The following is a 288,358-nucleotide window of genomic DNA, read 5'->3' on the forward strand; positions in this document are numbered from 1 at the left end:
AACAGTTAACAATAAGGGAAGGGCACTTGGGGATTCATCAATGAATGAAGCACAACTCTGCCTCATTCCAGTGAGGGGTAGGGAGGTGGACAGACAGTAAAATATATGTCAGATGGAGTCATATATTATGAAGAAAGCAGGTGGGACAGTCTGATGGAGGTGACATTTAAAGTGGATGAGAGGACAGATCACATGTCTCTGGGAGTATCTGCATTTTAGGCAGAACAACAGGCTGGAATGTGGCTGGCATGTTTGAGGACAGGAAGGCAGCCAGTGTGGTGCAGTTGGAATGAGTGAAGGGGGCGTGTGAGAGGAGGTCAGGGAGACAGTGGGAGTTAGATAGACATGGAGGGAAGTTAATTCCTGCCTGCCCTTCTGTTTCAAATATCCAAGAATAGATGTTTCCTCAGCTCTTCTGGGCTCAGGGTCTAGAAAGACCATCCAGGAACATTCTCCTTAATTCCGGTGAGAGACCAGAAAGGAACACTGTTCAAGACTACTTGGATGATAAAGGAGAAAGAACATGAATTGTGCTCAGTTGGAGTTAGGGTTCGACTGGTATTTATTTTATTGTTCACAGCTGTGGGATAAGAAGGCCTGGTCTTCAACGTAGCTATCAAACCTGGTGGCATTCTAGAATCACCTGGGGACCTTTTAAAAATCCTGATGCCCAGGCTGTACCCCTGCCCATGTTAATCAGAATCCCTTAAGTGTCACGCAGGCCTCAATATCTTTTTAAACTCCCAGGTAATTCTAGTGTGTAGCCAAGTGTGAGAGCCACTAGCTTACATGATTGTTAAGGGGTCCTGTCTGAGGCTGGTTCTCGTCACAGTCTGTGGGGAAACACACACCACAGCTTAAGCTATCTGCAGTGGTTTATTCTGAATGCTGAACATTTCCAAATGGAAGCAGCACGTGTTGAAGGGGTGTAAGGTACAGCAGGAACTGAGTCAGGGGAGGAAAGATCAGTCACTTCCTTCCCAGAAGGTAAGCCTGCTGTGCAGGCTTCATGCTTGCCCATAGGTCTTCATTCCCAGTTCAGGAGGTTGTTACTCAGTGCTTGCTTCATTTACTGGAAAAATGCACTTGACGTGAGTTTCAGCTCCTTCCCCCACAGCTTCCAGCTCAGCAGCAAACTGTCGGGAAGAGGTTCAGTTACCAGGTATACTGCAGAAAACACTTTCAGAACATACTTTTTGGACAAAATGTCATAGGCCCAGTTTTAAATTCTCCCAAGTCAGAGAAACTACAGGGTTTAGGAAATGCTGAGTGATCAAACTTTTCCCTTCTGGACACAAACTTCAGTGGACACAGAAGTACAAAGAAGAAATTTGTCTCACAGATATGATTAATTAATATTGTGATAGCTTAAAACTCAATTTTAGTGGTTTTGTGGAATGGTTAGAAAACATGAATTATAAACAGCTTTTCAGAACTTAAAGTTCTCTTAATTTGAACACTGGAAGGCCTAAATGTTGAGACTGCCAACAATTTAGGTTTACTAGAAAACATGGAAGAATTCCCAAAGGGTCACTTTGGCCCTTGAACTAGTTACACTTATAAAGGTTGGAGATCACAAGGAAGGAACAAAGATACAAATGGACCTTGAAGAAAGGTGTCTTGATAGAAGTAGCCCTAAATGTCAGCAACATTTAAGATGGGAAGGACAAGAGTTATTTAGTTCAAGACTAAGCTTCCACATGGTAAGTTCTCTCACTTAATATTTTTAAAAAGCCCTGAAACTATGGTTTTATAATTTAGTAAGTAGCTACAACAGCAGACAGGAGGAAAGACAAAAAAATGAACATAAGATTAGTTTTTAATCCATATTCCCACAAGGCAGGCTACCTCTGAGCCCCTCGCAGCCATAAGTACCTTAACCTACTCCTGGGTTTTCTCGTACAGACTGTTGATTTGAGTCCGAAAGTATTTGGCAAGCTCTCCCCTCTTTGCTTTCAAGGTTGGTGTCAGGAGCCCGTTTTCAATGGAAAATGGCTCTGGATGAAGATAGATGTGTTTGACCTGGGAGGGAAGATGCACGCATACTTGTTTAATAGTGATGTGGACGGTTCCGCAGAGCCCTGTAAATGCTATGGGAAGAACCTTAAAGAATATTTCCCCTCATAAAAGTGACGCTGATGAAGTGGGAGGGTAACGAGAAAGGTAACACATGCCCATTCTCACACACTAATAACTTGGGAAAGACATGAGTGGAGAAGGAGGAGGAATAATGAACAGCATGAAGGGGCTGGACAGGTAAATGCAAAGGTTACTGTCATTAATGGACTAATAGTACCCCTAAAATCAGTTCCTTGGAAAGTACTTTAAAATTTTAAACTCCATTATAAATGCGAACTTTAAAACTTTATGACATGAGAGACCGGGTATAACATGAGTAGTACATACCTGTTCAAAGGATTTAAGGCCACCTTCTGTCCCAGTTTTCTGCAAGTCTTGTAAAATGCTTTCCTTTATAACCTAGGAATATAAAACAGCTCAGAGCATGGCTGTTGAAAAAGAGCCTAAAGGAAAGGCTGAGCATGAACCAATTCAAAATGCCTGCTAAGCTCATCAGGATAAAAGCAGGATATGGGGGTATGTGCCAGCACATGTGATACCTAAATGTTGCTCAAAGAAAAAAAGTCATGGGAAGAAAAAACAAATCTAACTGGTAGCAGGGGTTTTCTCTGGATGGCATTATTTAATTCCTCATTTTCCAGTTATTTTTTCCACAATGCACATGCTACTATAAAAAGAATAGGGATTTTGGTTGTTTTTAAACTCCCCATCCTCTCTTCCAGTCTAGTAAAAGCAGTCAGTCCACGCCCAGCAAGGGGCTGTTCTTCCAGAGAGGAGGCTCTAGGCAGCTGTGGGTGCCCAAGCTGGGGAGGCCTCCCCTTCCCACGACGGGCCGATGGGTGGGCATAGGCTTTTCTGAGTGAGACTTACTTGGTTTCGGCACAGTTCTGCAAACGAGCCCTTCACCCCAAGTTTGGCTGCAAATGAGGGAAGCACATCTGGGTCAGGAACCACCACTCCCACCAGGAATGACTGGAAAGGAAACAGGCATGTGAACTAGCGCAGCACTGCTCCCCAGTGGGGAAAGAAAGCGTTACCTCAGAATGCATGATCGTACCCAAGCCCTGAAATTCAGTGCTGGCGTCCTACAGTTTTCTCACCATATATTTCAAACCCTCATGGAACTCTGATCCCATTTTCCCACACAACATTTCTACAAAAATGTTCTATTCAAACATGAATAGAAGTGGAGCTCAACGTTAAGCTTAAAGCATCTCTGGCCTGTCCATGTCAGTCCTCCCCCACTCCCAAGAAGCTAAGTTTAAGTGCAGTATATATAAGACAGTTTGTGCCAGAAGAACTCCTATTGTAGTGGAAACGAAGTGCACCATGGGGCTCTTCTAATGAATGGCTACCCTTTAGTATAACTGTTTTAACAGTTCTACTGACTTGTTTACAGAGTCTATCATAGTTTCAAAGAATTTGTTTTTTCATTTATAGTGCCTTATTTGAGGTTTGGAGTGTGGCTTCATTTCTTTAGTTTTATAAGCTCAGATCTTCTCATCCTAAATCTACCTATACAGATTTCCTTTAGCTATGGAAGTTGGCATGGTCTGTGCCTGAAACTGGCTGTTGTTAAGACAATATATATTACCCATAAGCTTTCCCCATGTACAAAAATTTGCAACACCAGTCTACTCCTGATGTAGATATCTTCTATCTTCTCTGGAGCAATGTATTCTCCTTGGGCCAGCTTGAAAATGTTCTTTTTTCGGTCGATGACCTTCAGAGTTCCATTCTACAGGAGACAGAGATAACACACACCATCAGTGTTTCTGAGCCCTACTGAGTGATGTCAGTGAAGAGAGAGGTGAAGTCAGAGGTAATCTGCCTTCTTTAAACTTGACCTCTCCATTGACCTTTGGGCAATCTTTCCTTTCTCTTTCTTGGCTTTGGGGAAAGGGGAGGAAGGCAGCTTTCTTCAAAACCTGTCTATACTGCGTGTGTCTTTGAAGAGTCAGTGGGCAGTCTTGGAAAAAGTCCCTTGGACCCACTGGCATTGTGTAAATGGTTGCCTCATCCAATGAAGAAATTTTGCAGCTCTGAATTTCCAACAACTTAATTTCCAATTACTCCTTTTCCAGAACTCTCAGGAATAGGGAAGATGTTATCTTTTATTAAGACTTTTGAATTAGTTCTCCCCCTCCTTGACTCCCTTTTCTGTATCCCTCCTGTTAGATCCGGGAGCAGGCTATACAGCTCTACTGTGCCACTGCTAATCAAGCAAGTCAGTAATTGCGCTTGTTAGGACAGAAGCAGGGCTGGGGAGGGCTCTCTGACCAGCCACCAGAGGTCATTTGCAGCTTCATTTCTCTGGGCTAATTGGTCTGAGGCGCTTAGGTTTTTAGGGATTTGAATTATAGAATTGGGACAAGTGGCAAATACAGTCCACGTGATCACACCCTGAACAGCGCAGCAGACTGAACCAACCTTGGAACCATTAACAAGGCCGACTCAAGAAATTAGCCATCAATTCAGCCTAACAGACATTATCTGAAAGTGATTAATAAGGCTCAGCCCTTTACAACTCCAGTGGGAGGACACATCTGTTGCCTACATTGTAGGCTTATTAGAACTGAGAACTCTTCGTTATGCAGAAACAGATCTGTTAGCAAAATACCACTAGACCCAAATCTATGAAATACATCATTAGGACCAGTGTTCTTAGAGATCTGTTGTCAAATATTCCTTGAATATCACTTAAATCTTGAGAATATTGAGCAAGAAGGGAGTTTTAAATCTGGTTACATTCCTGCTCCCCCAGCACATAGTAGACAAAAACCTTCCAGAGAGGAAAGCTCTTGGAATATCCTCCACAGGGGTTTAAGGCTCCATGATTACCGTGCCTTAATTTCCTCTCTTAGGAAAACAGGGGGTTGACAGAGACTACTTACTGCTGATTGTTAGCAAGCTATGCTTTTAAAAAGTCTCAGTGTCTTCCACCAAGAGAGGCTGTGAAGGTCACCGAGGGGCAAAAACTAGCCTCTGCATACACCTTGTTTAGAAATCCTGCGTCCTTGTTTTGATATGTCTCCATATATAAGTGGAAAGAAGCTTATCCCTTTGAAACTCATAAAAGGCAAACACTATAGGCCCATGGAGTTACCACAGTTTCTTCCTCAATAAAAGTAAAAATCACAACAACAACAACAAAATAGACTACTACACTTCTTCTTTGGAAAAGTCACCTAATTTTCCTCTGTAGGAACTCCCAGAAATTTTGAGGCAACACCCACCGGGAGCCAGCGGCCAATGTCTCCTGTGTGAAGCCAACCATCCTTGTCCAAGGCTTCCTCTGTCTTCTCAGGGTCCTTCAGGTATCCCTTGAACACATTGGTGCCCTTGATGCAGATCTGCACATAAGATGGTACAAGGTGGTGACAATAGCAAAGGCTGCTGCAAAACACCTACTTTCCTACCACCTTGAATCATTTGATGCTTTCCACTAATGTATGAAGAGCACCAGATTTTAATCCCCATTGTGGGGACTGGAAAGTTAGGCTCAGAGACACTGAATTCCTTGCTAAAATTCTGAATAGAATCAAACACAAACCTGTTCACAATTGTGTGCTTTTTCTGATGCAAACGTCCCCACTATGATTGTCTGAAAATGACTGCCCAGCACAGCCTACCCACCTGTCCTTCGTTGTTCACTGCAAAGTAGTTCATATCAGCCACATCTTCCAGCTTCACATGATTGCAAGCGATGGGGACTCCAACGTGGCCTAAAACACACCGTACTGAATCAGCCAGGGTACCGAGAAACGGTGATAATCCCAGCCATATTTCAGAGAGATTTATGGATTGACTCTAAAGGAACAAAACTGAAAAGTCATCTGGCACCAGTGCTGGAGAGCCAAGATGGGAAGACCCGGACCAAAGCTTAGGTTTGGCATCTGCCACATTCATCCACAGCACTGAGGTTATCTAAACGCCTGCGTCCTAGTTCATCCAGAACTCCTCCCAACCACTGAACCTCCTGCCTGCACAGTTGACAAAGAACCTACCTGATTTCCAGTCCCCAGGTGAGGTAATTGTACAGCCAGCAGTGCATTCTGTTTGACCGTAAGCTTCATATACCTGCGCAAACCAAAGAAGGGCTTTGAGACTTACTCAAGATAAAGCAGGAGCCGGCCGTGCCCTATGGCAAGACATGAGGAAAGCAAGGTCTCTGAGAGTTGGAGGACACTTAGTGTCCTAATACCTTGAATTTATGCCTGAGCTGCTAAATCTTTACAACTGTGGATTCACTCAAAAACCAAAAGGGTCCAGAAATAGACCAAAGTATGGAAACATACTATACTTTGGGAAATGTGGCATTTCAGGCTGATGGAAAAAAGCAAGTTATTCATTGAGTGATGGGCAACCCAATGGCAATCAGACTTGAACCAAGGCAATGGAGTGCTACTGAAGGAGCTGAAGAAAGTGAGTAGCATTTTTTAAGGGAAATAGCTATGGTTTGGAACAGGGGTTGGCAAACTTTTTGTATATAGAACCAGATAGTGAATATTTTTGACTTTGTGAGCCACTTGGTCTGTATTTCAACGACTTAACTCTGCCAGTGTAGCACCAAAGCAGCAGCAGACGATATGTAAATAAATGGGTATGGATGTGTTCCACTGAAATTTTACTTATAAATACAGGCAACGGGCCAGATTTGGCCTGTGCTGCAGTTTGCCCACTCCTGGTATAAAGGATAATCTTGACTGGAGAGGGGATGTGGGGACGTAAGTGCATGGGCTGCAGTGGGGCTATGGCCTGTCATAGGCAGAGCTGGTGGAGAAGGAGAGGAAGGGGTGTGGCAATAGGACCTTCTGACCTATTGGTTTTAGGGAAAGGAAGGTATTAAGACCGGCCAGGAGGATGCTAGTTTGAAAGACCAGAGGAACTCTGACCTTGGCATCAATTCAGAACCTTTTTTCTTTTAACATCTTTATTGGAGTATAATTGCTTTCCAATGGTGTGTTAGTTTCTCTGTATAACAAAATGAATAAGCTATATGTATACATATATCCCCATATCCTCTCCCTCTTGCATCTCCCTCCCACCCTTCCTATCCCACCCCTCTAGGTGGTCACAGAGCACCGAGCTGATCTCCCTGTGCTATGCGGCTGCTTCCCACTAGCTATCTATTTTACATTTGGTAGTGTATATATGTCCATGCCACTCTCTCACTTCATCCCAGCTTACCCTTCCCCCTCCCCGTGTCCTCAAGTCCTTTCTCTACGTCTGCGTCTTTATTCCTGTCCTTCCCCCCTAGGTTCATCAGAACCCTTTTTTCTTTTAGATTCCATATACATGTGTTAGCATACAGTATTTGTTTTTCTCTTTTAGGCCGTTGTTTCATTCATGTTGTGCATGTTGGCCGAATGAATGAACTACTTAGCCGTTTGTGGAAAAACAAATATGAGAGTGTATCTGTACTCAAGAGTGTATCTGTACTCAAAACAAATACGAGAGTGTATCTGTACTCAATTTACTAAATTCCAGGTGGAGCAGAGACTTACTTGGAAAAAAGTAAGACCGTAAGGCTACCAGAAAATCTGGACGAAAACAGATTTATGCAATATTGAGGGTTAGGAGGCCTGTCTAAACAATTACAGAGCCACATAGAAAAGGTGACTGACTACATACACATTTGAAACTTTTATATAGCAATACATAGTACAAAAAGGTGAGACTAGGAAAAATATTTCTAACACAACAAAGATTGATTTTATGACCATGTGAAGAACTCCTAGGAAGCAAGGTGAAAGAGAACCAAATTGTCCTTTGCTCATTTTTCTATAAGTAAGTAATCGAGTAATTCATGAAAGAAATACAAGTGCCCGTAAGCAGTAGAAAAGATGTTTAGTGTTAATAAAAGAAACAAAGTTGCAATAAGATTTTTCACGTATCTCGTCGGCTAAGATTTAAGTGACTGAAAAAGCACTAGCAAGAATATGGGGATATCAGGACTTGTGCATTATTTGCATTAATGCATAAAAAAGACAAGACCTTTCTGGAGGGAAGTGTGATAATCTGCATTAACATGTAAAAAACCCATATACTTTGACCCAATAATCCCCACTCGTAAGGATTTCTCCTAAATTGATAACTGCATAAATATACACAAGTATCCTTATCACTTGATTATAATAACAAAAAAAAAGTGGTAAACAACTCTAGTGTCCATCAATAGGAGACTACTGATTTGGGTACGTTCAATAAACTATTACAGAACCATTAAAATGATGTTTATTTGACAAGGAGCAATGTTAATGGGCACTGTTTAATAAGTATTTTAGAAAACTGATGCTGTTTTTTAAAGGTTATACTCCATTTATAGTTATAAAATATTGGATATATTCCCCGTGTTGTACAATATATCCTTGTAGCTTACCTTATACCTAATAGTTTGTACCTCTTACTCCCCTACCCCTATCTTGCCCCTCCCCCTCTCCCCACTGGTAACCACTAGTTTGTTCTCTATATCTGTGAGTCTGCTTCTTTTTTTGTTATATTGACTAGTCTGTTGTATTTTTTCAGATTCCACGTGTAAGTGATATCACACAGTATTTGTGTTTCTCTGTCTGATTTATTTCACTTAGCATAATGCCCTCCAAGTCCATTCATGTTGCTGCAAATGGCAAAATTTTGTTAGTACTGATGCCATTTGTGTAAAGGTTTCTGTACACAGGTGCATTAAGAAGTGACTGGAAGGGTATTTTCTCTTGATTTTGAGATTTTGGCTGACTTTCTCTGTGGTACTTTTCGTCTATGTTTTCATTTTTATTTAAATAGTGAGCTTTATTTGTGCAAAAGTGAAATAAGCTATCATCAAAAAAAAGGTGCTTGGCTTACCGGACATCCCATTGCTGCCCGGAGGAACGTCAAGACAGGAGAGGAGATGGGGGCAGCTCCGGTGACCATGAAACGAACCTTCCCGCCCAGGCTTTCCTGTTTAATAGACACAAAAGACCTGCTGAAGACTATTCCCTTGGCTTCAGTTTCCTGTGTTGCAAAATGGGTAGAACAGCCTACCTACTTGGTGTTGTCATGAGCATTAAACTCGTTAATTTACACAGCACTTAGAATAGAGTCCAGCATTGTAGAAAAGAACTTAAAATGTTAGCTATTACTGTCACCACCATCCATAGCTGGGACCAGACCTGCAATTTATTTTTTTTTTGATTTCCTCAGATAATTTGTATTCTTGGGCCCTTCAAATTACCTGCAACCTCAACAGACCACCTAAGAGAATGGAAGTGCTAGAACAAGAAAAATCCACTTTCTGCTTTTTGACCAAATCCCTTTAGTGACAAAGTTGTCCAAGAGAGATCTCAAAAGGTGAGTGAACACAGAAAGTGCAAAAGGCTCTCCAGTTAAAGAGATGCTTGACCATCAAAGGAAAAGCAAAGTGTGCTGAGTCAGTGGGCAGCCCAGATACTTACCTGGCTCCATCCATAATCTACCCAACGTACCTGGATCTTTGCAAAGACGAGCTTGTCCCAGACACTGTTGCGTCTGATGATACCCTTTTTCACTTCACTGAATTTACAGGCGACAGCCAAGTTCAACAAGAACTTCTTCAAGGGTGTCTTGGCTTCATTTTGTACCTGCAGAGTGACAGCTCCTCTTAGTTGGAAACCTATTGGAGATACTCACCAAGGCCATTCATCAGTGAGCAAGAGATAGTGCCTCCTAGCTTCATAAGGAAGAGGCTCTTATTCATGCACTGGTGTGCTGAATAATGATGAGCCCACACTAAGAAAGAAGTGAACTTAGTACATACACACAGAGCTCCAGCTCCTCCAAATTCCTTGTCCTTAGCAAACAACCTTGACAACTCAGATAGCATGTCCTCAAAAGGTAGTCAGCATCTATCTACACTAAAGTTACCTGGGAGTGCTGATTAAACAGCTGATTGGGTACCACTGTTAGGACTTTTGATTCAGTATCATATGTATGTATGTAATGTCATAACATTACAAAGAAAACATCCCACTGGCCATTTTTGAAGATCGCTGGGGTACCAGTTCATTATTTTGAAGACTGATAAAGGAAAAAATCAAATAATTTTCATGCCTTTATGAAAGAATCTCAGCTAATGAAGGCAAGAGAAATGCTTGGATTAGAAAAATCACCATTTTGCCAAGCTTAATGAAAAACAGAGCAGTGATCAATGACAGCTAAAACTGTTATGTGGCAGTGGGATTCTGGCCCGACTCCTTAGTAGATCTGACCCTGGACAAGTTATTTAACCTCCAAGGTTCAGTCTCCTCATCTGTAAGTTAGGGATTATAAGTGTTGGCATGATTTCCTGGGCTTTGTAGAAATTAAATGATGGAACGCGTATGAAATATTTACTGTGGGGCCCGGCACCTCAGCAAGAAGCACACTAAACCAGTAAGTGTTATGAAACCAGAGTAACAATTTACCAGTAAGTCAGCTGAATTTTGAGGGGCTCCCCAACTCTCTGAATTAATCTCTTTCTCCAGATCACATCCAAGTAATCTCATCCAGAGGAAAGGGAGTTTCATCTGTTATGGTCTTTCATGGCTGCACTTGTATGTGTGGCTATAAGTGGATGCTGGTAGGGGTTGGGGGTAGAAGTGGAGCACGTTTCTTAGTAACATAGAGTTCCTAAGAGCTTTAGTCAGGCCTAAGCCCCAGGCAGCTCCGGCAGCTCAGGGCCAGCCCAACAGAAACAAGGTTAGCACCTTATCATAGACCCTGTTAAGGAGTCGGGGAACCGCGGGAAAGACTGTGGGCTTCAGGGTCTTCATGTCATCAGGCAGCAGCCGAATATCTCCTTGGAAGAATCCAACTCTGGCTCCACAAGAGTACACAACAGCCTAAAAACAAAACCAAAGAGCAGAGCTCAGAGCCAAAGGACCACTTTGGGTGGGGTCTGTATGGGACAGAATTGAGGAGGTCCATGGGCACTTTTCTCTGGACAGGACACCCGACCCCTGAAGTTTCATGTACCCAGAACTCTGAGACCCTACCCCCTAGGCAAGATGGAAACTCACTTCTGCTGAGGTGGCGGGACAGGTAAGACAGATTCTGAGACTGAAGGCCCAGCCCTACTCTGCCCACAGCTCTGGGTGAGGGTCTAAGGCATCATCCTTTGTAAGAGACCATTCGTTATGTAGCACTAAGAAAAAACACTGCCACTCAAACTAGAACACGCCTACAATTGTAAGACCATCTCAGTTTCAGAAATGGTAAAATGTGAAAAAATATGCTTATTAGAATTGATATTTTATTAATCAGATATCAACACTTTAGCCCAAGGAACTGAATCTTCCATTTTGGCATTTCATGCATCAACAGATAAGCTGGTTGAAGAGGTATTTAAGCAGGGATCAGAGAGAGGATTTTCCACCCCTAATAACACCTGTGTTTTTGCTTTCGGTTCTCAAATCAGCCTCAGAGTAGCCTAAAAGCTTGGCGTCCACTCACAGAAGGCCAGCTCTCCCCCCAGTTGCTGCACAGTCCTCAACAGCTCCACTCTGGACACCCTACCTGGATCAAAGGCTCCTTCTCCACCCCTCTGTGGGGAACTCCTTTTCTCTAACCCTAGGTCTTTTCAAAAATTCTAACCCAAATAAAAGAAAAAAGAAAAAGCAATGCCTCGTATCCCTGCTCAGAATTGAGGGTAGATAGTAAGTAAGCTCCCGGCTATGAGCTCCCTGGACTTGCAGGCACCCTGTGTAAAGGCAGGAGGAAGCATTTCCTCCGTGGGACACACAGACTCAACAGAGGAAGGCTCTGCTGCAGGTTAGGGGTGATGCCAAGATTAGGACTCAGCCATGCCAACTCCCTGCCCATGTCCTTCACATTAGAGAAAAGATTGTAAATGTTGCAGAGCTGCCTTTGGAATAAACGTGGGACTAGCAAGTCAGGACCCTCTTTTCACATACCTGCTAGGAATATAGGATCCTTACCTGTACAACCCTCTCAAACATATGAGCCAAGGGGAGGTAGGATATGGTCACGTCCTCAGAACTGGGCTCAAAAGTATGCTATAGATCAGGAAATGGAAAGGAGACAACAGTGGATTAATGCCAACTTTCTCTTCCAAAGAAGATTTAAACACTTCTTCTTTCTAGGACTGCTGCATACAGTTGTACAGGTGTGCACTGTGCCCTAAGGGGTGCCCTAACTGCACTGAGTGCAGAGATCTGCAGTGACCCTAAAAGAGCAAAACTCTAGACAAAGATGCACCAGTATTTGTCCACACTCAGGCCTTCAACCTGTTTCTTCCCCCTCTGCCTCCTCTAACTTTAAAATCTTATGACAGATTCCCATTTTAACGAGGGCCTCCTTTTCAATTGACCACTGACCTCCACACATTTGAGAAAAGCAGCAGCATTTGAAACGATATTTTCATGGGTTAACATGGCTCCTTTGGGGTCACCTGTAGGAAACAAGAGGTGGAAAGATCTGTTAAATGGCTAATAGGTAGCCTTTGGCATTGAAATGAGGAGCTACATTCGATTGGTTCTGTTCCAGGGAGCCGAGAGCTTCTCCTGTCACTGTGTTTTTTTTATGAACAGTGTATGACTCTGCTTACGAATGATTGATGCCTCCACAGATTCTACTTCTGACAGCAGCCTTAGCCTTGTGCTACCACACAGGGCATAGCCACAGTCACAGACAGCAACACAGTCAAAAAGAAAATCCCAAGTAACCCGCCCCCCTCCCCGTGCTGTTTTCATGTTGAAGACTTCAGATCTAACAATATTACCTAGCCATCACTTTATAACCTGGGCACAGTGGAATGGATATAACTTCTAGATCATCATGGATCACGTTAAAATTTATTGAGCTCTAATAGCTAGGTAACTACATACAGGGGAGAAAGAGGACGTGGAGTGATCTGTGTAGAACTACCACTGGGCTATCTTGATTGAGTGAAACCACTCCAGTGATGTCAACTTGAGAGAGTCCGGGCTGGGGGAGAAAGTTGACTTTCTGATCCCACCTTTAAGAGCCCTGAATTCCATAGCATGTAAACACCTCCCACTGTGTTCAGTGAAATTTATTTGCTTATGCATAGGTTTTTCTATGCAGGCATCTGTACTCAGAAATCTTAGATTATAAGCCCCGATGGATAGGGCTTATTGTAGGGTATTTTTACCAGCCCACTAGTGGTCAGTGGCTCAAGCCATGTGTTTGGCTGACCAGGGGCCTCTGGGGCAACTTCCTGGGCACTGACCTGTGGTCCCACTGGTGAAGCAAATGATGCTCAGATCTTCTGGTGCAGGAGGCTGGAGGGGAAAGCACCAGGGCTTAGTCTACCGTGAGCTTTGAAAGTTGAATGTGGAAAGACTCAAATTTGGGCAGAAGAAAACTTACCACGGGTTTTTTGAGGTTCTCTTTGCCTAGATTCTGCATGAACAGGAAACCAAGAAAGAAAGACATTAGTTGAGTTGGGAAGACTTAGGACAAATACAGCCCTCCTTTTCCCTTTTGCTTGAGAACACCTCTGTGGGAATACAACCAAAATTCCAACCTGGATCAGGCCCAGAGGCAACATTCAGGTACAATGGAAGCCTTGGGGTAGAGTATAAGTTTCCTCTAGAGTATCAACTCAAGAGGGCCGATCCCAAATGTCCAAACATCCCATCAGACTCCTATGATTCAGTCTTCTAGGACCACTGCTAAATCGTTTTGAATAAAATGAACAGTTAACATTTCAAGGCTTACTACACTTTATATTACTGTCCTGAGCACTTTATTTTCTCTCATATAACTCTTTACAACTCCTCTGCGAGGTAAGAACTATTTCATCCTCATTTTACAGAGGGGGAAAGGAAGATGTGGAGCAACTGGCCCAAGGTCACCTAACTAATGGGTGTGGAGCTGGAACGTGAACCTAGGAAGCCTGGCTCCAGGACCATATCTTTAACTGCCACCTAGCCTCTGCATTTATAAATCCTCTACTTGGAAGTCTGTGCACACTGACCACAGACCTTCCTCACCCACTGAGTTGTCTTGGGGAAATGATTCCCAACGCTTCACAGCATGAGTGTAATTTACTCTTCTCCTTCCACCCCGGAGAACAACAGCTTGCTCCCTTGTGTAGAAGTCCTGCAAGCTGCCCACAGCATCAGCGCAGCCTTCCAGCTGTGAGTTGACTTTCAGACCCATACCTCAGCATCAAGCAGTGATAAGATCTCAACTCCGCATTTCTCCCCTCTCTTCTTCAGGTCGTCCTCAAAGGGATCCATGAGGATGATCAATTTCAGGCCCGGGGTGAGGCCTTTTTCCACATTCTTAATCAGGGCCAATGCCTTTTGGGGCGTGTCACAGATCACCGTGGCGATCTCAGCTGAAAGCAGAAATAGGGCCGGGGGTTACCCTCCTGCTTTGCTGTGTACCGGATTGTCTTGCAAAGAGGAAGAGATTCTTGAAAATTTCAAAGCCACTGGGTCCCCAAAGGAGATTATGTCTGTAAATCAGATTTGTAATGTATAAAATCTGAAACATTCCACTGATAATAAATAAGCTTAATTGAAACAGAAGCACTTAATTTCCTTGCATGCACTTAACAGTTTATAGTTTCTAGAGGAGCCCCAAAATTCCTTCTGCTTAAGAACACAGACAACGTGTGTGAATCATGTAGATGTGGTCCTGCCGATGTGTTTTACCTGGGGGAGAGGGGAGGAGGGATTAGAAGGTAAAGGAGGAGGCAAGGGGGATTTTAGCAGACAAGCATTTATGATTTTTAATGTTAGCATTTGCTTTGATACTTGTTTACACAAATAGAAACCTTCTGATTATGTCTGTAGTTCAAATGGATCTACTCACTTAATCTACTAGTTCTGGGACAGAAAGTAACATCTAGTATATGTCTTATTTGCCCATTGAACTTGAACTTGTTTCTCTAACAGTGGTAATTTGGTCCACAGACTCAGCATGGACATTGGTACATGCCGGTGAGCTATACTGACTTTGATTTATAAGAATAGGAAATTAAACTAGTAGTTTCACAGTGATACAGTCAATTAAAAAGTTATTCACTAACTGTGGCCTTTCATCCAGGGTTGCCAGCAAAAATAGTCTTTGCTAAACTATATTGTCATACTAAACTACCTTTGCTAAACATACTAAACATGTCATACTGAACATACTTTGCTAAACTATATTGTCATACTACACTACCTTGAAGCATTTCATTGAAACTTCTATCTGATTATATACCTGCCTCATGGGCTTTTTGTAACTTCCCTCTAAATTATATCATAGGTACTACAGGACAAGAGAGACTTGAGCATTTTTCTGGCCACAGCATTCTAAGTCTGCTAACAAAAACAGATAATGAGGAATTACTCAGCATCAAGAAAGAATCAAGTTAAAATGTAATAGCGACAGGAATAAAGACGCAGATGTAGAGAATGGACTTGAGGACATGGGGAGGGGGAAGGATAAGCTGGGACGAAGTGAGAGAGTAGCACTGACATATATACACTACCAAATGTAAAATAGATAGCTAGTGGGAAGCAGCTGCACCGCACAGGGAGGTCAGCTCGGTGCTTTGTGACCACCTAGAGGGGTGGGATAGGGAGGGTGGGAGGCAGACACAAGAGGGAGGATATATGGGGATATATGTATACATATAGCTGATTCACTTTGTTATATAGCAGAAACTAACACACCATTGTAAAGCAATTACACTCCAATAAAGATGTTAAAAAAAATGTAATAGCAAAGTTTTACCCTTGTTGATAATGTATATGACGGCGTCTTCTCCCAAGGTGTCATACAGGGGGACAGCTACCATGGAGTATGTGTAACAAGCAAACTCAGAGATGACCCACTGTATGGAGAGAAGTTCAAATAAGGAATAGCTTATGCTTTGAAAAGGAAATGTGCTAATTCAGTCATTTAGTCAACAAATGCTTATTTGGTGGCTCTGTGTTAAAAAAAAAAAATCACCTTTTTTGTGATGCCCTAGGGACTGCCACTGCTGATGCTATAAAATATAATTAAATAAAGAAGATAAGATAGGTACAGAGACAACTATAAAACAAAGGGAGAGTGTAATAAGTTCTATCCATAAGGGTTATGGAAAGCATTAGGGAGTCTTGAGGTAGAGTCACACTCAGGGGTGGGGTAGGCTATCTGGGACTGCTTTGGGAAAAGTGACGGAAATTGGGCAGGGCTTTGAAGGACAGGTAGGATTTGGTCATGGAGATGGAAGCAGAGAAGGGATTCAAGGAAGAAGGAAGTGAATGAACAAAGATAGGACCGCATGACATCACTAAGTACACATCAGAAAGCATAAAAAGTGACAGGAAATGAATTGGAAAGGTGGGCTGGAATCTGCTAATGGCGAACCTTGAATGTCAGTGTAGGCATTATGAACTGAATTGTGTTCCCCCTAAAATTTATGTTGAAGCCCTAACCCCATTGCAATTGTTTTTGTAGATAGCTCCTTTAAGGAGGTAACTAAGGTTAAATGAGGTCATAAGGATGGGGCCCTGATCCAATATAACTGTTGTCCTTATAAGAAGAGAAAGAAACACAGGGGATGGCAGAGAAATGGTCATGGGAGGACACAGCAAGAAGGCAGCCATCTATAAGCCAAGAAGAGAGGCCTCAGGAGAAAACAAACCTGCTGACACCTTGATCTTGAACTTCCAAGCTCCAGGACTGTGAGAAAATTAATTTCTGTTGTTTAAGTCACCAGTCTGTGGTATATTGTTATGGAAGCCCTAGTAGATTAAGATACTAGGTTTGGTGTTAAGTTCCTGAACTAGAGTCAAGGATATCTCTTCTTACTGAGGCTGGGTGTAATGAAGATGAAGTACGTAGATGCACCTAAAAGTGCAGCCAGGGCCCTCTTGGATTTTTAGTTAAGCAACTGGCTTAGGTGAGCACATGTCATCCAACTCTTCTGAAACATACAAAGGCTTTCTCTGAGGATATTGGGTCTAATGACTTAACTTGAACTTGAAGATAAGCTTAATTCCAATCATCTTAATGTCTAAAGTCCATTTTCAACTCACTGTGGAAAGATGGCTACAGCTGGTCTCAGTAGCAATGGATGCCTTGGTTGCTAGTTCACGTACAATGTGCAAATTCCAATTCTAGTACAAACTCATCCCTTTCCACATCATCCTCAAGCTCTTACTTGCCAGTCCTTCATAGCTTCCTTATTTTCTTCATACAACAGACTGACTTAAAATGACACATAATGGGAGACATGTAAGAGAGGTCCAGTCACCTAGCAAATAGCACTAGACATTCAACCAGGATTAAAGAAGTCCTGCACTGTAACTTTTAAGTGGAACAATATTTAAAGAATCTGAGGTCTTTAAACAGCTTTGATAAGTCATCAGCAAGTGACAGAGTGCTGGATTTGGGGTAGGGTTTAAAGTCTTTAGACTTAGCCCTGACTCATTTCCTTGAGTTAATTTCAGCATGGTTACCTCTGGCCTATTCTGAGCAAAGATGCCAACAAAGTGTTCTTGTGATTGCTTATATCCTTTCTGCAAGAGACAGGAGCCCAGGTACTCTGCTCGATCAGACACCTACAAGTGAGAGAGGTAAAGAGAGAGAAAAAAAAGCAGTCAAGACCCAAAAGAGATCATATTAGCCCAAGATAACCACATAAGCAAAAGAATTTATCCAAAATCATGGGCCTGACTTACCTGTTTGTAGGACAGCCATCTGTAGGGCTGGTTTCGTTTTCTATATCCCAAGCAAGGCCCATTGTCTAAAAACATAACATTAAATGAAAATCAGCTCCAGTTGCAAATTCTTTGGACCAGAGAAGGTTAAAGGAGGTTAGGAAGAGACAAGACACAAAGGATAAATCCAGTAAAGATGCGAGCTTCTCTTATGTGCCAAGGAAATTCAAACGCAGTAAGTACTCAGTTCTCAAAGGCAGAGGGAGCCTTGTAAACTACATTTGAAACACTTGGGAAATGCTACAAAACAAGGGTGGTTCCATGTTGGAATGTGTGACCTCCATGGTAACAGGCATTTGGGGAAAGCCATGAGTATGGACTAGCCCACATGAGGTGAACAAACAAAAGCTCACAAGTAAACACTAATAGACTATATCGGATAATCTCGGATTGAGCTTCCCTACAATGAAAGAAATATATGTTCATAAAAATTTAGAAAAAAATCAAAATACAAGTCATCAATAATCTCATCACATAAACACCATTGTTAAGGATGATATTTTCTTTCATACCTCCTTTGATAGTTCTACAGGGTTATACTCATTTCACATGTATATTTTGGTATCCTGCTTCCTTCCCCTGTTTGATATAAATATTCCCCTGTTATTATTTCTTCTCTGTAGAGATTTCAATGGCCTTATTATGGCCAAGTTATGAAGGGTTCTACTGTATAGCTGAATTTATCTCATTATGGGCATTGAGATTGTTTCCAAGATTGACACCTCAATCTTGGTAATGGTAATGGTATGATGCATATTTTCCAACTGATCATTTCAAAGTTAGAAAATTTTCTTAGAATAGAGTATTTTAAATGAAATAACTGTGTTGGGAAGGGTGGCAGCGGCTGGGAGTGAGGATGGTTGGTCACACGGCTCAGGTTTTTAATACCTGGCCCCTCATTGCTTGGTGAAGCAGCTGTGACAATTTGCTTTTCTCCAACCAGCAATACATCAAGTCATAGACACTAAATAGTCTCTTTTTAATATGTCTTCTGGTTAAATAGGTTTTAAAATTTATTGCTTTAGGGACTTCCCTGGAGGTGCAGTGGTAAAGAATCTGTCCTGCAATGCAGGGGATGTGGGTTCGATCCCTGGTCAGAGAACTAAGATCCCACATGCTGTGGGGCAACTAAGCCCATGTGCCACAACTAGAGAGCCCACGTGCCCTGGAGCCCGTGCACCACAACCAGAGAAGAGAAAACCCTCACAACTAGAGAGACGCCCACGCGCCACAACGAAAAGAGCCCGTGGGCCACAACTAAGACCCGAAGCAGCCAAAAATAAATAAATAAATGAATAAAATAAAAAATTTTTTAGAAAGTTATTACTTTAGTCTAGGTTTCTTTAACAGCTATTAAAGTGGGGCCTTTTCCTTCATTTGTTAAGTTTTATCTGGTAATGTACTTCGCCCGTTTGTATGAGCGTGTCTTCTGAGATACTGAGACTCATGAAGAACTGCAAGAACACATACATATACGAGTACATACAGGAGCACACATGTACACACACACATGTACACACACACTGGCCATCAAGATTTTTACAACTTACATTTATTGTCTTACATTTGACAATAGAAGAATTACACTTCTGAACATTGAAACTACTCAGCCTTATTTAAAATTACAATAAGTCTGGGAACATCCACTTACTAGAGTAAATAGTAATTGCAGCCACAGAAGCCACGAAAGTCCATGATATTTGTTAGGCTAAGGAACAACTCTAACTGGCCGAGAAGACCCAACATCTAAGCCAGAATGAGACTGAGTTATTTTTTTTATTATTATTATTTTTTTGCGGTACGCAGGCCTCTCACTGTTGTGGCCTCTTCTGTTGCGGAGCACAGGCTCCGGACACGCAGGCTCAGCGGCCATGGCTCACGGGCCCAGCCGCCCCGCGGCATGTGGGATCTTCCTGGACCGGGGCACGAACCCGTGTCCCCTGCATCGGCAGGCGGACTCTTAACCACTGCGCCACCAGGGAAGCGTGAGACTGAGTTATAAATAGAAAAGCAGAAGAGAAGGAAATTTTACATAGAGGATTTAGCCAAATTGCCAAGAGGAATTCAGGTCTAGCCCAAAGGAAGCATTCAAAGAGAAGGTTACTAGGAATTCAGAGGTAAATAAGTGAACTTCCAGACTAAGTGACAGAGGAAAAAGGAAAGAAAGCAGGAAAGAGATAGCCACTCTGATTAAAGAGATATTAAAAAAAAAATGAATGTGGAGACTGTCCACAGGAAACGTTAGTTCTTTTTCTTTCTGCTGAAACAGCTGCATGAACGCTCAAGAAGTCAAGTCTCAGACTAAGACTTTCCCTGAAGCCACAGGCAAGTCCTGCTTTAGAGTTCACAGCCACTGCTCCAGCCTAGAGTGTGTGCCATTGGTGCTCTACCAACAGGATTGTCTGTACTGACATTAATCACCAGTGATAAGCACCATTTATGGTACCTAGCTTACTCTGTGCTAGGCATTTTAACTCATTGGGTCTTCCCAATAACTACTGTTATCCCCACGGTACCAAGAATCATGAAGGGCTAGACAGCTTCAAGCTCACTCAGTAAGTGGCAGAGCTGATGAAGGTGGGAAAAACTATACTGCATCTCCTTATCACTTCCCTGTTGATGAAAATACTAGCAGAGGCCCATGACCAAGGAACAAGTCAAATAACTGGCCCAAAGGGGAACCAATTGGGGTTTCATTCAACTCTGTGCCCTAATCAGCTTCAGTCTGATTAGCCAGAGTCCTGACCAGGCAACAGCCTAGCCTTTGATTAACTTAAGCAACTTAGATCTTCTGTTCTAAGACGTGGCCATCTAAAAAGAATCCACCCATTAACAACTTCTCAGCAAAACTGGGTCCCAAAGCTGGATAGAGTTGAAACTCCGGCATGCAGAATCCCTGGAAAGCTTTGTTAAAAACTCATATTCTTAGGTCAAACTATCTGGAATTCTAATTCAGTAAAACACAGTGGAGGGCTTCTCTGGTGGCACAGTGGTTGTGAATCCGCCTGCCAATGCAGGGGACACGGGTCCGATCCCTGGTCCAGGAATATCTCACATGCCGCGGAGCAACTAAGCCCGTGAGCCACAACTACTGAGCCTGCGTGCCACAAGTACTGAAGCCCGCATGCCTAGAGCCCATGCTCCACAACAAGAGAAGCCACCGTAATGAGAGAAGCCTGTGTACTGCAATGAAGAGTAGCCCCTACTCGCCCCAACTAGAGAAAGCCCATGCTCAGCAACGAAGACCCAACACAGCCAAAAATAAATAAATAAAATTAAATTTAAAAAAACAACAAGGTGGAGCCAGAGGATCTATATTTTAAACCTTATCTGCAGGTGATTCTCAACATGGATCATCTACTGGGTAGGGGTTAAAGATAGAGGTCAGGGCTGATGTATTCAATCCCAGTTGTAGACAGACATGTCATTTTTCTATGGAAATAGCCAGGATGGATTTTTCAAGCCTACTTACATGAGAAGCCATTTTAACTTTATCTGTTTAGTTTAAATTGAGTCTTGAAATAAAATTTCTAAATGAAGCAGTGTTATGTGCCACGTATTACACGCTCAATGACTTGTTTCTAGTTACAATAACAACACGTGCTCAGTGAAGAAAACTTCAAAAAATGGAAAATCCCAAAGGAAAGTCTATTGTATTAGCTATATACTATCTTAAGTTGTCAAATAAATAAAACTAATGGTTGCATTGGTTTGTGTTTGTTATTTGCCTGGAAGTCTAAATCAGTACTAATTTGGAGCCAGAAATAGTAAGTACAGTCCCCTTTAGAGACTTCAGATATAAGTTTTCTTTACAAAAACCTTTCCTTGTCTGGAGGTGCAACAACTTTTATAAAACACTTAAGAGCTGACGTAAAATAGAATAATCTAGCCAGATAGACAGATTTAAATTTCAGTATCAGTGTCAACATTTTCTAGCTCTGTCTCCTTTGAAATGTTCCTGAATCTCAGAGTCTCTGTTTCCTTGCTTTAAAAAATGGGGGTGAGGGGCTTCCCTGGTGGCGCAGTGGTTAAGAATCCACCTGCCAATGCAGGGGACACGGATTCCATCCCTGGTCCAGGAAGATCCCACATGCCACGGAGCAACTACGCCCGTGCGCCACAACTACTTAGTCCGTGCACCAAAACTACGGAGCCCATGTGCCACAACTACTGAAGCCTGCACGCCTACAGCACAGGCTCCTACAGCCTGTGCTCCGCAACAAGAGAAGCCACTACAATGAGAAGCCCGTGCACCACAACAAAGAGTAGCCCCCGCTCGCCGCAACTAGTGAAAGCCCGCGCGCAGCAGCAAAGACCCAACGCAGCCAAAAGAAACCAAACAAACAACGATGTCGCAACTAAGATGAGACGCAGCCAAAACAAACAAACAAATAAATATTTAAAAAATAAAAATAAATAAAAATGGGGTGATAGCAACTAACCCCTGTAGGGGAAGATAAAGTAGATGCTATCCGTGCAATACGATAGGCTGGTTAGCACTCGACTATTAAATATTGTCATAGTCGTAATTAAAAGGCGGAAGGGAAGGGATGAGAAGAAGTCACAGAGGTAAACCTCCGCCTGGACTGAACATCACCCAAAAGAAAAAAGTTATAGGGAGAGTTATAAGCCAGTTGATTTTGAAAGGAAACCAGTGTACCTAGCATCATGTTCAATGATACAAGACAGAATTACTGAGCCTTGATATTTTCCAAATGACCCTACCAAAGGTCACGTGGTGATGTTTCTAAGAAAGTCCAAAAGATAATTACCTTCTGTGATACTATGGGCAGCAGCATGGGCCAGCAGTATGGCACTGGGGGCAAGGGCGACGTAAGAAGTCAGGAGGTCTGCATACTAATTCTGGCTCAGATTCTATAATGCAGGGAATTGCATTTATGAAAAGCATGTTCCTAAACAAATATAATGTACTAGTGAATTAATCAAAATACTTTCCTACTGTTAACTCTTTAACAACAACTTGGCCAGGAAGTTCTCCTTGTGTTAAGTGAGAAATAGGTTCAGAGAGGCAAAGTCGTTTATGTAAAGTCGCACAGCTGGAAATAGAAGAACTGGGTTTCAAACCCAAGTCTGTCCTACTACACAGTTTACAGCACCCATCCTGATTCTGTGCTCACGTCCCCTCCACGCTGTATTTGTGATTCTTCTTGGACCACCACATTTAAACAGCTAGAGTTTTAGAAGTGAGACTGGGAAGGAGAGGTACGGAACAGGACCCCACCTTGGTCTTACAGGCAAGGTGAGACATCCAGGCTTACCAGACACAGCAAGTCCTCTTTGGAAAACTTCATACATCGTCTTGGCATCTGAGAAGTAGTAACGTATTAGGTCATTGTCCTGGCAAGGACCTCTCCGTGCTCCTCCCTAAGACACAAGACCAAGTTTAGGTTAAGACTGAGTCTTTCCCCACCCTTTCCAAACCCTTATGGATTGAACTGAAAAGAACATAAACACTGACTATTGAGGTCACAGCGATGACCCTTTTAGTACTCAGTCAATCAATTTTTTAAATCTCCAAATTGTGGTGTCTTCATATCAGAGAAATCCAGAGGTTGTCACAGTTATGTTTTTGGCAATCTCCCCCCACCTCCCTAGGCATACACACATGTGCATGCACACACACACACACACACACACACACACACACAAAAGAGATAATATTATAGTTATATCGTTTTAAAAAAATCATGTTAAGTTTAAACATCTATCAAATGCATACTGTGTTCCAGTCACTGGGCAACTACTGTAAATGCAAAGTGAGTTAAGACAAAATTACTGCCCATGAGCGCCCCATAAATGAGAGTTTTTGGAGCTGGGATAGGGTGAGAAGGGAAAAACATGCAAATATAATACTGTGATGTACATGCTGTAATAATGGTTTTGGGAGATGAATGAAGTGAACAATTCTGTATCAAGTAGAAATGCTACAGAGAAGAAATAACATTTCAATAGAGACTTTGAAGATAAGTAAGCATTTACCAAAATGATGAGGTTTCGTAGAGCAGAGGGAAAGGAGGATAATTCAAAGTGAAGGAATAACCTGAACAAAGGCACAGAGGAAGCAACAAGGATTTACTGTATAGCACAGGGAGTTATACAGTGTCTTATAATAACCTATAATGGAACATCATCTGCAAAAAAACCCAAGAAACAAAAAACACTATGCGTGGCTTCCCTGGTGGCGCAGTGGTTGAGAGTCCGCCTGCCGATGCAGGGGACACGGGTTCGTGCCCCGGTCCGGGAAGATCCCACGTGCTGCAGAGCGGCTGGGCCCGTGAGCCATGGCCACTGAGCCTGTGCGTCCGGAGCCTGTGCTCCGCAACGGGAGAGGCCACAACAGTGAGAGGCCCGCGTACCGCAAAACAAACAAACAAACAAACAAACAAAAAACACTATGCTGTACACCTGAAACTAACACAGTATTATAAATCAACTATACTTCAACTAAAATTAAAAAAAGAAGGTACAGAGGCAAGAAAGCACACTGAAGATTCTGGTGGGCAGCTCGAGAACAGGGTATTTGAGAAAGAGGGAGTAGCTAGGGACTTGTCCAGAAATGTCAGCGGAACTACAGGATCAGGCCCTGATTTAGATCCTGGAGCTGCAGTAAGAGCTATAGGCATGGTTCAACCTTCATGAAAGTTAGTTTAGAGAAGCATAGGCATCAATTAAATAAGCATTCAAAACTGTAAATTATTACCAAGGTAAGGGCTATAAAAGTACAAGGTAATCCATGAGGCTATAACAAGAGATCTGACTTAATCTGGAGCACCAGGAGATTTCCATCAGATGTGACATTAAGTCAAGACATCAGAAATAAAGTTCTTTTGGGACTTCCCTGGTGACGCAGTGGTTAAGAATCTGCCTGCCAATGCAGGGCCCACGAGTTCGAGCCCTGATCCAAGAAGATCCCACATGCCACGTAGCAACTAAGCCCATGCGCCACAACTGCTGACCCTGTGCCCTAGAGCCCGCATGCCACAGCTACTGAGCCCACGCACCTAGAGCCTGTGTTCCGCAACGAGATGCCACTGCAATGAGAAGCCCGCGCACCACAACGAAGAGTAGCCCCCGCTCACTGCAACTAGAGAAAGCCTGCGCACACCAACGAAGACCCAACACAGCCAAAAGAAACCATTAAAAAAAATAAATTAAAAAGAAAAAAAGAAATGAAGTTCTTTTTCTAGAAAAGAAAGATGGGGTCTTGCTGTCTACTTACATAGATGGACTGAGGAAGAAGGAAGAACGAAAGATGATTCAACTCAACTTTAGGCAATTGGGTAAGAAGAGATGCATTTAACTGAGATAGAGCAGGAAGGGAAGCGGGAAAGGGTGCATGCGTGTGTGTGTGTGTGTGCGTGTGCCTGTGCGTGTGTGTGTAAGGGAGAAGACATGCAGTACAAAGATGTGTGGAGCCTGAGGTACCTGAGTGTCACTGAGATGGACTGGAACTCAGGTGAGGTCAGAAGTAGAAAGTCAGATTTGGGTGTCATAGACTTTTAGGTACATATTCATGTCATAGAAGAGGAGGGGTTTTCTCAAAAGAAGTGAGGATTGAAAGCAGGGACTGGCAGACTATAATCTGGGGCCAAACATAGCTTGTCACTGTTAAAATAAAATTTTATTGGAGCACAGTCATGCGCATTCATTTACATATTTTCTGTGCTTTCACGCTATAACGGCAGAGTGGAGTAGTTGCGACACAACCCACGTGGTCTGCAGAGCCTAAACTCTTCACTATCTGGCCTTCACAGAACATGTTTGCCAACCCCTGCTTTAGAGGAATCAAGAGATGGTGAGACCGACACGGTAAGATGAGGAGAGGAAGGAACTTAAGTGACAAAGAAAGAAATCTTTCTTTCTTAGGAAGAAATCTCATTGAAGGATACGATGAAAGGCAAAAGTAGAAGTTTCAGGAAAGAAGAAGTGTCAAGTCAATTGAAAGGAAGAGGCTGAAGAATCACTGAATTAAGAAGTTAGATTATGAGCGATGCAGAGAAGTCTGGGGAGATGGTAGTGATAAAGGTCAGATCTCAGTGAGCTGAAGTTCAGAAGAGGGAATCAACAAATGGACTGCTCTTAAAGACTCTGGGGGAAAGGGAGGATTGAAAAGAGATGGTGGCCTGAAGCAGCAGGACCAGCAGGACAGGAAGATGCTGCTAAAAATCTTCCAAATAAAAGGGAGGCAGGCGGAGAGTGGAGGCAACTTGGAGTAAGATTCCCGAGTAGAAGAACAGAGTTTGTAAAAACATCAGAAGGGGTTAGCTTTACAAAGGAACAGGAATGCTTTTTTTCTCTGAAAAGGGTTGAAGATGAAAAATCATGAGAGAACATTCTTGGAGCTTTCCCTTAGCTCAGAGATATAGGAGGCGGTGTGATTTGCTGAAAAGTCAGGGAATGGAGGGGAAAAGCCCAGCTCCATGTCTGTCGTTTTAAGAGGGAACATTACCTCAAAGCTGGTATTTAACTCAATAACTTCTTTACTATTCTCAGACACTGGGTGTCTTGATGAAAATGTTCTCCTGTCCCCAAAGTACTGACTCCCTCATCTAGATCATGGGTCAGCAAACTTTTTCTGTAAAGGACTTTGTAAATGCTTTAGGCCCCGTGGAACACATATGATCTATCACTCTTTTTAATTTTTTTTACATATCCCTTGAAAAATATAAAAAACATTCTTAGCTTGCTACTCACACAGAAAAGGGTGGATTTTGCCTGCAGGCTGTAGTTTGCCAACCCCAGATCTAGATTACTGGCATCATAAAACCAGTAAAAGCTGTGATTTCATTTTTATTACGAAGGAAAATATGCCATGACTAGAAAGTTTAACTTACAGATTTTGGGTAGTTTTGCTAACCAAAAAGGCTTATTTTCCCATACTACCCCCCGCCCCACCCAAGTCTCCTTCACCAGTGATCCTCAAGTCTTGAATTCGTTTGTGCTTGATCAAGTTTGACAAGCTGAAAAGGTGCTGGGTAAGTTACCTCGAGTCCCACCGATTGCTTGTTCAGATCAACAACAGGCAACACGGGCCGGGGTCTGTTAATCAGCCACAGGAATATGGCGGCTCCAAAGGTCAGGACGCAGATCAGTGCCGGAGTCGGAAGTGGGGAAAACAAGAAGTTAAAGATAAAAAGCATCTTTGTGAATAGCAGCAGGAAATTCAGGCCTAAAAAAAAAAGAAGGAACGAAAAAGTTAGAGGAAATGGTCGTACATTTTTACTCAATAGCTCTGTGTTTACAGAAAGAACACACACACACACACACACACACACACACACACAGCTTCTAGCCCTCCAAATAGCCAGGGTTGGACCACTTTAGCAGCTGAATTTCTCCCACTGTTTACCTTAACACTGTCAAGAATAGTAGAATGCATTCTCTACCCTTGCTGCTTGACTGTCCTCCCACAAGGCAGAAAGGATCAAAGGAAACAGGTTAATCATTTTCCAGACAATTTTGAGAAAGGACTACCCTTTAATTTTTTGACTGACAAAGCCTAGAAGCCCTCTGGACCCAAAATAAGCTGGTAGTCAGAGGAGGGGGCTCCAGAGAGCTCCCCCTGCCCAAGCAGAACGAGGGTCACAAAGGACTCTTGCAACTGCCTCTCCCTAGTATAAACCAGACAGAAGAGGGAACCTCAGGAGAGGTGACATCACCCATCTTAGAAATTAAGCATTCTCGGGCTTCCCTGGTGGCGCAGTGGTTGAGAGTCCGCCTGCCGATACAGGGGACACGGGTTCATGCCCTGGTCCGGGAAGATCCCACATGCCACGGAGCGGCTGGGCCCGTGAGCCATGGCCGCTGAGCCTGTGCGTCCAGAGCCTGTGCTCTGCAACGGGAGAGGCCACAACAGTGAGAGGCCCGCATACCGCAAAAAAAAAAAAAAAAAAAAAAAAAAATTGAGCATTCTCCTGTGAAAGACATTTCCTGCTGGCCAGATATGCCTTGCTCATTGCTTTCTTTTCTGAGTCATCAGGAGGGTCTCAGAAATCAACAGAACCACAACTTGCCAGGTCCAAAGTCCTCTCCTCCAGGGAGCCTGGAGGAACCATTTTTATTGGAGGCAACTTTAGCCAGGTCTGCAGGAAGGATGCAGGAGAATGGGCCTGACACATGGTAGCAGGTGAGCATTGAAGATTCAGGCCAGGAAGTGATCTCAGCGAACCAAAAGCAACAGTCTTCCCCCACAACTCAGCTTTTCTTGTAGTTTCCAGCTTCAAACTACTCTAACAGGAGGCATTAACATTTGAGTGGGTCCTAGGAACTCATTCTCGCTGAAGCCATCTCTCTCAGCTCTTGCCTCACAACTTTCAGACTTGACTAGGACAATAACAGCATCAAACAAATGAGCATCAACTCTATGCCAGGCACTGAGCTGGGTTGTTTGCATGGATTATCTAATGGAAATCGCATTTTACAGAGAAAGCAAATAGAAACTCCCAGAAGTAGTGACTTGTCCAAGGTCACTCATCATTTGCCACTGCTGCTTCCCTGTTAAAATCTGCAAAATCACAACCCATTTTTTCCTTATAGAGTCTAGCCACAAGGTTCAAGGAGACTGAGTTCATCTGGCCCCTTACAGGTCACAGCAAAGGCATTTCAGATTTTGTATTCTTTAAAGTTTACTGCAACGCCCTATATCTCAGAGATGAAACTAAACGTTCCTACTCAAAATCAAGAGAGCAGAGCAAGTCCAATAAAAAGTCATAGCCACCCTCAGAGCTTTGGGACAGCTGCCATTAGCTGGCACCTGGAACTTTTGCCACTAAGGGAAACAGTTCCTTCCACTTTAACAAAGGCTTTAAAGCCTAGAAATTTTGTGTGGGAACCATAACAGTCACAAGAAACCCTGAGTCACTTTTCATCATTTTTCTACCCCTTGATTGGTTATTCCTGAGTTTGGAGTAGTCCCTTTCCATTTTATGGAGCAAAATTGAACTTCCAGAGACTGGGATGACTGTCTCAATTCTTTGGTTTCTTCCACATTGTGTTTAGGTAAAGAAAAAGAAGATTAAAAAAAAGCCAGATCCCAAAGGTGCTAGTTTACCTAACAACAGGTGCTATTATGACCACCTGCCAGGATTCTGAGAGCTGGGATTTTTGGAATCCAGCCTTAGCCAAAATTGTGTGGTAAGGCAGTCCAGGAGGCAAAGCATATTAGAGAGCCAGCCATGCGGGACACCATTCCAAGGCCGGCCACCCACTTCAGGCTGAGAAGGGCGGCTGCCCCAGGGGAAGCTGCAAAATTCACAGGACAGGTAGCAATGCCAAAGGAAGAGGGAACTGCTTTGTGCTCAGCCATCTCTGCCTCCTGCCAACCCCTGTCCTCAGCCTGGGGTACTGCCACCAGTCTGGTGCTACCTTAGAATCTGGGGTTCTGCCCTTTGCCTTCGTCCCTCCTCAAGTGAAATATTCTTACCTGCACCTCCCTGCTTGGATACAAGAACAGATTGTTGCACTGAGGACTTTTACCCTCTTCTTACACATGGCAGCTTTATATTTCAGTTGGAGACATAATGGGAGACTTTGCAAACAACGTCTTCAAAAGAGGGTCTAAAGGTGAAATCTGGCAGTGTGGGAAGGGGGAAGAGGGAGGGTGAATTGCCTGGCAGGTAACACAAAGGGAGGAGAGAGAGAAAGAACCCATGACCAGTCTAAAGGTGGCACCTGCTGTCCACCCCGGCTGATTCTTACCATGTAGTAATGTGAGCCCAGGGTCACCAGATGGTCAGATTCTTTACTCCCTAGAAAACCTGGAACACTGGATTTTTATGAAACCTCAATTTTAACTTCTGGCTCTATTAGTAAGGGTCTGGTATGGGATAAACGAAAACACATCTGGTGTAATCCGGACCACGGTCTGCCAATTCTTGAGCACTCCTTTTAGGTGAACTCCTGTCCTATTGCCCACAGATGGGATGAGCCTGGCCGCTTCACTACCTTGCCTGCACTGGCAAGGGACTTTATTTGCAGAAAACACTGAAAGACGTATTTGTCAACTGAAATAGCTTACTCACTTTGTTTGTTACTGCTGACCAGGTATCCAAATAGGATATACACAGAATTTCAGATGCTTCCTCCCTGCCTCCCCACATTTTAAAAAATGGAGGTAAAATTCATATAACGTAGAATAAACCAGTTTTAAAATGTACAACTTAGCAGCATTTAACACAGTCACAGTATTACATTCACAGTGTTGTGCAACCGCCATCTCTAGTTATTTCCCAAACATTTCGGGGCCCCAAAAGCGGAAACCACGCACCCATTAAACTGTAACTCCCACTCTCTCCTCCCCCTCACCCCGGGCAACTACTAATTTACTTTGTTTCCATGTATTTACCCATTCTGAATATTTCGTATAAATGGAATTATGTAATATGCGACCCTTTGTGTCTAACTTCTTTCACTCAGCATAATTTTTTTTTTTTTTTTTTTTGCGGTACGCGGGCCTCTCACTGTTGCGGCCTCTCCCGTTGCGGAGCACAGGCTCCGGACGCGCAGGCTCAGCGGCCATGGCTCACGGGCCCAGCCGCTCTGCGGCATGTGGGATCCTCCTGGACAGGGGTATGAACCCATGTCCCCTGCATCGGCAGGCGGACTCTCAACCGCTGCGCCACCAGGGAAGCCCTCAGCATAATATTTTTAAGGTTTATCCATGTCTAAGGTTTAGCATGTATCAGTACTTCATTCCTTCTAATGGTTGAAGAATGTTCCATTGTATGGATAGACCACATTTTGCTGATCTAGTCATCAGTTGGTAGATATTTGGGTTATTTCCACATTTTGGCTGTGGTGAATAGTGCTGTGAACGTTTGTATACAAGTTTTGTTTGAATACCTATTTTCAGTTCTTTGGGGTAAATAGTAGTGGAAATGCTGGGTCACATGGTAATTTTATGTTTAATTTTTTGAAGAACCACCAAACTGTTCTCCACAGTAGCTCTATCATTTTACATTCCAACCAGCAATGTAGAGGATTCCAATTTCTTTACATCCTTACCAACATTTGCTGTTTTTTTCTTTAAAAAAAAATAATACCCATTCTAATGGGTGTGAAATGACATCTCATTTTGATTTTGATTTGCATTTCCCTAATGACCAATGATGTTTAGCAACTTTTCATGTGCTTTTTGGCCATTTGTATTTCTTCTGTGAAGAAATGTCTATTGCAGTCCTTTGTCTATTTTTAAATTGGGCTGTTTGTCTTTTTGTTGTTGACTTGTAAGCCTTCTTTATATATTCTGATACTAGAACCTTCTCAGAAATATGATTTGCAAATATTTTCTGCCAACGTGTAGGTTGTCTTTTCACTATCTTGATAGTCTCCTTTTTTTCTTTTTTTTTTTCCGTACGCGGGCCTTTCACTGTTGTGGCCTCTCCCGTTGCGGAGCACAGGCTCCGGACGCGCAGGCTCAGCGGCCACGGCTCACGGGCCCAGCTGCTCTGCGGCATGTGGGATCTTCCCGGACCGGGGCACGAACCCGTGTCCCTTGCATCGGCAGGCGGACTCTCAACCACTGCGCCACTAGGGAAGCCCGATAGTCTCCTTTTTAATGCACAGCACACACACACATTTTGAACCTAGGATGCTAGCACTAGAGAGGATTTGCATCATATAACATAATTTGTATCATATAACTCTCTCACTGTTTAAATGGGAGAAACCGAGGGTCTGAGAGAAGGCAAAACCTTCGGGTTACACCAGTACTGGACTGGTTGCCATTCTAAACTTTAGAAACTATGAACACTTCCGGATATGTTCAAGTAAACAAGGGGAGAAGCCACCATCTCTCTCGTCATGTGTCCTGTGTCACTCAAATTACAATTCTGATCGGTCACTCCACGGAACCCCTGCAAGCTTTTCCTCTTCCCTTAACGTCACTCCCAGTTGGGAAAGAATGGAGTAAGGACAAGTGCAATAGCAGTAAAGAAAAGAGGAAGGAGAGCTGTGTTACACTGTATCTGGGAGTTCTTGTTTGAGGTTATCTACAGATGTTTGAACAAGCCACAGGGTTGCCCCAATTGGAAAGCTTCCTCCGCTTTCTGATGTGGTAATAGTGACACGCCTTAGTCCCATACCCCAGGATGCCCATCTGTCCTCAGCCCTTCCCCTTGACTCACTCTCCAGGCCCCTCACTTCCTCTGTGGTTTGAATGGCCACAGCCAACATTACTCATCTGGCTCCTGACGTGTTGAATTCCCAAGCTTGCTGAAGGACACCTCCTGCCTTCATACCTGCTTGCAAGCTCCCAGGACCAGCCTTGGTACCTAGGTTATGACCACCCCATAATCAGCTTTGGGTTTTGCTCCTTTGAAGATTTGGGGCAGCATGTCTTCATTGTCCCGTTTTCCTTGGATAAAGTCCTTAAATGACCCCCTTCTACTCTAATATTCATGTTTTTGGTCAACTATGTTGATTGCTACGAATCTTTCAGAATCTCCCTATAATCTATAAATAATTTGTCTTCTGATAGTCCCTTTCACTTAAAAGATTTTATTTTTCTGCTGTGTATTCTGCTCTTCAAGCATAAGTCCACTCCCATCTTAGGGTCTCTGTATCTGCTCTTCTTTTTGCCTGAAACACTCTTCCCCAGATCTGAAATGGTTGTGTATTGCTTGTAGCTCAGATCTCAACTCCAATGTCATTTCCTCAGAGGCTCTCTCTGATCACCCTATTTAATATTGCCCTTTCCACCTCAGTCACTGTCATGGACCCTGATTTCTCTTCTCCATGTCACTGTTTGCTATCTGAAATAGTCCTAGTCCCTTATGGTCCACTGCCCCTACTGAATTGATGCTTTAATCGGAACAAGGATTTTTGTTATGTTCACTGCTGTGCTTCCAATGCCTGCACCATGCCTGGCACAGAGTAAACTTTCAATGAGTGGTTGCTGAATAAATGACCAGTTTTCTAGTTCAGAATTACCTGTTCTAAATACTCTCAGTTGACCCACTTCTCCCTTAATAAACTCTCCCACCCCCAAACTCTCCAATCTTAAATTATCGAAAGTCACTCTGGACAATCTTGAGATAGGTACTCCTGATCAATATTTTGGCAGGGTATTAGGTTCGGGATGATGGATGGTGAAAGGATGTATTTCTAACATATATAAAAAACCAGTCAGGATCAGTCTGCTCCTCCAGGCTTGGAAGAATCTGCAGGATGGATCTTATCAAATGAAGTCATCTACAGTGTTAAGTGGGTAAATGGTCCAGCCTAGAAATACATGATTCTGTTGCCCTGGGTTTTTGGAATTCAAAGGACAATAAGACTAATTATCTTTGCTTTTACTCTTGAAGAACGAATTATTTTCTATTCAATAATGAGATATAGATTGCAATTATAAGCTTTAAAAAAATCTGCCTTCTAGAAAGTGGCACACTCATTGGGACTTAATTGGTTTTCTGTTCTCTTGCATGTATGGGCTCATTCTGTGGTGATAGAAAGTTCATTAAAAGGGAGACCACAGTCCCCAAGTTCTTACACGCAGTTAATTAACACATTCTTCCATACTGAATTACTTAACTCTCTCCTAGAGACTATGTCACAAATCTTCTCAACTCATAATGACTCCAAAGGGGCCTGTGTGTTATTAAGGAGGCTGTATATGAAAGTTCTGCTTTCCCGGTTGGGCTTTAAGTTCTAATCCAGCCTCCATTGTTATTTCCCTAAATTTCTGCCACCCCCAATTTAGGAGCCCTCCATATCATTCCTTAACTGCGTAGTTAATATATATAGACAAAGCCCAAAGTAATGGCAACAGGTCAATAGGACATTACAAACCAATAGCCTCATGAGCATACCTGGGAGGATCTGATAACCTTTTCCTTTATATGCAATGAATGTGAACCAGATAAGAGTTCTATTGCAAGATCCTTCACTCAGCTTTCTCAGAGCTCTGGAGCTGAGGAGTTTTCACCTTTCCTTACTCCAGTTTACTCTTCTGTAGCACATGGAGTTTTCTTCTAATAAGAAATAAAACACAACATGATTTGAGACAACAATCCTCTTTCGCAAAACATGGTCAGAGAAAAGGCTGATATGAGGACCTACTGTATAGCACAAGGAACTATACTCAGTATCTTGTAATAACCTATAATGGAAGAGAATGTAAAAAAGGAATATATATATTTATATATATGTGTAACTGAATCACTTTGCTGTACACCTGAAACTAACACAACATTGTAAATCAACTATATTTCAATACAAAATTTAAAAAATGGAAAAGCATTGGTTCCTAAGGAGGGTAAACCTCAGCTACCCATGTTATCTTAAATGAGTCAGAAAGGGCCAACATTCAGTTATATCTAAGATAAAATTTATTGTCATATTTCCCAATTAAAAAAATTTGCTGAGAAGGGAATCCTAAAATCTCTCTAAAGAAATAAGAGGCAATTAGAAACCATGAGATATTTCAGTTAGGTGGCCAGTTACCAAATCAGTAGCCAGAAAGTCGATAGCTTTCCTATATTTTGTGCAAATAACTAATTCGAAAATAATGGAAAAGGTGCCATTCCCATAGTGTATGAGAATAAATGTGTAGGGGGCTTCCCTGGTGGCGCAGTGGTTGGGAGTCCACCTGCCAATGCAGAGGACACGGGTTTGAGCCCTGGTCTGGGAAGCTCCCACGTGCTGCTGAGCCCACGCACCCAGAGCCCGTGCTCTGCAACGAGAGAAGCCACCGCAATGAGAAGCACACGCACCGCAAAGAAGAGTGGCCCCCGCTCGCCACAACTAGAGGGAGCCCGCGTGCAGCAACGAAGACCCAACAGAGCCAGAAATAAATAAATTAATTAAATAAATTTATAAAAAAAAAAGAATAAATGTGTAAAACCTACATTTAAAAAGTTCACATCCGCGGGACATAAAAAGGCTTGAATAATGGAAAGACATACTTGAAATGGTTAAGGGGTCCAATCTCCCTAAATAAATTTATACATTTAATGCAACCCTAGTAAAGACCAACAGGATTTTCTTGGGAAATTAAAAAGTTAAAGTTCACCCAGGAAAATAAAACTTACAAAAATAGAAAGTTTTTGAAAAGTAACAGGAATTGGGTGGGTAGCAGAGAGGTTACCCAAATGTTACCAAATTTGCTTACTGTGGAGCTATAGAAGTTTTCTATTGGTCATAAATAGACAAATCTATGTGATGAGATAATCCGGAAATACTCCCAGTGGATGCTATTATCATATACTAAACCGCAGTCTAAATCAAGATAGATTTTTTTCACTTACAATCAATGTGTTGAGGCAAGTGACTAGCCATTCAGAGAGAATACCGAAAGTTCATTACTGTCTTACCGCTAAAACAAAAATACATTGGAGATGGATCAAAGACTAAATATAAAACATTGAAAACCATGAGAGTATTTGAGGATAAAAAGTATGAGAGAATTGTTTTTTATAATCTTGGCATGGGGAAGACTCAAGACAGACACAAAACCTAGAACCTATAAAAGGAAAATGTTGGCAACTTTGACTACACAAAACTTTATATTTGCCCTGCAGAACAGATACCAGAGACAAAGTCAAAGATAAACTGGGAAAAATATCAAATATTCCAGATAGGCAAAGAGCTCATTTCCTCAGTAGAAATGAGTAGAAGTCAATGAAAAACAAAATACAACCCAGTAAAACCAAGGGCAGAGGGCATGACCAGAGAGTTCATGGCAAAACAAACAGGTTACTTAAAACCAGGGAGAGGCATTCAACTTCACTTATAGTTTCTTAAAATGCAAATTTAAATGAAATGCCTTTTCCCCATCATTTAGATTAGCGATGATGAAACAGTACAAAATGCACTATCAATCACGAAGACGTAAACTTGGGGCAGCCTCCGTAGGGATGTGCCCATTGCCCGCTACCACAATTTAAAATGTGTTCCCTTTGACCTAATGACTCTACTAGTAATTTATTCCATAGAAAGACATCAGTTCAATAAAAAGTGCATCACTTTAAATGGCTGTTTGAGGCACCCGCTAGGAATATGGACTCTGAGTCATACTGCGCTCAATCCTTGTCTGTGGTCAGCTTTGTGACCTAGGGTAGATAACTTCTGTGTGTTTCCTCATCTGTAAAATGGCAATACTAGTATCTCCCTCATAAGGCTGTCACCGTGATTAAAGGAGTTCATGTACCTGTACGGTGCTTAGAACAATGCCTGACACATGGGCTCAGGTATGAGCTATTCTGTTCATCATCATTAATCTATAGGATTGCTGATAATGTCAGAAACCAGGAAAGCCTTCCTTGATAGGAGAGTAACCAGATACATTATAGCACTTACACACAATGGAATTCTTGGCAGGTAGTAAGGAGAATAAAGCAGGTCTGATAAGGAAAGAACTATGTGAAATACTACCAAGTAGAAAGGAAAAAACCGCTTGGACAGTGTAGTGTATGCTTTTGTGTTTCTGAAAGAATAATCCTCATAGGAAAAGACAGACTGAAGAGGAGAAATTATGAATGGATTGTCCAGAAGTTTTGAGTATTCAGTCATTCAGCCAAAGATATTTAAGGGCTTGACTGTATACCATCGGTATCATTCCAGGTGCTGGGATATAGCAGTGAAACCCTGCTCTTGTGTGGTTGGATTTCATTGGGAGTTTGGCGACAAGCCTGAACAAGAACTAGATTATAGAATACTGTGGAATAAAAACTATATTAGGGAAAGAGGATTGAGTGTACAGCAGGGGGTGAATTTTAATTAGGGAGGTTACAGTAGGTATCATTGGGACAGTAACACTTGAGAGGATGTATCATTTAATCTGTAATATGTATGCTTTTTTAAAAAAAAGGTAAAATGAACAACTCTGAATTATCCCACTTCTGACTAAGGCAGCTGACTTAGAAAGTTCTACCTTGGTTGGTGGCATTTCATGTGACTACACCTGAGAATACAGCCTCATCCTCATTTCTAGAAGTGCAGCTCTCCCACCACTAAAGCTACATTCCATCAGTAACCTTTTCCCTGCACCCACATTACCGGCCAGTCTGGATGGCAGCTCTGAGGGTGGAAACGTTTTTCATTCATTCCCCTTAGTGGATAAGAAACCAAAGGTGAAGGTTGAGTCATGGGGCCAAAGGGGACCCGAAAGTGCATCTTTCAACATTCTCAGCAGTTGCTGAGAACAGAGGCTGGTGTAACATCCCAACCTACGAGATAACTTCTCAGCCACTCACCAGCACCTGGGTGCTCAGGCCACCGCCTGGCACTAGCCTTCTCCACCAAGCAGGGCCGGGTTCCCAGGCCTGAGTGGCTCTCCTCCCCTGGGGGCCTGGCACCCAGCATGCTCTGAAGCACACACCCCATGGGATGTCCCCAGGCAGATGGGAAAGGGCCTCCTTGTCACCTCCACGGGGTCATTCACGTGTGGCCAAGCAGGAAGACAGCATTATCAAAGGGAATCCCTGTTAAAACCCCAAGGGTGGCGAAGCAGTCATTTCCACACCCCGGAAAGATTGTGTGAGTGCTTAAATAACTAAAGCAGGAAACAGAGGGACTTCCCTGGCGGAAGACTTCACCTTCCAATGCAGGGGGTGCAGGTTCAATTCCTGGTCAGGGAGCTAAGATCTCACAGGCCTCAGGGCCAAAAAGCAAAACATAAAACAGAAGCAATGTGGTAACAAATTCAAAAAAGTCTTTAGAAATGGTCCACATCAAAAAATCTTTAAAAATAAAAGCCAAAAAAACAGGGAAGAGATACTAATCTCCCACATTTTGTTTTTCCTAGCCCAATTCCTAGGCCACACCCAGCAGTTCCAGTTTGTCAGGCGGCTGGCAGAGAGAAGGTGAGGGCGAGGCTTGGGAAAGTTCCCTGACCCACCAACAAACATAACCGTAAATAAACCCTCAGGGTTTCGATGCTTATCCACTGGTGATATCTTTGCTACCGAATAGCACAGGAAAAGCTGTTGGAGTCGGATCAGCTCTTTCCTTGGGTTTGGGTCTCGGGGGTTCCTGGGGCTCAGCTGACAGCCTGAGTTGTGAGCACTCCCAGGCAGAGGCTATCTTAATGCAGCACTGTGCCCGAGATACGGTGGGGACCCACCGAGTGCCAACAAGTCACCCTCCCCTTTCGCTCACCATTAGCACAAGATCAGAGAAAGGCACCTAGGGAGGGGAGTCTACTGAGGAAACAGGTTGCAAAACTCAATCCCGCGATGACACGATGTGCGCCTACACACAGTGGGGGGTCGGGGGGGTGGGGAGAGCCGCTGAGCCCTCCTCAGAAATGCCACAGCTGGACTTCCTGCTATAGCAAGGGCAGCACTAAGCAACCCGACCCGAGTGAGGTCAAGGTTCACTCATCCTACAAGCATTCGAATATATGAGCACCTACTATGTGCCGGGCAGTGTGTCCAGCATGGGGAAACTACACTCAGAGTTCATAGTCCAGTAGGGGATAAAGCCAATTCCCCAGGCAGGAAACAAATGCTCTGTGGAATGTACCCCAGCTTTGGGAGCATCTGCTCCATACATACTGGAGAAAGGATGTATGTGGCAAGGGATACGTTTACCCTCTGCACTTTAAATTTACGTATAGTTTCCCTTGAATGAGGCAAACCAAGATCTTAGACTCAGCGTATGCCCAGCACCGTGCTGTGTGCAAAGGACCAAACACTTAGAAGGCACAGCTCCTGCCCTCTGGGGACTTATGGGTCCATCGAACACTAAAATCACCTATACAAGGATTCAGCGTGCAAGATGAGCTAATGAATGTGAAGAAGGGAGAGGCCAGTGTAGACTGGAGTAGGTGGAGGTGGTCTAAGGGGCACTAGACCCTCAAGGACGTGTGGTCCTTGATCCCCTACCTGTATCGACAATAGTCTTATGTCCAGGGTCAATCAAGGATGACCACCCCACCAAGCCAATGGCTGGTAAGACCCCAACTATGATTCCAGCCAGGGTCACTGTCACCAAACTACCTTTCTCCATTGTTGTCTGTGTCTCTCCATCTACTTTTCCATGGAGAGAGCAGTCACCATATTAGGTTGGATAAACCTAAGTAGAAGAGAGGAAGAGGAATACCCGACTGTGGGGTGAGAGGTGCAGCATGGTTAGAGGCACCAAAGTGGGACAAGCGTGAAGGGAAATGGTGAAGGGACATGTCTGATGGAGATAGAGGACCAATTTTAGTTGAAAGGGAAAAAAGACAAAGCTTCCAAAGGGCTGAGTAAGACAGTGTCTGGGGCCTGGTATAGACACTACACAGCTGGTGTTTGGTTCACAAACACCAGAGAGCCTTGGGGTGCCAGGCCTTGGTGGGGTGGGATTTATCAGGAAAGCCTTCATTAAGTCAAATGCCAAAATCCTCTTAACTCAGTCCATGAAGATCACACAGGATAGTTGCTGAGCCACTCATAGGCTGGTGACAGGCAGTGACAAGTCCCACTGGATCTTAGATCGACTTAGTCAACCTTGATGTACTACGGTGCTTCCAGCAAGTCAGAGTCCAGCAGCTCTACCCTGAGGAAGTCCTTGTCTCAGTAAACATTCCCAAAGGCCTTCCAAGTCTATTGCTGACCAAGTGAATCATGAGAGTGCTGAGGTCAGGAGAACCAGTACAATCCGCTGGAGTTGATAAGAGCCTGTAAAAGATAGGCTGGACAAAGTGCTAGTGCCCCATCACCCAGGCCAGGATAAAGACAGGCTGACGCAGGAGGCTGTGAAAGAGGTCTCTGCAGAATCAGCCCACTCACTACCTGGTCGGGCAAGTCAGGGGTCACCAGATTCAGTGTGTAAACAAGAAACTTTATTCCCAATAGTCTCATTTCCAGTGGCAAACGTTTAAGGCCATTGCCTTTCCAGGTACCAGAGCAACAGAACTACCACTTACCAGATATGTGGCCCTGGGACAGTTACTTAATGTCACTGAGCATCAGCTTCCCTCCACTGCACACCAGAAGGGGTAGGTAATTATCTCTACTTAAAAGGGATACTATGGGTAGACTTTCCAGTATGCTGTCCAGCACATAGGAAGCCCTCAGTGAGGATGAGCTCTCTTTTTCCCTCTTCCACTTAAGTCAGTTTCTAACTCCTTGTCAATATCAGGTGTTCTGTTTCGAGATGTCCCCAAAGAGAAGAGATGGTCATGATCTTTGTAGTATAACTGCCCTTCGACTTACATACAAAGGTCTTAACAACTCCTCATTTCTATTTAAACAGAGGATTTCTAGCTGGGGATCACATGGTCCACCTCTAAGCTCTGACCCTGCCATCTCCCTCAGCCCTACCTCACCCCTGCATCCTCCCACAAGCCACTCACAACCTCACAACTCTTAGAGTAGAGGGACCCATGGAGACCCAGAGATCTACAACAAGCTTCCCCACAGAGGGTTGGTACCATGGCCTCACCACAGCAGTACAAGGGCTGCCTGACCTTCCAAACTCCAAAACTCATATTTATTCTAATGACATGAATTAAGAGCCTGAAAATACCAGGCTCTGTGCTAGGGGAAGAACGAGAGAGTACATTTCTGATCTCATGGTGCACGGTCACATGGGGGAGAAAGAGACCGGGATGTGTTTAGAGCAGAGTGCGGCGAGAGCAGCGACGGCTGACCTCAGGGCTGCTGGGGACATGTCACCCCCGTAGGGTACCTCCGGACACGAGTCACCTGAGGTCACACTCCAAATGAGGGTCAGTTCATCTGCTGGCCAGGCATATGAGACAGACAGAAACAGAAACCTCCTTCCTGATTTCTAAAAATATCTCCAAGTCCTGGTTTAGGAATTCACCTGCCTAGAGGTGGGAGGGTTTTCTGAGGTGCAATTCACGTAACATAAAATGAACCACTTTAAAGTGAACAATTCAGCGGCATTTGGTACATTCACAATGTTGTGCAACCACCACCTCTATCTAGTTTCAAAACACTTTCATCATCCCCAAAGGAAATCCTGTACCCATTAAGCAGTTACTCCCCATTCCTCTTTCCTCCCAATCCCTGGCAACCAAGGATGCATCTGCTTTCCATTTCTATGGATTTGAAAGTGGGAGGATTTGCAAGAAAAAAGTTTCTCCCAGTTTCTAATTCTCTGGTCCATGCACTAAACTAGACTCATCAGAAATGGAGGCAGAGTTTGCCGTCAGAACTAAATGAGCCAGAGTTCAAATGCCAGCTGCAATCTCTTCATACTGTGTCCAGTTTATTTCTAAGTCTTGGTTCCCCTGTCTACAAAAAAACATACCTACCTCATAGGACTGCTTTGAAGATCAAAAGATAAAAGCCCCATAAATGAGTAAGCACAGGGGCTTCACTGGAGGTGCAGTGGTTAAGAATCCACCTGCCAATGCAGGGGACATAGGTTGGGGCCCTGGCCCGGGAAAGTCCCACATGCCACGGAGCAACTAAGCCCGTGCGCCACAACTACTGAGCCTGGGCTCTAGAGCCCACGAGCCACAACTACTGAGCCCACGTGCCACAACTACTGAAGCCCACGCGCCGCAAGAGAAGCCATTGCAATGAGAAGCCCGTGCACCACGACAAAGAGTAGCCCCTGCTCGCTGCAACTAGAGAAAGCCCACACACAACGAGGGTCCAATGCAGCCAAAAATAAATTAATTAAATAAATAAATTAAAACAAAATGAACAGTAAGCACAGCGCTGCCCCACACTAAATATTCAAAGAATGGTAGCTGTAATATTTACATTCTAGAAAAATGTCAACCTGAAAAGTCTCTAATAAATATGTGAAGTCAATATCTGCCCGGGTCACCATACATAAGGATCTTTTTAAAAATGAAAATTTCTAGGAAATCCAGAGAGAGGTTAATTCTACACAGGAGTGGATGGAACACGGTTTTTAACATCACACCAACTGCAGCTTCTCTTCCAGTTGACAGCTGGCTGCTTTGCGATCTTGGGAAGGTGGCTTCACCTCTCTTAACCACCCATCTCCTAATACTGCCTTAATGAAACGGCAGAGTACCCACTTTGAGCTGGTGCGTAACTGGCTTCCTCTTCCCCCTCCCCCATAGTTTCCTTCCTTTCTCCTTTCTGGACCCACAGCCTCCCCGTAGCATCTGTGGGTTTAGGGCCTAGGCACTCAATGATACACTGATATTATTTTAGGTGTCATTGCCCCCAGAGAGTTAGACTAAAAGTTGGGAGAAAAGACTATTTCAGGTCAGGACCTCAACAAATGCTCGGCTGAAGCATCCTGTCTGGTCTGGATAATGTTTGAAAAAAGCCCCTCAAGCTGGAGTATGTTTATCTGGGAGCTCCTGCCCTGCATTTTGCCTCTCACCTGCATCTTGTTACATATCACCTACTTTACTTAGCTCTATTGCCTGCCTCTTCTATAAGTATTTGTGACTCCTGTTTTATTTCAGTTTTTGTTCCTTTTATTGTGCCAAGCGTACAAGTGATGCCTACAAGATTTTATACCAAGTCTCTTCCAAGATTATTCTATGTTCACCTCAAATACTTGTCCATTGGAGGGGACAACCATAAAGTAACTCTCACGCTGGAATACAGAGGGAGGGATCACCAAAACCAATTATTCCTTTTTTTTTTAACTGAACCAATCTTTTATTTTTAAATTAAATTAAATTTAATTTAATTTAATTCTATTATTTTTTAAGACTGCCTCTGTTAGAGAATACAAATTACCTACAAACTGGAGCTACAGATCCAATCCTACTTTTCAAATCACCAACAAGATGGATACCCACAGAAGGTAGTAAGCCCCAACTATGGAGTCCCTTTCCAACACTCACTCCTTGAAGGTCAAGTTCATCTTAGATTCAACTTGTGGCCCTACTCCTTAAAACAGATCCAACTTCATCCAGAAACCATTCCATTAGTCATGCATCGGGCAGCTCTTCCCCTCAGAAGGACTGAAAATCCATCAGGAAAATTGAGGACAACACCCAGTGCAGCACAGGCGAGCTATAGGCAGAGGCTCAGGCCCACAAAATGGGGTCCGGGTTGTGGTTCCCCTTCCCCAAGAGAGGCAAGAGAAAGGACTCCTCCACAATCTGCCTTCTCCTCCACCCTCCTGATGGGGAGGGTTTTTTTTTTTTTTTTGTGGTACGCGGGCCTTTCACTGTTGTGGCCTCTCCCGTTGCGGAACACAGGCTCTGGACACGCAGGCTCAGCGGCCATGGCTCACGGGCCCAGCAGCTCCGCGGCATGTGGGATCTTCCCGGACTGGGGCACGAACCCGCGTCCCCTGCATCGGCAGGTGGACTCTCAACCACTGTGCCACCAGGGAAGCCCGAGGAGGGTTTAAAGAAGTCCCTTACAGACCAGGGAGAAAGTGAGCACTGACACGTGCCTGTGACACAGCAAGCGGCAGATTCGCCAGAGCTGGGGGTCAGGATGCCACCGGGGCTTCTGCCGCATGCCCACGAGACCCCTCACTAAATGCCCCCTCCAGCTGCCCCCTTACCCTGCGAGGGGGCCGCATCTCTTGGTGCTTCCAGTGAATGGGGCCTCCTGGCTCTGAGTTCCTCGTGGCACGAGTCCCTGGCCTCTCCCCTCACCCTCGGTTCCTCCAGGGTCACAGGGGCTTCAGAGCATCTCTGCAGGCTGAGGGTCCCCGGGTCTGAGCCGTCTGAGCCGTCAGGCCCCTGTCCGAGCTGCCCCGTGTCAGGAGTCAGGCCATGGCCGGCTTCTAACGTGCTCGGGGACTTCACTTCCTGGTTTTTCTTTCACAACTGAAAGTGGAAGCGTTCTGACCAGGAGGAGAAAAGCCGCTAAAGCTCTCCTGGCTCGGTTTCAAAGCCTTTACCATCAGTCCCTAAGGGCTGACACAGAAGACAGCCTGCATCCACGCAGCTCACGCTCTCCCTGTTGGTCTGACTACCGCTAAACCAAGACCAAAAACCAGACGGAGATGACTGAGGTGCCCCTTGCAGACCACCAGTGTCAGAGAGGTGAGACCCCCTCCCAGGGTTCCCAGGACAGGGAGGTCCAGCCACAGGGCACCGTGGCCCTCGCAGCCTTCCCAAGACTGTGGGGACACCTGGAGGCCAGCCTGGCCTGGCCAGCATTGCCGGCCAGCCGTGCACTGTGTCACCCACTCTCCAGTCCCCAGTGAGCCTGCCTCAGTCCCCGAAGCAGTGCTGATAAAGCCAAGAAAACGAGCACGTCAGGAACGACAGGGACAGCCACGGAGATCTGTTCCTTTCCTCTGACACATCCTTTTTGTACCTCAAATTTGCTGCCTCCCTCACCTCCCAGATTACAACTGGGAAATTTTAAAATCAGGAATCCACAAGCACACACGCCGTTAGCTGTCAGATTGATCCTGCACCTTGGAGCCTCTGGAAAACTCCACTGTATATTCGTGAGACAATGACAGTGGCAAAGACAAATTACTTCTTGGTATTATTACAAAAATTGCTTTGAATGTGCAGACGCCCTGAAAGAGTCTTGGGGATTGGTCTACAGGGCCTCAGGACCTGCAGTAGTCTCATTGGATTCACCTACGGCTGTGGACACAGAAGGGCATGGGGGCTTCCATTCTCAGATTTGAAGGCAGAAAGAACAAGTTCTCCTGCCCCTTCCTGCCCCCACCCCTCCCCACCACCTCTCAGACACCCCAGAATTAAGCAGCACTCTCCCCAGCCTTGGTTCCTTTAAGAAGGATCAAGGTAATTCCAGCACGAGCTCAGTTCTTTACTAGAGTTAGATTGGGATTCCTTCTCTACACAGAGGGCCTAAAAGCCTCCAACCATAAAAACCAAAGTGAGCTGTGTCCCAATCTCAGGGAACATAAGCGCTGGTCCCTTGGCCTCACGGGAGCCCACTTTAGACATGGGAGAACGATGAAGTATGGGAAGATGAGGGTGCCCCCTCTGCCTTTCCATCTTCAGGTTCATCTCATGGCTGGAGGAACACTGGGCTTTGCTTAGTTTCCAAGCTCACCTCCCACAGGGGCAGCTCCCTTCAGCGACGAGCAGAGGATGGCAGGGTGGGTGTCAAGTCTCAGCCATTATAATGCTACTGGGCTCTTCCCTGGGTGCTGTCTTCTTTTACCAACCCGACAAAGAGCTTAGGGCCAGGAGAAGATGGTTTCCTCCAGGATCAAATGCTCAAGTACAGAAGAGTCTCGGTCATTCTAAAGCTCTAGCATCTAGGGGTGCATTCCTGTTCAATCCTACATGCATGAGGGACACCCCCAAGATCTGAGGGAATGATGGAAGGTTTTCACAGCCCCCAAGAATTCTGCGTCATGCAGCAGGCTGTAGTGACATTCTGACCAGGACTCAAATTCCTGCCCCACCTCCTCTTAGCTATGCAGCCCAGGCTGCTCTGTTTAACATCCCAGAGGCACATTATTCATCTGTTATATGAGAACTACACCACCTATCTTTCAGGAGGTAACGAGCCAATGAGGTCATGCACATCACATATCTTGTACAGACACCAGCATGGGATAGAAAGTCTGTTAAGAATTCCCTTCCCTGCTCCCTTCCAAATGGGAAGGGCTGTCAGCAGCAGCTGATGGATGGCCTTTCTAATCATATTGATACAGACATTTCTAAATGGAAGATGAAGGAGACCCACATCCTGGCTTTGGCTATAACCTTTAAAGCTTTTAAGTCTGTTTTATTTGCATTTAGTGAAATTAACAACTCTCTCTTCCAAGTCCATCTCCTGCCAACATTCAGAGCCCCTTCCATGTCTCCACCCCCTTTTCAATTGATTTTTTCTTTGCTTCCCACTCAAGTCAGCTGAGATTACTATTCAACCAAATGTTATTTCATGTTGTGAAAGAGCCTTGGGCTGAGAATAGACACACGGCCCACTGTCTTCTCCCCAACCAACCCTACCTCTGCTCTCCCATAAACATATAAGCTATGGAGCAGGTAGCATTATTGCAGCTTACCTTGTAAGAATACTCTCACTTCCGGGGTCCAGGAGACGCGGCCCTCACAGCTGGCTGTACTCGTTCAGCACCACATTCAGCCTCCTGAGTCCGGACGTTTCCTTTAGTGATGATGCCTTTCCTCAGCGCCCGAGTCGGGACCACACCTGAAGCCAATGAGAGTGGCTAACCAGCTCTCCTGGAACCTTTGAACCTGTTGCAATAGAAGTTCAAAGGTAGAAGTTACCTGTTCAAACACTTGTGGTAACCTCCGACAGTGAGAAGTGTAGGATTTGGCAAAAGTTTAAAACAGGAGACTGTTATGCAATGGGCTTTAGAGGAAGAAAAAAGAGAGAGTGAGAGAGAGAGTCGTCAGCTCAGAAAGCTAACGTTTAACAAGCAAAACATTGTATAAAGCCCATACCTCAGGGAAACCGGAGGGGTTAGACAGGGCTTTGCACCTGCTTTTTGGGCAGAATCCTTGAGATTGTGACAGGAAGAGGAAAAAAGTGCTCCTTGGGTTTAGCGGGGAGAGAAAAATGAGACACCACTCTAACTGCCTCTAGCTTTAAGATTCAGATAAGCAGAGGCCTGCATTTTAGAGATGAGCCTTCTTCTAGAAGGGGCCAGTGACTCCTACAGAATCACAATGTCTCCAAGACAATCAAATAAGGCAAATCACTCTAGAATCTAGACAGAAGGACAGCCATAGCCGGGTGGGATTTAGAATGCAGAATCATGGATACAGCCTACACCACCCACGGCTCAGCGAGCTCTGGAAGAAGCAGCGTTGCTGTTGCCTCACGGTCCAGCCTATCCTCCTCTGTCTTTCCATTTTAAAGTCACTCGTCACCATTCTCGAGTCCAAAATCTTTAAGACTGCAAGGCGTCATCACCAAACAAAAACGCTGGCTGGAGATGCAAGCGGCTCTGGAGAGCCTTTGTGATCTCTATTTTATAGGCGAGGCCAATGAGGCCTTTTCAGGTGAAAGAAATCACTCAGAATCATGCAGTCAGTTCGTAGTCAAGGTAAGGCCTGACTCAGGCCCACAGACAACCACCGCAGTGCCTTTGCCCCCATATGGGGCTGCTTTGCTGCTCAGTGTTCATTTCACCGCTAGCAGACCTCAAATACTTGAACGTGTTCCGAGTATCAGGCCTGCAGAAATTCATGGAAATGCTGCATTAGGTTTCTCTCACTGTATTTGGTCGGGCGGCTAATATCAAAATCAGAAACCGATACCACTTCCTGCCGACTCTGTATGGAGGAGTGGCTGCCTCACCGACAGAGAGGTCTTCTTTGGCCAGATTCTTATCCAGGTCGTAGGCGCATTGACTCTGTAAGCTCACTTCTTGCCATGGAGCCCTAGTCCTACCGTAGGACCAGAAAGAAAAGGCTTCTAAGAGGTGGCTAAAGAAGACACAGTTCAATGGGAACTGGGGGCTGAGGTCCCACTCGATCGGATTAATGCCAGCTTGTGTTAAGTAGCAACCCACTGAACACCTGCTGACGCCACACTAGCCAGAGAGCAAGATACTCCAAGCCAGTCGTTCCCAAACTCCAGTGAGCATGACAGTCTCCTGGAGAGCTTGTTATACTGATTGCTGGGCCCATGCTGTAGTTTCTGATTCAGTGGGCCTGGGTCAGGGCCTGAGAGTCTGCATTTCTCGCAATTCCAGTTGATGTGGAGGCTGCTGGTTTGGGGACCCTCTTGGACCCCCACTGCTCCAAGCAGCCACCCCGCCTTCCACGGGCTCAACTACTGAACTGTTCAAAGGAACTCTGCATGGGGTCGTTTTGGCTCTGGTGATCCTGCCGTTGGGAGGACAACTTAACACAGATTGGAACTCATGGTATGTTCTAGAAGAGAGGTGTTGCTCAAGTCCAGCGAGAGGGCCAAGACCCAGGGAGGGTGCTTCGACAACAGCAGGAGTTATCGCCACTCACTCTTCTGCTTTAGGTAAGTGTAAGTCAGTGCTGACAGCATCCCAGCTGGATGACCCATGTGGGTATGAGTGCGGGTGTGGAGGGGGCATCACCTGATCTAATAACCTTCACTTTATTCTCAAGGGCACCTGAGACCCCAAAAGGTGCAGCAGCCGGCGAGGGTGAGGCATCAACTTAGTAGGAGGGGGAAGCCCAGAACCCAGGCCTCCATTGTCCTAGCAGGCCACACTGTCTCCTGATCAGCCATGGTTTCCTATAACATCTCCCTTCAAAAAAAACACGTTTGAGCTTCCCTGGTGGCGCAGTGGTTGGGAGTCCGCCTGCCGATGCAGGGGACGCGGGTTCGTGCCCCGGTCCGGGAGGATCCCATGTGCCGCGGAGCGGCTGGGCCCGTGAGCCATGGCCGCTGAGCCTGCGCGTCCGGAGCCTGTGCTCCCCAACGGGAGAGGCCACAACAGTGAGAGGCCCGCATACCGCAAAAAAAAAAAAAAAAAAAAAACACGTTTGATAAGGCTTTGCAACACCCTCTGCTTCTCCCTCCCTTCCCACAGCCATATGCATTGAGAAATCAATAAAAAGCAAATTCCTTTCTGGTCCAGGCATCCCATGTCCTCTAAAAAGTGCAAACCTTCATTATTTTATGTCATTCACAGGTGAGGTGCCTGAGGTGAGGAGTCTGACCCAATAGCTGCAGTTCTGACGCACATACTCTCTGCCCCGGTCGGGAGGTGGGGGGAGGTATTGGGGGGGAGCAGTATACACTCCTTCACTCCTTCCCCTTTCGTAGGGACAAGGGAACCACACATCTCATTTACAACAGTTCGAGAAGACCAGAAGCCAACATTCCAGAGTTTTGTAACACAGCCCGGAAACAGCCAAGATACCTCTCACCATAGGGTGGCAGCTCTTTGGAAGCAGAAACCAGGTTTCCCCTATTTCTGAAAGCAGGGAAAGCCAGACCTTCTCAGTAGGCCAACTTTACATAGCACCACTGTGTATTTGTACAGCTCCTCCCAACTTATAAAACACCTCCACACTAACTCTTAACAAACCTGCGAGGTGTAAGTGGGGACAACACCTTCAGCACCTTCAGTGGCTGCCGGAGCCAGGCTCTGTGACAAGGACTTCGTTTGGCCCTCACAGTAAATCTTCCAGGTAGTTATGATTTGTATGGGTGCAAAGATGGAGGCTCAGAGCAGGTACGTTACCTTCCTAAGAAGACGATGATGACGGTGAGGCCAAGCATTAAAAAAAAATAATTTCAGGCTATTTTGCAAAGCCAGGTGATTTGCAGCTTGTTCCTGAAAAGGAGACCTTTATTCGGGAGCAGAATTGGTGGCAAGGCAGATTTTAGAGAAGGTTGGGAGGTGTGAATCAGTCAGGGAACCAAATATTATTTAAAGGTCTTTGGGGTGTTTCCAGATTCCAGACATCACTGAACCTTCATGAAGTCCCTCTAGAGGAAAGTGGAATTTCTCCTTTCAGTAAAACCTCTGCCCTCAGAATCCAGGTGATTCATCTTGTACCTCCGGCTCGTCTGCTGTAGCAGACTTCACTGGATTCAGACTGTGGACTAGCTACTCAACAACGCTCACTGTCGGCATTCCGAGGGAGGGCAGAGAAGGAAGCTGGAGACGAGAAGGGGCGGCACAAGGTGTGTGGAGTAGCTGGGACGGGTGGTGTCCGCTGGACACTTATTTAGGAAGGATCTGAGGCTGTTCTGACAGCTAATCCAAGTCTTTAGAAGTCAGGCGACATGACCCAAGAAGAAAGAGAAGCAGAGTCCTAGAGCTGTAGGTTGAATCTATTCATGTTGACTCAGTAGTGATGAATCAGAATGCCATGTCCTTCCCCAGAGTCAGCTGTACAGCAGGGCAGAGGGTGTGATGGCGCAAAGTGGGCAAAATGGGAGCTGTGATGGACTGACCTTTAGCTTCCCACATGGCAGAGCTGACTTTGAAGTTTAGCCTTTCACTGAGATGTGAAAAGAAAGGGGCAAAGTTCCCTAAACTCTTAACAAGATGCCCTAACCGACCATTCCATACCCACCCTTTCCTTGGTTATCTGATGTTTCAAAAGGCTAATGGTGCTCAAAGTACACCTTACCGAGGAGCAATCTTAGGTTCCCAGGTCAGCTCCACTCTGAAGGCCTTCGAGATGATCGTGAATATTGTCGAGCACTTCCCATGTGGCCCCACTGCGCTGAGCTCTCCGCAATACCCCATTTAACCTCAGAGCAGCCCTATGAAGAAGTTATTGTCATTTTGCAGAAGAGGAAAGGCTGAGAGAGGTCAAGTTTACTTGCCCAAGCCACGTGGCTAACAGTTGGCAGCGTCTTTTTTGAGCTCAGGTCATCCTGAGTCCAGAGCCCAAGTACATGTCTATGATTAAGGATGACTCATCCCATGAACCGCATGCGATATATAAACCCCGTGTGTTTATATATTTCCCTTGGGAACTCTGATTGGTATCTCAAAGAGAATTAAGAGCCATTGCCCTGGAGGAAGGAGAGCCCAGTGCCAGCCACGGGAACCTGATGCCCAGGGTGGGACAACAGCTCCCTTTCCCCTCCTCAGAAGGGCTTCCCACCTGCCTGGACATCCTTCCTGATGCTGAGAGCCTTGCTTCCCGCAGTCGAAGGCGGGCTGGGCGGGGGGGGGGGCAGTGTGCCGCATCTTTCAGCTGTGCGATCCCCAGCTCTTTCTGCTTTGTTGTCTGCTGTGCTGGGAGCAGCCACCGTGCTATTCTAGGCCCCCGTGTTAGCCACACGGCAGAAGCTGGCCCCCCAGCTCAGTGTCTGCAGCAGCTTGTTTTGCTCAACTCGGGCCGCTGACAGTAACAGCCTGGGCACCTGAGCTCTTGAGGCCACTTGCTCATTCTTTGTGGGAAGGAAGTGTTACTTAAGCATGAGCACTTGATTGACAAGAATGGTGTTTGCACAGATTGCAATAAACAGCTTCCCTCAACCCCAGATACTCCCCCTGTGCCTCCCCTCCCCCAGATAACACTCATAGAGCAGACTGCCTTACAGGCTTGGATCTGACCTTCCCAACTGGCGAGCCATGGGACACTGGCGGGCCAAGACATACTGATGCCTCAGCCCTCACAGTGCTGGGTGTGCTCACGGCCAGCCCCACCTAGGGCATTCAGTGTGTCATATAAATACTATTATTCTCAGGGTCACGATGTCAACGAGGTTGCAACGCAGCGACACAGGCAACTTGCACCTTTATCAGCAAGAGCGTCCCAAGAACATTTAAGAATCAGATGGAAAGGGTGAAGGTCCTCAGAGAGGCGGCAGCTCTAAATTCCCAGAACTTTCAACCCCATAGGAAACATCACTATTTCCCAGCTGGTTAGAAGCGTAGCTCAGAGCAAAGATTTAGACGTATGCTGTCCACTACTGTGACCAGCAGCTACATGTAGCAACTGAGCACTTGAAATGAAGAAAGTCTGCAGTAAGACGTGTTTAAGTACAAAACACATGGCAGGGCTTCCCTGGTGGCGCAGTGGTTGAGAGTCCGCCTGCCCATGCAGGGGACACGGGTTCGTGCCCCGGTCAGGGAAGATCCCACATGCCGCGGAGCGGCTGGGCCCGTGAGCCATGGCCGCTGAGCCTGCGCGTCTGGAGCCTGTACTCCACAACGGGAGAGGCCACAGCAGTGAGAGGCCCGCGTACTGCAAAACAAAACAAAACAAAACAAAAAACAGAAAAAAAGCACATGCCAAATTTTGGAGACTTAGTATGAAGAAAATAACATAAACTCTCAATTTTTAAAATATGGATTACATGTTGAAATGATAATATTTCAGATAAACTAAGTATTTCTACTTGTTTCTTTTAATCTTCAAATCTGTCTGCTGGGAATTTTAACATTACCTAAGTGGCTCACATTCTATTTTTCATGGACAACACTGATTTAGACCAAAGATCCTCTGTCTTAATGCCTATAGGCCACACGTGAAAGGTGGTGTTACCCAGTGTCAGCATGTTATAACTGCTCTGGGTGAACTTGAAAACTATGAGGTCTTTGACCTGTTCCTCCGGGTTCTGCATCAGTAACAGTTTGTTCCTTTGGGTTTACATACCTCCATTCAACAGAGGTCATGATCTTCTTGACGGAAGCAATAGTTCCTTATTATGGAACTGCTACTGTTCACTGACTTGTTCCGGGCCAGGCACTATGCTGTGTGAAAACTTGTCCCAGCCACAGCTTCAGTCTCATTCCAAATCCGTGCGCCCCACCCTTCTGCTACGCTGCCTCTCACAGGGGAGTGTGGGAGAAATTTCAGACAGGAGCATCAGTACTTTGGGGGTACCATGCTCACACCTCCCCCCTTGCCAAACCTTTAAGAACATCGTCCTCTGCTTTGCAGCCTTGGTTCCCTGGGCTCGCAACGTGGGGGAACATCACTGAGTGCCTGGCTAGGGAGCAATTTGGGAGCTTTTAACACGAGCAGAGCGGAAACACCAGGAAGTGGGAGGGGTACTCGTCTCTGTAGACCAGAAGCTGAAAAGGGTGGAGGAGCCAGAGGGACATCCTGCCTGGCTTTATATAGCTATGCACCAGAGAGACGCCACCCAGATGACAAGCCTGGTGCTACCCAGGTCCCCTATTGGCTTGGATGGAGAAGCATGTCATTTTAATGGGTCGAAAGTGTATAAGCCCCAGAGGAAGATGCGTTAAGGCAAGGACACATTCTTTATTTGCTCAGTGTTTGGACACTGTGACAACAAAAGTGTTCTTGAAACACTTAAAATTTTATGGAAAGTCATTCCATCACTGCTAAATATTTAGTATCTTGATTACTGAGCAGACAGCTGCCCTTCCTCCCTACTAATTTCTAGAAGGTTTTGCTCTTCATGCTAAGGCTAATTAGGGGTTGGGGACAGTAATCTGGGAGGCAGAATCAAAAAACATAGAATAAATCTTCAGATCGGAAATCTGACATTTAGGCTGGATCGATCTGCTAAACTTCCGATTAGATCTGTAGCCAGAAGAAAACTTGAAAGTATTGATTAGAAGCTCCAGGTTGTCAAAAGCAACTACTCAGGCAACAAAAACCCATTCCTGGTAAAAATGGGCACGAGAAAGAGCAACACATTACAGGCCAGAGGAAGAGTCTATTTCAGTAGCACAGGGCGAATAGCGAGAGTTTGAAGTACAGATGAGACAGGCAGCGTCCCCAGGAGGGAGGATTCTCCTCCCTCACATCAGCCTTTTCAGAAACAATCAACATGTCCTCATCAGAAAGCCAAGGCTGGCGCCCCATCCTCGGCTTTCTGGGAGTAGTCTGCGCACAGGTACCTAAAGGAGTGGCTGTTGGATTCAAGGAATTGCCTTTTGTTGCAGATCTAAGAAACACAATCTCCGCTTTACGCAAGTTCAACCTTTACTCCACTCTCCTACGGCTCTTTAGACATTTACTTACCAGGAGATTCTTTTTACTTGACTGCATCACAACTATTGGCAAGTGCTGAGAACACGACAGGGAAGTTTGAAGTTCGTACCCCGGTAGGTAATAGCCACTTTTGACTTGCGCTTACTTGTAGGATGGTTGGTACAAGGTACGTTAGACCTTCAGGAATGCTCCCTTTAGGAACCTGTAAGCAAGACCTGGAAAGAAACTGCGGCCATCATCGAGCATGGAGTACTTGGTTAGTTATGACTCCGCCAGGGTCCTAGGGTTTTAGGGCAAGAAGCTGGTAAGGTCCGAAGTCTCAGCCCTCTGCCATTCCCTCAGCCCACTTCACAGATCAGAAAACGGAGGCTCAGATGCAGTCTTATAGACTCTGGAAGCCTGAGGGTGTTGCCTCTTCCCAGAACACGCCGTGAGGTGGGAGAAAGTGTGAGGGCAGAAGTGATGGCTGCCTCTCCCTCGGTCTTTCCCTCCAGGTGGGAAACTCCAGCCTGACTTTATTGTATTCCGAGTGAGCCAAACACCTGTTTCTGTTTCACCTTCCGGAGAAGTTCCAACCCACATCATTTCAAACCTTTCCGTTTTCTCTAAACGTGATGAGGCCAAGATTTACAAATTGAAGGGAGGGAGGGGCAAATGGGAGGGGAGGAAGGACACGTAGAAAAAAGCTAGTCCCATCACCCTGGATACAGCTAATCTCATCTGATTTTGTATGCTGAACAGCTGGCCCTATATCTGATTTATGGCCCAGCTGGTCAGCAGTGAGGAAACTATAAATTAGGAAAAGAGAATCCTCCCTCTGTAATAATCTTTTCAGGAAACAGAGATGGGATAACATATCTGGGAATCAAAATGCCAACATAGGGAACCAAGCTCCGCATCTCTGGGGGCCAAGCACAGATTACTTTTGTTCCAAAGCATGGTGGGATAAAACAACATGGCCTCCCCCATCTACCACCACTGGTAACTTGCAGGCATAAGAATCTCCTAGAAGAGAGCAGGGCTGGAGAAGCAAAGTGGAGAACAGTGTGCCCCCTCCAGCAGCCACAGTCCCTACCAATCTCCCTGGTTTTAACCTCAGGCCTTGCCACTCCAGCCAATCAAGCACTTCGTACGAAGTAGGTGGGCCTGTTACCATGGCAATGGTTTCCAGACGATGATCGCCATTACCTAGACCACCTGCATCTCTGTCTCCCTCTCCCTCTGAGGGCAGTGGAGACATGGAAGGGGCTTAGTTCAGCAGAGAATAAGCCAAGTGCATAGAAGTGTGAGGGACCAGACCAACGTGACGTGCTCCTGACCCAGGAATTCAGACAGCGTGAGTTTACCTCCCTGTGATTTCACTCTGCAAATACAAGTCTGTAGGGTTTATCTTCAATTGAAACGTTCACTTTTCTTCCTTATTGCAAAGACATGAAGATAAAAATATGAGAATTAAGCAGAGAAGAAAAAGCACCCAGAACTCCTATCGCCCAGAGTTTTTATTCGTTTGGTGTGTATAATATTTGTTACGCAACTTTATGTGCTTTTTAAAAACACAACAAAAAATGGAATACTATTCATGTCGTTTGAAAGTGTGCCTCCTCTCAATAATTGTGACTATTTTTCTAAGTCAGTAAGTGCACATTTAATATATCATTTTTATTGACTGCCCTCCTCAGTCACATGGATTCACTCCATGTTACTCATCTAGGCCCCTACTATTGAACATGGGTGTTGTGCCTAATTTTTGAAAAAAATTAGAGAGGGAAAAATAGAGAGGGAAAGTAACATGTCTTAGGTTACACCACTAATACGTGATGGAGTCAGAATTCCAGCCTAGGCCATCTGTCTACACTTGAGTGGTTCCCATGATTCTTATTTTACTAGTGGAGAGGGATCTGGGGGGTGGAGTGGGGGTTATGTGGCTTGCCGAGGACCATGGAGTTTGACAGTGGTGTCACTGGATCAATTACCAGGGTCTTGCTGGCTCCCTGTCCCAGCCTCCTTGCACAGATTCTGCTTCTAGATGTGTTAGGACAGACTCTGGAAAGGGAAGTTTTTGGTTAATTAACAGCACTGAAGAGAAAGCAAGCTGTGGTCCTCAGGGAACTGCGCACTATCATTCAAGCTCTGGGCACAAGTGGTCAGGAGGCTAAGCCTCTCAGGGTTCTGCAGTGATCCAGGTGTTAGACTCCATCCATGGCTCCCAGGATAGGTGCTGAGGCCCCACTCGGATCTGGGCCCTGTTTGGGGGTTGAATGCCGAGCTGGCCACCCAACCTTAGTTCTGATGCTCCTTGTCAGTGTCCTGGTGTCGTGGCTTGAGGCTGCTAAACTCACTGTGGGGTTCCAGGCCCCCTGGAACATCTCCCATCCATTCAATGTGCAGAGGCTGGGTGCCGGACTCCAGGTTGCCATGGACAAGATCAACTCTGAGCTGGCAGACTTTGGAAATTTCAGCTGGGAGTTTACTTACACCAACTCAACCTGCAGCACCAAGGAGTCTCTTGCTCTTTTCATCAACCAGGTCCAGAAAGAAGAAATTTCTGCCCTGTTTGGACCAGCATGCCCAGAAGCAGCAGAGGTAGAGTATACAGCCTTCTAAGAAACTCTGAGTTTCCATTGGAAAGGGTGGTCTTAAAGATGACGGCATAGACTTGAATAATCTCTGGACTTGGATGACATTATTATAAATAATAACTGTGTAAGTCTTGTGTACCATTTCTTTGAGATGTAATTAGACCATGCAATTAGAACAATGAATACTCTCTTTAAAGAAAGCCTCTCAAATCAATTGCTGTTAGTTCACTCACTAACTTGATGTTGACTAACAAACTTGTTGATTGTTTGGCCTTGGTGCTGTCAGATATGGACTCATCATTCACTCCAACATTGCCAGCCACGTGGCTCAGAAAAATGAAGAAGAAATTGAATGCTTGGCTTTAAATAGAAAAATAACATCTGTTTGTGTAGGTTTCCCTTTGGCATGTATAATAAATTATTCAGTGATGGGAAAGAAAGAGGGAAAGGATGAAGTATGACAGATTGCCATAAGCTAAGGCAAGAAAATGAGAGATGTGAATGATTTGTGTTTGTTTAGCTAATGAGATTAGCTTTGTTGATGTCCTTGGGTATCTTGTGCTCTGAGAGGTATAGATGCAAAGGCTGAATAGATGAGGCAGCACAGTTCTCACGTTCAAAAATACCGCAGAACTATCATTAGTGGGTGCTACAGAGTTAAGATTACATTTGAATTTGAATCTTAGTGTCTCCTAGAATTCCTCATTTGACACATTCCCCATTTGATTAACAAAGCCTACCCATTCTTCAAAGTCAAGCTCAAATGCCACGGAGCCTTTATCTCTCTACCCTCATCGTTCACATCTCTAATTCCCAAATCAGAAGTAATTTCTTACTTCTCTAAGCTCCTCTAAATCTATTGTCTATAAATATTGAAGGGCATATTTAACTCTATAGCTTTTTTTACACGTCTTTACTCCTGTAATAGTTGATCACGAGATCTTTTTAAGAGGAAGGTCTCTGAAGTTCCCTGTAGATAGCAGGCTCCTAGTGGAAAATGAATAAGGAACAAATTAAGAAAAAGCGAGTAGTACCTATGAGTGTGTGCTCTGTAACCACATTACCTGAATTCCAAGCCTGCTCCACTATTTGCTAATTTTGGAACTTATTAATACATTTCTGTGCCCCCAGGTTTTCATCTCTAAGATGAGATGATAATACCTACCTGATAGAAAATGTAAGAATTAAGATAATATATGTAAGCTCTTAGTCGAGTGCTTGGCACATAGTAATCACTAAATAAATGCTGGCTATTGTTACTCTTGTGCTCTGAGGTTTTACATCCTTAAGTTGCATCCAAGACGTTATCATCAATATTCCAAAAGCGAGGGGAAGTATGACCCATAGACTCACTGAATACAAAGTTTATGCAGATATTTTACAATGGGGCTGGAGTGTAGCAAAACTCAATTATGGAAAGACATCCCTTTGGTTACTTTCAAGGTTATTGGTTTGCTGGCTCCCCCATGTTTGACTCTGTTGGACAAACAGCAAAACTGGAGAACAACTTCTTGTATGACACCTATGTGAAACTTGTGCCACGCATGCACAGAGTTGGTGATGTGCTCCAGAAAAGCCTCCAGTACCTGGGCTGGAAACACACTGGGATGTTTGGAGGTCACTCTGGGACTTCCTCCTGCGAGGGAGTGGATGAGTTGTGGAGGGTTGTAGGGAATGAACTCAAATCCCATTTCCCCATCACCGCCAGCATGAAATACACCAACAACAATCCAGCCTTCCTTCAAGAGCATCTTAGAAGCCTGTCATTGATTTCCAGGGCTAAGTAGGAAAGAATCTTCTGTTGCTTATGTTTAGAGGGGCAAATAGAAAAAAATGATTGAAAAAAACCTAAGAATTTTTCATTTTTCTATGAGGGTAAAAAGCAGATGAAAACAGAGTATAAAATTAAGGATACATAAAAGCATTACCAACCAACAAAAACTTTTTTTTTGTCTAGAGTGAAATCTTCGATGCTATAGTGTCATGATGTACAGAGTAATTTCTGGAAGCACCTGCTAGGTGGGCTGGGTCTTGGACTTGGATGTTCGTTCAGAGAATGGGCTCTGGAGACAGACATCCCTAGGTTTGAAACCCGCCTCTGACACTTTCTAGCTGTGTGTTCTTGAGCAAGTAGCTTAACCTCTCTGTGCCTCAGGTACCTTATCTCTAAAACAAAGACAATCATCTTACCTACCTCATAGAATGGTGAGGATTAAATAAGATCATGCCTGTAAAGTGCTGGACATAGTAACTGATCAACACGCCATAGTGAATATTGTTGTTGTGGTGCCTCTAAGCCTCTACTTTCTAGCAGGAATTAGTAGCGGACTCCTTTCTCTTCTTCCAATAAACCAAGCTCCTTCTGGCTTTGGGACTTTGGGACTTGGTATCCCTTGGCTTGGAGTTCCACTGCAATCCCACCTCATCCCACACAGTGTTCTTTCCATAGGTAGCTTGCTCTCATCCTTCCAGACTCAGCCCAGAGCCCATCCCATCTCCTGTGAGGGGCCTTTCCCAACTACTTGACATGGAGCGATTCCCCCTCCCCACATTAGTATCACAGCATTCTTTTCCCCTTTCATTCATCAGAATCTTGAACGATCTCTCTAATCTCTTCACTTGTATATTGTCTGTCTTAATGTCAGCTCCCTGAGAACAAGGACCTTCTCTTTTGCTCACTGTTGTATCCTATGCTTAGCACATTGCCTGGCACCTAGCTCGAGCTCAGGTAAATAGATTAAAATGTATCTCATTCAAAAAATAAGTCACTAAGGACTTTCCTGGTGGCGCAGCAGTTAAGAACCCACCTGCCAATGCAGGGGACACAGGTTCAAGCCCTGGTCTGGGAAGATGCCACATGCCATGGAGCAACTAAGCCCATGCACCACAACTACTGAGCCTGCGCTCTAGAGTCTGTGAGCCAAAACTACTGAGCCCAAGTGCGCCACAACTACTGAAGCCCGCGTGCCTAGAGCCCCTGCTCCACAACAAGAGAAGCCACCGCAATGAGAAGCCCGCGCACCACAACGAAGAGTAGCCCCCGCTCACCGCAACTAGAGAAAAGCCCCAGAGCAGCAACGAAGACCCAGCGCAGCCAAAATTAAATAAATAAATTTATTAAAAATAAATAAATAAATCGCTAAAATAGATAACCAACAAGGACCTATTGTATAGCACAGGGAACTATACTCAGTATTTTTAACAACCTATAAGGGAAAAGAATCTGAAAAAGAATATATATGTGTGTGTGTGTATATATATATATATGTATATCTATATCTGAATCACTTTGCTGTACACCTGAAACTAACACAACACTGTAAATCTATCATACCTCAATTAAAAAGAAAAATTCTGAAGCAAAAAAAAAAGCATGCTCCAATTAAAAAATAAATACATAACAATAAATCAGTATTTCATTTTTGTTCCCTCAAAAAGCATGCTGATGTGTTTGGATGGAAGAAAAATACCATGGCCTACTCCTTTTCCCCCCATCCCATCTCAGACAGTCTCAGTGCTCCTGGTTCTAGGTCCTCCGTCAACGCAACCTACCTGATGATGAGTCACAAGCCAGATCTATTGCTCTGAGTCAGTTAAACGAAGAAACTAGAGCACAGAAGTGGTCTCAAACTTTTTCGATTTGTGCTTTGGGAGAGAGCTGCAGCGAAGACTTTAGTTCCGCAAGACGAAAGCTGCCAGTTTGTATGCTACCGGCATGGTTAAAGGAGGACACGCTCTGGGAACAGTTTAGACCTTCCTATTTCCTAAAGCATGCTCAAGAAAAGACAAAGTTCATGTCTCATTTCTAGTGGTTTTAGGCTAGACTTTAAAACGTGTGTATCTGTGTGTGTGTGTGTGTGTGTGTGTGTACACATGTGCAACTGGCTGACTGTCTTCTCTTACAGTTCTTATCTTAATCTGCAGCTCAGAAGATGCAAAACTTATCCTGCTGGCTGCAGAGAACCTGGGACTCCACACAGGAGAATTCGTCTTTATCATTTTGCAGCAGCTGGAGGTGGGTGCTGATAAGAGGCAACGGCTCCCGCAGGAAGAGGTAACAAGCATGCAGCACTTGCTATGCACCAGATGCATTAGCTCACTGAACACTCAACCCTAGGAGGCAGCTACTCTTGTGTCCTCAACTTAAGATCAAGAGACTGAGACTGAATTGAAAGAACCTACCCAGAGTCCGTTTGCACAGTTCCTGGGACGGGGGCCCGGGCCTTGAACCAGGCTGCTGGTTCTGGAGCCTGGTCCTCTGTAGTCTACATCAGCAAACACCAGCTGAGGAAAAACCATCATTCCTCCCGGGAGGCTGAGACCTCCCCAGAGGCTCTCAAACTCGGTGGCTCTCACTTTCTTTTCTTCCATGGCCACCTGTGTTTGAGCCCCAACAATGGCCTGGAGAAACCAACACTCTGGTCTAATGAGGCAATCTGTAGGTGGTTTGGTTCCTTTGGTAACGATAGGGATGGCTGACATGTACCACGTACCTCCCGTGAGTACCGAGTTATACATTATACCTGCATCGGTGGCTAGATTTTCCCAACAGCCCCGTGAGGCAGATAGAGAGTCCATGCGTGGTTTACATGCATCATTGCATTCAATATTTCCAACAGCCTTATAAGGTACAGATTATTAGCATTCCAACTCGCAGATGAAAAAATTGAGGCTTAGAGAAATAGGGTAACTTATCCAAGATCTTGGACCTCTTAAGCTGGTCTTTTGGACTCTGGGACTGAGTCCTTGACCCCAACAGCTCTGCCTTGTGGAGTGTGTACTGAGTGCCAGGCCCCACTGTGAGCGCTTGATAAACTAACACTCATTTCAGCTCACACCACCCTAAGGGGAGATACTTTCATTTTCCTCATTTTACAGATGAGAAAACCGAGGTCCTGAGAGGTGAAATAACTTAACCAAGGCCACACGACTAGTATGAGGGAGACCTAGTAGTCAAACCAGGTAGGCTGGCCTCAGTGTTTGTACGTTTAACCACCACACAACACCAACAGGCTTCTAAAATAAAGCCCCTTGTATTGATATTTAGCTATGGACACACTGTGTAATTTTTCCAGCAGTTTTCTCTTTCTAAAATGAGCTTGTTTTATATGATCATAAGAAGTTGAAATGGGGTGAAACGGAGTACAGGAAGATGCATAATAATGCTCCAGGTTTCTTTTATCTTTTTATCATTAAGTATTTCAGATTGCCAAAAGTGTCTCAGGTTTCGTTGGGCAGCCAGTTGGAATTCTAATCGTAAGCCAAGCTTTCCAGAACCTCCTCCTACCTTCCCTTTGCATTGCCATACACCCCCTTTCTCTTTACTTGTCCTCTCACCTCTGCCTGCAGACAGACGAGAAGGGGAGAGGATGCACCAGGTCTCAGGATCAGCGGGGAAGCCCTGCCAACCCCCTCGTCACGTTCTCCCCAAACCTTGATAATCAAATTCCAATTGGCTGGAAATGCAGACAGAATATAGGACTAAAAATAGACCACATGACATCCATGAAAGTGAATTCATGCTGCTTTAAAAAAAGAATAGCATAAATCCATTCCCTAAAAGTGTTCCCAATATAGGCTGAAGTTGGCAAAAATCAAGTTGCAGAATACCATTATAGCATGATACTATTTATGTAAAATGCACATATGCTCACACACACCTCTGTACACGTCTAGAACATTCGGATGCCTCTCAGAGGAGACGAGAGGGAGCCGTAGGGAAACTGGGGAAGATCTTACCGTCTTTCACATATATACACACAATGAGTGGATGTTACTTTCATAATAATAATAATAATAATGTAGGTAATAATGATAATAACAAACGACTTAAGCCACAAGCAGAAATTTGAGAATCGACAGTTGTAAGTTTTTCAAGTTTTTGCTGCCCATTGTTAAAAGGTAAGCTTTCTGCATATTAGTTGCTCGATGCCCCAAGTAATCTTTTCTTATTTATTGATTGATTTTTTTGGCTTCCTTCCCACTGCTTTGAAGCTAACTAGAAAACATAAACTTTACATGGCAAGTCTTCCAGGGCCATTGTGTTTCCAAGGATTAGAATAAAAATTCACATTTGATGTTGAGGACTTCCCTGGTGGCACAGTGGTTAAGAATCTGCCTGCCATTGCTGGGGTCATGGGTTCGATCACTGGTCCAGGAAGATCCCACATGCCGCGGAACAACTAAGCCCAGGCGCCACAACTACTGAAGCCCGCGGGCCTAGAGCCCGTGCTCCGCAACGAGGGAAGCCAACGCAATGAGAAGCCCGTGCACAGCAACGAAGAGTAGCCCCCACTCATGGCAACTAGAGAAAGCCGGCACGTGGCAATGAAGACCCAACGCAGCCAAAAATAAATAAATAAATAAAGTTGATGTTGACTATTGCTTAGGGTATTTCCTACAGAATGGCTACATTTATTTCATTATTTTTCAGGACAGTTTTTGGAAGGAGGTATTGACAAATCAGAAGGTGATGCACTTTCCCTTAGTCTACAAGTCAGTGATTCTCATAGCCCTCAGCTCCTCGCGAGAAGGGCCGGGAGATGAAGGCTTCCGAGAGCTGGTCCTCCGAAGGCTGCGGGGGCCGCCCTTCCACGGCCCCCTCCACATGCTGGAGCAGGTCTGATGGGCGTCTTCCTACACAGGTCCCTCCTCCCTTCCTTGAGAATATCTGTGTTTGGCCACTCCCCAGGCTCCTAACACAGACACAGACACACACATGCGCGCACACACACACACACACACACACACACGCACTTCTTCATCTTCCACAGCCCCAAATAAACAGTGGCCCGATGAGATCTTGTGGAATCTGCACCCCAGGTCCACACGGAGGACAGAGGTTACTAGATGAGTGATCGGTTGGCCTTTGGAGTCAGAGTCCTGGGCTTCCATCCTAATTCTGCTATTTACTACCTACGGGGCTTTGAGATGAATTGTTTAACCTCCCTACACCTCAGTCTCTTCACCCAGAAATGGGACTGATTATGACATCTGCCTTCCAGACTGTGGTTTTGAGTATCTAATGACATAGTACATGGAAGTAGCAGAACAGATACCAGTGGGTGCTCAGACCATGACAGTCTCCTTTCCCAGCAGGATGCCACGACCAGGAACCAGAATGGAGTAGTCAGAGATGTGGAGCTAGGGCAGGTCAAGGCAAGCAGATGTTCTGAGAAGGCAGCCGGGAGAGAGCCTATCAGCCAGTGGTAGTTCCAGTATGTGTGGGATGATGGGGCAAAATGTCTGATTAACTAGACCATTGGCCAGATCTGGAGCTCCTGCCAGAGCGGGGCCAAGCTGAGCCTGAAGGCGATGAGAAGCTACTGATGACAAGGGTTCCATTAGGAATGAGGCAGCTGATTGTGGATCCCAACACACAAGGAAAGATGGTGGATCAATGAATATTTGGGGAGTCATCTAAGTGTCAGCTCTGTACCTGGTTCTATGGGGAGAACAGTGCCTAGCGCCTAGTAGGCACATGCATTTTTGTTGACTAAATGAAGTATTGAAGACCTACTATGTGCCAGTTAGTACAATAGATACTATACCTATTCTGCCTCATTTAACTATCCTTATACTCATCACAATAGTGGCTTTATCCACATTTTATAAATGAATGAACCGAGATTCAGAGAGATTCAGAGAGGTTCTGGAACTTACCCCAAGTCTCACAGTAAGTACCAGGGCCAGCCTGACTCCAAGATCCACCCTTTCAATTAAACCATATTCCCTCCTGCCTATGGCCTAAAAAGCTGTTCACAGCCCAAAAGATCACGCAATCTAATTGAGAAAACAAGGCCTAAAGAGGAAAAGTGAAGCTGTGATACCTAGGTATACCAGCACAGGCCAGGATACGTGGAGGGTCCTCCTTTCTCTGTGGAATAACGGAGAACGTGTGCTATGTTACACTGTTAAGAGGATGGAGAAAGCTTGCTTCTAACTGAGCCCGGACTGTGATGTAGCAGGCCATGGGCTTTTTTTTTTTTAAAATCTTTTTAGAAATTAATTAATTTTTATTGACAGAGAAATCAAGAGCTTCACAGACAAGTAAAAGCTAAGAGAGTTCAGTACCACCATGGGCCTTTTTCTACCCGGCCTTTGCTTCCCTCATCCAAGGTGAGCCGTTACCCTGCTTACTTTCACGATGCAGTCCTGCTGTATGCTGAGGCCGTGAAGGAGATGATAACGGCCAGAAGGGATTTCTGGGATGGGCGGCAGCTCGTCATCACTCTGAAAGGCTCCAGTCAGACTGCTTTGCCGGGTAAGTGTCTTGACTGGTAGGTTTGCCGAACTCAGGCCAGCTGAGTCCGTGGGGCTTGGCGTTGTTGGGCGTGTGATTACAGAATTCTGCTTTCTCACGGAGATTCCGGCCTCTGGGAAGTGTTGTTGAGGTTAACGCTCCCAGCGGCCACCGTCTGCTCTTTCTGCTCTGTCCAGAAGGCTGCCCAGACCAGGTGGGGGGCCTCTGGGGTCTCTTCCCGCCCCTGAAAAGTCTCTCCCACAGCTCCTTTCAAACCGAACCCATCAAGAATAAAACTCAAGAGGGTGGGACCCTCCTCCTGGTATCACTCCCATGATCCTCCACAACCTGCATCCTCTCTGATGCGGTGCCTGTCTGAATCATGACCATCAGCCTCTGAGGATGGGGCCAATCCTATTTTACTTTCCTTGCAGGTGTGAGGATAGGCTTGGAAGTGAACTGTTTTGAAATCACCCTGGGAGCTGGCCAACGGCTGTCATCTTGGTCTACTCCAGCTTTTTATTTTGTGAGACAGAGATAATACATATTGCCATATCTAATAATAATAACCAGCATCTATTGAGGGCTTACCTTATATCAAGCTGGGTGCCAAGAGCTTCTGTGCACTATTTCATTTAATCCTCACACCACCGATGAGGCAGTGCTATTACTATCCATAATATACTACACAGGTGAGTAACCCCAGGGTAGAAAATTTACTTACTTGCCCGTGGTCATAAAGTTACGAGATGGTGGAGCCCGAATTCAAAATAAGTCCTGTTTTTATCTCCAGAGCTCATGTTCTTTACTGTTGTGTAACACCAAGGAGTAATTAAAATATTGGGTTGGCCAAAATGTGCCTTTGGTTTTTAAGTAAAAATAAATGACACATTTTTCATTTTCACCAAGAACTTTACTGAACAACGTATTCACTCTTTTGTTCCACTACCTTCTACCATTTTTCAGGCAACTTCATAGTTCCATCTTCCCAAAACTTTTAATCTTTTTCAGCAAAGAACTGTTCCAGGTGCTCTCACAGTCTTCCAGGGAATTGAAATTTTTACCATTAAGAGAATTTTGTAAAGACCGAAATAAATGGAAATCTGAAGGGGCAACGTCTGGTGAATACGGCGGATGAATCAGAACCTCCCAGCCAAGCTGTCACAGTTTTTGCCTGGTCATCAAATAAAGAAGTGGTCTTGTGTTATCTTGATGGAAGATTATGTGTTTTCTGTTGACTAATTCTGGACACTTTTCGTCGAGTGCCGCTTTCAGCTGGTCTAATTGGGAGTGGTACTTGTTGGAATTAATCGTTTGGTTTTCCAGAAGGAGCTCATAATAATGGACTCCCTTCCAATCCCACCATACACACAACATCACCTTCTTTGGATGAAGACCGGCCTTTGGTGTGATTGGTGGTGGTTTATTTCACTTGCCCCACGATCTCTTCCGTTCCACATTACTGTACAGTATCCACTTTTCATCGCCCATCACAATTTGTTTTAAAACCCGAACATTTTCTTTACGTTTAAGTAGAGAATTGCATGCAGAAATAAGGTCAAGAAGTTTTTTTCACTTAACTTATGTGGAACCCAAACATCAAAGTGATGAACATAACCAAGCTGGTGCAAATGATTTTCAATGCTTGATTGGGATATTCTGAGTATGTTGGCTGTTTCCCGCGTGGTATAACATTGACTTAACGTCTCGATTTGATCTCTATCAACTTCAGCTGGTCTACCCGACCGTGGACCATCGTCCAGAGAGAAAGCTCCAGCACGAAACTTATTTTTTTTAAATATATGTATTTATTTATTTATTTTGGACTGTGTTGGGTCTTCGTTGCTGCACGCAGGCTTTCTCTAGTTGCGGAAAGCAGGGGCTACTCTTTGTTTCGGTGCGCGGGCTTCTCACTGCGGTGGCTTCTCTTGTTGCGGAGCATGGGCTCTAGGCGTGCGGGCTTCAGTAGTTGTGGCTCATGGGCTCAGTAGTTTTGGCTCACAGGCTCTAGAGCTCAGGCTCAGTAGTTGTGGTGCGTGGGCTTAGTTGCTCCACAGCATGTGGGATCTTCCCGGACCAGGGATGGAATCCATGTCCCCTGCATTGGCGGGTGGATTCTTAACCACTGCACCACCAGGGAAGTCCCTCCAGCACAAAACTTTACAAACCACTCTTGACACGTTCGATCAGTCACAGCTCCTTCTCCATACACTGCACAAATCTTTTTTTTTAAGTTTCAGTTGCGTTTTTATCTTTCTTGAAATAATAAAACATAATATGCCAAAAATGTTGCTTTTTTTTCCATCTTCAATATGCAAATGGCTACACAAAAATTCACCAATTTTGATGTCTTTTTCTAAATGAACACTGATATGACAGCTGTCACATACAATCTAACAAAATTGTTTCGAATGAAGTTAAAGACAACTAAGTGCTACTAGAGTCATCTTACGGAAAAAAGCAAATGAATGTTTGGCTAATCCAATATATGAAGTGCTTGGCACGTAGTATGTGCTCATTAAATGGCAACTAGTTATCTTTCCTTTGGCTTATCATTCCCTTAATAAATTAAGACTTAAACTTCATCCTAAATTTTCAAAAGGACAGCCAAGTCCTGCTCTTTGGGGCATTCCTAGATTCAGTTTACAATGACCCCATCCACACCTTTTCCAAGTGGAAATATTAACTTGCTTCCCTTTCTTCTTTTCTTCCTGACCCTGAAGCATTTGCTTTAAAAAAGGGGATGAAGTGGGAGGAGTCTGTCTTCCTGCTCTCAGTTTAATCCCCTCTGTCAGATCAATTTATTTCCTGGTTCAACCCTGGTTGTTGCATTTGCTGCAGCCCTTTCCCTGTGCAGACCTTGGGAGGGAGCTGTGCTCAAGCCCCACATTCAGGATGCCAGCAAGTGGGCACAGCAAGGCAGCGAGGGCTGTGGGAAGACCACGCACTTGGGGCCCAACAGACCTGTGTCTTCCTGGCTCTGGAAACTCCAAGGGGTCTGTGCCTCCAAGCCCTGCTTGCTTATTAGGAGTGGATGATGGTGCCTCCTCTGTGGGGTCAACCGGGACTAGATGTGTGAAATCACTACCGCCCTCAGTGCTGGGCACATAGCAGAAGCTTATGAATGTTAATGTTTTGTCCTGTCCCCAGTGGGAACAAATCATAAGTCCTAGATCAGACCTTGGGTCCTAGTTTGGGGTGTGGGACTGCTGTACTTTACTCCTCTGGGATCTCTGATGTGTCCTTTGTGTGGGGGGCAGGGCACATCCTAAGCAAGAACAAGGAATGCACCTGGGCCAGGTCTGAGCGCAATGCCTGAGCACGAACCAAAACTGGGAAGGAAGGGCCATGCTGAGAACAAAGCTCGCAAACTCGTGTCCCAGGGTCTGGCAGCGTGGAGAACGTGGGGGGCGTAGGATGGTAGCGGCTGGGAGGAGGCAGTGTCCCCAGCCCCAGCCAACCGCTGCCATGTCATTCGGCCTCCATTGGTCATATCTGATTGTTTGGGAAGCATAGATCTTGGGTTTTATGTGAAATTAGTTGGAAACTGCTTAACTTTTTTTTTTTTAATGCTGGATGGTCCTCCCCAGCGTAGGCCTAACAGAACCAAGTGGCCCTTGAGCCCCACCAGGGTACCACCTCTGAACTATCTTCTTTTTTTCCCACTCTCCTTCTTGACTGCCTCTTAGATTCCCCGAAAGGGCAAAAGACTCCTGGGTGGCTTTCAGCAACTGCTGGGGAGGGCATTCCTCTGATATGACTCGGCAGGCTGGCATTTTGAGCTCCAAGCTCCTCTATGTTCCCTTTACTGTGTGCAAGTGCCTCTCTTTCCAGGAATTACTAGCCCCGTGTTTGTGGACTCCCGAGGAGAAAGACGCATGGATTACTGGGTCTATGCCCTACAGAAATCCTCAGATGGGTCCCTCTTTCTTCCTTTTCTTCATTATGACAGCTATCAGGAAGTCATCAGGTATGGCAGGGCCTTTCCCTAGCTTAGCTCATGCTACAGGAAGAGGCCTGGGAGGAGAGGAAGGGCCGGTCGTTCTGCTAGAAGGCCAGCTGGGGATCCAGCTCCTATAATCAAGTTGTCTGCTGCTCTCTGAACTCATAAAGATCGACTTTGGGCCTTCGACGTGGTCTTGCCCTTGACTGTGGGTGTGGCTCAGCCACTTCAGGTTCCACTTATAACACGGCATCCCTACCTGCACCTCCATGTGGGCCTGGGCCTCCTCATATGCTGCAGCTGGGCAGGTCCCACAGCCCCAGTGTCTCAGGGAGAGGCCCTGGCCCTGGGCGATGATGGAGCACAGCGCCTCCTACAGGGTCAGGTTCACAGTCAGTGAAACCAACTCATGCAGACAGCCAGGGGGACACCAGGACCTGGATGCTGTCCTGGGCTCACAGTATCCAGAAATCCCTTGGGAAAAAAAAAATCTCTGTTTCTGTTCTCTCAGCTATAAACCAATGAGCAACTACATGAGAACATAAAACTTAATTCAATTTCTACTTGCCCCCCCCGACATCACCCACAATTCAGATTTGACTTGACACTTTTCTCTCCCCTACTCTTATGGAATTTTAATGTCCCCGAATGGGTTGGCCCAAGAAATAAAACAACCATGGCCAGCTAGTTCTCTGTATTGTAGGAACAGGCATTCTCCAGGCAGGGGTGACATTTTGGTCCGTAAAGTGTCAAGATGCTGTATAACAAGATTTGTCTGTATCAAACACGGGAGAAAACTACAGTAACGTTGGAGAAGCGACACTTCATCTTTTAAATCAGAAGTGACATGGTTTAAAACAAAAGATCGAGTCAGTTGTTCTACCGAGCAAAAAGATATTGCTCTCTCATGAATTATATTACCTGTAGGCTAGGTTTGAAGAATCTTGGTGAGGTGGGAAAACCGGATGGGTCAGCAGCTGTTTGAATGAAACAACCAAGGCCTGCTTTTTGCAAATGGCATGTGTGTTTCAGTTGCCCCTGCTATGCCTGAGGTAGAGACGAGTTGAATAAATCAAGTTGGCACTGACCTTTCATTGTCTTCTTTTTTTTTAAGACCCATGGGGAATTTCTCCACGGTTCCCTTCCCGAAGACAGACGTGGCTGTGGATTTGCCAATGAGCTCTGTGAAACTGAGCCTGCTTTTGCAGATCAGTGTGGCCACCTGGAGAAGGCAGCAGGAAAGGACTCTACAACAGGGCTTCTCAGCAGTGGCAACAGCATCGATGTTTAGGACGAGATCATCTTTCTGTGTAAGGGGCTGTCCTGTGCCTTGTAGCAGGCCTAGCATCGTCCCTAGCCTCCACCCCACCCACTAGATGCCAGCAGCACCCTTTAGCTCTAACAGCCCCAAACGTCTCCAGACATTGCCAGATATCCCCTGGAGAGGCAACGTCATGGCCTCCCCTGTTGAGAACCTCTGCCCTGGGGAAACCTGGCTCCTGAGATCTGAGTCTCAGGAATTCCATTTCTATGGAGGTAGAGTCTGGACAAGGGAGTGTTCCCTGGTGGTTAGGAGCTCAGGCCTGGAATGAGGTGGATCACAACTGAGAACAAGTGTAAGGAGAGCACACAGTAAATGTTGAATGAAAGGTGGTGATGGTCTTAGAAGTCATCCTTTTTTTCTCTACAAGGGACGTTTCTATATAAGGAGGAGGTGAGTGCAGTTGCCGTGGGAACCAGAGGGGTGTGGGAAGACCACGCACTTGGGGCCCAATAGGATTCCTGGAAAAGACAGGCCTGAGTGGACGCCTTGTGCCCTAACCTGGACCCGTGCCGGGGCGGCTTTTGAGCCATCTGTTTGGCAGGGCCGGGATGTGCTCACTTGTGCTCTTAGGTGGGCCTGAGTAACGATATGCCCTCCAGGTGTGACTGCTGTGATTTTCACCGTAACCCTCCTGATTACCAACCTGGGAGCTGTCATCATAGGTCTGATTTTAAGGACACAGAGGGAAAAACTGCAGAGGCAAAATAAAGGTCTTTGGTGGCAAATCAATTATGATGACATCACCATTCTGTCCCAGAACAAGGTGAGGCCACGCCTGGCCCAGACATCCACCTTCCTGCTCACTGCTGGTGATGCGTGGAAGGGACCTGATCTAGGAGCTTGTGGGGGCGGAGGCTGACTCATTTATAAAGTGAGCTCTTAATGGAGAGTCTTAGGCCCTGAGTTCCGGTTCTGGAACTACCACTTTTTGGCTGGGAACATAATTTCCCAGCCTCAGTTTCTGAATACTTAAAAACGATCAGATGGCTTCTGAAGTTCCCCTCAGCCCTGGTCCCTGGTGGGTAGAAGAACCCATACATCCTGTTCAAATATTAACGCTGTCTCCTGGGGAGCACTTAGTTATTTTCAAAACCGCATTAACTCCTTTAAACTACTGATAACTAAGACAATATAATTCATTTGCTCAACACACACGTGTTGCCTGTCTACTGCAGGCCAAGCAGAGTGCAAGGCACGCCACGGATGGATGCCTTCCGACGGAAGTAAGTGCTCTGGGAGGTGTCTACAAGCTGAGGCAGAAACCCCGCAGGTAGAGGGATTGAATGTCACAGCATCATGAAGGCTTCAGAGAAGAGGTGCCATCTGGGGAGAGTGGGTTCGCTAGTGGTGACCAGGAGAGAAGTAACGCAGGGTGTGCTGAGGGCTTCTCAGGGCTGTGAAGCTGGGCACACATTTAATAAAAATGACATTATTTGATAAGTATATAACAGTTACATAATCCCAGAAAATATAGCCATGACTATTTTTATGCATATCTTAAGCTTGAAGTCTCTTTTCTTTCTTTCCTTTTTTGTTTTGCTTTTGTTGTTGGTATAATCTTTGCAAGCATATATTGATTATTCTGGAATACTCACTGCCTTCCCAGAAAGGTTAGTGAGAATTGTTCTTTAGAGTAGAAAGATAGACTCAAGTTTCTATACTTTAATAAGAGCTCTTTGTTCCTGGGAGGGGGTGTGGAGGGAGGGGGTGAATTTTGCTTTCATCTCAAGTGATTAAAAACCCACAACTGGGGCTTCCCTGGTGGCGCAGTGGTTGAGAGTCCGCCTGCTGATGCAGGGGACACGGGTTCATGCCCCGGTCCAGGAAGATCCCACATGCCGCGGAGCGGCTGGGCCTGTGAGCCATGGCCGCTGAGCCTGCGCGTCCAGAGCCTGTGCTCCGCAGCGGGAGAGGCCACAACAGTGAGAGGCCCCCGTAACGCAAAAAAAAAAAAAAAACAACCCACAACTGAAATAAATTTTACGTCAAAGATCAAGAATTTTAGAATTTCATATAGTGCTTGTTCAGGAATCCACGTTACTCATGATATCCAGAGAATAACAAGATATGCAGATCAACCACTGAATCAGAATTTATGTTTTTGAACAAATGTGTGAATCTTAAATATCTCAAAGCGAAAGAAAAGTGTTCTAGAATGTTGTTGCTTGTTAGAAAGCACTCAAGTTAGACCAAGGTATACAGGTTTGTTCTAAAGACATTTAGGTTCATTATAAAAGTAAGGAAAGCATGATGGGTCAACAATCAAACATTCTTCTCACGTTACATGTATTTTGTTCCCGTTATATTGGCTTTATTTTCAAAATTGTAGTTTATAGTATGTTTCCTTTTATTGGTATCTTTGCATATACTATTCACTGAATAAGTGAATTACGACTTTCAAGAAAAAAAGGTGACTTGGCAGGTACCAAGTCAAGGAGGCTTCAACATGCTATGACCAGGAGACTGGGGTTCGTTTGTAAATTATTTTTCAAGTGTTCCAGGGGATTCTGGGGCTCACTGGTCTGGCCTTGGGTGAATGATGGAATGCGGTAGAGGTGGTGGGGAGGAATTCTGAGCCTCTTCTCTTCAACTACAGCAGCTCTGCTTTGAGCTACTGTTTTCTACATTAGGCTTCCGAGTAAGACTCTTCTAGAAAAACAGGGCTCCTCTGTTTAAAATATATTCTCTAGGTGCTGGGGAGGCACTGGGAGTGTTACACAGAGCGTTCACCTCCTTAGATGCTCATTGAGGAAAATGACTGTGTCATCAGGTCACACATCTAGTTAAGGGCCAAAGCCAGCACTTGAATTTGGGCAGCCTGACCCCAGAGTCTTAACCACGACATTGTGATGTTGGCACAGACACGAGAGTGGTGCGGGTAGCAGTTCAGCACTCACACTTCGGGTGAGAGAAATCAGGGTTTGAGTCCTGACTCTCATTTACTAACTGCTATTAACCTTGGCGCTAATTTTCCTCATCTATAAAAGGCATAGTCTCATCAGTACTTGGTCATCCTACTGAGAGCACCTGAATCGTGTCCTGTTTCGCAGCCATCCCAGAGAGGCACACCTGTGTCGAGAGGGAACAGCAGTAACTCATCTAGTGTGATGATTTCTGGGGACTTAAGCTCCTTTGTTGAGAACCAGCAGGGCAGAGAGCTATTTTATGCCCCAGTAGGGCTTTACCGGGTAATTCTGAGGGCAGAGTGGCTGTATGCAGATGTTCAAATTCTGGCTGTACTACCTACAGATGTGTGACCTTGAACTAGTTCCCTAACCTCAGGGATTCCATCTGGAAATGGGCTAATCACCCCCCTGCCCCCCCACCCCTCCTTGCAGGGCTGTGCTGCCTGTTAAATAAGGTCTGCTGTGTTGAGCAGCTAGCTCGGCTCCTGGACACAGCACGGGGCTACCCGAGGGCTGATCTGAGCAGGGAGGAGCTCGATGATCCCTTCTGTAGGTGGGTTTCTTGCCAGTCTTCCTGCCCCCCTTCCTAGCTCTTTCTGAGTGTAGCTTTTTCTGAATCAGCCTGGGTTAAGAACATTCCGCTTTGGGAGATCAGCTCGGTGCTTTGTGACCACCTGGAGGGGTGGGATAGTGAGGGTGGGAGGGAGGGAGACGCAAGAGGGAAGAGATATGGGAACATATGTATATGTATAACCGATTCACTTTGTTGTAAAGCAGAAACTAACACACCATTGTAAAGCAATTATACTCCAATAAAGATGAAAAAAAAAAAAAGAACATTCCGCTTTGTCTCCGGATCCAGGGAAACCATGTGGCCATCTGTGATGCTGGTAACCCAAGCGCGAGCCCGGGTCAGGAAGCCGTCTGTGCTGCAGGAAATCCGGCTGGTGAGGCCCCCAGCCCTGGGAGGAGGCAAAGCCTTGCTGCCCTCTGCCTTGCCTCTGCCAGCTCCCTGTTCCCACCTGGGGTGCGGGTGGCCTTCACCCCAAAGGACAATGGTGGGAAGCTGCTTCCCTTAACTTGGCCCATGACCCCCACCCGCCAAGAGCCCAGACTTTAGACCTCAGACGCTTATGGCTGACCCAGGCACCTGCATCCTGGGAGCTCTCCTAGCCTGTTTTTGCCTTTAATTCTTCCTGGCCTTAATTCTGCCTCTTCATTCTTTGTGTCTGTATCTGTCTCTCTCGAAGCTGGTCCTTGCAGGGGAGTCAGGCTCATGGGGTCCACTTCCTCAGTTAATCCCCGTGACTTTGGGGGACTTTGATCATGCCTCTCGTTTATGTGCTGGAGACAGACTGCCTGGATTTACCTCCCAGCTCTGCCACTACTAAGTTGTATGATCTGTAACACATTAATTTATCTTTTGAGCATCAGTTTCCTCATCTGTAAAATGGGAGCAGTCATAGTTCTTATCTCACAGGGTCTTTGTGAAAAATTGCTGAAAGTGTGTAAAGCACACAACATTGTCCCTAGGGCAGAAGACACATTATAATCATAAGCTATTATTACTATTATCATTTTCAGATGTATGAATTAAGGCATGAAAACTTTGTTCCCTTCTTTGGTATTTGCGCAGAATCACCCAACATCTGCATTGTCACCCAATATTGCAAAAGAGGAAGTCTTAAGGTAAGTAAAATAGTAAATCTTTTTTTTTTTTTTTTTTGCGGTACGCGGGCCTCTCACTGTTGTGGCCTCTCCCGTTGCGGATCACAGGCTCCAGACGCGCAGGCTCAGCAGCCATGGCTCACCGGCCCAGCCGCTTTGCGGCATGTGGGATCTTCCCAGACCAGGGCACGAACCCGTGTCCCCTGCATCGGCAGGCGGACTCTCAACCACTGCGCCACCAGGGAAGCCCGGTAAATCTTACCTCAGGTTTGATTAGCAGCAGCTAATAAAGAAGCTTATAAGTGCTTTTGCCTCTTCATCCAAGAACAGCTCCTCTCTGGTTTAATTTCAAGACCTGAATTATCTTGCTGGGCTGCCTGCAGGGGAAGAAATTAGCAGCGCAGTTGCCAAGTGTCTGGTTTCTTTGTTCTGGGAAATTGTCTGAGCTTGGTTTCATCTCCTACGATGTCATATCTACATCTGAAGTTTGTTCCTGGGCCCATCTTTCCCGTGGTATGTGACCACCAGCTTTATGTCAGGAACAAGGAAGTGTCTGTAAAACTCAAGACTGCGTAACTTTCTCAATATTGAGTCAGGTTATGGTTTCTTCCAAGGAGAGTTCCGGTTACTAGATTTAGAGCCCTCTGCCTCAGGTTGTATCATTTCTACTCAACAGCATCCAAAGCATTAGCATCAAATCCACTGAACCCGCGAAGATCACTGTGCTTCTGGTTGAGTCACTGGTGATGTTCCAAGTAATTGTGTTTTCTAGGATGTTTTGAGAAACTCAGGCAATGAAATTGATTAGATATTCAAGCTCTCATTTGCATATGACAGAGTCAACGCGAGTATCACATAAACCCGTGTAAAGAGCAAATGCTATTAGTGTTTTTGAGGGGACCAAGATAATGACCTGGGAATGGGTCCTGGTGGGGAAGTCACTCACTCTGACACATGGCAGCAGGACAAGGCTGGTTGTCATCTGTCAATCAACAGTCCGTCCATCAATCAACATTCCCATCCATCAACTGACAGACTCCTATGGGCAAGACCCTGCCTGGGTGCTGCGAGGGATACATGGGTGAAATGTAAACTCTGCCCTCCTAGGTTTTAGGGCCAGTGACTCCTTGAATGACTGTGGTAAGTTACTTCCCCTCTAATGGTAACCGCAGATGCGGTGAGCTTAGAAGAGCAGCTGGATTTTAGCCCAGGCTGAGGAGAGCATCCTCAGAATGCTAGTCCGTACTGATATGGCCCACCCGACTCATTTCCCACGTGTGAAACAGGGATAATAATAGAGCTACCTTATATTTTGTTGTGAGAATAAAGTAAATTAATATACACAAAGTGCTAGAAAGTATCTGAGCCGAAATAAGTACCAAATATATTTTAGCTATTATTGTTGTTGTTATTATTACTCAGCCTCCACTTAGGTTTAATGGACGTCGAAGGAGTTTTCTTCCTCAAGAATTTGATTGCTCTTTGTGTGTAAGGAGCTGAGTCTTAATGGCCCTGTTAAGCTTTGACTTCCCAGGCCTTAGTGGGAAGCCAGTGTATTGTTACCAGGAGACGTAAACAAACAGAAACTTCTCTGTGACTGGTTTCTGACGACAGCCCTGGGCCACCACTCATTATTTCAGTAAAACTTTATTGAGTGTCTGTTAAGGGTTTGTCATACTCTGGGTACTTTCATATGAAGAGAAGGACTTGTTTCCATCTTTGAATGGCTTAAAGTTAAGCTAGAGAAAAAAAAAAAAAAAGTCATGAAGTGTACATAAGAAATTATTTAAGTGGCGGTGGAATGGTTATAAAATAGGAGGATGTGATTGGCATCCTCTCCTCCTCTGGGCTCCTCTCTCTTTCCCCTCACCCACTTTCCCTCCCTTCCCACCAAGCCCAGGGAAGTGCTCTAGTCTCTGGTGATCTGTCTCCCACCCAGTCAAAACAGTTGGCATCATTTATATTGGATGTAAAGAGAAAGCTAGTAAGTTCTCACCATGGTGTGAATGACTAGTAGATTTAGGCTTTTCAGTGGAGGCATTTTGCTTTCAAGAAGAATTGACTCCATATATATGTGTTAGCAAATACCGTATGCTAAAACATATATATATATAATCTAAAAAAAAAAAAAAAGAATCGGTTCTGAAGAACCTAGGGGCAGAAATAAAGATGCAGATGTAGAGAATGGACTTGAGGACATGGGGAGGGGGAAGGGTAAGCTGGGACGAAGTGAGAGTGGCATGGACATAAATACACTACCAAATATAAAATAGCTAGTGGGAAGCAGCTGCATAGCACAGGGAGATCAGCTCGGTGCTTTGTGACCACCTAGAGGGGTGGGATAGGGAGAGTGGGAGGGAGATGCAAGAGGGAGGAGATATGGGGATATATGTATATGTATAGCTGACTCACTTTGTTATACAGCAGAAACTAACACACCATTGTAAAGCAATTATACTCGAATAAAGAAAAAAAAAAGAATTGACTCGAAGGATTCTCTGGAGAAATGCTGGGGAGGGTGCGAATGACACTTTGAAGGGGAAAATCTCCCTGGTGGTCATCAGCTATTCTAGGTCACTGAATCTATCCTCCACTCCATGCCAGGACAGAGGACAGCTTGACACCTTGCTTTGGTAGGCTCGCTATCTCCTGAAATGGAGTGTACACGTTATGGGATCCTGTAAGGAAGCTGCAATGCCAACCTTCGCTGAAAGGGGACCAAGAGTAACAGAAGAGGGCTTCCCTGGTGGCGCAGTGGTTGAGAATCTGCCTGCTAACGCAGGGGACATGGGTTCGAGCCCTGGTCTGGGAAGATCCCACATGCCGCGGAGCGGCTGGGCCCGTGAGCCATGGCCGCTGAGCCTGCGAGTCCGGAGCCTGTGCTCTGCAACGAGAGAGACCACAACAGTGAGAGGCCCGTGTACCGCAAAAAAAACCCCAAAACAAACAAACAAACAAAGAGATGTGTGTCATCTCTTGCAGAGGACTACATTCCTAGGATTCCAAGCATCCTGAAACATGTTATTTTTGTCCCAAGGGAAGGAGCTCCGCTAATATACCTGGATGTCAGGGGTGGTCAGCAGCAACCGGAATGTAGAACGTCTCATGCCAAGGGTGAGCCTGGCACTAGCAAGGGCAGGGACAGTCGTGTGTGTCAGGGAGACTCCTGTGGAATGGAAAGGTCTCCGTGAGGTCAGAGAGAACTCTGGCTTGGACACAGGTCTCCCCAGATTTCAAGACCAGACCTCTCAGCCTGTTGGAACCTCGCTGGAAACATTCCAGAGGGAGCCCCACCCAGGCCCTTCCTGTCTGATTAAGTGAGTTGTGTTTCCAAAATGTGATTCAACTTTATTACCTCAAAAAACAAATACGCAGATTGATAAAGGAACACGGCCTCCTGATTCTTTAGGGGGTGAGGTGGGCATGGTGTACCCACTGTCCTGAATGTTTCCTTATTGCTTTCTGTATTAGCCTGTATTTCTAATGCAATATTAGCTCAGGGTTCTTGCTAAAGCTGACAATGATTCAGCCTGTCGTCACTGCTGGAGGAAGAGGTGAGTCCCAGAGCTGGTGCCCAGGAGGCCTCTGGGTGCAATAGTCCGTTCAGGGGCCCTCCTCACATTCCTTCTTGTTGGGTACCGAGGGCCGATGACTTCTCGTAACCACACCGTGTGACTCAGCTGGACTTGTGGTTCATTTAACCTGGCAGTGGTGCCAGAAGAATAGGTATGCTTCTACCTACCCTCTTCCTCCCCCACCTTCCTCTTACAGTCACCCAGGGCACCAGAAACAGTAAAACTAGTGGTTTAGAAGTGGCTGGGCTTCAAAGGCGACTGGACCTGGGTTTGTCTCCCAGCTCTGTCCCCACTCCCTGGGAGCAGTTTAAAACCCTGAGTTCCTTCATTGTGAGAGATCCCCATCCCCCGCCCTCATCTCCTTGCTAAGTAAGAATCATCACTGCCTTGAGGACGGAGCTCCCTCAGCCGGCCTTCAGATTAAGCCCTCTTCCTCCATTCTGATCACTCACCTCCGCACGCAGGCTTGGTTTGTGTGGGAGGTAATCTGCAGCTAGTATAGGTTCTTATATCTGGGCCCTAGCATTGATATATTCTTTTTAAGCTCCCCAGGTGATTTTAACGTGCAGCCAGGGCTGGGAACAATTGACAAGGACAGGTGTTCTCAGACTAATAAGCACACGCATCTCCTGGGGATCGGGTTAAAATGCACAGACTGATCCAGTAGGTCTGGGCAGCGCCTGAGATTCTGTATTTCTGCCAAGCTCCCAGGTGCTGCTGCTGCTGCTGTTCCTTGGGACATGACTTTCAAGTAGCAGGCGTCTAAGGCAGACCCATTTCACGGATGGTGAAATCGAGGCCCCCAGGTGATTTGTTTGAAGAGACTGACTGGTGAAGTCTAGACTTGAACACGTCTTCTGACTCTAGAGTTTGTTCTGTCCTCTTTATAAATAACAGTGCTTCACTACTGTACACAAATAATTGACGTAACCTCTTAAGAACACAGTGAATGACATGAGAATTTTTCAGCGTTCCTCATTTCATTGCCTCTCCCTGTGAAGTGCTCAAACACTTAAGTGCATGTAATAAATATAATATTCTATTATTATAGAACCATTCTATGTAGATAGTAATGGAATATAATCCTCAATATGTAAGTAATAAAATAATATTTTAATTGCATAGTGTTGTTTCTAGATTGTTGATATCCTTTATTATATTCATACAAATTTTTCATTATGATTTGTAGCCGTCTTTACTCTGTGTCAGGCACCATGTCTGGTGGTTCGCAGGTATCATTACATTTAATCTCCACAGCCACCCCGAGGGGGATTATCGTCATCTCCATTTTGACAAGAAGGGTGAGGCTTACAGGGAAAAGTAACTTGCCCTCTACTGTGTGGTAGAGCTGGGATTTGAACCCAGGAGTCTGACCACGAGGCTACATTTATTTTAAGCTGGCCTTGCATTTGTGGCTCCACATGGAGGGGCCAGAAATAGTTTTCTCCTTTTTGGGTGTTCCTGCCCAGGGTGACCCCCTGGGCGAGGGGCTGTGTTAATGGCTCTTGAACAAATGAACGTGAAGATGGGCATGTCTCCCGCCATGGGTCTGTCTGTTTCTGTCCATCTGCCGCAGTGTCTCTGTTTCTTCCAGCAGCGTCCGCTGGCACCTGCTCTGATTCATTTGCTCATTTCCACCCTTCAGGGCTTGCTGTTCCTCCACAGGAGCCCACTGGGATCCCTTGGCAACCTGAAGCCTTCCAGCTGCCTGGTGGACAGACGGATGCAGGTGAAGCTGTCAGGATTTGGGCTGAGGGAACTCAAATATGGCCGGACATACAGAAGATACAACGAGAGAACGACGGACCGCTCGGGTAACCGTTGGCAGGTCTTGCATCTTGCACCCACTAGCTGTCAGGAGAGGGGTAAAGGGCTCCTTATCCCACCTCTGCTTTCTGAGGCTCACGTGCACGGGTACCTGCAGGTGGGCCTCCCTCTGGGGCTGACGGTATGTGGTTATTCCAGCCACCCAAGGAGATGAGGAAAAAATAACGCCCACGAGTGGCACGAGTCCATGGTGGGGTGTCTGAGTTAGGAGACTAGTTCCCACCCTGGCTTAGCTGGGTGACCTGAAGTGAGTCACTGCCCTTCTCTTCAGTCCTCTGTGTCTCCTCGCGTCTTCATCCTGTGCTCTCAGCGGAGAAGGCGCGACCTGCCAGGCACCTTACAGATGATGAGCTCAGTAGTTCTCCAACCTCTCCGCGCTCCGGTATCACTTGAGAAGCTTTAAAAAATAGGCAAGGGGCTGGGTCCCACCCCATGCCAACTGAATCAGAATTTATGAAGAAGGGGTCTGGGCATCTGTATTTTATTTATTTGTTTGTTTGTTTGTTTACTTATTTATTTGGCTACACTGGGTGTTAGTTGCAGCATGCGGACTCTCAGTTGAGGCATGCATGTGGGATCTAGTTGCGGTGTGCATGCGGGATCTAGTTCCCTGACCAGGGATCGAACCCGGGCCCCCTGCATTGGGAGCATGGAGTCTTAGCCACTGGACCACGAGGGAAGTCCTCGTATTGTTTTCTAAAAGCCTCTCAAGTGATTCTGATGGGCATCTCAAGATCAGACCCACCGCCCGGAGTCCAACCCTCCTTTACACGTGTGCGAATTGAGACTCTACGACTCTTCCTACTTGTCCAAGTTACTGAACACTCCTGAGTCTCACCTTGCACTGTCCTGGGCCCTGATGAGCCCAGTGCCCTCCACCTTGACTGCCTGTCTCTGAAGCAGCAGACTCCCAGCAGCTTCGCTGTGTGTACATGGGGAGGTTTCTATAATATGGGGGCAGGATGGTATCTTGCAGAGAAAGGCAAAAGGGGGAAATTTTGAAAACCTGCTAGCAGCCACTTCTATCTTCCCATCCCCCAATATATTTTCTTTTCATGATTATAACCTATAATGATATAAACCTATAAACCTCACTGCCAAAGAAATGTAGATTTATAAAATATACAGAATACATACATCTGTAGAGACAGAATGCAGATTGGTGGTCGGCAGGACATGGGAGGTGGGGGAAATGGGGATAAACTGCTTAACGGGCTCAAGGTTTTACTTTGGGGTGTTAGAAATGTTTTGGAACTAGGTAGAGGTGGTGGTTGTACAACATTGCCGGTGTACTAAAGGCCACTGGATTGTTCGCTTTCAAGTGGTTAGTTTTATGTTCTATGAATTGTTAAATCATTTTTTTACTGTAGGCAATATAGAAAGGGAAAAGGAAAAGGAAAGCCACCTGCGGTTGCACCGTTGTGAGTTAACTGCTGTTAACATGTTAGGGCAGGATCATCCTGATTATTTCCTCCCTATTCACACACACGGACCCCCAAGTGTGTGAATATGGAGAAAGTCTAGAACCATCAGGGCTGACTTCTCAGGGGCTGGATGCTTTCACTGCTCCTGTGCTTCCCTGAGAAAAAAGGAGCGGCTTTTCCAGTTCCACCCGGCAGCTGACATCCTCGGCTTCGCAGAGCTCTGCTGGACGGCTCCCAGAGGTGCCCCTTTCAGGCACCCTGAAGGGAGACGTTTACAGCTTTGCCATCCTGATGAGGGAGCTGATCCACCACCAGGACCACGAACATTTTGATGATCTAAACCTGGCACCAGAGGGTAAAGCTGGGAGAGACTCCTTGGCCGGCTTTGGTCATTCGGGCTAGCTTTTAAGTGCTTGTTTTTATTGTTTTGTTAAATGTTTATTAATTTAGAATCTATTCCATTCTTTTATTTTTAACATTCATATTTTTTAAATAATTAGAAGACAAATTGCAGTTTAGTTACCAAAAAAAAAAAAAAAAATCAAGAAACTCAGAACTATATAATTTATTCAAGAATAGCAGCCCGAACAGTTCTGTTAGAAAATGAGTCAGATTGTGTCACTTCTCTACTCAAAATCCTCGCTTGACTTCCCATTTTGGGAGTGAAAACTAAGTCCTTACAATAGCCTGGAAGATCACTGGAGGCCTCTGATGGGGCCTCTATGACTTATATTAGTGTCCTAGGGCTGCCGTAACAAACAACCCCAAGCCTGCTGGCTTGAAACAACAGAAATTTATTCTCTCACAGTTCTAGAGGCTAGAAGTTCAAAATCAAGGTTCAGCAGGTCTGAGCTCCCTCTAGAAGCTCTAGGGAAGATCCATTCTTTGCCTCTTCCAAGGTGGCTGCCCCAGCGTCCCTGGGTTTGTGGCCATGTAGGTCTATGTAGAACCATCTTCACATTGCTGCCTTCTCTGTATAGATCTCTTCTGTATGTCTCCCATGAGGACACTTGTCCTTCGATTAGGACCCACCCAGATAACCCAAGAAGATCTCATGCTGTGGCCTCTCTCTGGGTATCTCTTACCTCATATTCGTATATGCAAATTTGCCTCATTCTTTCTTAAGGACTACAAAATTTGTCATTGTAAGGCTATGTCATATATTATCTATTGATAGACATTTTGACCGTTTTCCATTTTTTGCTGTTCCAAATTGCTGCGCTGAGCAGTCTTGTATCTTTGTGGGCATGTGTGAATGTTTCTTCAGGATAGATTTCTGTTCATGAAATTGAAGAGGTAAATGTATTTGATTCACTTTTTTTTTTTTTTTTTTTTTGCGATACTCGGGCCTCTCACTGTTGTGGCCCCTCCTGTTGCGGAGCACAGGCTCCGGACACGCAGGCCCAGCGGCCATGGCTCACCGGCCCAGTGGCTCCGCGGCATGTGGGATCTTCCCGGACCGGGGCACGAACCCGTGTCCCCTGCATTGGCAGGCGGACTCTCAACCACTGCGCCACCAGGGAAGCCCAAGGTAAATGTATTTTAAACATATTTAAAATTTTTGATAAATGGTGTCCAATTTTCTACTTACAAAGGATATATTCAGGTTTGTTTTTTTTTTTGTTTTTTTGGCCAGGTTGTCTCTTAACACATTCCATGAGGGAATTAAGGGCAAAAGCAATGGGAGGTGAAGCAAAATTTGATCAAAATTGATAAGAAAATGTATAGCAGGTGGAACCCCCTGGCACTTTTAATTTCCGCTTTGGCTGCACATTGGAATTTCCTGGGAAACTTTAAAAACTGCTGAGGCCTGGATCTTAGACTCAGAGAATCTGATGTCACTCGTTTGGGGTATGGCCCGGGCGTCCGGGTTTTTAAAGTTCCCCAGGTGATTCTAACATGCAGTTCAGGTGGGGAACCACTATCTTGGAGAGAGGATAGGGAAGTGTGTGTGTGTGTGTGTGTGTGTGTGTGTGTGTGTTTCTATGTAAACCCAGCCCGCTCTTCTCTCTTGATTTTTTTCCCGTCATTTCTTTTTTATTGCCTTGCCTACCATTTCTAGCCCATCCCCAGGGACCTATCCCAACTCTCATCTTTAGAGCATCATGCATTCCCTGGAGACTTTTTCAAGTCAGGAGGCTTTCTGAGTGTGCTAGTTGCTTTGAAAGCAGATTCTGATTCTAATCTGTGGGTAAATGAAGCAGACGTGAGACTCATCCTAAAAGGTTAATCTCAGATCCAGGGGCATCTGAATTTGGAACCCAGCAGCTAGACACATCTTCCCTCCACTGAACCCAGGCAGGAGCCCACCTACACTTGCTAAGCTCAGCTGCCATGTGATGGTGCCAACGGGGGGTGGGGGTGGGTGGGGAAGGTATGGGAACGCTGTGAACAATCTGTATATTTCCCCCTCATTGTAGTCCTCTGCTCATCAGGGTAAATGAGAGCTGGTCACAGGGGACGATAGATACACAGGACCACAACCAGGAAAAGTACGACGTGCACCTAATTTATGGAGAAACACACCCTTCCATTAACTTCCCATACACCCCTGCCAACAATCCTGGTACTGGAAACAGTACGGATTCTCTGCGCACACTAGACCAATGGTTCTCAAATGTTTTAATGGGCATCAGAATCACCTGGAGGCCTTGTTCAAACAGAATTGCTGGGTCCCATCCTCAGGGTTCCTGACTCAGTAGGTCTGGGGTCAGACCTGAGAATCTGCTTTTCTATCAAGATCCCAGGTGATGTTGAAGATCCAGTCTGCGGAGCACTGGCCTAGTGTGGCCCCTCGACCAGTAGGAGCAGATCATCTGGGAACCTGTTAGAAAATCACGTTTCAGGCCTTACTGCAGACCTTCTGAACTGGAAACTGGGGGTAGAAGTGGGGTGAGGCGTGGGCCCAGGGTCTGTGTCTAATTAGCTCCCCAGGTGATTCTGATGCCCACTAATGTTTGAGACTTGATTTCCCCTCTTCCTATACTGTCCCGGTAAGAAAGAGGTCACGATGTGAAATCTTCACCTAAGGACGGGGGTGTTTGCTCCACCACCTTGAATGGAGAAATATCTACATAAATTGTTTGGAATTTATTTCTACAGGTTTGTCTATTCTCTCCCATTTATTTATCCATTCAATTTCCTATTATATTTCATTTATGATATTTATATATAATTTATTATATAGTAACTTTATATTTTGAGTTATAATCTAATACTTCTTTATTTATTTTGTGGCTCAAAGTGTTTCATCTTTGACCATTTAATTCCGGTTGGCTTCTGTGTACTTTGACATACACCCATGGCAGTGTTTTGTTTTGTGCCTCCTTAGTTTCTGGTGGTATAAGATGCTTTAGCTTCATCTTGTATTTTCCCTGCTCCAATACTAGAATCAGCTGCTTCTCTCTCTCTCTTTTTTTTTTCCCCGGTACGCGGGCCTCTCACTGTTGTGGCCTCTCCCGTTGCGGAACACAGGCTCCGGACGCGCAGGCTCAGCGGCCATGGCTCACGGGCCCAGCCGCTCCGCGGCATGTGGGATCTTCCCGGACCGGGGCACGAACCCGTGTCCCCTGCATCGGCAGGCGGACTCTCAACCACTGCGCCACCAGGGAAGCCCCTCAGCTGCTTCTCTTAAGAAGCCCTGGCTCCTGTATTGGAGAATGAACACCTGGACACTAGATGTGCTTGTTGCTGCTGGGATGCTGTTGCTTCTAGCCCCTCTCATGGACAGAGCAAGATAACATGTGGGTATATACTAACCCCTATGTATACACACATTCCTATCTCTATCTACCCATCTGTATCTGTATTAAGCTAAACATGGGTCCATAGTGACATCTCCAATGTCGTTATCACATGTTTCATTTACTTTGGTCTCTGCCCATCACTGATCCATAACCTCCCTTTCCAACAGCGAGAATCCTGGCTCCCACCATCTGCCATCCACTTACTTATTTGTTCAATCCCAGTATTTGCGTACAGTCGTTTCAGAGTTCTTCATCTGTACCTCCCTGAGAGGCGATTCTACCAACTGGAGTAGAGTGGTTTTGAGTAGCTCCTTTTGACTTTAGCCTCACCGTCTCTAGTTGTTTCAGAAGTTACTTACGTCGGCACTTTACCCCCATCCCCTTCAATGAGATTAGGTCACACATTTGTAAAACAGATTCTTTTGTCACAGTCTGCATTCTGTCTTGCAGTTGTCCAATCTCCCAGCTGATATTTTTTTTAATTTGCATCCTTTAAGGTTCACTCTTTGTGCTGTAAAGTCCTATGGCTTTTGGCAAATGTGTGGTGTCATTGATCCACCAATGCAATATCGTGCAGAATAATTTTATGACCCTAAAAAATCCCCTGTGCTTCCCCTGATCAACTTCTTCTCCTCCCCAAACTCCTGGCAGCCTCTGAGCTATTTTCTGCCTCCATAATTTGCCTTTTCTAGAATATCATATAAACAGAATCAGTCTGTAGCCTTTTCAGACTGGCTTCTTATACTTAGTAATACATTTAAGATTCATTCATTTTGTTACACCACAGTGTTTTTTTTTTACCAAAACACAAATACATTCTTCTCAAAATATTATTTCCTCTACAAAACCTGGTTAAGCAGAATGTTTAACATATGTCAGTAGAAGCCAATGAGGAAGTGAAAGAAAGTAGGTTTACAAAGTGGGACACAGAGGTGGGACATAGTAGTTAACATTTATTGTTTGTTAAAATAACTTTTATGTAACATTTTATATGGAATGCAAATTGGGTAAAGCACACTTTGCGGATTTCTAATACCAAATGCTTATACGCTCCTGAAAGCACGTGGAGATATGCTTCATTTCAAGAAAAGTTCTATTAGAAAAAAACTTTATCAAAAAAAAGATTAATTAGGGTGTGCTTATATGTTTTACATTAGAGTCCCCATTTTCCAGGAGGATTCCTAATATTTCTTGTAAAATATTCAGATTTCTCTGAAATTCTGATCTGTTCAGTTTACTTAAAAACTCAATTTACAAATTTAAAAACATGTCTGTTTAAAGTGAAGTGTCCAAAATGGCACAAAGCTCAGACATTTAGCTACTGAAACCCCAGATGGATTTCAGAAATCAGCAGCCAAATCAAGGAGCCCAGGGCGTCAGCGCCGCTTCGACCTTCCCTGTCAGAGAGAAGGGAAATGAAAAGATGGTGGTCATGGTGAAGGCATGTTGGGGTGAATCTCCAGAGAAAAGGCCCACTTTCCCTTCCATCAGGAAAACGTTATGGGGGCTTCCCTGGTGGCGCAGTGGTTGGGGTCCGCCTGCCCAGGCAGGGGACACGGGTTCTTCCCCCGGTCCGGGAAGATCCCACATGCCGCGGAGCGGCTGGGCCCGTGAGTCATGGCCGCTGGGCCTGCGCATCCGAAGCCTGTGCTCCGCAACGGGAGAGGCCACGGCAGTGAGAGGCCCGCGTACCAAAAACAAAAAAAGAAAGAAAATGTTATGGAAAGCCAGTCCCGGAGGGTGAGTTAGATGTGCAGCAGACGTTTTCTCCTAATTATTTAATCATTAGAATTTTAAAACTATATGACTATGATTGCTTCTGTGTGCCTCTCTCCCTCCCTTCCTTCCCTTCTTTCCTCCCTCCCTCCCTCCCTCCCTTCCTTCCTTCCTTCCTTGCTTCCCTTTCTTCTTTCATCATATCCTCACTCAGTGCCTACCATACACAAAGCACTGTGCTACATGCTGGTTGAAGTCGAGTGGTAAAAATTCTTCCTTTAGTTCATAAATGATACAAAAATGGATCAGACATTAGCGCTTTCGTTGCCCTCCTTTGTCCATTCCAGATACCACTTATCAATCAAGGCTCTTGTTCCCAAGGAATTTTGACATGGCCTCAGAATCTTTTTCAAACCAACATTCCAGGGGTTATGACTAATCCACTGGGATTGGACTGTGGGAAAAAAATTATTCACAGACCTTTGAGTAGGTTATTGATTTAAATTATTCATTCCTCTTGAACAATTTTCTGAGTAGTAGCTTCACATCAGGATAAATGGTGTCATCTTTTGACCCATTGAATGTAAGAAGGCACAGCCATTTAGAAGTAGCTTGAGTTGATAGAAGGCCCGGGCTGGGAGTCAGGCATCTCCTCTTAATTTGTCCATTTCACTATACATTCTTAACACAACAGCCCTGTATTCTGCATTTTCCACATCAAAATAGTTTTAAATAGTAGGTCTCAGGTCAGTCAATACTTTTTACTTAGAAAATAGGGTCCCCAATGTTAAGGAAAGTCCATTTCCTATGTGAGCCTCAGTCACCTCATCTAAAAGATGAGAAACTTAAATGATTTCTTTGAAGACTCTTCTAAAACAAGAGCCTGGGCTTCCCTGGTGGCGCAGTGGTTGAGAGTCCGCCTGCCGATGCAGGGGACACGGGTTCGTGCCCCGGTCCGGGAGGATCCCACATGCCGCGGAGCGGCTGGGCCCGTGAGCCATGGCCGCTGAGCCTGCGCGTCCGGAGCCTGTGCTCCGCAACGGGAGAGGCCACAGCAGTGAGAGGCCCGCGTACCGCAAAAAAAAAAAAAAAAAAAAAAAGAGTAAAACAAGAGCCTATAGGATCTAGAAATGCCCCTTACATCTGTCGTTTGAAAAGAAAACATCTGGTGTTGCCGTCTGAAAAGAAAAGAATGACCCATCTTGAAATCTACATTTCTGCGTGACCATGACGATTGACATGGAGCATGTCGGGAAGTGGGGGTGGTGGGGAGGGCAGTGAAGGTTACTGTTTGTTGAGTGCCCACTGGGTACCAGACACAGCCTTAGTACTCATTATCTGCCTGAATCTACAGAATGACCCTGGGAGGTATGTATTACTATCCTCATTTCCCAGATGAAGAAACTGAGGCTCAGAGGGTGCCCCTCAAGCTCACAGGACTGGTAAAGGACAGGCTCTGTCCTGCCAGGCGGCCTTTTGGCCATTGTCATTTCACTGCTGTCCATCGGCAACCCTTAAGTAGGAAACCTTAAGGGCGAGACATGTTGTCTTGGAATGTATACTTGGAAGTTGTTCTCCACTGTGGCCCTAAAGTTCTTGGAAAAAGACTTAAATCTCTGGGTTCTTTTAAAGCGGCGTGAATGTACTGAACAGTATGGTGAGCAAGCTGAGAGTGTACCCCAATCACCTGGAGGAGGGGGTGGAAGAGAGGACCAACTAGCTGATGGCCGAGAAGAGGAAAGTGGATCAACTGCTGTGTACAATGCTGCCCAGGTATTCCACAAAGTAGCAGGGGCCTTGACAAACTAGGAAGCAACACCATCGCTATTTAAGGAGACCTCACATGGAGAGACTCTTTCCTGTGTTCTTATTCTAAGAGAATGTTAGTCTCTTCTAAAATGCGTCAAGCATTCTGTGTGTAATTTGGTACACCTTGTAAAGGGAGATAGAGGCAAGGCCCTGGAATCCACAGGAATTAGAGAACGCAGGTCTGTAAAAGATGGAATATAGGGGATGCAGCAAGAGGAAGCGACCACTAGATGGCGCTCTAGTTTCAGGAGTCCAATTAATTACTACCCTCAGCATATTCAGATTTTACGTCTGCCCAAATGCTTTGCACAGTACAATAGGCACCAATAACTTCAGATTCAAAACTTGCTTATTTTTGGCTCTGTTATCACCTGTGCACTCTCTAAACACTTAGAAGAGCATCTGCTGTTAAAATTCCAGCACCCTTCTTATGTGTCTTGACAAAGAAATGGGGTTGGTGATTTGAATGTGTCAGTGTGAGATTGATTGATAGAAGCAGAAATGTTAATTTGTGGATCGATGAATGTTTACATTTGCTTCCACATCTGCAGACTGAGTCGTTAAAATCAAATTCTATGGCCAATTGGGGCAAATGAAATTCCCTCAGGGAGAAAATCTTTTTGAAAAGGGATTTATGTGAACTGCTTCTCACCCCTCCCTGAATTTATACCCACCAATTCAAATATCTCTTTAGAGAAAATGCAGGCAGAGAAATGGGTGTCAAAAGAATCCCTCTAGATGATGGATTTTTGTGACCCCAAAATCTAACCCACCGAAGAAAAAGATCTACCAGGGAGACTTTGTAGGGGTCTATAGGAGACAAGATGAATGATACTGTTCAAAAATGATCCTATTCTCTGGTTTCAGCTTCATTGGAGAACAGCTCATAGCTGGAAGAGCCGTGGAACCAGAGCATTTTCAGTCCATGACAATCTTTTTCTCTGACATTGTCGGATTCACGAAACTCTGTTCTCTCAGCTCCCCGCTGCAACTTGTGCAGCTCCTTAAGGACCTGTACAGTTTATTTGATCACATCATTAAAACTTATGATGTGTATAAGGTGGGACACCTGGTTCCTGGGTTGTGGAGACACACATGACCCTTGTAGGCTGTCTCCGGGCATGAGTGAGGATTAATCCAGCCCTAGACCTCAGCCAGGAGGAAGGTTCTATTTCAGGCTGGCAGTCTATCTCAATTCATGGCAGAAACTCAATATTTGATTCCTGTTTGTTTTCTTGGAAAAGGGCTTGATTCATCACAGATGTAGGTGCTTGTCAAGAATCATCAGTTGTTCCCTCTGTTTCCTTCCATTATTTTATCTCACAGTAAACACATTTCTAAAACAGGCATTGACCTTCTTCTGGCTAATTCCTCCAGTTCCCTCCTGAATATATTTTTTCCACATTCAGAGAGGCTCACATTTACTCTCCTTTAAAGACTGTCTTTGGATCTGTCGTGAGTCTCACTTCTGTTACTGTGCCCTTAGCAATTCAGGTGAAGATAGACCCCCAAGCTTAGACTATCAGACTCACGGCTAAAGGTCAGACAGCAACCACCCGCCTAGTGCTACACTGGGGATGTATGAACAGGATCACCTAGAGTGAAAAATGAATCTTGCAGGGGAGGAGAGCAACATAATAATTTGGCTTCATTCACTGGTGGTGATGATGAGGCCACTTTGTATGCTTTCTGGCTGTTCAGATGGGGCCAGATCATGACTCCAAGGTGCCCATGTTCACACGCACCTGGTGGGCAGCCACTAGTTTACCAGCTCTGACCATGATTGCAGGGCTCTGCCTGTGGTCCTGGAATCAGGAAGACTTGGGACAGTGCAATCATGTTCCCTGGCAACACATCCTCAATGGTTATCCCCTCAAATTCCCCAAAATGTTGCCTCTGGTCAAGAGCAGAAGGAAAGATGGTACAGGTAATCACAAAGAGCAGATCACATTCACCCAACAAAAATGGAAGCTGCTCTGCTTAGACGAGCCTCCTCTGGGATTTCCTCTTACTGTTTTCTTCTTAGCTACGTTTTGCATGAACTAATGCTAAAATCAGTTTCTATTGCTAAGGGATGTGCCCATGGTGGGGAGAGGTAGCCTAGAAGCAGTTAGACTTGTGTACTTGCTGGCTTTGGGTCATTTTAGGGTCACCAGGAAGCAGACGTGGTCTTATTGCCTGGCTAAGGCCTGAAATTCCACATTTTCCACATCATCTTTGGATTCTGCTGAAAAGCAAACGTATCTGGAAGGGGCTGTAACTTTATGCTTACACTTGTCATTTATTCTCTGTGGTGAATGAAGGATCTGAAAGATGATTTTATTAGGAGGATTGGGGAAAAAGAGGACAGATCAGGCAGGTACATACATTTATACGTATTTTGTGTAATATAAGCGTATGTGTAATTGGATCTAAGAGCCCTTGTGTGGAGTGAAGACAGTTCAGCTTGGATAAGATGGATTGCACTCGATGGACCCGTGTGATCCTTCAAGATCTACCCCATCAGTATATTGCTGCCTGTCTGACTGGTTTTGAACTAGGGTTGGGGAAATATAATCACCAGCACTCTCAGATTTCAGAGAAGAAAGCAGAGACTGTGGGGAAGAGGGTGAGGGAAGGAAGGCTTTGTAGGAGCCAGAACAAGAGTAGGAACTCGAGGAAATGCTGGGACTTGGATGGAATGAAGGTCAGCGAGTATGACCCTTCAAAGGCTGTGGCCTCAAACAGGATCAGTAATGAGGGGCCTTGTCTCTGACCCCACCATCACCCCCAGCCTCCCTCACGATGAACACAAGGCCACTTTCTTGCTTTATTTTCAGGTTGAAACCATTGGAGATGCATACATGGTGGCTAGTGGACTTCCCAGCCGGAATGGTACCCAACACGTGGACGAGATTGCCACGACGTCCTTGCACTTCCTCAGTGCCACCATCCGCTTCCCGATTGGGCACATGCCTGAGGAGAAGGTTAAGCTCTGGACTGGCCTCCACACCGGTAGACAGCACTAAGGGCAGGTGGCCTTGTGGTCCAGACACAGCAGCAGGTAGTTCTAAATTCACATCCTAGGTCTGAGGCTTAATTTAGGAACCCTGAGAGCAAATGGTAGCATCTTCAGGGGAAAGAAAAGATTGAATTCTCTTTGCATGTGTATTTCTAGTTAGTCAGATTGCTTGGTAACAAGGACAAACAAAGACTCCAAGGCGTTGAACCCAAATTAGGAGGAGCCCCCGAACCAGGACATTTATTTGGGCTGCTTTCCCTCCATGCCTCTGCATCAAATGCCCTTTGATATGTTCTGTTTTTGTCAAACTCATGGGCTTGTGACTTGTGCAGAAGTGACCTGTACTTGGTTTAATGCCATTCTGTTACCATCTTGAAATGCTTGATAATTTTTGAGTGGAAGATCCCTTATTGTCATTTGAGACCGGGCCCTGCAAACGATGTAGCCAGACCTGCTCTTACTTACCCTCCACAGCTTAACTAAAATAAAACCTGACTCCTAACCAGGATGAATTACTCCCGTGTTTGTGCCACTGATGCTTTGTTTCCATCTCCAGTGCATGAATAACACTGTCATTAATTTCTGTCTTAGTCAGTTTGGTTGTTATAACAAACTACCATAGACTGGGTGGCTTAAACAGCCCACATTTATGACAGTTCTGGGGGCTGGAAAGCCTAAGGTCAGGATTCTACCATGGGGGATTCTGGGGAAGCCCTCTTCCCAGCTTGCAGAGGGCTGCCCTCTGGCTTCGTCCTCATGGTGCAGGAAGAGAGAGAGCTCTCGTGTCTCTTTCTCTTCTTATAAGGGCACTGGTCCCATCATAAGAGCCTTCCCTCTCACGACCTCCTCTAAACCTAATTACCACCTAAAGGCCCCACCTCCTCATCACATTGAGGTTAGAGCTTCAGCATGTGCATTGGGGTGGGACACACAAACATTCAATCCAGAACAGTTGATTATGTTGCTTTCCACCAATAGTCTGTGGGTTCTGTAGTTTGCCTCATTGTAAACCCTGAGGTCTATTTCCAGGCTTTGCCCCCAGAGGCTACTTCACGAATATTTATTGACCTGCTTTTGTTGACCTGATTTGCACTGTGGAGTCCCACACTTGGGAAATGCAGACTGATCATGCGCCTCCGTCCTTCCCTTTGCAGGTCCCATGGTGGCTGGCGTGGTAGGAATCACCAGGCCCAGATACTGTCTGTTTGGAGACTCTGTGAACATGGCCTCCAGAATGGAAAGTAGCAGTTTGCGTGGGTATCGTTTACAGCACTTTGCAAACACACGATCGCTGTCCCTCCCGTCCCCTATCTTTAACCAGAGAGTATTTTTAGAAGACCCATTTGCATTTTGTCTACTCTTTTCCATCTGGAGGATAAGATCATTATCCAATTCAGACAACACTGGTCACAAGCTTTGAAGATGGGTTTTTGCACTGTGTTCTCAATGGAGCCGTGTAAACACACATGACATCTCCTTCCAAGACTTTCCAACCTAAACAGTCAGGTACGCATATAGTAAGATCATTTAAATAAGGAGCAGCAGTTGGCAGACTTTTTCTAAACAGGGCCAGACAGTAAATATTTTAGGCTTTGGGGGCTATAGTCTCTGCTGCAACTATGTAACTGCTGTTGTTGTGTGAAAGCAGCAATTTGCAACATGTAAAAATATTGGGTGTGTTTATGTTCCAATAAAACTTTATTTTGCAAACACAGGTGGTGGGCAGGATTTGGCTTGTAGGTAGTAATGTGCCAATCCTGCTGTATAGTTTTGGCGATGCCAAAGAAATCTATGGCCAGGAACTCCTGGGGACATCAAATTCTTTTGCATTACAATAATTTTATTGTATTGATTATTACTAGACACATATATGCCATTTATCAGCTGAGACATTTATCAGCTGGAAAAAATAATTACTCAGTGATTTAAGTTTTGGAAAGTTTAGGTTAACATTCTTTTGAATTTGTAAATCTTCCACAGTATATAAAAACACACAAGAAATCTTTTCCCCTCTGATTACTTTGTTGTCTAAGTTAATCAACTGAGTCTCAAATCCAGATATAAACGTCTCTCTTAGCTTGTAAGTAAAGAGTTCAAGGACAAAATATGAAATTGGAAATGCTCATGTAGACTCCACACCTGACTTTAGCTGCAGTTCTGGTTACAAAGGACATTTTCAGTGGTACATCCCAGCTCTGGTACTGTCCCAGGGAGCCTGAGGACCCCAGCTGCCCTCATCCATCAGGAACACCAACTTGCATATGGACTCCATTTCGTCTTCTGTTTCTAAACCGAATGTGTTAAAGCTTGAGCAACACCCAGCAGCATCTGAGCAATGCCTGGATGGTTGGTGATACCAGTCCACGTGTCCTAGACGTGAGAGAGGTTGTCTGTGATTTGTTTAGTGAGAGGTGCTAAGCAGTCCAAGAACTTGAGCCATGTGTGTAGTGTTCCCTCCCCACAGCAGCCCTTGCCCCGCTGACATCCATATGAAATTCACAACCAAGGTGATGACTAGGCTAAAACTGGTTTCTGGCAGCTCTCCGGATTCAGGTCTCTCAGAGTACTGCAGGCGCCCTGCTGGCGTTGGGAGGGTGTGATTTGCAGAAGAGAAAAAGAGAGGCACCATTCCAGTCAAGGTAAGACTGGACGAAATGCGTGCCCACCCCCCACCCCATTTCGGTCCCTGAAGGAGATATTGAGGAACTTGACGGGATGAGTGAATCTCCATGCCGTGCTTCGTGGAGACCACTAAGGTCCATGTGGAGGCTCTCATGACTGTGAGGTTATCTTCCTCCAAAGGGGACTGTACAATTCCCTTAAGTGGTCAAACATGGAATCTGTGACTTTGGCGCCAACCTAGACCAACCTCTTGTGTGATGCCTCCTTTCTCTTTGCTACACTGGTCTCCTGGCTTCTGCTTGAACACCCCAGTCTAGTCTCCCACAAAAGCAACAGCAAATATAAGCCCAGGAATTATAATGTCCACATTCTTCTATTTCCCTTCTCCTGAGTCTAAAGTGCCCAGGTGGAGGGGATGGAAGCCCATGGGTTTGGGGGTACTTGGACCTCATCTGTACACATTTAAATATCTCTTCCCTTTCTCTCTGCCTTCCTTTCCATCCTGGCTTCCTGTCCATCACTGAAATGTACCATGATACCTTCTCATCTTTCTGATAAGCATTGCCCTTTCTGGGGGTGGTGGTACTCCTCTTGAGATGTTCTCAGGAGCATCTTGGAGATGCTCACAGTGGGAGTGGGGAGCGGTTACTATGACATTGGGAGTTTGAGTGGGTGTCAGGGTCCAGGGAAAGAAGTGAAAGGGAGGAGGTACCTTCAATTCCACAGTTTGCTAAGTCTGGCTCTGGCATGATGTATTTCATCAACGGACTTCAGGTAAGAGGAAGATTTTTCTAGATGTCAGCGGTGTAGACCTAGCTTTAAATCCTGTCCCACTTGTTCCTAGCTGTCTCATTTGGGGGCTTAGTTTTATCATCTGTAAAATGGGAATGGTGATACTACTGCCCTCAAAAGGTGGCTGTGAGGATTAGTTGTGAACCTGTATGTGAGGTGTTTCACTTGGTGCCCTGCTCATAGTAAGAGCTCAAGAGATTTTATTATTATTTTAAAAAGATTTTCTTTGCAACAAACGTTAGCCTCCCCTGGCCCTCACCCCATAGACCATCGTTGACTGTCCATCTAGTCTTATTGGCCAAGTCCAAGGATACGATCACGATTTCATCTATGATGAAGCTTTTCCCTCACCAAGGCAGCTCCCGCCTGATTGCAGTTCTGGCTACAAACAACGTTCTCAAGGGCGACCTGAGTTGTCTGCTGAGAGACCACACTTGACAGGCAACCTCTCCTGCTCTGTGATTCACCAGCTCTCCTTTGCTTCCCACAGGGCAAAGGAGAGCAAACAACCTTCTGGTTGAAGGGCAAAAGGCTTCACGATCCCACTCCCCGACTTTACTGAGGATGAAGCTAAAATCCCAGAGATCTTCTGAGGTGAGTATTTTCTTCAAAGGTGTTTGTGTGGTTCCAGGAAAGTCCATGGGGTGTCTTAAATATCCCCTTCAGGGGTTGTAGTTCCGGGGTATTGAGTCAGTCTCCCAGTAGGGGGAGCCATCTAGCTGGCCTCCTCCGTCCACCCTGGAGTCCTGTGGCCTAGAGCAAAGGTGGAGTCAGATGAGCTGGATACAGTGAACTCATTTCCTGGGAGACCAGGGCTGCCGCTCCCAGACCAGCCAGCGAGCCTGCCTCCCCGCCAGAGGTTTCCAGCGCAATAGCTTGCGAATTTGCAGTGAGTCCAATTTCATTCTGGGAAAGGGGAAAGCTGGAGGACGAAGCCTGGGGCCAGGGACCTGCCTTTCTCTGCAAAGTGCCTCCTCCCTAACCTTTGGTGTTTATTATATTTATCAGCTAATCGGCCTGCAAGGACGTAGAGGCCCACAGCAGAAGGCATCTCAGGAATGTTTTCAGGGGCTAAAGCTCTAACTGAGGGGTGAATCACTGAAATCCAACAGGTTCAGGCCATCCCAGGCAGGTAGAACCCCTGCAGTCAGTGGCTGGAAGGCCTGGCCCTGAGCTCTCACTTCCTGTGAGCACTGCAGCTTCCAAATGGATCATGTCCCATTCTCAATGTATTGCTTAATTTCTTTCTTATCCATCGGCAGGACTCTTCTTCTGCCCAGAGGTGGGCAGCTGAATTCTAGGAACTTCACAGACTCCATTTTCTATGACATGATTCCATTTTCATCTTATTTATTTATTTATTTATTTTTGGCTGCCTTGGGTCTTCGTTGCTGTGCGCGGGCTTTCTCTAGTTGCAGCGAGCGGGGGCTACTCTTCATTGAGGTGCGCGGGCTTCTCATTGCGGTGGCTTCTCTTGTTGTGGAGCATGGGCTCTATGGTGTACAGGCTTCAGTAGTTGTGGCACATGGGCTCAGTAGTTGTGGCTCACAGGCTCTAGAGCGCAGGCTCAGTAGTTGTGGCGCATGGGCTTAGTTCTCCGCGGCATGTGGGATCTTCCCAGACCAGGGCTCGAACCCGTGTCCCCTGCATTGGCAGGCGGATTCTTAACCACTGGACCACCAGGGAAGTCCCAAGGATTGAAAGCTTTTGACTGATCCTCGGAAGGAGGGAAGGTAGAGACATTTATATGAAGGGGACAGGGGAGTTACCTTAGCATGGAGACAGTGGGCCAAAAGTTATCTTCTCATGCCTCATATCTTCTTCCCTTGTTTGGGATCAGGGCTTCTGGGTGCTAAGCACTTTGTTCCATTATGAAAGGGAACAAAGCAACTTCTGCTATGGGGTCTCTTAGAGAGACTGGCCAGTTCCCACCGATCTATCCATCCATCCATCCATCCATCTTTATGAACATTTCATTAATTCAAAGAGCATTTATTGAGTCCTTACTCTGTGCCAGGTACCACACTGGGGGACACAAGAAAATGTGAAACTTTCTATGATCTTTAGTTCTCAGTTTAGCTGGAGAGAGGAAACATAGTAGTAATGCAACATATTGAGGACTCACAGAGGTATGTACAAAAGAGCAGAAGTAACTGAGAAATCCAATACTGTTACATTGAAAGAGAATTAGAAAATAACACACAGACGTAGGGATAGGGCGGGATATGACAATCAACTATCATTATCCCATCTTTGTATCTGTATGGAGTGTGTGTGTTTGTTCCCTTCCAGCCCTAGCCCACATGCTTACACAGTTATGTTCATAAAATAAAAATTTTGTTACTTCTGCCTTTTTCATCAAACATTGTAACATAAACATCTGGCATCCAGTCACACACATGCACATAGAACATATATACACATGTGCCTACATTCACACACACACATGCACATATATACATACACATGTACACATCTATACATATATACATGCACATATACACATATACAGACATCAACCTCTCTATATCTATCTCTCTACAGCTATAGCTATAGCTGTCTCTATCAACTGGTAGAGATTTATGTGCCTGTGTATACTCAGTATATATGTGTGTATATATCCATGTCTCTCTCTATATTTTGTTTAAATTACTCAAGTTGAGAGAGAGAGAGAGAGAGAAGATGTCTTTAGGGTTCATAATTAGGAATTTTGATAAAAGCACTTTCCTAAAATCTATATTCAGGGTTTTTTTCTATGTCAACCAAGGATACCTAAGGGAGAAAGTACCCTTTCCTCCTCTAAATGTCTGTTTTATGTTTAGCACTAATGGGAGTTTGCAAGAGAGATTGTTTGGAGAGTGACTTTCTCTTCATTCCTTAGTAGAGAAGTTGTGAAACATGAAACATGCAACCAAACATCATGGGGCTGTTAACTTTGAGTTGAAGCACATGCCGTTGCTGGTGACAGACGTGAGGGCCTTAGAGACAGGGATGACCACAAAAACTATCCCCCCAGACATTAATCATGCAAAATGGCTCTGCCTCCTTGCCTAGAAACACAATACTGGAATTTCTGAAATGCAACTGCAGGATAAAATGATTGAAAGCCTGTGATATATATGTGAATTTAAGAAGCTCTAGTTGTAGAAACCAGTGACAGGGTTGAAGATTTGGCTACCAACATGATATATTTACACTGTAAGCTATAGTCATAGGTTATTTATTTTAAGGCATTTTATTTATTCCGTAGCACCACCAAGAGATACAAGATCATTAAACATTATGCTAAAACAAAGCAAAACTAGCACAACTTTGTTTTACTCTGACAGCCAAGGATTTATGATTATGGCTGTGAGTATGCTATTTAAGAGTTTTTCACTAGAACCAATGAAATATGTCTTCTGTCCTTCCTGACTACAGAAATTCTGAATATATAGGAAGAAGAGATCCCAAACTGGTTGGAGGACCAGCTTTGAGACCAGTTTCAGCTACGAGTCATTTTAATCGAGCTTATTGCTAAACATGCGCTCTGTGTCTCCAGAGGTTTGAGAACCAGCTTAATTTCCGAGTCCATTAACATGGTTGTAAGAGAACCATCAAACTACAGATCTCAAAACTTCTCAAATACATTAAATACAGAGATACAAACTGACGTGTTTTCCAATGATAAGCCCGCTAGTTGAGTCTCTACAAGACAAAGAACAGAATTTAAAGCTCAGGCTTTTCCTAGCGCATCTCAGCTTCTAGCTTCAAACCGGGGTCCTCAGTGCGTTTTCAGGGATCCGCCAATTCTCTACCAGGACCGCTTCTTTCCGTTTTTATTTGCTTGACTGTGTAAATCATTACTCTCAACATGTTCTGGATCACTGGGGTGGCAGTGCTCTCAGCATGAGAAACCACATGATTTCACTGGCCGTTTGTTTTCATTTTATTTGCATTTGTGTTTCCGAGTTTTTGTTGGTTCCATTCGAATGGTCGTAGGTTACTGAGACAAAAAAAGATATGGGCTTGAATGTTGAAGTAAAGGCTAAATGAGGTCAGACCATTCTCTACAAATGAAGATTTCTTAGCAGAGCAGATAGAAATAGTGAGAGCCTTGGGCATCACGAGTAGGATGGGGTTGCCAAGCTGAAGAGACTCTGTCGTGGCAGTCCCTCTGAAGCATGTTACAGGTAGCAGTTTCATTTAGGCAATGCCGCATTATCATGTTCAATGAATGCTAATATGAGTTTTAGTCTTTTTGTAGCCTGAGTCCTATTCAATTTGTAATTTTCTTTCGATCTTAGACGTATATATCAGCTATAAAAATAAGGAGTGTATACGTATATACTGTTTATACATATTTAAGAAAACTTATAATAAAACACCAGTTGGGTTAGCACTCACTGGGGGCTCTCGAGAATCACTTTCCTTTATATTATTCAGGTTTGAGCAAACGAATGTTTTCTACTCTGATTCTCACATCATCATTTGAAATATTAGAACCCCCGCCTGGTGGCTCAGCTCTGGTCCTTAGATAGGAATTGCACAGCCTCAAAGACAAAGGCTCCTTCAGCAAAGTTGGTTGTTCCTGTGCATTCCGTCCTCAGTACTTTAAAGTCCTCAAAATGCTCAGCTGCACTTGGTTGGGTGTGCTAGTCTTTTAAAATTAGAATAGCTTTCAAAGGAGTCCACTGCAGTCTCGACTTGACTATGGGAAAAGGAGACTCCTCCGCCGGCTGCAGGGGAGGGACGGCAGAATCTAAGAGCCACAGGAAGTCACAAGAGGAAGTGGGGCACCGAAGAAAAACAATCGCTGAAATTCACAAAAATCACTGGAACACATATTTGGCAAAGCGCTGTTCTCTGCTTCCCAACAATACGGTCTTCTGTTTGTTCTTTTTGGCAGCACAATAAATGTGAGTTTGTCATTGACAGAGGAGATGGTCTTGGGTGGAGGAACTGCAGCTGCCTGCCTGGCTCTCCCTTATAACACAGCACAAACCCCCAGCATCACGATGAGGTGATAGAGAACATCTGTGGACCAGACAGGAAAGGAGACAAACAGTTCGACAAGGAGTAAGGAGAACGCAACAAAAGAGTCAACTCAACATAAATGAGTCAACTCAGAGACGTTCAGTAGGTTTCCATAAAACTCTGCACATTTTGTACATAGTTTTGTTCGTCCTCTGGGGTTTCCATAGCTCACTTTCATCAGTACGAAGAACCCAACAGATAAGCCTAGGATAGGGACCTCTGACAGATGGGAACCTGAACTTCGATAATACAGTGATGGTGCGTTTCACTGTAGACTCCAGATGGTGCATCTTAGAGTCTCGAACAGTTGGCTTGCATGGTTTCCTGTAATTGTGAGAGCAAATCTTACATCTGTGAGTCTGTTTATAAATAGAACTGCCTGACCCATCTTCTCGCATCATTTGGTGAGACCTTGGGTCGTAGCTGAAATGCTTCTTCCTCTAAGGTGCTTCCCGGACTGCTGTCTAAATCATTATTCGGCCCCACCCACCATACTTCATGCATATTAGGAAGGGCAGGAGCTTTGCCTGCCTTGTTCACTGCAGCAGTCACACCGCCTAGAAAAGTGCCTGGTACAGAGTCAGTAATCACAGCTGATCCTTACTGGTTGTCTGTTGCTTTCCGGGCATTGTTTCGTGCTCTTAGCTGTAATAGTTAATCCACACAACAACTTCTGTGTATGATATGGGCAATTATTAACCCAATTTCACAGAGGAAACTGGGGAATGCAGGAGTGGGGTCATGGCCCAAGGTCACTCAGTTCATGAGGGGCAGGGTCACAGAAGGGACTCAGAAATATTTGTTGAATGAACAGATCATTGAAAATCATGTTTTCTGAACACAGAAACCCAAGAGGCACCACCTGGTGATGTCTTTGCTTAGACTTGGTAGGGGGGTGGGGGAACCAGCTCTGCTTCATCCAGCTTGCCCCCAGCTCCTCCCTCCCTTCAGAGCTCAGGGGCTGGTTGGAGAGAGACCTCTCGACCTCCGATCCCCCCCCAACTCATTCAGGTAAAGGCTTTGCTGGGGCCAAAGGTAAGCCTCTTTTAAAACGCACATCTGCCTGTTAAAAGCATTACCCAGAGCTGTCTCTTTTCCTTACCTGAGAAGCTATAGAGACCGGAGGATCCCCTACCTGTAGTGAGTAAAGAAAGAATACAGAAGGTTTAAGAAAAGATCACAGAGGGAGAAGTCTCAGAGCTGCGTTCCTAAAACACAAACCTGACTGGATTCTCCCCTGATGAAACCAACCCGCTCCCATTGTCTTTAGCACAAAGTTTCTTGCAGGGTTGACAGAGGCTTCATCTCACACCATTTTCATCTCGGCTCTCTATGGCAGGGGTTGGTAAACTTTCTGCAAAGGGCGGGTGATGGTAAACTTATTCAGCTTCGCAGGCCACTCGGTCTCTATTGCAGCTACTCGACGCTGTCGAAAGTAGCTGGAGACAAGCCCCAAATGAACCAGTGTGGCTATGTCCCAACAAAACTTTCTGTATATACAATGAAGTTTGAATTTCATATAATTTTTGTGTGTTATGAACTATTGTTTCTTTTGATTTTTTTCAACCACGTAAAAAGGAAAAACTGCCCTTAGCTTACAGGTCATACAAAATCAGGCAGCAGATGGGGTTGGGCTCCTGACCAGAGTTGGGTGACCATCCCCTAAAGCTCCCAGGCCTTGTCCCCCCCTTGATGTCACGGCACTCTTGAGGTCAGACTTAAAGACGACTCGCAGAGGTCCTCCCTAAGCCTGACTACGCTGAGCTGCCTACCCATCTATTCCCATAGACCCTACCTCTCCCACCCCCACTGACAGTAATTATCTCCCTTTCCCTTAGCATTTAGCATCTCCCTCCTTGCTGGATGGTACATTCTTGAGGACAGGGCCCGTGTGGATCTCCTTTATTTCTGAAACCCCAGGGCCCACCCAGCTCCTTTACTAGTTTTGTTGACGTGCCCTGGACGCCTCAGTATGTTTCATTTTCTATTATTATTATCACCTGCACACTGTGTGTGGAAGCTCAGCACTTCCTAGTCCCTGGGGGGCATTGGAATTGAGGCCACAGACCGAACTTTTCAGGGTAGTTAACAAACCTCCTTGGTCGGGCGTGAGTTACCCACCCCCAAGGTGAGGAGACGCGTTGCAGGTAAAGGTTGTGTCTACAGGCACAACTGGTTTGGCAATTCAGTTAAAATGCTCAAACCGGCCGTGCCTGTGGACGCAGCCCAGCATGAGGGCAACCATTTGGAAAACAGAGAAGCTTACTACGGAGGGAGAGCTCGACGACCAGGACGCCCCCAGTCTGGTCCTGGAGGAGGCGTTTTCGTTTGTCACAAGTCTGGAGACCCAGGAGAAGCCGAGGGGAGAGGTGGGATGAGAAAAAAACACAGGAGAGAAAAGAGATTTTTTTTAAGAAGTCACAAAGTTGACGGAGTCAAAATTCCCCAGGCCTCAGACATTAGTTCCCTTACTGTTTTTATAACCCAGAGCGATGTATTCCATTGCTTCTCCAACTTGAGAAAAGGAAGAAATCTTTCCGTCCTTAACTCTTCAAGCTGGAACAAATCTGCATTGCATGTGGGAGGAACTGACTCCGTTTCTTTTGATGAGAAGTAAGGCTTTTACCCATAGTTACTCTCATCACTGTGATTTGAGACGTGGATACCTGCAAAATGTGTTCTGGTTCCTTTCCTTTTTTAAATGTAGTGCCAATAATAATCCTTTCATGAACAGTTAAATGTTTCTCTACTCCCTTCCCTTTCTCTGTTTGTGCTCGTAAGTGACCACTGTCTGGCTAAATGAATCAACAGAAATAGAGATTATCATCTTATTTCTGTTGGTTACTATAGGCAATGCGAGCAGGTACCCTCTTCAGAAACACTGTGTCCTTCCTCCCTGAGGTCTCCGGTCCAAATAGACTGGAGGAGGTAACAGTTTGGAATTGAACACTTTTAGATCTTCAAAGCAGTGGTTCTCAAACATGCACGCCACTTGAAGAGCTTGTTAAAACACAGATTGCTGGGTCCGCCCAGAGTGTCTGAATCAGGTGGTCTGGGGCCAGGGGGTGGGGTGGGGCACTGAGAATTTGCATCCCTAACAAGTTCCCAGGTAATGCTGAAGCAGTGTGGACCACACTTTGGAACCACTGCTCTGAGGACCAGGTTCACACCTGGTCGCGATGGAAAATTTTCTTCCACCTGAATTCATTACGCATGTTGACTGATTCTGCAGCAACTTCTTGGTGGAGGAAGCGGAGGGGAAACTGACCCTCCTGCATGAGCTACTAAACATGTCTGGGAAGCTGGGCCCTTCCTCTCACGTGGTCGGAACAGCTGTGACCTCATGTCGCGAATTCCTGCAACATCTCTCTTGTCCATCTTAAGTCTCCGAGACGGACGTTCAGGCTGGTAAGTCAAGAGCTAAAAATACCTACCTTCGACTTCCATTCAGAGCCTATTGCTACCAGCTGAATTTTGAATCTCCCTTGTCCTGTTAACTTTTTCAAAGCATCTCCATGTCTGTTGTTGCTTTCATTTTCCCTAACATTGCTCTCTGAAAAGAGAAGGACCGCCATTACTCATCATCACTCTATCTTTAAAGATGAGAAAACCAGGCTCTGGGGTTAAGTGACCTGGGCCAGACCATGTAGCTTGTTTGTGGCAGGGCAGACACGCCTGGAACGTCTGCCCCTACCCTCAGCAGCCTTTCCTCCAGTATGTCCTCACACATATCTACACTGGTCTGTTGACAATTTCCCAGGTAAAAATACAGCTTCTCAAATACCATCCCCTCACCCTCACAGCCTCAGGTAATATTCTCATTCCGGGAAGGGTGGCTCACCACTGGGCAGGAGAGCTTCTCACTGTCACAGATGAAAGTCTCACAGTGTAACCACACCTTGGACAATTTGGGGATGTTCTGGAACCGGAAAGCATTGAATTGGAAGGTTGCCCTGTGGCCTTTCCCATTCTCATACACGATGACTGTTTCATCCGTAGGGCAGCTGGAGCACACGCGGTCGGGGGAGGCAAGGGGGAGAGACAAGGTCATCTCATGAACTCTAGCAAGGGCGTCTGAGGCAAAGTCACGCACGGCCTCCCCTGGGCTTTTACACAGCACATTATCCTTCTGAAGCACTGTGGCAGCACCTCACTTATCCTCATTTCTTTGGGGTCAGTTGGAGGAGCTATGAGACAGCTGTGACCATCCCCATTCTACAGATAGAGTATAGCAAGGGTGGAGCAACTTACGAGAAGCCACACATCTGGAAGTTACCACATCTCTGTCCCCAAGAAATGAAATCCCCCAGACAATGTCCTCTCCTCTGGAGGACTGGGATACGTACAGACTCCCCGCATATGTCCAAAATAAAGATGGTGGTGCTGGGAACGGCATTTCCCAAAGTGCTCTCACAGCCACCTAGGCCCAGGTCACACCCAACATATTGCTGTGTGTGTATTGTGAGGTTTTGCCACCGGGAATTCAAATTTACATTGTACTATTTAAGCGCTATATCTATTCTATTACATAATTACCTTTGTAAAGATATTTTTAATATGAGCACAGAAAAAAATGGCTGGAAGGATACCATTTAAATGTTAACACTGGCTATTATGGACAGTTTCTGTTTTCTTCTTTCACCTTTATGTTGTTTTTTTTTTTTTTTTAATTCTCTATAATGAGAGTGTAATATTTGGGAAGTTTCAAAGTCCCAAATGTACAACTGCAGTAAAAGAAAAAATAATGACATAGATGGGCATTTGTCGAAACCAATTGTTCTCACCTGGGGGCCGTTTTGCCCCCCAGGGGAAATTTGACATGTGGCTGTCATGACTGGGGGGAAGATACTCCTGACACCTAGAGGGTAGAAACCAGGGATGCTGCAGAATGCCCTGCAGGGAACAGGACAGACCCCACAACAGAGAATGATCCAGCCCCCAAAAGTCAACAGTGTGGAGACTGGGAAAGCCTGGTTTAAGCCCAATACCTTTTCATTTACCAAGCTCATAGGATTCCCTACGTAAGTGCCAGACAGTCAGCCAGGTTGGGAACAGACACAGTGGTTCTCGGGAATGTACAGCGAGACCCACAGAGTGTGAGGGCCTGTATGCAGGTGACAATGAGCTCCAGAACCTGTCCTCTACGGAACAGAGGTCTATGGGTTCAAAAGCTAAAGACCAGTGGACAGCACCTCAGTGGAACCCGAAGTTCATGCCCCGCCTGGCGTGTTTCTCTGACTCTATCGTCCTTCCAACTCAACACACACACTAGGGAGCAGTGCAGTCGCCCCAGGGAAACTTCATGGTGGACCCTCCCCCATCCCAGTCCATCAGAACCAGACATTAGGGGCCAAATCAGAGGTAGGACGGAGGGGATGTTAACTCTGAGAGTGAGTGAAACGAGCCATGAAAACTGCACCTTATATCTGGACCAGGGCCAGAAGCTGGGATCTGTTTGTGGTGGCCTCTGAGTAGTGACAAGAGCTAGGGGTATTTTCTGAGCTGTGAAACAAGACTCTTGAAGGATCATTCGGTCATTAAACCCGAGATCCTTGTACGAACTCAAGACTAAGTCCTTAAAATAGCTCCTGGCTGCTGGAGTGTCCGGGTACGGTGTCAGACAGTGGGAACAATATAAAGCAGAGCTTTGCTGGTGGCAGGAAGGAGGCAAGTGACAGGCTGGCCTAGATGCCTTGGCACTGCTGTCTCTTGGCGCTGGCTGTGGCACCTGTCCCTCCGTGACAGGTATCTCGGGATTGTGGAATGCCCACGGGGAAGCTTTCACACCATCATCACTTCTCCACCTGAGATCAAAATTCCTATTCTAATATCTCCAGGCTTTCTTGAAAACTGGGTTTTCCTTCCAAAGGGGCTGGTGTGAACCAAAACCATCTGGGAGGTTATGGGAGTGGCCTTTCTAATTCTCCCCTTTGACACTGGTCTTCGTGCAATTATCTCCAACCTCAAGGGGCCATTTCGGTTAGGCAGTATTTGCAACTAGGTCAGGGTGTCTTTAATTTGGCTGTGCTTAAATGCAGAGTCCCAGGGTTCACCTAGGGACCTTCTGATGTTGTAGGTTTACAACGTGTCTGCATGCCTAGCAGATACCCAAAGGAATTCCTGTGCACACTAGAGTTTGAGGACCACTTGTAGTGACTACCCCAAAGCCACAAGCATTCCCTTTTCTGCCACATGACACATCCACTAGGTGTGCAGGGGCACTAGAACTATCTGAGGAGATGATTCCATGGTGTGGCAGAAGGCTTTGCCCTTGTGTGGCTATTGGTTGAGAGAGGTTCCCAGTGCCTCTTGGTAATTTCAAGGTCCTTATAGGTCAGTAATTTATTTCAGAATCTCCCTGAGGTCATTTGATTTGCACCATCATCAACAGAGCCTAAATGAATCATTCAATGACAGATGTGAAATAAGGACCCAAACTAAGCTCCCATCTCTGCAGGAAGATGGGTTGCTTGGGTGTGGGCCTTGCTGGCCTGTCCTACCCTGTGTTATCAAGAGATAACGCTGCCCAGATCATCCATCCCTTTACTAGCTTAGACTCTGGGTAAGTTTCTGAACTTATCTGTGCCTCAGTTTCCTCATGTATAAAATAGTGATTGTTATACTACCTACTCTATAGGAAGTTTAATGAAATTGAAATAAATTAGTATTTGCAAAGCACCCACCTAGAGTAATGCCTGGTATGTTGTAAGGGCTGTATAAGTGTTTGTTAAATAAAAATAGATAAAGATCCAAAGTGCCTTCACCTTTGTTATCTTATCATCTTTGTCCCTGGTGGCAGTGTTTACTCAGCCCTGATGGTTCCAGTGTAACTGGTCTGCTTTGGTTTGGGGAATGGCCTCTTCTGTGTTCACTGTTTGTTGTGTGGATGACGCCTGAATCTCTAGTCTAACTCATCCTCATCCTTTTCCAAAGTTACAATTCTAAGTGCTTCTAGACAATTGTCATCTCAAGGTCAATATGTCATCCCTGAACTCAAAGAGAATCCAAACTCCCTTATCCAGAACCCCTCTTCCCTAGGAGCCTATGACAAACAACTTCTCATCTTCACAATTCACAGTGCAGCAGCATTCTTTGTCACATGTTCCTCATTGTGCCCTGTCCTTCCCTCTACCATATCCAATTGGTTGCTAAATTTTTATTGCTTCTCCCTCCCTTGGGTGATGTTGGATGACCTTCTTTCCACTCACTTAGCTACAGCCTTGATTCAGGTCTTATCACTTTCGGCACTAGAGCTGCCACAGCCTCTAATCTGGTCTTTCTACTCCCATGTTCTGTTTCTAACCACCCTGTGTGTGATTTCCAGAATCACATTTCTATACTATAATCCCATTACTTTAGTCCTCTACTCCAAATTTTAAGAACTCCCCGTTACCTATGAAATTATTAGTAAATAAAAACAATGCTATTATTAAAATTGATTGAATACCAGCTAGGTACTATGTACTAAGCTTTTTACATGGATATCTAAGTTAGTTCTCATCAGGGTTCTGATGTCAGATTGATTAGGTTTGACCCCAACCTGCCCACTTCCCCATAAACACACACACACACTAACTATGTGACATTACTTAACCCCTCCTGTGCCTCAGTTTTCTCATCTGGAAAATGGGGATGATAGTAATAATACCTACCTGTTGTAAGGCAAATGAGTTAGTATATGATAAAGCTCTCAGAACAGAACCTGGTACCTAGAAAGCACTATGTTAGTGATTCCTGGTATCAGTACTCAGTCTGGAAGCACAGAGGAAGTCACTGATGTGACCCCAACAGGTTCCGCCTCTTCCTTCCAAGCTGTCCCAAGCCAGAGCAGCCCTGGACCTACCTAGCCCCACCTCTCAGCCCTGTGGTCCCGAGAGCCGTACCTACCCCTTGCTGATTAGCTGCCACTGCAAGGGATACATGAAGTCAGCCGAAGGTGTGGCCCAGCAGCTGTTCAAAACCACTTTAAACCTGGAAATGAAACAAAACTCATCACTGTGAGCTAGGGAGTTGTATGCCTAGAAACTTCGGGTGATTAAAACGCCTCTGGGCTGTTTTTGTTTGGTTTTTTTTTTCTCTTCTTTGTATTTATAAATACAAACATTAAGAACACACACTTACCTAATGCTTAACCCTTTGGCTTCTACTCCTGCAAACAGATCTGAACCGATTTCGTATGTCTCCAGGGTAAAAGGCGCTTCCCTCTTAATGGTGAACTTGGCATTCTTTGGAAGGAAATTGACACCGGGCGTTATGATCTGTCAGACTGAGCAGTTGGGTCTGACAGGAGCAGATGAATCGGGACGGGAGCGGGGAGGAACAACCCAAAGGCACAGGCACATGAGACCACAGTGAGACCCGCCGGGACCAGAGAGGCTGTACCTCCTAGGATGCTGGTGCCACCTTAGAATGGATGAGGACATCACATGTACGTCCAGGAGACTGCGCTACATAGAGACCCAAATCATAGACCGCCGTCCCCAGTGTAGCCAGAGGTGCTTATCCTGGCCCCATCTCCCGGGAACCAAGAATTGGAATATTGGAATAATACCTCCACTTGCAGGGAAGCTTCCTGATTATGTTACATAGTGGAGCACAGAATCTGCACACTTAATTCAATTTCTGAAGCAAAACGCTTTTAAGGGACAGTTTCTCCACTTCTCACCTGACAGTGAGGCAATACTCCGTGTGATTTCCCCCTACTTTCTTTGTAACGTGAAAATTAGGGACCTATGTCCAGATAGCTTACCCTTTAGTACCCGGACAGTTTATTTTGGCAAATTCTGGGCTCTGCCTTTTAACGGGGGCATTAACCCAGGAAATCATACAGAGAAGAGAGTCACTAGGATGATAATGGACCATCAAGAATGGGACGATGTTTAGTTTGGGGAAGACAAGCTTGAGCCAGTTGAAGGACCATCAGTAACATGTAGTATCGTTTCAGAGGACAGAACCAGGACCAGTGGGCCAGAGTTCGGAATGTCAGATTTCATGACATCAGATTTCACATGCTGACCTAGCATGAGAAGGTCCAACTTGCCATTGCCCTTGGAAGAGGTGGGGTACCCATCCCTCAGCAGCCTTGCAGAAGGGTTTTGGGCATTGGGTGGAAGGTCAAGATTAATCACCTCTGAGGTTTGTTCTGACTCTGGAAGTCTATGATTTTGGTCTCTATTGCTTGCCTTCGTTCCATCCCAAGCTTTGGCATTTGTCTCTGTCTAACTAAAAGGAATAGTCAATACCATTTTGATTGAATAGAAGGCAACCTAATCCCACTCTGACATTGATGTTCAACCCTATAAAGGTAACAGTGCTGGTGCTAGGAGTTCTCAGTTTCCACTTTAAACAAGGTCAAAGCTTACAATTGTGAGAATGACTATTTCCTCGGGCATTTACTTTGCTGCCAGGCACTGTGGAAAGGGTTTTATAAGGATTATTTCATTTAACCCTCATAACAAACCTCTCAGATAAGTGCTATTATTATCCCCACTTAACAAATGCATAGGTGGAGGCCCAGAGAGGTTAACTAACTTGTCCAAGGTCACACAACTAGTAAATGGTGGAAACTGGCTTCAAACCAGTGGTCTGATGTCAAGGCCTATTTTCTTAACCACAGTGCTAGGCTACTTCTACAAGTTGACTACCTTCCTTTATTTCGGATTGGGAGTCAAAATAACTTTACCGAGAATACCAACCACGGACCGTTGGCAGAATTGAGTGGAAGCGGGTAGAGAGAGAAGAGAGGAAGCATGCTGGGTAGAACTGGTGGTTTTGCAGCCTGGCATTTGGAGCTCTCAGAATCCTAAGCAACTAGCAGAGCATTCATTCTATTGTGCCACGCAGGGCACAGCTCGGTCTCTGGTAATTTGATGGAAATATATGCAGCGAGCAGCTGTTGCTTCAGAGACACACAAGAATGCTCTCAAAGCAGAAGAAGGGAGGAGAAGAAAAATACCAACCTCATGGGTAAGGCACAGGAAACCGAGCCCATTGTGGGAATGTTAATCAGTACCAAAGTCTCGGTTATAACCTCAGAGGCCCCTCGTTGCCAAGGTTTGTTTGTCCTATAAGGGTCTTGGTGGGCCCTAGGGAAGGCCTTAGCCTCATTTCTACCAGTTCAAGGAAGCAGTCTGTCTAGCCATCTAGAGGATGGTCTGGGTGATGCTGGGGACAGGCTTCCTAATTTTTGTTTTTTCTTAAAAAAGTTATAAGATTTGATATTTCTGTCTGAAACTTAGCTCCGCATAACTGATGGTGCATGATGACTTCTGACAATCGTGGTGCCTTTCCATTTCCAACTGTTGTAAAACCTTCATAGGGTCATATCTATAATTTTATCTGGTTAAAGCAACAATCATGTATTTCCAGACAGGGGCTCAGTAGTAAAGACAGCCTGTCATCAGGATGTCCCCTGAGTCTGTTGTCAATGTGTGAAGCTTATTTTCCTCTCTGGATAACTTCAGCAGTTACTACAGTGGTTTTGCCATCCTTTCTTCACCCTGGTGATCCACACTGTTTTAACCCCCCTGATTATAGGTCAAGGGATTGTATGGAATTTCCTTTTCTCAGGACTTAACCACTAGTGGTGTGTAGCCTGGGGCCGATCTAGGTTTTGTGGGACCTTGAAGCTTATTTAGAAAGCCCTCTTTAATTAAAAGAATCAAAACTTTGAATACAAAATTAGACACAGGGCCTTGAAAGGGGCCTGTGGAAGTGAGGGGTCATGAAACTTAAGTAACTCCATTCCCTGCATAGTAAGTTTGCCTTGTAGAACAATGTTAGGGGACCTTGTTCCAGACTGGGTACTGCTCTGGACCACCTGTGGGATCTTGGACAGATCGTTTCCTCACTGGGTTTCAGATCCTCAGCTATAAAATGGACTAGGTTATTCTAGGATCCCTTCTAGCTCTCACCTTCTGAGTTCAGCAAGATTAATAGCTTCCAGGGAGCTGGTAAAGCAAGTTCAAAGAGTTCAAGGTCAGTGGAGTTCCAGGTAATATAGTTGTTTCCTTTGCAAAATGAATGGGTTGTACATGGTGACCTCTAAGGCTATCTTCTAATGTTGGAAGTAAAGGTTTCTATTCCTGCCTGCATTTTCCTTTAGCCAGCTGGGCCATTTCCTATACGCATGTCCCCTCACTGGAAGCTGCAGGTCTAAAAAACAGAGCACCCCATCTAAACAGGAGGGCAGCTGGGCTAATGGCCATTGCATATTTAGTTTCTCTGGAGAATTTTATTCTTAGTGCCTTTAGCTTTGATGTCAATGTAGGCAGCATGTCCAAATTAGACAAAGAGGAGGCCCACTAAGTAAAGGGCTTTGGAGACCAAAGAACTAGGCGGCAGCAGCCAACCCCAACCTCTCCCCTTAGCCCTGTCCCAGGTAGAAGCTCACTAGTCTGTGCTGATGTTTTAACAAGAGCTAGATCCTAAATATAAATCTCTGGAGGGGGTTGTGGTGGAAACTGATCTTGATTAATAATTAGACCTTGGCTGTCTTTATTGCCTATTGACCTTTGATTTCTCTTATCTCAATTTTCTCATCTGTGAAATGGGAAGATTGCCCTTTTTCCTCTGTGGCACCTTTCCTTTCTTCCATCCAGTCTATGAATCTGAATGTCTGCTGCATCTAGTCTTTAAAGAGGCTTAAAGCTAGAAAAAAGCTTACGTCTCAGTTCAAATTCAAGAATGGGGGTCTGCATACGGCTTAGAGGAGAACAAATGCTGAGGAAGCATCCCATCATCTCCTAGAAAGGCCCCAGGGTAGCAGTGGAGCCCTGGAGACCACTTACAGTGTAGAAGTTGAGAGACAATTGGCTTTCAAATGTGCCCATGCTCCCGTTCTTCACATGAACAGTGGCCACTCTGAAAAGGGGAGAGAATTTTGCATAAGGACTGAAACATGCCTGGTTGACAGGGACTGCAGAGCACACGCAAGGCAGCCCGCCCTCCGCTCTCTGAGCAGCTTACCTCTGGTCAAAGGCAGCCTGGTTCACCAAGTAGGTGGAGTGGTAGGAGCAGGAGAAAGAGTAGTTCACAGGCTGGTTCTTTACGATCACGGTGCTGTCATTGGAAACAATGTGGTTGTAGAAGTGGTAGATGGGGGGCTTGTACTGGAGAAAGAAAGAAGGCGGTTAGGGTGGCCCTGTACCCCCATGATGTGAATGAGGCCTCTTGGATAAATGACTGAAGATGGTTCAGAAAAAAGCCCAGGGCTTCCCTGGTGGCACAGTGGTTGAGCGTCTGCCTGCCGATGCAGAGGACACGGGTTCATGCCCCGGTCCGGGAAGATCCCACATGTCGCGGAGCGGCTGGGCCCATGAACCATGGCCGCTGAGCCTGCGCGTCCGGAGCCTGTGCTCCGCAACAGAAGAGGCCACAACAGTGAGAGGGCCGCGTACTGCAAAAAAAAAAAAAAGAAAAAAAAGAAAAATGCCCAATGGGGAGACATGAATGTCTGCCATTGATATAGCACCCACTCTTGTTTGTAGGTGAGCTGATAATTTTTGTAAAGAGATCTTAAGTCTGTTCAAGATTGTTTATAATAATCTAAGTTGAATGTTGTACACTTAAAAAAAATCCATATACCCATTGGGCTTCAGACCAAAATGGACTGGCTCAGGAACCTCTATCTCCTAACATCAACTTTTAATTTACTTTCCCCTGTCCAAGTAATCTTATGTGACACCTTCACTACCTCCCATCTCTAGAACGTTACTGCCTGGTTCTTTGCTCTTTCTCTCTTCCAATCATGAGCACTATTTCTGAGTTTCCTTCCTCTGACTTGTTGGACTTTAAAATCACCAAATATTAGAGTTAAAAGGGATCTTGAACGGTCACTTGAGAAGTGATCTGCCTAAGACTGCACATATGATTTCTAGTTCATTTTACCAGGATATTCAAAGACATGATGTTTTTGTTAATCATGCCCATGACTCTTCTCTCTAAATCCCTGAATCCTTGTGGGACCTTTAGGAAGAGGAGGTAGCCCCAGGAGCTGAGACCCGATAGATGTACCATCTCCTTCAGTCAAGGCCGTATGAGTTCTAGACGTCAGCCAGAGCGTCAGAAGACCTAGGCTCCCTTCATGACTATATCTCTACTGGTTCTGTGGCCCCGAACTGGTGGCTTTGCTGGGAGGTCGCAGATTTCTCCTCCATCCCATAAGGATACTTGGCGAGAGGATGTCTGTGGTTCCTTTTAATTCTGATTACCTGTCCTGGGTACTTCACAAGACCCAATTATGGGTTGTGTTATACTTTGGTCACTCCTTTAAGATGCCTTCCATTATCTTTGTATTTTTTGGCCACGCCACGTGGCATGTGGGATCTTAGTTCCCCGACCAGCGATTGAACCCGTGCCCCCTGCAGTGGAAGCACAGAGACTTAACTGCTGGACCACCAGGGAAGTCCCTAAGATGCCTTCCACATGCACCCCTTTGTCCCAACTTCCAAGTCTCGGGCAGAGGATGGCTCACCCACCCAACTCAGGAAGGATGGCAGCCATGAACATGTGCTCGGAGCTCCACGTGAGGTGGAGGTGGGAAATGTACTTTGTTCTACTCACGGAAGGTGGCTTAGCTGCTCAGGCAGTGAATTAGGAGAGTAAAATTTAAATCCAAAGAGTCGCCTAAACTAGACAGAAGAAAAGAATTTAAAGAACACTAATATCTCAGGAAATTTGGGAGTTGGGACTGACTCTTAAAAAGAAAGTGGTGAATTCTGAATCTTTTTAAGGGTGGACAGGAGATGTCTCATTCTTGGGCCCAGTTGCCTCCTCTTAGCAACTCCTCCACGTGTGGCCTGGTCTTACCTCGGACTGGGTTCCACAATAGGACTTGTTTTTAGGTGACAAATCTGGGATGACAAATAGGTAGTAACCTGCTTCGTGGACCCCATTGTAACATAGCCCGCCAAGCGCCAGCTGGTACACTTCCCATCCATAGGGACACTCTGGGATTTTGGCGATGATTGTTTTCGGGTAACAAAACACAAGAATGACATCTGGAAAGAGGAGAGACCTGGTCTGAAATCAGATCTGGTAACATCTACATATGGTGGGCTCCTGTTACAGCTGAGCATGCAAAGCAGTTAGTTAAAAATACTTTCCCCACTCTTCTTCATGAGCTGTGACGAAAGTTTTCCCCCAACTTCAGTCACTGAAGTTCCACTTTTACAGTTTTTGAAACCTCTGTGTAATATCTGCATTATTCTTAATATGTATTCAAAATTGGTCCCCTTTTAAGCTTTAACTTATTTTAAGGAATGTATTTTTGAAACCAGATTCAATGTATTTTCATATTTATATTTTCAATATATATATATTTTTCCGATCCATTCAATCTGGTTTCATATATATATGAACATCTCATGTAATAAGCCTATAAAATTTAAAATGTCCATTTATGCACAATGCCATGAAACAGTAATTTATGGCACAGGACAGAAAAGCAGTAGTCAAATAGAAAATGGGAAAAAAATGTGAAGATTTTATCTATTTGTTCATCTATTTAGCAGCCTCTAATTTTTAAAAAGTGTAACTTTACCCAATAGATTTGTACTTTCTGTGGGAAAAACCGGATGGGCGTTGGGGTGCTTAAGCGCTTCTTCTTGGCTGCAGTATTGCATTTTCCTAACAATAGAAGCACAGGGCTATGAACTCTGCGAAGGGAAGTGCCAGGAAAAGTTCCTTTCCAGGAAAATGGGCTACAGCACCAGAGCATACCTGCTTTATTTGGAGCGCAAGATCTCGCAGAGGCTTCTGCAAAGACAGCCAACAGGACGAAGGCCTTCATCACCATTGCTTTTGCCAGGTGGCCAAGTCAAGCTGGCCAAACGTTCACGGTCCTGACAGGGCCCGAGCCTCGATCATTCTAGGTCAGAAACACGAGCGAGAAATTAAAATCAAGGGTGAGAACAAAGCAGCACATACAGAGGAGATGGATCACGCGTCTCGTTTCTAACGGCTCTTCGTCTGCGTTGGGAGGCAAAACGTGGGGCTCATACCACAGAGAGTGTCAATTTCACACGCGGCTGCTCGAGTTCCCGACTGTTTCATTCTCTCCGGCTGGAGGCTGCCTCTCAGATGCTCCCCAAATCTCTGTTCCCAGTCCTAGCTCGACTTTATATAAGCAGAGGGTGTAAAAGAAACCGGCTCCAGATAAACCACAATGAACATGCATTATCCACTGTGGGGGGGAATAAAAGGCAACCTTGCACGATAATCCGATGGGAAGCTCAGTTACGGCCACTTGAGGCTAATTTCTTTTACTTCACAGAGTTGGAGAACCTTTTTTTTTTTTAACTGCTTTTTAAACCAGGGGTGGAATAAAAAGTTGAATTTTTTCCTCCTCATACAAAAATAACTCTGATTGGAGACAAACCAATTTCTGCATGGTTACAGGTGACAGTTTTCTTTTTTTACATCTTGCTTTCTTTGGTTTATTTCTTGCTTTCTTATTTTTATATGCAGGCTATCTAAACTGAATTTAGGAAGACAAGTTCAGCAGTGGTACACTGGATACTAAACAAAAAAAAATAGGCTGTGTTCATGCAAACATGTTAAAGATTTTTTTCTCTAATATCTTATAATAAGCTCCGAACTTCTAGAGTTTCATCTTGAAGTTCATCAAAACTTCATTCGGAAATACAACTTCTGATTGTAGACCCCCTAGGTTTCTAAAGTTTTGTTAGTCTCCCAGAGCGGTGATTTTGGGAGAAGGAACTTAGAAAGGCAATCTTTCTTTAAAAAATTTTTTATTTGTTATGGAAGTATAGTTGATTTACAATGTTGTGTTAGTTTTCTGGAGTACAGCAAAATGATTCAGTTTTATGTATATATATATATGTGTATATATATGTACATATATATGTATTCTTTTTCATATTATTTTCCATTATGGTTTATGGTTTATTATTGAATATAGTTCCCTGTGCCAGATGGTAGGATCTTGTTGTTTACCTATTTTATACGTAGTAGTGTGTATCTGTTAGTCCCAAACGCCTAATTTATGCCCCCTACACCCCCTTTTCCCTTCAGGAAGCACAAGTTTATTTTCTATGTCTGTGTGTCTGTTTCTGCTTTGTAAATAATTGGTATCATATTTCGGATCCCACATATAAGTGGTATCATATGGTATTTGTCTTTCTCAGAGAGGCAATCTTATGATTCAATTCTCAGGCACCAAACAAGATCCCACGAAAAACAGCAGATAAAATGCGGCTCCTGGGAAGTTTCCAAATATATTCCCTAGGAATTTTTAGTACCCAGAAATTTAAGAATGAAAAATAAGGGCTCCTTTTAGTTTTGTTTTTTAGAGGAAACGGACTCTTTTGTCAACCAACTGAGAGCATTTGGTACAGAAGCCACTACGTTACGCTTTTTGAGAGACATGTAAAAAGTGTAGAAAAATACCCTGCTTGTGGGAGTTTATAATGTAGCTGAGAAGTGAGTTAGCTATAATGTAGCTAACTCAGTGACTCAGAGTTAGAATGCCATGTTAAGTCACTGTTCTACTACTGACCACATTTTCTTAGTTTTAAGGTACATGTCTCTCTCTCCAAGTGCATATAATTTAATGTCTCAGAAACATTGGGATGTGTCTTATAAGCAATGTGTATACACAGTATGGTAGTTTCCTTATATCCTCAAAACCTATTGTTAAATCAATGGCATGCCTTACAACGATGATATTTAAGAACTAAGGAAATAGCCATATGGCAAGCCACGAAAGACTTCTGTGACTCACTTTCCTTCTCTGTAAATGGAAGCCACAGCCCTGAACTCACCTCACGGGGTGGGAGAGCAATGATGTGAAGGCTCTTGTAAACTGTAAAGTCCTAGGTAAAGAAACAGATCACACGAAGAGACAACTAACAATTTCTGGCAACGTGTATGTGTCCCTGAGTTGTTTTTCTTTTCCTCGGAAGTACCACGAACTGCCCATTGTAGATTCATGCTACATGAGACATATCTATATTGTGTAACACACATGCAATGAATATATTTTATAGATAAAGACCAAATGGGCTGGAGAGGGGAAGAAGAGGAAACACATTAATTTTTTTAATGCTAGGATCAAGTTTAGTGTGACCTGGAAGTATCAGCACGTTTATACTGGTCTCCACAACTCATTAGAGGCATTACTTCCTGAGCAGAAAATGGCGCTTGAATTTCGCAAGCATGCATAACTTCTGAGTTTCTCTTTCCTAGGGCTTAGCACTAACTCTGAGCTTCTTCCTCCGTCCACTTTTTTAAACATATATTAAGTCCCTACAGTATACCAGGGACAAGGCCCTGGGAAGACACAGGCAAATCAGCAGAACTAGGAACTGGGTGGGTGGGTGCGGGATGCACGGAGAAATAGAAATCTGTACCGGGGACGCAGGATGGGGGGAGGAGGGAAAAGGGAGAGTCGACATGCTTGACAGGGGAAGCAACAGGTAAGCCGAGTCACGGAGGCCTCATGCCCTAATTTCATAAGGATGGCCTCTCTGATTTGACACAAGTGTTATGCATCACTGATAATTCAGCATTGGTCTTCCATGTACGTTAGGATACTTGTTTCTATTTCAAGAAGATTCTTTTCACCCATCTTCAAATACGTCCTTCTTTTCAGCCAACCTTGGTCCAGGGGGGTCAATAGGATCATCTTGACTCTGACCTGGAAGGGCAGAGTTCACTCATGAAAAGGGTTGCAGGGGAACTAAAAGCCTTCCCTCTCTCTCAGTGGAAATGTCTGCTGGATGCCTACAAGGTGCCGGGCAGATAGATACTGAAGTTGGCCTGGGAATCAAAAGCCCACCTCTATCCCTTACTAGCTTGTGTACACTTGGGTAAGTTACTTAGCTTCTGTGAGCCTTTATTTCCTCCTTTCCTGAAAGGATATGATCATATCTATGATATAATGTTACTAGGAGTATTAAATGAAGTGTAAATTGGTTTGCATAGAGTAGCTTATTTTCTTCTATAGGAGCAGGACTTCAGGGAAGTCTTTTGTTTTATACTCAGTTCTGCTTGGAAGATCCAAAGAGGGCAGCCTATTAGGCGGGGGTTGTCACTAGATAGTATACATTAATGTCATCAGTGCTGAATTACGTCATAGGTAATTAAAAGCAAACGTTCTGGAATTAGAGGTTGTGGCTCTGTCACATTTCCAATTGTGGGATCTTGGCAAGTCACCTGACCTTTCCAAGCCTTCAGTTTCCAAATCTGTATAATCAGGCTTCCCATCTCCTATGGCTGTTGCAAGGACCTGGCACACAGTAAGTGCTCAATAAAGGTTCCCTAGTTTATTGGTCTAAGGTTGGTACCCTCAGGCTGGGAGGACATGTTAATCATGTTCCCATTGGAACTCGGGGCATTTTCTAATGGGAATATTTCTCTCTTTAGAAGCCCATCTTCACAAAGAGCAGGTGCTTTTGATTTCTAAAGAAGCCCCTATAATGATAAGATCTTGCCTACAATTTCTCTGATTGTACCCAGCTAACAATCAGGTACATGATACTCCTTTCAAAGGCAAGTTGAATAAAGTTGGGGAAGCGGAGTCAACTTTTGTGGCAGGCTAGTCTCTAGATGTGTAATTTGCATAAGAAACAGAATGGGACAAAATGTACTTGGGCCAAACAGTATTTGATACTTGCTCTGATAAAAGGTAGGAGGCTTCTATTATTTCCTTGGTAATTACCCACCACTTCACTGCCCCACCTCATCCCCTTTCTGCTTTTCACCACTCCTCTCCCTTCCTGAGATGGTGGGGTAGGAGGGGTGCCGCTGGGAGACGACCCAAAAGCGATGTCTCCCACTCAGGCCCGTGGCTACGTCTCTGTAAAACACAAACAAAACTGATGGGAAGATTTTTAAAACATCAGGATCTTGAAAGAGCCCGATAAACAGGGTTTTATGGCAAACTCATCTGAAAAATGAGTTTGTCTCTCGTTGCATCTTTCTTTTGTGAATTGCCAGGCGTTAGAAGGTACCAGTTCTCTTCGAAGGTCTTGCACGGTTTGTGAAAGCTAGCCCAGATGCAAAAGGGTTGCCATTTGCAGAATTCCAATCAACTTTGTCATTCATAGCTCAGGAATCATATAGGTGATGAATCATGATGATAGACAAACCAGTAAACTCTTCCTGAGGTAACAGATGGTGGTCTGAAAATAAAGCTATAAGCATGCATTAAAATTTAAAAGGCTGCTTTAGTAACTTATTTTTTAAAGCGCACTGTTTCGAGTTCATTACACATTGGCTTTGTTAAATGGACTCCATTGTTTCCTTTAAGCCCTGAATCAAGCCTTCTACTTTGTGGGAGACCCTGTTTGCCAGTTTGCAGATGAGTGGGTGTTCCCTTGCAGGCTTCAATGGCCTACTCCTCCCAGCTCTCTGGAGAAAGTGATGTTCCCCTCATGGAAAATGCACTTCAGAAAGGAGAACTGAGAAGTGAGAAAAGACCCCTCTCCTGAGAGTGCATTTGAAATACAGAGCGAGAAGCTCCACCTCCCCCATCCCTCCGCAGACCCTGAGGCCACGAGTTCCCAGAGTGCCCCAGGCATACACACTGGCCTCTCCAGGCTTATCTGGCTAATCTCTGCACAGGGAATAAAGACTTGGCCTCTTTCTCTGAAGAGTAGGACCCATCAGCCCCTCCCTTTCCTGTCTTCTCCCCACCCTTCTCTCCTCCTCCAATCACAGGACTGAAGAATTAAAAATAGCTCCTACTCAGATCAAGGTTAGGAATCTCACAGCTGGTCTAAAACATTCAAGGTGAATCATTTGTTCTGTTCTTAAAACTTCCCAGAGTATCGTCCACTTATTCTTTCATCCATTTACTCATCCATTCATTCACCAAATATGTAATGAGTGTCTGTAAGGTACCAGGTAGTAATCAAATACACATATATGAAAATATACATATCTCTATCTATCTATCTGTCTATATCTATCATCTACTTGGGGTAAATGTAAGGATATTGAGGCAGAACACAAATAGGCTTTAAAAATAAAGAATAATGGGACAGAGAAGAGGCATCTAATTTAGGCAGCCTCGTCAAGGAAATCTCTTTGAAGAGACTTAAGATGGAACCTGAAGGGGGGTTTCCCTGGTGGCGCAGTGGTTGAGAGTCCGCCTGCCGGTGCAGGGGACACGGGTTTGTGCCCCGGTCCGGGAAGATCCCGCATGCCGCGGAGCGGCTGGGCCCGTGAGCCATGGCTGCTGAACCTGCGCGTTCGGAGCCTGTGCTCCGCAACGGGAGAGACCACAACAGTGAGAGGCATGCATACCGCAAAAAAAAAAAAAAAAAAGATGGGACCTGAAGGGTGAGGAGCTGGGCTGGGCGCTGAAGGGATGTGTGCACGTGTATATGCACGCGCGCGCGCGCGCACGTGTGTAGGGACAGAATATTCTAGGAAGGGGGTATGGCACTTAAGGAGGCTCTGATATAAGATGGAGATGATACATTCACCAATCATCACATACTTTTTATTTTAAAGTTCTTTTCCCAGACACCCAAGCAAGTTTTCCTGTTTGACTCGAAGCACATCTCCTCTTCCTTGGCCTTTCACATTATGAGCATTTCCATCCTTGGTGGATAATGCCATTCTGGGTTTTCTTTCCCTGTTTGGCAAATTAGTGTCACTTTGGTTATAGTTTTATAATTCAGATTAGAGTCATTGTCCCATGGATCTGTAGAAACGAAAACTAATTCACAGATTTGCTCTCTAGGACCCACGTCTGTCTCGGTGGTCTGATTTTTCTTTCCAGGAACTTCAAGGGGAGCCATTCTCTTACCCAGTGAGCTTCGTCCTCATTCCCAGCCAAAGTCTAACCAAGTCTGATTTGTTTGTAATTATGACAGAGGTGGAGTGAGTTTCATTTTCCTTTATGTCTGTCATGGTTGAGTGTAGAGATACTGGCCCAGTCCAGTTCTCAGATAGCCAGAGATGGGTAGAAGGAAGAAGCAGCAGAAGAAAAGAACCTATATAATGATCTTGTGCGCTATTGCTAGACGACTGTGCAACTGTAACCACATGTCACTTTGTTCTCAAATGCCTACATGCTCTGTATGGATACCAGGTACATCAGATACATGGCACAAGTACTACCACTTCCCCCTTCTGCATGCATGCCAGACAAGACCTCAGAAGCATTCTCAACATCATACCTCAAAGAGACACTATTAATCAATTGGAATTAGCATATGAGTTGAAACCCATTTGTTATCTGTGGTATAAGCAACTGCATTGCTTCTAGGACAGAATTATACCCTCAGAGCTGATGCACTTCTCCTACATAGCATTTATCATAGTGTGACTTCACTTTTTTGAATGAAACCTCCTTTACTAGAATGAAACTTCCATCCAGGCAAGGGTTACAACTGGGTGTTCGCTTGGCATTAAATTCCTAGCTCCCAGCACAGTACCTAGCACATAGGTGATTTAGAAAGCATTTACTGAATGAAAGAATGACACAAAGTTGTCCTTTGGAAGAAGCCAAAGGACTTTTCAAACTGCAAAGCACCTACCCTCAAACGCTAGCCTCTGTTGAAGGGTGTTATTCTGGATTTCTATGCGAAGTCAATTAGATTACGGCTAGTTAGCATATAGAGACCTGATCAGACTCCTGAAGCCTTGAAAATGTGCATCTGTGATTTGCCTTCAGCCAGCTCTTTACGGTCAATACCAGTTCTCAGTACTTGTTCGGATTACAGCAGCACCTGCAGGCACCATTGTTTAAGTGTTTCTGAAGAGAAGGCCATTTCTACACTGCATCAGAGGAGTTTCTGTATAACAGTAGTGCATGTGCCTGCCAATGTTTCCCCTTTCCTCTAAGAACAAACAGCATCCTGAGATGGGAGAGGAAGTGTTTCAAAACCTTGCAGCTCCATTAGCACCCTCCTGCAAAATGCATGCTTGACAGTGTGATGAAGTGAGTTTTAAATGACCTCATGTACTAAATGCTGAATAGTCCCGTTTTTTTTCTGTTTTCTCTGACACTGCACATGTGGGTCCCATTTGTTTAATAAACTGGCAGAATGACGGATGACACTTTTAAGTCTAATTCACATCTCAATGAATACATTGTGCATTTCTGAACCTAGAGAATTTAAATGTCTGTGTTAAACATTTGGGGAAAGTTGAAGTAACTTGGGAAATTTCAAAGGTAGTTTCTACTATTCATATAAAATAGGCACTCCAACTAGTTTTAAAGACTAAAGGGCAGGGGAGTTCCCTGGTGGTCTGGTGGTTAGGACTCTGCACTTCCATTGCAGAGGGCACGGGTTCGATTCCCAGCTGGGGGACGAAAATCTTGCAAGCTGGGCAGTGTGGCCAAAAAAAAAAAGAAAAAGACTAAAAGGCAATAGTTTTGATGAAAGCAACTTGTAAATCATGGTAGAATTCCCATCATATCATCTATAATTCATTATTTGTAGAGGGAAATTAGAGCAATAAGTTTATGTTGCAAACTTTCTGTGTATGGTAATGATTAAAAAAGAAAACCCTTTCATTGGATTGATTGATCTTTTCATTAAAACAAAACCCTTTCGTTAGATTGATCCGTCTTTTGATTTCTGAAATGAAGCTTTTTGCTTGTACAGCCAGAGGGAAACGGTAATGAAAATGGATTTATTGATCAATAGCTGCAGGGAGCAAAGCAAAAGGCTGGAGCAAGGTACACACATGCTTATAGTTTCATTGACAAGTGGTTTTCTTAAAGCCACAAACTCAGGGCTCTGATGGACCCAAGGGGAAGGGTATCAAAAATTCTGAAGCTGCATGTCCTTCCTTTCTCGGGTCAGAACTTTGGGGATGGAAAGTGGAAGTTAGGTGATTTCAGAAGGTTGCAGGTGGCTGACATGGTAACCAGGGCCAGACCACACTGGACATCATTGGCAGCAGACATGAGCAATAGAGAAATATTGGGTAAGAGCTGAAGTGTTTACAGACTACAGCGGTAGATACTGGATTATGGGTAATTTTTTGTTGATTTTTTAAAAATGTTGGTGAATGAATGCAGCCTCCATTATCCGGACAATTCATACCCAGTCTTCAAAGACAAACTGAACGCTACCTGCTACGTGAGGCTGTCTCAGATTTCCTAACTCCTGGGGACTTTGAACTTTTTGAACTTCTGTTCTCTGCATCATGTACATGGCTTCTAGTGTGTGCTGCTGTGTTTGTCTTGTCTTCTTAAAATGAGAACTTGTAGGTCTTTATATTAAAACAACAAAATAAAGTCATAATGCTCATTTATTAAAGGATTATGATGTCAGGTTCTGTACAAGAATGGAAAGATAGGTATAAAGCCCCAAATCTTAGTGGTTTAATACGATAGAAATTCATTTCTCACTCATGTGAAGTTTCCAGCAGTTATTCCCAGTTGGTTGGTAATCCTCCCATGATTATCCACAGAACTGGGCTTCTTGTGTCTCATAGCTCTGTTCTCTGAGTCCTCAGACGTCTCTGTATTGAGCCAACAGATGGAGAAAGAGTATGGAGGATCTCCAATGGGGAATCTGAAAAGGCCAGGCCTGGAAAGAGTACACATCATTTCTACTTACAGTTCATTGGCTAGAACTCAGTCATGTGGCAACATTTAACTTCAGCTCTCTGCCCAGGGAGAAGAGAAAATGGGTTTTGGTGAACAGATAGCAGTCAAATATATAGAGCTACCTTTGGGAAGAGTGTGTGTGTCTGTGTATACCTGTCTGCCTGCCTATCTATCTACCTACCTATTTTTCTATCATCTATCGATCTATCTATCTAAGTGAATTTTATTATTCTCATTTTACAGGTAAGAAAACTGGAACCTGGGAAGATTAAGTCACTTGCTGGGGTAAGTGCAGGTGCTTGAATGTGACCCACGATTGTCTGGGTTTACAGCTACCACACTATATTTGCTTATTAACCTGACTTATTCTACTATTACATTGTTCTCTATTTCCCCTGTCACCATTCTTATTCGTGCCTCACAGCATCCTAACTTAACTGCTAGAATAGCCTCAGCTGTGTTCAGCTTGATGTCAGTCAACCAGGCAAATTATTGACAGATAAATCTCCTTAAAAGACAGCTCCAACCTTATCAATTCGTGACCTGAAATCTTTAATAAATGCTCAGTAAATATTTGTTAACTGACTCCATAATACAAAGCAAAGGCCTTGGACTGGGTTCAAGGCCCCCGATTAGAGAATTATCTGGAAGCAATCCGAGAGTGTGCACTGGGTCTTAGACTGTCCTAACACTCTAGGGGTAAGCCTTAGAGAAGGCTGTTTTCAGAAGCATTGATTCTGGGTTGTTAAAGAATAAGTTCTTTCCTGATCTCATTCTAGGAAGGGTTAAGTATCTTACTCCCCGAAAACCTTCAGGTTTAGCCACTTAGGCCTCTATCTTTGGCAGAGAGAGAGCAAGAGAAGAAATCACCTTTGGACAATGACACACCGTTCTTGAATCCACTCCTCTGTACATACTCCATGAATACCAGCCTTTACACTGGTTGTGTGCAGGCAAAGAGTCACAGAAGGTTCCTGAGCCTGTGTAGGGGCTCTGCTTAATGAACCCAGTGATGTATCTGGAAGAACTAGTTGATGCACAACAGTGGCAGCAGATTTTCTATGAGGAAAGGATTTAAGGCAACAACGTAGTTGGTAAATGGGATGTTTCAGTGATTAAGGATATCTTACATAAGACTGAAAAATCTCAGTTGTTCATATTGAAGATTAAAATGGTTGACATGGATTATAAATACACTGAGGTCCCCCAGTCCTCTCTATTTTTTTGTACTAGTGTCCAGGAAATAGATGCGATGCTGAGATTCTCTGCCCCTCCTTCATCCCCTCCTCCCACCTCTGCTCCCTTTGGCAACATTGCAAGGTTATGCCTGTCAATCCCAGTTGCATTAGAAGTGCCCACTGGCTGCCACCTCCTGGGCTCTGGCCCAGCAGAAGAACTGCAGACAGTGTGATGGTTTCTTTGATGGCAGCCGACCGTGTGGGAAAAAACATCAAACAAACAAACAGAAAAGGGTTTATTCTCCCTTTTTGATCCTCCACTGCTGAAGTCTAAAGAGCAGACGCTGCAGAGATAACGGGAACAGGATTCAGTAGAAAGACTTTACACGTTTCAGACTGGCCAGGCCTTCTGACCCAAAGCAGGCAAGCCTCAGGCCTCAGAGTGCAGGGTGGTGAGCTCTGGCCTTGTGGGGACAGAAGAACTTGCGGACCTGGGCTGGATGTTTCAGTGGCTATCAGACCCGGAAAGGGTTCTGGTGACTAACTGGCCAGCACAGTCAATCTTCGCACAATGCTGCCGCATCTCCTTCCAGTACCCAGGCCACACAATCTGCCCACCCACTCCACCGCTTGCTGAGCCCCTCTGTAGATTCCTGGTCAATCCCAGGAGAAGATATGATTGGTCAGCTAGTACCTTATTGGTGGAGCTCTTTTGCCAAGCCAGCTATCTCAGTGGTTGCAAACCAGCCTAGAGAGCGACGGATCCCTGATCCAATCAGCTGAGGTTAGACAGTCAAGTTCAAGTTGGTTAAAGTATGGTGATCGGCATAAGAGAATTTTGGCTTCCCTTTCCTTCGGAAGAGGTTTATAAATGGGAGATTGTTATGTCCAGGACGTTCAAACAGGCCCTTTAATGACTAGCTTCCTTATCTTCAAAGTAAACATGTTGTTGAAAGGGATTTTTCAAAGTTGAATGACAATGATAGTAAGCTACATGTAATAGGATTCCAGCTGATAGTTATGCCACATTTACGATGTTTAGCACTATTATAAACACTTTTCATGTGTTGACACGTTTATTCTTTGCAACAGCCCTATGAGGTGGGTATGTACGGTTATCTCCAACGTACAAGGGAGGCTATTGAGACACAGAGAGGTTAAGAATCATGCCTACATCTCACAGCTAATAATGAAAGCCTACCTAGGACCCCATGTGTGGGGCTCTGGGGTCTGCATTAACTCAAGTGCTTATTAATTCAATTCAATTTATAAAATGAAAAGGAAAGTAAAAAGTTCTGTAGGTCTTACAGATGTAGAGAACAAATGTATGGACGGACACCAAGGGGGGAAAGCTGGGGGGGCAGGGTGGGATGAACTGGGATATTGGGATTGACACACATACACTAATTTGTATAAAATAGATAACTAATAACGTGCTGTATAAATAAAATAAAAAGAAACTCAAAAGAAAGTTCTATAGGTCTTATTAACAGAGGTACTACTAATAATGATCATATCTGGCAGCTAATAAATATTTATTATATGAATAAAATAGGAAAAATGAACAAAACACATAGAAGCCTTGGAATGGCAATACCTAAGTATTCAAGTGGTTATTCATCTCTTTAATAATCTTATTAAAGATTATTGAGCACAGAGATCGAAGTCATCAGTTCTCAAAACTTTCGGTCAGGATTCCTTTATGCTCTTAAAAACTGCGGAAGGGCTTTGGTTTTGTGGGTTTTGTCCATTAGTATTTAAATATATTAGAAATTAAAGCTGAGAAATTTTAAAAATATTTTAAAATTTATTGAAACGTAACAATACGAACATTAAATGTTAGCATAAATAGTGTAGTTTTAAATGAAAAATAACTATATTTTCCAAAAGAAAACAATTTCCTAACAGTGCTGTTTCAGATTGTCACAAATCTCTTTAACATCTAGCTTCATATAAGAAAACTGCATTCTCATATCTGCTTTTGCATCCAGTCTTTTGTGATACGTTGTTTTGCTTCATGTATAAGAAGAAAATCTGACTTCATACAGATTTATAGTTAGAAAAGAGAAGAGTGTTTTAATAGACTCTTTAGATAATTATGGATGTTCGTTTCTGATATAACACCAAAACTCAACAAATAGTAATTTCTTACAAGTTAGTAGCAACATGGAATCTGAAACCTATCAATGAAATTTTTGTACTCTGCAACACTAAATTCATTGGTCTATCTTACACTTTAATAGATCTTTTACCTTTGCGTGATTTATAACATTTTGCGTTGGTCTTTTAGAAAATATTAGTTCATTGAGTTTTGCAGATTTTCTAAAGGTTGACATGTTCATGATAAGTATTTCAAATATCACATTTATTAAGATCACCAACATCTCTTCAGAAAATTCAGGGAGTATTGAGAAGCTGTTACGATCATGGTGGTGGAGAGTAGATTTTGGAAATTCTACTTTTCTAGCAGAAGTTCAGCTTTTATCATTGGCAACAAATACCATCAGTTATTATCTTGTAGTGTCAAGCTCACTTAGTTTGTTTTAGAGAAAATATCTGCTAAGATCCAAGTCTGAATAACCACAGTTCGTCTGCTAATTGTTCATTCAAGTAAAAGTGCTCTTCCCTGACAAAGCGGCTAGTTTATCCCTTAGTTTAAACAACCTTCTGAGTGCTTTCCCTCAAGACAATCATTACACTTTGGTATGTAGCAGAAGGGCTTTATGCATGCTTCCCATTCTGTTACGTGCAATATTAATTTAATATTGAAAAGTTATGTACTCAAGGGTTGCGATTTACGTAAATTAATCATTTTTACTGCTTCATCAAGGATATTCTTTAGTGAAAATGGCTTTTTTCAAAGCTGGGAGTGACCTGCATTGACAATTACAAAGACTTTCAGTGCTACCGCCTTGATTCTTGCTGAGACACCAGCAGTTTTACCCACTATTGCTTTTGCACTATTAGTGCAAATGCCAGCTCAGTGAAAAACGCAATTAATGCCTTAGTATTGTTACGAAAATGGTTTTCACCTCACTGACTCCCAGAAAGGGTCTTGGGAGTTCGAAAGGGCTTGGAAAAAAAAAAAAATCCCTTGCATCATCATTTCCTAAGCACTTTGAAGCTATCAGCTATTTGCTTTCACAATCACATCATTATTTCTTGTTGAATGCTTGTGTCTCCCACTGGAAGTGCTGGGAGGGCAGGGACCCGTCTCTGGATTATCTGCTGCTGAATTTCCACCATCTGGTGTCCAGAATTCAATGAACTGAATTTTTGTTAGATGATGACATAAAATGCAATGACTGCTTCTGAGTGTCATCTGGACTGGGAGAAAGCATCCCAGCCTGGGTACCTGAGCGTGATGTCACTGTTTCAGTAGTGACGGGGAGGGGGCATGGTGGTAGGAAGGTGTGTGTGGTGGTTAGAGCCAGGGCGCAAAAATGAGAGAGACCAGCTATGTGTCTGCAGATCAGTTTCTTAACCTCTCTTTCCCCCCACTTCCCTCATTTGGAAAAAGGCGGTAATCCCAACACCTGCCTCCAAGGAGTGTTGTAAGGAAGAAATGAGAGAAGGCAGATAAAGCACTGGGCACCCAGTAAGCCCTCAATAAATGGCAGTATTGCTATCATCTTATCACCATTTCTCCAAGTCCCTGTAGGAGGGCAGTTTCTCCGGCACATTCTTTTATGGGGTTCTGTTCCCTTCATTTAAAGGACATCTTTCTTCTGAGCCCTCGGGGCTTCTGCTGGAGAGACTCAGAGACTTCCCACGAATGTGGAGCTGAGGGCCCCTTTTTTCACACTGCCCACACCGTTGCCTTCAACAGTCTGGGGGCTTCAAGTCTCCAGGTACTTCTGGCCCCCAGCCCAGTCTTTCTGACACTAAGTTTGCTTTTAAGTCTCATCCTAGGGGACCATTTGTCCACCACTTCTGTCTTGTCAGCCCCACATCTCCTTATTGGCTGGGAAATCGGGTCAAAGCAGAAGAAGAGGGAGGCTTAGAACTTACAGGAGAAATTTAGGCCAACCCCCTACAAACGTTCATCTGCAGGACTGGGACACCCGTGAGCTGTCTTTCTGGTTTCCTTCCCATTTGCTTTTATTGTCATCAGCTGTCTTTACAGAGCCAACTGATTTAGTGATCTTTGTGGTCACTGAATATTTCCCCAGCTGTGAGATATTTTATGGGAGAATGTAGTGCAATGATATATATATATATATATATATATATATATATATATATATATATATATATATATATATATTTGAAAACAAAGGAGTAGCCCAGTAAGTTGAATTTGAGCAATCTGGACAGTTGCACGGTCAGGCCTGCAATTTTTTTTCAAGTATTGCAAATGCTGAATAGTTCTGTGGTTTCCGGCCCTGACCTTTGCACACTGTGACCTTCACTAGTTACCTCAGACTATTTGCATAGCGTTAGTTTTGGGTTTGAAACCAACTCTGTCCTCTTACAGTTGGATTAAGAAGCTGTGGAAATCTATCCTCTCCAGTGGACTTAAAAGATGGTTAAAACTGATAGGAAATCCATTTGCGGCTCTGTGCACACTCCGAGATAACCACCGCACAACGTGGTCTGCCCTTGGGCTTGGGAAGACTTAGATTTCTCCAACCCCCTCCCCGCTGCCAGTTTGGTTCTGCCCTGAACTCACTGTGCAACCTTGGGCAAATGGCTCCATTTCTCTGGTCGTTCATTTCCACCAAGCTCCTTACAAGGTTGTGATGAGGGACAGAGGAGAAGCATTCAAAAGTATTTAGAAAAGTTAGAATTTGTGTATCAAATTATATAATTACATATAAAGATTATGCAAAAAAATGTATATATATATATATATATATATATATATATATATATAAAACATCTCTTGCTACTAAGCAGAGAGACAGACAGGTAAGTGGAGGTTGTAAAAGCATTTTCAAAACTATAAGGTCACACACAAGTGCAAGATCACCACTTCTAACAGTGAAGCTGGCCTTGTGGCTGGTGGTGATTTTATCTTGAGGAAAGCCTAGACTGTTGTGCCCACTACGATTTACTGAATATGCTAGTGGAGATAAGGCTTGAGTGGTGACTCTGAGCTGGAACTTGCACGCCTGGGTTAGGTTAAGGTTAAGGTTAGGTTAGTTTAGGTTAAGACATGGCTCTTACCATCCTCTACCATCCTCTTCTTTCATGTTTCTTATCCTCATTCTCCCTCCCCTTTGGTTTCTTTTTTTTATTTGTTCTTTCTATAGAAGTAACACTTACTCTTTGCAGAATATCTAGAAAGTTCATAAAATATTAAAGAAACAGAGAAAAATGCATAATTCCATCCCCTTGAGGCAACCCCTAGACTATTTGCTATTTTCTTCCTTTTGTTGTTGTTGTTACTGGTTTTTTGTTTGTTTGTTTTGTTTTTTGCGGTACGTGGGCCTCTCACTGTTGTGGCCTCTCCCGTTGCGGAGCACAGGCTCCGGACGCGCAGGCTAAGCGGCCATGGCTCATGGGCCCAGCCACTCCGCGGCATGTGGGATCTTCCCAGACCAGGGCACGAACCCGTGTCCCCTGCATCGGCAGGTGGACTCTCAACGGCTGCGCCACCAGGGAAGCCCCGTTGTTACTGTTTTTAAACTATGCATTTTGAAAACATCATTGAGAGCCTACTGTTTATGAAATTTTGGTATCCCGCTCATCCTTATTTCTGACTCTACCGTAGTAGAACCTTGATGATCTTTAGGGGTGCGTCTCAGGACCTTCTTGAATCCCTATTTTGGTGATACTTGTATAGAGTATGATTTCCCCAATAAAACTTCTCTCTCTGTTTCAGCAGCCGTTGACTATCTGTTCAGGGTTACTTTCTACTACTTTGCATGAACTAGTACACACGTGACAGCAACTGCATTGTACTGTGGCCTGTTGATGGGGCTCCACCACTAACTATGGAATCAGATCCCATGACCTAGTCCCCCCACTACTTGAAACTCCAATTCACATGACCAGAAAGAACAAATGACTCTATGTCTTGGACTTTCAGGATCACTTGTGAACAGTTTTAACCTCAGATATTCCACTGTGACTGTCAAGGGTGCCCTGATCCCCACGCCGTTGCGTAGGAGGGGCAGTTCAAGATTCTGTTTCTCATCTTCTCCCAGGTGGAGTTGGGAGAATTGGAGCCTTGGAGAATCACCTCACTTAGCCTCATTGCCATCCAGGGAGGGGGAACCCACAGCACAAGTCATTATTTTCCAGCTGGTGAAAGGGGTTGAGGTGGGGTTAACAGCACCGTGACTGTAAACTACACACCTGAATCTCTCATCAGGGCCCAGTAGAGGTTCCTTATCAAATGGTCACTGGAAAAATGCAAATGGTGACCTCTCCCCTGTGCCCTTGAGCTTATCCTGAGTGGAATCAGAATTCTCTCCTCCCATCACTCGAGCGCATGACTTCACGCCAGGGCCTCCTTTTCTGAACACATTGAAACCATTATCCTCCTGGGTGATCCCTGTTTTTCTACATTTGTGATTTCGAGGGAGCCGATAGCGTCATCCCCCATTGTCTCAGGCCTTTTGGAGTCCATATTAAGTAACTCCTAGGTGGCCCTGTAGAGGCGGCTTACACATTGCAAGTGAGAGAATGACATGAAAGTGGCTTTAGGGAAAAAAGAGCAAAGTCAAATCAGCAAGTTTGAGCTTGGGTTTCAGGAGTCCCTGTATCACAGAAAGGACTGTGGCCTCCACTGCTTTCCTCTGATTACAGTCTACTGGTTTAATTGAAGGGAGGGAGGCAGTCTCATCCTTCAGAAAAAGAGATTCTAGGGATGGCCAGATTTTCTAAAATTTTTCCGCAGGAAAGTGTCAGTCACTCTCTTGCTCAAACATGGCTCCTTGTTAATTTCCAGGATCACATCAAATCTCCAGATATCAATATTTTGATCCCTCCATGACCACCCTTAATTTATGCTTCCAATTTTATTTCCTTTTTCTCCATCCCTCTTAGTAGATTACACAGTCCCGCCACTGTGTGCTACTGACTAACACCTCCCAACTCTTGCTCAAGTGCTTCCACTCTGCTGGTAGTGGCTTCCCTATTTTCTTTTCAGGGTCACTTCCCACTGTTTACCTAATCTGTAACTGTTAACAAAAGAGCATTCCCTTAGATCACAGGTTATGAACACGCAGGCCATTGGCTGATTCAACCGGCAGGTGACATGACTTGTTTGGCTCTCATAGGGCTTTATGAATTTGAGCCAACATTTTAAAACAAGGAGATTTTACATAACAACCTACCTTTTAACTTAACTTGAAGAATGATACGCTTGCAATACCGTGCCCACGTTTGTGCACGGTGGTAGCTGTGGTTGCAGAGAAGATCCTGGCCCCTGTTGACAGGTCACAGACTCTCCAGCTGTCCCAGTCCCTGCCACTCACTGACAATCTGTACCTGTGCTTCCACTTGCTTCTGCTTCTTGCATTCATATTCCCTGTCTGGACTCTGCAGGCATTCATATTTGCAATTCCTGCTTTAAATGAAACAATAATTTAAAAATAATTAAGACACACTCAGGAAGTCTTCTAAAGCACTACTCGACACAGGAACGTGCTGCCTAGAACATGACATTGCAGAGTTGGAGGGGATGTCTAGGTTGTGCTCTGGTGAAAGCCTAAATCTCCCCATTCTGGTTGAGGCCCATGAGCACATATGCGGGCAGACCGTGAGGGTGAGACGGGGAATGTGGAAACAGAGAGGACTCCAGGGTGGTGCCCAGTGTGGACAAGATTTGTGCAGCCTAGAAGGAGACCTAATGAAGGGCCCTAGGTTCCATGGTCTGTTGTAACAATGGAAAAGGTTGTACTTCAGTGAGGGAGGCACTGGACTTTCATTCAAAGTGACTGTTATACCATGTCCTGGGCAACAAGAAATCAAGATGATGACTGGAGGCTTTTCTTGGTCAAAAGACAAATGGAACTAAAAGGGAAGAAACTGGACAAGGTGTTCCCTTGTTCTTTTCAGCCCTCTTGGCAAAAGCAGAGATGGCAGATAAGCTTTATCTTTTGGTATGCCTGTGCCGACTGATTGGTACTGGCTGTCTAGGAAGCCGTGTTGAGAAAGATTCTCAGATTAGTGGGCTCAACATTTGGATAAAATGCTGTGATCGATTAGCAATGTCTACTAAGAGCATTGAATTGGAAGTAGCGAAATGCATGCCACACATTTGTATCCTTGGGTGAATGAGTATTTTGTTGTCAGCAAAGCACTTCATGACCTCTATGGAGACAGAATATTTTGCTATAGAATGTGATGACAGTTACTCTGCATTTTTTGTACTTCTTTCTTTTTTTGTTTTTCCTTAGGATTCCAACTTTTTTTAAAAAAAACATTTTAAAAATATTTATTTATTTATTTTGGCTGCGCTGGGTCTTAGTTGTGGCACGCGGGATCTTCATTGTGGCATGTGGGATCTTTAGTTGCGGCACACGGACTCTTAGTTGCAGCCTGCATGTGGTATCTAGTTCCCCGACTGGGGATTGAACCCGGGCCCCCTGCATTGGGAGCGTGGAGTCTTACCCACGGGACCACCAGGGAAGTCCCCCAAAGGTTTTTATTTGTTTTCTTTTCTTTTTTCTTTTTTTTTTTTGCGGTACGTGGGCCTCTTACTGTTGTGGCCTCTCCTGTTGCGGAGCACAGGCTCTGGACGGGCAAGCCCAGCGGCCATGGCTCAGGGGCCCAGCCGCTCCGCAGCACGTGGGATCTTCCTGGACCGGGGCACGAACCCATGTCCCCTGCATCGGCAGGCAGACTCTCAACCACTGCGCCACCAGGGAAGCCCATATTTGTTTTCTTTTTAAGTGAAAATGCCATGTGTTTTGGCTGTGCTGAAAGGAACTAAAGAGAGCTAACCCTTTTTTGACAACTCTTGGCCTGAGAGTTAAGGGGGAGGCCCCTGCTGGGGCTGGGGGCAGGGCTGACACAGGCGTTGGGAGCCCAGAGCTGTGGGCGAGGCTGCTTGTGTTCTGAGACCCTCCTTCCTTTTGCTCCTGCTCAAGCCAGGAGGTTTCTGGTTTTTATTTAAGGGAAGTCATTTCGTTGTTATACCTTGTATCCAACCACTGTTAGCCAATAGCTGTCCCCATTTTGGGGGTCTCACCCCTTCACCTCCCTCTGCTTCCTGCCCTCATCTCCATAAATATTCAAACCCAGAGGCTCCAGGTCTTGACGTCTCAGAGGCAGTCTTGGCCCAGAGTCCTGAACAGCGGGCCTCACTCGAAGGCTGGTACATTAGCCCGTGACTTGGCTCGTGGGTGTGACAACCTTCAAGAGGCCTCAGGACACATCTTTTCAGGCATTCTCCTGGATGGCCTTTTCTGGTGGTTTTGTTCACAAGATGCCTTCAGAGAGCATCATGGGGTGTGGGGGAGAAGCAGGAAGGGACTAAGGGGCTGCTTACTGTGGATTCTCACCAGCACGCCTGGAGGAAGCGTTTTTTTGTTTGTTTTTTTTTTTTTGTGGTACGCGGGCCTCTCACTGTTGTGGCCTCTCCCGTTGCGGAGCACAGGCTCCAAACACGCAGGCTCAGCGGCCATGGCTCACGGGCCCAGCTGCTCCGCGGCCTGTGGGATCCTACCGGACCGGGGCACGAACCCGTGTCCCCTGCATTGGCAAGCGGACTCTCAACCACTGCACCACCAGGGAAGCCCGGAAGCGGTTTTATGTATCAGAACCGTGGCGGCAACTTTCTCTCCCCACTTAGGGAGGTTCGGAGGGGATGTGGTGGAATAGATGGTAATGCAGGCTTCCTTTGGAAGAGCCCCAGATAATTCTCATGGACGCCTTCTTAATTTCTCTCTCTCCGTCTGTTGGAGTCTAGAATTTCTCCCCAAGAGCCATTCCTTAAAAGTAACTCCACAGCTTCCCTGGTGGCGCAGTGGTTGAGAATCTGCCTGCTAATGCAGGGGACGTGGGTTCTGAGCCCTGGTCTGGGAGGATCCCACATGCCACGGAGCAACTAGGCCCGTGAGCTACAACTACTGAGCTTGTGCGTCTGGAGCCTGTGCTCCGTGACAGTGAGAAGCCCGTGCACTGCGATGAAGAGTGGCCCCCGCTCGCTCCAACTAGAGAAAGCCCTCGCACAGAAACGAAGACCCAACACAGCCAAAAATAAATAACTTTTTTTTTTTTTAATTTTATTTAACTCCAGTACTCACTCTTTTAAAAGACAGGTCCATGGGGCAGATGTTCTTTTAAAATGCCTGGGATATGAGGTGAATACAACACTAGTCCAGGACTGGAGAGTCCTAGACTGAGTTTTGACTCTGCCCCCAGGTAATCTGAGTCCTCCCTTGGGTTTCAGTTCCCTCACCTGTGCGGTGGGAGAATGGAGTTCAGGCATCCTGACGCCACCTACCTTTCTCTCTGTGTAGAATTAATTCTAAACCCTCCCACTCAGGGCGACAGGGGAAATCCCTATGCACCTTCCTCTTCTCCCGCAGCCGTCAGCTTCCAGTACTTTCCACAGCTGAAAGTCAATGGGAATATCACAGGCAGCCTCTTGAAAGAGGAAAATGTCACAGAAAGTTGGCATGCCCCCCCACCCCACCCCGAGTGGGTCGTGAATGTGAGTGTTTGGGGCAGGAGGCAGATGTTTGAAATAAAAGCCGGGGCTGTCGGGGCTGGAGAAGGGGTGAAGAGCAGGCTGTGTGAAGCACTGCAGGGCCCTAAGACCTCAAAAGCTCATGTCACCCCCTGTCCTATTTGTAATTCAAATAGAAATACTAAACAACAAAATAGGTATCAAGAATCTAACGTAGTTTTGAATTTTTAATGCTCTTTTGGAACTATAAAATAACAAATTCTTTCAAAACTCTCTCCCAGGGTGGTGCGGTGATGGAGGATGCTTGTGCTTTGCCAAGGTCATTATCACAGTCCTGGCCTCCTCCACACCTGGTGCGGAGTCACCTCCCTTTCTTGGTCACCGCATCCATATCTGACCCTGAAACAAGTCACATCTCCCTGGTGTCTCCGTTTGCAAAACAAAGAGTTTGGAATAAAGTTTCTCTAAAAACACTTCATAGAGTCCACATTTTATCACTTCACAGATAAATCTGGTGCTTTGTTTTGTTTTTAAAAGTCTACCTATTGAGGAGTCTGCGCTAAAGCAAACATAAACAACAACAAAGCCCTGCAGTGTTGTTTTTTTTTAACATCTTTATTGGAGTATAATTGCTTTACAATGATGTGTTAGTTTCTGCTGTATAACAAAGTGAATCAGTTATACATATACATATGTTCCCATATCTCTTCGCTCTTGCGTCTCCCTCCCTCCCACCCTCCCTATCCCACCCCTCTAGGTGGTCGCAAAGCACCGAGCTGATCTCCCTGTGCTATGAGGCTGCTTCCCACTAGCTATCTGTTTTACATTTGGTAGTGTATATATGTCCATGCCACTCTCTCACTTCGTCCCAGCTTACCCTTCCGTCTCCCCGTGTCCTCAAGTCCATTCTCTGCGTCTGTGTCTTTATTCCCCCTGCAGTGTTTTGCGTGGGAAGCAATCTGGTTTTCTGCAAGCCTATCCTATCTGCCTAGGGTTGGGGGGCTGAGGACCAGGAAGTGTGGTGAACAATAATACTTTTGGGTGTTTTTCTTTTTTCCTTGCAAATGGATCCACTTTGGGCTGGGGGAATGTGTGAGAACATAGGGAACATTCCATTCTGGTGTCACCTGGCTCCTGTCCCGCTACTATTAGAGGGATCTGGTAACAGTTAAAGCATTGTTCCAAGGGGCTTTGTGTCGCTTTCTTCTGCCTTTCAAAAAGCCCCCTTTTAACCTCCAAAAGTGGTGGGTTAAAGGGAGGGTCCTGAGGGAGAAGCTCACAGGCTTGGCCTGTTCCCTTGTCCCACTTTGGCCACCCCCCTCCCCTCTGTCTCAAGGCCAAAAGAGAGAAAGTTCTGCATTGGCTTCAAACAGAAAAGCTCTTTTCAGGGACGGGTGGGAGGGCAGGGTAGCTTCGGGCTAAGAGTGGCCATTTTCCAACTTCTGAAACAGCCTCCTGTGTCAGAAGAAAACATGAGCAACTGGAAGGAAGGAAAATGCGATTTTTATCAGATTTGTGAAAGCAGTAGAGGGTGGAGGTGGTGTGGATGCAGGGCTGATGGAACAGGGTGAGCATTTCCTCTTGGCTGGTTTCAGAGCCTCCTCTACACGGGCTGCTTCCACATTTTCAGGGAGGTTGCGAGTGATTGAAAGATGCAGGGAAATTGTTGAGTTGGTTCGGCAGCTGGGGTGCTGTCCTCCAGGAAAGCCCCACTGGGTGCTGAGCCGTGCCGCCTTCTCATCTCTTATGAATGTCACTTCCCTGAGGCACCATCTGGGTAGAGCCCTGGGGCCTCAAGGAAGGTGGTGCCCTCCCTGGGATGGTAAATTTCAGGGGTTTGAAAATATGAGAGAAGAGTCTCTTTCTCTTACTAGTTAGAAATAAAACCAAAACTTTTTTTTCTGAAAGCAGACTATGGCTGGATATTTCTGGAGACCCTTGAGAAGGCAGAATAATTACATGGAAAAATGCTCATAATTTAATGTTTAGTGAAAAAATAGGTTACAGAACATTAGGTATAGTATGATCCCAAACTTAGATTATATTAATACATAAACATATAGGTGTACGTGTGTGTGCATGTGTGTGTATGCGTATGCTAACTGATAATAACTGTATGCTAACAGTTATTATCTCTGGGGGAAGAAACTGTTATGGACTGAATGTTTGTGTCCTCCTAAAATTCATATGTTGAAATCCTAACCCCACCAATGTGATGGAATTAGGAGGTGGGCCCTTTGGGAGGTGATTGGGTCATGGGGGCTTAGCCCTCATGAATGGGATTAGTGCCCAGAGACCTCTCCCCCTTCCACCATGGGAGGACACAGCAAGATGGCCTTCTATGAACCAGGAAGTCGCCCATCACCTGATATCGAATCTGCTAGTGCCTTGACCTTTGACTTCCCAGGCTCCCGAACTGTTAGAAATAAGCTTCTGTCATTTATAACCCACCCAGTCTCTGGTATTCTGTTACAGCAGCCCAAACTGACTAAAACAGGGATTATGGGTGATGTTTACTTCCGGTTTGTGCTTTCCTGTACTTCCCCAATCTTATACAATGAAATGAATCGCTCTCACAACGTAAGCAGTGCCCAGAAATGTTAAGAATTTTGTCGTCCTTGAGGCTTTGTGAGCTTTCTTTCCATGGGAGCATTTATAGGTTTTGAGTTTCCCTTCACACACCGTAAGAGTGATGGACCTATTCCCTATCTGCCTTCAACAGTATAAGGGTACCCGCCTCAGTCCGTGGGATGTCCATGAAAGCCTTTCATCCTGGACACAAAATGCAAATGTTCCCCCAGGATCCTGCAGCCCTGCAACCCGGTGCCCGGGATCCCTTAGTTTGTCAGCTGTCCCTGCCTTGCTTGCTTTTGGAGCTAATTCTTTTCAAGGTAAACTTGAATCGGCCCCCATCCTCACTCCCACTCTCCACACCTGCCACCAGCTTTATATTTTAACGAATTTATTTGTTTTGGGTAAGCTCTGATAGTCTGAGGCAGGCTTGGAGCTGACACAGATACACGACCACCTGAGATTTTAGGGAGATCATTCTGTCCTGTGTTTCTCAAATTTTCTCCCTTACAGTAGCGTATGGAAATGGATTATGTCTCCTTCCTGGTCTTAAACATCCATAAAAATTTTGTGATGCTGTAATATTTCTGTGTGTGTTTTAATAAAAGCTAAAATAAGGTTTTATATTGCCGCTTTAAAAACTTAGCAGGGAAAATAAAAATTAAAGTTAAAAAAATAAATGAGAATAAAACTGGTGTCTCGGGAAGGATGGGTTGCTTGCCCTGTGCCTTTGGGTGTCCCTAGCTCCTGCCATATTCCTGCAAGGATACTGGTCCCTCAATATGAGAAACAAGGGTTTGGAGCTACTAAATTCTACCTGTAGGGTGTAGAAGGCCTGGACAGGCCACTCCCTTCAGTGTTCCCTTTGCGGTTGTTAGAGAGATGAATACAGACCTTTCCTATCCTTCAGAAAGAAATATCTGCAAAGAAGTTTCACTTAACAATATTGGCCAATTTTTATATAGCAAATCTTTGATGCATTATTTTGCTGATGGGATTTCTGTCTCTTTTCTCCATTTTAGTAAGGATTCCCTCCCAAAGTAGTCGGGAGCCATGCTAGAGGCAGGAAGTGAGGGAGGCCAAAATAGGTCCTTCTGACATAGATGTAATTTAAACTTCTCACCCTGATGACCATGAAGCTGAGGTCCAGAGAGGGAAGTTAGGAGGAGACAGGCACTAAAATTCATTACCAGGGGCTGAGCACAGGACTACATAGTCCTTTCCACACCATGCCTCGTTAATCTTCACAACCCTGTGAGGAAGGGGTATCATCTCCACTTTTCAGATGAAAAAATGGAGGCTCGGAGAGGTCATTTAACTTCCTAAAGTCACGTAGACCATAAGCAGAGCTGAGACCTTCTCTCCAACTGACTTGACTGGAAAGCCAGGGATGTCTCCACCCATGTTGTGGTTCTTTAGGTCTCCATGCTCACCATCTTCCTGGAGGTATGTCATAGGAGTTTGTAACATACGTTTATCAGAGTGCTCATGTCTGGAAACAGTTAACTTTTAAATTAAATTGGGAGGAAGTTCTGTCCCTCACCTGCTCATATGCTTTCTTGGGTAGAAATGAAAGGAAGGACAGGAGTGGGTGAGGAATATAGCGGCATGGAGGGTTGCAGGTGTGTGGTGTCATGAAGAATGTTCTGGAACATGCTGTTAATACATGCAGAGTGTTTAGGAATTATTGTCATATTTTGCTTTCCTATGCATTAGAAAAGACACACACCTGTTTTCCAGTGGGAAAGTCATCTGTCATTTGGTTGTGGCAGAATACAGGTTAAGAACCGTCACAAACAACCGTGCTTTGGGGGACTCACCTGAGACTACTCTGACTGATTAGTAACAACTTTAATCAGAATCCAGGTTTCCCATTTTCCAGTCCAAAACTTGTGTAACATTGTCACTTTTAAGATTTGGCCTGTGAGTGTTGACTTACATGATACTTTAACTGAGAAGAAGAATTTGGCCACCTCAGAGAACCCCAAAGGCTTTACCTAAGACCAGTGAAATAAACAGACCCAACCTTAAAGGTCTGCACTTTGCACATGTTTCTTCCTTAAGCCATTAATCCACGTAGCAAATGGTTATTGAGGAAATGCTTGTTAAATACTATTTTTTACAAATTAATTATTTATTTATTTTTGGCTGCATTGGGTCTTCGTTGCTGTGCACGGGCTTTCTCTAGTTGCGGCAAGCAGGGGCTACTCTTCATTGCAGTGTGCGGGCTTCTCATTGTGGTGGCTTCTCTTGTTGCAGAGCACAGGCTCTAGGCACGCGGGCTTCAGTAGTTGTGGCGCACGGCTCAGTAGTTGTGGCGCACGGGCTTAGTTGCTCCACGGCATGTGGGATCTTCCCGGACCAGGGCTCGAACCCGTGTGCCCTGCATTGGCAGGCAGATTCTTAACCACTGTGCAACCACGGAAGCCCTCGTTAAATACTTTTCAGATGTATGACTGAACATCTACTGTGTACTTAGGGAGGGGGTCTTCACCCACTTTAGGGATCTGATGAAAGCTGTCCTTGTGGCAGACAAATGAACATCCTCAAAAATATTTACAGACATTTTTAGAGGGTTATTGGACCTGCTGAAGTCTGCGCTTTGAGGTCATAGACCCCAGGTGAAGAGCCCCTGATCTAAGGGCTCAACCTTGAATCAGACAGTTTCTGTTCTCGAGTCACTCGTAACCTGGGTAGTTACCGCTTAACCATGAATTTCTCAGCCCATTTCATTTCAGGATTGACAAGCATGATCTGGTAATGAAGTAAAATATGTTTCTCATTACAATTCTCACGGCACTGAGAGGAAAGCCATTCATGTTCAAGCTTTAAGAGAAAGGCTTCACGCCAAGTACCATGGGGGCACAAAGACATACCCCACACAGTCTCTGCCCCCGAGGAGTCCTTTATCTCCTAGGAAGTATGGACAGTGATACCGAAACATAGCAGTTTCAAGGTCTGGTGAGTGGGACCGCTGATGAGCAGGGAGGGTGCCTGGTGGGCTCAGGTGAGAGGAGGGGAAGCTGAGGCCAAATCTCTGCAGTTCCTGTGATGGAGACACAGAGCAGGGTTCCAGGCAGGGTAAGTACTCAGATACTGCGGCTGTTAAATCTCACCCTAGAGCCCAACATCCAATATTACTGGAAATAATTGCAGAGTGGGGGTGGGTATCATGCAGCCGGGGGACCTGGGTAGGAATCCTGACTCTACCAGTCACTGCCTGGGTGTCCTCAGGCCAGTTCCTTAATGTCTCTGAGCCCCCATTTCCTCATAATATTACTGAAAAAAATTAGAAATAAGACATAATACAGTATACATTGGCTGCCTAACAGGTTAAGGTGTGTTAGTTTTCACCCCCTAGTAAGGCAGGAGCCAGGGTGATGTTAGCTCCTCTGACGTGGCCCCTTATCAACTCCTCCAAGTGGTCATGTCTGCCCAACTTCCCAGGCAGCCACTCATTCCTTCCAACCCATTTCACCAGACAGCTTTGGGAAGGAGCAGGGCATCTGGAAACTGGAAGTTCAGTCCCAGTCCCCTCACTCACCAGTTTGTGAGTAGCTACTTAACACCTGTTCCTCAGTTTCCTCATCTGTAAAATGGGGATATGATATGTGTCTCACAGAGCTGTGGTGAAGATTAAGTGAGAGACTACATGTTGCAAAAAATCAAGCCATTGTGAGTGATCCACAAAAATGCCTGTTGACACCATGATGATCTCACTGAGTCCGGGAGGAAGAGTAGGGACCAAGGCAAGGTCGCCTGGCTTGTCCTCTCTGAAGAGAAGATGGAAAAAGAGATCAGATGGAGACTGGGGCTAATGATTTGGTGTATTCTCTTTCTTTGGGCTCATCAAAACAGAACTACAAGGGGCCTTGAAAGGGAGAGAATGCATGTTTGCCCTGAGCCTGCTCTATGCCAGGCACCGAGGGAGGTGCTTTGTATAAATGAGCTTATTTCATCCCGAGGTCAGCATGCTTATTGCATTTCAGAGATGATACAACTGAAGCTCAGGAGACCCTTTCAAGAAACTTGTAATCAGGATTGCCCTTGAGTGTAACAGAAGATGGTTTGTTCAGAGGGAAAAAATGGAGATCAAAGACAGGTCAAGTGGAAGAGGAGAGAAGATGCAATCCTGAATCTTTCTGGCATCCTCTTTGCAAAGACTTAGCATTTCACAGAATACTAACGTTTCAGAGCTAGAAAGGAGCATATGGAGATGATCTAGGTTAGATTCTCTTTTGTAAGGTGAGGTTCAGAACCTGTAGGGGACTTGCCCAAACTCATGGCTGCAGAGCAGAGGGGGCTAGACTATAATTTAACCCTCTGGGCCCTGAATCCAGCCTTGCTCCATTGCCCCATTATTCCATACTTCTGTGTGTGCCTGTGTGTCTGACTAGGAAAGGAAAAACCTGGAGAGAAAAAATCTCTTTTGAGAGCATCACTCAAGTGAGAGGCTCAGGGATTCGCTGAAAACACGTTAGACATTTCGGCATTGCTGAGATGATTGTCGGTAACACTTGACAGGTTGCTTTTATGTCCATAACTTGTCTTTCTGGGTCTTGTGTAAGCAGGGCAGGTTGGCTCTGGGACCTTTGGCATTCACATGAGCTAAGAATGCTTTACTACAACTACACTTTGCTACTTGAACATTATTAGTTTTGAAAAATGCTGTCTGGTCTCAGACCTTGAGTTAAACTTGGAACTGATAGAGCAGTAAAATGCAGTATAGATACAGTGAGCTGTGGACAAGACACACTGATTATTCATTCAGCTCGTGTTTAGGGAGCACCTATACTTACGCTTGCTAAGCTCTTCTGTAGACCTTCCTAATGGAGGGAGAGGATCATAAATGACTAAGTAAAATCCATAATAGTGATAAGGAGAAGGTGACAGGAATTTCTGGAGATGGGGAGTTCAGAGTAGGCCTCACTGAGAAAGGGACATTTGAACAAAGACTTGCAGGAGGCCGGAGAATGAGCCACAGCAGTGACTGGGGAGGAGTTGTTTTGGCCAGAGGGAAGAAGAAGCACAAACTTCTAGAGACAGGAGCCTTCCTGGGAGATGGAGAACTAGCACAGAGGCCAGTGTGGCTGGATCAGTGCGTTAGGAAGAAGTCGTAGGACACGAGGTCAGCGTGGTTGGTACCAGGGGCCAGAGCATGGCAGGGACTGAGGGCTGGACCAGAGTGACAGCAGCTCGGTGGGGAGAGATGGTGTGATACTGAATGTATTTTAAACATATCATCCAATGCGGTTTTAGTTAACAAATATGTGATGTGTGCTTTTAACATTCAAGGTAAATACAGCACAACTCTGAAGCGCTCACCATGAAGATGAAGCGATAAGAAAAGTAAAGACATAGCTGCAATACGAGATCGTGTAAGGCGAAGCCCCAAGGGGAACAAATCACTAGGGGAAATCGTCCTTGTTCCGGGTCAGGGTCAGGGACATAGGCTTTACTGAAATATGTGAAAGGCCTAGCCCAGGAGGCAGCCCTGTTCTTAGGATAAATATTAGTTAATTCACTTGGGCCTGAAGGATGCTGCTTTGCCCTCATGTGCAGAAAGATGATGATAATGACTATTGTTCTTTGAATTTTCTTTTTTATTTCTCTTTTCCTTTCCTGTTTCTTTTTTGACTTTAAACAACAGAACTTTATTGTCTCCCAGTTCTGGAGGCTAGAATTCCATAATCAAGATGTCAGCAGAGCCACGCTCCCTGTGACACCTGTAGGGGGTACGAGTTCGCTTCTTTCTGGCTTCTGGTGGTTTGCCAGAGGTCCTTGGCATTCCTCGACTTGCAGTTGCCGCACTCAGATCTCTGCCTTTGTTGTCACATGGTGTTCTCCCTGTGTCTCTGTCTTCACGTGGCTGTCTTGCAATAGGACACCTGTCATATTGGATTAATAGCCCACCCTACTCGAGTAGGACCTCATCTTAACTAATTACATCTGCAACACCCCTATTTCCTAATAAGGTCTCATTTTAATGTACCAGAAATTGTTAGGACTTCAACATATCTTTGCCAGTGGTGGTGGTGGGGACACAACACACTTCTACCCATAACACCAGGCTCATTTGATTATATTTCCTGTCAGGGCTTTTTACAGTAAACTAGCTTTTTTTGCTGTTGTTCATTAAGATTTTATCAATTAATCCTCACACTAATTCCTTGAGGTGGGCCATTATCATCTCTCTTTTGCAGATAGGAAACTTGCTGAAGATCACACAGCTTGAAGGATTTGGAGGCAGGGTTTGAACCTAAGCAGCTGACTCCCAGGCCTGTCCACTCATGGGGTTACTGTGAAGAGGAAAGGAGTTATAGAATACACGGGGGAGTAGTGGCCTCAAACCGATGGTTCTTATGACAATAAAGTCATTAAACAAATACCAAGCACCTGCTGTATATTAGACACTCTGTTGTGCTAGAAGACATGTGAGCCCAAGTAGACTCGGTCAGAGTGGACCTTGCAGTCCATGGAAGACAGACACGAATCCAATAACCACACAAATGGATGTGGTTAAGTACAAACTGAGGTTGGTGCTCTGAAGAAAACTGACCCAGTTTTAAGAACGTTGAACCGGGAACTGGTCAAGATTGAGGGAGAGGGATATCTCAAAATAATATGATAATTATTAGGAATGAGGGAGTGACTTGGGTGGGATTCAGTGTAAGTGTCTCATAAGTAATCAGATAAATAAGTAACCCAGTGTTCTTTCCATACCATGGGCTGTGGCACAGCAGCGAATTGTGAAATCAATTTGGTGGCTGCAACTGGCATTTTAAAAATAAAATGGAATAGCATCAAACATCAGAGGCCTTGTCCATAGGAAGAGAGGTTGTGAAACTTTCAGTTATACAGTATATGTGTGTGTTGAGTGTGACCTGAGTCCTTATGTAAAATGTATTTCATAATGTGTTATCATCAAAGAAGTTAGAGAAACATTAGATGAGCTTTTGTGATCGGGTGGGGTCCTCAGTTTGAATCCCAGCCTCGCTTTACCTTCCCGGGGTCACTTCGGGCAGCTTATTTAATTTCTCCAAGCTGTTTCCTCTCCTGAAATGGAAGAGCATCTCTCCCATCAGTTGCAGGCAAAGAATGAGTCAATGCCTGGCGAGTGTCTAGAACAAGACCCTCTCCCTTCCCACAGTGGCTTGGTCACGTTCAGAGGATGCTCACCTAGCTACGGCAGCCCCCCGCCCCCCACTCCCTCACACCTGTATCCCTTCTAGACAGTGAGCACCCAGAGCCCCTTGCACCACGAAGCAACCTCTTTTTGTGCCCCACGTCACAACTCCTTGCCCGGCCCCGCAGCTTTGGGCGGTGGTGGTGGAGTGTTCTTTGCCCACTGCCAGTGTCAGGGCTTTCTCTGTAGCTGAGGAAGCCTGCTCAGCCCACGTGTAGGTATAGCCTGGAGCTGGGGGCCCTTAGTGTCGCTGGAGAAACCCTCAACCATGAGGAGAGTGGCTGACAGGTAAATGCCTCAGTCTCCAGTCCTTCAGACTCACACCCTATACCGTCCCTGGGGGGCCTGGGCTCCGTTTCCCAAGGCGGTAACCAGCTCTATAATGTACCCTTAACTGACTTTCTCCCTGCTGGTCTCGCTTTCCTATGTCCCTCATCCTGCTTCCTGGGATCTTTTCCCAAGAAATTACCTGCTCCCAAGTGCTTCTTTCAGGCTTTACTTCCAGGGAACCATTTGAAGTCAGGCCAGCACCGAAATAGGCTCAGGTAACTTTTCTCAACAGCTCCCAGTTAAGGAAATTCCATCCAACCTGCTTGCTGGCTCTCACTTCCCTGGACTAATGAAAACTCAGAAGGCGGGGACAAGGAAAACCCAGAGAATCCACACTATATGTTGATTTTTGGCAGCCTTCTCAGTTTGAGTTTGAGTTCGGGCCAGGTTGGTTCATGCCTGACATTCTTTCGCGTTCTGGAGGATTCACAGCGAGTATTAATTAATTGCATCATAACAAATACATGAAGGTAATGACAGTTGTCATTTAGTGAGCAACTTGTTCTATTAATCTTAAATGTTCTATTTCAACTTCTATTAATATTATTAGAAATTTAAATGTAATATTTAAATTTTAATTTCTTTTTTAACAGCTTTCTTAAGATGTAATTCACATACCATACCATACAATTCACCCATTTGAAGTGTACAATTCAATGGTTTTTAGTAAATTTACAGAGCTGTTCAGCTATCACCACAGTCAGTTTTAGAAGATTTTCATCATCACACAAAATAATCCCTTATCCATTAGCAGTCCTTCCTTCCTTCTCCCAAACATCCCCACCCCGCAACCCCTGGCAACCACTAATCTATTTTCTATCTCCATGGATTTGGGGACAATTCATAGAAACAGAATCATTTGTGGTCATTTGTGTTTGGCTTCTTTTACTCTGTATAATATTATCAAGGTTCATCGAAGTTGTAGCGCGTATCAGTATTTGATTTCTTTTTATTACCAAATAACATTTTATTGTATGGACGTACCATGTATCTACTACTTTTTTTTTAATAGTCATAATCAACTTTTATTGATTTTACATAAACAGCTTAGAGAATGCCTTTGGAAACCATGTTTTCCCAACATATTTATGTTACAACACACGACATTTCTTTATGAAAGTATTTGTTAAATCTTTTTGCAGAGTGAGTGGGGAGAAATGAAGAAAGAGGAGGGGAAATAAGATTTCAAAACTAATCTTCAGTGATAGGCCTAAATATTTGGCAATTATTTTCTTTTATAGAAAATCACCGGATTGTAACTTTGAAACATACCAAAAGTGCAGCGCATCAATTTAATTAAAAAACCAGTGGTGTCTAATATATTCTTTGGGCATCAAATTTCCCTTTCTAAATATAATCAGGGTCATATAATTTTACACTTATTAAATAATGGTTGAAAACAATAACCATCAAAATCTTTAAATAATCCCAGATCTGGATTAAATCATGGTAGTATTAATATTTTCTAAAATTCCAATTTATTTGTTCATCAGTAAAATGTAACAGTTGACAATGTCTCCAGAGAATAAGTTTTCTATGTGTAGGAAGACAATAATCTTATAACACCTGCCATTAATCAGGTCACTGAGCTATCACAATTTATTTTCACACTGATTTTTCCACTTCCACAAAGTACAAGTAGTGGTTATCATACCAATTCTGAGTACTTAATCATTCCTGAAACAAGGAACCATCTTCATATTAGTACTTCTTTGTTATGGCGTTTAGTCTTGATATCATTAAGCACAATGAGTGTTACTTAATGAATATGGATGAATTAAGGCAAAAGGACATAACCTGGTCCCCTCAATAATTTATCCTCTACCTTTTAAAAAACTGTTGTTGAGGCTATACAAATTACAGATCTACGGCTGGAAAGACACAACTTCTCCCTTAGACCAACATTCAGTATTTTGAGCACGAGGTTAAAGTCATGGTGTTCACGGCATGTTCCCTTGTTCTACCATTATGGTCGTTCCTCGCCTGTACCCACAATACTGATTTTCAAATGATACTGTTCGCTTGCTATGCGTCCTGGCTGTAGATTATTTTCCTTGTTTAAAAATACTTAATAATTGGGCAATAATCGACTCAGTCCTTGTAAACTCTCCATTGAATATTTTTTCATTTTTACCACCACTTACTGCATGGCTGTTGCACTTTTTTTCTGTCATCTTCTTCACATGATTAAGTGGTCTGTTCCCTTCAAAGGAGGAGGGATTTTTGAATGAGCCTCCAATTCTATCCCACAATGTGAAATACTGTCCATAGTTATAGTCAAAGAGCATGTGGTGGTCTGTGTGAGGAGCTGAGCCATTAATAAATGGCCTGAAGATATGGGGAACACGAAAATCACCATCATGAATAGAAATTGTCCAGATATTGACGAAGATGTACAAACCTAAATGAACTACCTTGTGTAATGGGAAGATAAATGGGTATATGTGGTAAGGTAGACCCTGAAGGAAGCCATCCAGAGGATGAAAAGCATGACTTGCAAATGGAGTTGGGATCTTCCAGATATGATGAGGTTTGTGTAAGCGCATATATACAAGTCTATGATGAAGGCCTCTGTGAATCCAGTACATCAGCATGTCAGTGAAAAAGAGAAAGGACAGTACACAGGCAATGAATCGAAGCCAGCCGTATGGAAACTCCTCTATGCCTTCACGTAGTTTGCTATAACCTCTCACCTCTAGCAGGAGCACTGAGACCGTGGGGATGCTTATCCGTGGCATTGACTGGACAGAATGCATAATCTCTTGATAGACTTGGTTCTTTAAAAATTGTGGGTGTTGGGCTTCCCTGGTGGCTCAGTGGTTGAGAATCTGCCTGTCAATTCAGGGGACACGGGTTCGAGCCCTGGTCTGGGAAGATCCCACATGCCGCGGAGCGACTAGGCCCGTGAGTCACAACTACTGAGCCTGTGCGTCTGGAGCCTGTGCTCCGCACCGAGAGGCCACGATAGTGAGAGGCCTGCGCACCACAATGAAGAGTGGCCCCCACTCGCCGCAACTAGAGAAAGCCCTCGCACAGAAACGAAGATCCAACACAGGAAGAAGAGTTCCTTTAAAAAAAAAAGAAACAAAGGATATAAGCACCGAGATTTGTTATAATCAGGAGACTGACAGCTTGTTGGAAGATGCTGTCCTCTGGCCATGTGGCTGGATATATGTACGGTGTAAAAAAATAATAATCTGCCGCCTTGAGTACAAGCTCCATCTTAGCCCCTAGAAAGGGTCCGCCACCCGCTGCTGATTCGGTTCCTGCGGGCCCCGGCTGCTCCAGCTACTCTCTATTACTTTTTGATTGTCTCTTTTCTTCACCGTAGTACTCCTAACACCTAGAACAGTGCCTGCCACAAAAACTGTTGGATAAATATATATGAGATATATGAATGAGTAATTGGTGAGAGATCTCACAGTAGGAATGAAACTTAGTCCAAAAACTAAGCTGTGAAAGAGGTATACGTTTCTTTATTTTTCTATAACTAAGTTAAATTCCTATTTTGAGAACCATCCTGTGCAATTCAGGGTCTCCTAGCCTGAGAATACATCTGTCTCCAGGATCATCCCCTACCCACACTGGCATCTTCTGAGACAGCCTCATTCCCCAAGATTGCAGGTATAGGAGTCCATCAGGCAGGATGCAGCTAGCTTACCTCCTTTTCCAGCAGAGATTCTCCTTGAAACTTCCCTGCCTTCCAGTGTGCAGGTGTCGCTGCCAGGCAAGCCTGAGGGATAGCTGTGAGGCTGTCTGAGATCCTCTCTGCCTGGACACACAGCTGGTGGCTCCTTCTCTGGAGTCCTGCAACCTACCCAGGTGTTGCAGACTGACAGAGGACAATTGGATTGTCCCCAGTACTTGACTCTTGTTCTCATCCCCTGACTGCCCGCTTTTTTAGCTAGCTATAGTGGGAAGAGCAGAGGCTTGATCCAATAGCCACAAGTTCAAATTCAGGTTCTTATCAACCTAGCTGTATGATCTTGGACAATTCCTTTCCCTCTCCTGAGCCTCACTTTCCTTACTGGTAGTGTTATGGGGGTGAACAGTATAATGCCTATGTCCCCCCAAAGTCTACTGGCCCTTTTGTCCCTATGTGTTGAGGCTGTTCTGACGTCAACATAAACACGAAGCAGTTTTGTACTTTGGATGATCACCACCCTGCCTACTCCTATCCTCAGCCCCACTCGCTCTACTCCAGCCTTCATGGTCGACTCAGCATTTCTCTAATGCTCCAAGCATGTTCCCATTCCAGGATCTTTGCGTTTTCTGTTTCTCTGCCTGGAATGCTCTTCTCCTAGACACCGGCAGGGCTAACTCCCTCATTTCCCTTAGTTTTTGATGAAAACTCACTTCTTACAGGAAGACTCCCTGGCCTGCCTCAACACCACTCCTCTTCCCCCTCACATACCACCCGCCCAGTCTGTCTCCTTCCTTGACCTCGGTTTGCCCCCAGCTTGTACCACTACCTGACATCTGCCATCCTTCTTCATCATGTGTCTTCCCCACCATAATGTCAGCTACAGGAGAACAGATTTTGATCAGTTGAGTTTGCTAGTGCAGCCCCAGCACCCAGAATCGTTTGCAAGATGTTGTGGGGCTTCCCTGGTGGCACAGTGGTTGAGAGTCCGCCTGCCGATGCAGGGGTCACGGGTTCGTGCCCCAGTCCGGGAAGATCCCATGTGCCACGGAGCGGCTGGGCCCGTGGGCCATGGCCGCTGAGCCTGCATGTCGGAGCCTGTGCTCCACAATGGGAGAGGCCACACAGTGAGAGGCCTGCCTACCACAAAAAAAAAAATAAGATGTTGTGAAAATATTTGTTGAATCAATGAATGAACGATGTGGGGAATGGGGAAAGTCTATATTGTCTGGCTTGTCATATTCACTGTCTGCTTTCTGGGCTCAAGCCCGGTGGGGATTTCCTGGCCTCTGAGAAGCCAGTTTCCTCCTCCCCTGCATCTTCCCACCCCCAGCTCTTCAGATGTCTCATCAGCTCCTTTGAATTTGCATGCCCCACACGAGGAGGTCAGCCACAAACCGCCTACAGTTCCGGAAAAGGCAAACTTTAAAAAAACTTTTTTTTTTCTTCCTGTCTGCATAAAGTGCAGAGGCCTGCCCGAACATCAGTGCGATGGGAACACGCGTGCAGCACGTGGCAGTACCGTCCACGGCAGGCGCCCAGATGCCTGCTGAGAGGAGCCATGACGAAAGCTGAGATTCAGAGGTGCTACCTCCGCTCACAGCTCCATCCTGGGAGGGAGGTACCGTTCAAAGGTCATGTTTCGGAATCTGAACACACTCCACTTCACCTTCTTTTAGGTTTTAAAAGCTCATCAAGGAAGGGAGAAGTAGAATCTGGAGGAATTGGTATCTGCATAGATGTTGTAGACCCCTGCTCACCCATCTATCTCTACAGGGCAAACCCTGAGGTTGTTTATAATGTGCAAGGGGGTCCAGTAGAGGTGTTGACACAACGCATAGAGGACGAGGGCTTTGTCATTTTCTTCTACACTTGACACGGCTGCTTCAATGTGCTAAGGCAGGCAACAGCATAACTGAAGATGTTGGGTTTGTTTGGGGCCTGAGCAGCATGTGGTCTAATAAATTGGGACTGGTTTATTCTAACTCTCTACTCACCTCCAACTTGCTGTGTGACCTTGAATGACATTCCCAGCCTCTCTGAGCCTTAGGCTGATCCTCTGCAAAGATCATCCACTGGCAAATTACAGTATCAAGTGGTTTTCAAAGGCTAGGCTACTGCTCAGTGCCTTTACAAGGAGATGCCTGAGATGTAAAAGCTTTTGTGTACAATTTGCCTGAGACCTAAAGCGGAAGTGAGAAACAGCTGAATATCTGGTGTGTCCAGTTCTCAGTAGAGATGTGAACATCTTCTGCAAAGCTTCAGGCACCGATGGCTTCCTGTCAGTGTTTTACATCTGAATGCCCAGCTCAGGTGGATTTGTCAGTTTCCATTTCTCCCTTGTTGGTGGCAGGATCGGAGGACTCATGTGAGGAAGCCAGACTCCATCCTTGACCTTCTTCTCTACACACGTCTAATCACCAGTTCGGAGCAATTCCCTGTCCTAAATTGCCTCCAAGTCACCCACTTGTCTCCATTCCCCTGGACACCACCCTGACCCAACTCTCCACCCCACCCAACGCCCTCCTGCAATAGCCCCCTATCCTGTGTCCTCCCTGGTTTGCAGAGCAGCTAGAGTGAGGGTCGGAGCTAGACTAGGGTCACCGCCCCCCTCTACCGCTCCAGCTGCTTAAGCTCTTCAAAGCCTCTCCACCGCTCTCCTATAAAGTCCCAGTTCTTCCTATAACTCTCACCGCCTTCTGTGTTCATCTCTGCAGCCCTTCTGCCCACTGCACTTTATAACCCTGGCCACGTGGAATCACTTGCCCCCTTTCCCACATCTGTCCCTCACGTGTGCTGTGCTTCTGTTTGGAACCAGCATCCTTCCCATCTTCACTCGGGGAACTCCCACTTGACCCTTAGGCCCCTCGATTTGGGAGGCACTTTCTCCCCGATCTACTGTCTCTGGCTTAGGCTGAGATTTCTCCTCCTGTGCTAACTGATTAACTGGAGGCATCTGCCTGGAATGCTAGTCTGAGAAGGTTTTGGAGACCAAAGTGAGTGAGAAAGAGAGCTGTGAACGGTTGAAGGCATTTGCAATGGAAGGAGGGGTGTGTGTGTGTGTGCGTGTGCAGTTAAGCCTTCACCACCTGATATGACCCTTCCCCTTGCCTATGTCTAGCTCCCTCCCCCACCCCCACCGCCGTGAAATCCTCTGACTGCTTCTGCTGACACAGATCTCACCTTCTCCAAATGTCTTTGTGTAGAATCGAAGCCACAGAGCTAGCCCTGAATTCTTCCATAATTGCGTTAGGCATCATTTCTGTCTCCTGAGGCTGGGTGCTCCTAGGAAATAAGAAACTTCTAATGGAATCTTCTCTGTTCCCCATCCAGCAGGGCTGGAAAATAGTTGCTGACAGCTGGATGGCTGCTTGCAGCCCTTGCCTCTGGCTCCCCAGTACCCTGTCGATGGTCACGTGTCCTCTTCCCCACAGGCTCTAAGACCCCGAGCTCCCAGTGCTCTGATCTCATCTCCTGCTGTAGCCTGTGTCATGCTTGAGCTTCTCACGGTTCCCCCACTTCCCACTGTTCAAGTTCATTTCAAATGTCACCTCCTGGAAGACCCTTTCCTGACTGTCCTGCTCCTTTATGACTCTCTAGAAAGTTACGTTTTTTAGACCATGTGTCTTCTTTTGCTGGGTTTCCTTTTTTCTTATTGTCTGGCTCCCCCACCCCCATGCCCCCCAAATATAAACTCCCACATTTTGTCTGTCTTGTTCTCACTGTATCCCCAGACCAGGCACTGTGGCTGAATGGATGGATGAGTGAGTGAATGAATGAATGAACGAATGAGCGAACGCCTGAGGAATGGGCTGTCTGTCATTGAGACTGATCCAGTAGGGGGGCATCTTTTACCAGACTGCTAAGTTCCCAGGCCTTTGGAATTACAGCATCTGGCTCTGCACATTCAGGAGAATTGTAGATGGCCTCTTGCTTTCTGGGAGAAAGCAGTGGAAAGAAAGAAAAGAGAAAGAGACAAAAGGAGAGAGAGAGAGAAGGAAATGGTTGCTGGATTTGAATGTGCACTGGGCCACCTGAAAGGCAAAGGAGGCTTCAGCCACTGTTCTGCTCCCCAGCTTCTCCCACTCCTGGAAAGAAAGGAGGCTGGGAAAGTGTCCCTTCCGGTGGCCATATTTGCTGAAAAACAATAAGCCACGTTTCACAGCTGATGCACCAGAAAGGAACAAATACCCCTCTGACGGGCTCTGAGCCTAGGACTTGAGAATCCCCTGAAGATGTTAAGGGAGTTTAATATTTCCCAGCCGAAAGTGCTTTTGGAGAAAGGAAACAGGGAGGGAGGGAAGCATTTTCCTGTATCCTTTTTGGTCTTAACAAACCAGGACTGTTCCTCCGGAGAATGCTTTGCTTTTTTTTCTGCAGTTTATTCTCAAAACCTGTTCAGTGTTGCTCAAAGGCCGTCTTTCCTCCAGGACCAGGCAGAGAACTTATTAACCTGAGATAGCTGTTTGTTTCTAATATTTTTTACTGTGATAAGTTTGGAAAATACCAAAAAGCAGAATTTTAAGGAAATTAAAACAATCTATATTCCCAGCAGTCAGAGGCAAACCTCCAGGCTTTTGCTTCTCTCATATATGCTTATGAAATTTGGGAACATGTCATATATACTGCTTTCTCATTTGACAATATGTCATAAACCATCATGAACATTCTTACTGAAGAGAAATTGTTTTTGCTTTCTTATTACAAAATAATACACTTTTGCTATAGAGATCTAAAAAAATAAAATGAAATGAACAAAAAAACCCAGATAGCACAGAGACATTGTAAAAATCTGTAATTTCACAATTCAGAGGTAATCACTATACAATATGTACCTAACTATTCTTTAAAAGCATATTCCTAATATATATAAAATATAATTATATCTAAAAGCTATTCTTAAAAGGATAAAAATTGAGCCATGTTGTACGTTCAGTGAGGTCAGGGAAATAGTCTCTCATAATATGACCATTTAAAATCAAGTACATTTCATATACAACATGATTATTATGTGATGGAATATGGCAGTAGCTCCAGTGAAACTTATTTAAGTCACCTTCTCCCTTGCTTTTCTCTACTATGGAGCCTAAAAAGTGAAAAATACTCAGTTTCCCTTGTTGCTGAGGGTGGTCATGTTATTTATTCTGATCAATAGGACAAAGGCAGTTACCTGAGAAAGACTTCTCTCCCCCAATAAAAAGACAATAACTTAAGAAGAGAAGACTTTTTGCCATTTACACTACCATTTCTTTTTTTCTTTTTACACTACCATTTCTTTTTCCTTCTTGGAATGTCGACGTGATGCCTAGAATGCAGCAGCCATTTTGAAAATACGAGGACAAAATCCACAAGCAAAGGACAGTATAGCAGGAAAATAGTAGAAACTGTTGATGATTTTCCTGATAACTTCTCTAGCTCTGAACTGGAGTGAGAAAAATATGCTCCATACTTGTTTAAACCACTATTTGTGAGTTTTACTGTTAACTATCTGTGATTGCTCTCCTAACTGATTTGAGATGTGTATAAAATCCAGCATTATACAAGTCTGCCCTTTATCTCTCCATGCTCCATGCAAAATGACCAACTCTCATATTCGAACTTGGTGGGGCCATGTTCACAATAATATGCTTAATCCAGGAAGGTACCTATTTCAACTGTTCATTTCAGTGGGAGTTCATAACATCTGGCTATCTTCACTCAATTATTTTTATGTAGCTTTGTAATTTTTCTGTCTTCAAACCCCCTTCAGCGACCAACTTACCATCCCAAGTCAAGAGCTGAGCTGTATATTTCTGTGTACCAACCCATAGCACAGTGCTTTGTGAAAGGGAGATACTCAATAAATGAGTGGTTTGATTGTCTGATTTTAATTCTCTGATTTCTTGGTTACAGAATGTGTAAGGATTGCTAAGACTATTGATTTAGACATCTTTACAGAATGCAGGAACACAAAACGATGCTTGTTTTTTAAAATGCTAAGCAGAGTGGTCAAAATGACCCTACTGTACTCTTTTGTTTAAGGAATATTTCCAGCTGCCCATCATCCATCATTTAATTATTGTTACCAGCAATATATCTCAGTCCAGTGGTAAGATTAACCTTTTGAACGAAAGGTTCTGTTTGAAAAGATCTGGAACTGATTGGTGAGGCAGCTATGGCACTGCTCATGTCTTCTCCTGATAACAGATGGGAGGTGGTCAATTAGTTGAGCTACGCTCGGTCATATGGTCTCTTGTAATTGAGGGTCTGGTGTTCTTGCCTGTCTGAGCAGGCGGTGGGGTCAGCAGGGAGCCTCACGGCAAGGCAGACAAAGAGGGAAGAGGGTAGTGTGGTTGCCCAATAAGTCTTCAGGACAAATTGATCCGAGCTGTTTGTGGTTCCAAAAGTCACCATGTAGCTGTCCTTGGTGTGTCATTGGGCAATGGTTGGGGGTAGGGGTGGGAACCTTGACCTCTGCCTGTCCGCTTGCAGCAGAGGATGAGAGCCAACTGTTCAATGAGTATCTTCAGTTCATGTCTTGTTTGCCTGGCTCAATCCATCTTCTTCAGCCATGGGGACCAGCACAACAAGGAAGAAATCACTTGAGAGGTTAGTCTTGTTGGCTTCTCCCTGGTGGGAGGCCAGAGAGCTAAAAGCCAAGGCCACTTGGTGACTGTAGGAGCCGAAGGGGCTTTGGCCTCACAGCCCATTAGGTGAATCAATTGAGCAAGAGAAGAACAAGGACAGCCAATGGCTGGGATCCAGGAAGGCGAGGTGCCAGGGGAGGGTGAAGCAGGAGCGAGGCCTCAGGGCTTCGTTGGAAAGCACAGAACAGAGAAACAAATTCTGTTATGCTCCTTCATCCCCCGAACCAGTTGTCCTTAAGAAGTAAAAGTTCATGTTTAACGGACTCTCCTTCATGCAGAGACCACATTTACGGAAACACCCTAAGTCATTTTCTTATAGAGGCATCAGGAGAGGGTCCACAAGAAGTGAAGGAGGAAGATGCTGGCTGGGTTAGAAAGGATCATGGATGTCTGCACATAGAGGGATTTGGAGGTCATTTAGGCTTCCAACTGCCTTTTATGGAAACGCTCAAGGGAGGGAGAGTGGCGTGCCCAAGGTCATATGGGTTCAGGGTGCAACCTGGCTTTTTTATGCCGGGCCTGGTAATCCTTTTCCACATATCTTCCAAGCCTTCTTTTATATTTCCAGTGGGAAACGGCTCCCCACTCCCCTTCAGCCTCTGGGTTCTAATTCCTGCGCTCTGCAAATCCCTTTTCCTTCCCCTCCCATCCTCTGCCCATTGATGACCTTCATTAATAAGGGAAAAGGAAATAAGTATAGAGCCCAGAGGTGGCTTGGTGCCTGGGGATTGGGTGAGTGGTTATACAAGCAGAGCATTTACAGGGAAATGAACATCATCTAAGATTCAGTTTGCTGACCATGACACCCCAGACAGGAGTGTCTCCATCTTGGGCCTAGAAATTTATTTCAACATAAGGAAGATCTTATTAGCCTCATTTAAAGAATAAAGAAAATAAGGCACCATGAAGGAAACGCTTTGCTCAAGGTCACAATGGTCATATGTAACTGAACAGGGGGCCCTGATTGACTCTACTGTAGCTTGTGGCTTCAGCATAGAAGAGAACAGCTTAGTGTGGTGCAGAATTTATTTAATTTATTTACATTGCTTCCAATGTAAACTGGGAGATCAGTAGCATCTTTTTCATGTGTAAGGAAGTATGGAAGTCCCTGGGCGTTGGTGGAGCTCAGGCACTTTAATTGTTGGGGTCCTCGGAGAAACAGGTGCTAAAGGAGTAGATGTGGACGAGATTTATCGGGGGTGATGCTTCCGAAGGATAAAGGGAGAGTGAGCAGAAGTGTAGGCAGGCCTTGGACCAGGATGCAGGTCTGAATCCTGTGAAAGGAGAGAGGGAAGGGAGCATTGGGTAGGAAGAGCCTCAGACCACAGTGCAGCTCTGGAACGTCTCTGCTGGACTGATGGAGGAATGTCCCGGGGGGCAGGAAAGGACTGGCTCTAGGGCCCCCGTTGTGCCCAGCCACTAGCCAGCAGCAGCCTGGGGGAAGTGTGGCCTTGGTGGGAATGTGCAGTGGTCCAAAGGGGCGCACCTAGAGGCTGTCAGTCAACCATGCTCCTGCAGCAGGTTCTCTTGAAGGTGAAGCTGAGCTGTGCACCTCTGTGGCTGCCACAACGTGCAATGTTTGCCTGCACACCCTGTGTCAGGTTCCATGCTCGGCCTGGAGGCTACAGAGATCTGAGGAACATTGTTCCCATCCCTCAGGGAGCTCATGATCTAGCTGGGAAGACCAAACATGCACACCTGAGTGAGGGAAGGTGTGTTAAATAATGACAAAGGTAATAATAACAGGTGAGTGATGGAGCAGTTTGAAATTGAGGGGAGCGATGTGTGCTGGTGGTTCAAAGAGGGATCCCTGGAGGAAAGCTTGGGATGTTCCCATTAGGCAATATGATAGGCATGTGTGCCAGGTGTTCTGCATCATTTCCGCCTTCCCCATGCCCATGTGATGCCTCCATCCATTCGACATTCACCAAGTACCTACCAACCATGAGGCTCCATGTCAGGAACAGTAATCATGTGGGTCATCAACAAGCTTACAGTATTGAAGGGCCTTGTAGTCTGATGAGTCATTTCAAAAAACAAACCTGTAGAAGTATGTGTGACTTTGTGTGGGGCTCCTAACAACGGAAGTCCTGCTTATATCCATGGTGAGGCACAACAACGGCAAAGCCATTCACTTCATTACCATATATCTGTTAAGCTCTGTAAAGCACGATGTGGTAGTAGGAAGTCTTTTCTTTCCATTCATCATAAAAAAAAAATAGAAAAAACATGAAAAAATAGAATAACAAATCATATAATAGACCATGAACACACACATCAACCAGCTTCAACAATTATCGGCTCACGGCAAATATTGTTTCACCTTTAGCCTCATCTAGCTCCACCATCTTGTATTATTTTGGAGCAAATCCCCAACATCATATAATTTCACTGGTGAGTATTTTAGTATATGTCTCTGAAGAACAAGGATGCTGTTCTTCTTCTAAAACATATCCACAATACTAGTATCATGCATTTAAATTTCCTGAACCTCAATTTTCTTATCTGTCAAATGGGCATAATGATATCTATCCTGCAGGGCTGTTAGAGTTTTATATAGAGTGCTTAGTCTAGTAGCTAACCACAGTCATGTTCATATTATAATGTGTATGATCTTTGCTAGGCAATGTGGAGGAAAATAAAAGAACCCCAAAGCATGATTTCTGACCCCAGACTTTCCAGTCTAATTAGAAAAACTAAGAAACATATTAGTTGTGTGTGTTAGTTCTGCTTTCATAGGACACTTTGCACGGGAAATGATATTTAGTGAATTTGGTTTTCTGCCATGAAATGCAGGGACATTTTCATATGTTCAGGATCTATATCAAGGGAGAAAGGCTTCCTTAAATAATTAGTCTCGGTAACAGAGGACCAAACAGAATCCCAATTCTTGAATTGCCCAATTATTCTTCTTTTGAATAGAATTAAATTACATTACCTGAATTTTTTAACACATATATTCTTTCTTTCTTACACAATCTACACATAACATCACACAAACATATAAAATCTGTCTTGCACACACACAGGTCTTGCATCTTTTTTTATACACTTTTGACTTGGTGGTGTGGTAGCTTTTATAATTTCCAATTACTGACCTTTTGAGTTGAATTTCGTCAGTCTTATCAGTTCATATTATTACTAATGGTCTTTATGTCTCAAGATCTGTATTAATTCCCTCAGAGTACTGGCCATTCATATAAAATTCCCTGGACGATCATTCAGCAGCAGGAAGTGTTTTTATTCTGGTCGCAAACACTATTTCATGCTAATCCCCTTGTGTCTCAGGGTTTGTACAAGTGCAAAGAAGAAAAGGCACTGAATTCAATAGCTTGGCCTTTCCTTTTATTTTCTGTCAGCAATTTTCAGTTGGTTTTTTCCTTGTAAGCCATTTGGAAAATGAGCAATTTTTATTTTCTGAATGATACCAAGCTCCAAATAATATAAATTACAGGGGTCAGTGCTTAGGAATCGTGATGAAAACTCAACAACAAAAAAACAAACAACCTGATTTTAAAATGGGCAAAAGGCTTGAATAGACATTTCTCCCAAGAAGATGTACAAATGGCCAATAAGCACATAAATGGATGCCCAGCATTGCTAATCGTTAGGACAATGCAAATCAAAACCACAATGCGATACCGTCTCTTACTCATCAGGATGGCTACTATGAAAAAAACCAAAACAAAACAGACAAACAAAAAAATCCCAGAAAATAACAAGTGTTTGGGAGAATGTAGAGAAATGGGAACCCTTGAACGCTGTTAGTGGGGATGTAAAATGGTACAGAAAACAGTTTGGTAGTTCCTCGAAAAATTAAACACAGAATTATGACATGATCCAGCAATTCCACTTCTGGGTATATTCCCAAAAGAACTGAAATCAGGGACTCAGTGAGATGTTGTACGCCCATGTTCATAACAGCATTATTCACAACAGCCAAAAGATGGAAGCAATTCAAGTGTCCATGGATGGATGAATGTATAAACACAATGTGGTATATACATACAATATTGTACAGCCTTAAAAAGGAAGGAAATTCTGACACAGGCTACAACTTGAATGTACCTTGAAGACATTAAAGCTAAGGGAAATAAGCCAGTTACAAAAGAACAAATACTGTACAATTCCACTTACATGAGGTACCTAGAGTAGTCAAACTCACACAGACAGAAAGTAGCACAATGGTTTCTAGGGCCTGGGAGGCGGGGAAATGAGGAGCTGTTGTTTAATGGGTACAGAGTTTGAATTTTGCAAGATGGAAAATGTTCTGTGGAGGGATGGTGGTGATGTTTGCACAATAATGTGAATGTACGTAATGCCACTGAACTGTACACTTAAAAATGATGATGATGATAAATGCTGGAGAGGGTGTGGAGAAAAGGGAACCCTCCTGCACTGTTGGTGGGAATGTAAATTGATACAGCAACTATGGAGAACAGTATGGAGGTTCCTTAAAAAACTAAAAATAGAACTACCATATGACCCAGCAATCCCACTACTGGGCATACACCCTGAGAAAACCATAATTCAAAAAGAGACATGTTCATTGCAGCACTATTTACAATAGCCAGGACGTGGAAGCAACCTAAATGTCCATTGACAGATGAATGGATAAAGAAGATGTGGCACATATATACAATGGAATATTACTCAGCCATAAAAAGGAATGAAATTGAGTTATTTGTAGTGAGGTAGATGTCTGTCACACAGAGTGAAGTAAGTCAGAAAGAGAAAAACAAATACCGGATGCTAACACATACATATGGAATCTAGAAAAATAGTACTGATGAACCAAGTGGCAGGGTAGGAATAAAGACGCAGATGTAGAGAACGGACTTGAGGACACAGTGGGGGGGAGGGGAGGCTGGGACAAAGAGAGAGAGCAGCATTGACATATATACACTACCAAATGTAAAATAGATAGCTAGTGGGAAGCAGCCACATAGCACAGGAAGATCAGCTCTGTGCTTTGTGACCACCTAGAGGGGTGGGATGGGGGGTTGGGAGGGAGATGCAAGAGGGAGGGGATATGGGGATGTATGTATACATATAGCTGATTCACTTTGTTATACAGCAGAAACTAACACAATATTGTAAAGCAATTATACTTCAACAAAGATGTAAAAAAACAAACAAAAAACCCCTTCCAAAAAACAAATAAACAAAAAAATGATGATGATGAAGGGAAAGGGGGAGGGGCAATATAAGGGTAGGAGATTAAGAGGTACAAACTATTATGTTTAAAATAAGCTATAAGGATATATTGTACAATTCAGGGAATATAGCCAATATTTTATAATAACTATAAATTGTGAATTATATATGGTATACCTCTAACTTATATAATATTGTGCATCAACTATATTTCAATAAAATTTTTTTAAATAGTAATAATGGTAAATATTATGCTATATGTATTTTACCGTAATTAAAATTTAAAAAAATCTGTAGTAAAAATGAGTCATGATGATAATACTAATATAGACTTTAATATACCAGGAGCTGGTTTTTACTTTTGGGTTTTTTTTTTTTTTTTTTTTTGGTTTTATTGGGTCTTAGTTGCAGCACTCGGGATCTTACTTGTGACATGCAGGCTCCTTAGTCGCGGCATGCATGCAGGATCTAGTTCCCAGACCAGGGATGGAACCCAGGCCTCCTGCATTGGGAGCATGGAGTCTTACTCACTGGACCACCAGGGAAGTCCCATCCAGGAGCTGTTTTTAGAACTTTACGTAAGTTAACTCATTTGATCCTCACAATGATCCTATGAGCACCATTATTATCCCCATTTTACAGATGAGAAAGCTAAGGCACAAAACAGTAGAGTGATGTGACCATGGTCACATAGCCTATAAGTGGCAGAGCTGCGATTTGAAGACAGGCCATCTGGCTCCAGAGTCTGTGGTTTCAGGGACCTAATCCCAGTACACAGACAAACTGAGGAGGCATTGAAAGTTCATATTCAAGGGAGGATTGCCTTGAATATTCAACGATCAACTGTTGAAATGAGAAGAGGCTAAGATCATAGAGCACACTCGCTTGTGTGAACAAAAAGCCTGGACCGACCACTACTAGATGGATCGTCTTGAGAAGCGGGAAGCCAGGGCTTGAAGCTCTGTGGGCTGCAGAGTTGTCGGGCACCTCCAGTGGACACCAGGACTGAGAGGGTACATTGCCAACATTTATTGTGAGCTTGGCATGTGCCGCGCTCTGTTCTAAGAGTTTACATATCTTAACACAGCCAACGCTTACAGCAACACTACGGAGCACTTCTGTTTTAATGACGAGGAGATAGGGGAATTCTCTGGCGGTCCAGTGGTAAGGACTCTGCACTTTCACTGCTGTGGGCCCAGGTTCGATCCCTGGTTGGGAAACTAAGATTTCGCAAGCCGCGCCATGCAGACCAAAAATAAATAAACAAATAAAGATGAGTAGAAGGGTGGAGTGCTTAAGGGACCGGCCCAAGACCACACAGCTGATGGTGGTACAGAAATCAGGAGCGTCATATCCAAGCAAGATTGCTGGAGTTTTAATCCCTTTATGTGTAATGGAGTTGACGATTGCTGGCTCTGAAAGGTTTGTCACGATGAAAATAAATATGAGAGGACTTTGGAAAGCAGGTAGAACCATTCCAAAGTGGACCAGCATTTGCCTTTTGCTGGTTCTAGGTTTGGGCCATAATTCTCTGATCTCCTCTTGTTGAAAATTCTATTTTTGAGAATCTTAAGCCTGAGCGTCCCGTTCAGGGACACTTAGGAAAGCCCCCTTCCAGGACCAGGTCCTCAGAAGATGCCTGCAGTAGGGAAATAACCTTGGTCACAGGAGCCAAATTCTCTGCTCAGTAGCTGACACACAATCGATGCCATCAACCGTCTCAGGACAGACAGCCTCAAGGAAGTTAAAAGCAACGGCACTTGTACCCTTCTCTGAAGGCAACAGAACACACGTACATAAAAGCAAGGAGGCTTACATGTGAATATATGTAAACAGATATGTATTCTCACAGATATGTAGGAGCACGAACCTAGATGCATACATGTTATATATGCACACATGCACACAAATGATTTTGGGAGTGCTAGAAAAATCACTGAAGGAAGAATGGGAATAAGTGGCAGCTTGTCAGAAACAGAAAAAATGAATCTAAGAAGAAAGTGGTAACGTGAAATAACAGAAAGGTCATGGGCTTTGGAGTCAGATGACCTTAGCCTCAAGTTCCTTCTCTGCCACATATTAACTGTGTGACCTCAAGCGAGCTGGTTAACCTCTCTGAGTTCTACTCTTTCATCCCGTGAAATGGGTATAAGTATTCCTACCCTACAGGTTTTTGTGAAGAGAAAATGTGACAGGGAAGGCAACTGTCCGGGACCTGGTCACCTATCTGGTAGGTGCCAAAAAATATTGTATTTTTTGCCACTAAGATGAACGTACTGATAAGTGCTTGCCTCGTTCTGTATCCTGGTGCCCAATCCCTGGTGCTCTGATGCAGGAGGAGATCTAAAGGGAGCCTTTCATTTTCCAGAAGTGGATCTTATAGATGGCTCAGATCTTATAGATGGCCTAACCTTAGAGAGATTTTCTAACTGAATTTTTCTGACAGTGTTTTGCCTGCTGTGTACTGAATTCTACAAGTAACAGGCCCAAGGAAACCCAATAAAGTTGGCATGGTCTTGGTGCAATGAATCAAGAGCCATGAGACGCCTGGCTGGTTCCAGACCTCCGGCATGCCCACACTCCTGCTGTTCACGCTGTGATCCCTACTCCCAGGTAAGAAGTACTTTGCCCTGGAATCTCCACCTGGGAGGTGAGCTGTGTCTGTTCCCATCTCCTGTGCTCACCTGGCCTGCTTGGCCTCATCTCCCCCCATGGAGATCTTTGTCCTCCTGCTTCTGGGAGGATCCCTCTCCCGTGGTACAGGACTGTGCTCTTTGGTTAGGTCTGGACAGGTGATAAGAAGCTGGATGGATTCTCTAGCTCTGTCTCTGGTTGATATCTTTCCCACACCATTCCACTCAGAACATCTGTTCATATTGTTTGTCAAGTGCCCGTAAGGGTTTCGATGAAACATTCCTGGCCACGGGACAACCTGGGGACTTGGCCAGCCTTTCAGCTGGACTCTCCCCACGTTCTCTGTTTCTTTCCTCCTGCTCTTGTCTTCATAGCCGTCTCTGCATCTTCAGACTCGCATGTTCCCTTATCCCCTTCCACACCCCATGCTGTGGACGGCATCTTCTTCACCCAGGCCCACCCTCATCTGCAGTGCCCCCTCCAAAGCTACCCTTCCTTCCATCTGAACAGCCATGTTACTGCTCTTGGTTAGATGTTAGGAAGAAAGCAAGATGATCTAGCCTGTGTTTGGGGATCACCTAGCTGCCTTTAAATCAGGAATGACTGGCTCACTAGCTCTGTGCCTTGTAAGATATTTAATCTTTTTGAGCCTTAAGTACAAATTTTTAAAATGCAGACAGTAACAACTATTTGTTGGCCTAATTACCACTTTCTCCATAAATAATGTCAAATCTCTTTTTCTTTCTTTCTTCTTCTTCTTTTTTTTTCCCTTGGACTACGCTTCCTGGAAGCCAAGTCTGAGTATGTAAGAGAAGAATAAAGCCGTTTTGTGTGTGAAGAGCTGCAGTACAAAGAACGCAGAACCTAATTCTGCCTCAGTTCTTGGCTGGGTGACTTCTGGCCAGTTACCCAAACTTTCTTATTCTTTATGATCTTATCTTTAAAATGGCAATAAAAATAATACCTCCCTCATCCCTAGGCTTGAGGGGAGGATTACACGAGAGGGAATGTATGACAGTGCTTTATGTGTTGTGAAAATCTGTGCAAATATCACGCGCAGCTACTGTTGTGATATTCTCTCTTCTGGCTAGAGAGATGTCCTTCAAAAGCTACTTCTCTCACCTGCTTTGTTTCCTTCTTATTTCCCTGCTATGAGATTGTGAATTTGTGGATAAAAGGGAGTGGAGAATGTCCATATAGCATTATTTGTAACAGCAAAAAAGTGGAAACCATCCAAATGTCCATCAGTGGATGAATGGAAAAACAAATTGTTGTATATTCTTACACTGGAATATTATTCAGCAATAAAAAGCAATGAAGTGAACCTTGAAAACATTATGGCAAGTGAAAGAAGCCAGTCACAAAAGTCAAATAGTGTATGATTCCATTTATGTGAAATGTTCAGAATAGGCAAGTCGTGGGAGACAAAGTAGATTGGTGGTTGCCAAGAGCTGGCAGAGGTGGGAATGGAGGGCAGGGGATGCGGAATGACTGCTAATGAGAAGGAGTTTCTTTGTGGGGTGATGAAATGTTCTGGAATTCATTCTGTACAGCTGTGTGAATACACTAGCAATCACTGAGTGGTGTACTTTCAATGGGAGAATTGTATGGTATGGGAATTAATCTTCATGAGGCTGTTACATATTTTTTTAAAAGGAGTGGCGATACAACTCTGCTTTTCCTCTTTTATCCCCTGGTCTGATACCCGTAGGGAGTTCCCTTGGGGAAAGTTTGGCTACACTTGGCCCCCCGACTTGAGTCCATTTCCCGCGCGCCGTTGCTGGTTTCTCCCTTGTCCCCTTTGGACGGGGCCAAATCCCCCGTGACAGAGCCCCCTTCACTGTCCTGCCTCCATGCACTGAGGACTCTAATAAAACTGCTGCCTCCTGTGCTGTAACATTGTTTCGTGAGGGTGGGGAACTCACCTTGGTGCTCGCCCAGTGAGAGACGCCAAATAAATATTGTTGAATGGCTGATGGGGAGGTTGGGGTATGGGGAGGGGGAATGACTGCTAACAGGCGGGGGTGATGAAATGCCCTAAAATGGATTCTGCCGATGCTTAGTGTTATTCACCTAACAAAGGGGTTCTTCTTAAGTTCCTTTAGATATTGACCTCTAATATATCAATACCTCTTAAGGGTTTGATTACACCTCCTCAGGGCCCGTAACAACCTCACGGGAAGTGGCAGAGTTCTCTCATTTAATCCTTGCAGCAACGAGGGAGGGGCTAAGAGGCGTGTTCAGGGCTGGAGAGATGGAGGGCCATTATTCACTCCCAGGCCTGCTAAGCTTCCAGAACCCACCCTCTTTATGATACCTCTGTGGCCTAATAGAGCACTGATAGCATTGGAAGGGGAGGGTGATTGGGAAGGCTGAAGAATAAAGAAAAGCTCGAAGTCACCGCTAATCAAGGACCCCTAGGAAATGCATGAGAAGCATCTCCAACATGTGAGGGCGAGTCACTGGGGTCTCCACCACCTCTTCAGGGTCACAGTCAATGAGTTGCACAGCTGGTGTCAAATATGCTCACCCCCTGCTAACCCAAGCCTGCTTCCCAGCAGCAGCAAGGGTCCTCTTGGTGATGTGGAAGCATCTGTGCAGGGAGCTGGGCGCCACGTGATCGCTCAGGGTCCTCAGCTGCAGCCCCTGGGCCAGGTGCTTCCACTGACGATGAGGTTCCTGAGCTTGGGGCTTCACTTCCCAGTCAGAAAGTCCCGCCAGGCAAAGCCAAGAAGACACCAGCGGCAGCATCATTAAATTATAACAAGCCCTGAAACTCAGACTCAGCCCTGGGTCTGTTTGCCTTTGCGGGTCAGGAGGAAGCGTGTGATTGGCTGGCTGAGCTCGGCCTAGAAGGCCTTATCTCTGACTGGTTATTATTTGATTAAAGAGGGCTTCCTCCTCCTGTGGTGTTTCGAAACTGTGCTGGGAGAGTTGCTGCTGCCTGGGGACTTTTTCTGAGGTTACTACCGAGCACCCAAAGACCTTCAGTCTTTGGCCGTACAAACAAGCACCCCGAAGAGATTTTCATTCAGCCCCACACTCAGGCTGGGGCTGTTTTCTCCAGAGTCTCCATCAGCTTTGCTAATCAACTGGTTGGAAATAAGTCCTCAAACAGCACAAAGTCAAGGATACAGGTATTAAAAATTTTTTTTTTCTGGGGCTGTGGGTCTAATTTCTTAGGATGTCAAGACATTAGAAATGGGGGTGGGGAAAGGGCTGGGGCAGTAAAATGGAAAGCAGGAAAGGCAGAGAAAGTGGAGGAAGGAAGTGGAAGGAAAGAGAACTCAGAATCTTGGAATTCTACAGAACGGCAGAGCCAAGGAATGAGCTGTCTGCTGCTGGAGAGAGCTGTAAGCGCGATCGTGAGGTATCGTTCGGGTCTGCGTGTTTTGCCCCCATGAAATCCTTCCCCAGGTCTAGCTGCCCCCTTGGCCTCCTTGTCATCCTTCCTGCTGGCTCAGAACCCCAAAGTCCTGAGAGGGTTCTGCACACTTTATGAGAAATCCAGTTGCTTCAGCTTGAAACGTTGTCACATCTGATCCTCAAAGCCCTACTTGGTGGTACCAATCCTCGTGATGTTGGCATCAGAGAAGGAAGAGTGGGACCAAGCTCCTTGTTCAGGAGAATTTGTCTCCCACTTTGTCTGGGATCTGCACCTGATGTGACTTGTCCATTCTCATCCTCATTATAGTCCCACCTCGGTGGTGTTTCTTGAGCTTGAGGTGGGCAGACAGAGCTTGACGTCAAAGGACGTCCTTGCTACGGATGGAAGCTGGGCTCCTTGCGGTGCCAGCAGGGACTTAGTCACTTGGAATGAAGGTGAAAGGGAGATGACAGTATGGATTCCGTCCTCTCTAATTGTTAGGTTTAGCTGGAGGTGGTTGAGGAGGGGAGGATATGATACAAAAATAAGAGAAACGATTTTATTTTGGCATTAACGGAAAAGAATACTTTTATGCTGAATGGTTATTCTTAAAACTGATTTTTCCCTATGCATTTTAGGTTAAGAGATAGCCATGCCAACTGCGTTTCCTTTCTCTAGTCTTGGTGGCTGTCTTAATCTCCAAATGTTTCCATCTGTGTTGTCTTAACTCTTGAGTGTTTGTATACGGATTGTCCCTGCTTTGTTAGCTGCGGCAGGATGCTGTCGAGGCTTGGTCTCAAAACTGCTCCACAGGATGGAAGATGGTTCTTCTTGCTGACTGCTTCGTGGTTCCCAGGGAGTTTTCTCTACTGAGGCCCTATCGTATTTCTTGAGACTCTTCAGAGTAATTGGTCTGAGAAGTTCATCAAAGTGAATCCTGCTTCCCCCTCATAATTTCAAGAGAAATATCAAGAGGTAGAGGATAAGTCCAGTACACAGGGTTATGCTTCCTGGACCCTGATCTAGCAACAGGCTTGGTAAGACCGGGCACCTGCCCAGGGACACCAGCTCTGAGCTGTCCTCTGTTCTAGAGCCATCCCTCTCCTGTTCCTCCTCTCTCCCAGATGTCTTGGGCATCTGGTTCTAGAACATCACAGCCCCCAAAACATAAGCCAAGGCCCGCAGGTTAAGGGAATCTCCCCAGTCTGGTAATCTTGGTTAGAAGAGTAGTGCAGCATGGGGGAAGGGTCATGCAGATCCATTGCTGGAGTTTGCTTTTTCAACTTGTTATTTAAATTGTCTAAGCCCCAAGTTCCTCATCTGTAAAATAGGTATAATACTTCTCTCATGGGGTTACTTTGCGAATAGAGATTCTGCTTTCATTCATAGTGGTGTGTGCCTACTGTGCGCGAGGCGTTGGGATATAGTGGAGAATGAGGCAGAGAAAGCTCCCTGCTCTCCTGGAGGTTACAGGTAAACGGGGTGGGAGGTGATAGGCAGTAAAAATATCACACAAATAAATAGGTCATCCCCATCTGTGATGAGAAAAAGAACAAAGGACCTGATCTGGATGGGGGTGGAAAGCTAGTTAAGAAAGCCCTCTTTGAAGAACTGAATGATTCCTAAGACTGAGTCGCTGCTCGCTGGTGTTTTATGATTCCTTGACCCACAGCAGGATAGAGCCAGATCAAACGGGAGCCTCCTGACTCCCTGTCCAGTGCTCTTCTACCCAGCGGCCTCCACTGCTGGAGAGAGGCTGGGCCCAAACTCAGGGAGGGTAGGAGGAAGAAGTGGCCGATTCTGTCTCCTAGAATCCCTTTTCTCCAGCACCTCCTTCCTACTCCCCAGCTGGAGCCCAGTATCCTCACTCCCCTGGGATCTTTTCTATCAGATGAAAATCCCTAACCCCTTCCCAGGGATGCTGGGGTGGGAGGGGCCAGATAAGAGGCTCTCTGTGTCTTTCTCCCCCAGGTTCCTACACGTCGATCCTGGATGACTAACCCACCTGGGGCGGTCATCTGTGGTGGTGAAATTCCATGCACAAGAAGGCTGGGAGGAGAGCAGGGAGCTGAGGATTTGGGGGTGGGCCCATCATCTTCTCTGGCTGCCCATGAGTGTGCCCAAGGCTGCCCCCTTCCTCACCCCCTCAGCCTCCGAGGAGCACCGTGTTCCTTTCGCACTGTACGCGGTGTCTATTGTGAGCCTTCTGGCAAGGGCTTCAGTGACGGCTCTTGTAAGGAGCTGGTTAGCATTTTTTCCAGACAAAGCCAGTTCTGGGAGGTGCTGGGGAGGCTAAACCTGCAGGGAGTGATGAAAGGAAATGGTCAGTCTCAGGCTCCTGAAAGAACAGCGTCAGCATCTTCAATTCTCTCCCACCTTCCCCGTGGGGAACCCTGTCCCCGTGACCCTCAGAGGCATATCAATTCTCCCTTCGTCTCCTCTTCCTTAGCTGGGGCCTCACTCTTTTGCCTTCAGCTGTCTGCTAGCCAGCCCCCACCTGTTGCTTGCTCGCCACGGTAAGGCTTAGTAGGACCTCCCAGGGTCATCAGTGTTTTAGCCAGTGATGGCTGAAGGGAGCAGTCATGGTGGGAAGACAGGCAGTAGGATTGATACCTCAAGGCACATAACTGTCTTCAGCTGAATTCAGGATTTAAAATCCTCTGTTTGGTGGGAGAATCACAGAGGATTGGATGGTGAGAAAGGAACAGAGATGCCATGCCATAAATAATACGCTGCACAAGACCATTTCCAGCGAGACTTTGTTTGCGGTACGCGGGCCTCTCACTGCTGTGGCCTTTCCCGTTGTGGAGCACAGGCTCCAGACGCGCAGGCTCAGCGGCCACGGCTCACGGGCCCAGCCGCTCCGCGGCATGTGGGATCTTCCCGGACCGGGGCACGAACCCGTGTCCCCTGCATCGGCAGGCGGACTCTCAACCGCTGCGCCACCAGGGAAGCCCTCCAACAAGCCTTTGAATAGCGAGTAGTACCCCAAAGCAAATTCTCCCCAATAGGTCGTAAGAGGAAAATGGCAGGATATTTGCAATGGGAAACTCACTCTCACCGTTCAGTTCCCAGAACCCACAGCCTTGCTAATCCCACCAAGGTGGAGCTCAGTTCTCCACCTGCCGAGCTGCATTTCAGATGTTTAGTGGGGCTCTGGTTGTCACACTGAGCTGGCTAATGGAAACGCTCCATCATCACCCCTGGGCTCCCGAGTCCTCTCCCCACCCCATCCTCCCCTTGCCTCAGCGCACCTGCTGGGTAAGCTTTGCATTTGGCCTCCACCCAGTGCCCGGTGGGGATGGCAGGATGTCTAGCTGAGGTTTGCTCTGTCTATTGTGCTTCAACATCCTGCCAAAAATCAGATTGGCTCAAGAAAAAAAAGACACCCAAAATGAGTCTTGAAAGAAAGCAACATCCAGTTCCCCGTGGGCTGGACTTTCTCTGCAGGGAAGGGGTACTTGTTGTGGAACTGAAGCCTGGTGTCTCCTGGTAACCGTGTCGGTGATGTTTTCTTTGAGTCAATTCCAGAAAGTGATTATGAGGAACGAGGGCCTGGGGAAAGTGAAAACCTCGGGACTGAGAACTCTCCTCAGACTTGGCAATGGGGAAACGGGAAGATCAGGCAGCAGGCAGGCAGGAGGCTGGCTGCCCCACACCCTCGGCCCTGCTTCTGTTCAGACAGCTGCTCAGACGCAGGCAGCAGAGCTGAGCCTTCGCTCAGCGGTCCCCTGGCACCTTCCTGGGGCAGCAACAGTCCGAGCTCCCATCAAGCTCCCCTTGGGGCGCATTTTAATTATCTTGTGGGTTGATGCTCAGGGTGAGCCTGCCAGGTAGGATGGAGGTGGAGCCCCCTTCCACTACACTAGGCAGAAACTGCATGCATGATTAGATAATAGAAAATGTGCCTTCTAATCCTCAGATCATGTGGGTCCTGGAAGCAGCACCGTGTGTCCCTTGTGCTTTGCCATTGCTCCTTCAAAGGCCCGCTTGCTATACTACCACATCTAATTAGCTCTGTGACTCAGGGCAACGAGGTACAGACACTACTCTCAAGGAACTTAAAGCACAGTGGAAGAGACGGGTGATTAAACAAGCAACATCCTGTAGCATTACAGCGTGGAGGGTGCCTCCACAGAGCGGTAGTTTATTCTCAGGGCAACTCCTGTGCCCCCATTTCTACCCCTCCCCCGTCCCTATCCTTGGCCTGGGATATCTTCTCCATTCAAGCTGGGTCTCAAGTCTCATTCTTCTCTACACAACTCCAGTGGCTACTCACAGTACCCAGATTCCACACCGCAGAGAGGTGCTGGTCTATGAGGTTTTTCCAGTCTCTGGTGACACATGAACTAAGGACAAAGTAGCACGTCTTTAAGATGGCTGTGGGTGTTCAACTTGAGAAACTTCCCCTTGCTCTGAGAGTCTGTCCATCCTGCTTGTTGGGTTGTTAAAACATTCTTTCTTTATTAAATGATGTTGTTTGTAGATTGTCAACTTCTGTTCAGTTTAATTTTAATATTATGACTGGGCAGAATAAAAAAGTGATAGCTCAAGGTCTGGGAATCGTTGCCCTTCAAGCTGCTCCTCCCTGAAATTAGCACCCATGTCCAGACCCAAGCAGGAGCCCCTGGGGTGTCTTTCTTAGTATCTGATTTTCCAGTCTGCAGCAGAGTGGCAGAGCTGATATATTCAAATTCCACTCACTTCCCCAAGACACTTAGCTGCCTGTGGCAGCCAAATCGTTAAATAGACACTACTGTTTTCTTGGCATCCCAGGCTCCTGTATGTTTAATGCCTTGAATATCCGATTTCTGGGCCAAACTCATGAAAATCTAAAGGGGAATTATCTGTCTCAGAAAGCAGTTGCAATGGAAATAAAAGCCATTAGTACTCAGTGTAAACAGGATGTTTAATTTTTCATTGAAATTTCAAGATAAAAGTCCATCTTCAGAGTTGTGTTAACTGAGATCTCCAGCTTCCACTGAGAGGCAGCTTAGAGACTGCTGGAGAAGATGCCAGTGCCCTGGCTCAGGGTAGCCTTTTGGGGGCCCTCTGTCTACCTTCTTAGGTTAGGGGACCTCGGGGTCAAAGCATCTCCTCTGGTTAAGTGAAGTCCATATTGCATCTGGTTACCCTGTCATTCTAGGTGTGATCTAGGGCATTGGAAGTCCCCCATGAAGCTTGATGGATAGAAGAAAATGTCCCCCAGGCAAACCAAATCCCGATGACACAAGTGGTAAAGTCCAAATTCTTGGGCTGAAGTTGAGTGTTTGTGTTAAAAGTTGTTTAAAATGAGGGAATCATACTGGGCTTCGCTATTTAGCTGTAAGGAGGGTTTTGTTTTACCCATTTTGCAATGTTGGCTTTGCTCTGTGAAGGCGGTTGCAAAGGAGACCCTCATGTTTGCACTGAGTACTTCTTGGGGTCAAGGATATAACTTACGTGTGATGTTAGTGGACACCTCTTCTCCTTCTGCCCATCTCTCCCCTGGGACCCAACACATCTCTTGGCACATAAGAGGCCAAAAAATTGTTGGTGGCGACAATGACAATGCAAAGGACTCATATGTTTTAGAGAGAATCAGTTTCTGGCAATATCTACTTGACCTCATATGACCACCCAATCATTAATATTTTTATCTTGCCTATTTAATTATTAAAAGAAAATTCTTTCTTGGACTTGATCCTTGTGTTTGGTTTGCAACCCTAAGGAAAGGAGGGAGTGGGAGTGTGACACTGGTGGCAGCAAAGGCCTCTAGGTGAGCACTCTGTGTTCTGAGTCTTGGTCTCCTAGTTCCAGAACCTCCCTTGGCTGCTTATTCAGGGGATGATCCAGACTGAAGAGCGACAGTCTTGGTCCTTTAGAACCTGTGGAATTGTGTTTGGTTTGCCTGAGCCATTATGCCAACATGGTCTTTCCTTCCCACTGAACCCATCCCTCTTATGGCAGGCAGCCTTCTGGCTGGCTAGCCTTCAGGTCTGGCAAGAACCCTTATAGAAGGCTCCAGGGGATGTCATCAACCAGTTGTTGATGTGTGAACCTGGGCAAGTCTCCTTATCTCTCTGGGTCATGGCTTCCTTGTGAAACATGCTGGATTAGATCAGAATTTCTCGACCTCAGCACATTGTGGGTCATAATTCTTTGTTGTGGTGCTGTCCTGTGCATCGTACAATGATTAACAGCATCCTGGCCTCTACCCACTGGATACCAGTGGCACTCCTCCCCTTTTGTGACAACAAAGCATTTCTCCAGACATTTCCAAATGTCCCCCGGGGAGCAAAATCACCCCCAGTTGAGAGCTGTTGGATCCGATGATATCTGTGTTTGAGAAACCACATTAGGAGCTGTTCGTTTATCCTATTTTATTGCGCTCCCACTATGCGTGGTGCAGTGTATTAGGTTTTACAGCCTAAATACTTTTTACAGATATTCTATTGAGAAAGTCCCATCTACTTCACGAAAAGCTGAATTAGAGCAGGACGGTGTCTACACAGGCATTGAGGCAAAGCGTGGAAAGAAGAGCTAGAATTCCTGTTTGGCTTCTCGCTGGCGTCATCTGTAAAACAGCAACGTTATACATTGTTGTGAGGACCTAATGCTCAGTGTTTATAAAAGCGCATAGATCATAGTAGACACTCAGTAATTAAACTCATTCCCCTTTTCTCTCCCCCAACCCTGAGAGAATCAGATCTGCACAAACCAGTTACTTGGCCAGCCTTGCTCTGCTGTGTCTGGGAATCTAACCTTATCCCACCATGTGCCCACAACCTCCTCCCTGTCAAGCCAACACTGATATGTCATCTCAAAAACAAATCTTCAACTGTTTGTTTCGAGGGGAGCCCCAGATCTCTTGTACCACCAGATTGTTGAATTGGTCCATCCTTAAAGGGACTGCCTCTCCCTAGCAAAGAAAAAGATTCTCCGATAAGCAGAGATTTGTAGATGCCACCGTTTCATGTTGGCTTGAGCACAAAAATGACAATAAGGAATTGAGGCTGAGGGAACCCCCACTTTCTGGGTTATCAGCACTGCTCCTCCTGGGGCATGGATTGGGCTGTGGGTTTTATCATCTCTCCTGGGTTCTAAGTGTCTCAAGGGCAAAGACCATGCATTGAACATCCATGGCAGGTCCTACACTATCTCCTCCAGGCAAAACATCTTGGTATTTTGTAGCCTGACCCAGTGAAAACTATAATGGTATAGTAATAAAAAGGTAGGGCAGGGACTTCCCTGGTGGCACAATGGTTAAGAATCCGCCTGCCAGGGCTTCCCTGGTGGCGCAGTGGTTGAGCGTCCGCCTGCCGATGCAGGGGACACGGGTTCGTGCCCTGGTCTGGGAAGATCCCACATGCCGCAGAGCGGCTGGGCCCGTGAGCCATGGCCGCTGAGCCTGCGCGTCCGGAGCCTGTGCTCCGCAACGGGAGAGGCCACAACAGTGAGAGGCCCGCGTATCACAAAAAAAAAAAAAAAAGAATACTCCTGCCAATGCAGGGAACCCGGATTCGAGCCCTGGCCCACGGAGATCCCACATGCCGTGGAGCAACTAAGCCTGCGAGCCACAACTACTGAAGCCTGCGTGCCACAACTACTGAAGCCCGTGTGCCTAGAGCCTGTGGTCTGCAACAAGAGAAGCCACCACAATGAGAAGCCTGCACACTGCAACGAAGAGTAGCCCCTGCTGACCGCAACTAGAGAAATCCTGCATGCAGCAATGAAGACCCAACACAGCCAAAAATAAATAAATATTAAAAAAAAAATGTTAGGGCAAGGGAGTTTGTTTGTTTTTTGCGGTATGCAGGCCTCTCACTGCTGTGGCCTCTCCAGTTGCAGAGCACAGACTCCGGACGCGCAGGCTCAGTGGCCATGGCTCACGGGCCCAGCCGCTCCGTGGCATGTGGGATCTTCCCGGACCGGGGAACAAACCCGTGTCCCCTGCATAGGCAGGCAGACTCTCAACCACTGCGCCACCAGGGAAGCCCAGGGCAAGGGAGTTTGAATCTGCATTTTCCTCTCTGGTCAGACTCTGACCAGGGGCTACGGGGCTCATGAAGGCAGTGTAGTTCTCAGAAGAAAAAAGAAAAAGAAAAAAAGGTTCAGGCTCAAATCCCAGCTTTGCCACTTACTCTCTGATTGACCTTGGGAAATTTATGTCACCTCCCTGAACTTCAGCTGTCATATCTGTGAGTCTGCAATCACAAGGGTTCCTCCTCATGAGGAATTAAATATTAGAACACATGGAAAGCACATGGCACAATTCTGGTAAATACTAAATGTTCCATAGAAATCAATTTTTATTAATAATATAAATGATCTGAAATAGTGGCTATTAAAAACAATAAATATAGTAGATGTTAAACAGACAACAAAGAGATGGACTTCTGGGTGGATGAAAAGGTATGAAATTGACTCATTGTGTTACTGATAGGAAAATAGGCTCAGAAAAAGGAAGCGAGTGGCAAGGGGTACCCAGGACATCATTGCTGGTTAAGGCAGAGCTGGGTCAGATGTTGCATCTCTAGATGCTGGTTCTACCATGCTGGGGCTGCCTTCCTGTGTTAGAGGGGAAAAAAATAACAACACTTGTTAAAGGTGGCAAGGCAGGCTTTACTTGGGACCACTGTGATAAATATAGGGACCACTGCAATGGGATTTTACAGTGGGGGTGAGAGATTGGGCTCAACTCCAAGTACAGCCTGGGCAAGTGAGGATTTACAGCTAAGGGGCAGGTTGGGGGTCAGTGGGTGGAAAATTACCAAGAAGAAACATCATGGGTGAGGGGGATTCTCGGTAAACTGATCCAACAGGATTCTTTGCTGTAGTCTCGGGTGTCAGATATCACCTGGGGGATGGCAGAGGATAAGGAACCCAATCAGATATCAAAGATGGGGGCTCTGGTGAAACTGACTTAGCAGCGTTCTTAGAAAAACTGGATTTTACAAGAAAGCACACACACGGGCCTCGGAAAAGCTTCAGGAGCCTGACTAAGGTTTGAATGTTTGTCACTATTTAAAGCCCATGTTTAGAAAATTGCATACAGATTGAGGAAAATGCACCTCTTGGTTTAAGAGCCACGTGCTGTTTCTAGAGGGACACTTTCTTCAGGGTAAGAGAGAAATGAGTATTTTGTCTACAGTGTTTCTAATGCCCTAGGGCTGCCTGAGAGAAAAACAGGGCAGAGAGGAGGCCTTGCCCCCAAGCCTCCGGCATAGCCAAGCACTATAGAAACCACCTTTGTCCCTACCTCCCATCTTCCCAAAGTTCAGCCCTTACCCTGCAGCCCAGGCTCAAGGGACTGGGGAGTTGGTCTTTCGCGTTAATGCTGATATTCAGTCTCGAGAGCCACTCTGATTAAACCCCTGGGCACCAATATGTTCACCTTCTCAATGAGGCTGCGGGAGATTTCTCTGGGCTGGCTCTGACCTGTGATTCATATCTTGTCTTTCACCTTTTGCCAACAAACTCATACCTTTGCTTGAGAAGAAAAGACTGAAGTTTTCAGGCTCAGTGGTTGAGAGAGGAAGAGTTTTAGTCGTCACAGTGCCTCGGGATACTTTATCCTTCAATCTTGCCTATCTTGGGCCTGCTTGGGATGTAGGGTATGTGTGGTCTATTAGGGTGTTGGCAGGTGAAATCACGGATAATTGCAATATGAATGGAAACTTGGTTCAAACAGAATACCGTATTTGCGTCAAACTCTCCTGTGGTCTCAGTGATGGTTACAAGTTAGTTGAGAAGTTGAAGCAGAGTCATAACTCTTACCAGAACTCCATCGCCTATTTTGCCTTTTTAAGCTTAGTTTATCCACCTGCTGTCTTTCTTATTTGAAAGGCACGCATTTTAATGCTTTTCTTTTACTTCCCTCCTCCTCTTTTGTTTAACCCCCTTCTAGCAAAGCACAGATAGAATGATGATTTAAAGGAGGGATCTGCAAATCATGGTCCCTGGGCCAAATCCTGCCCACGGCTTGTAAATAGAGTTGTACTGGCACACTGCCACGCCCCTTTGTGTATGTATAGTCGTGGTTGCTTTCTGCAACGGAGGTGAGGAGTTGCAACGGAGACCATATGGCTCATAAAGCCTTAAATATTTACTCTCTGGCCCTTTATGGAAAAAAGCGCGCTGACTCCTGATTTAGAGTGTAACGCGGGAGTTAAACATACCTCGGTTCAAATCAGGTCTTAGTTACTTGCTTGCTTTGACATTGGAAAAGCCACATAAACTCTCTGAAACCTAATCTGTACCGTGGGATAAGAAATACGTACCTTGGAGGGTTGCTGTGAGAATTCAGTGAGAGAGTATTTGCGGCCCTGTGCCTGGCACAGAGGAAAAGCTCAATAAATGTAGCTATTACGATGATCATTCATTCCTTTACCCACCAAATGTATTTCTAGTGCTTTCTCTCTGCTAAGCCTGGGGGGCTGCAGCAGTGATCAAGACATAGACGATTCCCACTCTCATGGAGCTCACAGTCTAATGGGGAAGACTGACAATATGAAGAAAATAAATCGAGAGATTACTTTCAGACAGTGATAAGTGCTATAAATAAAATAGGACAGTATGAAGGAAAGTGCCAAAGCAGGGGACAGAAAGTTGCTAACTGAGCTCAGACTGAAACATGAGAATGAGTCAGCCATGCAAATATCTAGAGAAGGAGTGTTCCTGGCAGAGAGGACAATAAATACAGAAGCCCTGAGCCAGGGGTGAGCTTGGGATGGTCCAAGAACAAAGAGATGGCCTTGGGGACTGGGGCAAAGTGGAGGTTTTGGGGTAGGGGAGACGGTAGAAGACAAGGCAACAGAGGTCAGCACAGGTAAGAGCATGTCACGCTCACAGATCCTGAGAAGATGCTTTCAGAGGCAGGGATGCAATCTAAGGTCATAATGGGGCAGAAATGTAACTGGGTCCGTGGCCTCATTCTATGACCTTTGTTGTAAATATATTATTCTTCCTCTTTGGTCTCTGGCATTCATCACTGTCAGAAATAGGAGATGAGTAGGGGCTCTAGTGAGCCCTAGTCAAAGTGCCAAGCCCATCACGTGGCCCCAGCAGGACACATCCACCTCACTTGGGCTTTCTCCTTACAGTACCCCTGACTCACCAAAAAAAAAAGTCTTCTGGCCAATGCCATTACCTCTTTGAAATCATTCCTTATCAGGAGACTTTAATGCTTCTCCAGGTGGAGCACTTAAGGTAAAAATCAGTTAATGTAATCTTAAAACCCCCTAATAAATTTCCCGCAACTTAAGACAACCAGATAATCATTTTGTCCCTAGGGTCACTCAAAATTCACAGCTCAATTCCCATAATTAGCATTTCTTTTGTATCTCAGTCATTGAACAGGGGGTGAAGAGCCCCAGTGATAATATTTTACCTGTTTGAGGTTTAAAAGGAAGCTTTGATACAATCAGGTAAACTGCCTCCAGAGTTGCCAATAATTACAGCCATACAGTACGTTCCAGTTCCAAGCAGTGTGCATACTTGGCTCGCTTAAAGGTAAAAGTGTACATTTAGTTTATCAACTTTGATCCATTTGGGGTGACTCCCCCCCCTCGTGTTCTCCTCTTCATTCTCCTCCTCTTTCATCACCTTTATCCTCACCAGAACCCCTTATTTATCAACCCCCTTGGCTAACAGTAGTTAATACTTCCTTTACAATGTGCAAGTACGTGTTTCTGTCTCATTTTGTTTCAGACATCCTTAAAAGAACAAGATCCAAAGGTGGCTCTCTTCCAAGCCATGCTTTCGAACACTGATTCTTAATCTGGGGTCCATGAATGATCATGGCGGGGGGCGGTTATGAGCCCCCTGAAATGGAATGCAAACTTTTACATGTACTTTTTTTTTTAATCAGGAGGAAGTCTAGAGTTTCATTACACTCTCAAAGTGTTCCCTGATTCTAAAAAGTTAGGAAATACTGCTTTAAAGACTTTACTGACTCAATCTATAACATGGTTATCAAAGGAAAATCCTAGAAATTTTCTATCTGAAAAAGGAACATTTGTTGAGTTGGAGCTGGGCAAGCCTGCGATTCTCAAAGGCCACATTTATCACTTATGACCTGTGGAAGCAAGGGGGATTGATGGTTGTTGGGTCAAATGCAGCCTTCCTTTTAGAGGACTACCCATTCTCCTGGGAATTCTTTTCATGACTGCAAACACTATATAGTTCCCACTGTGCACCAGGCACTGTCCTAGAGCCTTATATATTTTAACTCATAATCCTCACGTTAACCCTATAAAGTATGTACTATTATTAGACTTGTTTTGCAGATGAGGAAAATAGGGCACACACAGATTGAAACCATAGAATGAGCTTTATACTCAACATTCCAAGACCCTTCACAGGTCTGCATAATACAGTTTGCCCAGCTGTAATTAATGGCTCAGAATAATGATCATTTTGGATGTGTCTGAATGGCAGCCATGTTGTAAAACCGTGAAGCACATGCCCGATTAATAACAGGATTCCTATTTGTGCCACCTTTGGTTTTGTGAATAAGAGCAGATTGCATGTCACATGCAGAGGAGAGCCAGCTGACTACTCTGCTTAATTTGAATTTGGCTAAGAGTCACCGTGGTTTATAAAGTGAGGTTATTGACCAAGTAGATAATTTTATTATTGTAACTATTATTTTTTAACATCTTTATTGGAGTATAATTGCTTTACAATGGTGTGTTACTTTCTGCTTTATAACAAAGTGAATCAGCTATACATATACATATATCCCCATATCTCCTCCCTCTTGCGTCTCCCTCCCACCCTCCCTATCCCACCCCTCTAGGTGGTCACAAAGCACCGAGCTGATCTCCCTGTGCTATGCGGCTGCTTCCCACTAGCTATCTATTTTACGTTTGGTAGTGTATATATGTCCATGCCACTCTCTCACTTCGTCCCAGCTTACCCTTCCCCCGTGTCCTCAAGTCCATTCTCTACATCTGCATCTTTATTTCTGTCCTGCCCCTAGGTTCTTCAGAACCATTTGTTTGTTTGTTGTTTTTTAGATTCCATATGTATGTGTTAGCATACGTTGTTTTTCTCTTTCTGACTTACTTCACTCTGTATGACAGACTCTAGGTCCATCCACACAATTTGTTTTAAGAGTATTTTGGGGGGGGCTGGCTGGGTAGGAGGCTTTACTGTTTTGGCAGATCCTCTCAGTCATTATAGATATTGCTGCACTGTTAATAAAAAATATGTGCTTCTCTGTAAAGCATTAAAAAAAAATCCAGGGATGAGATGGCTGAGGTCTCAGCTCAAGTATCTCCAGATACATTGTTGTCCATTCCCTGACCTTTCCGTGTGTTATAGCTGATTCGCTTTGTTATAAAGCAGAAACTAACACACCATTGTAAAGCAATTATACTCCAATAAGGATGTTAAACCAAACAAACAAACAAAAAATCAAATTGTGATGGGCAATGAAAAGTGGATACTGTACAATAATGTGGAACGGAAGAGACTGTGGGGCAAGCAAAATGAACCGCCACCAACCATACCAAAGGCTGGTCTTCATCCACAGATGGTGATGTTGTGTATATGGTGGGATTGGAAGGGAGTCCTCTATCATGAGCTCCTTCCGGAAAACCAAACGATTAATTCCAACAAGTACCACTGCCAATAAGACCAACTGAAAGTGGCACTCGACGAAAAGCCTCCAGAATTAGTCAACAGAAAACGCACGATCTTCCATCAAGATAATGCAAGACCGCATTTTTCTTTGATGACCAGGCAAAAGCTGTTACAGCTTGCCTGGGAAGTTCTGATTCATCTGCCGTATTCACCAGACATCGTACCTTTGGATTTCCATTTATTTCAGTCTTTACCAAATTCTCTTAATGGAAAAAAATTCCATTCCCTGGAAGACTGTAAAAGGTACCTGGAACAGTTCTTTGCTCAAAAAAGATAAAAAATTTTGGGAAGGTGGAATTATGAAGTTGCCTGAAAAGTGGCAGAAGGTAGTGGAACAAAAGGGTGAATATGTTGTTCAATAAAGTTCTTGGTGAAAATGAAAAATGTGTCTTTTATTTTTACTTAAAAACTGAAGGCACTTTTTGGACAGCCCAGTATCATCAGCAGTTACTGAGCAGGTGGCCTAGAAATTTAGACAGACTATTCTCTAAGAAAATCACTTATAAATAATCTATAGGAAAACCAACATTGTGGGTATTAAGGTTTGTGTGATTCCACCCGTAGCCTATAGTGGTTACTAGGAATTCTACAATTCATGTATGTGGGCTAAATTTATAGATAGAGGTGAAGTAGGAACCCTGGACAGAACAGAAAGCCTCTGGAAAAAGTAACCGTAAAATAATTTGATGAAGGGGAAAATGTTTTGCCATCTCCTAAGCAGATTGGATATGCAACAGGAACAGGCGAGGTGTAAGTCATCCTAACTGAGTGAAGGGTCAGACTTAATCCCCTCCCAAGACAGCGGAATAACAAAGCGGGGCTGGGAGAGAGGATTGCACCCTGTGACCCTCAATTATGGAAAGCCTGTTTTCTAATGTCTTACCTTCATGTTGGAGGTCATCCTTGTAATAAATTTCAAATATTTTAAGGAATAATATGATGGTGACCGTCAGAGAATATCTGGTTAAAACTGCAGTCAGCTGCATCATGCTTATTCAGGTTTCACTTTATATCAGGCAATTTAGATCATTGGAAACTGGGTTGATAACACTCTTTACTTTGGAAAAATGCTCTTTTGGGAAATCTGTAAGTTAAAAGCCAGACACAGTTTTAAGGAGTATGTTTAGAATACCCAGGAGAATAATTTTCCAGAAGAAAATCTTAGAGCTTCTATGTCCCCAAAAGTAATGAAAGTAAATTTATTTAAAAGTATTCGAAAAATGAGCCTCAGCTGAACTTCAATTGATCTTCCTTTCAATTAGACTTAATAAGTAAGTTTCTAGCTTACTTTGAACTCATTAGAAAAAGAATGAATGCAGAGTAGTCCTGTTTCTCCTTGTCCCCTTCACGAAAATTTTTTTCTTTTTTGACAAAGACTGATTCTGAGGGAAGAAAAATAAAAATTAGTCTGTCTCCAGCCATGTCTAGCTTTTCTCTCAAGTATTTTCAAATTCCTTCCTTCAAGTGTATTGGGCACTAGTGTGCTTTGCCTTGTTCTTTCTTTCTTTTTTTTTTTTTGCGGTGTGCGGGCCTCTCACTGCTGTGGCCTCTCCCGTTGCGGAGCACAGGCTCTGGACGCGCAGGCTCAGCAGCCATGGCTCACGGGCCCAGCCGCTCCGCGGCATGTGGGATCCTCCTGGACCGGGGCACGAACCCGTGTCCCCCGCATCAGTAAGTGGACTCCCAACAACTGCGCCATCAGGGAAGCTCTGCCTTGTACTTAATTGTGGTGTTCTTATCCATTGTGGACCACCTCCCACTGTGTTGCTGGTTACCACTGGAGAGTTGGGCCCCTGTTCTCCCTTGTATTATGTTCTTCCGCCTACTCTGGCTCAGGAAGTTGGGGTGGGAGAGGAATGGGAAATCTGCTTCCTATCTCCCTGTCAAGCTTGGATACATGCCTTCCCCAAGACCCGTGAGTCCTGAGCCCCCAAAACTCTAGGTTCATATATCTCTCCTTGAATACTCCTGTTCCTAGAGCTACCCTTGTCCAGGACTCTTGACAGTTGTCATAGCCATTCACACCTTCCTTTGTTAGTAGGTAATTAACCATGTTGTATTTAGATATTTGACAAATAGATCTTAAGAATCTGTATTGTACAAGGTACTGTTAGGTGCTAGGAATACAAAGGAAAGGAATGGGAGAAATCAAGACGGACATTCAAGAGGGAGAGGCAGATCTTAAATGGCTAATTCTACAATTAATTAATATTCAATTATAATTGTGATAAGTCCCTTGGGGAAGAAGCATATGATATGGGGCCTGCCTTGGTCTGAGGGTCAAAAAGTTTTTCATGAGGAGGTGAGATCTGAGCTACGTTATGAAGCATGAGTTGGAGAGAAAAAAGGGTTGTGCTCTCTCTGCCGGCAGAGAAAGCAGTTTGTGCAATGGAAGAGTAAAGCCCGTTTTTCCTGGGGACTGAAAGAAAGAGAGGGTGACTGAAGTTGGAGAAAAAGAGGGCAAGTGGGAGGAGATGAGGGTGGAGAGATTAACAAGGGTGGAATGTGCCAAGCATTGGCAGTTCTAAAAACTATAAGGAATAATTGAAAAGATTTTAATCAGTCGGAGTGGGGATCAGGCAGAGAAATGGGGGTGTTTGACATCGTCAGTGTTGTACTTTCAAATGTTCATCCTGGCTGATATGTGGGGTGTTTGGGAGGGTGGTGCATAGAAAGCAGACATGAGGAGTCCAGGTACTAAGCTGCTGTGCCGCCCAGGGAAGATGGTGGTGGCCTGCAATGAGACAGTTCACGTAGAGAGGAAGATAAAAAGATGATGAGTTTAAAGCTATCTAGAAGGTAAAGTTGCCAGAAGTTAGTATTCGATTGGATGTGGGAAGCAGTTAAGAATGACTCCTAGGTTCCTGGTCTGCTAAGGACAGAGTGTGGAACGAGAGTGAAGGAGGGCTTTGAACCAGCAAAAGATGCCAGGAAAGAACATTCAGGTAGGTAGAAAGAAATCCAGCAGGACATGGGGTTGTGAAAGCTGAGGAAAGGCTTACACCCAGAGCTTGAACTTGCTCCACGAGCCATCAGTACGCAATAATCTGCCATCAGGTTATACAACAGTGGAAGAAAGGTCCCGGGTAAGTCTGGGCATGAAGAATCTAGCCTACATCAGGATCCCTCTCCCAGAAGACAAGGTGCTTTGTTTACAGTCAGCATCTCAGCTCCACAAACCATGTTGGATCATACGTTCCAAGAACCAACAGCGGTTTTCAGAGAAGTGGTCTTAAGCAATATTTGGGAAGAAAAGTTTTTCCTAAAAGACAACATCTTCAGAGATGCAATTCTAGGCACAACAAGGACAAACTTTTGTGATGTCATCTAGGGTAGTCTGGCCTGTTAGAGGCTCCTGAATCCCTTCATTCCAGATTGGGGCCTTTGCTTTATCCAGCCCAACCAGAAGTTTCACTGAGGTTGTTCTGATAGTCATTAGGGTTGTTCATAAATGTTTAGTTACCTTGTTTTGGGCACGTGGTGGGATTACACCACCTCTTGCTTCACTCTCTTGCTTTATATGATGTTTTAGCTAATGAAATGGGAACAGAAGTGATGTGTGGATTAAGAGCCAGTGCATGGTTCCCTATACTCTCTGGTCCCAGCCCCAGCAATCAAGGAAGCAAGTGTCAAGGTGGAGCCTCCCTTAGTGACCTTATAAGCAGAGCCCCTGTAATAACCTGCAGTCTCCATGTAGCATAGGCAAATAAACTTTGTTGTCTCAAGACTCTGAGACATTTGTTACTGAATCATAACCTAGCCCATCCTGACTGATACAGAGACATTCTTCCCAGAACAAAGTAATGGTTGATATGAGTTCCAAAGATTTTAGGATAAATTCTTCACTAGGATTCAAGCTCAAAGGAATAGGACCTCTCTTTTGTCTTCAGAGTCTATGCAAGAGGAGACTAACAACAATCATAATAATAGCTACTATCTAGTAAATCTCACCATCTGGCAGGCAATCTGCTAATTATCTGTAATTATCTGTATACATTATTCCATTTTACCTTAAAATAACCCAGTAAGTGAACATTAGCAAATCTACTTTTAAAATGAGAGAATTTGGGGGCTCAGAGAGGTTAAATAACTTTCTCAGGGTCACACAGCTGGTAGATGGCAGACCATGATTGGAACCCAGGTTGTCAGGCTCCAAAGCCCTGTCACAACTCTCAGACATTCTGCTGGAAGAACTCAGGGTTAGTCCACTTATGTCCCAACTAGCAGCAGCTCAGTTTTTAAGCCAACCACCTCTTAGTATCACTACCCTCAGCTCCTTCATGGAGTGGGGTTTAACATAAAGATAAGCTTTTCAGACCTGGGATCTGGTGGCCCAGTCCTAACTCCCAGGCTCTCACCTATGCTGGCTGAGTAACGCTATCAGTTACATGTTTGGGCTCTAGAATCAGATGGATCTGAATGCAAATCAGGGTTCTTCCACATACCAAATTCACCTAACCTCTCCCTGTGCCTCAGTTTTCCCATATGGAAAATCAGGGTAATAACAGTTCCTAGCTCATGGGGCTGCTGGGACGATGGGTACCTTATTTGCCTATTTGCTCTCAGATCCAATCCCCATCCTTCTCTGCTCTACTTTATGTCTGGGGAGGGGCTGGGTGGGTGGGTGAGGTAGCCCCTGCAAATTCATTCCTTAGATTCCCCTGCAGTTTGCTTCAGCCAGTAGGAGGGCTGGCAGACGAGGCCAGAAAGAGGTATAAGCCAGGGAGGGTATCCCCCTCTTTCTCAGGGGGCATCTCCAGCGGTGGCAGCTCTGTGATTTCGGCTCCCCCTAGGCAGCCCCTCTCTCCTTGGTCCCAGCTGTTGCCTAGGGGCTGTGTTAGCACCTGGCTTTGTCACTCCAGCCCTAGGGAGGGTAGTGATCTTCCATTGTTGCTAATCTCTAGGCTGCCTCACTATCCCCTTTTGTCCTTTCAGTTCTTCTAAGACCTTTCTAAGTAGAATTCTGTATTAAAGTCCACTAGCGGCTGTCTAGCACAGGCTATTTTTCACACAGCACCATGCCTGATACAAAGCATTGCTTGAGATAATGCCTATGGAGTGCTAGAACAGTGCCTGGCACGTAGTAAGTGCCCAATAAGTGGTAGCTTACAAAATGTACTTACCTCTTGCCTAGGTTCTCTGAGGCCAGTTTGCAGCAGGTAGGCCCCTGCCCACATCATAGCTCCTGAATCAATGCCCATTTCTCCTCCTTCTGGGCTGTCCAGGTCCATAGACCTGGGTTTGTTTTGATGCATTCTTTTCTAATCTTTATAAGGTAAAGGGCATGTGGATTCCGCCACGACATGTATGACATGTCACCATTTTATTTCTCATTTTTCAAACTTCTTACTACGGCTTAAAAAGCCCTGCTCTATCTGGCCCCTTCCGTCTTCCCAACCCCTCCCTCTGCCACATCCCCTTCACTCGCTCCAGCCTGCACTGGCCTTTGTTCACTTCTGTCTGCCAAGCTCTGTCCTCCTTCAGGGCTTTGGCAGGTATAGTTCCCTCTTTTTGGAAAGATCTTTCCTGGTCTCCTTTCATATCCTTCTCACACCCCAGCCTCAAGGTAGCTGCTCCTCCCTTAGAGAGGCCCTTCCCATCACCTTATCTAATGTTGGTCACCTCTGTTATTCTCTGTGACAGATGCTGTTGGATCTTCACTGCAGTTTCCAAAACTTGTCATGATTTTATTTGTTTGCTTGTTTATTACTCTCCCTACTGTCTCCCTCCCAACATTCCATAGGCTGTTAGACTATTAATTCCATGAGGGCAGGATCTATGTGTGACAGCCTCATCTGTGTAACCTCAGTGCCTGAAAAAGATGCTCGGCACAAAGCGGGCTCTCAGTCAATGTGTTATGCATGAATTGATGTTGAATTAATCTGTCTCCAAACTGCTCGTGTCAAGGGTCCCTAGAAGTCCAACGGTGATCAGTGTTGAGACTCCCCTCCTCTCCCTTTCCCTGGCACATGTGTTGTGAGCCAGAGGCCCTGGCTCTGTTCAGGCTGGCCCTCTTCACCACTGTTCCCTGCCTACACCCTGCACGGTGCGTGGAGCTCTGTTTTCCCAACTTGCTCAGCCACCGGGACCTTCACCGAGGCTCCCAAGACTCTCTATTCTCTCCATAGTGCTTCCACTTTCACCCTCCTTCTGAAGATCTGCCACCTCTAGGGCCTACATTGGAGCGATCTCCAATCAGATCCATGAGCGGAGTCCTCCATCCTGAGCCCCTTCTCAGCACCTGGGCCTTCCTGGCCTGTACTGCCTCAGATAACCTCTCCCTGTCACACAGTCCAGCTTGATTCCACAGAGGAAGCGAAGGCCCGTTCAGGTTTTGTCTCCTCTGGTGACCAAAGACAGTCAATAGTTTCTCATTTTTTGTCTTTCAGTAACAAAAAGGCTGCTAATGGCCATGACTTAGCCTCTTTCAACAGAACCTCAGGCCTTAAACCACAGAGCCTGGCTACACTCCTGGGAGAAGGAAAAATAACTTTCCTTTTTAAGAATAAATTAACAGTTGTAAACAAAAGAAATTGACTTGGAAGCTAATTTCTTAATTACTGCTCTAGCAGTTACTGGTTCAGTGCCCTGCTTCCAACTCTAGAGCTGGTGCCCTGCCCTGAGGCCCTGCTTGTGGCTGAAAGCCTGGAACCCTACCTAGTTCCCACTGGCCTTGCTTCCTGGGGTGGGTGCATCAGCTTTGCCATGCAGCCCACACAGTAGAAGATGCCAAGCCAGCTCTCCCAGAAGCATGACTGCCTCCTGCTTGGCTTCTTTGAAGTTTTTGGCTTAATCTACTATGAAGCAGTTTTCAGTCAAATTGAAGTACCTCTTCTGTCACACACGTGGTAAAAGTGAGTCAGAGGGGATTCCATTCTCTTCTGGCCTAAGGTACGTTCTAAATGGCAGGCTCCCAGGTCACGTCCATTGCCATCCCCCAGCGTGATATACTGGCAGGGACTATTTCTCAATGCTCTTTTCCTCCCATATGTTTGAGTTATTCTAGCAGCCGGAATCACTGTGCTTAAAAATTAAATATGAGTCAGGAATGCAATTTGTCTGTGAGTAACAGAAAAAAAAGATTTCAGTGGCTTAAAATCCAGAGGTGTGTGATTGGTAATGTGGGGTTTGGACATTAAATTACAGAGCAAATGGGGGAAAAAAGTGAAAAAGAAGAAGTGCCAGCTGTATCTGTTCCGTTTTACTAGGAAAGAAACACTTCTCCAGAAATCCTCAAGTTTGATTTTCTCTTAGGTGTCACTGCCCAGAACTGGGTCATAAGACCATCTTGGCTGCAGGGGACAGTTAGACTATTAGAGAACAAGATTATCATAATTAACTCAGATACTTTGATTCACTCTTTTCTCGGGGCTGGGCAAGAGATCACTCCGAATAAAATCAGGCTTCTAATAGCCAGGACCCCACAAGGAATGGGTATTGGACAGACAGGTCTCATTGCCTGCCCCAAATCAACTGAGTTGTAGAAGCCACAGGCTACTGAACTTGAGGCTGATTTTTGAATCTTTTGGGACACAATTATCAAACAGCTGTGTGTAAGTCTCCTAGGCTATCTTATCCTATGCTGCCTGGCGGGCGGTAGGTGTTCTATACATATTTATTAAATAAATGAATGAAGAAAACAAATCTAGAGGAAAGTGGATGATGAGAACAGCATAGATTCAGTAAGAGTAAGTCAGGCCAAACTTTACATCCTTTAAAAGTTTTTGATGGAGTAATTGTTGTATCTGAGATCAGGGCGTGTCATAGATATTTTGTCATTGGATTTCAGCAAGTCAGTTGACACTGTTCCTCATAATATTCTTGCAGAGAAAAAAAAGCACACATCACAATTTGACGGATGTAGCTGAAGCAAAACTTAGTGAGAAGTTTATAGCACTAATATATTTGTATTAGAAAAGAAGACAGGTCTCAACTCAAATCACTGATCTCAGGGTGGTATTTCAAGGTGTTGAGTCCCAGCCTTTATAAGGTGTGTTTTCACCATCATTCAGTTCAGAGTACTTTCTAATTTTCATTCTGATTTATTTATTCTTTAAACGGTGGGGTGTTTATTCTGTTTGTTTTTGTTTTTTAGAAGCATGTTAGTTTCCAAATATTTGGGGATTTTCCAGATACCTCTAAGTTAATGATTTCTAATTTCCATTGTGGTCAGAGTATGTTTTATGTGATTTGAATCCTTATAAACCTATTGAGACTTGTTTTATGACAGGTTTTACCAAGACACGTTCCGCATTCACTTGAAAAAATGATATCCTATCTATGCGTGTAGTGTTCTATAAATGTCAATTAGGCCAAGTTGGTTGACAGTATTGTACAAGCCTTGTATATCTTTACTGATTTTCTGCCTAATTGCTCAGTTATGGAAACAGAGGTGCTGAAATTACTGTTTATAATCATGGATTTTTCTATTTCTCCTTGAAAGTCTGTCCGTTTTTGATTCATATATTTGGAAGCTTTGTACTAGATGCATGAATATTTAGAATTGTTTCTTCCCCTTGATGGATTGACTCCTTTATCATTATGAAATGATCCTCTTTATTTCCGGTAATATTCTTTGTATTGAAATCTACTTTGTATGATATTAATATAACCACCCATATTTCTTCTGATTATCATTAGCCTGGTACATTGTTTTTCAATCGTTTAACTTATTTGTCTTTATATTTAAAGTGATTTTTTTTTCTTTTTATAGATGGCATACAGTTGGTTCTTGCTTTTTTCTCCAGTCTGACAATCTTTGCCTTTTAACTGGGGTGATTACTTATATGCATGAATTTAAATCTACCATCTTGCTATGTGTTTTTTCTTTCTCAATCCATTTTTCTTTCCTTTCTCCTCATTTACTGCCTTCTTTTGGATTCGAGTGACTTTTTTTTTTTTTAATGATTCTGCTTTATTTTCTTCATTGATGTATTAGCTACAACTCTTTGTTTTACTTTTACGGCAGTTGTTTTAAGAGTTGGAGTATACATCTTTACCTTCAAGTATATTACACCACGTTATGCTTAGTATAAGAATATTACAACAACAGATACTTCCCCCTTTCTGGATGTTGTGCAGTCATCATACATTTTATTTCTACATATATCATAACCCCCCCAAATATTGTTTTTATTTTTGCATTAAGCTATTATCTTTTAAAAGAGTTTTAAAAGGGAAAAAAATTATTTTCCTACAGATTTATGATTTCTTGAGCTCTTAATTCCTTTATGTAGATTCAAATTTCCATCTGGCTCTATTTTCTACCTGAAGGAGTTTCTTTTAACATTGCTTGTATTGTCTGCTGGTGGCGAATTCTTTCAGCTTTTGTGTGTCAGATATGTCTTTATTTTGTCTTGTGTTTGAGATACATGTTTGGGGAAAGAATTCTAAACTGACAGTTTTCTTTCTGAGTACTTTAAAGATGGTGCTTCACTGTCTTCTCATTTGCATATTCCTGATGAGAAGTCTCCTGACATTCTGATCTTTGTTCCTCTGCACTGTAATGTGTCTTTTTTCCTCTGTTTTTAAGATTTTTCACTTTATCACTGGTTGTAAGCAATTTAATTGAGATGTTCTTTGGTATAGTTTTCTTCTTGTTTCTACTTAGAGTTTGTTGAGCTTCTTGGATTTGTGAATTTATAGTTTTAATCAAATATGGGAAGTTTTCAGCCATTATTTTTTCAAATATGTATTTCTGATATTTCTCCTTTTCTTCAGGGATGCCAGTTGCATATATATTAAGCTCACTGATACTCTGTTCATTTCTAGTTTCAGTCTTTACTTTTTTCTATTTGTGTTTCATTTTGGATAGTTTCTATTGCAACATTTTCTGGTTCTTTTTTTTTTTTCCAGTAACGTCTAACTTGCTGTTCATCCTGTACAAGTGATGTGTGCATGTGTGTGTGTTAAAAATCTCAGACAATGGTTTTATAATATCTAATGTTTGATTTGGGTCTTTTTTAAGTTTTCCACATCTCTGCTTAACTCAATCTTGCCTCTACTTTCTTGGACTTACAGAATATAGTTGTAAGTATGTTTTAGTGTCCTTATTTACCAGTTCTATCATCTCTGTCATTTCTGGGACTTTTTCAGTTAATTAATTTTTCTCCTCATTGTGGTTCATTCTTTCCTGCTTCCTTTTGCATCCCTGATGATTTTTTTTTTTTTTTTCGGTATGCACACCTCTCACTGTTGTGGCCTCTCCTGTTGTGGAGCACAGGCTCCGGACGCGCAGGCTCAGCGGCCATGGCTCACGGGCCCAGCCGCTCCGCAGCATGTGGGATCTTCCCGGACCGGGGCACGAACCCATGTCCCCTGCATCGGCAGGCAGACTCTCAACCACTGCGCCACCAGGGAAGCCCATCCCTGATGATTTTTGATTGGAAGAGTAACATTGTGAATTTTACATTGTTGGGTGCTGGATATTTTTGATATCCTTTAAGTATTCTTGTACTTTGTTTTGGGATATTTTGTTCTTGTGAAGTTTGATCCTTTGGGGGCTGCCTTTTAAGATTTGTTAGGTAGGTCCAGAGAAGTTTTACTCTACGGTTAATTTTACCCCACTACTGAGGCAAGACTATTTGAGTTGCGAATTATGGGATTTTCCAGGCCTTATTCCTGGTCCCATATGTTCACTGGTTATCTTTTCACTCTGCCTTGTGGGAAGAGGCACACCTCTCTGGTACTCTACTCCCAATTCCAGCTGTTTTGGCCTTCCTGGTCTCCCAGTTCTAGCTTCTCAACTCAGAAAGTCTACCTAGCTCTCCCTGGATTACCCCTGTCTGCACTATAGCCTGGCAACTCTTTCTAGGCAGTAGGCTGAGGCAATCATAGTGCTTAACCTCATTCACTTCCTTTCCCTTATGGACCACAGTCCTGCACTGCTTGCTGTTTTATATATTTTGCTTTTTAAAAAAAATTTTTTTTATTGTTGTTGTCATCTTAGCAGGAGAGTAAATTCAATCCTTCAGTCCTTGTTGCTCCACCTTGGCTGACTAGATTGGATCTGGATTACTATAAGTTATTGTGGTTCTGTTGATAAAAGACTGCCTAGGGTGTCACTTGCTTCCAAAACAGTTCTCATTTAGTAATCTGTGCACTGCAGTCCACATCTCCTCCAAGTACCGTAAACTCTTGTGCAGTGGGTGTTGCAGAAGAGTTGCCTACAAATGAAGTTTATATAAGAACCTAATTTTCCCCTCTGGCTTACACTTTAATTCCCGTGGTGCTCTACATCATTTCTCATTACTTTCTCTTTAACAGTGACTTCACATCCTGTGACTTTCCTGTATTTTCTCCCCTCCTTTTCTTTTTCTTTCTTTCTTTCTTTCTTTTTTTAATGTCAGGGGTCAGTAATCTGTACACAAATTTCATGATATTTTGGGATGAGAATTCATCTTATTCTAGTCATCATAGGCCTTAAATACTTAGGTGTGTGCTTAGAGCTAAGGTGTGTGAGGGGGCGTTGAATAAAGACAGGGTCCTTGACTTCAAGAAGCTCAAAATCTTTTTTTAAATGAATAACAATTCCTGCTGCTTTGAATTGTCTTGGGATGGATTTACAAACAGAAGTAGGAAGTGCCAGAGAAAGAACTCTTGTTTTACTTCTTGTTCCTTAGCTTCAACAAGTAGTTACTGTGTTTACTGTTATGTATTTACTATAACAAAGTATCATAGTGTTACCTAAGAAACAGGCACTGGGACTTCCCTGGCCGTCCAGTGGTTAAGGCTTTGCCTTCCAATGCAGGGGGTGTGGGTTGGATCCCTGGTGGGGGAGCTAAGATCCCATGTGCCTTGTGGCCCCAAACCCAAAATGTAAAACAGAAGCGATATTGTAACAAATTTAGTAAAGACTTAAATGACAGTGTGTTTATGGAGGGCTGGAGACATCAGGGAAGTCTTGGAGTCCTAGTTCAACACAGAACTTGTCAAATTTAGCTGAGAGAGGTGTGAGCACAGTTAGGAGTATGAGGGCCCAGGGCTTGACAAGGGACGATGGGAGAGGCTGAAGCAGGGGCTCTTGATGGAGAACAGTGGGAAAAGTAGAGGCCTCTCTGTGTAAGCCTTAGATGCCAGGCTCAGGCATTTGGACTGTGGGAGCTGTGGATGGTTTTTGATGGATGGACATGGGCAGAGATTGTTTGGAAGAGAGGGTTAGGGTTCATGTGTGCAGAGGAGATGAGGACTGGTGGCAGAGGCGTGACGGCAGGGATTATGCCTTAACGATCTTTGTACCGTCTGCTAGTTCATAGTTAATGCTTGTTGCTTAAGTGCATGTAAAAGGTTATCTTTTCCCTTCTAAATTGCTAATCTCTTGATAACCACTGGCCTTGTCAATGGTACGACAAATACTGTGAAAGAAACTCTTTGTGCCCCTTGTTAATTTGTTTCAAGGACCAAAGGCAGAGAAATTTGGACTCGGGCTCGTCCAAGCCTTATTTATTTCTCTTTTAATTCCTTATATTCTTCCTTTAGGAAAAGGCACTCAGCCACTGTTTGGAAAACTACACAACAGGGTCATTCCCAATCCCTACCTCTCTCATGCCCAATAAATTCTGCAGTCTTACAAATCTCATAAAAAGACAGCCCACGTGCAGGCTCCCAGGACAGCCGGGCGGAGATACAAACTTCTAGAGGAACAGAGCTCACACAACGCAGATGCACCCACACTCACGTGACTCAGCGCCCAGGCAGAATCACCGCGCGTTTAGGCAGCACACGCCGTACCTGGCCACACAAACACACTTGCGGGCACACCTTCTACTCTCGGACCTATCCCCAGTGCCCGAGGCCACGAGCCGCGCAGAGCCCCGGCCGCTGGGCCCTGACGCCTAGCCCCAGCCCTGGCCCTCCCGGAAGTGGCTGGCCCTCGTCTGCGCTCGTCACCCCCAGGCGCCGATTGCGTCATCATGGCGCGACGTTGCAGCAGCGCCGGCGGAGGCTTGAAGTGCGGGCAGCTGCAGAGGAGAAGCCGGCGGAGCCGAGGGTGCGAGCGGCCAGGGCGGGAGCGGGCTGAGGGAGGCTGCTCGCGCCGGGAGCGCCGGGACAGGTGCGTGGTCGCCCTCTCACCGGGCCCGGCGCTACTCCAGCAAGCTGCCGGGCGGTCCGCTCCCCCCGGCCCTCTCCCTCGAGCTCCCGGATTCCCCCTGAGAGATGGGCCCGGCTCGTGCCGGCGTGGGGGGTCGGGCTTTTTCTCTCCCCGGGAGACCGGGCTGCGGCAGGTTTCCCCTGGGCGAGAGGGAAGTCCCTGTGGGCTCAGTCCCCCGCGCACCGGAAGGGCACGTGGAGTCATTGGCTTTGGCGTTGAGGCAGCAAGCGTGCTCTGGGAGCAGCTGGTGCTGGGGACAGTCCGTTGACAGATGACCACTGATTGAACTGAGCACTCACTGTGCGTCAGACACTGTGCCAGGCGTCTTAGGGGTATTATCCAGTCCTCCCAGCAACCCAGGAGGTAAGATTTATCATATCATGCCCATTTTCCAGATGGGGAAACCAAGGCATGGAAGTTAACCAACTCGTCCAAAGTCACACAGATGGTAAGCAGGGGGGATTCGAACTCTGATCTGTTTGGCTTCAGAGCTGGCCCTCCTGCCTCTGTCGCTTTTAAAACCCACAGTTGGCTCCCCTCAGCCCACAGCCTGGCGCCTCCAGGATTCTCTTTTTTTTTTTTACGGGGGGGTGTACTTTTCAACCTTGGACAAACGTGGGGAGGGAGGGGTGAAGCGTGGACTTCCTATTGGCACAAGACTGTTTCCACCTCTCGTCCTGCCCTCATCACAGGGGCCAGACGAGTCTTCATTTTCCCAGGCAGCAGCTGGCTCTGCCGGTTGTAGTTACATTCTGCACCTGAAACTGATAGCTGAGTTTTATAATACAGAAGAGCTTTCCTCCCAGGTGCATTGCTTTACTATTCCCTCCCCTCGCCTATTATGGTAGATTGCTACTCACATAAAATTGTTAAGAATGTGTATAGTCATGCTGAGGATAACAGTTACCACTGTAAATCCACGTGGGGATTGTAAAGAAATCGGCATCTGCCCTCCAAGGAACACTGTTAACTTGGACATGATCTTTCAGGGTTTTAAAGGACTAATTTAAGGCCAGGTGAGAAATAGTCAAATGCTAAAATAATTTGAGAATTATGTTAGAAAATTCTTATATCTTAAGTTAATATCTATTTTCTTTAGCAGTTCACTGTTAGTGAACATTTTTTCCTAGGGTAGGAAAAGGCTTATTGAAAAGATATGAAAACTTATAAATCAGATATTTTAGAACAGTGTACTTTTGTCTTAGAGCTGTGTAGATGTATTAAAATTGCAAACATCATTTCATTTAAGGCAGCACAGAAAATTCAGAGCTTAATTCAGTTGAAGTGGGAAACTTGAGAGGTGCTCTCATTACCGTTACCCATTTTACATTGCACAGTGTGTATGACGAAGAATTCCCAGCACATAATTTTTCAAAAGTATGTACTTGTGTGCATACATGTAACTTTAATTTAATAAATGCGTATCTTCATACTTCCAGGAACTATTCAGTTACACAGGTGAAATAATTGTTTGTCACATACCTGAAATCAGCTGTTATTGACCCTCGTGAATTCATAGCTGTTTTGTTCATGAAGTCCAAAGATAACGAATGTTGTTTTTTGTTTTTTTTTAAAATCAGGATGGCCTGGATTCATATATACACATCAAAGTCCTTTTTTACACATTGACTAAACATGGGGAAGTCCTCCATAGTTCATTTGACATCCTATCATGGGGCAAAATAATATAGAAATCAGAATTTTGAGTTCTAGTATTTGCTCTCTGGATCCCTCATTAACTTATACGGTATACATTTTTTTATAGCGCATGATTTGGGAGTTACGCTTTGTGACATGGATGAATCTGCACTGACCCTTGGCATGATAGATGTTTCTTATTTGCCCAATTCATCTGAATACAGTATTGGTCGATGTAAGCATGCAAGCGAGGAATGGGTAAGTTTAAGATACAGGTTAAAAGCATTCAGCCTAAAGATGTTCATTTCAGTGTGTATGAAGGTGGAAACACTGGAAGCAACAGAAATTCAAAAAGAGGTTAATAGCTACAGAAACTACCTCCAGCTGTTAGAAGATTTGTTTATGAAGTCTAATATTTAAAAATTCTTATGATATTATGTTATTGGGAAGAGAAAATTGAGTAGGAAATTTAAGTACAGTGATTATGTTAAAAAGCAATAGGAAAAAAAACCTATTAGTTGTTTTGGGTGGTGTAATTATAAAGAGATTTTTTTTTCTTTTTGTATCTGTTTTCCATGATTGCATTTCACAAGTGTGAATTTTGTAATGGAAGTAAACTTTATTTCAAAAATTGAAAATAGGAGATTTTAGTATGTATCTCAATCCAAAGGGCATGCTTTTTTTTTTTTTGTATTGTTTTCCCTATGTCAATATAACATGGCATGTTTTAAATGTTTCCTGAGCACTATCTGCTTTAGATAAAAAATGATGTTGGAGTTTTGGGTGGTTTTTTGGTTTATTTTTGAGAATGTGATATCAGTGGGATTTGAGCAACTGATGAACTCAAAGTTAAGAGAAAATTATTTAAAACAGAAGAGCAGAGTTTGACCCTAATTGGATAGTATGGCTATAATTTAAATTCCAGACTTTAAACTCTCTTGTTAGGATAAAGGAATATTATATAAGTTTACCTTGTTTTTCATTTAAAGTAAAATATTTTAAACCGTATTATAACAACTTGTTTACTCTGGGTAAGGCTTTTGTCGTTCTTTTGTGGGAGTGTGTGATTTAAGAGGGAGTGAGGTGAATTGTTAGCATAGGGCTCCCGGAGTCTGACTTTATTCCTTCTGCTACTGTCAGAAGGCTATCTGACCTTTTATAACTTAGTTTTTAAACCTTTGAATGCTGCTTTGAGTGTTGCCAGCTATTGCTATGCTTAGGTGCTCAATTTTTGCTTATGTTCGCAGTGTTGGTCGTAGAGGGAGCACCTTGAATGAAAAATCACTCTGAGAAACACATGCCACCAAAAAGAAAATATGTCAGAAGTTTCTCTTCTATCTGAACTAGCTTAGAGATCAAGTGGACAAGTATAATTTTCTTGTTACTGACACACTATTTTTTCTTAATATTTATTAGGGTGAGTGTCGTTTCAGACCGACTGTCTTCAGATCTGCAACCTTGAAGTGGAAAGAAAGCCTAATGAGCCGGAAAAGGCCCTTTGTAGGAAGATGTTGTTATTCCTGTACTCCCCAGAGCTGGGTAAGAATGCTGCCTTTAATACCTTTGTTGACCTTTAATAAACAGAGTGAAATATGTGACACAGGTTTCCAACTTTGTGTGAATTTTATTATTGTGTAGTCTTAATGGACTTAATGCATTTTTAGAACTTAGGCCCATCTTTATAAACCAAATATTCCAAGTAAAGATGTTGACTCAGTTTTTCTTTCCATTCATTTATTCAGTGAATGTTGGTCTAATAGTTGATGCCAGGCTATATTTTGTTTTGTTTTTTCATTTTAATGTGACTTTAGAGGGAGAGTAGATCTTACTTTAAGATAACCCTTCCAAAGAGTTGGTGGGAACCTTCATGTAACTTCAAGATGTTGCAATTTAGCACTGAAAGTTAAAAGTCCTAGCAAGATGGATGAGAGAGAGAGTGCGCGCGCCCGCGAGAGAGAGCTCACACATGAGCGTGGAGCAGGACAGAATAAGAAATTAAAGCAGTGGCTTTGCCCTTTTGCTAAGTGTCTGTTCCTGCGGTGGAGGGAGTGAGGGGTTTCGGTTGACTCTGTGATAGGGAAGGATGGTTACTAGAATGTTATGATGAAGATTTAGGAAGGAGTGTGCATGTGCTTGTTGTTCGTATTTGATGGAAAAAACAAGCCATACAAAATCTTCCACATTAGAGTGTAGTGTTTGGGAAGAGTCGATTGGATGAGAAGTATGCTTCTGAGGGCATTTTGCCAGAGGGATGAGTTAGCACAGGAATGTAGACTCTAATGTGGCTGTGTTCTAAGGCAGTAGACTTACCTTTTAAAACGTATAACTGGATGGTAAGCTCTCTCTGGGATGGGCCAGTTACCAGGACATGTAAGTGCCATTTATTAACCCTGCAATTTATAGAAGTTGCTTATAACCTGCGTGAACAGCTAACAGTGCTGTGAGAATTCTCCACTCAGGTTTGGCTTGGCAGAAAGTCTTGTATAAGGAATTTACTAATCTGAGAGAGATTTGTGTGATACCCAAGCAGTTTATGTTAAATATTCAGGTCTGCTCAAGAATATCTTGATAGAAATATTGTTCCTCTTAAATCACAAGTGCCTTGTTGCAAGATTATGGTGGAAGTGAAGGATCATGGACATTTTCTAGTCTAGGAGTAAGGCCAGTTCAGATTAATAGGCCAGTAGAAATAAAGATTTAAATAGATCATGTGGCTTTTCTTTTTAGATCTGGCATCTCATCTAATTCTAATTTTGAATGCTTAAAAGATCAAAACAATACCTTAACTCTAATGTGTTCTTCAGTCAGAAGAGAGTGTAAGAAATTATTTGGTGGTGGTGATGGTCTGGGGTGGGGATAGGTGAGTAGTATAACAGATAATTGATTTTTGCCTACGTATAGTACCTGATAGAGCTAAACTTGATCTTATATTCTTCCATGGCATGTTTTTCTAAAATAATTTTTGTTTGACAGTATTTTTGTAGTAATTTTTTGACATTTGCTACCCTTTCTATGAAATCCTATTTTCCTTTTCTCTAAGGAGATATCACTTAAGTATTTTGACATCTTTTATTGAGGGTACATTGTGCTTTCTCAGCATTTATTTGTGGAAAGTTTACCTTTTTGCCCCCATTGTTAAAGTTATGGCCTTTCTCTTTTTAGCAGAGCTATTTCTGGATTATCTTTCAAGATTACCTGTAAAGAGGGTGACCTTTAGCCATATGTTTTCTCATTAAGTAGACAGTCATTTTAGGGGAATAGAAAGACCACATTCTTTGAAGCAAGATCTGGGATTGAATCCTAAACTTCTGCAAGCCTCAGTTTTCCTATCTATAAAATGGGGATAATAATTCTTATGTGTCAGGATTATTGGGAGATTTAGTAATCTCACAATAACTACATGATACTTAGCATAGTATTTTTGTATTTTGAAAACACTGAAATCTCCAGTTTTCCTGTCAATGACTTAAGCTGTCTCTGGCTTTAACTCTTTTTGGTTGGGGATGGGGAGTAGGGCAGGAAAGTGAGAGACAGTAGTTCCTTTGAAAGCTGCTGATGATTAGTTTTGAGTTTGTGACCTTCTTAGAAGGCTAAAAAGTAGTTTTCAATAAAACACCATTTTTCTTCATCTCAGATTTTTGAAGCAATGCCTTACTTTATGCTTGAATTATAAAAGTCCTCAAGAACTAATAATGTGAGTCCTTCACCAGCAATCCAGTCATATATTTATGTCTAATTTTATTTTGTTTTATGTAGGATAAATTTTTCAACCCCAGTATCCCATCTTTGGGTTTGCGGAATGTTATTTATATCAATGAAACTCACACAAGGTAAAAAGACATTTCTTATACTTCTAATGCATGTCAAGAGAAAAATTCCATAATAACCAGTTAACACACTTTAAGATGAATCTCTTTATTTATTTTTTTTAGAGTTAATAAGATACTAACTTCTGACACAAAAGGCTTTATCTAAAAATTGGAACCTGAGAAGACCTATTGCTATTTCCTGCTGTAATTATATAATATTTTCATGAGCATGTATATATCACTTCTGGCTTTCTTTACCTTATTCAGATATTGATGCTGCAGCTGAAATGTGCCAAAATGTGACAGAGATATGTGTGAGGAGAGGTGTAGGTTTGAATGTCTTATGATCTATTATTATTTTATACCTCAAAGAAAGTGTAACTTTTTGAAATCTACCTATCTACAGAGATTTGGAAGATATTTTTCTCTATTGAACAGATGTTCTTTGATTTATTATTAGCTTAAGACTTTTCTTAGAATTCTTACTTCCAAATTCCAGGCATATGGGGATAGGCTGTTAGGCATCAGAGTGGGAGAAAAGAGGCTTTGTTCTAAGTGAATTTAGTCTAGGGGATGAGGAAAGAGGGGGAATGTCTGCGAGACAAGAGAGAAACGGCAGCCAAAAATGCTACCAGTCCTTATAATTCTAAGATTAAATGCCTGGAGTAGGTCAGTAGTAGGCTCAGGTGATGAGAAATACACAAAATTCCATTAAAAAACTGATCCAAGAAGTCAAATACTTAAATTTTAAGTCTTTCTGATTTTACTACTCATATTTTGATGATGATATTATAAGTGAGCATGATGATATTTGGGTATAAAGTTTTTTTTTAAATAGAACTAAAGTCAAGGGATGTGTTTTTTCTAATTTCCATGCTACCCTTTCTTCTCTCTCTCTCTTGCTCTCAAGTTTAAAGGAAAGAGGAGAAATTTCTTTTTCCTTTGGTTGACATGATTAAGATCCTAAGCAAAGGAATCCCATTGAGTCTTTTCTTTATGTAAGTAGATATTTTACATACAAAACCGAGGAGTTCATTTGTGGTCCTCAGTTGGAGGCAGTTAAGAAAAAAAAGCATATGAGATACACATACACACACACACACACTTTTTAGCATATGTTGTATTGACCAGGCAGTGTGGAACTATTCAGTGTAATAAGCTACCTGTGCAAGTGAGTTGGCTATTTAGCTCTTCTGTGTGTTGCATGAAGCATAGCCTAAACATTTTTACACACACACACACACACACACACACACACACACACACACTGCTTTCAGTCCATTGTGAAGGGATTTCATCAAGAGTTTGGACTTTGTACATTCCAGTAATAGTTTTGAAAATATTCACTGATAGAAGAGTTTAGAATTAAACACTTAACATATTGGGCTAAGTTTTCAGAGAAATGAGACACAGGAAAGGAGGAAGAAAAAGAATGTCAGGAAGGAGAGATGAAGGAACTTTTTTTTTTTTTTTTTTGGTGGTACACGGGCCTCTCACCACCGTGGCCTCTGCCGTTGCGGAGCACAGGCTCCGGACACGCAGGCTCAGCGGCCATGGCTCATGGGTCCAGCCGCTCCGTGGCATGTGGGATCTTCCGGGACCAGGGCACAAACCCGTGTCCCCTGCATCAGCAGGCGGACTCTCAACCACTGCGCCACAAGGGAAGCCCCCTCAAATTACTTTTCCTCAATTGAAGGCTTTTTGGATCTTTCCAGAATTACTTTATAATTGAAATCTTCTACTGTTTATATGCTTATCATTATGGAGGACATGATAATGAGGCATTATATAATCATTACAAATGGTTTCAAATCACCACATAATGGAAGCTTGTAGCATTCTTATTCTAGATCCCTGTCCTTAACCCCCGTCCAGATAACACATAGTCACTGTCCCTGATGGGAGTATGTCCTGTTCCCTAGGTATGCTGAATGTGCTTTCAAAAAAGCTACCCAAACAGTAAGAACTTCCGGCTTCATAAGCGCAGAGCACAAATATTCAGACCACTGTTTAGTTTCCTTGACTTCTCTCAACTGATCAACTTTGTCAATTCAATTTGACAGTCAGTGATCACCTTAGAAGAATTACTGTAATAACAACAAAATAGCCCTTCATCGTAGGAAAAGACTCCCAAATTATTTTTTATGGCCCATAGCTATAGATATAAGCTATATAGCTTATATATAAAGCATTCAACATATTTGGTTTTTCAAATGGTATTAAAGTAAGATGCTTTTATTTCTTTTGTTTTTATATTTGGATTATTAGTTTGCGGAGTAACACTATTCAAGCATTAATACATAAATTCCAAGTTTAAGTTTTAGCTGAGAGTACATGAAGGAAATTAGAAATAAAACTGTCTGCATAGCATCCTGAACTACTTACTAAGGAGAATTTGCTACAGGAATAGATGAAATGAGGATTTGTTTTTACAGGAGGGGAACCTGTGTAGTTTAAGCAACTTGTTTTAGGTATTCCCAGACTACTTCTCTGCTAAATCATTTTCACGTTGCAGGCATCGAGGATGGCTTGCAAGACGTCTTTCTTACGTGCTTTTCGTTCAAGAGCGAGATGTCCATAAAGGCATGTTTGCCACCAACGTGACTGAAAACGTACTGAACAGCAGTAGGTAAGGGTGGGACGCTGCTGTAAAGGGGAAATGTAGGTATGGGTGGTGGGTGTAGGGAAGTAATTTCCTTTATCAACCTTTAGTTTCTCTGGGACTCTGTCTCAAGAGGTGTTTGTGTTTCCAAACGTTCAATGTTCAAGCTCCAGAAGAAAGCAAGGAAAGGCAAGAGAACAGATGGTTTTGGTGCCATGTGGGAATAGCAGTCTTGTTTCATGCATTAATAATTGAATGGGCTTCTAATAAATGAAAGGCGAGTTGGAGTTCAGATATGCACATATTTCCAGAGTTCTCTGTTAAGTGTTCTGTAATATGAATGTTTGGGACGATGCATTTCCTATTTTATAGCCAGAAGAGAAGCGAGTTTGATATTTCTGTCAAATAATTGTTAAGTACCTGGGCACAAATTCTTGTATTAGAAAGTCATTATTAGAAATTTTAAGAGAATGAGATAAGTGTCCTTGCCCTCAGAGGATCTTGCTTAAAAATGGAAGAGACTGACTTGAACTCAAAAGGATTGGGGAAATCGTTGTGAAGCTCAGCCATTAGCCTATGGGAGTTTGGGTGAAGGTTGGTTTCTATTCCACCTCATTGTTGTGGCCTGTGTTAGACACCTACCTGGATTTGGGAAGCTGGAGACCAGAGTGGATTGAAAGATGCTTAGAAATGCAAGCCCAGTGGTATGGTTGTTCAGGGCTGAACAGTAGTGGCACGTAGTAGGTACTTTTATATTTATTGAATAAATGAGTGAATAGTTGATAATGGAGATATAATAATTACATGAATTACTTGCGAAAACATTCCTGGCTGTATTGAAATAAATGCTATTCATGGAATAGAATTAGGGATGGTGCATAAGTGTCATGTGGAATTGATCTTTCTGTAGTAACGAATGATGGGGTTCTGTGGAGTTTTGCTGTACACTAGCCTAAAATCAGCAACACTGGGAGAAAAAAACAATTATTTGAAACTCCCTTGGATTATTATATATTCTGTTTTCTAGATAAAGCCCCTCAAGTATGTTTCATTCCATCCAGATATTTTGAGTAATAACTAGGATTTTAGAAGTGATTTAAGGAGGTTTAAACCTCATTCGTTCTTCCCTAAGTCATGTGGAAGATTTACAAGACTGGGTTAAATCTTCGCTTTTACCTTACTGCTTACTGGTCTGTGCTATTTAAATCTAGAGCTGTGCCTTTTTAAAATTACTGGTTTGATTTGGAAAATACTTGTAAATATTTATGTCCACCTTTGATCCCTCCTAGAGAGTTTTACAAATAGTTCCACTAATAAGCCACAATGTAAATGAATAATAAGTTTGGTATTCAAAAGAAAAATCACACATTACTTGGGCAAATGGGCTTGGGATACCTCTGAATTATATGCCTAAAGGGATAATCTTCCTTTTCTTCCTTTCTGCCACAGTGTAACTGTGCCCCTCACAGCATAACTGGAACATTCGAATTCACATAGTTGCTACCCAGTGAATTTGAATTAAATTTTCAAATCTGCCTTCCAGCTTCCTCAGGAATTCATTGATTTAGGAATATAATATCCTTAATATTTAATAGACAGCCAAGGAAAGCACTTCTAACTTGAGCTTATTTTCTTGTGTTATCACATAAAAGAGAAAGTATATTTTGTTTTGTGATTTGTTATCTGTAGTTTAGAAAATAATACAGAATGTAGCATAGAGCCAGTTACATTGTCTGTCTTTCCACTTTGAAATCAGAGTACAAGAGGCAATTGCCGAAGCGGCTGCTGAATTAAACCCTGATGGTTCTGCTCAGCAGCAATCAAAAGCTGTTAATAAAGTGAAAAAGAAAGCCAGAAAGATCCTTCAAGAAATGGTTGCCACTGTCTCACCGGCCCTGATCAGGTATAAAAAGCAAAGCAGAAAACTTTCAGCAAGAGTCATCCTGTTTTGAGCAGACAGGACTGAACCGTTGCACTTTCCTAGCACAATGCTCTTGGTCCAAAAGAGGTTTTATCATATTCTGATGTTAAAAACCAACTCCTCTTTTTATTCTTTTTTTTTTTGCGGTGCGCGGGCCTCTCACTGTTGTGGCCTTTCCCATTGCGGAGCACAGGCTCCAGACGCGCAGGCTCAGCGGCCATGGCTCACGGGCCCAGCCGCTCCACGGCATGTGGGATCCTCCCGGACCGGGGCACGAACCCGTGTCCCCTGCATCGGCAGGCGGACTCTCAACCACTGAGCCACCAGGGAAGCCCTTTTTATTCTTTAACTGTCATGAGAAGTAGCACTTGGGAGGTTTCAAGGTGCATTAATCTCTGTCAGCTGTTACCAGCCATTGTAGTACTGCTGACATCTTCTAGACTAGTTGTGAGCTGGGTTTCACGTGCCCATGTCTTTTTGTTTTCTCTCAGTTTTATTGAGATATAACTGACATACAGCACTGTATAAATTGAAGGTGTACAGCATAATGATTTGACTTACATATGTCATGAAATGATTACCACAATGAGTTTACTGAACATTCATCATCTCATATAGATACAAAATCAAAGATATAGAATGAAATTTTTTTTTTCTTGTGGTGAGAACTCTTAGGATTTACTCTTAACAGTTTTCATACATAACATACAGCAGTGTTAATTATATTTATTGTGTTGTATGTTACATCCCTAGCACTTATTTATCTTATAACTGGAAGTCTGTATCTTTTGACTACCTTCGTCCAATTCCCCCTTCCCCCACCACCTCTGGTAACCACAAATCTGATCTCTTTTTTTGAGTTTGTTTGTTTTGGAAGTATAATTGATCTACAACACTATGTTAGTTCCTGTTATATGACATAGTGATTCAATATTTCTGTACATTTCAAAATGATCACCACTATAAGTTTAGTTATGATCTGTCAACATACGAAGATATTACATAGTTATGAACTGTGTTCCCCATGTTACATTTCATACTTGTGATTCATTTATTTTACAACTGAAGTTTGTACCTCTTAATCTCCCTCACCTATTTCTTACATTCCCAACTGCCTCTCCTCTAGCGACCACCTGTTTTTTTTCTATATCTATAACTGTTTTATTATGTTGTTTTGATTTTTAGATTCCATACTGTATAAGTGAAATCATACAGTATTTGTCTTTCTCTGTCTGACTTTTTTCACTTAGCATAATGTCCTCTAGGTCCATCCATGTTGTCACATATGGCAAAATTTCATTCTTTTTTTATGGCTGAGTAATATTCCATTGTGTGTTTTTGGGTATATGTGTGTACATACCACATCTTCTTTATCCATTCGTCTGTTGATGGGCACTTAGGTTGCTTCCATATCTTAGCTATTATAAATAATGCTGCAGTGAACATAGGGGTGCATATATGGCTTCTAATTAGTGTTTTCATTTTCTTCAGATAAATACCCAGGAGTGGAATTGTTGCATTATATGGTAGTTGTATTTGTAATTTTTTGAGGAATCTCCATATTCTTTTCCATAGTGGTTACCCTAATGTACATTACCACCAACAATGTACAAGGGTTCCCTTTCCTCTACATTCTCCCCAACACTTGTTATTTGTTGTCTTTTTGATAATAGCTATTCTGAGATCATATCTCAGGGGTGAGATCATATCTCATTATGTTTTTTTTTTATATACAGCAGGTTTTTGTAGTTATCCATTTTATACATACTAGTGTATACATGTCAATCCCAATCTCCCAATTCATCACACCACCACCACCCCCCCCGCCACTTTCCCCCCTTGGTGTCCATACGTTTGTTCTCTACATCTGTGTCTCAATTTCTGCCCTGCAGACCGGTTCATCTCTACCATTTTTCTAGGTTCCACATATATGCGTTAATATACGATATTTGTTTTTCTCTTTCTGACTGACTTCACTCTGTATGCCAGTCTCTAGATCCATCCACATCTCTACAAATTACCCAATTTCATTCCTTTTTATGGCTGAGTAATATTCCATTGTATATATGTACCATATCTTCTTTATCCATTCATCTGTCCATGGGCATTTAGGTTGCTTCCATTTCCTGGCTATTGTAAATAGTGCTGCAGTTAACATTGGGGTGCATGTGTCTTTTTGAATTATGGTTTTCTCTAGGTGTATGCCCTGTAATGGGATTGCTGGATCATACAGTAATTCTATTTTTAGTTCTTTAAAGAACCTCCATACTGTTCTCCATAGTGGCTGTATCAATTTACATTCCCACCAACAGTGCAGGAGGGTTCGCTTTTCTCAACACCCTCTCCAGCATTTGTTGTTTGTAGATTTTCTGATGATGGCCATTCTAACTGTTGTGAGGTGATACCTCATTGTAGTTTTGATTTGCATTTCTCTAATAGTTAGTGATGTTGACCAGCTTTTCATGTGCTGCTTGGCCATCTGTATGTTCTCTTTGGAGAACTGTCTGTTTAGCTCTTCTGCCCATTTTTGGATTGGGTTTTTCTTTTTTTTAATATTGAGCTGCATGAGCTGTTTATATATTTTGAATATTAGTCCTTTGTCCGTTGATTCCTTTGCAAATATTTTATCCCATTCTGAGGGTAGTCTTTTCATCTTGTTTGTAGTTTACTTTGCTTTGCAAAAGCTTTTAAGTTTCATTAGGTCCCATTTGTTCATTTTTGTTTTTATTTCCATTTCTCTAGGATCAAAAAAGATCTTCCTGTGGTTTATGTCATAGAGTGTTCTGCCTGTGTTTTCCTCTAAGAGTTTTATAGTGTCTGGTCTTACATTTAGGTCTCTAATCCATTTTGAGGTTATTTTTGTGTATGGTGTTAGGGAGTGTTCTACTTTCATTCTTTTACATGTAGCTGTCCAGTTTTCCCAGCACCACTTATTGAAGAGACTGTCTTTTCTCCATTGTATATCCTTGCCTCCTTTGTCATAGATTAGTTGACCATAGGTGTGTGGGTTTATCTCTGGGCTTTCTGTCCTGTTCTGTTGATCTATATTTCTGTTTTTGTGCCAGTACCATATTGTCTTGATTACTGTAGCTTTGTAGTGTAGTCTGAAGTCAGGGAGTCTGACTCCTCCAGCTCCACTTTTTTTCCTCAAGATTGCTTTGGCTATTCGGGGTCTTTTGTGTCTCCATACAAATTTTAAGATTTTTTGTTCTAGTTCTGTGAAAAAATGCCATTGGTAATTTGATAGGGATTGCATTGAATCAGTAGATTGCTTTGAGTAGTATAGTCATTTTCGCAATACTGATTCTTCCAATCCAAGAACATGGTATATCTCTCCATCTGTTGGTATCATCTTTAATTTCTTTCATCAGTGTCTTATAGTTTTCTGCATACAGGTCTTTTGTCTCCCTAGGTAGGTTTATTCCTAGGTATTTTATTCTTTTTGTTGCAATGGTAAATGGGTGTGTTTCCTTAATTTCTCTTTCAGATTTTTTATCATTAGTGTATGGGAATGCAAGAGATTTCTGTGCATTAATTTTGTATCCTGCAACTTTACCAAATTCATTGATTAGCTCTAGTAGTTTTCTGGTAGCATCTTTAGGATTCTCTATGTATAGTATCATGTCACCTGCACACAGTGACAGTTTTACTTCTTCTTTTCCAATTTGTATTTCTTTTTCTTCTCTGATTGCCGTGGCTAGAACTTCCAAAACTATGTTAAATAATAGTGGCAAGAGTGGACATCCTTGTCTTGTTCCTGATCTTAGAGGAAATGCTTTCAGTTTTTCCCCATCGAGAATGATGTTGGCAGTGGGTTTCTCATATATGGCCTTTATTATGTTGATGTAGGTTCCCTCTATGCCCATTTTCTGGAGAGTTTTTATCATAAATCGGTGTTGAATTTTGTCAAAAGCTTTTTCTGCATCTATTGAGATGATCATATGGTTTTTATTCTTTAATTTGTTAATATGGTGTATCACATTGATTGATTTGCATATATTGAAGAATCCTTGCATCCCTGGGAAAAATCCCACTTGATCATGGTGTATGAGCCTTTTAATGTGTTGTTGGATTCCGTTTACTAGTATTTTGTTGAGGATTTTTGTATCTATATTCATCAGTGATATTGGTCTGTAATTTTATTTTTTTTTTGTAGTATCTTTGTCTGGTTTTGGTATCAGGGTTATGGTGAATGAGTTTGGGAGTGTTCCTTCCTCTGCAACTTTTTGGAAGAGTTTGAGAAGGATGGGTGTTCGCTCTTCCCTAAACGTTTGATAGAATTTGTTAGAATTCACCTGTGAAGCCATCTGGTCCTGGACTTTTGTTTGTTGGAAGATTTTTAATCACAGTTTCAATTTCATTACTTGTGATTGGTTTGTTCATATTTTCTATTTCTTCCTGGTTCAGTCTTGGAAGGTTACACCTTTCTAAGAGTTTGTCCATTTCTTCCAGGTTGTCCATTTTATTGGCATAGAGTTGCTTGTAGTAATCTCTTAGGATACTTTGTACTTCTGTGATGTCTGTTGTAACTTCTCCTTTTTCATTTCTAATTTTATTGATTTGAGTCTTCTCCCTCTTTTTCTTGATGAGTCTGGCTAATGGTTTATCAATTTTGTTTATCTTCTCAAAGAACCAGCTTTTAGTTTTAATGATCTTTGCTATTGTCTTCTTTGCTTCTATTTCATTTATTTCTGCTCTTATCTTTATGATTTCTTTCCTTCTACTAACTTTGGGTTTTGTTCTTCTTTCTGTAGTTCCTTTAGGTGTAAGGTTAGGTTGTTTATTTGAGATGTTTGTTGTTTCTTGAGATAGGATTGTATTGCTATAAACTTCCTTCTTAGAGCTGCTTTTGCTGCATCCCATAGGTTTTGGGTCATGGTGTTTTCATTGTCATTTGTCTCTAGGTATTTTTTGATTTCCTTAGTGATCTCTTGGTTATTTAGTAACGTATTGTTTAGCCTCCATGTGTTTGTGTTTTTTACGTTTTTTTCCCGGTAATAGATTTCTAATCTCATAGTGTTGTGGTCAGAAAAGATCCTTGATATGATTTCAGTTTTCTTAAGTTTACTGAGGCTTGATTTGTGACCCAAGATGTGATCTATCCTGTGCGCACTTGAGCAGAAAGTGTAATCTGCTGGTTTTGAATGGAATGTCCTATAAATATCAATTGAATCTACTTGGTCTATTGTGTCATTTAAAGCTTGTCTTTCTTAATTTTCTGTTTGGATGATCTGTCCATTGGTGTAAGTGAGGTGTTAAAGTCCCCCACTATTATTGTGTTACTGTGGATTTCATCTTTTATAGCTGTTAGCAGTTGCCTTATGTATTGAGGTGCTCCTATGTTGGGTGCATATATATTTATAATTGTTATATCTTCTTCTTGGATTGATCCCTTGATCATTATGTAGTGTCCTTCTTTGTCTCTTGTAACATTCTTTATTTTAAAGTCTATTTTATCTGATATGAGTATTGCTACTCCAGCTTTCTTTTGATTTCCATTTGCATGGAATATCTTTTTCCATCCCCTCACTTTCAGTTTGTATGTGTCCCTAGGTCTGAAGTGGGTCTCTTGTAGACAGCATATATATGGGTCTTGTTTTTGTATCCATTCAGTGAGTCTGTGTCTTTTGGTTGGAGCATTTAATCCATTTATGTTTAAGGTAATCATTTATATGTATGTTCCTATTATCATTTTCTTAATTGTTTTGGGTTTGTTTTTGTAGGTCCTTTTCTTCTCTTATGTTTCCCAGTTAGAGAAGTTCCTTTAACATTTGTTGTAGAGCCGGTTTGGTGGTGCTGAATTCTCTTAGCTTTCACTTGTCTGTAAAGCTTTTGATTTCTCCATCAAATCTGAATGAGATCCTTGCCAGGTAGATCTTGGCTGTAGATTTTCCCCTGGCATCACTTTAAATATGTCATGCCACTCCCTTCCGGCTTGTAGAGTTTCTGCTGAGAACTCAGCTGTTAACCTTATGGGAGTTGCCTTGTACATTATCTGTCGTTTTTCCCTTGCTGATTTCAATAATTTTTCTTTGTCTTTAATTTTTGCCAATTTGATTACTATGTGTCTCGGTGTGTTTCTCCTTCGTTTTATCCTGTATGGGACTCTCTGTGCTTCCTGGACTTGGGTGGCTATTTCCTTTCTCATGTTAGGGAGGTTTTTGACTATAATCTCTTCACATATTTTCTCGGGTCCTTTCTCTCTTCTCTTTCTGGGACCCCTATAATGCGAATACTGTTGCGTTTAATGTTGTCCCAGAGGTCTCTTAGGCTGTCTATATTTCTCTTTATTCTTCTTTCTTTATTCTGTTCTGCAGCAGTGAATTCCACCATTCTGTCTTCCAGGTCACTTATCCGTTCCTCTGCCTCAGTTATTCTGCTATTGATTCCTTCTAGTGTAGTTTTCATTTCAGTGATTGTATTGTTCAGCTCTGTTTGTTTGTACTTTAATTCTTCAAGGTCTTTGTTAAACATTTCTTGCATCTTCTCGATCTTTGCCTCCATTCTTTTTCCGAGGTCTTGGATCATCTTCACTATCATTATTCTGAATTCTTTTTCTGGAATGTCGCCTATTTCCACTTCATTTAGTTGCTTTTCCTGGGGTTTTATCTTGTGTCTTCATCTGGTACATAGCCCTCTGCCTTTTCATCTTGTCTATCTTTCTGTGAATGTGGTTTTTGTTCCACAGGCTGCAGGATTGTATTTCTTCTTGCTTCTGCTGTCTGCCGTCTGGTGGATGAGGCTATCTAAGAGGCTTGTGCAAGTTTCCTGATGGGAGGGACTGGTGGTGGGTAGAGCGGGCTGTTGCTCTGGTGGGCAGAGCTCAGTAAAACTTTAATCCACTTGTCTGCTGATGGGCGGGGCTGGGTTCCCTCCCTGTTGGTTGTTTGGCCTGAGGCGACCCAACACTGGAACCTACCTGGGCTCTTTGGTGGGGGTAATGGCGGACTCTTCCCAGAACTTCTGCTGCCAGTGTCCTTGTCCTCATTGGTGAGACACAGCCACCCCCCGCCTCTGCAGTAGACCCTCCAACACTAGCAGGTAGGTCTGGTTCAGTCTCCCATGGGGTCACTGTTCCTTCCCCTGCATCCTGATGTGCACACTACTTTGTGTGTGCCCTCCAAGAGTGGAGTCTCTGTTTCCCCCAGTCCTGTCAAAGTCCTGCAATCAAATCCCGCTAGCCTCCATGTCTGATTCTCTAGGAATTCCTCCTCCCATTGTCGGACTCCCAGGTAGGGAAACCTGACGTGGGGCTCAGAACCTTCACTCCAGTTGGTGGACTTCTGTGGTGTAAGTGTTCTCCAGTTTGTGAGTCACCCACCCAGCAGTCATGGGGTTTGATTTTATTGTGATTGCACCCCTCCTACCGTCTCATTGTGGCTTTTCCTTTGTCTTTGGATGTGGGGTATCTTTTTTGGTGAGCTCCAGTGTCTTCCTGTCGATGATTGTTCAGCAGTTAGTTGTGATTCCTGGGCTCTCGCAAGAGGGAGTGAGAGCATGTCCTTCTACTCTGTCATCTTGAACCAGTGCAATCATTGTGGTTTTGATTTGTGTTCCCACAATGATTTGTGATGTGGAGCATCTTTTCATGTGCCTGTTGGCCATCTGTATGTCTTCTTTGGAAAAAATGTCTATTCAGATCCTCTGCGCATTTTTTTTTTTTTTTTTTTTTTTTTGCGGTACGCGAGCCTCTCACTGTTGTGGCCTCTCCCGTTGCGGAGCACAGGCTCTAGACGCGCAGGCTCAGCGGCCATGGCTCACGGGCCCAGCTGCTCCGCGGCATGTGGGATCTTCCCAGACCGGGGCATGAACCCGTGTCCCCTGCATCAGCAGGCGGACTCTCAACCACTGCGCCACCAGGGAAGCCCCCTCTGCGCATTTTTTAATTGGATTGTTTGTTTTTTGATGTTGAGTTGTTTGAGTTTTTTGTATATTTAGGGTATAAGCCCCTTATCAGATATATCCTTTTCAAACATCTTCTCCCATTCAGTAGGTGGCCTTTTTGTTTTGTTGATAGTTTCTTCAGTCTGAAAAAGCTTTTTAATTTGATTTAGTCCCATTTGTTTATTTTTGCTTTTGTTTCCCTTACCTGAGGAGACATATCCAAAAAAAATATTACTAAGACTGATGTCAAAGTGTATATTGCCCATGTTTTCTTCTAGAAGTTTTATGGTTTCAGGTCTTAGATTTAAGTCTTTAATCCATTTTGAATTTATTTTCATGCATGGTGTGAGAGAGTAGTCCAGTTTGAGTTTTTTGCATGTAGCTGTCCAGTTTTCTCAGCACCATTTATTATAGAGACTCTTTTCCCCATTGTGTATACTTGCCTCCATTGTCATAGATTAATTGCCCTTATAATGTGGGTTCCTTTCTGGGTTCTCTATTCCGTTCCACTGATCTATGTGTCTGTTTTTGTGCCAGTACGTGCTATCTTGATTACTGTAGCTTTGTAAGATAATTTGAAATCAGGGAGCGTGATACCTCCACCTTTGTTCTTCTTAAGATTGTTTTGGCTATTTGGGGTCTTGTGTTTCCATACAAATTTTAGAATTATTTATTCTAGTTCTGTGAAAAATGCCATTGGTATTTTATAGGGATTACATTGAATCTGTAGATTACCTTGGGTATATGGTCATTTTAACAATATTAATTCTTCCAGTTCATGAACACAGTATATCCTTCCATCTGCTTGTGTCATCTTCAGTTTCTTTCATGAGTGTCTTACATTTTTCCAAGTACAGGTATTTTACTTGCTTATGTAGATTTATTCCTAGGTATTTTATTCTTTTTGATGCATTTATAAGTGAAATTCTTTTCTTAATTTCCCTTCAGATAGTTCATTGTTAGTGTATAGAAATGCATCTGATTTCTGTATATTAATTTTGTATCTTGCAACTTTACCAGATTCATTGATAAGTTCTAGTAGTTTTTGATGACCTCTTTAGGATTTTCTAAGTATAGTATCATGTCATGTATATACAGTGACAGTTTCACTTTTTCATTTCCACTTTGGATTCTTTTTATTTCTTTTTCTTGTCTGTTTGCTGTGGTGAGGACTTTCAATTCTGTGTTTAATAAAAGTGGCAAGAAAGGGCATCCTTGACATGTTCCTGATCTTAGAGGAAATGCTTTTAGCTTTTCACCATTGAGTCTGGTGTTAGCTGTGGGTTTGTCATTTATGGCCTTTCTTATGTTTAGGTATGTTCCCTCTATATTCACTTTGTTGAGAGTTTTTATCATAAATGGATGTTGGATTTTGTCAAGAGCTTTTCCTGCATCTTTTGAGAGGATCATATGATTTTTATTCTTCAATTTGTTAATGTGATGTATCACATCGATTGATTTGTGGATATTGAACTATCTTTGCATCCTGGGATAAATTCCACTTGATCATGGTGCGTGATACTTTTAATGTACTGTATTGTTGAATTTGGTTTGCTAATATTTTGTTAAGGATTTTTGCATCTATGTTCAACAACGATACTGGCCTGTGATTTTCTTTTTTTGTGATGTCTTTGGTTTTGCTATCAGGGTGATGCTGGCCTCGTAAGATGAGCAGAATGCAGAAGTGTTCCCTCCTCTGCAATTTTTTGGAATGGTTTGAGAAGATATGTGTTAACTCTTCGCCAAATATTTGGTAGAGTTCACCTGTGAAGCCATCTGGTTCTGGACTTTGTTTGCTAGGAGTTTATTTTTTTATTACTGACTCAGTTTCATTACTGGTAATTGGTCTGTTCATATTTTCTATTTCTTTCTGGTTCAGTCTTGGGAGATTGTACATTTCTAGGAATTTGTCCATTTCTTCTAGGTTATCCGTTTTATTTGCATATAATTGTTTGTAGTAATCTTGTGTGAACCTTTGTATTTCTGTAGTATTGGCTGTAACTTCTCCTTTTCATTTCTGATTTTATCTATTTGGGCCCTCTCTCTCTCTTTTTCTTGATGAATCTGCACATGCCCGTGTCGTGGAGTGATTTGTATGCAGGAGAGGGATCACTACTCACCTAAATATTTGCTCGATCATTAGCTTCTGAAGTATAAAGTGTGCAATGAGAATGAAATGTAAGATTTTAGTACATAATAAATGGATGCTTCTGTAAGTAGCATGTGTAAGGTCAGTTATTTAAGTTCACAATTCAGATGTACACATACACACACATACATGCACACGTGCTCATAAAAAGTCAATTACAATCACTCACGTTGCAGGTTCAAAACTTTAGGTAGACAAATGTCAAATATATATGTTTATATATATAAATATATGTATATACATTAAAAAATTTTTTTAACTTCCTTTCAGACTGACCGGATGGGTGCTGCTAAAACTGTTCAACAGCTTCTTTTGGAATATTCAGATTCACAAGGGTCAACTTGAGATGGTTAAAGCTGCAACTGAGGCAAGAACTATGTGAATCTGTCGTTCTGTATTCTCCACATTTGCAGAGCGATTTTGGAATTCTTTTTCAAATGTTTCCTTGTATACTGTTGTGCATTCCTACACATTTGCAAGATTTCCCCCCGTGTGAGATAACTACAGTAGTTATGTGTTTGTGGGAGATAAGTGGGGTAAAGGAGCACCTTCCAGCAATATGCAGGATTCCTTCTGTAAGTTATCTTGCAATAACTCTGAAAATCAGGTAGAACAAGCCTTATTTTATACATGAGGAAATAAAGGCACATGTAGATTAAGAAATTGTCCCAAGTCACAGCCAGTAAGTCACTTGCCCAGGATTTCAAACCAAACCAAGCTTGTGGCCAAAAACTATGTTCTTTTTATATGATTAGGGCTTCCTTTCAGAAGATATATAGTCAACTTGAACTCTTGATTGTTCTCCTCCTTCCCTGATTCTTTTCTGTTGGTGTAGTTGTTTTTAGCTAGATGATATTAAATTGAAAGAAGTTCTTATTACGGAAAAATGTTTTTAAAGAATGAGTCACTAAGTAGCTAGTGTTTGAATGACCTTAACCAAATGTGAAGTTGCAAACTGTAATTGAACTTTCCATCTGAATTTTAAATTTGGTGTTTTTCCTTTTGCTAGATGAATTTGCCACTTATATTTCTACCAGTTCATAGATCACATATTGACTATCTGCTGCTCACTTTCATCCTCTTCTGCCATAACATCAAAGCGCCATACATTGCTTCAGGCAATAATCTCAACATCCCCATCTTCAGGTAAGACCAGCTTATTTGGAAAGTTAAGGTATGAAGATTATATTTTGAATTTTTCTTTTTGTATTATACCTTTTGATACATTTATTGTAATGAGGACATTAACTTTTTTATTTTTATTATAAAAGTAATGCATGCTTATTGCAGAAAATTTGGAAAGTACAAAAAAGCATTAAGACCATCATCATTTGAACTTATTTGCAAAGCAGAAATAGAGACACAGAGATAGAGAACAGACGGGGGAAGGGGTGGGTGGGATGAATTGGGATGAATTGGGATGAATTGGGATTGACATATATACACTACTATGTATAAAATAGATAACTAATGAGAACTGACTGTATAGCACAGGGAACTCCACCCAGTGCTCTGTCGTGACCTAAATGGGAAAGAAGTACAAAGGGGATATATTTATACATGTGGCTGATTCACCCTGCTGTACAGCAGAAACTAACACAAGATTGTAAAGCAACCATACTCCAATAAAACAACAACAACAAAAGACTGTCATCATCATTTCTGTGTTTTATATGGGATATTTGGTGAACTGTGAATAGCTAAACTTATCAGCAGTATTTATCAAACATATAAAAGGCAATTAGAAAGATAAGATAGCAAATTACTGTATCTGACTTGGCAGTGCGCAGGTGGGGTCAGGGTGGTGGTAGGCAGGTGGTAATGGTATAAAGGTAAGAAAGAACCTTACCTGTTACTTTGACCTCGTAATTTAGTAGAGCTAGAAACATAATAATTACAGTATAACATAAAAGGTATGTTTTAGAGGTTTTCAGGGGAATGCAGTGCATTCCATTCAGAGGGAATAGTATGTGAAAAGACAGAGTGATTTAAAAGCATGATATGGTCATGAACCAGCAGGCAGTTCTTAGCCTCTAGGGTTAGAATGTAGGGTGCGTTAGCAGGGTTCAGAGGTTGGAGGTGGTGACTGCATAGGTGGTGAGAGTTAGGTCAAAACAATTTCTAAGCCAAGAGTTTAGAGTGTATCCCATACTTGAGAAATGATACGTTCAGATTCGCATTTTGAAAAGTCATTCTGGATTAGAGGGAGTTAGATCAATTCTGACTCTATTGCAGTAGTTCAGATAAAAGGTAATGAAGGCTTAAATAAAAGTATAACAGTGCTCTTGGAGAAGAGGTCACAGATTTGAAAAGTATTTAGTTTCATACTTCAAAGTACAAAGCATCTCTCAGGTCAGCTCTGTGAGTAGTAGAGAGCACGAGGAGGATGAATGTGGAGCGACTGGAAGGGAAGCAGGCTGTGCAGGCGGCGCTTCACAAGGGGGCAGTCACTGCTTTGCCTGCCATGAAACCTGATCCTCAGCCTCACAGGACAAGGAGCTCCTTCCTAATCCCTTGGCTCAGAGTTCTGTAGCTAATCTGATGCATGTGGATGACTGAAGAGAAGCCATTCGTTCATGCAGTAAGCCAGTACTTACCCAAATGTGCTCTAGACAAGGGAGAACAAGATACATAGTCCTTACTTTCAAATAGCTCATAAAATAATGGGGAATGTAGGCAAACAGCTAGCTCTAATCCAGCGTGATATGACCCTACAGGGCAGACATGCTTTTCCAAGTATCAGAATATCTATGTTTTCTCTCATGGGTACCTCTTCCCAGTGTCAAGGAACCTGGAAAGTTGAATTAGAAAGTCATCAGAAACGTACTTAGGCATGAAGAAGACTGTTCCAGCTGGGCTCTTAGAGAAGCCTTGCCCCATAATAGTTTGCCTCTTCTGTAATCAGAACAACTCATGTCCTCATTCCCTCCAGGTTGGATTGGTTCTCCAGGTGGATCTCTGGGGAAGTACTTAATAAACATTGATCATTTCGCATAAGCCAACTTCCCTTTTCACCACCTCTATGCCAGTCATTGCTCAGCTTATCATTCCTTCAGGCATGACAGACTCTCGATAACCTGGCCTGTTTATTTGCAGTGTTCTTTTGTTACATGCCAGTCTGTACATTCACAAACCACTTTTCAAGGGGGCTTATTTTTGTGGATGGTTCATCTCATTTATTAAGAATTTATTCTGCAGAGTTTTACTTTCAAAGAGTGACATTAAGTTCTGGATATATCTTACTGTGGCCTCCTTATGCTGACTGTAGAAGATTCCAAAACTATATATTAATATTTATATTAATATCACTCTGTTTGAACAGAATAGGAGGAGGCTCTGAGTTTGGAAAAGCTGACTTAAGTTTTGGAAAGTTTCAACCTCATATCAAAGTAATTCATCAGTGCTGTAGACAGAGAAGTGGGGTTGTGCGAATTGTTTTATTCTATGTATGTGTAAATGAAGCAAATTTTGGTTTCATGTTTTGGGAGGATGGTTGTGCTTGGTTCCAGTTTGATAAAGTTACTCTTGTCTTACTGGGATACTCTCTAAGAAATACTTACTTGAGAAGGTTTCCCCAAAGGAGCTTTTGTAACATCACATTTGTAACATCACATTACTACACATTGTAGTAAATGTGCCTTAGGAAAATTTTGGTATGTCTAAAGGTCAGTGTCTTAAGACCCTGGGCAGGGTTTTTAAATTTAGCAGTATGCTATAATCCTCTTAAAGTCTGTACCAGCACCTTTGCGGGATAATATATCATGTAAACTCCTTTTGGCTTAGAACAGATGTAACAGAGCTTCATTATACACAGTGATATTCTGAAGGCTAATGAATAATGTAAATGACTGAAACACGTCAATATATGGAAAATGGAAAAATGTCCACATTTTCACAATCAGCAACTCAAACAATACATGAGGTTTATATCCAAATGACACGTTTCGAATAACTTGGAATTTGAGTACTCTTTTTAAATTTTTCTTTTTAAAAAATTAATGCGTTCTTAAATTTATAGTACCCTGATCCATAAGCTTGGGGGCTTTTTCATACGACGGAGGCTAGATGAGACGCCAGATGGACGGAAAGATATTCTCTATAGAGCTTTGCTCCACGGGGTACGTGTGATCTCTAATTACTCTTAAAGTCATTATGGTAGCTATCACAGTAGAAGAAAATGAGACTTGATTCAGACTTTTTATTTTTCGGTACGCAGGCCTCTCACTGTTGTGGCCTCTCCCGTTGCGGAGCACAGGCTCCGGACGTGCAGGCTCAACGGCCATGGCTCAAGGGCCCAGCCGCTCCGCGGCATGTGGGATCTTCCTGGACCGGGGCACAAACCCGTGTCCCCTGCATCGGCAGGCAGACTCTCAACCACTGCGCCGCCAGGGAAGCCCCTTGATTGAGATTGTTAAAAAACAGTTGTCTGAGTAATTATTTTCGTGATTATTGCTTGGATATGGGTTTGATGATTACTTTTTGTTATCACCAAAATATAACATTGGAGAAGCTCTTTTGATATTATCTGTGTGAGCAAAATATTTTGTCAGAAGTTATAGGTTTTGTTTGTTTGTTTGTTTTGTTTTTTTAGGTTTAACTTTGCTGAGCTTATTCTAAGTTGGGTGATCTTGAGTTCATGAGTTCATATTTTACTTTCTCCTTATATTCCAGCATATAGTTGAACTACTTCGACAGCAGCAGTTCTTGGAGATTTTTCTGGAAGGCACACGCTCTAGGAGTGGAAAAATCTCCTGTGCTCGGGCAGGACTTTTGTCAGTTGTAGTAGATACTCTGTCTACCAATACCATCCCAGACATCTTGATAATACCTGTTGGGATCTCCTACGATCGTATTATTGAGGGTCATTACAATGGTGAACAACTGGTAAGAGGACCACCTGCACAAAAGTCATCTTTGCTTTTCCAGTCTTTTGCTTTTAGATAAGTGCTTTTAGAATTAGTTGAGAATATTTTTGTTACTCTCTAATTTTATAACACTGTAGGAAACTTGGTAGGGTGGGCTTTCATCCCGTATGGCAGCCTGATTGGTAGTGATGATGTGGTAATTTCCTGCATTTGGAGGAAGTGGCATGATTAGATTAATCATGCCTTGGTCGTGGGGTCGGGAAGTAGAAGAATACTTGGTACTGAGTTGCCACCTCTGCCCTGGGGAGGGTATACATGGCTCGGTCTCCCCAGGGCTTATTGCTTATGTGTAGAGTTTAAGTTACACCTGAAGAACTGGTGGGATCATGTTGGCAGAGCAACTGCAAATTAATTTTGAGACTGCAGTAATTTTTTTAGTGAACTTTTTTACTGAAGTAAATAGTTACAGAAGAATGCACCCATCATACGCATGTAGCTTGAATTAGCACAAAATGAATACACCTACATAACCAGGACCCAGGTCAAGGACCCTAGAAACCTCCCTTATCCCTCTCTCATTGTTTTCCCCTCAAGGGTAACCACCTATCTTGACTTCTTACTGAATAGATTAGTTTGCCCATTTTTGAACATGATATAAAATGGAATAATGTAGTGTGTGGACTTTTTATCTCTGGTTTCCTTTGCACAAGCAACACCTGTTTGTTGTTACAGGTAGTTACAATTTGTTCATTGTCATAGTTGTACAGTATTGCAGTGTATGAATATACAATTTGTCTATTCTACTGCTGAAAAAAAGTTTGGTTTCCTGGTTTCAGCTGTGATCATTCTTGTACATTTCTCTTGATGACCATATGTATGCATTTTGTTGGGTATGTGCCTGGGAGTGGAATCAGTGGATCATAAAGTATGTGTACGTTCAGCTTTGTAGATGCTGCCAAACAGTTCTCCAAAATGGTTTTACCAACTTGCTATTCCTCCCAGCAGTGTGCCAGTTCCAGAGGAGTTTAGTTTTGTTCTTATTTAGTGTGGAAGTCTTGGTCATGATACTTGTTTCAAGCTTATTGCCCCAAACATATCAGAAGCTCAAGGACTCCTAATAATTGGAGGCTTTAGAAATAAAGTGATAGACCTGGATTATTATTATTATCTCTTGTGAGACCCCTCCTTGTGTTGCCTGTGTCAATTCTGAACATATGCTCCACTCACCCTGACTGCGTCTCATGACATCATATCTGAGTCCTGTGTCCCTTATACAGCTGACATTGTGCCTTATGTGTGTTAAATATTCAGGAAACACTTACTGAATGAATAATTGGCTCAAAGGCCACTCTGGGGCTGAATTTGGCATTTGGTTGCCTAATGTTACATACTTGGACCATCGTGATCATCAGACCACAATAAGGTGGCCTCTTCGACATCTTACTTTTATCTGAGAACTGCAGAACAGTTTTTCAGGCTGTTACATCATTTTTGTCCTTCAGTAGTTTGCAGTTCTATTTTTGTGAATGATGTAAACAATGCACTAAATGAAGTTGTGTTAAATGTTTCCTTTTTCAATGGCCAAATTACCTCCCCAGTGACGTGATTACATCTTTTAGCATCTTGGAGTGCTAAACATTTTCTGACAGGTCTCAGTCAATGAATACTTATTTTCCTTCATTCATTATTATCTTTTTCCAGACAGATCATCGGTTTCTATAAAAAAATTAATAAACTTTATTCTTTGGATAATGATGTTTGTGTATTTGTTAGCTTTATTTCTTACCATGCTATTCTTTCAAAATTGCAAATTAGGGAAAACCTAAGAAGAATGAGAGCCTCTGGAGCATAGCAAGAGGCGTTATCAGAATGTTACGAAAAAACTATGGATGTGTCAGAGTGGATTTTGCACAACCATTTTCCTTAAAGGTGAGTGTCTGTTGAAATGAAGCTGTGTCAGCCTTGGTGTAGCTCAGTGTCACAAGATCTGGGCTCTAGTCCGGCCTCTGATGCCTCCTCTCCATGTGAGTTTGGGCCTCACTTTCTTCTCTCATAGAATGGGGACTCTGACAAGGATAGTGTTTCCTAAATTATTCCACCGAAATGTGCCTGTTGACAAAGGAGCCTAAATGTCTATGTTTGGGAGATATCAGTCTCAAAATGTATTGCTATTTTTTTTAATTCATGAGAATTTTGCATGTTGCTTTATCTATATCAGTATTTTATACGATCTTTTTTTCTTTTTTTTTTTGTGGTACGCGGGCCTCTCACTGTTGTGGCCTCTCCCGTTGCGGAGCACAGGCTCCGGACGCGCAGGCTCAGCGGCCATGGCTCACGGGCCCAGCTGCTTCGCGGCACGTGGGATTTTCCCGGACCGGGGCACGAACCCGCGTCCCCTGCGTCGGCAGGCGGACTCTCAACCACTGTGCCACCAGGGAAGCCCTATATGATGTTTTAAAATTGCCCTTAAGAGAAATTTTTCAAAACGTATCTCACAGCTGGGTAACATTGATACTCTAGGATGATGCCATATTCTACTGAGTGGAGTCTAATACCTACATAGTCAGAGAAATAGTGCCATCCTCATGGAGAAGCCTGGGGCTGGTGGGTCCCTGAGGTCCTGCAGTTTTAAATTCTTAAGATTTTCAGATTGGTAAAGGAGAAGAGAAGGATAGGGACTTGGGAACCTAAAGATAAGGTGCAGAGATGTCCTGCTTCTCCTTCTGTTCCACGTTTCGGTTTTACTTTGAAAGAGTCAAACTGCTATGCTAGATGCATGCTTTCTGGCCTTAAGTGCGTTTGACTTTTAGGGACCTCATCATTTCTTATCACTTTTTGTTGTTGTTGTTGTTAATATTGCACAGCTTCTCTTGTTTATGATTTGCTTTTGAATTGAGGTTCTTTTGAGTATAACGTGACCTTCAGGTTGTCAGATTTCCTTTAGAAGGTATGGTTGATGACTTATCACTATTAGTAATACTGGGAATGCCAAATAATTTCATGAAGATATGAGAAAAGTTAAATTTTCCCCTTAATTTTTAAATGATTTTACTTAAGCATCATCCTGTTTTTTGGAGTTTCTGTTCTTAGATTTCATGCTTAACAACATTCTATGAGTTATTCTGCAGTTCTGAAGACAGTTTAGGATATAGAAAGTATTTCTCATGTTATGTTATACGGCTCATTTTATTAACATCTCCCTTTTTACTTTTTGAAGGTGAAATTATATTTTATATATGTTTATGAAAGTGAGACAGTGGGAGTAAATGATAATATTTTATTTTATTTTTCCAGGAATATTTAGAAAGCCAAAGTCAGAAACCTGTTTCTTCTCCACTTTCTCTGGAGCAAGCGTTGTTACCAGCTATACTTCCTTCAAGGTAAGGTTCATGGAAATTTTTTATACTGACCCGTCAAATATCTGTTATTTCTTCTATTGCATGGAAGAATTTGTTAACTTTATTAAGGGCATTCATGTTCTTGTTTTTACTTCCTCATTTGAGTAACTTTTCTCTTGGTCTGATAAAGGATCTTGAAACTATGTGTTTCCACATTAGTTTGAAGGTTTTTGATTACTTGCATCATAAAATCTTTTTGATTTTGTGAATCATGTAAGAGTTCTTATTTGATTTATATTTTTGAATGTTTGAAATGTTCTTTTTGGTAGTAACTTAGGCTATGCATATTGCATGTTCATGCAACATATGAAAGAGTTTTTCTATGTGAATTTTCCAGAATTCAAATCGAATTATCACTTAGAGAAATAGAATATTAAGCCCTTCCTTTAAAATATGTTCAAGTATTGAATTTTTGAAAATGTTTTAAATGAGGCATCTTGCTTTATGCATTCTTTCTGCCGGTGAGTTCTGGAAGTGATGTACCAACAGACTATTTAGTCATAATTAAGTAACACATTTTGGTCAGGAGAGTGTATTAAACTTAATAAGGTATATTATGGAGTAAAACAACGCATAGAAATAATCTATCTGTGGCTTAAATTTAGAATATGTAGAAATTTAAAGTGTCTAATACATTGTATCTTAAGCCCATGTAGTATGCTTTGTGAAAGAGTGGGGTTATAGAAGTCTAATTAAAAAAACAAAAACAAAACCTTTTTAGACCCAGTGATGCTGCTGCTGAAGGTACAGACACGTCCATTAACGAGTCCAGAAATGCAACAGATGAATCCTTCCGAAGAAGACTGATTGCAAATCTGGCTGAGCACATTCTCTTCAGTAAGTAGAATTCCAGTCTTTAATTCCATAATTCAGATACGGTGTGATGCAGTACGAACCATACAGGTTTTAGAATCTGCCAAAGTTAGATTCCACTTCTGGTTCTAGTACTAATACACAGGGGGTGATAGGAAAGTTATTAGAAAGAAAGTGGTGCTGAGAGGATTTGAGATAACCCAGTGAAACATCTCACACCGTGCCTGATAATTAGCAGGTACTCATGTGGTAGTTCTTAGGCATTTAAAAAATTGCCAAAATGATTTGTTGCTTCTTTTGCTTATGAATTAGTCTCTTTGAACTAACTTGTGGTACAGCATCTAGGCTTACAGCTGCATGTCCCTTTCCCCTGTGACCCCGTGATCATTTTTATTCGGCAAATATTTTGCGGCTATTATGTGTACAATTTTGTTTTAGCTGTGGGGAATACACATTGAGTAATGGTTCTGTACTTAAAGACGTATGCTCTTAGTGGGATAGTTGTACACAAACAATGCAAACGGGCGCGGCTCAGAGTGGAGTGAGTTACCTGCAGAATTAGCTGTCCTGAAGTTCCGAATGGCAGCACGGTGTCATGTTGTAGAGGCTGCTCTAAGACTGCAGAGCAGCAGCAGCGCGGGGCCCTCGGGGTGCCACCCAGGCGTGCTCTCCTCGCCATCCCTGTGCCTCCTCCCCGTCAGGTCAGACTCTCAGCATTTCCTGCCGACACCAGTGTGGAGGCTTCCTCACCTCTCCCGCTCCTTTCACTCTAGCTGCCTCTACTCCTGCTTTATGCCGGGCCAGGGTAGTCTTTCTGGAGCACATTTGATTGTGTCTCTCCCTTGCTTAAATTCTGGATGCTAAAAATAATTCATCCTTAAATGTTGTAAAGTTGTAAAATAAAGGTAAAACTCACTACCCAAATAACCAGACGTGTTGCTGTCTAGTCTATAAAAATATTTTTTTACCGTTTTGTATTGTGCTATTTTCCATTTATAACACAAATAATTTAAAAATACCTTTTAAATATCCTTTTTAAAGGCCAAATATATATGGTACTCGGTACTTTTTTGTTTCTTAAACACTGGAGACAACATCAATTGTGAATGAAGTATTTATTCATGAATTCATTATCATCTTAGAAAACCCACAGATGGTATCTTATTTTAGATTATTCCATAGATGTTCTCATATTTGATTCATATGATTAATAATTTTCTACAAATTTAGAATATTGAGTTATGGACTATAGTCATTCTCAAATGTATTTCTGTCCCCTTCCTTCCTACCTCTGACCTGCCTCTGGGCCAGGTTGAAAAGAGGAAATTAAAATGTACTGAGCACCCATTACTATGCGTCCTGTGCCAGGTCAGTCATCTCGTGCTTACACAGCCCAGTGAACCAGGTGGATGCTCATTGTACCAAAGGGAAGCTGAGGCTTGGGAATTTAAGACATTTCCCCCAAGTCATGAAATTAGTGTAGAAGTTAGGATTTGACCTCAGATTCCTGACTTCAACTACCTGTCCCCAGCCCCTTCCACCCCACCCCCCCGACTTTGTTGTAATGTGGTGGTGAATACCTGCAGGAGGAGTGAAGTAGAGTTGCAGGTGTAGTAGACTGAGGCCAGGAACAAGTCAAGAAACACTGAAGCAGGATATCCTGTAGAGCTCTTAGAACAGGCTCATGCTTTGGGTCTTGGTATTTCCATAAAGATGTCTCTTGGTCACTGAGTAACAAACTTCCATTGGTTTGGACTGAGAGTGGACCTGTCTTAGACTGAATTCTATTATGTGATGAATAATGATCTCTAGTGACGTTCCATTGGCCCAGAACATGGTATAATGTTGTAACTTCCCTTTGGTAAATGGGTTATAGGAAATGTGGCAGAGGACTTTTATAATTTTAAATACTCCTGATTAAGATTTAGGTACTTTTAAAAAGTTTTAGCTGTATTAAAAAAAAGTGCAACTAAAGATCTGTGTTTGCCTTCCAGCCGCTAGCAAGTCCTGTGCCATTATGTCAACACACATCGTGGCCTGCCTGCTCCTCTACAGACACAGGCAGGTATGTCTGCAGTGTCACCTGGAGTTCAATAGAAAGCATGAAAATGCTTTGTCAGCTCTTCAAATACTTGTCCACTGATAGATTTGGCCCCCTTCCAGCTAGTCCTGTGAGATAAACAGTAAAATAAGCTAAGGGCTCTGCCGACAGGTGCTTACACCTGATGGAGGAAGAAATCTACATAAAAAAACCTCAGAGACTGTTTTATATGACAGTAAGACATTCTCAGTTAATGTAAATAAGGCGTATCTCATCAGCACGCGGAAAGTATTCTGATAGCTAATGGTTTCCAAGCTATTTGATTTGTATTTTGGACCTGCGCTCTGCCTTCCCACAATACACTTGTCTAAGCCCTGTGATGGGAAAGACTGTGTCTGTCTGTCTGTCTGTCTCTCTCACAGTCATGTTCTCAACACCAAACATAGTGCCGGTATGTAGACACCAAATAAATATTTGTCAGATAAATATTTAGAATGAGGGAAATTCTTGCTAAAAAATAAGTACTTCTCACTTTCAGATGGTGGCTTCTCCCTTTTGTGATCTTACGTGCTCGTGTCACATGTTGTGGCTAGAGTAGTCTCTGGATGTGGAGTACCTTGACATTCCTGGGGGACAGCTTTTTAACCAGTCTTCTGACTTTCTTTACACGGTGTTTTGGCTCTTTTTCTGTATGTGCCAACAGCGAGCTGCAGGAAAGCCAAGGCAAGAAAAAAAATCCTTGGAACGGTCTCTTCATCTTTTGGGAAGGAGTTTTTCTGTTCTCAAGAGACCACTTCTGTCTGTTTCTCTAGGGAATTGATCTCTCCACACTGGTGGAGGACTTCTTTGTGATGAAGGAGGAAGTCCTGGCTCGCGATTTTGACCTGGGTTTCTCAGGAAATTCAGAAGATGTAGTCATGCATGCCATACAGCTGCTGGGCAATTGCATCACAATCACACACACCAGCAGGAACGATGAATTTTTTATTACTCCCAGCACAACTGTCCCATCAGTCTTTGAACTCAACTTCTACAGCAATGGGCTGCTCCACGTCTTTATCATGGAGGCCATCATAGGTATGTCGGCCCCTGAAATATTTTCGTGGCAAGTAAAATGGCCAAAAGCACATGGTGGTGTCTCCTTCAGTTTGGATGATAGCCCCTTGTTTGAGGGAATGTGTTGCTATAGTTTTAGTTTTCAAACAAAAGTGTCATCTGCTATGTCACTGTTTATCGCTTATTCTTACATTTATTGTTCAACAAGTAGTAACTGGATTACTGTATGCATAGTAGTACACGTTTTACTAGGGAGGAGAGGTAGGATGTCTTGCTGTTCATGAGCTGAAAATCTAAGTGAGATGAGACATACATGACAGTGAAGTGAGTGGAGGCAACAGAGGAGACGGAGAGTGGACGGGATGGAAGCTTCTGAGGAAGGTTTGATAGGGTTGGGATCACATGGAATCACAAGAAGTAAATTCTGAAGGGATTTACTTAAATTTCTCCAGTGAATGCAGATAATTATCTTTGATGTATTAATAATCTGTTGAGGTGATCCAGCTAATCTGAGCCAGTTGAAGTTGTTCTTGGAGACCCAAGGCTGCCGGCCTCATTGAGCTTTTACTTCTCAGCCTGCAGCCTTTACGCAGTTCTGAAGAAGAGGGGCCCGGGAGCGCCTGTGTCTCCCAGCTTGATCAGCCAGGAACAGCTGGTGCGCAAGGCCGCCAGCCTGTGCTACCTGCTCTCCAACGAAGGCACCATCTCGCTCGTAAGTGAAGACTCTTTAGTGTTGCCTCTTCTCTTTTTCTTGAGCGTCTTTGTGAAATCATAAAATGCTTTCCTTTTAGAGAGCTTTTGGCCCATTATTGAAGCTTTATATCCTGCTCCTGGGTCTCAATGACCACCAAACCATTATGTCGTTACTATCTTGGTTTGCTATTGGGGTCAGTGCTCCAGCGAACCCTTCGCGTGCTGTGAGGTGTGATAGGACAGATGGCTCAGCGTTCTCTATCACTGCGATCCAGAGTTATTGAGCTCTTACTGTGCTTAAGCCACTGGGTCAGGGCTTTGTAAATAATTAACATGCCCACTCGTGGATGATAGAACCGTAGAAGATAAGAGTCAGGAACAGTCTTAAAACTCATCTGCTCAACCCCTTCTCCTTTACAAATGGGGAAAGCAAGGCCCAGCGGAACTAATGAGCATTTATATTATATTTAAATACTTCTAGGCATTTATAATGAGGCATACATATTAAGCAGTAGAGAGATTTTTTCCTCAAAATCATCAACAAATAGAATTTATATTTTAAAGTCTGTTCTTTTCCACTTATATGAATGTGCCCTGGGACATTTATGAGCACAGGTATTGTGAGTACAGCTCTCCTCCACAGCGTTCTTTATATATGTATGTGGTCCTGTTGGGGAATCTGTTTTGCATGAATCTTGGGGGCCCGGCGGGAGGGGACAGGGTAGATAAGGCTCTCAAGTTTGACCTTGTCTTTCACTTGGGTCTTTTTTGAGTTATTTGAATACATATTGTGTTTCCTCATCCACCACCTTTGTGTACAACATTTACTGTAAGATAGCTTTTGCAGAGAAATTGTCTTACAAAGGAAGAAACAGGTGTAGGGTCCTGACAAGCAGCCCTTCTAAGGCCTTGCTCCACTCGGGGAGACACAGCTCAGGAGCCCCCTCTGCAGGTGGTGCTGCATTGGGTGCTCTGCCAGTCAGGTTACAAGATCTCTTCTTTTGTCCACGACATGCACTCATCAAGAGGGCGGGCACCGGAACTCTTAGGGCTTGCCCAGTGGAGGGAGGCAGGTGATACTGTGGAAGTATCCAGCAGCTACCTTGTATGCTATTTTCTGTCTTTAAAAAAATAAGTGGAGGACAGTGACATTTACATTGAAATGCCTTTTCTTTTTAGCCCTGCCAGACGTTTTACCAAATTTGCCATGAAACAGTAGGCAGGTTTATCCAGTATGGCATTCTTACAGTGGCGGAGGTAAGAGCACATGCTTGCCTTTGTTTGCCTTTATTTAGTTTCTTGCTCTTCAGTATCTTTCCTACCAGCCACCTGAACCAATAATTCCACTCGATATATTGTCAAGTCCAGATGAGATGAAGAGAAAAATAAGAATGGGGAGAATAAATGTCCTTTGGGACTGCTTAATATTTTGGCTCCTTTTGTGTAATGGGTGTTGTGCAAGACATATCTTGACTAGATTCCCTGACATCCAGAAGTCTGCCTTCCAAGATCAGCTCTTCTGCATATCTGTGTGCTTGTAGCTTGCACATGTGCATTTTTCTTTTTTGAGATTTTGTTTTAATTTTGGCACCTTTAGTATAGAGGGTATGGCCTGAGAAAATAGGTACCAATTTAGGAGAGGGAAGGGTATTTTATTTGATCTGTCTGGTAGCTTTCGCCCTCACTCTTTCTTTTTTCCCTCCCCTGCTGTCTTCCGAGTGATTTTGAGTTTGGAGAGGGCAGTGGGTTGATGTTGTGAATGGCTAAACAGAGCAGAGTAGGGGAGGGAATGAGAGAGGACTGCTTTGTCTGGGGTCCAGCGGGCAGGTGTTTGCGTGCCTGTGCACGTTTATTTACTCTTGGTCATCTCCCTGGCATAGCCAGATGATCAGGAGGATATTAGTCCTGGTGTTGCTGAGCAGCAGTGGGACAAGAAGCTTCCTGAACCTTTGTCTTGGAGAAGTGATGAAGAAGATGAAGACAGCGATTTTGGTGAGGAGCAGCGAGATTGCTACCTGAAGGTACTTGGGTGAGGAGTTCTGGTGGACGTGACAGTGATGAGTTGAGGCTTATGTTCCACAAGTTGTAAGGTTCTTTTTTTTTTTTTTTGCGGTACGTGGGCCTGTCACTGCTGTGGTCTCTCCCGTTGCGGAGCACAGGCTCCGGACGCGCAGGCTCAGTGGCCATGGCTCACAGGCCCAGCCACTCTGCGGCATGTGGGATCTTCCTGGACTGGGGCACGAACCCATGTCCCCTGCATTGGCAGGCGGACTCTGAACTACTGCGCCACCAGGGAAGCCCTATGAGGTTCTTATAAACTGGGACTCTGGTGACTAATTCACGTTCAGAGCACCCACAAACTATCTGGGGTGCTTTCTGCCTAGTTAGGATACTGAAACTGTTTGAATTGAATTAATACCTTAAATTGTTCAGTTTGGGTATAGATAAATGGAAAAAGAGACAAGAGTCTGAAAATTCGGCAAGATGAACGTCATAGGTGATACCTTTCATGACCCTCTCATCAGAATGCACAGGTGCACACCTGTTTACCCACACCTGCACTCACTCCTAAAGAGGCAGAGTGGTTTTGTTCAGTCATCACTGAAGCAAGGCAGGACCGTACCAGGTATGGGAGAGAATTAATATTCAGCTGCCACTGGCCTGGGTGCTCTTTTTGAGCCATGCTCAGTCTTGCCATCTCTCCCAGAATTTCCTACATCAAGCTCTTTGCCTTCAATTAAGACAAATCCTATCACAGGAGAAAATTTGATTTTTAAAAGATTGTCCCTGCTTTAGAAAAAGCAATTTTGTCTAATTTGTAATTTTAGAAATTAGTAATAATGACCCTTCTCTTCTGAATACCCTAAGTGGATTACTCTCTTTGCAGTGGGATAATACCCCTAGTTTACACACACACACAGGAGAGTCCAAATGACTTTTGGAGGTTTTCCATGTTGGGTATTATTAGTTTCGAGATGGGGCAGTGATCTTGCTTCCACACTCCAGAGAGGCTCGTCTGAACGTGCATGTTTTGGGAGAGGGGTGCAGTGAGAGCGCCTACTGCCCAAAGCACCCTGTCATCACCACCACCATTCCCCGCTGTGCCACGTGGGGATGGCAGGCAGTGAGGGATGGGAGGGACTGAGATGGTCTCAGGGGTCTCGACATGTGGCCTTTTTGTGCACTTGAGTGACCGTCGAGCCAGGCTTCAAAGTCTGGAGGGTCCGGCCTCGGGAGCAGCTGTTTTCAGTGATGACAGTGATGACATAATTTCTCAAGTATGACGATTTCTCCTAGGCAGCTGTTCAATGAGCGCAAACCTCAAGTACTTCGAATGTCAGTGGTTACAATAAAGAACGCATGTCAGAACCAGTAGTCATTTCCAGGGGCGATTCTGCGCACACGGAGCAGTAGGCCGCTTCTGTGTGGAGGCAGTGAGAGGCCGTCTTCTTGAGCCGCTGGTGCTCTGAGGAGGTTCCTTTGTCCCCCAGTGACTGGGTCTCCCGCCCCTCCCCTCCCAGGTGAGCCAGTCCAAGGAGCACCAGCAGTTCATCACCTTCCTGCAGAGGCTCCTTGGGCCTTTGCTGGAGGCCTACAGCTCTGCTGCCATCTTCATTCACAACTTCAGTGGTCCTGTTCCAGAGCCCGAGTATCTGCAGAAGCTGCACAAATACCTGATAACCAGGACAGAAAGGAGTGTTGCAGTGTATGGTATGTGGGACCCTGTTTTGGCTTCTCTTAAAAGCTACACATTTTTCGATTATAGGGATCTGCTCCTTGTAGATAATTGGGAAAAAGAATGCAAAATTATCCTGACCTCTAACTCCATAGATTACTACTACTACCTGTTTGGGTGTGTTATATAAATTGAATGATACAGATAGATATTCTTATGTCTGGCTTTTTTCATTTAACTTTGTTAGTGAGATTCATACATGTCGTTGCATGTAGTTGTTTGTCTGTTCTTGTTGCTTTGTAGTATTCCACTGTATAAGTATTTACCACATTTTATTTATTCACATCCATCATTGATGGATATTTGGGTGTTGCAGTTCAGAGCTACTCTGAATAGTGCTGCTGTGAACATGTTTGAATGTGCCTTTGGGTGAACACAGGGACTCGTTTATGCTGGGCTGTATAGGAGAATTGCCTAGTCACAGGGTGTGGTGGGTTCAGCTTTAGTGGGTACTGCCGAGCAGTTCTTAAGTGCTGAACCAGTTTGCACACCTAGTAGCAGTGGGTGTTTCATTTGCCCCCCATACTGGCCGGCACTTGGTACTGTCTGCTACAGAAGAGGTGTAATTGGGGTGGGAGTAGCATTTTATACAGTTACGGTTTAGGACTGAAACTACTTTGAATCAATAATTTTTAGAGCCATGAGGGATCTAGAGATAATCTATCTAGAGATATCTAGTTATAGTTATTAGAGATATCTAGATCTCTCTTTCTATAGATAGATAGATAGATAGATGTGTAGATGTATCCCTAGATATATCTCTAGATCGCTATCTAGAGCTAGAATCACCTCACTTTATAGATGAGGACACTATTCCAGATCACATAGCTAGTTAAAGGGCAACCTGCGTTTAGCATTCTTTTTTCCCAACCTCTAGACTTGTGCTCTTTCTGGTCCCACTGGTGTAGTAGTCATGTATGCATCACTGTGCAGTTTAAAAGAATTTCTACACACTGTCTTGAGTCTTACAAAAGTCCTTCAAGATGGATGTTTTGGGTGTTTCTCTTTCCCTTCTTCTTCTCTCTGTCCTTCCCTGCTTCCATCTCTTCTTCGCTCCCTGTTTCTCTCCTTATTCCTCTCTCCTCTTTTTTCCTTAAAAGATGACAAAGTAGCTTTAAAGAAACGGCAAATCCTTTGAGGCCTCACAGGTTGCCAGTAGCGAAAGGGAGCTTGACCCAGTCCTGGGACTTGCTCTGACCCTCTCCCTAGCCTCCCGCGCTCTGACTGTGGGTATTGGGGTTTACTTTGTTGCTGGGCCTAAACATTTGACAGGGGCTTTTTCTTTCTTCACAGCTGAGAGTGCCACCTATTGTCTTGTGAAGAATGCTGTGAAAATGTTTAAGGATATTGGGGTGAGTGTCCCCTGCTTATGGTATAAAAGAGTGTGTTCACGTCTGTCTTCTTTCCATTTAGATCTAGTCTATGTGAGGCACCTTTGTGTTGGGCTGAAGCCTGGGAGAAGCAGTTTCTGCTGGATTAATCATGCAGGCATTTCTGGGGGTTGGGAGAAGAAGGGGCACGTTGAAGGTGAGGTCCATCAGCACAGATTTATTTGAATGTTTCAGAATGTTCCTGGTTTTCATCTTCATTCCAAACGAAGGTGTCAGTGTGTTTCACAATCCTGCTGCGGTTTTGGTGGGGTGTTAATTACGCCGTATGATTTTCAGTTCTTTTCTTTTTTTTTCTTGGCTGCGCTGTGCGGCATGCGGGACCTTAGCTCCCCAGCCAGGGATTCGAACCCATGCCCCCTGCATTGGGAGTGTGGAGTCTTAACCACTGGACCGCCAGGGAAGTCCCTTCAGTTATTTTCTTGTGCTTTTACCAATATTTCTAGAAGTATCCTCATGTATCCCTTATCTTCACATATCATTTGGAACATGAGTTCCATGAAGGTACTAGTGATCTTTGTAAGGGAATATTTGTGACTTTATTCCAACATAAATTTAAAAATATAGTACACTGGTTGAACTCCACCCCCAAAACCCCACACCTGCCCCCATAACCTCCCCACCCCACACTCGCACACGCCTACGTGGACGTTTACTTAAAGCCCGCACATGGCTCTGCGTGCCTTACTGCATTTTCTGGTCTAGGACACAGAGCAGGGTTGGTGATAGAAATTCCCCCCCCGCCGCCCCGACCCTTTTTGGTTTGTCTTTAATTTAATCTAAACTTTCTCTCTAGGTTTTCAAAGAGACCAAACAAAAGAGAGTGTCTGTTTTAGAACTCAGCAGCACTTTTCTACCTCAGTGCAACCGGCAAAAACTCCTAGAATATATTCTGAGTTTTGTGGTGCTGTAGGTAACTCCTGGCACATCTGGCCAGTGACGAGTGTGGGACGAGTCCCTCGTAGGCTCCTGCCTGTGGCTCGAGAGTGGAAGGTGCCATCGTGTGGTCGGGCCTGACCTGTCCTGATGTGACCTCCTGGAAGACAAGTGCCTTCTCCCCTCCATGATCTGTGATCATCGGACTCTGAGGTGACACAGCCGCCTACAGATCACACTTCGGGGGCCCTCAGCCTCTGTTCACAGTTCATAATCAGTAGATTACAAAATGAAATCGCAAACGATTATTTTGGAGTTTATTAAAGATTTACATTTTAAGTATAACTGTTAAGGACTAATTACTGTGATGGACACAAAAATGTAGTTGATTCTAGAACTGAATCTTGTATAGATAGTATACTTAACGCTGTCAGGTAATTTGTTGGCATATTTTCTGATTAATGGTTAATGCTTCCTTTAAAAATAGTTGCGTCATCCATTCCCTGGATTTTTTTTGTTGGTTTTTGTTTTTTGGGTTTTATCCTTGTCAATCGTAGCTAAATTTTAAGTGGGAACACTTTTCATCTTAAAGTGCTTTACAAATGAATGGGCTAATGTACATCACACCCAGGTATCACTGTGCTGTCTGTTGCAGTCAGATGCAGAAAGTGTTTTAAGAGCTAAGTGAAGACACAGTATTAGTTTAGGTCAGGAATAGAGATAATGTGACCAAACAGCTAACACCAGGAAATAAATCTGGCTGGCGAAATTCAAGATAAACCTGGCCAGAAAACTGACTTCGAAAACGTTTGTTCATGTGAAGAAGTGCCATTGAGTTTCAAATGACCAGCAAGTGTTTAGGAACAACTCCTGTTTTACGTCTGTATACCTTCCCACCCCTCAGGTAGTACCTGCCTATCACAGGTACAGCTGTTTCCTAGAGAGAGCAACTGTACTAACTTATTAGCTTGGCCTGACAGCCTGTGTTAAAGTGCCCTGGCTTCAGGCTACTGACCCAGTCCTCTCATGCCATTCAGACAGGTCGTGCACTGCACATCTTCTGGGTGGCTGGTACCCACTCACGTTGGGCAGAGTACAACCTGGACGGTATATGTGATAGCCCTGCGGACTGGCAAATGGTCGGAGGCATTTATAGGGTTTTTAGCTTTGAGGAAGAAAAAAACCATGGTTCTTTAAAAACGTGTGTGGGTTATTTTCCTAAACCCCGATGCCACATAGTGGCAAATAATTATGAAAAATTGTTCATAACATGTAGGTGCCTTTTTGTGAGCAGGGATCATAATCGTTAGCTAATTGTGGTAATTATAATGATTTAAAAATCATGTGATATTAAACGTTTTCTAACAACTTACTGTTCCTTCTCTTCTCTCCATGGTATTATGGAATAGGAATTTTCCATGATGAGTATTGCAGGTAATCTTTGAATTTAATCGAAAAGTACTGAGAATTAAGTTTGTGCTTTCATCAGCTTGGATTTTAAACACTAATAATATCTCATGAATATTCTGTGTGCGTTGCGAGAAGGAAAGGTACTAATTGGTATTTCACATTGTATGAAGCTTTTGAAACTCAGAGCAATAATGCCATGCTTTTGTGATTTTCTTCCACTCTTCTCAAATTCCGCATTTAAAATATATGTTTTCTTTATAGGCGTTCACGTACTATTAAGCAGTTGTCAGTGTTGCAGCGTCTCTGGTGTGAAGTGGGGTCTTCCCCGTGTAGCATTCCTTTTTCCTAAGTAGGATGGAGCTCTGTGTTTGGGGGAACAGCCAGGGAGACTTATTTATCCCCTTGTGTGTTCCTTGTCTAGGCAAGCAAATATTTCACTAGTCTCTTTTACTCATCCTCTAAATTATAGACCAAGGATTACTCAGACCCTTTAAGTCAAGGTTGGGACTGACCTCCCAGTGGATTCTGCTGCCCCGCCTGTGACTTCTGCTAAGAGCTACTGCTGCACCAGCCTAAGCAGGGAACAATGGCTTCTCTGGCTTTATTTTTCCCTTTCAGTTGGTTTGTTTTCTAGAAATCTATGCAGATGCTTTGGGGAATGCAATATATGATTTGCTAGCTCTCTCGCCACTTAACTCACTGTGAGAATAAATATGCATGCTTTCTGTAATTAACTGGTGCTTTGAAAACCTTTTTTAAGGAAGACAAATCTCAACCAAAGTTCTGCTCATCCAGACAAGCTCACCCTCGAGTTAATTTTAGCACAGCTCATTCTTGAGTGCCTCGTTACTGAACGAACATCCATCATCCCAGTAAGGCTTCCAGATAGCACTGTCTTTCTCGAAGATTTATTCTTGTTTTCCAAAAGCGAATGGCTTTCATGTAAGATTAAACAAACTAGGTGCTTGTAAATAATTTACTACCGTTTACTCTGTTGCATTTCTATAAAACTGAAATGCATGTCCTCCAGGGGAAGACAAGCTGTGACTCAAGTTAAAAAGCAAACAAAAAGACCCAATAATAAGCAATGTGAAATTGCACTCTTTGAAAATGAGAAAATCCTAAGAAATTCAAAAGAGGAGAAGGAATTTTCACTCTCAAAATTTAAAGAAAAACAAAGGGAAAGAACTAGCATGAAGTGTGTAGAACTAGTAACAGTACTGTGAGTCTTCTCAGATCTATTAAGTCTCACAAAGCCACAAGAGTGAGTGGAGGAAACATCAGGGATTGCAATGAATATAAGATTGTGGAATTTCCAATCTGAAGGGGAAAAGCATTTCCCAAAGTTCTCCATGTATATGAGTGCTCTGTGAGATGTTCATAGGTGTTTTGTATATAGAAAAAGTGTTGCTGGTAAAATAAATTTGCACACGGACCCTCTTTCCTAGAAACTCACAGTGCACTTTAGTGCAGTAAGGGCTCAGGGCCTGCCAGTACCAAGCCTGTTTAACCCAGCATTTCCCAATCTGTGTGGTGCCAGGGCCTTTTCCCCCTTTGGGACACCTATGGACCTCTCCTTAGGGTCATAGAAGACATTTTGGGAAACACTATGTTAGGTAGTTCTGTAAGGGGTCAAAACAAGAACTGCCATGTGGCACAGAGGCAGAATTTGCATGCATTTTGTATAATCAAATGTTGCATTTAATGGATGTATATTTCCTCCCCTGGAGACAATGAGCACAGAAAACTATAGTATAGGTGGTCAGAGCTCTTTTCTTGGATGAAAGACCAGCCCTTAATGTATCTGGGTTTTTCACTGAAAGTAGCAAAGTTGACACTAGGATTAATTGGGATAAAAAATTAAGATTCTCATTCAAACCTAGAAGAAAATATTGCACAATCGAATGCAGCTTTTTATCCACAAATAGTTCTAGTGTTTAGAAACGATAGGACTTACCACTGAGGTTTATAAGATTTAATTTGGATGTAAATCTGTTTTTTAAAACACATTTTAGGAACTTGAGACTTAGCATCTGGCATTTCAGTTTAATACAAACTAATGATTGAATTTGAAAGAGACTTTTGACTTTATTTCTAAACGTCTAACGTTCTGAAAAGCCTTGATGGAAGGTGTTAAACTATTTGCCCATTGTACAGAGAAGTGTCAGATTGTTATAAAAAGATTTATTATAAAGTACCATGTGACGCTGTGGGTGAAACATTTGGAAACATTGATTGATTTTTATGCTTGTCAATATATTGTAAGAAGCACAGAAGTGTAGTTTTGTTTTAATAAACCAAAAAGTGAATATATTCTTGATGTCTTGCATTTGTAGTTAAAAGTTCCCTACATAATTCATTGTACAAACGGTTCTTGTTTGACTTCACATAGGCCTTTATTAAAATGCTTATAAAAAATAATCTTACATAAATTTGTGAACCTGCAGTGCGTGATTTTATTATTGACCCAGAGCTCTTCAAATTTGATCAGGCATTTGGGGATGTAGATATCTACACTTGGCTACTGCCCTTCTCAGTAAATATTCACATCACAGAGAGATTCTTTGGGTTTCTGTAAATATTCCTTTAAACGTGGTGCTTCTGATATATTTTAATATGTTTAAGTTTGTAAAAGCATGAACTGAAGTCTTAGGTTTTTCCCACTAGTTCATGATAGTTGCTCAAAATAGTTTCCTTTTTTTGACAAGTAAGACAAGTATTTTACTAGAGCACAGTTTTCTGTGGATGATTTGAAACTGCTCAAATGCAGCCTTCTCTCCAAAGTGTGCCCCCTGGAAAGGGTGTTAAACAGGTGCCTGGTGATGCCATCCATGCCCTTTGGGTGCATGACAGTGCGTGACAGGGCTGTGAACCTGATCAACACCCAGGATCATCCCATGTGTTCTGCTCCAGCTTCTCGATCTGAACTTTGTACTTTAGCGCCTTTGATTTCCTCTGGGATGCTGTTGCCACGACTGTGCCCTCACCCTTTGGTGTATTCGTTCTTTCCTTTGCATTAGCAACTTTCTTGCTCCTGCACTGTGGACTTAACCTTGCCTTCCGTTCATCAAGGCAAAATTCTAACTTTTACAACCACTCGTTTTTAAGTGGATATTAATTTTGAAATCTAGGCTTTTAATGTTTAGTCCTATATTCACTAATTGTAGTCCCAGTTATGTCCCTTTTAAACACCTTACAGTCTGTCTGGTACACACCTAACTAGCAAAATTCTAATGTACAAATAGGCATTTTCTGAATTGTCCACAGCATCTGTGATGTCCGTGCAACGGCCACTGCTTAGCTGTCTCTAGATGCCAGCATAGCTCCTGCATTGTGTGACTTGTACCACAAAGCTTGGCATCAGGATGCTTCTCAGCCCTCAATCTAGGAAAAGGAAGCCTCATCCAAGTTGTGTTCTGTGTGTGGATTTTATATAGCCTTTCAAATCTGTTGTTATTATTTTTAAGAAAAGGAATATAGCAGAGAGAGCATGGGGTTTGAGGAGGAAAAAACTTAAGATTGAGTCTGGCTCTCTTGTGCACATGCTGGAAGACATTGAGCTGGTCACCTCACCCCAGTGAACATACATGGGTGTCCTCTGTGTTGTATGGGGACAACAGTGGATTTTTGAAGATGAAATAAGGTGGGATGAATGCAGAAGTGTTTTGTAAGCTTAAGAGTGTTACAACTGTGTGGTATTTGGTTTTCTCGATTTCCTACTTAGGAAAGAAAATGTAGCTCTGAAAGGGAAATTAGGAGTCACCTGGTATTTGGCGCCCAAGTTTTACAGAAGAGGACATCACCGGTGCTCGCACAGTAGGTGATGATAGAATCTAGAACAGAAGCAGCATCGTTGGACCCTCAATCCCACCCCACTTCAATCCCACTTCAATGACCACCAGCCAAATGGAAGGTGAACAAGAAAGCAAAATGATCAAGTCCCATCCAGTGACGTAGGGACCATCCTTGTGTTCGGTGTCGAACTTGGCAAATTATAGGTACATAAGGTTGTGAAACTGGAAGGAAGTTTATTGGCTGCAGCAAAACAATGCGCTTGACATGCTGGTACCGGGACTTCTTTGTGGGTACAGAGTTGGGCACTGCGCTAAGGACTTTCTATGCATCACCTCAGTCCTCCGGGGGTAGGTACAATACTATTAGCCCCATCTTACCACTGATGAAACAGGGCTGAAGCAGTTTGCTGAAGGCTTCTGCCAAGGCAGAGTGCAAATTTGCTCTCCATCATGGTGACACACTTTTCTCTGGGTTTGCAAGTTCTGCCCTTGTCCTGGAACGACTGACAGGCACAGAGGAATAAGGCAGAAAGCAGTATGTCTCATCAGGACAGGCGGAAAAGGACGTAAGGATTCTTTCCCGTCACCTAATGTCCTCTTGAAAAGTCCACTGTTAAGGGTGTCCTTGTACGATTCAGAGGGCAACCATGTCACTAAGGTGATGTATCCAGCTCGCAGGATTTCTCAGAAGCCCTCCTACACTGTGCCCTTTGCACAGAGTTAGGCAGAAGGAGAGCTTTGGAGGTTGAAGACGGCTAGAATTCGTCGCCACTAACTGTGGATTTGTCATAATGCAGAGCCCAAATTCAGCAGTGATTAGCGTATGTGTTGGAGGGGATCACGGAGAGGAAGTGACCATTGGTTGACTGGAGAGTTGGACCCGGGCAGCAGGAGACTCCTCACCCCCTCCTCTGTCCTTGGAATGTACGTGCTGCTTACTATTCCCATGCTGACAGCCATCTCAAGGATGCAGCCTTGAGCGAGTAAGGTGTTGCCGAGACCAACTCGACTGAATACGTGATTGAACCCAGTTAAGGCCTCTATATAGACTTTTGAGATTCTAGCTGATGGGGGCAGAGATCTACCGTCTTGCACCGCCCAAGACAATCCTCGTAGGTAAGTTCCCTTGCTTATTAAACCTGCCACCTACCAATCTGGAACAGTCTGCCTCTTCCTCTGGTTCTCCTTGCCCTCTGTGGACAGGGGCCAGTTTGCAAACCAACAATGTAATAGTATTTTTATGAACGTGTGTGCCGGGCACCACGCTGATCATGAGGTAGGGGTCCTAAAGACCCTAAGAGGAAACTGAGTGTAAGCTATTTCTCACGGTCATCCTGCTGGCAGGCAGTGGGGCTGGTTTCCAAACTTGATCTTCAACACTGCATTTTACAAGGGTTCATTGGAGGCACTCAGCCTCCCCAGTGGGTCATGTCTGGAAGAGAGAACAAATAACACTGGAACAGAGTCTGGAGGTGGCGTTTACTTGGGAGGGGTTTTGAGCACAAGGCAGGCTTCGGCTGGGCTTGCTCTGAAGTCTTCCACTGTGTTCACTGAGTTGGAAAAGTCTCTGCCTCTTGTGCAGAAAGAAAAGGGGGCAGTTCCACCCTGGCTTCCCACACTGCAGGCTGCAGTCCTGGCCCCTCCACTTGGGGTCAGGAGATAGCCCTTCCCTCCAAGGCACTGCATAAATCACTTCTAAATCTGCAATCCTGAGACAGTAATGGTATCAACAGGGCCACAGTTTTATAACGCTTTAAAGGCTCTAAACTGCAAATCACTTTTTTTTTTTACATCTTAATTGGGGTATAATTGCTTTACAATGGTGTGTTAGTTTCTGCTTTATAACAAAGTGAATCAGCTATACATATACATATGTTCCCATATCTCTTCCCTCTTGCGTCTCCCTCCCTCCCACCCTCCCTATCCCACCCCTCCAGGCGGTCACAAAGCACCCAGCTGATCTCCCTGTGCTATGCGGCTGCTTCCCACTAGCTATCTACCTTACGTTTGGTAGTGTATATATGTCCATGCCTCTCTCTCGCTTTGTCACAGCTTACCCTTCCCCCTCCCCGTGTCCTCAAGTCCATTCTCTAGTAGGTCTGTGTCTTTATTCCTGTCTTACCCCTAGGTTCTTCATGACATTTTTTTTTCTTAAATTCCATATATAGGTGTTAGCATATGGTATTTGTCTTTCTCTTTCTGACTTACTTCACTCTGTATGACAGACTCTAGGTCTATCCACCTCATTACAAATAGCTCAATTTTGTTTCTTTTTGTGGCTGAGTAATATTCCATTGTGTGTATGTGCCACATCTTCTTTATCCATTCATCCGATGATGGGCACTTAGGTTGTTTCCATCTCCGGGCTATTGTAAATAGAGCTGCAATGAACATTTTGGTACATGACTCTTTTTGAATTATGGTTTTCTCACGGTATATGCCCAGTAGTGGGATTGCTGGGTCATATGGTAGTTCTATTTGTAGTTTTTTAAGGAACCTCCATACTGTTCTCCACAGTGGCTGTATCAATTCACATTCCCACCAGCAGTGCAAGAGTGTTCCATTTTCTCCACACCCTCTCCAGCATTTATTGTTTCTAGATTTTTTGATGATGGCCATTCTGACTGGTGTGAGATGATATTTCATTGTAGTTTTGATTTGCATTTCTCTAATGATTAATGATGTTGAGCATTCTTTCATGTGTTTGTTGGCAGTCTGTATATCTTCTTTGGAGAAATGTCTATTTAGGTCTTCTGCCCATTTTTGGATTGGGTCGTTTGTTTTTTTTGTTATTGAACTGCATGAGCAGCTTATAAATTTTGGAGATTAATCCTTTGTCAGTTGCTTCATTTGCAAATATTTTCTCCCATTCTGAGGGTTGTCTTTTGGTCTTGTTTATGGTTTCCTTTGCTGTGCAAAAGCTTTGAAGTTTCATTAGGTCCCATTTGTTTATTTTTGGTTTTATTTCCATTCCTCTAGGAGGGGGGTCACAAAGGATCTTGCTGTGATTTATATCAGAGTGTTCTGCCTATGTTTTCCTCTAAGAGTTTGATAGTTTCTGGCCTTACATTTAGGTCTTTAATCCATTTTGAGCTTATTTTTGTGTGTGGTGTTAGGGAGTGATCTAATCTCATACTTTTACATGTAGCTGTCCAGTTTTCCCAGCACCACTTATTGAAGAGGCTGTCCTTTCTCCACTGTACATTCCTGCCTCATTTTTTTTTTTCTTTACATAAAGTTTGCTTCCATCTCTGGATTGGGAATTTTTACAAAATCTCTTTTGTTGAAGTCTTGCAGCCTCATTCACTTTTCCCCATAGACGTTCCCTCCCAATAGTCGACTGAAATAACAGCCCACAACATGAGAGCTGTGAGTTTCAGTTTTTTGTGGGGACTTACTGAGGATTATAGCCCAGGAGACAGCCTCTCAGATAGCTCTGAGGAACTGCTCCAAAGAGGTGGAGAGAGGTCAGCATGAGAGTGATTTTGGAGAAGGGGTAGGTGTAATCAGGCACACATCTCCGCAGAAGGTTGTTGCTAGTCACGAGAAACAGGTATCTCAGTTAATGACTTTAGTGCTTGTATGAGAAGATGCAAGAAATTGGGTTCATAAAATTTTCTCCTGAAAATATCTAACTCTCTGAAGGGCTGTTCTGCCAGTTTTCCCAGAGCACAGAGTGCCTCATTCCTGATCTTCGCCCCAATCTCCTTTCAGGGTATCGGTATGTTAAAGGTCAGCAACAGCGGTGGCTAATGACTTAATCCTTGTAGAGCCAGATGGCGAATGACATTCTTTTCGTTGGCACAATGCAGGCATAAAGCAGGCAGATTAATTTGGAAAGTATGTCTAAGTTGGGTGATAGAACACAGCCATTGTCTTTGATCAGGATGAAACTTAAGTTCGTTGGCAACAACGTGCATTTAGGTCGTTCTTGATGAAAATTCATTGTGCTTCCCTAAGCTGCTGACCCAAGAGGTAGGTTTGCATGGTGTATGCATGGTTCCTGCTTTACGTCAATTTAATTAACAGTAGAGTCTTGTCAGTGCCCAGAAAATAACTTTACATAAATAAAGGTAAAATGCAGAGGTTGAAAGAGTAATTGTCCGAAAGGGCGTTTGAGTCTCAGGACGCTGCGAGGGGCCAGAAAGTTGCAGACACTGAATATGGGAGTCACTGCAGCAAAGCCCACCACACAAGCACACAAAGACAGACAGCACCAAGAATCAGATGAATTCCCAAAAAGCCGTTAGGAAATCAATTTTTAAAACTGCAAAATAATTTTAAAGGATTACATGCTTTGCTATTTAAAGTAACCCCGCTGGCAAGGTCTTTAGTTATAAGAAGTTTGTCAAGTCTGCAAATGAGAGTTAGTAACTGATTATATGACTTTGGGCAAACACTTGATTTCTCCCATTCGTAAGTTAGGGCAAAAAATAATGTCCCCACATCTAGCAGGTCTATCACGGGAGTGTTGGGAAAACCACCTGAGCCAGTGGGTGATGCCTTGAAAATGTAATTTATTCTCTAAACGTAAAGACTGGCTTCTGTTCTGGTGCTGGGTTTTCCTGAGGCAGAGTTCTTGCAGTAGATCCTGTAGGACCCTACCTGTGTGCCCGTGGCCACCACCGGGTCACCTGTGGACATTCCTGCACCTTTGTCTACCTGGATCTCCCTGCTGAGGGCCGTCCCTGACTTGGGAGTGCGTGGAGCCACCAGAGCCTACTGGAAGTTGCTGGTGAGTCAATACCCCAGCAGTCATGGTCATCCACTGGGGTTTGGGTTTGTGGAACTAGAAGATAAACAGCCCCTCATTGGAACAATTCAGAGGGTCCTCAGTGGGGTTAAGCTCCAGTTGGCCATAGCAGTGACCCACTCATTATTCCCTTTTCTTGGGGTGTGATCATTCCTTCTCCCCCTTCCATGTCTCCCTTTGCCTGTCCGTTACTGGTGCTTCCTGACATCAGCTCACACGTCAAGGACTGGCAGCCGAATCCTGTCTCAGGAGCTGTTTTCAGGGGAACCCAAACGGAGGCAGAGTCCTCACGACTTTTCATTGACTAGATGTTGAGCACAGTGATGTCAAGAGCTAGTGTTTCCAAAGTCTGTTAAGTTGGACTCACCCATGTGCTGTCGACACAGGATAAGTAGAGCCAGAGAGAACGTGGCATTTCTAATTCCCGGTTTGACGTCCATGTTTAAAGATGGTGATGAGTGGGTCTGTAGACGCTGTCCTGCCTCCTTTGCTGGTTGCCAGTGAGAAGGATCAACATGGTGGTTAGAGAGATTAGAATTCAGGGTGGTAAAGATTCGGGGAGTGTAACCAACATTGACAGAGTCTAAAGGTAGGCAGGGGAGAGGAGGCCATGTGTAAAGCAAGTGCTCACCTGGGAGCAGCGCACTGTCTCCTAGGGGACCCAGCACCTTACGCAAGAAAGGTTAGCTAATAATATTGTAGTTGGTCGAGGCAAAGACAGAACTTGCTGTGTGAGATCTGGGTGGTGACAGGGGGCACATGGCAGAGTCAGTCTTTAATTGGGCCTGGAAAGAAGGGCAAGAGCCAGACCGTGGGAACACGAGTCCTTTCAAAACCTCACCTGATAATTAAATTTGAGTAAACTTAATATTAAAGTTCATGTGCAAGACCTGTGTACATAGCCTTAATTCATCCTGCAGACTTGCCTAGTTTGGTAATTTCGAAATGTCAAACAAATGGAGTCAAAGTTCAAGATATCAGATTTCTCTAAAATTGTAGCAAAATTCTAGCTTGTGTTAAAACTCTTAGAAGATCTGGCACTGGGTCTGTACTCCACATGGAACAATGGGTTAATAATGAATAGCGGTCATTTACATGGGGCATGCTTGTTATATTTCCGCCTCCTGGATTGGCTGCTGCACGGAGGTCAGGGGTCATTGAATCATTGGGCTTGTGCAGTTTATTTTTCCAAAGCAAAGAGCAGAGTCTCTAAATGCGCGTCTTTATTTAAAATGAAAAAAAGAAAGCCCTTTGAGTGTGAGGAGAATAAAGTAATGCGTATTGAGCATAAGCGAATTGCCAGTCGCTGCGCTAACAGCTTTACAGGCACGACTAGCTTCTCCCCATTTTACACGCCCGGACGTGGAGGCGCGGAAGTCTTGGGAAGCGCTTCAGGCATCTTAAGGGAATCTTAAGGGAATCATGGCCAACCTGCCGCTCAAACCCGTGTTCTTTCTATGGCACCAGGGAATTTCCTTGACCTTGAGCTTCCTCCTGTTTGGATTTCATGATCTGGGTGTGATAAGTCCCCACTGTGACCACATTTGGGGGTGGGTTAGGGATGAGGGTGGTGGGAGGGAAAAGGGGGGTGATGCACTAAGATGTGGGGCTTTATGATTTCCCCATAATTTAAAGCCCGCCTCCCAGGACTCACACGTTTGCCTTGGGAGTTAAACGTGCCCAATCCAGGACAAAGAGGCCACAGCTGTTTGAGGAGGGGAATAGAGGGCTGGCGTTGAACGTGATGCGCGGGCCAATCGCAGGTGTGGGGCTTCTCGGGGGTGAAAAGGCGGCCATGACCGCGAAGTCACGGGCGAGTCCGTTTTCACGGCTTTCTTGGGGGTACAGAGCTCCGACCCGCCGACCAACTGGAGTTCTGAACAGGTAGGATCCCCGCGCAGTAGTCTGGGGGCTTCCGGGTTATCTCTGTGATGTGCCTGCGGTCGAAGCGTTTATAACTTTGGGATTCTGTGCCCAGAATCTGGCGAAGGCTCCCTGGGTTCGGATCCCAGTTCCGCGCTCACCAGCCCCGCGACCTGGCGCCTGTTTCTTGATTAACTGTCTCCACTTAACTGGGTTTACGAGGAAGTAATGAATATTCACGAAGCATTTAATACCAAGCCTGGCACACACATAGTAAATGCTTTATAAATGTTAACCCTGTTAAAGGTCTCCCCTTTTCTGATGACTCAGAAAATTTTCCCTGGGAGCCCCTGCTTTCTCTACCTCCACCGGCCCTCTCGCTCCCTCAGCCAGCGTTCGCAGAATATTCGGGTAGACGCTGTGCAAGCCACCCGTGGTCCTGACTCTAGTGCTCTGTGCTTCCCCAGACTCCAGCCTTCCTGAGGTCGGGAAGTTTCAGAGGCGACTTTACTTGAATCTGGGACGCAGGGATGCAGGGTGTGGCCGCGCCACGCATTCCAGTTCCGTCCACGAGGTGGCGCTGGAACTTCATCTTGGGCTGCTAACCCGGGGCTGAAAGAAGGACGCCGCGGTCCAGACCCTGGGACTGGGCTGTGTGCTTCCTGGGGGGTGGGCTTTAGGTGCTCCTTAGCAATGGGGCTTCTCACCGATTGCCGCAAATGAGACTCCGGGATGGATCCTCCAAGTGGAGGAAAGGGACAGGAAGAGACAGGAACGGGGACGGATGGGGTATAAGGGGCAGCAGCGGGCGTGGTTCCTGCAGCCCCAGCTCTCCGTCTATGGCCTTGTCTCTGCCAGTTGCTCTGTGCTAGTCCAGGCTCTGGACGCTTTGTCACTCTCTCCGGTCCCCTGCCCACCTCTGCCTTGCAGTTCATCTTCCATGCGCCTTTCTGCTCCTCTTTTAATACCCCCGGAGCTCTCCAAGACCACCTCTCCTTTCTTTACCCTCGCTATTCACTACAGTCAAACCCAACCCGTCCTTACCCTCCTCCACGCCTTTGCTTCTGAGTTTCTTTGTCACCACCTCTGCGTGTTCAAATCTTATTTTCCCCCCTTGGGTCACCTGGAAGTGATTGTTCCTTCTTCTGAACCCTCGATGCATCTCTCCTATGGCACTGGACCCTTTCATTCATTCATTCCAGTCCTCATGCAGCACCTACTGTATGCAGCAAGGTACTGGGGATGCAGTGGTGAACAATACTGACATCTCCGTCCTCATGGAGCTCACATTCTCCTTGGAGAGATAGGTCTAAAAGGAGTAAACAGAGGTGTAAATAAAATGCAGTGAATGAAACCATTGGGGTGCTGTGGGAGAGTGTAATTGTGGGGTGTGGGCTCGGGGAGTCTCCTCTGAGCAAGTTGACATTTAAGCTGAGAGCCTTAAGGCTGAGAAAGAGCCGGTTTTGCAAAGGGGGCTTAGGGGTGGGTCGTTCCCGCAGAGGGAACAGCGTAAGCAGAGCCCTACTGGACCACAGAGAAGCTGGGAGAGGCTGGGCAGCCCCTGAGCCACGAGGCTGCCAGAGCAGGGAAGCCACTGGAGGGGAACTTCAAGGTTCAAGCCCTTTAAAGAGTATTGTTGCTGCTCTGTGTACATGACCTGGGGAAAGGGGAGGAAATGAAACCACAGGTGCAGGGAGAGAGGATGGCGTCTGGGACTGGTGGATTTGGGGACGCTCTGGAGATTGATGGGCAGGTGTGCCCTGTGACAAAGGCATGGGACCTAGGGTCAAGTTGAATACCAGCTCCGGTGGCCGGGGCTGGGGCCGGGGGTGGGGGTGGGGGCGGGTGTGGTCACTGCCTCCCAAGCACTGTGAGGGAGGGGCTCCGAGCACGTGCAGTCTGGGCAGCAGAGTGACGACTGAGCAGCCAGCTCTAGGGAGGTGCAGGGGGCCACGACGCGGCAGGGACAGTGGATCTGACATTTGATGAATGGACTCAAAACTCCCTGAGGGCAGGAAGTTTGCTTGATTAATTGTTGCGACCATGAGAAGCATTTCCTGGGTGGCCTCCCTTTGGTAGAACAAGCAAAAAGATTTGATACTGTTGGAGACGCTGGTGTCAAGGGGACTGAAGCAGGGCCCCGTTTGCTGCCTGCCACCCACTGTCTTGGGAGCACTGAGGATGCCTGGTGTGACTACAGAGTGACGGGGCCAGGGTGGGCTTTTCTCCTTGGCTCTGTGCCTGGGACTCCAAGCCCTCTCGGCCCTCGCTGCTATTGCTTAAGCAGTGAACTCCAATCCCTCTTCCTCCCCCTTCAGGGTCCACCTGCATACTTCTCCTCTGAAAAGTGGGGTGCTGATGGTTTCAGGAGTCATGTAGTCTGGCTTGCCTTGCCGAAGGGGAGAGTGGGTGCCTCCCATGCTTCCCAGAAATGCCTCCTGGATGCCTGAATCACATCGGAACTTCACTCCTAACAAAGACTTTGCCGGCTCTAAACTGACTTCACAGTCAGTCCTACAGTGTAAAGTTTGCACCGTCGTAAAATTGAGATCCACATAGCAAGCTGGGAAGGGCCGTAGGGAGAAGGCACACTGTGTCTGGGACCAGTGAGAAGACAGGGAGACGCTGAGGAGGGGCAAGGGGAGTAATGCTGAGGCTGGAAAGCTGGTGTCCTGTACATCACAGTTTTGCCCTGGGCCGGCACCTCTCTGGGAATCTTCACTTTCTTCCCGGGGTCAGGGAAGAAGGTCCAGGTGGAGCCCGGCCCCTCCATCCACTAGAGGGCGCCAGCACCCTGCAGTTGCTGGTGCAGCTTCAAAGGCCACTGATTGTGGGAGAGGTTTCGGGTGTCTCAGGGCCCTCAGAGATGCCATCGTGCCTGGAACTGCGACCTTGTATCCCCTGTGCCCTCTGTTCCTATCTGCTGCTCAGATGTGGCTGCTGTTTGCTTGGGCATCTCACAGATCAGCTCTGGCCACACCATTGCCAACATGAGCCCCGGGGAGTGGGGACCCCTGGCCGGTGCCTGGGGGCTTTGGGCTGCTGTGGCGAACCTCAGAGGGGCTCCCGGAGCTGGCCCCCGTGTGCGCAGTTGGGTCTGCCTGCCCAAGAGCCTGGGGGTGCCTGCGGCCTCCTCCCTGTGGGGTGACTCTCCTGGGAAAGAGACTCTGTCTTTGGAGTGTTCCTCTGCCCTTCAGGGCCTAGCTGGGTCCTGCCCTCCATAGGAACTCATCACATCCACTGGCCCCCGGTGCCTACTGGGTGTTGGCTTCCGGCGAGCAGCTGCCTGGGAGACAGTGAGTGGGTGGGAAGGTGGTGGTCCTGCAGGATGGGGCTCAGAAGCAGCTGAAAGGCTGGGGTACCCAGTGAGGGGGGAGGGGTAGGGAAAACAGCAGGAAGAAGAGGAGGGGGGAGGGGGAGGGGGCGGAAGAGGGCAGTGAGCTGCTCTTGGAAGCCGGGCGAGCGTTCCGACCTCTAGGGGGGTCTCCATCCAGAGGAGGTTTGGCGCAGTGGCCACGCCAGCTGCTTCTGTTTAAGAATCTGGAAACCAACTCATGAAGCTGGCTTCCAGAGTCTTCTAACCTCCAGGCTGCTCTGGGCCAGGGAACCAAGCGGGGATGTTATCCTTATTTTGCTCTGGCCTTCAACCATGGGGCCGAGCTCTCTGGAGGAGCCAGGGAGACGGACTGTCCTGGGCCACTGGGGCCTGTGTGCCCCACGGGTTCCACAGAGGCCCCGAGGGCTGCAGGTGCGGGCGTCACGTCTGCAGAGGTGTCGGTTGGTGCGGTTCTGGTCGCCGGCATCTCTGAGCATCGCAGGCCGTGGGGCTGCACCGAGTTCTTGCGTGGGTTTCCTGCTTTAATAGCGTGGGTTATAGGCGCGCTGGCCAGGCTGCAGTTTCTTCTCCCAGTGGGTACAGCTTCTGCTCTGCAGCCGGAGGACCCTGCTTATTTGCTGGTCTCCAGCAGCCCTTTCTCCGGTCTGAAAGTAATCCCTCTTGGGGCCAGTAGCGTAATGGGCTTGTGATGCTAATTTTAAAAATGGTTGGCAGATGATTTCCATCATAATGAGAGTCTTAGTGAAAGCAATTGTCCGGAGGCCGAGGACTCCTGCAGAGCCCTTGTGGAACACGAGGGGATCCAATGAAAGGGAGGACCGGCGGGTTGGAGATGGTGTGCTTCTGAAGGCGAGGATGATAGGGGGTCGCGTTATGAATGCAGGTTCCGGGAGGAAACAAGAGGCAGTGGGCAGTGGCCAGATTTACATCCATTCTGTAAGGCAGTGTGACTGTAAGTATGACTTTATAGATGAGGAGAGGCTCAGAGAGGTTGAGATTCTTGCCCAGGGCCATACAGCAAAGCAGAGAAAGAGCAAGGCTCGGAAGGCAGATTTCTGCATCCTGAAATGTTCACACACGCACACGAGTGGAGAGAGTAGCGAACAAGCCCCGCGCTCCCATCACTTACGTTCAACAACCGCCAACCCCAGGGCCGGTTCCATTTCATCTGTATCCTTTCTGCTCTCCCACCTGTGGATTATTTCAAAGCAGATCCCTGACATCGTATCATTTCATCCATAAGTATTTCGGCAGGCAGCTCTAAAGGCTAACGATTCCCTTTTAAAACCGTAATCACAATGTCATGATCACACCTGATATCAGGTGTGTCATAATCACTCTAGTCAGCGTTCAGTTGCCTCAGTTTTTTCTAACTGGTGGTCAGGATCCAAGTAAGAGCCACGCATGGCAAGCAAAGTCTTTTCAGTTTCTTCTGAGCTGCAGTTTTTCTCTCCCTCTCTTTTTTCCCCTGCAGCGTACTTGTTTAAGCAATCTGGCCAGTTATTCTGTGGCTCCCCACACCTGGCTCTGCTGTTGGCATCTTTGAGGTCCTGTACAACCTGTTCCTCTGTCCTCTGTCCCCCATATTTCCTGTAATCTGGAACTTAGATCTGGAGGCTTGATCTGGTTTAGGTTCAATTTTCGCAGCACCATCATTCTCAAAGCATAAGATCGAAAGGCAGGCTGCTGAGCAGTGTGTGTGTGTGTGTGTGTGCGCGTGTGTGCGTGTGTGCGTGCGCGCGCATGTGTGCACGTGCCGGTACCCATGGGCTGTTATCTCCTCCCTTCGGCCACCTCCTAGAAGCCACTGCTCTCCCATGGCCACAGCCTCCTCTCAAGGCTACAAAACTGCTTCAAGGCTACTTGTCGAGGAACAAATACAAAGTGTTCCCTTTCTCAAAGCCGGTCCCCTGGGATGCTGCCTCAGAGAAGTCGTCTTCACTGGAGACAGAATTTATTTTGATGGCTGGGTACCGGTTTCCTCCTGCCGCCTCCTTCCGTTGCCCATATTTTGACTAAGGGTCTTTCCTGTCAGGGACCCTAGAAGATCTGAGAACCCAGCATCCTCTTCCCACCCCCTCCCCTCGTTCAGCCCCAGCTCTCTGCCGAAGCTGAGAAGTTAGACGCGAACCTCTGCTTCTACCCCGGAGGTCCTGTGGGCTGATGGGGCAGACTGACATGGAAACTGCAGCGACAGCCATCACCCAAACGCCCAGCCAGAGGTCCCTGGGGTTGCCCTGGAAACCGAGGAGGAGAGCTCGGGAGGGTCAGGAAGCACAGGTCTGCTCTCCTACGGGGTGAAAGCCACCATCCAGGCGGAAGACTGAGCCTGGAGCTGTCAGCTGCAGAGTGGAGAAAGAGGCCTTGTGCTCAGCTTCTAAGATGCCTGTCCTGGCATCTGAAATGCTTGCTCTGGGAGCCATCCATCAACGCAAGAGTATTTCCAAAGCACCTCTTCTGTGCTGGGGGAGAAAAGGGTCATCTCAACATGCCTATGGTCCGATGGCCAGCTGATGACCAAGAGTACAAAGAACAGGGAGGCATTCTTTTTTTTTTTTTTTTTTTTTTTGCGGTGCGCGGGCCTCTCACTGTTGTGGCCTCTCCCGTTGCGGAGCACAAGCTCCGGACGCGCAGGCTCAGTGGCCATGGCTCACGGGCCCAGACGCTCCGCGGCATGTGGGATCTTCCCGGACCGGGGCACGAACCCGCATCCCCTGCATTGGCAGGCGGACTCTCAACCACTGCACCACCAGGGAAGCCCCAGGGAGGCATTTTTGACCCCTCTTGTTTGTCCCTCACATCCAATCCATGGCTGTGTCAGCTCAACCTTTAAAACAGATTTTATTTTATTTTTTATTTTTTGTCCGTGCCGCACAGCTTGTGGTATCTTAGTTTCCCAACCAGAGATTGAACCCAGGCCCTCGGCAGTGAAAGTGTGGAGTCCTAACCACTGGACCAGGGAAGTCCCTTGAACAGACTTTAAATTGGTCCCCTTCTCTCCATCATCTCCCCACTGCTGCCCATCAACTCCTGCCTTCTCTCTTACTCACTTTAATCCATTCTTACACTGCAGCCAGCGTCATGTTTTTGCAACATAAATCCCATAATAATCCTCCTCCAGCTAAAATGCTGTAGAGGGTTGAATAGTGCCCCCCAAATTCATGTCTATCTGGAACCTCGAAATGTGACCTTACTTAGAAATAAGTTATTTGCAGATGTAATTAAAATGAGGTTACACTAGATTAAGGTGGGCCTTAAACCCAGTGACTGGTGTCCTTATGAGAAGACACAGAGAGAAGAAAGCCACGTGAAGGCAGAGGCGGGCCGCAGTGATGCATGGAAGCCAAGGAAGGCCAAGGATCGCCAGCGGGCAGGAGAGGCTGGGAGGACGCATGGAAGGACTCTTCCCTGGAGCCTTCAGGGTGTGCACGGCACCTGCCAACACCTTGATTTCAGATTTTACCTTCTGGAGCTGTGAGAGAATAAATTTTTATAGTTTTAAGCCATGCAGTTTGTTATGGCTGCCCTAGGAAACCAAACCCTTAATAAATGGTGTTCAAAATTATACCTAGAATAAAATCCAAAACCACGTCCCACCAGGCCCGGCAAGGCCTGGGCCCCTCTGTCCTGCCACCCAGGGCCTGTGCTCTTCTCACACCTCATGTTTCCCTGTCTCCCTGATATTCTGTTTTTAACTTCCATCATAGCACTTTTTACAAGTTGTCATTTTGAATAGACTGCGATGCTGTTTCCTTACCAGACTGTGGGCTCCTGGTGGGCACGTGTGTCCGTCTTGTTGGTCCTGGATTCCCAGCTCTTTATACTGTGTGTCTGGCACATCGTAGGTGCTTCGTAAATATTTGCTGAATAAATGAGCCCAACACGTACAAGTGAAAATATTTCGTGGGATGAGACTGTACGGAGGGTCAGATCAGGGTCAGTGGGACATGGAGAGGAGGAGAGGCCTGTGAGTTTGAGGGAGATCAGAAATGATTTCCAAATGATCCAATCCACCGTCCCCAGGGAAGACACTGATGAAAGAGGGCCCGTGTCAGCTTTCTGTCTCATCGTAAACTCGGGGAGGCTCATCCCTACGTGCCAGGCCCTCTGCCAAATGGACAGAAGTTGGCGTTGCTTGCTGGCAAGGCATGGCCCGGTCTGAGGAGCAACGGCCTTTCAGCTCTCTGGGCTGTGATTTATGGGCCCCAGACAGAGGGCAGGTGATCATGATTTACACGAGCCTCAGACCATTTGGGCCAAGAGACTGGGCAATTACATCATCCGACAGAGGAGCTTTACGGCACAGGCAAGACACCAGGGCCTCGGGGAGCCTCTGCTCCATCTCCAAGTTTATAGATGGATCCACCGAGGCCCCGAGAGGGCGCATGACTAGCCCGGCATCAAACGCAGGTGTCCTCTCTGGGGCAGCACAGGACTGGAACCCAGGGCTCCCTAGGCTGGTCCTTCCTCCCCATGGCCTTTCCTTTTAAAAAAACCCAGCAAAAACCAAGCAGAGAATCCCTCCTTAGGCTCTCTGGAGGGCTGGCATTTAAATCACTTGAACTGGCCCAGCTTTTACTTAAAGATAATAAACGTAGGGCTTCCCTGGTGGCGCAGTGGTTGAGAGTCCGCCTGCCGATGCAGGGGATATGGGTTCGTGCCCCGGTCCGGGAAGATCCCACATGCTGCGGAGCGTCTGGGCCCGTGAGCCGTGGCCGCTGAGCCTGCGCGTCCGGAGCCTGTGCTCCGCAACGGGAGAGGCCACAACAGTAAGAGGCCCGCGTACCGCAAAAAAAAAAAAAGATAGTAAAGGTAACAGTTCTGTTTTATTTAAAAGTTAAACTTTTTAAAACTTCTTAGCTTTTCCAGCAACGTAGCCAGTGCTGACAGGTCACTCCTGTCCTTCTGCAGCCTCTGCTTCTGGCTTCGCTGCCTTTTGATTCTTTGATGTCTGGGAACCTGAGATGGACGGGGGTGGAGGGAGCAGGGAGGCACAGGCCAGAGGAGGCCTGTGGTCTCGTTTCCTTGTCCTGGCAGCAGCCCACCTCATCCAAGTGGAGCCTAAAAACCCAGCTTTGTGCTGGGCACACACTTGGTGCTTAATTAAGATTGACTGAGGCCATGAACAGCCCTGAGTACTGGTAGCTGAGATGATCGTTTTGGTGACTACCCATCCGCTGCATCATCGTGGTCTCCCTCATTTATAGAAATGCAGCATCTCAGAGCTAAGAGGACCATGCAGTGCATCCCCACCTCCGCCACATCTGTCCATGTCAGAGACCTAGCAGTCATCGTTGAGTCTTTCCTTTCCTCCCTTCCACGTGCAACCCACCCACTGGCGCTGTGGCTTTATCTCTGCACTGCATCTCCAATGCCCCTCTGCTCTCCATCACCAAGGCCCCACCATCATCTTGCTCCGAGAGAAGCCTTTTCACTGGTGCTTCCTGCTACCCGTGTCTCCCACACCTTCCATGTTTCACAGAGCAGCTTTAAAAGGGGCGATGCTTTTAGGAGGAAAGTCACTCAAATTATGTCAGTTCTTTGCTTAAAACTGTCCATGGCATTTTTTGCACTTGGAATAAAATTCCCACTCCTTTCACAGCCCACAGATATGGTCCCTGGCAATGCCTACAGCCTTGCAGCTCCTGACCAGCCTCGACCCGCTGTCTCGCTGCCAGGCCTCCCCTACTCTCACCCCGCCCCTGCCATGGGCTCCCCTGCCCGAGGCGCTCCCCTCAATTCCTGTGGCTGCTTTTCCTCAAGACCCTGCAGGTCTACCCTCTACCCCCCACGCACAGTACTCAGGGGTCACCAAACTCCGTGGGTCAAATCTGACGGCAGCCTGCTTTGGTAAATAATGCTTATTGGATCACGGCCCCGGCCGTTCCTTCACCTGTTGACTTTGGCTGCATTGGGGTTACAATAGCAGAGCCAAGTTGTTGCGACACAGACCATATGGACCACAAAACATAAAATATTTACCATCTGGTCCCTTCTAGGAAAAGTTTGCCGACTCCTGTTGTAGCTCAGCCTTTTATTTGCTTTCTTGATATCATTTTTCACATATAAGAATCAATGTATGGGCTTCCCTGGTGGCGCAGTGGATAAGAATCTGCCTGCCAATGCAGGGGACACAGGTTCGATCCCTGGTCTGGGAAGATCCCACATGCCACAGAGCAACTAAGCCCGTGCGCCACAACCACTGAAGCCCATGAGCCTAGAGCCCGTGCACCGCAACGAAGAGTAGCCCCCGCTCTCTGCAACTAGAGAAAACCCGCGCACAGCAACAAAGACCCAATGCAGCCAAAAATAAACAAAATAAAATCTAAAATTTTTTTTAAAAAATTTAAAAAAAACCATTAAAAAAAAGAATCAATGTATATATTTTCATGTTTACTTTTATTTTTGATCTGTCTTCCCATAAAAATGTAAATTCCCAGAGCATAGAGGCCTTATAGGACATATTCACACCTGTATGTCTGAGCATGGGGTTGGGCATATAGGAAGAATTCAATTATTTGTTCACCAAAATAAAAAAAAAAAATGATGACATGGCCCAGTAGTTTCCTAGGACTAATCGAGTAATTACTGGTCAGATCAGTGTTCTTGGATTATCTTTAGCCTACTTACCCCAAACACACGGACATAAGCCCTGGAGGACAGATGAGCACCGACTGTGTGTTTATATCACTTCTTGCTCATGGTAGTTGCACCTGGACACAAGCTCTTCCATTTCTCTTCCAAACCTGTTGGCCTCCTGGATAATTTGGGGGAATAAATTGGCTACAACTTATTAAAAATGGATAAAACTTTTCCCTTGCCAGGAGTAGAGAGGATGGAGGAGAGACAGGCTAGCTTCTGGAAGAAGGAGCCCTGAGCATCATGTTCTAGCCTTGACACCGCAAACTTGTTACGAATGGCCTCCATTTTTTTGGACAGAGGTAAATTGTAAATGACAACTAACTAACTGTGAGAGCCTGTTCTCTCTGGGCCTTAGTGTCTTCATCTGGAAAATGATTTCCAAAGAGTACAGAATTACTGCTGAACACTTTCCTGGGGCTCTTGTTAAAGTCAGATTCTCTGTGTGAGACCAGGTGATTCTGACTCACAGCTGGACCCACTGGATTAAAGGTGTCTGAATTCTCATATCTCATCTTTTCGATGCTAATTTCTGGTTCAGGTTCCTCCACACGCATGTGTTCTGTGTCTTTGGGCAATAGGCCTGATGTCTCTGAGACTATATCACCCTATGACAGGCTCACATTTTGAAAATATTAACTGTATTTCCTTTTCCGTCTTGACCCTTCCATTCATTGGTGTGTCTTCTCTTTACCCATATCCCTCCGTGTGACAGCAGTAAGGGGAAGGAAAAGGAACCCTCTTCCTGGCTTTCAAGTTTCAATAGCCTAGACCCTTTGAGGACCAGAAAGGACTCATTTCAGAGGAAAAATATTTTGGAGGAAATAAGGCATATGGAAGGAAGACCCTCTCCATTTCTATCTCTGACCAGAAGAAGACTCTCAGGGCTGCAGGCAGAGAGGCGACTTGGAGGGGAGGCAGGGATGGTGTAGACATGGAGAGACCCCATGGGGCTTGGGGTGAGCCCTGGAGAAGCAACCATACAGATGTGTTTGTGGGAGCCGAGGGCAGAGGAGACTCCTGCCCGAGCCTGCAGGACCTCAGAGAAGAAACGGTTTCCTGAGGAGTTTTGATAAGCAATGTGCTGGTAGCTTCAGAGTATCCTCAACCTAAAATGAAAAAGGAGCAGTGGATGATTCTAGGGGGTCACGAGGCCAAGAGCAGCTTCAGGGGTAGGGGTGGAGATGACTCTGCAGTGTCCTGCATGGGCAGATGACGGCAACGTCCAGGTGGCCTTTCTTCTCCCTCCCCCCACCAAACCTCAGCGTTGCGTAGGCCTTCTTGAACCTTCTGTGCAATCTCAGGGAATAAGGAGGGTGGGCCTGAATTAGCTGAAGGTATTCCACCAGCTTGCTCAAACCAAAAGGAGTATTTTCACCTAGTTTGTGCAAATCTGGGCTTGAAGACAAGCACCAAATGGGATGAAGTGAGGTATGGTGTTTTAAAGTGCTGAGAAAGTTGGTTTGGAAGAAAAATGCAGAGAGGGAGGGGGAGGGAGAGAGAGATTGAAAAATCAGTCCCCAAGCTGACAGCAGCCCAGATGGTGGGCACCAGATGGGAAAACGATGATCTACAGATCAGGTCCCGTTAACGAGACTGATGGCAGCCATAAGAAACCACCTGCAGCTGGCTTGGCGGAAAATCTGGCACCCGAGCATGCGGCTTCGAGTAATCCATCTCGGGAACCACTGAGCCATGAACTTGTTGAACGGTAGCCGCTGGAGACCTGCTCAGCTCATGCTCAGCTGCAGACGGTGGCAGAATCTCTGTCGCTGGAAGGCCAGATGGCACAAGAGGCGGTGGTGGTCCCAGGGTCCCAATGCAGCGAGCGCACGCTGCGGCAGATGCCGGGGTTGACAGCTCCCAGGTCAGCCGATCTCACGTTGCCGGAGCTCCCGGAGCATTTGAGAGGCACATCTGTTCGCTCTGTGGGTCCATTTTCTTCCTTCCTCTTCTTTTCCTCTGACCAACCTCTGCCCTTTGGCTCTGATGGAGCCCGGTGCTTCTGCTTGCCTCCACCTGCGAGGACCAGGCTGGTCCTGATTAGGAACTGAGAGTGTTGCAATGAGGAGAGATGGACGGTGGAGCATAGTGAGTGCCAGAGCTCTGGATCCCAGTCCCGGCTCACCCGTACCTGCGGGTCCATGAGCAAGTGACTAAACCACTTTAAGCCTCGGTTTCCTCCTCTGTCAAAAGGGGTTACCTACCTCATGGAGTGGATGCGAGTATTAAATGGGGTAGTATAAACAGAGTGCTTAGTTCAGTACCTGGCACCTAGTCCCTAGCCCCTACTCAGGAAGTGTAACTTCAAGACACAACCAACCACACCCACGCACAACCCCGGACATAGCAACGGTCCCTGGAGCATCGGCACAACACGAAGTCCCCACAGCACAGGAGCCCAACACTTGGCTTTCCTGGTGGGACCATAACTCTTCCAGACCTCAACGATCTTGTCTTTATGCCTGTTTTTCCTGCTTCCGGAATGTGCTCTCTTTTCCTTCTCCGCAGGGCAGGCCTTGTGAGAGTCTCAGCTGCACGTGATGGTGGAAGCTGACTCTTCCCAGGCAGAATTGTATTAGAGATTTCCATTTCCTGAAACCCTGCCCATCGGATGCAGCCTGTTTCCAATTACTGTACCTACCAGTAATTAGATGAGAACAAACTGAAAAATGGCTTTCATGGGAGCCACTGGCGCTGGATTGGCTTCGAAGCTTTTAACCTCATTATTAATAATAAATGTTTTGGTGATGAACTTTTGACCATGCACTCATCAAACATCCTTCCTCATAAGTACGTTTCACTGGAGAGGCAGTGTGTGTGGCGGAAGGGGGCTGCCTAGGAAATCGGAAGAGTGGAGTCCAGATCCTTCGTTATGCTTCAAAACTCAATTCCTCTCTCTGTGCCTCAGTTTACTCATTTATAAAATGAGAGGGTTAGACCCTGTGACCTCTGGAATTTCTTTTACTGAGTTATTAAACTTGAACACTTGCAGGAAAAAAAAAATTAAAGCACCAAGGTCTAGAATCATTAGCTCAGAGTGGCAGTGACCAATCAGAGCCCTTGATTTTTAGAATTACTTCTCTGGGAATGAACCTCTAGTGAGGGATGACGCTCAGGGAAGCTTTAGGAGGGAGAGGTTGAAAAGTGACTCCCTGTGTTGACATGACTTTTGTAAGAATGTTTTTTGTGGGGTTTTTTTTGTTGTTGTTTTTTAATCCAGGGCTATTCTGGATTGGATGGAATCATGTCTTTCTAAGTAGTTCTTGACTTTTGATTTTCATTGGAGCTGTCTGGGGAGTTTTCAAAATTTCTATGCCCAGGTCACACCTGGGAACAATCCCAGTGGAATCTCTGGGAGTGAGTTTCGGCATCGATAACTTTGTACAAATGGCCCGTGTGATTCCAACATGTGGGTGAGGTTGGGAATCACTGGGCCATGACAGTACATTCCAAACTTTCATGAATCACTGGTGATTTTGCTGAAATGCAGATTCGGATTCAGTAGGCTGCAGTGGGACCTGAGAAGCTACATGTCTCACAAGCTCCCAGGTGGTGCTGCTGGTTCTGGGACCACACATGTGTAGCAAGACCTGGAAGTCTCAGCCGTCTGGCTCTGCCGTCAGAAGCTACACATCCATGAGAAACTCAGGCTGCAGACATCCATCCGGGAAACCTCTCTGCCTGCCCTCATCAGTAGAATGAGACTGGAAAGTGTGGGTGCCCTCGTCAGGCTGAAAACTAGACCCTTCTTCAAATGGATAGTCTAAATATTTGTTCATCATATTTTTTTTTTAGTAGGGTTGTCATTGGTGTTGGCAAGGATTTTTAAAAACTGTGTCTTGGGGCTCCCCTGGTGGCGCAGTGGTTGAGAGTCCGCCTGCCGATGCAGGGGACACGGGTTCGTGCCACGGTCCGGGAAGATCGCACATGCCGCGGAGCGGCTGGGCCCGTGAGCCATGGCCGCTGAGCCTGCGCGTCCGGAGCCTGTGCTCTGCAACGGGAGAGGCCACGACAGTGAGAGGCCCGCGTACCGCAAAAAAAAAAAAACCCCAAAACTGTGTCTTGAATGTTCTGTCTGCCTCAAGGAGAGTGAGCATTCACAACGTTTAGAGCTGGACGGCATCCAAAGCTCCTTCTTCTGCTCTGTGACTCTCCCACCGTGCATCTCAGTAGGCAGCCCTGCTGCCATTCACGCGGGCTGACTCAGCCAGATGATATCCCGCCCCAGGGCAGCCTGGGAAGGGCCTTGGTCTTAGCTTGGAAAATTGGATGCTTCTGCTTAAGTTTTTGACTCGAGCAAGGAAGTGCCTCAGAGGCGCAAGAACAGTTAGAGTTGATTGAGGCAGCAGTGAGTATGTCCAGATCCGGGGGTGGTGGTGACGACCATGGTGACCCATGCCGAGCACTGGTGGCAGTTGTTCTTAGCCAGTTCCTGCCTATGGTTTGACCAAGGCTGGGATTCTGACCATCCAGTCTTCCTTGGTTCCAGGCACCCCTCTGATTCTGTGAGCTACTCAGTACCCCTCCAATAAATGTATTTTTGGCCTGAATAGGCTTCATTTCTATTGGTGAACTCAAGATGCCCAGTTGGTGCATAGGGCTGTTGCTAGATGAAATGGGATAATCCATGCAGAGAGCTTAGAGTTCCACCCAACGCACAGGAGACAGCCATCAACGTTAGTTATGTTGATGAAGAAGAGGAAGGCGTCGTTGGGGGTGGGGGGCGTTGGAGGAGGAGAGAATAAGAAGGATGCTGAGAGGGTCAACACTGAAGGGACTTGCTTCCGAGAGAGATCAAGAAGACCTGGCTCAGGACATGCCCTAAAAGTTCAGACCTGAAAAATGAAAGAGCATGCTCATGTGAAGAGCATTGGAAGGAGGCCACAGCCTGTGCACAACCCTGAGGAGGTAATGAGACTCAGATATTCCAGAAATCGTTGCAAGGTCAGTGAGGTGGGGGTGTGGTGACTGAAGGGCCACGCATGAGTTGCAGCATGGAGTCGTGGGTTTTCTGAGTCATAGTAAGGAATTAGTATTGAACGTTTAATCCTCAGAGCATTGCCAAAGCGTTGCCAACCTCTGTCCCTCCTTCCAGCCGTGGATTCCCTCTGGTTGATATCCAAACCTGGCCTGCCCTAGCACTTGCCATGTTTGAGGTGGAGCCTCAGGAGAGGGGATGGGCAGCCCCTCTGCAAACTTAGGACATGTGTGAAGTTGGTCTTGGAGGTGGAGCGTCCACCTCCTTGGATGGGTTGCCCTTCGTGCAGGCTTGAACGTTCACTGCATTCATCCCCCTGGCTGTGGAAGTCTTTCTTGGGAAGACAACTCCGTTAGTCGGTAGGGGATGGGCTGTGCCGTGGTAACCAATGCTGTCCAAATCTCAGTGACTTAACACAGCAGACGTGGGTCTAGCAGCTCTCCAGGGCAGCTGTCCTTCGTGCAGTAACTCAGTGATTCTGACTGCTTTGATCTTGCGGTCCAGAGGTGCTTCACCTCTTCGTGAAGCTTCTGGGTCGCTGGAGCAAGAGATGAGAGAGATGGAGGGTCAAACACCAGATCTGCAATGTTGGTCACTGCTCATTGCCCAGGACTGGTTATATAGCCTCACTTAAATGCAGGTGGGCTGGGAAACATAGGCGAGTGCATGGAATGTTTAAGGAACATGACTATTTCTGCCACAGCCTCTAATCTAATCCAGTTGAGTTTCTTACCTAAGAGAAACCAGCATTAAAGGGCAGCACTTTCTGTTTGTTGCTACATCTTGATTAAACCCCGAAACCATATAAGATTAAAACTGATATTGTCTCCATTATAATATGAAGAAACACAGGCTTGGAGGGTGTATTACTGAGGACCCGTGGTTGCAGATGTTAAGAAACCAGTTTTAATTGGTGTAAGGCAAATAGAGAGGAATGTATTCACGTAAGTAGAAATTCTAAGGCTTCAGGCATAGCTGGATCTAGGGTCTTCGTGATGTCATCAGGACTCCATTTCACGGTCTTGGTTCCACTTTGTGCTGTGTTGGTGGGCTTACTTGGTGTGACAGCCTCAGAAACTTCAGGTTTATGACTTCTCAGTTTCAAATGTAGTAAAAAGAGAGATTTCCTTCTCAGAGGTCCCAACTCCAAATCCCAGGATTGAATCACCTTGGTCTAACTCGGGTCATAGGTCCTGCTGATTCGATCCATGTGGCTGAGAGGCTGGAATATGCTGACTGACCTCTCGGGCTACATGCCCACCTCTAGAGCTAGGGATGGCATAGTTTGATACCTTCTACCTGAAGGAAAATGATGGTTCTATTACCTGGAGAAGAAGAAAGAGACGATGCATGGGCAAACCAAGAAATGAAGAAAGTAAGCATGTGCTTCAGTACATTTCAATAATGTGCATACATTTTACAGCTCTTAAGTGACAGTGAGAGGTTTTGAACTAGATTCTTCTTGACCCCAGAGCCCATGTTCTCCCAGTTGTGCTCTGAGCACTGGGTGAACACTTCTGCCATGTACCCTCCTGGCACCCAGTCAACCTGGTGAGGCCAGCGTTCCTTCAGAGACAGGGAAATTCCTCTCCCAACAGCCCGTTCCACGTTGGCAGGGTGCTCCTGTGGAGTGAGACAGGCCTTCTTCCTCTGAAGGGGAGCCAAATATTCCCATCCATGAGGAGGACCACAGTGTAATCCTGGCTCCAGCCATGGCATTCCAGGATGGCGCCCCTCTTTGAAGGAATTTGTGGCAGAGAATGTGGGGAGCAGAGGTCAAGGACGCGGGAATCCTTGAGGCCCTGAGGTTTATAGCAGGTCAGTACCTCCTTACTGTGCCAGGGGTAGGAGGCTCTGGGGCTCGCCCAGGGTCCAGACTGGGGGCAGGAAGGCTGCTCTAGGCCCGGAGGGGCGGACACAAATGAAGGTGGTCCCTTTAACACACACACTGACCACACACTGACCCCACTAATGTCGTAGCCGACTTTGCTTCATGTGGCTTTGTCCATGTTCATGGGGGCTGCATCTGCCCTCTTCCCAGATTACAGTCCCTTGAGGGCAGGGGCTGTGATGTCTATTTCCAGTAAGCCATATGGATCGCTTAGTAGAGATGCCATTTCTGAAAGTTCTTTGAGCAGATAGGCTTGAAGGAGGGAAAAAGTAGATTTGCTGTCCATGTGCTGTCTTTACTAAGACTGTGTGTGTGTGTGTGTGTGTGTGTGTATGTGTATCTTAGGTATATATGTGTATATGAGTGTGTGTCTGTGTGTCTGTGTGTATATATGTCTATTGTGTATATGTGTGCTTGTGAGTCTGTGTATATGTATTTGTGACTCTCAGTGTGTGTCTCTGTATGTGTGTCTCTGTGTGTGTGTATACATATGTGTCTCTCTGTGTGCACGTATATGTGTGTGCATGTGTGTCTCTGTGTGTATATATATGTCTTTGTTGTGTGCATATGTGTGTGTTCGTGTGTGTGTGTGTATGTATGTGCAGAACATAAAGTTTTTCCCTGGATGGTGGTCTTGCTGAATAAAAAGCGTGTGAAAGATGTTTGCCTTTTTATGTGATGATCCAAGGCTGACAATACTCTTGCTTTTCCTTTGCTAAAAGGAAGGAGAGAAAAACATGGCCAGTGATATTTTCCTGGTGGTTCACAGCTGATGGCCTCGTCAGCACCTCAGGCCCCACACTGTGTAGGAGCCACAGCTCCTTTGCGATGGCAGAGGGAGGGGTCAAGCGCTTACCGTTTACACTGGCTGGGAGCTCGGAGCCTGAAATCTCTTCTCTTGCTGCCTCCGCTTCCATTACTGAAAAACTCACATTATTCTCACCTTTCCAACCACCAGTCCCGTCACTTTCCACGTCCAGCCATGCAGCTTTTCCTCCTCCACTTCCATTTTATATGATTTTGATTAAGATGGAGAAAAAAATAGGAAAAAAACCAAACAGTGACCCACTGTGGAATTTGACCAAGTATGGATTTTTTTTTTCCCTTAATGATGTCAGTTTTCTTCTTTGAAAAAGAAGGGGCTGGACTGGTGATCTCACTGGTCCCTTCCGACTTTCAAGTCAGTTACATCCCCTGCCCTGACTCACCTCCCCCAGCACATTCTGGAACCCGGTAGAGAGATGTGTCGGTACCTAAAGCAGCTTTCAGGGTTAATTCTCTGCAATCTTCCTAAATGAGTCAGGAAAACAGCGAGAGAGAAGCAGGATTTTGGGTCTGGGGGTGTCCACGAAGACTGGCATGATGTGTGGAAGGAGTCCCATGAAACCCTGGTCCTCCTGCCCCAGAGGGTCTAACGAGTAGGTCTGGGGTTCAGCTTCAAAATCTGCATTTCTAACCCATACTCCAAGCTAATTCTGGTGCAGGTGACCCACGAACCAAACTTCAAGAGATGTAGCCATAGACCAGAGTTACGTAACCTTGGTATCACTGACATTTGGGCTGATGATTCTTAGTTGTGGGGAGCTATCCTGTAGGGTGGTCAGCAGCATCCTTGGCCTCTACCCACTAGGTGCCAGTGGAAACCTCCACCTCCCAATTGGAGCAATCAAAAATGTCCCCAGACGCTGTCAGTTGAGCCCCAGGGTGAGAACCAGTGCCATAGACGGTGCTTCTCCTTGAGACCTATAGGCACACATTTGGAGATAACTGGACACTGAGAGCATTTGGACACCATGAGCACCAGGACCCACCAGGCTTCTTCATCAATTGGAGAGCATCCCACTAGCGAACGTCCCTCTAGCGTTTGCTCCAGGCTGAGCGCTGTGCTGAGTGCTTTGTGTCCATTATCGTTTTTGATCTTCCCAGCAACCTTATGGTGCTACTTCTATTATTATCTCTATTAAACAAGAAAAGTGTGTTAAATCTGTACAAATGGTTGACCTGGGATTTACACTCGGGCAATCTGACTCCAGAGGCCACCTTGTAAACCACTGTGCTGTGTGTATATGCATGTCTCTCTACATTTCCTGAAAAATAGACTTCAGTCTTGCCCAAACACCAGGAAGATGTGATTTGAGGTGAAATCACATTATAATCAAAATTAAGGGATGCGTTTCTTTTTTGTTTTTTGTTTTTTTTTTGAGGGATGCCTTTTGAACTAAGCCTCGCTAACCGGGGACCAGGATACATCAGCCTGGGGAGCAGCATAGGGATAAAGCCCCACCCAGGGCACGTGACCAGCCACTTCTGTCCGTGTTCCTCCCCGCTTGAAAAGTTGTGGAGTGTCAGGGAGCAAAGAGAAGCAGTGGGGGCGGGGAGGGGACACGCAAGAGGACGTTGAGTGGGGTTTGGCACATCTGTCTTCTCCACTGGGAGGTTTTAGGTAAAGTTCTTTGTAAATTTTTACAAATACCACCAGAAAAACCCAGTGGGATAATAGGGACTTTGGTTGGGTGGTGCTGTGAGGATTCCCACGGTGACTGGCTTTATTCCCTACAGATTAGCAAGTAGGGAGAAAGTGACAGCATCATTTATAATGGTTATTGCATCTGCTAATGAGCATATTGCTATAATAGTTAAAATCCTTCATGTCTGTGTGGACTGAAAATAAGAAAAGCAAGGAGAAGTGGACCGGGAGATGAGCGTGACCCCAGAGCCCTGGTGAGCTGGGAATGCCTTTGAGGTGTGCCAAACTGTGACCAGTGTGTCAAGTTTATTGTCCTGGAGCTGAAGATGCATTTGAGTGGATGGTTGAGGAGCAGCAAGATGGTGAGTGGAGCAGATCCTTGCTGGGGGTGGGTCCGAGTACAGATTGTTACAGGACAGAGGAGGAGGCATCACGAAGGGCAAGCCGGTGGCAAAGAAAGTTGGCCTGTGTACTGACACATGAAAGAGATTTGCCTTGTCCGTACATACGGAGAGTGTGGTCCAGGCACAAGCAGGTGTGTTGAAACAGCAGCCCTGGTGCTGAAGGGGGTCCGCATGGATAGGATAGTGATTGCTGAAAACAAACAAATTCTGAGTCCTGTGTCCATTGAGATCTTTGTTTGCAAGTGACTGAAACCCGATTTAAACTGATATAAGTAAAGAAAAAAAAAGCAGAAAACAAACAAAACTGTCTATGTGCAGAGGGGGAGGGTCATTAATTCACTTAATGGAAAATTCCAGAGGTAATTCACTTCAGGCACAAGTGTATCGAGAAGCTCAAATGATGTCAGTAGTGCTTTGTGTCTGTTTGTCTTTTGGCATCGCTCTCTTCTGTCGGCCACGCCCATAAGCAGATTTTCCTGCACTATGGTCCCCAAGCATACCTCACTTCAAGTCCAGTAGAAAGAGAAGTCTTCTCTTTGTCACTGGTTCCAGCTACGGTCCCTGATTGTAGTCTCATTGGCCAGTACTGGGCTCTGTGCTTTCCCCGAACTGGGGGTTTAGGTCAGACCCACCCGAACCACGTGGCCAGAGGGGGAGAAACCTCATGGGCTTCTTTCTGATGGATTCAGATGGGCAACTTGATCTTTTCTGCTCCACGTTGAACAGTGACCTACAGCCACAAGCTTGCTGATCATATGGGCTTCACACAAACAATTCCTGTCCCTAAATTTCCCTTTCTGTTTTGAGCTTGGGCTAGCAATTTGATTTAGGATTAACTAAATCAAATTGCATTAGGATGCTAACTGGTGACTATTGATTTAAAAAAAAAAAAGTAAAATCCAGAGTTGGGTTTACTGATAAACACCACATGAAATCATAGGGATGAACATAAAACATCTTTCTTTTCCTCCTCCCTCCCTCCCTTCCTTCCTCCTTCTCTCTGTCTCGGTCTTTCCTCTAATTTTTAACGTGTGAGCTTCTTAAAGGCAGGCCAGGTCTTTGTGTCTCTCCTAAGTCTTCCGACGCCCAACCCAGTGGCTCCGACAATTTCTTGTAACGCAAGCTGATTCACACAACCGTCAGGAACAGAAAAGCCTTGCCATCCTGCGGTGAGACCACCAGACAGCAGAGGGGAGGGGACGTGGGCGCATGAACATTTAGTTTACTTAATGGTGGCCTTGACCACAGCTGTGGTGACAACTGGTTTCCAGTCCAAGAAGTTTCTGATTGAAAGGCTCAGTTCAGCCTCCGCACTTCGGGTTTTACGACCCAGGACTATCTTCTTATGATCCTCTCTTTGGTCCAAATCCCCTTTAGGATCAAAACAAGGTCTTAAGGAGGATCTGTGCCAGCCCCACCTCCCAGACTCCAAGCCAGAGCTTTCCCCGAGGCCAGTCAGCAACACCACGTGCGGCTGCACCCCAAGTTCTCACTTCTTTTGCTGGGTGCTGACCTTTGCCTCATTCACCGAGGACATGACTAGAGCAAAGGGTGTGGTGATGCTCAGTGTAGCCTCAGCTGGGGCCTCCCTGCTTAGTGGAGGCTGATGGGACCCTTGGTTCCCTTCTCTTTGGAGGCCCAAGAACATGAACACTTTCTTTTTTTTTTTTTTTTACATCGTTATTGGAGTATAATTGCTTTACAATGGTGTGTTAGTTTCTGCTTTATAACAAAGTGAATCAGTTATACATATACATATGTTCCCATATCTCTTCCCTCTTGCGTCTCCCTCCCTCCCACCCCTCTAGGTGGTCACAAAGCACCGAGCTGATCTCCCTCTGCTATGTGGCTCCTTCCCACTAGCTATCTACCTTACGTTTGGTAGTGTATATATGTCCATGCCTCTCTCTTGCTTTGTCACAGCTTACCCTTCCCCCTTCCCATATCCTCAAGTCCATTCTCTAGTAGGTCTGTGTCTTTATTCCTGTCTTACCCCTAGGTTCTTCATGACTTTTTTTTTCTTAAATTCCATATATATGTGTTAGCATACGGTATTTGTCTTTTTCTTTCTGACTTATTTCACTCTGTATGACAGACTCTAGGTCTATCCACCTCATTACAAATAGCTCAATTTCGTTTCTTTTTATGGCTGAGTAATATTCCATTGTATATATGTGCCACATCTTCTTTATCCATTCATCCGATGATGGACACTTAGGTTGTTTCCATCTCCGGGCTATTGTAAATAGAGCTGCAATGAACATTTTGGTACATGACTCTTTTTGAATTATGGTTTTCTCACGGTATATGCCCAGTAGTGGGATTGCTGGGTCGTATGGTAGTTCTATTTGTAGTTTTTTAAGGAACCTCCATACTGTTCTCCATAGTGGCTGTATCAATTCACATTCCCACCAGCAGTGCAAGAGTGTTCCATTTTCTCCACACCCTCTCCAGCATTTATTGTTTCTAGATTTTTTGATGATGGCCATTCTGACTGGTGTGAGATGATATCTCACTGTAGTTTTGATTTGCATTTCTCTAATGATTAATGATAAGAACATGAACACTTTTTACCCACAATTTATCTTCACTGCATATTCCCTCGTCTCCCCTGAAATCACTGATGGCTCTCTTAGGTTCTACTGATATTATCAGGGTCTTATAGATCCCATGGCTTTATATGGTCCTTACATTCTCAGAAGACAGCTTTTCATTTTAATGTTGGGGGTGAGGAGGTCTAAATCCTATTCCAGAACTTTAGGCTTCAAAAAGCCATGGACATCATTAGTCATTAAGAAAATGCAAATCGAAACCACAAAATCCCACTTCATCCTCACTAGGATGACCATAATAAAAAAGATGGACGTTAATAAGTGTTGGCAAGGAGGTGGAGAAATTAGATCCTTCAAATACTTCTGGTGGGAATTTAAAATGGTGCAGTGATCTGGAAAATAGTCTTGCTGTTCCTCAAAATGTTAAACATAGAATCACCATGTGGCCAAGGAATTCCACTCCTAGCTGTACACTAAAGAGAAATGAAGACATATCCATGCAAATAGTTGTACATGAATGTTCATGGCAACTTTATTTATAGTAACCAAAAAGTGGAAACAATCCAAATGTCCATCAACTATGAATGGATAAACAAAATGTGGTTTATCCATGCAATGGAATATTATTTAGCAATAAAAAGGAATGAAGTACTGATATATGCTACAACAGGGATGAACCATAAAAACATCATGCTAGGGCTTCCCTGGTGGCGCAGTGGTTAAGAATCCTCCTGCCAACGCAGGGGACACGGGTTCAAGCCCTGGTCTGGGAAGATCCCACATGCCGCGGAGCAACTAAGCCCGCGTGCCACAACTACTGAGCCTGCGTGCCACCTACTGAAGCCCGCGTGCCTAGAGCCCATGCTCCGCAAAAAGAGAAGCCACCACAATGAGAAGTCCACGCAATGAAGAGTAGCCCCTGCTTGCTGCAACTAGAAAAAGCCCGCGCACAGCAACGAAGACCCGACACAGCCAAAAAAAAAAAAAAAAAAAAAAAAAAAATCATGCTAACTGAAAGAAGCTAGTCACAAAAGACCACATATCACATAATTTCATTTCTATAAAATGTCCAGAATAGGCAAATCCACTGGAAAAAAGTAGATTAGTGGTTTCCAGCAGCTGGAGGGAATGCGGAACGACTGCTTTATGTATGGTGTTTCTTTTGGGGGTGACGAAAAGGTTCTGAAATTAGATAGTGGTTATGGTTGTGCAACTCAGTGAATATACCAAAGACCATGGAATTGCACACTTTAAATGGGTGAATTGTATGGTGTGCAAATTGGATCTCAATAAAATGGATCTCTATCTATCTATATATACATGTATCTGTCTGTATATAGAAAGATGACGGTAGACATTAGCTGAAGGAAAAATTCAGTGTTGAAGTTACTTCATAAATAATAATGGTACAATGCCCTTTTGTTCTCCCCCCAGGCTAATCACTTCTGATCATGTGTTAGGTCTGTAATTCTTTATACTAATTTATAACAGTTCTTGTTATTGAACAGAAAGATTTAAAATCCTCAATTTTAAGGACAAATATGTAACCTAGTTGCAGGACAGGAATAAAGAGGTAGACGTAGAAAATGGACTTGAGGACATGGGTTGGGAGCGTGAAGCTGGGGCAAAGTGAGAGTAGCATCGACACATATACACTACCGAATGTAAAATAGTTGGCTGGTGGGAAGCAGCTGCATAGCACAGGGAGATCGGCTCGGTGCTCTGCGATGACCTAGAGGGGTGGGATAGGGAGGGTGGGAGGCTCAAGATGAAGGGGATATGGGGACATGTGTATGCATATGTCTGATTCGCTTTGTTGTGCAACAGAAGCTAACGCAGTATTGTGAAGCAATTATACTCCAATAAAGATCTATTAAAAAATTAGATAACTAATAAGGACCTACTGTATAGCACAGGGAACTCAGTACTCTGTAATGGCCTATAGGGAAAAGAACCTAAAAAAGAGTGGATATATGTAATGTATAACTGATTCACTTTGCTGTACAGCAGAAACTAACAACATTGTAAAGCAACTATACTCCAATAAAAATTTTTTAAATTAAAAAAAAAAGAAAAAATATGTAAATCTTAACTTTGATGGTGTCAGTCCATGAGGCTATGTTTGTTGTGGGAAAGGGACAGTGCCTTTTGATTATGAAGTATTAGGGAAGCACCTCACAGCTCAGAATGAAAGAGGATAAATAAAACTCTTAAAGGAAGTATCATTTCTCTCTCAAGAATCAACAATGTTATCATTTATAAGAGAAATTCCAAGCGTTTTATTATTCTCAGGCCTTGCCTAGTGTGATGACTTATGGGGACTCCTTTCTCCCCAGGCTCTGCTGTCTTGTTTTTAGTGTCAGGGTCAGACCTAGGGGGCGGCACTTTGGAGGCTGGTGCAGGGGCACCAGAGGAAGCTTCTTTTCAACAGAGTCAGAGTCAATGTCCTTAGCTGACCAAGAGGACAATATTGGAGCCACAGTTGGCTGTAAGCAACTTGATGTCAGGGACCGGGGTCTCAGCCAACTGGGTATCCTTAGGACCCAGCATTGCCTCTGACACATGGTAGGCATTTAATATTAGTTTCTTGAACGGTAAATGTTAACTAGAAGGACACAATGGGTGACACAAACAGTCACAGACCCTGGCAGAAATAGTAAGGAAGACATTAATCAAATAATCACATACAGATGCACTTATAAACTGTAAAGGGCTTTAAGGGAGAAATACGCGGGCCATGTGGAATTCTTGATGACTGAATGGCCGCATGAAACCCCCATAAGCTTCACCTCTGGAACACTTTTGGTCCCTGTGAGGGGATGTGTTTAGACACAGGAGAAATTAGTTCACCTCACCTGTCACCAGGGTCCAGATGGTCAGGACTAATGTAGTGAAAGGAAGACTGCTGGTCCCAGCCTGCCTCCCTGTTGAAGGTGGGAAGGGCAAATGGATAGGGCCTCCTTGGAACCATCTTTATTATGTGGAACATTGGTGTCCTGTATCACCAAGCAGGGCCCGAATGCAGCCAAGACACAGGAGAGCAACTGGCCTCCAGTGAAGAGGAGACTCTGTTCTGCCCTCATGTGGTGAAAGTGGAGCATGCTTTCCTCCACCCCCGCCGCTGCCTCTGAGGTTTCGGTGTTCTTTATGTATATGCCATGGACCATGGTCTGTACTGGCCCATTAGGGAGCCCATGGTGTCCTTTTCCATTGCTTATTACCTTTATTGTTTTGAGGTGTGCTTGTTGCAATGCATTCTGGCTCCATGTCCATCAGCCTACTGGATATGTCTCCGCTTAGCAGCTCCATAGAAACCTGGTATTTGAAATATCCACAGGTGAGCTCATTACCTTGTGCTCCTCCGTCTCCCCAGCTGTGTCCTTTTCTATAGTCTCTGACCTGGTAAAGGGCATCACTCAGTTCCCTGGGCTGGAAATCTGAGTGGCTTCCACACTACCTCCCTCTCCCTATCTTCCCAGGGCTAATCAATCCCATTCCTATTCACCACACTCTATATATTCCACTGAATTTATCCTCTCTTTTCTATCCCCAGTGCTGCTATGTGAGTGATTTTACCCCACAACTAATGCGATGGCTTCTTACCAGCTCTTTTTGCCTTCCATCTGGTCTCCCCCTAACCCATCTTCCACTGTGTCCCCAGATCATTCTAAAATGCTCGTATGACCACATTAATGTTCCTGCTTAAAAGCCTTTGGTGGCCCCCAGTGCTTGTGGATCAAGTCCACACTCCTTAGCGTGGATTTAAGGTTCTGCACTGCCTGGCCCCGTGGATGTCTCCAGTGTATTGCTTGCCACCTCTCCAAACCTTGCCCTGAAACTCCCCTGAGGGCTAAGATGTTTGCACCTCTGTCTTGCTCACGCAGCCCACTGCGCGAGCTGCCTACCTGTGTTATACCCTCATCTTTTAGACTCGGCTCAAGAGTCACCTCCTCTATGAAGCCTTTCATGATTTCTTCTTTCAGACCCCCATCCAAGATGAGACTCACCACTTCCAATTTGCAGGATTATATTGCAGAGAAATCAAGAGCAGAGGGTTTGGGGGCAGAAAATCCCAGTCCACACTTTGGTACCATCATTTATTCTCTGTGTGACCCAGAGCAGCTTTACTGAACCTCTCTAGGCCTCAGTTTCTCCCTCTTTAAAATGTGGAGATCATAGTACCCTGCTCAGTTCTGGGTTAAATGAAATAATCCATGTAAAGTTTCTGGCACATGGGAAGCCCTCAGTAAATGTTTCCTATGATTTGAAGCCCCCAGATATTCTAAGCAAGTTCCCACCCTAGGAAGGTAATGCCTTCCCATGTCCTTATTTATATCTGTGAACCCATAGCTAGACCAGATCTGATGAAGACAGGTTGATGTTGTTTCCTTAGTTCCTAGAATGGTGCTGGGGAAAGAAGAGACTTTGAACAGTAGACTTTTAGTCACTGTTTAAGGAGTAAGTGGAAATACAGTTGTAAAGGAAGGTGGGAATAATTTCATAGCTTCCTGTTGTGTCTCAGTGTGTCTTAGGAAATCAGTTAGCTACAGTTCATCGATGGTATGTCTGACAGTGGACCTTGCACGTGGAGATCTGGGCCTCAGGGCAAAGAGGAAGATGAAAACACAGCAAGTCCTGTGTGCTCCCTAATTCTCCATTCCTCAGCCTGACATGTCAGATGTAACCTTGTTTTTTTCTGACATACAGGGGCATCTCTCAAATAATGAAACTGTATACTTACGAAGAACCAAACCTTTAAAAAATTAAGTTGCTTGGTCAAGAAATACATAGAGAGTATATGGGCTTGTTCTTTTATTAAAAGTTTATCACTTGATTTGCTGTTTGTCCGAGTAATTGTTCTTGTCCATAGCAAAAACTTTCCTAAATGTGAGGGACATTGGCCTCTTTGGTGGGAAATGGGGCTCCTTCCAGGAACATTACCAGTTATCTGCTTCATTTGGCTGTAAATAAAATGTAAACAAAACGACTCCACCATCTAGTCATTTTCTGATAGAGCGATACATTTAATCAAAAAAGACAAAATACTTGTCTGGAAATTATAGTGTGTGCCTTCTGTAAATGTCATCTGCAGCTTTAAGTTGAGAGGAATATGTATTACAAGGTAAAGCAAACAGTGCAAATGCACATCTTACAGAAAAAAATCCATAATTAAATGGAGTTTTCCCGGTTAATGCTTTAAGTCACAATTTGTCTTATAAATCCAAAACTCCTTGTGTATCACTCACCATTAATCAATTGATTGACTGGTAGAAAAAACAAAATAAGCAATTCTTATGAAATATTTATGTTTTTTTCTTTCCTGGAGAAAATTCTATTTAGTTTGTGATATCATAATCTGTGATCCTGATAGCGATTTGACCCTTTCTAATTCTCAAGTGTGTGTTGTTGGAATAGGTAGTGAAATTTATATCACTAGAGGAGTTTGGCTTATAAATGGGTACAGATCACTGGATTACTAAAGGGTTTAAAGGGTCCCTACTGTTTTATTTTACAAATAATTGGAATAAAAAGTAAGAACCGGCCTCTCTTTTGGTCAAAATATTCCAAATTTCTTAGTATCTCGGTTGCCTGGGTACTCTCCTTTGCTCTATTTCCCTTAATCTTAGATATCTGTTGTTGTAGAATCATAGAATGTTAGCTCAGTATAGTACTTCGAAGGCATCCCCAGTTGGAAGCTTCTGGAAAGATTCTCAGTCCATTTTGGTCTTCTGTGTTCAAAGCTGAAGGTACTTGGGCCTGACTTTGGCCCAAGAAGCCAAATGCCTTCTTTTCTTCTTTTCCTTTGCCCCTTTCCCCACCGTCCTTATATAAGCTGCACCAAAGGAATTATTGGTCACCTTTCACTCATTTTGCCAGTTGCTGAGACCAGGAGTCGCGGTCATGAACTCCACTGAGACACGCGATAGTTCCCAGGTGTCTCTAATAATCAGTGCTCTGTGTGTGTGATCCACCGAAGCAAATGAATTATCTGCTGGTATAAAGCTGACATCATGGAACTAGTTTTGTTTAATTGAGTTAGTTGTACTGTTTGGTCTAATAAGTTGTGTGAAAAACTTCCCATGCCTCTGCCTGCCTTTATTAGTTTAAAACTTGGGTCTATTTTACTGTTGGTGCTTAGAATAGGTTTTACTGTGATTTGCAATGATCTCTGTCAGGTCCACTGTGCTTTAGTCCCTACTTTGTACTGTAATGGGGTAAGTCAGTGGAAGACCACACCCTTTGCTTGAGCAAAGCACATGAAAGTATCTCGTGTAACTTCATAAATTATTTGTAATTCCAGGCAATGTTGAAACTTCAAACTTTAGAAACAAATTCCATCCCTACTCCCCTTGAAATTACTTAAAAACCTAACATCTCTCTGCATGACTGGAGAGTCTGCTGTTAGGTTCAACTTTTCTTTCTCCCTCTTTTACGGTTGCTTGCCTGCATCATGTAAACCTGCTTTCTGCCTCAGCATTTGCATCTTCTGAATACAGCAGATCCTTGACATTTGCAGATTTCCCAACTCATGGGATTAACTATATTCTAGAGGCCCTGATGTTGTTTGTAGTTTTGTAAAGACAAGAATTAGAATTGTATCCACCATAGGCTGGTAAGCTAGAGCGAGGCCCTCTGCTAATAAGGCCACCTTCCCGACCCCAAAACTTTGCATAGAATTGCTTCTCCATCCATGGAAGGTACTAGCTGCCTCTAGGTAACTTCATCTTTGTTCATCCTCAGGCATATATTAAAGGACTAAATGATGGATTACAGAGACATATATGAATGTGGGGTTTGTGATAGTTTAGAACACTGTTTCTCGACCTTTTAAAAAATGACCGATGCCTGGGAAACACCCCTAGAAATTCTGATTCATTTGGTCTGGGGTGGGGCCTGAAGATGTGTATTTTTAAAGGGCTCCCCAGGGTTTTTCTCATGTGTAAACAGGGTTAGGAACTGATGGACAAGGAGATACCTCAATCCTTCATAACCCCCAGCTCCAGTTTCAAAGGCTTGAATGATTGCCCATCGCTGTTAAGAGAAAGACCCACACTTTGAACCTTCCCTAAGCCAAAGCTTCTCATGATCTCGACTCTGCATCCCCTCTCCAGCCTCTTCGGATACCACCCTCATTTTCTCTGTCCTCCTTTCAGCCCCTTGTATGTACCACACTCCTTCCCCCAATGACCTTCGGATGCACTCTTTCCTTTGCCTCGAGTGCGCTTTTCATTTCTCTCGCTCCAGTGAACTCCTACGCATCCCACACATCTTAGCCCGACCACCATTTTCTCGGGGAGGCTTCTCCTGACATCCCCCGTCCCCCGACACACACACACCCCTAGGTGAAATCCCACCATCACTCACTCTCACACTTCCTTATAGCACTTACAGTTGCAATTTCACGCTCCTTTCGGTGATTTTTTGCCTAGTACCCATCTCTCCAACAACGCTGTCAGCTCCATGAGGACAGGAACCACGTCTTCTTTGCTCTGAACCCCTCTTCCCAGCATGATGCTTGCTTAGAGTTGGAATTTCAGACAGACATTGAGTGAATGAACAAAAGCTTTGTGGCGACTATAACTGTCACATTGACTACTCCATCATCAGAATAAAGAAGGATTTTCATTCAGTTAGAACTAAAAGAAGTTTACTAATTGCTGATTAAATACAGTGCAGAACATCGTTCTAAGCCAGAGGTTCTCGCCCTGGGCATAACTGACATTTTGGGTTGGATAATTCTTTTGGGGGAGGGGGTGCTGTGATGTGCATCAGAGGAGTTTGAGGAGTATCCCTGACCTCTACCCACTGGAGAGCAGTAGAACCCCTGCCCCAAGTTATACCAAACTAAACCAAACCAGAATGTCTCCAGACACTGCCAAATGTCCCCTGGGGTCAAAAATCAACTTCGGCTTTTCTAGGTGACCTAGGGAGAGAGACCAGGATCAGAAGTTATAATGACGACCTATAGTGATGAGACTCCGTCACAATGATCTATCACTCTTTGAACCACTGGAAAGGAGGAACTTGGTCGTTGCCTAACTCATCATGGACTAATTCCTGGGGAAAAAAAGACTTGAGAATGTTGAGTTCTGTGAGGAGGGCTCTCTTCTACGTGCCCCTGGAAATTCAGGATTTAAGATAAAAAAAATTAAGGGTGGTGGCAACTGATAATGGTGTGGTTTTGTGCGCCACCAGGGTCCTCATAATAAAGTCTGGGGGCAGTGGTAGGTGCATGGGGTGCCTCCCAGAGCCCTTCCACATCAGAGTCTCTGTTTTGTGTCTTTTTGGCAATGTGTGGTTCCCCAAAGCTTTTCTACTTGTTTCTAAGCCTGGCCAATCATCAAAATGCTAAGGAGAGCCTTCTAAAAGCAGACATGCCCAGCCCTCTCCTCTGGGAACTCTGATGAGTCAGGACAGGAATCTGAGCTTGTGAGGGGCTCTCTCAGTCAGTGATGGTGATGACCCTCTGCATTTGGGGACACTCACCTGAGCCACAGGTGAGTGCAGAGCCCTCAGCCAGTCCTTGGGCACCTAAGCCCGTTAACCTTGGGAAGTAATCAGGGGTTGAAGGGTCAGGGTGTAGGTGTGTGTGGCTATCTAAAGGCTGTGGGACGGGCCAGCAGGCTGTAAGCAGGTGAGGTGGTCTGTGCAAGCGGAAGCACGTGCTGGCCTCAAGTAGAGAAGGAATGAAGAGAACGTTTAGATCAGGGACAATGCCTGTAGCACCAGAAAGTTCAAATCCTTTATTACCGAAATCCATTTGAATTCTTTTGGCTGCCAAGTGGGGCTCTCATTTTGAGTCTCTCTTTCTCAATGAAATAAATCTCCCGGTATTTTCTTAATATTTTTATTTGGGAGAAAGAGAAGGAAGATGTGAGAAAGATGATCTTGACATTTTGCTCCAGGCAAAATTTCCATCTACTTTGAAAATGAGAAAAAGTCTAGGAACCACTCACCAAATAACATCTCCATCTGGGCCTCTTGGGGCCATGAGGGTGAGTGCAGGGGTGTGTGCAGTGCTCTGGGCGTGTCCAGCTTTGCCCAGGAACTTCAATGTGGTCAAAGACAACAGGGGGCAGAGTAGGGACGAGAGCTCATGTTCTCAGTGAGCTACCAGCTTCAGGCAGTAAGATTTCCTCACATATTCCAAGCAGCACTTGTAGACTGTGTAACAAGTTCGGTTTGTAAGAATCTGTTTAAAAGGTGTCAACACACACGTCCAAAAAAAAAAAAAAATTCTTGCAGGGAAAGAGTTAGTCATGTTTCCTATTGCAGACCATTTGGAGGGATGGAGTTTGGATTACAGGACATGAGTGCGATACAAACGTAATTGGAGGTAATTTGAAGAAACATGAAGTGTGCTTGTACTGGGAGTTCAAGGACATCAAACAGTCTTTACATGATGGAGTTTGGGGTAAAAGCTGTCTTGGAAATTACAGTCTGAGTCCTGAGCTGTCAGTCTAGGGACTGGGCTCTTCATTTGGGGTGAGCTCTCTGCTCTCACCAAGAGGAAAGCAGCTATTCTGAAACTCCTTCACCGTTCGCTGATTTCTCTTGCAGTTCATGTAAATGGACCCTTGATTTCCTAGCACTTAGTTTGACCACAGCACAGAATCCTGTGGATGTTGCTTATGATATGGTTGGTTCTTGAGGTTTTTAGCAGTGGCAATGCTTAGTTGGGTAGAATTGAGATTGGCTTTAAAAAGATTTCTGTATTTCCCCCTTCTGTTAATTCCAGTTTTTGGAATGGCCGACTAAGGTGCAAATTACTGCTCAGAGAGGTGGCATTGAACATATGTTTCCATAATATCTAGGAAGTTTAACTTGGAAGGAGCATACGTGGGGAACTTAAAGCAGAGCTGTAGAATCTGGGTATCTGGGAGTGTGAACACTTACTGGGTTATGCAGTGGGTAGAGTTCAGGGCCTGAATCCACACTGCCCAGATTCCAATCTAGTTCCATTACTTTTAGCCGTGGAAGATTAATAGCTTCCCCAAATCCATGCCCTTCGCAATGTGTCTTTGCTCCTCCCATTAAGGGATGGAGTCTATTTCCCTATTCTGTAAGTCTGGGCTAGCCCTGTGACCTGCTCCAGTGGACAGAATGCAGGGAAAATGATACTGTGTCAATTCCAAGGCTACACCTTCGTTTAAGGGTCCTTACGTACTTGTACTTTCACTCAGAACACTGTTTCTGCCCTGTGCACTTGCCAGAGCTAGCCTGCTAGAGCACGACAGACCATGTGGGGGATAACAGAGGCACCTCAGCCAACAGCCAGCCAACAGCCAGAAAAGAGATGCCTAGAAACAGGCAGAAACATCAACTTGCAGGTGACGGCAAAAGCAGAAGCATCATAGCCAAGAAGAAAAAAATGCATAATTGAACCAAGCTTGAATTTTCAGGAAGTTTTGGGAATTTTTGTAATTCTGCAATAGCTAACTGACACATTAGTGAAGTCACCATGGGACATGTTGCTTCGTTTTTTGGTTCCTGTTCCCTTGACTGAAGAATGGGTATAGAACTGTTACCTCAGAGCAATGCTTGAAGCTCTCGGCCCAGTGCCTTGTGCAGAATAAGTGGTAACAGGTGTCAGTCGTTATTCACACGGAGGATTTACGGTCAGGCTCAGCCTGAGCTAGTTTTGGAACAGCTGTAGAGAGCTTCAGCCGCTGTGTCCCTCTGGGAGGGAGGGGAAATATGAATAGGTAGGTGGAGGTTTTTCAGGGCTTTTTCTACTGGTTCTAGGAAAATGGGAGGAGGGAGGGAGGCAGTTCTTATCTTTGGAGGGAAAGCTGTGCCAGTTCCTGGGGCCCGCGGGGTAGGGATGCACATGTTCCGAGTCCGGGCTGTTTGCTCTCTGCAGCCCAGGCTCTGCTATCACTGAATCCACAGAATTTGAGCTTTGAGCATCAAGTAAAGCAATCATTTATTTTATGGAATTGGATGCTTCAAAATAAAGGAACACAAGATTGGTGTTTATTCCTATGTTAGTTAGCGGCAATATTGGTGAATCTCACTCTCTCAGGTTTCAGCAGACACAGACATAGAAAAAGATCGCCCAGACACAACCAGAAAATTCCCCAGGCCCTGGAAGTGCAAGGGGTTGAATGGTGAAGGCACAGAGAAGCAAGGTGGGTGTCAGGCAGTGAAGGGCACCTGGGGACCCAAGGACACAGACATCTAGTGGCGAGCTGCCTCTGACCCCTCTTCCCAGGCCCCTGCTACCAGTCACGACTAATCTCCTTCTAACACGGAGCTCGGTTTTTCCTGTGCGAGAAAATATACCTCCAGAGATGAGCCCAGGTTACCTGCTTTATAGATTATTATTTTCCAGTTATGGAGGAGCCTGTTTGCACACTAGGCTCTGTGTTTGGTGCTTACAGGGACGACAGATATCGGAAGGATGTAGTTTCTATCCTCTGGAAGCTTAAATTCCTGACGTGGTCTGTCACTCTATGTCAGAATCACTTGAGAGCTTAAGAGAGCGATGTCTGGGTTCCACCACAGTCTGATAAACCAGAATCTCTGGGGTGGGGCAGGGAACTGGGGCACTGGTATGTTTCAAGGGTACCCCAGCTTTTCCTAATGTGCAGCAGGGGTTGAGACTTGCTGACTTGAATGGCAGGCACTTTTCACATCTCAAATAGTAAAAAGAGCAGAGTGCTTGCAGGGTTGGTTAATTTATGGCTCAATTATTTCAAGAACTCACGTTATGTTCACATTTCTTCTCTGCCGTTTTTTTTTTTTTTTTTTTTTTTTTTGTGGTACGCGGGCTTCTCACTGTTGTGGCCTGTCCCATTGCGGAGCACAGGCTCTGGACGCGCAGACTCAGCAGCCATGGCTCACGGGCCCAGCCGCTCCGCGGCATGTGGGATCTTCCCGGACTGGGGCACGAACCCGTGTCCCCTGCATCGGCAGGCGGACTCTCAACCACTGCACCACCAGGGAAGCCCTTCTCTGCCGTTTTTACCCTGTTGGCTTTTGCCTCAGCTTCATGGTTGCAAGATGGCTGCAGTGGTGCCAAGCATCACTTCCTGATGAGTTGCATCTTGAAACATAACAGGGATGACTTCTCCACATAGATTTCTTTCTAAGAGTGAATAAAGCCTTTCCCAGAATTCCCCCAGGAGATTACCCTTTTAACCCCTTGCCCAGAATAGGATCACATGTCCAAGCCTTAACCAACCTCTGGCAAGGCAAGTAAAACCATTGTTATCTGCTGGATCAATTCGTGGTTCACTCTCCTTGGGCTGGAGAGGCAGTCACTTACTCTGAGCCTGTGGCCAAGCAGAGAGTGAACCACGAACAATATTGGGACTTTGTCAGGAGGGAATGAGGGGGTAGGAATGGCTGGTGGATAGTATCTGGCAAGAGAGGGTAGGCTGTGCTGTGGGGACAAGCAAAACCCAGCATCCCTGTGGTTTAGCACAACCAAAGTTTCCTCTGGGCTTCCCTGGTGGCGCAGTGGTTGAGAGTCCGCCTGCCGATGCAAGGGACACGGGTTCGTGCCCCGGTCCGGGAAGATCCCATGTGCCGCGGAGCGGCTGGGACCGTGAGCCATGGCCGCTGAGCCTGCGCGACCCGGAGCCTGTGCTCCGCAACGGGAGAGGCCACAATAGTGAGAGGCCCGCATACCGGGGGAAAAAAAAAAAAGTTTCCTTCACAAGCACAAAGTCTGACTCAGGTTAGACAGAGTTCTCCATCTGGTGAATTGGTGCAATGCTCCCATATTCCTCCATCTTGTGAGGCCCCCGTCTCACCACGTGGCCTCCGAGATTTCTGCAACAGGGGAGAGAGTGATAGCAGAGGCATCGCTTTTAACTTCAACCCAGAAGTGGCACACTTCACTTCTGCTCATTTTCCGTTGAATGGATCTAGTCAGTGGGTCCTGACCTAACTCTAAGGGTGACTGGGAAGTGTGGGGGAACACGTGGAGAATTTCATGGGAACCTAGCAGTCTTTTCCATAGCAGGTAACTAAATCAGAAATAGAGGCATAATTCAGAGGAAGAAGAGGGTGCTGGGTCCAAACATGCTTGTTGGTTGTGTGAGCAGCTTTTGCTTCCAATCTCTTTGGACTCCCATCTTCTCTGCTTCTGGGATGGAATACCAGTTGCCACTTGCACTGGTGCGTTATGGAGATTTTTGTTTATATCTTTTTTAAAAAATGTTTATTGGAGTATAGTTGATTTACAAAGTTGTGTTAGTTTCTGCTGTACAGCAAAGTGAATCAGTTTTACATATACATGTATCCACTCTTTTTTAGATTCCTTTCCCATATAGGTCACCGCAGAGCATTGAGTAGAGTTTCCTGTGCTATACAGCAGGTCCTTATTAGTTATCTATTTTATATATAGTAGTGTGTATACGTCAATCCCAGTCTCCCAGTTTATCTGTCCCCCACTTCTCTTGGCCACTCCCTTAGGCAGATTTTCCTGCACATGGTCTTCAAGTGTGACTTGCTTCAAATCCAGTAGAAAGAGAATTCTTCTCTGGTAGCCATAAGATTGTTTTATCTTTAAAAAGCATTTGTAAAGAGCCTCTGAGCACCTCGGGGGCAGGAAACATGTAAATGTTTGGTGTCATTACCGCTGTTTGTTGGTACCAGAAGCTCCAGTCATTACTCAGCTGTGTGTCTGCATCCTGACATGGCAAAAAGTGATAATATTTACATTTAGAGAGAAAAATGATGCCCTACAGCCTTGCTCAGCTTCCTCTTGCCTTGGTGCAGTAGCCCTAAAGACTCCTTTCTTAACGCAATGAGTCATTTTCCACTAAGTGCTTGAATTACTTTCAGAGAGCTGTTATACTGACTCATCTGCTTTTCCAAGAGAAGGTGGGTCATGTTTGTTCACAAATGCAAGTGTGTTTGTACAGTTGTGGGGCTCTGAATTGAATGTTGGAGTTCCAAACCTTTTGATATAAACATCTTATCCTTCAGAGAGACTATAAGCTTTCCCAGAGCAAAAAAGTTCTGACTTACCCTTTCCATAGTACCTAGCAGGGTCCTGGGTTTACAACAGGAGCTCTGTAAATCCAATTTGATAGGGAATGGATGGCCTGTTTTATCTCTAGGGCTGGAATGTGCTCAATTCTTAGAAGATTTTTGGGTGATGTACAAAAAAGGTCAATTTTACTTTGTCAGTGTGGGTTATCTATTTCATGGTCTCTTCTAGGCAAAGTATTTATCTCAGAATGGAATCTTTCCCCTAGGCTGACCCTACGAAATAGCAGTTTACAGATGCCTAGAAAACACTAAGTACTTTAAAACAAGGTTGCATCATTTACCTGAAGGTCATGAATCTGGTGATAATCAACGTCAAAATGCAGCTAAGACACAGGAAGTAAGCAACAAAAGACCTTTGGAGCAGATGGAAGGCATAAGAAAACTCTTGTGTTAAATTTCCTCATATCAGAATTCCTAGATTTTACTTACAGTTCAACGACCCCTGTTGAACCCAGAGTTCTGAGAGAAATGATCCTCTGGTCTCATTGAATGTTATAGCAACAGTCAGTACAGTTAAGGAAATTATGCTTTCCATGCAATGCAATGAAGTCATTTAGAATGATCATATAGCTCTATCTTGATTGACACAGAAGTATGCTCACTGTCATTGAGAAACAAGGCCGTTTACAGTTTATGCAGAGTTGTCCCTTGCTTAAAGAGACAGCGGGTGTGTGCTGGGCACCTATGACAGCAGTGGATTGGATAGAACTGGCTCTTGCCCTCATGGAGCTTACAGTCTGGTGGGAGAAAGGGAAGAATCAGTAGTAACTGCATTATGACAGGGTCAACAGTCCTGTGATTGGTGCTTTGAGAGTACAAGGCAGACCAACCACCCCAGCCCTGGGGAGTCAGGGAGGGCTTCCTGGAGGAAATTATATCCAATAATTATTATATTATATTGTGTTGCAGTGTGCTTTGCTGTATTTTATTGCATGGTATCACATAATCAATGACATCATTAATAATTAATTATTGTCCGTAATAATGTCTAATCTAGCACCAGGGAAGGAGGTTGAAGGCAGGGGTTTGGAGGGATGAGAAAACTCTTTTGGACAAAGGGGTCTCCATGTAGGAAGGCTTGAGAGAGGCCTTGATTGGAGGAACTGAATAAAACTCAGCTTGGCTTGCAATTTAAAAAAAAATAGCACTGGTACTTTTGGGTGTTGAAATTTCGAGTTTTATTTACTTTCTTCTTTAGGAATATCTATTTTTGAATATACATATAATGAACATATTTTATTGTCCAATGGGAAAAGTTCTATAAATTTATTTTTGCTTAAAAAAAAAGACAATGTTTGCTGTCTAGAATATTTACTTAGGTGGCTTAGAGCTTTGGTTCTGAAAATGGCATGTAAATCTTACCAAAGTTCCATGAATTGAGCATAATAAGGAAATTGTGCAATTATCCAAGGCTTTATTTAGATTGCCAAGGGAAGATGATACTCTGTATTGTGTGTTAATTTGGACTGGCCACAGGAATGCTCCATTTTACTCTCAAGAAGGACCCTGCAAAGGACCGATTGCATAGATTCACTCTGCCTTTTCCCTTTCATGAAAATACAAGCTCTGAATTGTTCTTCAAGGAACTTTTTTTATCCCCTTGGTGGAAGCAGATGGGTTTTAGAAAGTCATGGGAGGCCTCTGGATCCCAAACCCTTAAGGAAGAAATGTTGCTAAATATTCTTTTAATTTCTTCCTAACAGTGGGGACAACTCCAGTCCCTCACTCAGTAAAGCAGGCTGCTCATATCCTTCCCAAATAATGACAAGGGTGGGCAGTGGGATGAACTGAAGAATTGGATGGAAAGTGCCTTTGTGTGTCCTGTAGCCTCACGAGGCATCTGTAGACTCATCCCAAAGAACCAGGCAAGAAGGAGAGTGTTATCTGGGGACTATTGTCTCTACATGTCATGTGTGAGCACAACTCACTTGAATCAATTTTTCCTGCCTTCTTGCTCTGTGATATATTCTAGGATTCACTGAAAATGAGCAAATACAATATGGTGTGATTGAATGCTAAAATTGGGGAATAACAAGGGGCGACGAGAATATCCAAGAGGGAAACCAAGTCCAGACCAGTGGTGGTCATGGAAGGTGCTTGGGGGGGCAGATGGTTAGGATGAGGCATGAAAATAAGGAAGAGTTAGTCAGGGAAAGGGGGATCCAGAAAGGCTGGTGGTGATTAGGCAGGATCTAGCATGTTCTACAAGACAGGGTGTGCTAAGCAGAAGATGAGTGAGATACACAGGGGCCAGCTCCCGAAGCACCCTTTATACTATGGTCATGAATTGAGATTTTTCCCAAGGCCAGTGGGGGACTGGGAAAGTCACAATCAGACTTGCATTTTAGAACGTCCATTCTTATCGCAGGAGGACAAGAAACTGGAGGAGACAGGGAGGCTGGTAACAGATCGGGAGAGTGAGGCGGTGACCCAGCCTTGGAGATGCAGGCTCAAGTCCTTCTAAGAAAAGAAAGAGTCAAACTTAATTTATTTGCTCCTTTCTCTTAAGGAATTGCAGTTAAACAGACCAGATTTAAGAGTGAGTGGTTCAGAAAAATGTAGACAGGACTTTTTAAATTTTTGTTTGTTATATTTGTTTGTTTTATTTTTTAGATTCCACGTACAAGTGAAATCATACAGTAATTGTTTTTCTTTGTCTGAATGATTTCACTAAGCATAATACCCTGCAGGTCCATCCATGTTGTGGCAAATGGCAAAATTTCATTCTTTTTCATGGCTGAGTAATATTCCATTGTATATATATACCCCATCTTTTTATCCATTCATCTGCTTATGGACACTTAGCTTGTTTCCATATCTTGGCTATTGTAAATAATGTTGCTATGAACATTGGAATGCGTATATCTCTTCGAATTAGTGTTTTTGTTTTCTTCAGATAAATACCCAGGAGTGGAATTGCTGGATCATATGGTAGTTCTCTTTTTAATTTTTTAAGGAACCCATACTGTTTTCCATAGTGGCTGCATCAGTTTACATTTCTGCCAGAAGTGTACGAGGGTTCCTCAAGGTGCTTCTTTTAGATACCACAGGTTACCTGGTGGTGGTTGAGCAGCTCTAGGGCTGCGGCTGGTGGTGGATGCAAGAGAATTGTGACATTTATGTACAAAAAACTGGTACAAAACAGCTGCTGAGTTCCCATTACCCCTGCTCCTAAAAGGCAGTGGTTCCTCTGGGGCTGTGGAGTGACTGCAGTGTCCTCTGGAATCCATTTATGCCTCAAGCATTGCCTCTAGGCTGAGTAAACAAACGTTTACTGTGCAGATGTGAATCTTCAAATTCACGTGATAAACACAATATGAATTCATTTCTAAGTGGGATGAATTCAGAGTAGTTTTCTTTGTGGATTTTCGCCATCTAACAAAGTTACAAGGCAAATTACTATTAGGTGGGGCTCTGAGAAGTATTTTGTCATTAAAAATGTCCTCCCATTTAAAGGTTGAGAACCACTCAACCTTTTGGAGGGAAGCATGAAACGTAGCCTCAGACCCCACCTATCACCGGGCCCTGATTGATTACTGGGTACAGGTCTGAATACAACCCAAACAGGTGCTTTGAAGTGGACTTCCATGAAGAACCGCGACACGGGGGTGGATTTAACTGAAGTCCTCATGTCTTCTTCCTTTGATTCCTCCTGCTTCTCCGTTTCTGATTTAGCACTGGCATCCCTTCTCCTTGCAAACTGCAGTCCTTACAGATCGCATGTGTGACCTCATCCAAACAGGACTTCAGCTTGGGCTGCAGACACCGGATGCAGTTTCACAGCGTGCCCGTGAAATCTCCTGATTTGATTTGATGGTGATATTAACAACCATAACTAACATAAAAACACGGTGAATAACAAGAAGCTTGACATTTATGGAGCCTTTGAAAATGAGCCTTGCCAAGCCTGGCCAGTCCATTCTGCAGGGGCTGAACAAGCAGAGTAAGGGCAGGTGTCTTGCAGGGAAGCAAGACAGGTGGGGAGGAGGAAGCGGATACAGCCCTGTCTCGGAGCAAAACCGCAGGACTCCGCATTTTAAAATACAGGTGTCCGGGTCCCAGCTAGGCTGGACCCAATCAGAATCTTTGGAGTGGGGAGTGAGCCTCTGAACTCCTAGTGTAGTCGCCTTAATGGGCATGAGTGTCCCCAGAGGGCTTGTTCAAACACCGGAGGAGGGGCCCAGAGTATCTGATTCAGTAGGTCTGGGTGGCGCCTGAGAATATGCACTTCTAGAAAGTTCTTGGGTGGAGCTGTTGCTGCTGCTCTTCCAGAGACCACACGTTGAGATCCATTGCTCTAAGCTCTTAGGATACTGGTGCCAGATGCATGTGTGCCTCTAACCTTGTTCTGTGAGGGCCTCAAGTCTTTCCTTCCACCGTGCCTGGAAGAACTTTGAAGACAAATCAGATTAGTAGTATGTTTTCCTTGGACAGCCTTAGCTCCAGAAACAGTTTTAGAAAGTCACAAATGGTTTGGTCTACAGTCCTTCATTGCTTAGTGAGGGGCCATGACAAGATTGTCATAATTCTTTTCCTGTGTGAGCTCCGCTGCATAAGTTTATCTTACAGTGCTTGTGTGGGCAAGTACAAACGTAGCTACAACACTGGGCGGGTGGTCACTTGACTGTGGGCATCTCTAAACTTTCAGCCCTCACCTGTGTGCCGGCTGGGTTTAAGGGATGGGTTATGGGACTGTTGACTTAGTGTCAGAGCTGCCATGGTGCATATTGCTTAATATAGCTGGATGAGTCAGGCTGGGACCAGGCAAGACCACAGCCCTGAGTGGGGACAGGCACTCGAGGCAGTATCTAGAAGAAATGTCAGTAAATAAGGGGTGGCTGGGATTACCCCGGTGGTCCAGTGGTTAAGAATCCACCTTCCAATGCAGGGGACGTGGGTTCGATATCCGGTCAGGGAACTAAGATCCTACATGCCGCGGGGCAACTGAGCCCGCGCTCCCTAGAGCCATGAACCCCAACTAGAGAGAAGCCCACGCATCCCAACGAAGAGCCCGAGCGCTGCAACAGAAGATCCCGTGTGCCGCAACTAAGACCCGATGCAGCCAAATAAATCATACAGAGCGAAGTAAGTCAGAAAGAGAAAGACAAATACCGTAAGCTTACACATATATATGGAATTTAAGAAAAAAAAATGTCATGAAGAACCTAGGGGTAAGACAAGAATAAAGACAGACCTACTAGAGAATGGACTTGAGGATATGGGGAGGGGGAAGGGTAAGCTGTGACAAAGCAAGAGAGAGGCATGGACATATATACACTACCAAACGTAAGGTAGATAGCTAGTGGGAAGCAGCCGCATAGCACAGGGAGATCAGCTCGGTGCTTTGTGACCGCCTGGAGGGGTGGGATAGGGAGGGTGGGAGGGAGGAGACATCAGAGGGGGGAGATATGGGAACATATGTATACGTATAACTGATTCACTTTGTTATAAAGCAGAAGCTGGCACACCATTGTAAAGCAATTATACTCCAATAAAGATGTAAAAAAAATAAAAAATAAAAATAAATAAATATTAGAAAGAAATAAAAAGAGGTGGCGTCTCTGATGGTTAGCACCAAGCGGGCCATGCTGCAGTGTTGGAGTGGAGCAGGGCAATGGGGAATTCAGGGACAGGTGATGCTTGGAGACCTAGGCGGATGGTACCAGTAAGGGTATGAGTTCTCTGTGATTGGGCTGAGACGTCTATCAGGGTCTGAGAGAGGACAGATGAGAATAAAGTTGAGCTTCAGTGCTCTGGGGATGGAGGTCCAAGTCTGGAATTGAAGCATGGAGAAAGAGGCAAGCTTCTATGAATGAGGCACTGAGTTTTAGGAACAAGACAGAGACCAGTTACTCAAATTGGGTTCAAAGTTAGGGCCAGAACACCCAGGAAGTGGGTAACTGTGATGCCGGAGTCGCCCAAGTGCCTCCTGCCTGAAAACAGGCTTGTGTCAAGAGAACAGGCAAGGTGGAGCCTTAAGACAGAGGCTAGCTGGCCTCTGCTCTGGAGAGAGGTATTTTATACAGGTTTGATCTCAGCAAGGTCTGATACATCGGGGTAAACCTGCCCACAGTGTGAACCTTATATGCATTTCTCTTACCTAAACATCAGTCGAGCTGCATTAAAATGGTTGCGTGAAACATCATGCCACTGCCTGAATATTCTTCAGTGGTTCATGCTAGAACCTGCTCGCCCAGGTGGCCAGTATGTACTTCCGATCTCGTGTCCTGCCATGAGGGAGACGTGCCCTGAGCAGAGGCAGTGGATTATAGTAGCTTCCTAGGGATCTTCACATAGAGATGGGCTTAGTAGGTTAGAGTAGCTACTCCGTTTCGTTTACATAAAAGATTTTCCCAAGTTTCTTCCTCTAGAAACAGACTTTGCCCTTCTGGCTAGAGGATGAGCCCGTGAGCGAGGCATGGCTAATTGTAATCAACAATGATACCTCTAAGGGGTGGGCAGGTAATCATTGCAAGATCAACCAGAGTCCTTCTCTGTGATTGAGATATGAACACAGAGAAGAAGTTTCTCTCCCCTTCTGCTGGGTTTGCTAGGTTGAATTTGCTGGCAGCCATGTTCCCAACGTATAGAAATGGCGACACGTAAGGCAATGCAGAAATGAACATGGATAAGAAAAAGATACAGGGCTTCCCTGGTGGCGCAGTGGTTGAGAGTCCGCCTGCCGATGCAGGGGACACGGGTTCGTGCCCCGGTCCGGGAAGATCCCACATGCCGCGGAGCGGCTGGACCCGTGAGCCATGGCCGCTGGGCCTGAGCGTCCGGAGCCTGTGCTCCGCAACGGGAGAGGCCACAACAGTGAGAGGCCCGCGTTCCGCAAAAAAAAAAAAAAAAAAAAGCTACACACGCCCAGTACGTACCGAGTAGTGATGAACATCTGGCTCTGGTTCGTGCATCTTGTTCTTCAATTTTTTGAGCGGTTTTCCCGATGGTGAAGGCTAATAAATTCACCCTTATATTTGATTGAGTTTGATTAATAACAGATCCCTAATTAATACAGTGTGTGGATGGGGAATCTCAGAGGGTAGAGAAGGAGCCCAGAGGACTAAACGTGAAGATTAGTAAAAGCTGCCAGTGAGCTGTCCTGGAAGGGTGGACCAGTGAGAAGTCACCCCCTGGAGGATGCTGAATTGGAAACCTAGAGAACAGAATCCTGGCCCTGCTCTGTCCCTGGCTGGTTATATGAACTTCAATTTCTTTATCTTTAAAATGAGTGAGTTGAGGAACTAGATTTGATCAAGGTCCTTTCCAGGTCTAGCCAGTAGAGCTGCTTACCCTCCTTTTCTTTGAGGTATTGGGAGCGGTGCTTGCTCCCCTTTACATTATGAGCTGAAATCTGGGCTCCAGCCCTTCCTTTCCCTGCCTCTGCCTCTAACATCTGCCTTCTCCAGTTCCTCTTTACTCTGCTGCTGCCACTGCATTGAAAGAGCCCAGCTCTTGTCACGGTGAAACCCTGCAGTGATGCCCCATCAGCTTCAGAGAGTAGCTCCTGTGTCCTATCTTGACGTCGAAGGCTCTCCAGTTCTAGGCTCAGCAGCCCTCTTTCCAGTCTCATGGAATTACAAAGCTGCAGAGACTCTAGAAATCAGTTAGTCTAACTCCTTTACTCTGATGGAAAACTGAGACTCAGGTTGTGACTTCCACAAGCGCAGGACCGGCTCCACCATCACCCCATCCTTGGCATATGCCCCAAGCTGCCAGCTTCGGAGAGCTCACCTTCCCCTAGTGGGTCAAGTCCACTCATCTCTGGGCCTTTGCTCCCACCATCCCCTTGCCCAGCACACCCTCTTTTCACATTCAAGCTCTTGGAAATACTGTGGCTTCCCAAGGCTCATCTTCAGAACCACCTTCTGTGTCCCAGGCTCCTTCAGCCAGGATGAACTGCCCTCTCCTTGGTCCTCTCCTAGTGCTCTGTGCCACTCCAGGAATCTTTACTTCTTTTTTCTTTGGGTTTTAGGTTTGTTTCTTTTTCTTTAACACAGGGAACTTGCTTGAGAAAAGAGGTCTTGTGTCCGCCATGTCTGAAACGTTCTGTGTGTCCAGCACAGTGCACCCACTCAAGAAAGAATTGCTGGGTAGAATCCGTAAGATTTGGTGATGGTAGTCATGAGAGGGTCCCTGTCAAAGTGCCCAGATCGTGATACCGAATGCATCTCCCACAGGAGGCCTCTCTGGAGCACAGGGTGGTTGGAATGAACTCTTGTAAGGATGCTAATAATTTTGGCTCATTTAGTCTTGTCCGGGGCAATAACATGTTTGAAACCCATCAAACCTTGGAAAGTACAGTGTGTTGAAATGAGGTGATTTAATTAGCCTTTACAGGCTAATGAAATACATTCTGGTGACACATAGTTTTATCTTTTGGGGAGGCGGCTGCGAGAGGGTATGGAGTGGGGTGAGGGATGATTCGTGCCAGAAGCCTTAGATGCTTATAAGGTCATATCATACATTTCAGAACAGAGAACAGGGGCAACACTGCACATGTTTTCACTGTGTCTTTTCCTCCACCTGAACTAGGACTGTGCTCTAAGCAGTTGTATTTACCTTGAAATTAGGCCATAAGATAAGAGATTGCGGAAACCAGAGGCTCGATTTCCCTGAAATGTGGTGGGGCTGCACTCTTTGTGTTTGGGGCTTGCAGGGGGGAGGTGGGCTGGTGGGCGCAGCAGGCACATGCCTT

At 44.6% G+C, this 288,358-nt stretch overlaps 4 protein-coding genes and 1 pseudogene across 15 annotated transcripts; 2 read left to right on the forward strand and 3 right to left on the reverse strand.

Moving 5' to 3' along the window:
- Positions 1-586: 586 nt before the first annotated feature.
- On the reverse strand, positions 587-49,735 carry ACSL5 (acyl-CoA synthetase long chain family member 5). Of its 6 annotated transcripts, none has more exons than XM_060286361.2 (24): positions 49,669-49,735; positions 45,636-45,828; positions 33,593-33,754; positions 26,771-26,955; positions 23,045-23,150; positions 17,727-17,791; positions 17,505-17,606; positions 15,790-15,889; positions 14,223-14,401; positions 13,426-13,458; positions 13,286-13,337; positions 12,411-12,484; positions 12,012-12,089; positions 10,782-10,916; positions 9,543-9,677; positions 8,923-9,018; positions 6,087-6,159; positions 5,716-5,804; positions 5,316-5,432; positions 3,674-3,817; positions 2,950-3,051; positions 2,407-2,478; positions 1,876-2,022; positions 587-1,136 (listed from the first exon to the last, which is right to left on the reverse strand). In XM_060286361.2, exons 4-23 carry the CDS (start codon positions 26,924-26,926, stop codon positions 1,882-1,884), a joined length of 2,049 nt encoding a protein of 682 aa, XP_060142344.1. In that variant the 5' UTR covers positions 26,927-26,955; positions 33,593-33,754; positions 45,636-45,828; positions 49,669-49,735; the 3' UTR covers positions 587-1,136; positions 1,876-1,881. The 6 variants fall into 6 exon arrangements, with proteins under 6 accessions (XP_060142344.1, XP_060142343.1, XP_030698379.1 ...); XM_060286360.2 differs by lacking the exon at positions 49,669-49,735 and adding an exon at positions 46,039-46,334; XM_030842519.3 differs by lacking the exons at positions 33,593-33,754; positions 49,669-49,735 and adding an exon at positions 46,039-46,334.
- Positions 43,638-94,732, forward strand: LOC115844963 (guanylate cyclase 2G-like). Its single transcript, XM_060286767.2, is given in 30 exon segments — positions 43,638-43,677; positions 52,984-53,078; positions 55,354-55,548; positions 56,988-57,003; positions 57,006-57,321; positions 59,448-59,559; positions 61,978-62,163; positions 63,663-63,807; positions 67,621-67,756; positions 68,844-69,039; positions 69,151-69,265; positions 69,653-69,816; positions 72,104-72,241; positions 72,822-72,854; positions 72,856-72,906; positions 73,544-73,648; positions 74,400-74,471; positions 78,848-79,016; positions 80,614-80,808; positions 85,544-85,603; positions 85,606-85,725; positions 85,927-85,939; positions 87,548-87,688; positions 88,592-88,784; positions 90,544-90,718; positions 91,880-91,978; positions 93,265-93,332; positions 93,335-93,364; positions 94,630-94,667; positions 94,669-94,732. Coding segments are annotated over 30 exon segments (3,480 nt in total).
- Positions 94,733-99,105: 4,373 nt separating this feature from the next.
- On the reverse strand, positions 99,106-113,952 carry TECTB (tectorin beta). Its single transcript, XM_030842460.2, has 10 exons — positions 113,877-113,952; positions 112,965-113,155; positions 111,123-111,265; positions 110,945-111,017; positions 107,277-107,380; positions 107,043-107,126; positions 102,997-103,159; positions 101,422-101,494; positions 100,258-100,290; positions 99,106-99,155 (listed from the first exon to the last, which is right to left on the reverse strand). The coding sequence occupies exons 1-10, from the start codon at positions 113,950-113,952 to the stop codon at positions 99,106-99,108; spliced, it is 990 nt and encodes a 329-aa protein (XP_030698320.1).
- Positions 113,953-122,941: 8,989 nt separating this feature from the next.
- Positions 122,942-235,285, forward strand: GPAM (glycerol-3-phosphate acyltransferase, mitochondrial). 7 transcript variants are annotated; one of them, XM_060286223.1, is made up of 22 exons: positions 192,561-192,654; positions 193,089-193,141; positions 194,459-194,589; positions 195,748-195,870; positions 198,088-198,161; positions 200,656-200,769; positions 202,499-202,645; positions 212,967-213,063; positions 213,706-213,842; positions 216,715-216,814; positions 217,368-217,580; positions 219,377-219,490; positions 220,856-220,941; positions 221,681-221,796; positions 223,767-223,837; positions 224,626-224,890; positions 225,445-225,581; positions 226,742-226,819; positions 227,443-227,583; positions 229,084-229,273; positions 230,592-230,650; positions 231,483-235,285. In XM_060286223.1, exons 2-22 carry the CDS (start codon positions 193,105-193,107, stop codon positions 231,597-231,599), a joined length of 2,547 nt encoding a protein of 848 aa, XP_060142206.1. In that variant the 5' UTR covers positions 192,561-192,654; positions 193,089-193,104; the 3' UTR covers positions 231,600-235,285. The 7 variants fall into 7 exon arrangements, with proteins under 7 accessions (XP_060142208.1, XP_060142209.1, XP_030698388.1 ...); XM_060286225.2 differs by lacking the exons at positions 192,561-192,654; positions 193,089-193,141 and adding an exon at positions 122,942-122,979; XM_060286226.1 differs by lacking the exons at positions 192,561-192,654; positions 193,089-193,141 and adding an exon at positions 162,568-162,586.
- Positions 146,593-147,769, reverse strand: LOC115844937 (lathosterol oxidase pseudogene; annotated as a pseudogene).
- Positions 235,286-288,358: the final 53,073 nt, after the last annotated feature.

This window comes from Globicephala melas, chromosome 16 (genome assembly GCF_963455315.2).
Source record: "Globicephala melas chromosome 16, mGloMel1.2, whole genome shotgun sequence".
Taxonomy (NCBI): Eukaryota; Metazoa; Chordata; class Mammalia; order Artiodactyla; family Delphinidae; genus Globicephala; species Globicephala melas.

Coding starts and splice junctions, on each gene's coding strand:
- TECTB (XM_030842460.2), bottom strand. CDS start 113,952: ATGGTGATGAAGGCCTTCGTCCTGTTGGCTGTCTTTGCAGAAGCCTCT. Junction 111,018..111,122: donor CAGGCTGCCTTTGACCAGAG/GTAAGCTGCTCA, acceptor TCCCCTTTTCAG/AGTGGCCACTGTTCATGTGA. Junction 107,381..110,944: donor TGTCTCTCAACTTCTACACT/GTAAGTGGTCTC, acceptor TTCCTTCCAAAG/AATGCCAAGTTCACCATTAA.
- GPAM (XM_060286223.1), top strand. CDS start 193,105: ATGGAAGTTAACCAACTCGTCCAAAGTCACACAGATG. Junction 194,590..195,747: donor AGCATGCAAGCGAGGAATGG/GTAAGTTTAAGA, acceptor AATATTTATTAG/GGTGAGTGTCGTTTCAGACC. Junction 220,942..221,680: donor CCAGCTATACTTCCTTCAAG/GTAAGGTTCATG, acceptor AAACCTTTTTAG/ACCCAGTGATGCTGCTGCTG.
- ACSL5 (XM_060286361.2), bottom strand. CDS start 26,926: ATGCTTTTTATCTTTAACTTCTTGTTTTCCCCACTTCCGACTCCGGCA. Junction 9,678..10,781: donor TTAACAGGGTCTATGATAAG/GTGCTAACCTTG, acceptor GTCACTCTGCAG/GTACAAAATGAAGCCAAGAC. Junction 3,818..5,315: donor ACATTGGCCGCTGGCTCCCG/GTGGGTGTTGCC, acceptor TGTCTCCTGTAG/AATGGAACTCTGAAGGTCAT.